Below are 238,230 nucleotides of genomic sequence, written 5' to 3'. Positions count from 1 at the left end.
TGTGAATGAATTCTCTACTGTGTCTTATTCTTTTCTCTTCCTCTGCTCATGGCTATAATTGTGTATATCCTAGAATATTTTCTTTGATAGGGCTTTTATGTTCTGTTCTTGTTTACAATCTGGAGGTTGCTAACTTTGTTAGAAAAGGCAAGATCAAAGAAGTGTGTTTTGAAATATAAGTAGGAATAAGCAAATTTGTGCTCTGATAGAAAGTGCTGCTGTGCCACTGGGATGGTTATGACAGTCTCTATCACAACCTAGAATATCAGGTGATTTTTGTATGTTCTGTGTGCACACCTTGAAGGTAAGGAACACAGCTTAGAATTTGGTGTTTATCCAAGAGAAGACAGTGCAAAGAGTACTTGGCCAGTTTGATGTTCTTGTGGTTAACACATTGCTAAGGAAATATTCTGTTGTATTCTGTGAAGTTAGTCTCTAAGGCCTGATTGGTTCGTGCAGTTGTTCAAAAGCCTGAATAATTGTGGTCAAGTCATCATCCACTGGGATGGGATGGAATCCTCTAGATAATCAAACACAGGAAAAAGTATTAGTCATTGTTGCTATTACCTGAGAGTTTAACTTCAGAAAGAAATCACAGAATACAGTCATAGAATAACTTAGATTGGAAGGGACTTCTGGGAGTCATCTAATCCAGTGCCCCCATTCAATGTGACCAGATAGGTCAAGTTGCCCAAGGCCTTGTCTGGTTGGGTTTTTGAGTATATCTGAGGATGGAGATCCCACAGCCTCTTTGGGCTCCTATTCCACTGCTTGACCACCCTCATGGTGAATTTTTTTTCTAAGCTCTAACTGGAATTTCCTTTATTGCAGCTTATGTCTGAGAGTGTGATAATATATCTAAACTACCCTGATTGCTCCAGTTGTAGGTGTGTACCTTCAGCCAAGGAAGTGTACAGCTCCCTCAGCACTCGTGGGTGTATCCCCATCCGGGCCCATGGACTTGTGGGTGTCAAGTTCGCCTAAATGATCTCTAGCCCAATCCTCCTCGACCAAGGGAAAGTCTTCCTTTCTCCAGACTTTCTCCCTGGTCTCTAGGGTCTGAGATTCCTGAGGGCTGGTCTTAGCGATAAAGACTGAAGCAAAGAAGGCGTTCAGTATCTCTGCCTTCTCTGTATCCTTCATCACCGCGGACTCTGACTCACTCAGTAGCGAGCCCACATTTTTCCCTAGTCTTCCTTTTGTTCCTGATGTAATTGAAGCAGCCCTTCTTGTTGTCCTTGACATCCCTTGCCAGATCTAATTCCAAATGGGCCTTGGCCTTCCTAGTTGCATCCCTGCATACTTGGACGACGTGCCTGTATTCATCCCACGTGGCCTGCCCCTGTTTCCCCCTCTTGTACGCTTCCTTCTTCTGTTTGGGGTTTGCCAGGAGCTCCTTGTTCATCCATGCAGGTCTCCTGCCCACTTTGCTGGACTTCTTGCTCATTGGGATGCACCGTTCTTGAGCTTGGAGGAGATGATCCTTGAATATGAACCAGCTCTCTTGGACCCCTCTTCCTTCTAGGGCCCGATCCCATGGGATTCTTCCAAGAAGGTCCCTGAAGAGGCCAGAGGTGGCTCTCCTGAAGTCCAGGGTTGTGATCCTACTTGCTGCCCTGCTCCCTCCTCACAGGATCCTAAACTCCACCATCTCCTGGTCACTGCAGCCAAGGCTGCCCCCAACCTTCACATTTCCAACCAGCCCTTCCTTGTCTGTTAGTATAAGGTCCAGCAGCACGCCTCTCCTCATTGGCTCCTCCATTGTCTGTGTCAGAAAGTTATCATGAATGGTCTCCAGGAACCTCCTGGATTGCTTGTGCCTTGCTGTGTTGTTCCTCCAGCAGATATCAGTGTGGTTAAAGTCCCCCATGAGAACCAGGGCCTGTGATCGTGAGGCTACTTCCAGCTGTCTGTAGAAGGCCTCATCTACTTCCACTTCCTGATCAGGTGGCCTGTAGCCAACACAACAGTGTCACCCATGTTAGTCTGATCCTTAATCCTTACCCATAAGCTCTCAACCCATAAGCTCATCGCCCATCCCTAGGCAGAGCTCAATACATTCCAGGTGCTCTCTCACGTAAAAGGCGACTCCCCCTCCTCTCCTTCCTGGCCTGTCCTTCCTAAAGAGCATGTAGCCATTCTTGACAACATTCCAGTCATGCGAGCTATCCCACCGTGTCTCTGTAATCGCACTGAGATCATAGCCCTGCGACTGCACACAGATCTCTCATTCTTCCTGTTTATTCTCCATGCTGCATGCATTGGTGTACAGGCACTTCAGAGAGATATTTGAGCATGCTGATTTTCCAGAAGGGGTGCAAGAGGTTTCCCCATAGTCTTGTCTTGTAGGCACTTCCTTGTGTGCCTCAAACGCTTGAGGTATCCCCACATGAGCCCTGTTTTGCTGACTGCATGGTCTCTATAACTCTCCCCTTTCCCTGTCTTTCCTAGTTTAAAGCCCTCCTTACCAGGTCGGCCAGCCTGTTGGCAAAGATGCATGTGCCCTGTTTAGTGAGGTGGACCCCCATCTCTCCCAGTCAGTTGTAGATCATCAAACAGGGTCCGGTAGTCACAGAAACCAAAACCCTGTTGCCGACACCAGCCAGTTGTTTACTTGCCATCAGTATCCATCTACTCCTCCTCCCATCCTTTCCCCTCACTGGCATGATTGTGGAGAAAACGACCTGGGCCCCCACACCCCTGACCACTGTCTCCAGAGCTCTGTAATCCTGTTTGATACTTTCCAAGTTGCTTTTGGCAGTATCGTTGGTTTTTATTTATCTAACATCATAACCTTCATTTGAATGTTGATTCAGTTTCAATTAAATGTAAAGACAAATAAAAACAGGTCTGTATCTAAAATGCTCACTTTAAAAAAAAGGAGAAATCCTGACAAATTAAGAGAGAGTGCAACTAGTCAGATTCAGGATTTCAAGGACTTGAATATGAAAGGATCCTGGAATTTCTTTAAGACAAAATTGCTAAAACTGTTGTTCAGCGCTGGCAGCAGAGAACTGAACTTAATTCAAAGGAAGGTTTTTTTTTTTTATGATCAGACATAGAATAAAGTCTCCTTTACTTAGCAAAACAAAATTTAAAATTGCATCTTTTCACTGGTTCTGAGATTATTCAGGAAAAATATTGTTGGTTATCTCCTGTGTGACCGCTTAGGCCCATTAGCCTATTATGCCATTATTGCTTAACTGTTATTACTACCATCTGTTTTCCAGGCTGTGTTTGGGAAGTTAAATATTTCCATAATTCCCAATGGCATTTTTCTCTCTTAATACCTCCTAATAATGTACATACAGATATAAACCTTTTGATGCTCTTTGCAGACTCCCAGTAGACTCCTTTTTATTATCTTTTCTCAGTCTTCTCTGAGGAGTGCATCTATTTTATCCATTATTTTCTTTCTTTACATTATATGTTTGCATGTCCAATTGCTGACCTATGATCTTTACCTTTATTTCTGTTTCCTAAGCAGAAAATATCTTTCAAAGTCATGTTCCAGTGATGATTACAGTTATGTTTTTGGTCACTCTTATAATGTTGAGTTTCATGTTTAAAGTTTGGCCTTTGACTACTTTTTGTGGTTCTTGGAACTTCCAGATGACTGAATAGACAATTCCACACTTGGGTTTGGGATACTCATCTCCTTATTTCATTTTAGAGTACTTGAAAGCAAAATGGAAGGTTTCAGGACTGCAGTACAGCCTCTGCATGGATTTCTTTTGTTTTGTTTGGTCATTGTTTCTTCAATTTCTTCTCCTTTGTATTGAATCTGCTCCCGGTACTGCAGAGATGCATAGACAGAGGGGAAGCAAGGAACTGTCTGAAGGCTAACACTGGTGTATGAGGCAGATATGTTGTGGTGATGATTCACCAGCTCCTTTACTTTTCTCCCTGTGGACAGAGCTTACATTCTCTAACAGAATGTAGAATTTCATTATATGAGCCTTTGAGATTGAGTCAAGATAATATATCTTTCCTCTTGTCAGAGAAAAGATACTTGGGCCCAAAAAAGTGATGATATTGCAGCTAGCGTCTTGGATATGATATGGGCATTTAAGACAGAATTTATCTGACTGAACATGGGAGACTGGTACATAGGTGTCTACATCACGGCAAGTCATCCAATGCTCCTTTTACAGTCTATGAAGGGCTAGTCAGTACAGTCAATAGAGTCTAGGATACAATTCAAACCTTCAAAAATAGAAAAACGAACTCCACCTAAACCCCACTGAGTATACACAGAGCCAAACCAGCCATCTCAGATACAGTCACCTGAATTTAGGTGGGATAAATCCCACTCCTAACTGAAGGTGAGATTCAGGAAAAGATGACTATAAGAAAAGTAAATTTACAATATGAGTTTGGGAAAAAGCAAGGCTTTTTACACTGTCTCCCATCACGTCCTCGTAGGTAAACTCAGGAAGTGTGGGTTAGATGAGTGGATGGTGAAGTGGATTGAGAACTGGCTAGATGGCCGAGCTCAGAGGGTTGTGGTCAGTGGTGCAGTCTAGTTGGAAGCCTGTAGCTAGCGGTGTCCCCCAGGGGGGTCAGTCCTGGCTCCAGTCTTGTTCAATGTATTTATCCATGACCTGGAGGAAGGGACAGAGTGCACCCTCAGCAAGTTTGCTGAGGATACTAAGCTGGGAGGAGTGGCTGTCACACCAGAAGACTGTGCTGCCATTCCGAGGGACCCGGAGAAGCTGGAGAGCTGGGCAGAGAGGAACCTCATGAAATTCAACAAAGGCAAGTGCAGGGTCCTGCACCTAGGGAGGAATAACCACAGGCACCAGTACAGGCTGGGGGGTTGACCTGCTGGAGAGCAGCTCTGCAGAGAAGGACCTGGGAGTCTTGGTGGACAACAAGTTAAACATGAGCCAGCAGTGTGCCCTTGTGGCCAAGAAGGCCAATGGTCTCCTGGGGTGCATTAGGCAGAGTGTTGCCAGCAGGTGGAGGGAGGTGATCCTGCCCCTCTCCTCCGCCCTGGGGAGGCCTCACCTGGAGTATGGTGTCCAATGGTGGGCTCCCCAGTACAAGAGAGACATGGCACTCCTGGAGAGAGTCCAGCGGAGGGCTACCAAGATGGTGAGGGGACTGGAGCATCTCTCCTAGGAAGAAAGGCTGCGAGAGCTGGGCCTGTTCAGCCTGGAGAAGAGAAGACAGTGAGAGGGGATCTCATCAACGTGTACAAGTATCTGAAGGGGGGGTGTCGAGAGGATGAGGCCAGTCTCTTCTCCATGGTGCCCAGCAACAGGACAAGAGGCAATGGGCAGAAACTGAACCACAGGAAGTTCCACCTGAACCTGAGAAAAAACTTCTTCACTGTGAGGGTGACAGAGCATTGGAACAGGTTGCCCAGAGAGGTAGTGGAGTCTCCTTCGCTGGAGATATTCAAAACCCGCCTGGATGCGATCCTGGGCAATATGCTCTAGGTGACCCTGCTTGAGCAGGGAGGTTGGACTAGATGATCTCCAGAGGTCCCTTCCAACCTAAACCATTCTGTGATTCTGTGATTTTCCCTCTATGTTGAACTTCCCCAGAATGTCAAATCTAGAATGTTTCACATTCATTTTCGATAAGGTTTCAGTGTATGGCTTTTACTCTGTAAAGATGGATGATTTGTAATTGCGCTTCTCATGATCTGTAAATTAATGTAAAATATATGTGAACTTTGGCTCTAGTTTCTATCAGTGAGCAAGGTCCTATTTGAAGTATTCTTTTTAGATAAAATATTTGAGGAAAATCTCAGTGTCACCTGCCTTCATAGAGCGTATGGTCAGAAGGAACTGTATCATCCTTCTGCTTCAACCTCCTAGATAATAACATCCATAGGATTTAATCTAGTCACTTCTATACTTAGTCTAGTAACCTTTATTTGACTAAAATATTTCTCAGCAATGCAACTAAAATAATCACACCATCTTTCAATCTTCTCTTCAATAAATTAAATTTAAAGCTTCAATGAAGTTTTAAAAATCTCTCATTGTATGTTTCCCCCCATCCATTAAACTATATTTGTGGTTCATTTCTACCCTGTTCCAGCTTTTCAAAACTAACTTAAAAGTGAGAATATCAAACTGGACACATACCTTTAGTTTCAGGCTCACTATTGCTGTATACACAAATACATCACCAGAATTATTCTGCTATTCCAAGTTTTATAGTATTTGAGTAGGTTTGACATTTCCTGAGTCAGTTCCCTTGGACTCTCAAGTGAAAATTATTGAGAACTGCTGATTTGAAGAAGGGTATTCCTAACAGAGCCGATCTCATTGCTAATGGTCTAAAAAGTCCTTTATCATCACACTATGGCATGATGGTATCACGTGCATCCTTCCAATTAATAGTAATAATAATGTTTTGCTGCTTTATTGTTCTGAAAGTTGAGAATGCTTATTTTTATTTTTTCCCAAGCTAATGTTGATTATTTTTAAAGAATCCTCAGCCATTGCATTCATTTGTAAATTATGTTTGCTTTTTTACTAATTACAATGTATATATGCATTGTCATTCTGGATTAATTTAGTAATACATCCAGATAATTACTACTTGTGTCTAATGTCTTGACCTGGGCTCTTTTAGACCAACTGCCTTCAAACAAAGAGCCAGTAGTAAAGAGATGTTTGCTGCCCCACGTTGCTTAGAATCTGGGTTAATGACATGATACGACAGGGGGATAAAACAAAGAGGTAATCAGAAAGCAGTGAGCCCAATTTCAGATAGTAGCAGTTGTCACAGCTGCTAAAACAAAGACTTCAACATTGGAAGAGTAAGCAGCAAATGGCACGAACAGTGAACCACCTTGAAAAGATGGGCAGGCCCTTCCGCGTTCTGCTTACATCAATCTGAGGGGAGCTTGCTACTCTATTAATCCTAGAAATTTTTTTTTTCCTGGGGCTGTATTGCAGCTTGGTGATATATTGTGCAAGATATATCTATGATGAACCCAAGCGGTGGCAGAGTGAGGTCTGGAAGCAGGCTGGAGCGGAGGGACGAGTAGGTCCTGCTAAAAATAAAATTATCAGAGCACTGGAACAGGTTGCCCAGAGAGGTTGTAGAGTCTCCTTCCCTGCAGATATTCAAAACCTGCCTGGACGCGATCCTGGGCAATGTGCTCTAGAGGACCCTGCTTGAGCAGGGGAGTTGGACTAGATGGTCTCCAGAGGTCCCTTCCAACCTTGGCCATTCTGTGATTCTGTGATTCTGTGATCACAGTAGCTTTTAGGAGAGTATCGCAGAAATTTGTCTTTTAAGGTGACATAAAATTGGCACATGAATCTTAAAAGTTTATGCTTGTTTGGCAAGGTGACTCATTGCTTAGGAACAGTAAGGCTTCAGACCTGCGAAGAAATATGTATGCATAGTTGATTGCACACAAATTCACCAGCATGAGTTAAATAACAGCAGAAGTGGCAGATGCACAAACAAAAGTGATGCTGTGGTATCCAGTCATTTTGGTGACTATATGACGTTATTTCTTTTGTAAAATTTTTATATATGTGTGTGTATATATATATATATATATATATATATATGAAGATTCTACTATCTTATGCAAATGAGCCATACAATTAAAGAGTCCATGAAGTCACAAAACTTCCGTTTTGGGTGGTAGTGGTTGTTGCTGCAGCACATGGACTTGTCAGGGTTGGGGAAGATCCTGAAAAGAAGTTAGAATTTGAATAAGTGAAATACCAACATTATGCAGAAAACCCAGACCAGAATAATTGGTGGAAGAGACGTAAAGAATTTATTCCAGAACTTGAGTGAGCTGCTTAAAGTATGATGGCTCCATGAAAAATGTTACTGGCTTTCTTCATGTGGTCCATGCTAATAAAGATACTCTGTGCTGTTGTGTTACTGTATCTTGAACTTCTCTGTGTACTTCATCTTGAACTTCAATTGGATTTTTTTATTTCCAACACTTGTACCTCTATAGCTGCCACTTCACCTTAACTCTTGCTAAATGAACTTTTATTTTTAAGCTTTTTTAAATTGGGAATTGTTTCCTGATCCAGTTCACATAATGGCTCCAACAAACTAATGCATTGGCACAACTGGGAGGAAAGAAAAGCAGCATATTATAACATGAGAATGCATGTTCAAGGCTGTATTGTCCTCAGTCCAATTCTAGATTTTTGTTGGCATAACATGTAGACAAGCCTTGCCAAAATACATAAGAAAGACATCAACACCTGCATCCAGAATGTCAGTGTTCATCCTTCTTCTTTGGAAATCACAACAGACTGGAGGAAAATGACAGCCTGTGCCTGGAAGGACTTCTGCCTCAAACTGATCCAGGTGAGATCTGTAATCAGGAATCCAGATGTTTAGAACCATTCTCATCAGTGGATGAGAATGAGTGCATTGCATCATGAAAACCTGGCCTGACAGGAGCCTGTCTTTTATCATGTCCTCACTCCTTTGGTATGTCTCTCAGGCTTTAGGGGCCTAACAGGAGTTCTCGCTTTATTTCTTCCGCTGCCTGTCTTGATAGAAAACTGTTAGCAAATTAAAAGGGAAGTAAAACTGAAAAGGCATTATTTTTTCCATAGCGCTGTTGGCATTAACTTATCAAACTGTTTCACTTCTCTTTTCTCTGTAATTGAATTATCATTGTTCTTTTTGGAGGGTACTATCTGTGCCATTGTTTGCACCAGCAAAGAGATCAGTGTTAGTTCTTTAGAAGGGACAATTGCTGCTGGCCTTCTACAGCAATATGCAGGCCAGTGGGATGTTTCTAGCTATGGGGAATTTACATTTCCCAGTTTCCCAGAAAAAAACAGAAGAGTATCTGGACAGAAGGAAAGTTTGGAGACTGTCAGCATTGTTAAAGGGTAGGATGGAATATGCCCTGCTGTTTTCTTATTTTGAACTGAGGAGATCTTTCTTTTCTGAAACACTGACTAAAGAAGGGTAACCTGCAGGAGGGAATCGTGTTTTGCCCTGACAAAGTACATTCACTGTGAAGTTTGCGTTTCCAGCTGGTGCAGAGTCCCACTCTGCATGTTGCATCATGTTTGGTTGCCTCCCTGCAAATCTTTTTAATTTTTCTAAAACTATTTACCCATATCAATGTCTGAGTTAGAATCTGAATCTCGCAAATCTCATCATTTTGTAAATGGAGAGTGGAGACAATGGAATAATTCTCAGATTGGAATGACATTTTCATTAAAAAACAACATGCAGAGGAGAGACACAGGAATAGAGGGGACTAAACATAAACATCCCATGTATATCTCTGGGCCTTGAGTGCACTAGTGCACTAGTAGGCCTTAATGGCCCTGACCAACCTCCCCGGGGGCCTCCATGCAAACCCTCTGCCCATGGACCCAGGATCCCCATTTCAGCCCAGCCCTGGGCCTTCAGTCCTGCCTGAGCTACACCGTAGGCCTACTGGTATCCAGCTTAGCCACAGCCACGCCCGTGCCTGGCTGTGGACTCCATTGATCCGGACCCCAGCCACAAACTGAGTTCCCAGCTTGACCTCAGACCTGCCTTCTCACTATGGACCTGCCCAGCAATCACTGGACTGTGTCTAACCCTAATTGCTACCACTGGACCTGACCCTCACCACTGGATTGACTTCCTGGCTTCACCTCACACCTGTCTTGTCACTGCAAACTTATCTGGTGATGTGGACTCTTGATTGACCCCGGCTGCCATCATCCCTGGGCCTGCCCTGCTTGCATTGTTCAGGCATTGTGGGACCAAGTCCTGGCTGGGGAGGCCCCTGCCCTGCTGCCCGTACTGTCCCGCTCAGTTCCTGGCTCTCCATCCTGTAGGGAGCAGCGGGCCTCGCTGCTCCCTGAGTGTATACAAGGAACAGAAGTAAAATATCTACTCTAAGAAAAGCCATAAACAAAGATAAGCTGAGGTGGCCTGGGATGTAGTGGAAGAGATGGTGAATGCTCCTTTTGGCTTAGTCTGTGACTAATCCTTTCTGTCCCTTCTGTTTTTGATCTGTTCTAGACACTTAATTTGTATATGTTAGATTATCTGGGTTAAGTGCAACTTTGCTTTCTCCCTTCTACCTATCTAGCCTGAAGCTGTCTAACAAGGTCTTCCAGTTTTTATCCCAACTCAATAGCAAGAAGTCATAACTACTAACTGGCCTTCAGCATTGCACTTCTTTTTTATGCAGTGAACCCTAACACATGCTCCGTATATCACTGAAGAAGTCATTGATCTCTAGTCTCTAGACTTATCAGCCTTGCTTTGCTGTCAATATTGAAGGGATCTCTTGAGGAGTTTGCCTGCTTCATTCCCATCCCAATTCTTCTTGGCAATTTTTCATTGCAAAGAATAACTTCTTTCAGGTGTGACTTTAGAGAAATCCAGCATGATTATAACAAGCAGTCTGAAGGAAGTATGGGAGTGGAAACATGAACTTAGATTTAGTCCTGTGTAGTTTCACTATTATGCTTATAGTTTTGTTTTTAATTTGGGAACTGCCTTAAATTCACAGGCCAGATGGAGAGTAAGAGAGGAAGAATCATCACCATCAATTCTTTTGTATAGCAGTGTTCTGTGGGTACTGGCATGCCTTTTCTTTTTTTGTTTTAACCTTTCCCTACCACAGTGTTCTGCTGGTACTGCCATCCTTTCCCTTTGGGGAACGATATGGGAGGAGACATAAGAAATAAACCTGTGACTAGGAGGCTAATCCCCAGTGCAGATTGGTGGTAATCAAGTTCAGTGACTGTGGCTGAACATCTAGTATCATCTGATTAAGAGAAAACACACATCTGCTTGGCCTGGCCAGTTAACGTCTTCCCACAGGAAGGAGGCAGCAGGATCAGGATCAGTTCCCCAGTGCCCACAGCTCATCACTCCAATCAACAGTCTCTACTCTCAGTTACAAAAGTTGTATTTTAATCTCTAATCTAGGCTTTATTTATACAAACCAATATTATAGCATGTAGAGAAGATACACAGACTTTTAAAGTCTTCTCTCTTGCATGAAAGGACCAGAGAAACTAAGCACCACTCTGCAGAGGATATGTGTTTTAGAAGAATGTTGGTTTGAAGTAATTAAATAATTGATAATCCAGCAAAACTGCATGTAAATAGTTTCTGTAGCTAATGAACTGTACCTTTTTTTATTGTCTGAAATGTGTAACTTCAGCTTCCAGTTGTGTGGCTCATTATGTCTGTTACAGAACTGTGTTACTAGAAATCTCATTGCAGATAAGCACTCAGTTCTACATCCAGTGATCTCATTAATTCTTTGTATCATAGCATGGCACTGTAAGCTCATTTGTTTTCTGTGGACTCCCCTCAGAAGTTTTCAGTCAGTTTTCCAGAATACAGTAGATGTGTTTTTCTTTGTCCTCTGTAGATAAACAATTTGCCTTTAGGTTTACTAAAACACATTTTGTTTTAACATACTTAAACTATTAAGATTCAAACTGCTGCCTACAAAAGCCCCATATCTGCACTCTTTCCTTCTCCCTCAATTTTTACTCCGTTCAGAAACGTTACGAATAATTTTAAAGCCGCTGAGGGCAAACAAGGCGGGGGCGGGGGCGGGGCGGGGGCGGGGCGGGCCCCCGGCGGCGGGGCCTCCCCGAGCCACGTGACGGCGCCGCCTCACCGGTGCGCGCGCGGCGGGCACGTCCGCGTCCTGGTAGCGTAGCAACGCCGAGGTGGAGGGCGCGGTGAGGGGGCGGTCGCGCCGCCGCACTGCCGCCGGGGGCGGGGGCGGGGGCGGGGGCGGGGGCGGGGGCGGCGGCCCGGGGCTGGCCGCTCGCGGGCGTCTGCGCGCCGCTCCGCGCCCCGGTTCGGTGCCTGGTTGGCGGTACTGCGCACGGGCAATTTAAGCCTCGAGTCGAAGGATTTATGGTTTCAGCCTCATGATTAGCCTTGTGCCCTGCCTGCCTGCCTGCGTTTAAGGCTTAGGTAGTCACGAGCTTTAGGATCTTTTGAAAAAGTTGAACTGGGGATGATAACGCTCACTTTGACAGGAGAGTTGAGCCAGTTATTTTGTGACATTTTACTTATTTTTCTTTCCTTTTGTGTTGTTCCTTTAAATTGGTCCCTCACGTTTGTTTTCGGTCTTAGCTCCAGATAATGTCGTCTTAACTTGAATTGCTCAGTTAAGGCCTTGTCCAGCAGGCACACATAGGTGTAATTGCTCTCCTCCCTGTGAGTGCTCGCTTTTGTAGAGCTGTGCCCTTGACCTGTGAGGTGTTCAGGGTGGGTGTTATAGTCGTTTTAACTGAATTTGGCATACAAGATGAAACAAAAGAGTAAAATGAGATTGCTGTTCTACAGAAGTTATATCTTACGGTCCCTACGGTAGATTAAATTGTTGGATAAAGAAATGAAGTGATAGTCACAAAGGGAGATGATGAAAAACAGCAATATAAGCCAGGCTGCTTCATTCTCAGTCTAGTGCCTCTTCCTTTGTTGGAACCGATGGGACTCTGCTGAGGAAGGTAATGCAGCAAGATACTGAAGGATGTGAGGCAGGGTGCAGCAAGATACTGACCTGGAGAAGAGGAAGGAACTGATCAAGGAAACCCAGAAAAGGGTTTGAAGGAAAATCAGGAAACTCTCTTGGAGAAGAGGATAATTCTCCAGAGAGGGGGAACTGGATCATACTACTTAAAGAAATAGGAGCCAGGATTACTAAAATATGATGAATATGATCTTATTGTGCCGGTTAAGAAACAGTGAAGCTCAGAAGTTCAGAATGCTCTTAAGGGAAAAACCTTGATATTTGGAAAAGGGCTAGGGTTGAGTAAGCAGCTTTAAGTAACACATGTTTTGACACTACACTGGAAAGATTTCTTAACGTATATTTGGACCTGTGATTTAATGTGCCACTCCTTCTGAATTCTGGGATAGAAATTATTAAGAATTTGCTTGGGGATAGTTGGATTCTTAAAGTTTTCTATACCTCCAGCAAGGTAATTCCATTTCCTAATCTCATTCCCATTAATTGTCTTTCTTTTGTTCCATTGTCAACATCATGGCCCTTTTGAAAAGCGAGGGGAAGAGTTTATTTGTTGAATTACACTTTGCAATGTATATTAAGTTTGATTTTTGGGGAGTTATCACTTGGTGCTTGTTCTTTTTGACCTTTGTTATGCATAGTTTTCTTTGATGAGCAGTTTCTTTTTTAAGTTCTGCTAATTCCTAGTATCCTTCTTGAGAAATAGTCATACATTTAGATTAAATTTATACAAGTTTTCTTCCTTGCTTGAGTTTGTGGTAGTTTTAGCATCTTTGCTTTGAAGAAGAGGTCCCTTGATATTCAAATCAGCCGGACTGAAGAGCTCAGAGACAAAGAACCGAACTAATTTTCTTAGAACCTTATTTATAAACTTGTTTTTATTTATTCTTTAATTTAATTTATACTTAATTATTCAATTCATAATAACTAGAATTTGGATATTAGGAACGATAGAGGTTTGTAGGCAGAATTCCTATCACTTATTAGACAAACTACCAGATGGGATAACTCAAAAGATTTAAAGAGCTTTGAAATATTAGCTGTACTTGAAGCCTCCCACCCAAAGTTAGGATGGATGAGCTCAGACCTTTGCCCTTGTGATTTGTGGTGTGGACATCCCAAATTTTATGACCATTTGCCTGTGGTATGGCTTAGAGAGGAAATTTTTTCTCCTAATTTGAGGTGCAAATCTCCAGTTTCTCCCCTCTTTCTATCCCGTTTCTCTTTGCTTATTGCTGTGGTTCCCAATTCAGTATCATTTGGAAGCTAAAAACAAAGGTTTTCTAAGCCAGAGCGGAGCTAACCCCCCAGCTGCAAGTGTTAGATAATGTGACACTTTGATCATTTTTTGAAGCATGTTTAAAACAAAATGTTAGAAGAAATGTGACTGAAAGAGTGAAATTAATGACACCTTAAAGCATTATTTTTACCTCTCACTTTTGTCTGTCTTTTCTCATTTGCGTAAGAGAGCCTGCAGCAATTTCCTAACTTAGGTCTGTGCCAAAATTCTGTGGTACAGTCCTCTTTTGAGAGGTGATGGAAAGAGCAGAGAAAGAGGAAAGTTATCATCCACACCTGTCCTGTTTTTTCTCTGAAAAGGAGGTTCTATAGGGGCATGTTTTCTCTGACTGCTTTAGGCAAATAATGATTACCTTCTTTTACTTAAGTTTCTGCAAAATTAACATGATTTTCCTTTCACATATTTATGATGTGGATGAATTCATAGCATTTGGGAGCTGCTTAGATGAAGAGGCCAATATAGGCAAGATTCTAGTAGCAAAGTGTTTTGGTTACCTTGCTTATGCCCTGGGAACAACAACATCCACTCAAGATCTTGTAACACTCCTTGTGGGTTTCTTGTTTCCTAAACAAGCAAAATGAAGTACATGTGACTCTTGTAAATGTTGTTTCTTCTCTGGGAAATGGCCAAAGGCACGTTTGCTTGCTTGTGCTTGTCTTCTCAGAGAATGGAAAAAATGGTTAATATGAAAAAATAATGCAAAACTGTGCCTGACCACACCTGTTTGTGCTGGCCTCATGCAGGGGGCTCTGAAAAATCATCTCTCTGCTACGCCAATGAATAAGTCATTCTCAGCTAGATAGCAAAGAGTGCAAGAATTGCTCATAAAAGCAAAAACTAAGGAGAAAAAAAGTGGCTGAGAGGCAATAGGATCCAGAACTGTTGTCCTAGGGTTTATGCTATGAAGGAGACTTGTTACCAAAGATTAAAAACAAACAAACAAACAAACTGTATCTGTTTCTCTATTACAGCATTGCTCTAAGAAACTTCAACAGAAAAGTCAGCTGCAATGTCAAAGGAGCTTGTGTATTTAATCTGTTGAGAACAGATTGTGGTGATAACGAGAGACCACTTTGTTAATCTAGCTTAAGAAATGGCTTCTGGTGAGAGTACTAGGACTGTTCCTGCGCCTGTCAGTAACTGGTGATACTTGTTGCTCTTACAGCGTTCACTGTTGCTGGGTTACGTATTACCGTCTGTCCTCCTTTCTGGACTCATATATCTTTTTTTCTTGAAGCTATAATATGTATATATGGCTTCAACTTAAGACACGCAAATTTAGGCATGTCTCCACGTGAGTTAGGTGTCTCTCAATATATTCTAGGGCAATTTACAGTCACTGAAGCCTAGAGATCAATTTTAGGTATCTTAATCTTGAACTGAATCCCACTCAGACTTCTGTTATTTCTGTTAGTCTGGTGCCTAGCTTATTTAGTCCCAGTTTTTGTTTATCCCTAGCCACTATTTTAATAAAGATGATGATTAAAATACAGCAAATATATTTTAAAATGATAATTACATCTATATAGTAGTGATTCTTGAATCATTGCGGCTGCAACAAGAAACAATTTATAGGGTTAAAATCGTCTATTAAATTCACTGATACAGGTGAAAAAAGTAAAGACGCTCTTAAACATGGGTTGATGAAGGATGACTTTGCCTAGAAATATTTTCCTTTTACTGTTTTTGTTTGGTTTTAGAATGAGGGAGATGGAAATGTTTCTGCACTAACAGGCAAGTTAACACTGAGCTGGACAGGCAGCCAGGAAGCCAAATGGATTAATTCAGCCCAGAGGATATAAACTGTAGCAAAAGGAGCTTTATATTTTCTAGATACTTACTGGTTCCAGATGATGTCAGGACTGTTCCCTTTTGGAAATTTGGTTAAACTGCCAGTAGGAGGACTCTTCCATCTTTTTTCATGAAGTCCGTATCTCTGGTGAGTCTTGGGTATTATTGGGTAGCCTGAGTTGGCACTATCCGGAGCCTCCAAAGTCATTACCTCTCCTTTGGGGACTGTGCCCTGCTGTGCTCGTTTTCATCATGATGGCTCTACTACATGACTGGCTCTTTTGCCTCCATTGTGCATGAGAATCAGCCAATGCAGGGCATTTCAGGCTCCTTCCTGCAGACTTAATAAGACCGTATTATTCCTTTATGCTTACAGTTGAAACACTGACCAGTCCCTCAGTGATGAACTGTATGAAGGATGAATGTTTTATGTATCAGAGAGTTAGAGACAATATTCTAGGCATAGTGGATACAGTGATGAAAAGATTAGAGGGATTGTTAGAACCAGCCAAATTAATGGGAAGTGTAGGTTGGAAATGTACATCTAAAGGCAGAGTAGAGCAAAAGCTTTTAAACTGTCATATCCTTCCTTTTGTACCAAACTTCCTACTTTATCCTACTTCCCCAGAAATTCAAATATTTCTTTAATTGTCTCAAATATCTTCCATCCTAGTGTTAAAACAGAGTAATGATTTAGTTAACTGTCTTAGGATGTTTATATTACATATAAACTATGGTTGTAGGCTTGAACATCATGGAGGGGAAATAGCCAAGCCAGAACCATAAAATGGCAAAAAGTAATGCTGTTTTCATTCCTACAAACATCTCGGGGGAAAAAAATTATAATAATGTGCAGGTTTTAAGGCCAGAGGTTCATTATTTAACAGGAGCTGCATAACACACTCAAAAGGAACTGACTTGATAATAGCTGTAGAAGTCGTACTGGAACTACAGCAGGTCTTCAGAAAGATGCCTTTCCCTGATTTAAGAACTTCAGTAAAGGATAACTACTTCCAGTAGTTATGTATTCCACTTTTTTTTTTTTTTTTCATATTTTAAGGAAAAGTTCTTGTGAGCATTTTGAAGGCTCATGTTTCAGCCATTCAGTATATTATGCCTTTTTCTGCTAAGCTAAAGTGATGCTTAATAGCAGACATACCTTCCAGAAATAATCTGAGGATATGATAATCTGTTAACTTGCTCTTAAACCAGACCTTGTCAAACTTCTTTAGTCACTTTCTGAGAAGGCTAATTATCACACTTCGTATTATTCTTTTCTGAATTAGCTCTTTTTGTAAACCCTTCTAACTTTTTGGATATCTTTCTGAAGTGTTCTCCCTATAGGTATACACAGACAATGCATCACAACATTATATATATATATAATTTTAGCTACAGCAGTATGCCTGTTAACTGATTAGCTTCGATAACTATGAAGTCTGCAAGTAACTGTATTCCAGGATATTGTTCTTCGCCTTATAAATGTTATATAACTTTTCTATACTTAGTTGTGTGTTATTGCTTTAGGCATTATTAAAATTCATATTAGAATTGTTTGTCTTTATTCAAACAATTTCCATCTCTATATCTGTCTTTTGTCATGTTAGATGTTGTTCTCTTATGTGTGATATCATCTGCACATTTTACCAACAGGGATTTATATTTTATCCTGTATTTTTTGAGTAAGATACTGAAAGCAGATTACTGAGTACCTCTATGAGAAATATACTCATAGGATGACAATTCCACAATTACTTTTTGAAATCAGTTAGTTACTAAACTGAATGTTAACCTGTTTGATATAGATTGTGATGTCTGTAGATAGTTGTTTCTTATCAGAATGTTATTCGGAATATACATATATCCTTTAAATTCAAGTTGGTTGGCTCTAATAAGCAATGATGTCATTAAATGATCCTCTCTCTGTATTGGCACAATATTTTTTCTTTGCAAGGTCTGGAACTTATCCTATTTGCCAGTATTTTATAGTGATTTGTGTTTGGGAACGTCGGTAGTAGATATTTAGTTGGACTTCTCTGGACTACAGAGAAGTTGGACTTCTCTGTTTCATGCTAAGGTCTGAGACTTGAATTTGTCTGTCCAAGCTAAATTCCCACACTAAACTAGATCTTGACAGCTGGAGCAGAGCTTGGCCAAGGTAGGTGATACTCCTGTTTTTTAAATCTGGAGTAAGTTGTGTAGTTTTCTTTAACTCAGCCTCTGCTGAATTCCAGCCATTGAGCAATTCCTCTGTGATGGGACTTTCTGTACGTGACAGTTACTCTTTCTGTCAGTTGAGGTCATTTTGAACCATATCTTTTAACTGTAAATTTTTCAGGTCCTTTGGAAAGATTACTGTTATACATATAAAACAGGAGAGAAAAATCTTTGGAATATTTCCATTTGTGATCATGTAACCCTTCTGCTCATTAAAATGTTACTACAGTAGTTTGTCCTTAAAATGGACAGATATGTCCTTAAACGTGTCCATAAATTAGCCTAAATTAAATTTAGGAAATAATGGAATGGAAAATGAGGATGTTTTTCAGCTGCCTTCACCAAACTTCCTACTGTTCCCTTACCTACTTGTGTCCATATTTCCATTCTTGCTGCTTTTCAGACTGCTGTTTTTGTATTTTTATTTGTATTTATAGTTTTATTTTTATAATCATACACTATTGGTTTGCGAATCCTTGATAGCTATATATTCACCGTCTTCTTAATGTAAGTATTTCTAATTTTCACTGTTTCTGCCAAAGAACACTGGAACTTAAAGCATGAAGTTCAGTCAAAGGGTTCCCTTACATGGCCGGTTATCTTCATGGCTAAAATGCTTGGATTTTCTGTTTTTGTTTTTTATCATTTGGTGTTAACGGTCTCCTGGAAGATACATACACAGGTCAAACACTGTTGGTTTACTAGCCAGTTCATATTTTACCCACAATTCCACTTGCATTGTACTTGACATGCACAAAGCATGCTGTCACAGTACCATAGTAATTTGCAGGGTTTATTAACCAATCTGCTAGCTTTCTATGATGGGACGAGTGGCTGGGTAGATGAGGGGAGCGCAGTGGATGTTGTCTACCTTGACTTCAGCAAGGCTTTTGACACTGTCTCCCGTAACGTCCTCATAGGCAAACTCAGGAAGTGCAGGCTGGATGAGTAGATGGTGATGTGGACTGAACTGGCTGAATGGCAGAGCTCAGAGAGTTGTGCTCAGTGGCACGGAGTCTAGTTGGAGGCCTGTAGCTAGCAGTGTCCCCCAGGGGGGGTCAGTCCTGGCTCCAGTCTTGTTCAACGTATTCATCAATGACCTGGAGGAAGGGACAGAGTGCACCCTCAGCAAGTTTGCTGACGATACAAAACTGGGAGGACTGGCTGATACCCCAGAGGGCTGAGCTGCCATTCAGAAGGACCTGGACAGGCTGGAGAGCTGGGCAGAGAGGAACCTCATGAAGGCAAGTGGAGAGTCCTGTACCTGGGGCGGGATAAGCCCATGCACCAGGACAGGCTGGGGGGGCTGACCTGCTGGAGAGCAGCTCTGTGGAGAAGGACCTGGGAGTCCTGGGGGACAACAAGTTGACCATGAGCCAGCAGTGTGCCCTTGTGGCCAAGAAGGCCAGTCAGATCCTGGGCTGCATTAGGCAGAGTGTTGCCAGCAGGTGGAGGGAGGTGATCCTCCCCCTCTCCTCCGCCCTGGGGAGGCCTCACCTGGAGTACTGCGTCCAGTGCTGGGCTCCCCACAACAAGAGAGGCTCCTACTGGAGCAAGTGCAGTGAAAGGCTACTAAGATGAGGACGGGACCGGAGCATCTCCCATATGAGGGAAGGCTGAGCGAGCTGGGCCTGTTCAGCCTGGAGAAGAGAAGGCTTGGGGGGGGGGTGGAAGGGGTGAGGAATCTGATCCATGTGTAGAAGTATCTGAAGGGAAGGTGTCAAGGGGCCAGACTCTTCTCCGTGGTGCCCAGGACAAGAGGCAGTGGGCACAAACTGAAACACAGGAAGTTCCATGTGAACATGAGGAAAAACTTCTTGACTGTGAGGGTGACTGAGCACTGGAACAGGTTGCCCAGTGAGGTTGTGGCCTTTCCATCCTGGGAGCTATTCAAAAGCCGTCTGGACACGATCCTGGCCAACTTGCTCTAGGTGACCCCAGCTTGAGCCGGGGGTGGGGGGGGGGTGGACTAGATGATCTCCAGCCTCAACCATTCTGTGATTTTTTTTTTTGTCACTTTTTATTGTTTGAATTCTTTTTCTAAACCTGCTTCATGCAAATCCTCTTCAGTATTTGTGCATTTTGATGCTAAAAGCTAGAGACCATTTCTTCTGAGGGACTGCTGTACTTAATTCATGTGTTTTGGGTTTTAATCCCTAATAGTACATTCCTTTAAAGTTGCTGCTTCTTTTCAACTGTCTTAAAGCTACTTAAAGCAGCGCTATTCTGATAGCAAACAACTGACTGGATGGCAACGAAAGAAAGCCTTATACTTTTTGCCTCTTTTGCTGTGAGTAGTGTCATAAACAGCTGAGTGCGTGTAGACTCACACCTGATCACACCTGTGAGGTAATGGGCAGGAACAGTAGACTTTGCAGGGATCAGTAATGGACTAGTCCTCACTGCCACAGTAGGCAGCATCACATCTGGCAACTTTTACTGATAGAGGCCTGGGCATATAAAGCATGCACACCACAGCAGTCAGGTACATTTTGTACCTAATATATCCCTCATATTTATGGAATTATTCGCTCTGCAATTAGTGCTGGTACTTGTCTTACAGGGGTGTAATACTGAAGGGATGATTTTTGTCATACCCAAATTTGTCCTGTCTCTTGCAGGCCATTGAGCAGGATGTTTTTGACTACATGTCACTGACACACGTGATGATGAACCTACTGTTGCCTACATGTATCGTCTCCTCTGTTTGTCCCTATTTCCTTTCCCCACTACTAGGTTGTCTGTTGTCTTATCGTCACAGCAACTGCAGTAGTAAAAAACCTCTACTCTGTCCCCCCCCCACCCTGCCCCGACCAATGACTGCTGCTTCCAAAATACGGAGTCCTTTTCAAACTAGGTGAAGATGAGCCTAATAGTTACTGTTTGGGGGGGGTCTCTTCCTCCCAACACAGATGCCATAGTTTTGTATTAGCTTCAGAGAAAAGCTGCAGGAAATGAATAGCAGAGGCACTACAGGACTTTCAGTTAGGGTTGCATGAGTAACACAAGCTCATCTTTATATTCCTGTAGCTAGCGCTAATTTATGCGATCATTTATTTGTGCACACAGAAGCAGTAAAATTCGCTGGTTTGTTTGAGAGATTATAGGTTGACTGATAATCAGGACCACAGTGTTGGGACAGAAATTGCAGACACACAGGGGAAACTGCACTAACTACAGGCTCTAAAATGTAAAGTAAACTTTATTATCCTTGAACCACAAAATAGATTTCTTTGGTTGTACAAATTTCACTAGTTACAGTCTTGATGCGCTAATTTTCCCTCAGAGTCTCTCAGGAGAGAACGGGAGAGAACCCAGAGCCTGGCACCAGGTACCGCAAAGGGAAAGAAAAAAAAAATCACAAGTTAGTCACCAAAACCAATCCAGGATTGTTTCCAAAACTGCTCTTGTTAAAAAGCAAATGCTAAAATTAGATTTTAAAAAGGAAAGCTCAAATTGCTGATGATGGAAGCAGCCATAGCTGCAGTTTGAGAGTATCAGAATTCCCCCTTCAAAGCCCTGCAAAATTAAAACATACAAAGTCAGTTAAAAGGATCCATTGGATTTTGGCATGAAGGGAGAGTCTCAACTAAAAGAAACTGCATCCAGTCATTCAGCAAATATACAAGCAGAAGTGCCTGTCACTCCCACGCCACATCCAGTCACTGAGAGGCTTTAGGTACAACTCTGGTCTTACTGCTGGAGGGGGTTCAGCAGAGAGCACCAATGTATCAGGGTAGACAGATCAGATTAATGCCAAGCTCAGTTGCCTTTCTCTCTTCTATTGGAGGCATTAAAAAAAAAAGAAAAAAAGAAAAGGACATTTTCTTCTGTAGTGGGCAGTAGAGCAGGAGAGACTAATTTCAGAACAGAGCTATGAGCAATGTCCGTCTCCTCCATGTTTGCAAAGCTCACTCAATACTGAATCTGTTCTAAGCCCTTGTTTTGTGCAAGAAAACAACAAATCACACCCCTGCTCCCTTTTTTTTTTTTTTTTCCTTGCTTGAGCAAGCATATATTCGCCCTGTCCTGCATGGAAAGTGGCCTAAAGCCAACATGTTGGCAGAGAGAGTAGGATTGTGTAGTTATTGCAAGGCATAGGCCAGACCCATCCTGGCATTGTGCTCCCTGCCTGGCAGGCATTCCTTGAGAGCGCCATACCTAGAACCTCCTCAATATCACATTTCACCTCAGTGCTAGTGGGCGATGTACTGGATTCACCCACTAGTATCCTCCTACCTGTAAGAAACCATTACTCCTAACTTAAACCCAGCAACATCACCTACCTTTCCCCATTTACTGAATCCTAACCCACTACCCTTATCTGCTGTTTACACCTCCTACCTCTGCCACCATATCCTAATCCCCAACTAGTCTGCCCCCTATTGCTGTCACACATGCACACTGCTATATTCTCACTACAGCTTTTTCAGCTTGGTTCTCCTTTCTGCCCCAGTTCACCAACTCGATCATGATTCTGACAGAAGACACATACCGGCTTCCCCTGACACTTGGTACAGTGTGCATGTTGAGTGGCTCACACTCTGTGTGCATGAGATACGCACAATTACATGTACTAAGGAACTGTCGCCCAGAAGAGCACAAAATACTGGCAGGAGCAGTTTCTTACATGGAACAGGTAGCTGCTCTCACAGAGGCAAGTGGAATGGAGCTGATGCTTCCTGGAGCTGGCACAGGCTCCTGCTTATTCAGTCGTCTTTGCTTGAGCACACACAGTTGTCCGTGTCAGAGGGAGGCACTTCATTGAAATTTTTTTTCTTTCTTTCTTTCTTTTTTTTTTTTTTTTGGCCTCCAAGCTATCCACTTCCACAGGCTCCCAGAAGAAAGTGAGGTGACACTGTGTGTGTGGGAGGTGGACGGAGATGCTTTTTGGCAAAAGACTGGAAATTAAATAGCAGTAAAGGCTGGAACTTCCTTCAAATTCATACCAGAATAGAAGCTCCTCTATTAACCATTAAAAAAAAAAAAAATCCAAGTTGAAGAAATAACTGGAGCCCCCCCTAAACTCTCATTCTTATGCTCTCCCTGTCCTACCTCCCCCTCCCCCCCAATATTTACAGGCTAACAAACTGCAGCTGCCCACTGTCCTACCCACACCTCCTCTCAATTGGCCATTAGTAAGTCTGGTGTTGTCCCCTTCTGTTTAGGACATGCCCCGGTGCATTATGGGCTGAGAAAAGAGGGCGGTTCACAGCCTTAAAGGAAGTTAGTTAACCACAATGCTCCCTGGGGTGCTCAGTTCCTATCCAGGAGGCAGCTTTGGGGGGGGGCAGTCCAGTGCTGTCCCTGGAGCACAGGAAGCTCAAGAGCCCTGTGCAGGGCTATCCCATTGCCCAGGTGCATCAGATCCTCTACGTAGGGACAGCAGCCTCCAAACTGCGCCGGCTGTGTCGGAGTTTGCGTTTGCTGCTGTACAGAGCCATTTCTTCAAGTGCTGATGCAGTAGGTGTTGATGAATCATGTGTTAATAACATTTCCTCATCCTCTTGCTGCCCATCCTGCTCCAGGAGAACTGTGTAGACAGAAAAAGTTAAGGTTTTTTAAGAGAAAGTGCTAGGTTAGGCATATAGCTGATGCAGTAGACATGGGCATAAAGGTATACCCCTGCGCTGTCTCAAATTTAACACCTAAGTCTTTACGATATTGTTTAAACCAATCCTGTGCCCACTCTTTTCTGTTGTTACAGTTCATGTACTGACTGTTATGGATTTTGGGAAGGAATTCACATGCCTGAGAAGATCTCTAACCCTAACACTCAGGCTTCACTGAAAACGGTAAGGAAGTGCCAACCCTTAGGAAAAACAGTTATACTGAAAGGACTTGGTGTATCCTCATGCTCCAACCATTTCAATAGTTTTAACAGCATATCAAGCACTAAAGGGCAATGTGAGTACCTGCGTGGTATGCAGTAGCTGGAGAGAGCGAGAGGGGGAGAGGGAGAGAGAGCGAGAGAGAGAGAGAGAGAGAGAGAGGGAGGGGCAAGCACCTTGACCTTGCTTAATGTTGAAATTACATGACTAAGTCTTTTCTGTAAGTTTAGACTTTGACTTGTGTCCCCCACCAAAGGAACTCACTGAAAAGATATTCTGTCAAGGCAGCCCCTCTGTTAACTTGGTCTCAGGCCTTTTAGGGATGTGTACTGCATCTGAAGTACACTGCTGTTACAGTAGCTTTTTGCCTTCCTGAAAGGAACTAGTGCAACTTATCCCATGACCTTTAATATGCACCTAGGACATCTGCCATTTGCAGTTTGACTTGAGCAATGACTGTGAGATACTTGTGTAAAAAGGAAAAAGCTCCATTAAATCACACATTTTTCTCTTCAAGTACAAACTGGTTCCTGAGAAACTCTTCTCCACATTTTTTGACTTTAGTACAGAACCTCAAATACACCCCCCTCCCCACACACCCACCCACTCACCACACACACACACACGTGCGCGCGCACACACACGCAAACTATGAAGATAGATAGCTCAGAGCAGAGGTGCACAGTCTGTTGAGTTGTACCTGGTGGCCCGCCCTCTGCTCTAGAGCCAGACTCCAAGATGCACGTACCCCTCGTTACAAGACCCAGGTATGAGTATTTGCTACAGTCCAGAATTATTCCTGAGCTATTAGCTGTAGTGTTAACCTGTTGTTTGAAAAGGCCTCAGGACCAAATGAATGTAGGTGACAAATCTGACATCTTGAAAGGATTCTAAGATTGATAAGCAGATGTCTGACTTCTAAACAAGGCAAACCAGTATAAAAGAAAGGCATATGTAGACATGCAGCTAAAAATCCAGATTTGGGTGGGAGGGAAATCAACACGGCTTTCACAGAAGGAAGTCATGCCTCTTAAACCCACTAGAATTGGCAAACATGCAGGTAAGTGTGAGCTCAAAGCAGCATACTGGACTTCACAAAAACACTTCTGATTGTTCCTCAAAGCTCTTAATGAAAATAGGCTGCCATGGGCTAGGAAAACACAGCTCTTAGTGGATTAATAAGTAGCTAAAACACAGAAAAGGCGTAGCAAGAAATTCGTCTCTGTTTTAAAACAGAGAAGAAGTAGGGTCTGCAGTAGGGTCAGTGTTTGGTATGTGACGAGTGAGAGAAGTGAAGACGACTGTTTTGAGAGAGTTTGCTGATGATTCCAAGTTGTGTATCTGGGTAGTCAAATGAAACCTCACTACACAAAAGTTTATTAGGATTTTACAGAGTTGACTGGGCAATAACATGGCATGTGAAATTTACTGTAAATGTATATAGACTCAAGAAAGCAGTGAACAAATTAACAGCCTCTGGCTTACAAAGTGCTAGAACACAGATTGTTGTAGTCTCAGGCAGTATTCTGGAAAGAATCACTACATGCTTATCTTCTTTTATGTTCTTTTTCTTGGCATTTCCAGTGACTCATGCCAGACACAGAATACTGGGCTAGCCAGAACCTACTAGGGCTTTTCTTATGTTATTGGATGAAACTCAAGCTCAGTAAACGTAAACTAACATAATCCTGATTGCATATAAAATGCAACATCCTTAAAATGAGATTACCAGTCCATGAAGATTCTATAGTCATTAGGGGGGGGCTCGCTGAAGACATCAGCACAGTGCTCAGCAATACCATTTCACCTTTGAGTATTAGAAATTGCAAAAGATGGGAGAACAAAACAGAAAACATTATTCTGCTACTGCATAAATTCATCATGTAGCTACATTTGCAAAGAGTACCTGTAGCCATGTTCTCCTTCATCACCTCAAAAACCGCATAGAAGACATAGAAAAGGTCCACAGAGGAGTATGAGAATGATTCCCACAAAGAGAAACTGGGAGTCTTCAGCTTGGAAGAAAGATAGCTGATGACGGCTATGCTAGGGACCTACATGAATGGTAAAGAAAGTGCGAGTAAGACATGGTTACTCACCACATCCCACAAGAGCCAAGGAATCACAGAATCACAGAATGGTTTAGGTTGGAAGGGACCTCTGGAGATCATCTAGTCCAACCTCCCTGCTCAAGCAGGGTCACCTAGAGCATATTGCCCAGGATCGCATCCAGGCGGGTTTTGAATATCTCCAGCGAAGGAGACTCCACTACCTCTCTGGGCAACCTGTTCCAATGCTCTGTCACCCTCACAGCGAAGAAGTTTTTTCTCAGCTTCAGATGGAACTTCCTGTGGTTCAGTTTCTTCCCATTGCCTCTTGTCCTGTTGCTGGGCACCATGGAGAAGAGACTGGCCTCATCCTCTCGACACCCCCCCTTCAGATACTTGTACACGTTGATGAGATCCCCTCTCACTGTCTTCTCTTCTCCAGGCTGAACAGGCCCAGCTCTCGCAGCCTTTCTTCCTAGGAGAGATGCTCCAGTCCCCTCACCATCTTGGTAGCCCTCCGCTGGACTCTCTCCAGGAGTGCCATGTCTCTCTTGTACTGGGGAGCCCACCATTGGACACCATACTCCAGGTGAGGCCTCCCCAGGGCGGAGGAGAGGGGCAGGATCACCTCCCTCCACCTGCTGGCAACACTCTGCCTAATGCACCCCAGGAGACCATTGGCCTTCTTGGCCACAAGGGCACACTGCTGGCTCATATTTAACTTGTTGTCCACCAGGACTCCCAGCTCCTTCTCCGCAGAGCTACTTTCCAGCAGGTCAACCCCCAGCCTGTACTGGTGCATGGGATTATTCCTGCCTAGGTGCAGGACTCTCCACTTGCCTTTGTTGGATTTTGTGAGGTTCCTCTCGGCCCAGCTCTCCAGCCTGTCCAGGTCCCTCGGAATGGCAGCACAGTCTTCTGGTGTGACAGCCTCTCCCCCCAGTTTAGTATCCTCAGCAAACTTGCTGAGGGTGCACTCTGTCCCTTCCTCCAGGTCATGGATGAATACATTGAACAAGACTGGAGCCAGGACTGACCCCTGGGGGACACCACTAGCCACAGGCCTCCAACTTGACTCTGCGCCATTCACCACAACCCTCTGAGCTCGGCCATCCAGCCAGTTCTCAAGCCACCTCACTGTCCACTCGTCTAGCCCACACTTCCTGAGCTTACCTAGGAGGATGTGATGGGAGACAGTGTCAAAAGCCTTGCTGAAGTCCAGGTAGACAACATGCACTGCTCTGCCCTCATCTACCCAGCCAGTCGTTCCGTCATAGAAGGCTATCAGATTGGTCAAGCATGATTTCCCTTTGGTGAATCCATGCTGACTACTCCTGATCACCTTCTTGTCCTCCAGATGCTTAGTGATGACCTTCAGGAGGAGCTGTTCCATCACCTTTCCAGGGATGGAGGTGAGGCTGACAGGCCTGTAGTTTCCTGGCTCCTCCTTCTTGCCCTTTTTGAAGACTGGCGTGACATTGGCTTTCTTCCAGTCCTCAGGCACCTCTCCTGATCTCCAGGGCCTTTCAAAGAGGATGGAGAGTGGCCTAGCGATAACATCTGCCAGCTCCCTCAGCCCTCGTGGGTGCATCCCATCAGGGCCCATGGATTTATGGATGTCAAGTTTGGACAAAAGATCTCTAACCTGATCCTCCTCAACCAAGGGAGAGTCTTCCTTTCTCCGGACTTCCTCTCTTGTCTCCAAGGTCTGGAATTCCTGAGGACTGGCCTTAGCAGGAAAGACTGAAGCAAAGGCAGCATTCAGCAACTCTGCCTTCTCTGTATCCTTTGTCACCAGGGCACCCGCCCCATTCAGCAGTGGGCCCACGTTTTCCCTAGTCTTCCTTTTGCTATTGATGTATTTGAAGAACCCCTTCTTGTTGTCCTTGACATCCCTTGCCACATTTAATTCCAAATGGGCCTTGGCCTTCCTTGTTGCATCCCCGCATACTTGGACAACGTCCCTATATTCCTCCTAAGTGGCCTGTCCCCTTTTCCACATTCTGTGTACTTCCTTCTTCTGCTGGAGTTTGGCCAGGAGTTCCTTGCTCATCCATGCAGGTCTCCTGCCCGCTTTGCTCGACTTCTTGCTCAGAGGGATGCACCCGTCTTGAGCCTGGAGGAGGTGATGCTTGAATATGAACCAGCTCTCCTGGACCCCTCTTCCTTCCAGGGCCCTACCCCATGGGATTCTTCCAAGAAGGTCCCTGAAGAGGCCAACGTTGACTCTCCACAAGTCCAGGATTGTGATCCTACTTATTGCCCTGCTTCTTCCTTGCAGGATCCTGAACTCCACCATCTCATGGTCGCTGCAGCCAAGGCTGCCCCCAACCTTCACATCTCCAACTAGACTTTGTTTGTTTGTTAGTACAAGGTCTAGCATTGCACCTCTCCTCGTTGGCGTGTCCACCACCCGAGTCAAGAAATTATCATCAATCCTCTGCAGGAACCTCTTTGACTGCTTGTGCCTAGCTGTGCTGTCTCCCCAGCAGGTGTCAGGGTGGTTGAAGTCTCCCATGAGAACCAGGGCCTGTGATCGTGAGGCTACTTCCAGCTGTCTGTAGAAGGCCTCATCGACGACTTCCTCCTGATCAGGTGGCCTGTAGTAAACCCCCACAACAGTGTTGCCCATTTTAGTCTGCCCTTTAATCTTTACCCATAGGCTCTCAACTTGCTCTTCATCCACCTCCTAAGCAGAGCTCCATACATTCTAGTTGCTCCCTCACATAAAGGGCAACTCCACCACCTCGCCTTCCTGGCCTGTCTTTCCTAAAAAGCACGTAGCCATCCACGACAGCATTCCTGTCATGTGAACTATCCCACCATGTCTCTGTCACTGCAATGAGATCATGGCCCTGCGACCGCACGCAGATCTCTAACTCTTCCTGTTTATTCCCCATGCTGCGTGCATTGGTATACAGGCATTTCAGAGAGCCAGTCAAGCATGCAAGCTCCCCAGGAGAGGTGCAAGAGGATCCTCCATAGCCATGTTCCATGCTGTCTCCCTTGACTGTATGCACCCGCTGCAGGCATCCTGACTCGAGCGGTGTTTTACTGACTCTCCTGCCACTATACCACTCCCCTTCCCCCATCTTGCCTAGTTTAAAGCCCTCCTTACCCGGCTGGCCAATCTGTTGGCAAAGACGTGCGTGCCCCGCTTGGTAAGGTGGATCCCATCACTCCCCATCAGCTGTTGATCTTCAAACAGCGTTCCATGGTCATAGAAACCAAAGCCCTGCTGCCAACACCAGCGGCGCAGCCAGTTTTTAACTTGGAAAACTCGTCTACTCCTCCTCCCATCCTTTCCTCTCTCAGGCAAGATTGAGGAGAAAACGACCTGGGCTCCCAGACCCCTAACCACCATTCCCAGAGCTCTGAAGTCCTGTTTGATGGTTTCCAGTTTGCCTTTTGTGTCGTTAGCGCCCACATGGAAGAGCAGCAGACGTCAGTAGTCCGATGCATGGACAAGCCTTGGCAGTCTTTCCATGACATCTCTTATTCGAGCCCCTGGCAGGCAGCAAACCTCTCTGGACAAGAGGTCAGGTCGGCAGATAGGTGCCTCTGTCCCCTGCAGCAGGGAGTCACCCACAACAATCACTCCCCGCTTCTTCTAGGTGTTCCTGCATGGCAGAGGGTCTGCCAGGCCAGTTGCCTCCCTTGGAGTCATGCCCAGCCTCTCCTCAGCTTGGAGGGCGCTAAACTTGTTCTTCAAGGGTAAGTCTTGAGGAGGAGCAAGAGCCTTTCTCCTTCTACGAGAGGTCACCAGCTTCCAGCCCTCTTCAACAGCGTTATGATGCACCAGCATCATATGAAGGAAGTTACCAGCAAACAGAATTAGCGTAAACAAAATGCCCAATTATGGAACTCAACGCCACAAAGTGTCATGAAAGATTAAAAAATAAGTAGTCTGGAAATACTAGACAATTTTATGACAGATAGTTCCACTGATGAACCAGATACAATATCTGCCTTAAGACAACCATAATTAATACATGATTAAAAAAAATAGAGAAGATCACAGAATCACACAGAATGGTTTAGGTTGGAAGGGACCTCTGGAGATCATCTAGTCCAACCTCCCTGCTCAAGCAGGGTCACCTAGAGCATATTGCCCAGGATCACATCCAGACGGGTTTTGAATATCTCCAGGGAAGGAGACTCCACTACCTCTCTGGGCAACCTGTTCCAATGCTCTGTCACCCTCACAGTGACAGAAGTTTTTTCTCAGGTTCAGATGGAACTTCCTGTGGTTCAGTTTCTGCCTGTTGCCTCTTGTCCTGTTGCTGGGATGTAATGCATGTAAGCAAGCTCAACTTCTCTGTTTCTTAGTCTCCCTCTAAGAACTCACTTCCAGCCAGACAGGATACCGGTGTAGGAAGACCTACTGCTTATTATTAAGGACATATTTCTGAAACCTGACAGTTATAAGGCTGGGAGGCATAAGCCTCTGGCTTTAAGTGATTTGGAAATCAAGCACACAGCATGGTACCACTGCACCCCACAAATAATACTATTTGTTTCATTAATTTCATGGCCTCCTGAATGGATTAGAATAAATGTTTTAACAAGTTTAAAAGTTGATGACAGGAATCTGCTGCAGACCATGAAGTCAGATCTGCGAATGGGAAAGACTGTTTCTTAGAGCCCATCTGTGATGGGCAGGAAGGTAATGGTGGTGTTCTGAAAGATGTAAAGAAGAAAGATACACTAAAACTTCCTGCAATCAGCAGTAAGATAGCCTTGGAGTTTCTACTTGTAACAGTTTTCTAGCAAAAAGGTGAGGAATTGCTTAAGAGCTTATCATATGGTCAAAAAGGACCAAGGACAATTTTGATTAAAATCCTAATGTGGTAAAGGAATACAGAGAAGAGGTGTCACAGCAATTTTAACAATTAGACTTTTTAAAAGCTGTATTAAATTCACACAGAAGTGAAAGGCCCAATAGGATATATGAATCCCTCAAAGTTTAGCAAGCATATATAGGACAAGGTATATAACCCTGGAAACATTAATTCATATTTAGCATTATTAAAGGGATAAGGGCACAACAATTTCTTGTGCAGACTCTAAAACAGATATAGATCAAGTTGTTGCAACATCTGATTAGCTGTGGCATAGAGCACAATTTTGTATCCTTGGCCACTGTGAAGGAGGGTACTTCACCTGGACATGAACCTAATCACTGTAGAAACTGGTGCCTGGACTGCTAGGAGCTGCCAATTAAGCTAGTGTTGGGCGGTGGGGTGGGTTTGGAAGCAGTAGGGCACAGACACAGAGGTTTTTTGATAAAGGTTTTCTTTCTTTTTCCTTTTATGGTAAGGAAGATGGCAAATAAAAATCTCTCTAACTTGAGTATTTTTCCTGAGGAAAAAATATTTCATTCAAATATTTTCTCCATGTATTCCAAGAAGTATATTTGAAAAGAGACAAAAGCAGGACTGGCAGGTGACTGGAATGGATGCTGAAAAGGAGTTTTTCATTCCAGATATAGATGCTAAAACTTGCCAAAAATTTATGCAGGCTCCATGAATGAATGAAGAAAAAAAAAAATGTCTATATGTTGACTGAAATGCTGCACTGGCTGAAAGAACCAGATTGGGGTGCGATGTGAGGGACCTTGAGAGCTTTGTCTCATATCAAAATAGCATAGTTGCATCTTAATCTGCTGTCCTTCCAGAATGAATTTTGGAAAAACTGCATGCTTTTTGGTGCCTCACTCATACCACAGCCTCATACAGCGGTGATCTAAGGACTACCTAGCCTAAAGACTAGGTCAAAAAACTCTTAATAGAGCATCATGGTCTTTTTTTTTTCCCTTCATCACCTAATAATATGGCTTTTATTCTCTTTGAGGACCCAACAGACTGATGATAGGCAATAGCGAGGTTTGAAGTCCCTATGCAAGTGCTGATTAATTCCCGATGCTTCTATAAACTCCCTAGTTATGTAGGCTGACTGAATAGACAATCTCAGAAAAGAAACCCAGGGTTGAGAGATTTACACTGACAGATGAACAAGATACTATTTGCAGGAAAATGAGTTTTAGTTGAGGATCCCTGCAGCAGAACTTCCTTCTGGAAATGGCCAACACAAGGATCAGCTGCCTTTACTCAGAGAGGAAATTTACCAAGATAAAACCAAGACAGAAGGAGTTTCTTGTGTAAATTCAAGGGGGAAAAGAAAAGTTGCCAAATAGGGAGAAGAAAACCAGTGCTAACTGTTAAAAGAAACAAAACTACTATTAAGGAGCAGGCCCTGCTGAGCTCCACGGTACTGCAACAGCCACCCAAAAAGAAACAGACAATAGTCTGAGCCTCTCTATTATACTCGAGGACAGGAAGACCTACAGTAGCCAGCATGACCTGAACAGATCTAGCAGTCAAAAGGTTTCAATATTGTTTGTTTAGGCCCTCTAGTACACATACCCTCAAGGTCAGACTTTGCAAGTCACCTGGGTACTCAGGCATCCAAATGCTCTGAAGCCCTAAATCAGGAACAATTTATCTGCTGTTACCTTTTGCTAAAGCAAAGAAGCTGATTGCCTGCAGCACGGGCTCTAGGCAGACCCTGAGCAATGTACGTTATCTACCTACTGCAGGTGCCAGAGGCCAAAGCTTCCTACCCATGTTCTGCCACCACTCTTTGCTCTAAAAAGAAGGAAGAAACTAGGCATGCTTGTTACACATCATTCCCAGCAAATTAGTCATCCCTAAAGCACAATGCAGAAATCCTACCCAAAACTCAATGTGGCGAGTTTGGAGGGTTCATTCTAGAAAGGGACAAAAAAAGGACATTGCTTCAAGCAGCAAGAAACTGATGTCCTCAGTGCCGATTCCACAGGCAGGCAAAGGGGATCCTCTAGAACCGTGATGGGAAGCAAGTAGTACAAGGAGGATTCCCCCTCAGCCATCAGCTTACCTGAGTTATTTCTGCTGTCATCTATGTATCTATGATCATCAGCTGCATCAGGTGACTGTAAAAGAGCAGAATACATGAACATCTACCTCTGTAACGTTAGTGCCAGGTAATTACCCGCCTTTAGCCTTCCAACACACTAGAGAGAACCTTTTGCCCTCAAAAGCGCTGTTGATACAGCAGCTGGGGCATGACACTCGGTGAATGCACGTGATAATACATTCATCCTTTGTGCCAAAGTTGAGTAGTCTGTTGCTTGAATTGCAAGATGAGAAGTGCCTCTGCCCAGCAAAGCTAGCCTCTTAATACTTTTGGGTGGGGGGGGGGTGTAGGACGTGACAGGAGAGGCAGAAAGCATAAAGAAGAAAAGGAACAGAAACATGAAAGCCAAGACATGAGAAATCTACACTTCCTTGACAGTCTTGAAAGTCTTGGATCCTAATTCTGCATCTGCAGTGTTTCCAGGCCTAGCTTCATAGGCAAAATCAACCTTCTTCACTATTCAGGTGCGTGCAGAGAACTGACATGCAATTACAACCTAGCAGACAGCCGACATCTTCACAGTTCATCTACAGTATAGTTACAGTATATGGCAATTTTTGCATCTGTTTCTTTGGCAGGATGCTGGATACATTCTAGTTTGAAATTAACATCTGCTCCAATTCGCAACTTGTTGGCAGTCAGTTTTAATTCTCATTTTTCCCCCTTTTAATTCTCATTTTTCACTTTAAAATGTTTCAGAATCAATCAATTGTCTCTAGACGTTTGCCAGAGTTGCCATGGGCTTGTATCATGCCCAAATTTGGTGACCTTAAAAGCACTGAGAAATGAAGCTCTAAGGTGAAGATGGAGCTGCTTTATATTTGCAAAGGCTTTGTCATTAGTTTTAAAACCATCTTGACTGATTTCTTCACCATCCCACTCGAATGAAGTCTCCAGGAACACCTGAATTATATAGCATGGCTAGTCATCATTGCCTCCCACACAGACAGGCCCTCTGAAGAGGTAGTTCAACCTCTACTCCAGGTCATCACCGCATTTGCAGGCACTACCATCAAATCGGGCTCTAACCAATCTAGTAGCTGGCAGGAATTCAGCATGCAGTTTATACCTGGATTTCGTAAACAGGTTTGGAAGAAGGAATAGCAGCAAATTCCCGGTAGTCAAACTTCTTTTCGGACAGGGACTAGAAAGGACAGCAAGAGAGGAAACAGAGAAGAAAGAGTAAGGGGAGAGGAACAGATGGAAAAAACCGCAGCAAGCAGAGGGATTTATTCAGAAACAAATGCAGAGGTAGAGCACCGTTCTCAGTTAGTGCCAAGGCGTGCCTGGATACAGTCTCTGAAAATGAGACATCTCTGGGACATTGTCTTTTATCTCTGCTGGTGTCAGGACAGGAGCTCCAAGATGGAGAGAAGGCATTGTGCGCTCCAGCAAACTGCACATCAAGTTAGGTAACAACCCTATCTTCATGGAAAAATTACTGGCAAGATTTCTGATAGTTTTAGCATAGCCAAGATTTCAAGCCAGAGTTGGCTCTACTGTGTGACCTTGGGCAAAGCTGTGTCCCCTCTGTGCAGCTGTTCCCACTCTTCTGTTTGTCCATCTTACTAATTTTGGCAGCTATTTGCAACAATCCTGTTGCATTTATACAGTGTCTAGAAAAAGCAAGATGCCGATTTCAGCTGGACTTCTCAGTTTTATGCTATTAAGAAGACAAGCAGGTGAAGTATCTGGAATGAAAGGCTTTCTGAATGCAGAGATGGACGAAGAGAGAAGAAAGGGGTGGAATAATAAAACAGGGAAACCGAAAGGAGACACTAAAATTCAGTTGTTAAAATTCTGTGCCAAGATGCCCTCATCACCATTCTGCACATCATGCAATCAGACCTGGGTAAAGTATTTAAGTAGGGATCCTATGGCCCAGATGTATGATCCACACCCCAGGTCAGTGACTGACAAATCCCAGGATTACAGGCAGAACAACAAAAGTAAGCAGAAGTATCTCATACCAGCCTTCCTGGAGAAGTGACATTCCTGGGACTGCAGTCTGCAAGAAAAAAATGTGAAAGCCCTATTTAGTGAATGGCTGTATTACACATCATAACACTTCCCCTGCCATTTAGCAACATATAAGTGTAATAAAAGACTATGCTCAGGAGACTGCCTCCTCAGCACAAGTGCCTCTTTCCTGTCTTTTTGGTCATGATGCTGTGTTTTCTTCTGCTCTGGTTCCCTAGAACCATACCTCAGATGTTTTAGTCTCTTAAGTTTTCTATAGGATGGGACTATCCCCTATGCTGAGAGATGTCATAGGCCCCAAAGGACCTTCCAGTCTAGGCAGAATGAGGAAGCTGTTTTTAAAAGGTCTGATTTCAAGCACAGAAAGAAGCTTAGCTAAAAAAAAACAAAAACAAAAACCAATAACTTTTATTCCTCACAGGTAGGGATAGCTATACAATACCTTCAAGTGGAGTTGGTGATGGGGTAGGAGCAGGTGAAGGTGACTCTGCCAGCTGCTCCAGAGTGCTGCGTTTTTTTCCCTCCTTGGACTTAGCAATAACCATTTGGGCTTTAAGAGCATCCTGTTCAAGTGACTTCATCCTGCCTCAGAAAGAAGGGGTGGAGAGCAACAGACATCAGACATTGCCATCTCTGTAACAGATTATTATCTGTATTATCTGTATTATCTCTTCTGTACCAAGCAGCCAGACCACACACAACACGCTGAGGGCAGAAAGGTGAGATTAGCACATTGGCCCCTTGGCTTCCTGAGGGAGACAGACTTTCAGAGTACAAAAGGAGAACGGCTTGATTTGCTGTCATCAGACATTAATATCCTGAAACACACGCGCACACACACACACCATCAAGTGCCTTGAACAGACAGAATCTAGAGCTAAGCACCAACTCTGCAGGAAGCTGCAGGCCTTTCTGGAGGTGCCATATATGATGGGAGGGAGTTACCCAAGTTAAGAAGGAGGGAGGCGAACTGCCTGGGCTCAAATGAGGAGGATCAGGTTTCATGGGCTTTAGTCTCTTTTGTGCTCTCAGTGTGTTGTATCTTAACCCTCTTCTGCCATGAGGAGATTATGAGCTGCCTAAGAAAACGTAGGCTCAACTCTGAGAAGTGTCTGCTTCCCAAATATCAGACAAGCCCAGCATCCCCCCATCTCATTCTCATTGAGATGACTGCCAGTAGTCTGCAGGACCTCAAGTTAATGAGCACCAGCAACTACACTAAAATTTTCTCCCTACCTGTAACAGGGCACAGCAGGGAGCACTGCACTAGGATGCAAGGATACAGACAGGGATTGTTGAACATGCAGCTGGCAGGGGAGGGGCTGTGCACACCTGGATTGGCTTCCTGACCCAGGGATTCTTGAGACGTAACTCTGCATTGGACTAGGCATCTGAGCTGGCCTGGCCCCAGGAGCAGGTGCCCACTGTCGGGATTGGTACAACTTCCTGGCCAGATCCTGCTCGTACTGTTTAATACTGTCTTCAAGAGCTGAGGATCTGAGGAGGAGGAGGAGGAGGAGGAGGAGGAGGAGGAAGAGGAGGAGGAAGAAGAAGAGGAGATGATGGTAATGAACATCACAGCAGACTAGCGCAGGGAAAGAAAGAAACAGATACAAGCACATACCCTAGTGAGGAAAAATGTGTGTCTGATATAGGGGTAGCCTTGATTAAAACAGGCTCCTATATCTGATCCTGTCCAATACCAACTGCTGCAAAAAAAGCAGGACCCTCCAGAGGGCAATCTGGGATGACGTGCCCAGAAGGATCAGCCTTTACAGCCTCAGCATCTAGGGACTGCCCTCCTCATGTACTGGGAGAAGAGGACTAGAAAGACCCAGTAGACCAACAGAAAGGACTCAGCAGGTAGTTGCAAAGAATTGTGTATGTATGCATGCATGAAGCTGACTGAGTTCAAGACATGACAGAGTGTGTGTGCGCGTGGGCACGTGCATATGCACACACATGCACACAAATTTGGACAGCCGTTAGTGTACATTTGAATACACATATCTGTCCATCTGTTAGCATGCATCCTTGCTTGACCATGAGAAAAGAGGATGCAAAATGCACAAGCGCATCAGGAGGGTGAAGTATTTGCCACAGTCCCTGGAACACACGCAATTGAAAAGGAGAGTGCATTCAGAAAAAAAGCACTTGCATATTGGGGAAGACTGCTAAGATGCATACAGCCCCTTCTAGACACCTTCTGTCCCTTCTGGATATGTGCCTGTACCTTCTCAATCACATTCTTCCTATGTGTGTGTGTGCTCAGACCACTTATGCAGCATGAGTCCCAGTGCATTTGTCTCAAAAGAGCATTTCGGGGTGGAGGGGGGAACAGAGCAAGGGAGGAACACATGTCATGGCAAGGCACTGATGACGGAGCGCGTGAAAGGAAAGCCCAAGAAGGTGCAAACTGATGAGGTCAGGAGTGACAGCACACAGATCAGAGAACTAGAAAGAAGCAGAAGATAGAAGATTAGAAAGAAAGTAATAAGGTCAGTGACATGCACTTAAAGAAAATACAGGTTAGTGAGGCTGCAGCATCATGTGCAGGGCAACCTAGTCCTCCCTCCCACACAGCATATGTAGTGCTGCCTGGGGATCTCTGGAACAAAGACCTGAGACCTGGCTGCCTGCCATCACATCGCTGTGCCTGCTTAGCTATAGAAGACAGGTCCTAAGAAGACCAGATCATCCTGGGAGATGTGAGGTAGCAGGGGACAGTCTAGCACACGCTGAGCTCAAGTATCCATCCTTGGCATACAAAAAGGAGCTATCGTTATGGTGACCGACTTATTCCTGCCAATGCCAAAATAAGCAAGGCCTTAGCTCTGTCCAAGGAATCAGCCAGACCCTTCTCTGAGGACTGAGGAAAAAGCAATACCTTGGAAGGTATTGCAAGAAGAAATAAACGGAGCTGAGGACCTGGTCTGCAGAACTTAAAAATGGTAAGACCGGACCTGATACTTGAAAACCAAGGCCATTGCAAGTGGCTTCCCCTTGGCATGTGTCTTCCTGCATCTGAATGGCTCTCCCTTCACTAGTTCATTTTCCACATTGGAATGCAGAGATTTCTATTCTGCACACAGCAGCCAAAAACACTATACTTAACACTCACTAATCCTCCTAACAGTGCAATGCAAAACTTGTATTGTGCCCTAAGCAATTTCAGCAAATAACCAGCTGATCCACAACCAGGATCACAACCATAGACAGGTGTATGGTATTGTTAGAAGAGCCAATCATGTTAACATTAAAGTAAAAAAATTGCTGTTTTATTTTTCAGCATCAGAAGTTTCTTCGTTTGCTGGCAATAGCAGCAAGCTCCTGTAAGAATACAGACTTTTGAGCTAATTCGTGCACAAGCTGTGACGCATGAGCAGTGTCCGCATAGTTACTTTGCTTTCAAAGGTTTGTATGGGCAATGTCATGGTCTTCCAATCTACATCCATCTTAAACAAAACTTTTATTCTAGCATTCCCTGGATATTTTCATGTTCAGGTTTAGGAAGGAATCAGAGCTGATTTATCTCAGCCTGCCTGCCCTGTAGTATGAGGAGATATGCATGGGAAGTGGAAGCATGAGGGAGAGAAAAGCATGGGGTTCTAATTGGGAAGGGATGAGAGATCAGTATCTATCATCTCAAAGCACAGTCATGTTGATTTTCAGCTAGAGCAGCCGAACAGACAACTTCTGCTAGGTCAAATACAACAGTGGAGGATTTTTTAGGTGCAAAGACTGAGCAGCAACTCCCTGCTAGATGCTTACTCCTGCTGACTTTGTGGTGATTACCCAGCATCATATTGAACTTCATTTTTTTAATGTGTTTATGCTCATAGCTTCCCTATGAGTCAAGAAGTGTTATTACACTCATCTCAGAAGAGATGAGTAGCACAGCAGCATCTCATGAGATCTGCAGCACAGCAAGATCCAGTGATCTGCCCAAGGTCATAAGGAACTATAAGGCATAGCAAGAATTTGGATCTAGTCACCTCAGTCTCAGCCCAACCGCTCCTCAGCAACGGTTTGTAAGCACGCATTAGCTCTCCAACACCTACCCAACTTGTAGCCCTATAATACAAGGACAGTGCCTTTAGTCCAGGAAGAACGTTTCACAAATTCTCTTCCATTTGTCAAGATTTCATAAAAGGGTTGTTCGTCAAGTAATACTTTGGAGTCATTGGTTCTGGGTGAGCTCTCAGGAAAAACAAAGTTTGCTTAATAATAATCACTTCTTTTTGTCCAAACATATACTTGAAACATTTTTTTTTTCAGTTTTTGAGTTGGGTTTTCTCTCTTGGCTGCTTTAGAGGACTTGTTTTTGAATAATTTTAAAAAGTTGCATGAAAGTCCATTCTATTCAGAAAATATACTGTAAATGAGATAAAAACATTGCATCTTCGTGAAAAATAGGAAAGAAAGAAATCCTTGCTTAATGTGAAAATACAGAACTTAATTTGTAAATGATGCTACCTGAAAATGCGTGAAACAGAAACCATGGGAACAGCAGCAACTAGAAGAGGAGTGAAATGCTGAACAAAGCACAATATTCAGCAAGTCAGAGTAGCAAATACAATCCTATAGTTTTTGGCGCTGCATTACAGGAGCATAAAATAGCAGCATGGGGCGAAAACAATCCTGACAGAACACACGATAGTAAGACACTGACTCATTGTTGTGCCTGCATTTAGGCATCTCCATTAGCGGGGGGGCAGGGCGACAAAAGAGTATTGAGTAAAAAATCACAGAATAATTTGTGTTGGAAGGGACCTCTGGAGGTCACCTGGTCCAAAAGCTACTCAAAGCAGGGTCAGCTTCAAAGGTATATTAAGCATGCTACAAGATGACAGAATTCAATCTCTTCTAAGTTAAGGTTTCAAACAACAGATAGGCTTTCCAGGGACCTGTTCAGTTTTCTGACCCTATAGGGCAGTGCAGTGAAACTCAGGCAGTGCTTCAGGAAAAATTTCCACCTGGGAGACAGATCTGGCTGGGGACTCTTTCAAGACAAAGGAGTTGGAGCACGCCAAGAATTTTTTTCCTGAAGGACAAGAGCTCTGGTACTGGGAACATTAGTTCAATCCAGTTTAAAATAAACCATAAGCAGATGAGTGTTATGATCTCCAAACAACAGTGGGACTCTTTAGACCCTCAAAGCTCTAGATAATTAGCCAACTCTCATCACTGAGGGTTGCACCATTCATTTCTTCATCCTCAGAGCCTTCTCAGGAAGACAGCACCATTATCATCCCTGTCTAGGCACAAACACTGGCATTGCAAGGTGGTAACATAACTCAGGGCAATCCCTCCAGTGCCCTATCTAGCAGGTTGGGAAGGATGAGTCTCTAGCAGTCTTGTTCCTCTGAAGGTCTCATTCAAACTCCAAAAGAGACTGCTTTCAGAGTATCCTTTGAATAACCTCCTACAGGAACACTCAGGGAAGAAAACTAGTTTTAGGAGCAGCGTGACCACTTTTCAAAAGGAATTATGTGTTGTAAAGGCCTGCACTAGCTGCTAGTCTTAAGTTCTGAGGTAGGAAATTCTCTCCCCCAAAACAATTGTTTAATTATGCATTCATAGCTGATGAAATAGCTGAATAAAATTATCCTAAGTCTTGCTAACTTCTTGGCTTCAGCAAGTCTCCCCGTCTAGCAACACTGAACATATGAAATGCTCTTTCCCTTTTTCATTTTTCAGTCTGTTCCCTTGCAGCTTCACTAAATATCATCTTCACATGTTACAAAAGAGGTGGGGAGCTGTGGGCTGAGAGAAAAGGGATACATTCACTATTGTATAAATGTGTTTTGAGTTGTTTTTTTTAATAAAAAACACAACTTTTTTATAAAATCATGTTCTCATGATTGTGCAAGTGCTGTTGAAATACGAGAGACATCTCACTCATGCACCTGCCTGAAGCGGACGAGCTTAGCCAGGCAGTGGGTGCTGTGCACTGTTTAAACAGAAGCAATGTGCTACTACAGCCTCCTCTAACATCTGTCTTAGGAAGGCTTGTGTGTTCCTTGTTTTTAATACCACAGATTCTGAAAAAAGACATGCAGCAGCTCCCTTCTTCCTGAACTAGCCTATTGAAGAGAATAGGGAAGAGTCTTCTGTCTCACCGTGCTGCCCTCCACATTGCTCGTTTCTCTGCCTCCAGAGCACGACGCTCCGCTGGAGAAAGTTCCTTCTCCTGGCCACTCAGGAGCTCAGGACTCTGCATTCGCAACCGCTCCTGGTGCCGCCGTTCAGCTTTGGCTGTCCGCACAGGCGCCACCACTGGATCCCCTCCTCCAAGATATAATGGACTCAGCCTGGAGAGAGAGGGAAGCAGTGAGAGATTGGCTGGCCTGGTCCACTACAACTCTATCTGCCTGCTCTTCTCAAGATAAAGGTGGTGACCAACACTCCCAATCAATCATTCTATACCACATCCAGGTTCAAGGACATCACCTTGGGTGACAGAAGGACACAGAACACAAAGGTCAGTTACTCCTAAAAACCTGGTTCCAAGGAGTTTCCTCTTTTCCACCAAATCCTTCCTTTTATGCCTCATATCTGCTGAAAAGCAGAAGCTGCCTGCTTTATCATCTGGCAGTTCTCAGGCAAAGGACGTTGCTGATCCACCTACCCAGACACAGAGCTGGTTCTCTGTTCTGACTTGATTCCCTCTTCCAGCGAATTCCTCTGCGAGCTGCTGTTCTCATTGGCTTCCGAGAGTCTAGAGCAAAACAAGCATGTCAGCTAATGGTACCAGAGGCTGCCATACCCAGAGAATGTTCAGAACAGATCCAAGCCCTAGGAGGCAACAGCTAGTTCAGTTTGAAGACACAGTTTTTGACAGACTTGAGTTTTTGCTCAACAGGTCTGTCTCCACTACTGCAAATGTTCCCTTGTTGATCTCATACAGTTCAAGGTCTCCCTGTCTAACCTCAGAATTCATCTTCTTCATTTGGAGGTCAACCATGCCCCTTCCACTAACACACACGCACCCTTAATGCACTGTACTTGCTGACAAGTTCTTACACAGTTCTAGCATGGCTCTTCCCAGCTGCCATTATGTAACTGGCAGCCTGGCTGCTTCCTGCTTTTCCTTTGTTGATGTCAGATCTGCACAAATGTTAACAAAAAATTGATGCTCCTGGGTTGTAAGTGAATGCAAGCCTGGGGAGGGAGGTAAGGACAAATCTTGAGCAATCTTATAGCACTGATTCTCAGTGTAGCGACTCCATGCACAACTGCATGACACTTTGAGGATTTATGCTCACGATCAAGTTACTGCACACATCAGATCAGCTGAACTGTAGTTACCATCTGCACTCTTAAGATGTGGCACATTCAGACACTACTCAGTCTAACCTGAAATGAAAGGAGATCATACAAACCCACATCAAGTGTTTTCCACAGGTTAAGAACATGCACACAGTTACTGTAACACTGCTGGCAGTCAGTAAGTTTACCATGAATTTGAGACCTTACTTTTACTGTTCAAGTTTATATTGATTAAATTCCAGCTTCTGTTCTAGCATGACAAAAATATTTCAAAAAACACAAATTCAGTCTATCCCACTGCCTCTCCTTTGTCCAAGCACAAATAACGTGCAACTGAAAATCTTATACCAGCAGTTGCCTATTCTTATACAGATAAGCACTGGTAGGTGCAGGCTCCCCCACCCTCAGAGCTTTCCCTTGTTAAATTCACTGCTGACAGAGCAAAGCAATCTGATGGAGCCAAAGCCAAACTCAGTGCTCTCTAACCTCCCGTGTTTCAATACGCAAAAAGTAGGGATAAGGAGGCCTTCACATTAAAGCAAGCAGTCGGTTTGCATTTGGCTGCTGCCTTTCTTTAGGGTTGTCAAGTAATGAGCTAAGGGCAGCACAGGAGTTGGAAGGTCTCACTGTATTCATGTTGTGAGAAGTTCCTCAACACAGACTAGACAGAAACAATGGAGAAAACAAGATTCAAAATGACAGGATGAGTGTTTTCAGCCACTGCAAGACTGACAATGAAAATATTTGTGAAAAGAAGAATGTCTTACCATAGACTCAGGAGAGTGAGTCAGACAAGGGCAAGTCCAAAAGCAGGAGCTTCAGCTTTAATCTACCACAGCTTTATTTTTATCTGAGGTCTTATGAGAAGGCTGTTCTCATTCCCCAGCTGTATGGCCAAGAAAAAGGAAAACATCAAGGCAACCTGGAGAACAAGTCCAGGAGACCCGGGAAACAAAAGCCTAATAAACAAAGCTGGGGTAGGTTCAGCATCAGGGCTTATCCTGAGTTAGCCATCTCCACATATCAGTGGTTCTATATACTCAGGTGTAGAACTGAAGGAGCTATTCTTCTGAAAAGAAAGAGCTGGGAAAAAAACTGCATATTGCCCATTTCTACCTCCAAGAAGGGATGCTGTCCAGCCCTCTTTCCTGAAAATTACTGATGTTGGGACATCTCTGTGAACACATGGGTAGCACTGAGCTAGCACAGTCTATCTTACCGAGCTTCTGGGGCCTGGGTGCTCCTTCCATTTAGCCTCTCAATCTTGTACTCAATTCCTTCAATGATGACGCTGGATTGCACGCTCATATCAGGTGCCTGTTTTACCATCTCATCCTCTTCCCCTTCATCTTCCAACAGAAGGGCACGTTTCTGCTGCAGTTTTCGGGCTGCAAAAATAACACAGGCTCATCTTGGAGCACAAAGTGCTCACTAAACCCCCACAGGGATGCGACCTCTGGGCAGATCCTTATGCTCATCACCCTTGCAAATTTCTGCTGTTCTAAGTCTATATCCTCTCCATAGATGCATTTATTTTTACACCACTTCATTAATGCTTCAGATGTAATAAGCTCTATCCCACTCCCTGAATTCCTTCTTCCTTATTCACTAAACTTTTTTTCTACAACTCTCTGGAGTTATAATTTCAGAGACTTTCACTTCTCAGCATTCCTGGACACTCTATAGCATAAACGTTTCCAGCAGCTCATCCCGCTGAGTTTATTTATCCTCAAACTGGAAGTTGCGTGCAGACCCTTTTGCCCCCTCCCCCAGAATGTTAAGCTCTAAGAATCTGCACGCACATGTGTTGTGCCTGACCTTCCCACCTGCCTCCTTGAGGGAATACAGCCTGGAGTGCCAGTGATAGGGCCCCACATATGGCATTGAACCAATGGGAACCATCAGGCAAGCAGACACACAAATCACAAGAGGATGAGAGACAAAAGGGGCCAGTGAGCAGGCTGTTCTCTACAGACTCCTACAAGCACACAGGTATTCTGACCTGTCCAACATAACTGCAAAGCAATAACTCTGCTTATCCCATTCTGTTAAATACTTTTAGAATCACAGAATGGTTGAGCTTGGAACGGACCTCTGGAGATCATCAAGTCCAACCCTTCTGCTCAAGCAGGCTCACCTAGAGCACATCGCCCAGGACCTTGTCCAGACAGCACCTCCACTAGTCTGCATGGCAACAGTGGAGCATCTACACAGCTCCTTAAAGTTCAAGTACCTCAAGCTATCACCAAGCCTTATTAATAACCACTCATTGGCTTTTGGAGGTGTTGGATTCCTGGTGTGTGCCCTCTCACTTGCCTTCCATTGAGAAAGAATTCACTGGAGCAGGCCAAATTTCCTTGCATAGATTCTAACATACCTTCCTCTTCCTTCATCTTCTTCAGGTCATCCTCTCCTACCAAGGAGACACGCTTGGGAGGCTTATCCATCTGCTGTTGCTTCACCTCAATCTCAAAATACTTCTGTCTCTCACGGAAGGATCGCTGCTCTGGGCTGTGCAGTCCACTTGGCAGCAGCACCTGTGACAACCACACGAGGCACACTGTCTATCCAGCAGCTGACCCAAATCCTTCCCCCCACCTCCCACCCTGAAGGGGGTTCTTCACCCATGCCAACCCCAGCCACATGGCCAACATCAACACCCTCTTCTTCCTCCCAAGCCATCCCTGCATGCCCACATCAGGATCTGGTTCCCATGCTCACAGTCCCCAAGGCCTGAATGGCAGAAGTCCCCATCCAATGTCCAGTTCCACAAACAGAACTCACCTCTGGGGCGGTTCTGGGTTTCTCTGTGCTGGTCTGACCAGGCAATTCCTAAGGATACAGAGAAAAGGGTATGTTCTGAAAACACCACTCCTTATTCTTTCTTTCTTTCTTTCTTTCTTTCTCTCTCACACCCGATCTCGTGCTCTTAGTCAAAAGAGAGACAGCAAGAGGCAGACTATCAGGAGTTCTGTTATGATGACAGTCTAAGCTCCTCAACTGAGTGACAAAGACACCTTATTAACAGCAGTAGATCCCAGGGACTCCTGGACAGTAGCTGACAGACTGGCTCATGAAACAGTCCCAGAATCAACACAAGACAATGCCACCTTAGATCTGGCTATCATGACTAATGAGGATTTAACTTAACTTAAGGGATAAATTAAAAAAAAATAATTCAATTTTAAAAGGGCGGAAATTGAAAAATATGGGGAAACAGTTATGTGAAATAAACTGGAGCCAAAGGCTCAACTTAGGATGGAGAAGCCTTAGGCTTTCTTTCAATCAAAGATTCAGCAACTACCCAAAATATACCTCAAAGAAGTGGAAACACTGTCCGGGAAAAATGAAATTCATATTTAACAGAATAAAAATCAGAATATTGGAAAGACAACTACAGGGACCAGAAAAAGCAACTGATCAATGAAATCTATCATGAACCAGAAAATGAGAACTGCCAACAATAATTAAAAAATAAGAAATAGTTTTTTTAACTACATAAATGAAAACAAACCACAAGAAAAGAGCAAGCAGATTACCTTCAATTTCAGCTCTATCCAAATGCAATCCAAAACCTTACAGAAAGTTTAATTTTGTAGAAGGAGCATGATACTGGGGGCGGGGAAAAAGTATCACTGTTGATATTTTGTTCAACAGTGAACAAAGCTCTGGGATAAATATTCAAGGATGAAAAGAGTTAAAATGGAAGTAAATGGAAAAAAGTAAAAAAAGGTGAGATCAGGATTAATCTAAAATATCCTTCTTTGATAAGACAAATAACTTTTGAGAAAAAGGAAACACATAGATTAGTCTGAGACTTTGAAGATCAGTCTTGGGACCAATCATGCTTAACATTTTCATTACAAAATTTTCATTACAAAATTTGACTCTGACACCAGGAAGGTAGGAATAAAATTTGTGAATAACAAAGGCCAGAAGACGAATGCGCAGTTTACAGAATCCTCTGAAAATTATTTCATTCATCCCACTATAGTGAATGAGGACAAGCACTATAACATTGAAAAGGTTTGGAAATCATCCTAGAAGGACAGGTTGATTTGATGAGGATGAACATAATTGAATACTGCAAAATATAAGGTGATCTATTTCAGGATCAATAATTGTGTCTTAAACCAGAACACACTATCTGGAGACTATGAAGGAGAAACCCTCCATGGAGAAGGTGCAATCTGATTCACGAGAATCTGGTGATCAGATTCTCTGATCAGATTATCCGGTGGGCAGGCTAATGCCAGAAGAGGCAGGTCCTAACGGCTTCCTTAAGCTTGCTTCCACTAACAGTCATCTAACTCTGAGTAAATCAGTCTAAGTTAGAAATGGCCAAAAATCAACCCTTCAAAGAACAAATGAACAAAGAGTTGTCAGCCATTTTAATTTACCAAACCAGCTCAACAGAAGGCCAGATGAGCACCAATGCAGGACAAGGCAGACAGCAGCAGGACAGGATTAGCTTAGATAAAACACGAAGTTGCCATCGCAAGTCGCTGCAGAGTAACCATAGCTCCCAACATAGCATGATTATGAAAAGGATGAGAGTGACCCACCGAAGGATAATGAAAGGTATTGTCAATGAGGATTTAGAAAGAAAGAAAGCAAAAAAACCAATACTAAAGTAGAATGAAATCTTCTCTGAAACAGGAGTTCTCATTTGCATCAAAGATGTGCCAGAAAGAGCATTCAGATAGGAAAGGTGAAGAGAAAAGCTAGTAAGGGGATCAAGAGGACAGAGGGTCTTTTCAAACATAAGGACAGTGTTTTGCTTCTTTAATGTAGTAAATGAAGTAATGGTATGATTGTCTACAAACAGACAGCTCCAGAGAGCTTGCATAACTGGAGTGCTGCCATGGATGAATACAAGCTCTTCAGGAAGGGCAGGCAGGAAAGACAGGGTGGGTGATGCATCAACAGCAAGTTGAACACAGGTCCGTGCTATGCCTTTGCAGAATGAGGGCTGGCTGCATACTGGGCTGCTAGAGTGAGGCCAGAAGGTCCAGGGAAGCAATCCTTCTCCCTTCTCTGGCACTTCTGAAACCACATTTGGAGCAGTGTGTCCAGGACAAGAACGGTACTAACAAACTGCAGCAAGTCTAGTGGAGGACCATCAAGATCAAATGATCCTAGGGGGCTAGAGCACGTGAAGTATGAAAAGAGGTTTAAAAACCCATGCTTCTTCAGCCTGGAGAAGAGGAAGTTAAGTGGGGGGATCAAACTCCTGTCTCCAGCTACCAAACGGGGGGTTAGAGAGAGCATGAGGTCAGACTCCTTTCAGAGGTGAGAGGCAACAGCCACAAGTTGCAGCAAAGGAAACTCTGATAAAATATATGGAGAAAACTCTTCACAGCAGCAGTGGTCAGACACTAAAAGAGGTTGCCCACAGAGACCACAGAACTTCCATTTTTGGAGATATTCAAAACTCAGCTGGACCGGGCCTGAGCAACCTGATATAACTTGAAAGGTGGCCCTGTTTTGCATGGAGGACTGAAGCAGATGACTTCCAGAAGTCTCATCTAGCCTAAATGGTTCTACGATTCAAATACTTGGGAGGGAGAAAGGAGGGGAGAAGGATAATCCTGATTAAGTTAAAGAGAAAAAGTTGTGCAAAAAAAAAAACACCTCAGAACAGGTATAGCCTGGCCTTGGAGCCTGGAAGTTCAGAAAGTTTCTATATATCAGGGTAGGAAGGCTATGCAACAGCATTGTAATGTCCTGGAGGACTAATAGGGACATGAAATTTGATGAGCTTTCAGAACTTAAAATATTTATTGATAGGACTCTGCAGGGTGACCACCTGCAACTTGAGTAGACTCCCAGGTTCCAAGGGACCTCAATATGTCCCTCTCTCATGGCAGCTTTCCTTGGAGGAAACAAATCACTATCTATCTCCTTCCTACCCTCCTTCTTCCCCTGCTCACCCGCAATGCTCAGTCTTCTGTCTACTCCACTGCTTCTGTAACATTCCATCCAGCCACCACCAGTAATTACCTTTGTCTCAAGCAGAGGGTGTGACAAGGGTACTGCTGCAAAGGTCTTGTATGCTTGCTTGACATTGATGGGGATCTCATCAGGAGAGGGGGGTGAAGGCGGCTTTGGCTACAGGGACAAAGATAAAATGTAAAAATAACCACAGATGTCATTTAAAAAAAAAAAAAAGAACATGGAAGAAACACAGCACAATCATCAGCCTGCAAAGCCTGAAGAATGGAATATGTAAGGGATAGTTCCTGCAGCCTTGTGCAGAAAGGTGAGCAGCATATTGTTTGCACGCTATACAGAGCAGCACACGTATCTCCAAAGTACTCAAACCCCTGTTTTATTGCTTGGATAAAGGAGGAATGATAGTTCTGGTGGTATCTTCTGGATAGTTCTGGAACAGGTCTGGTTCTCACCGACCTGACCAGAATTTTGTGGCTGACCTCCTGGTCAAGGGGCCACACTGCTGTCCTGGTCCTCAAGGATTTCTTCCCAATTCCACCAGCATTTATCTTGAATCAATGGACTTTGGAGCTGGAACAGGAAAGCTCTTGATACTTGACTCTGATCCCTACTTAGGGCTGAACAAGCCAGATTTAAGTTACTACAGCATGAAAGATAAGCCTCGTCTGGCCATTTCTGATAGAGGGATCTTCCTCATGGGAAGGGATCTATTAGACCCATTCTATTTTTGTTTTTGCAGGAGCTATTCTACTTCTGTTTATAAAACCCCCAGCATGTATTTCTACACGTTTCAAGGCTAATGGTCACAGCCTCCTAAACCAAAGTAACATCCCATTCAGGGTTCTATAATATGGAGAAAACTTATCTTTAACCTCAAATTTTCCCTTCATAGAATTTTACTTATTCAGAGAAACATCTGATGAGGTCCAAGAGGACCTTCCTCCTGCTTGTCGTTTATCTGTGCTGCTCTTGTGATCCCCCCATCACATCCAGCAAGGAAGAAGAGTTGGGATGACCTGCTCTAAGCATCACAAAAATCAATGGCGGCAGGGGGAAATGACACCATGACACCACCACCTTCCTTTCTACTTCAAATCAAATCCCCTTTAGTTACTTCAGTTACTATTTCAGCCTTTGGTGCTTGCAGTTGTTCTTCCTGGACCAAGGCTAAACTATGCTGTTTGATGGTGTTCCCTTCTGCCTAGATTGAAGGGCAGCACATCAGGATTAGAAGAGAGATTGTAAAATTTATGAATTTTGGCCAATGATATGGATCAGATACAGCTGCTTGTCTGGTTTTGTCTACAAATCAGGTCTCTAATTTGGTATTGCATCATATAGGCATCAATAAAAAGGGAAGGGCTACATTGCTGGTATACAAGTCTTTTGACATGGCAATTCTTACCAAGGCAAAGACTAGAATACCTGAATCCTTCTCTCCCACCAACTTACAGCCCTGAGCACATGAATCTTTCAAAAACAATAATTTTGCACATCACAAAACTTGATGCCAGCAAGATGGTCTTGGCTTTTGCTTCCAGATGCAAGACATTGATACACAAAGGTTCTGAAAGTTTTATGCATCAGAATGCAGCACCTCATCTACAAAGAAGGATCTAAAACTGTAACTGCTCAGCAGATTTCAGTCACAGTCCAGCTGCAACAGTGCAAACTTCTTGAATGGTAAGTGAAGACACAAGGCAGGCTGGTGAGGCTCATCCCTGTTAGAAAGCTGAATGGGATGCACTGACCATGAGTCTGCTTGTCAGGAGTATGGGTTCTTGACTGAGGCATCCAAGCTGATGTAAAGTCAAGAACAGCCTTAGGTAAGGTATGTGATCTTTAACCTGCAAGGAAGGTGTGTTCAGCCTACCTGCCAGAAAAAGTGGCACCACCACAGCCTAGGACAAATAGATGTAGCTTAGCAAGAAGGAACTGCAGGTCACTTACAGAGTTCTGGATATTGAAGCACGGCTCATGTTGCTGGAAGGGATTGGGGCTGTCCCCGTCCTCCAAATTACGTGAGGCAGTGTTCTGTCGCACTCGGGAGAGAGGCTGAATGACGCCTGGCTTGGTCTGCTTGTGCCAATACCACACAACAGGGGAAAGGGCAGAGGAAGAGAAGAGAGGCAGGGAAGAGAAATGAGCAGTTAGGACAGCAAGATGGCTCTGACATGCAAGTGAATAAGGCAAATCCATGCATCTGAGCTCAATTCCTCAGCTGTGCTACTAACTCCCTCTACCAGCCTGGGAGGAAGAGCTACTGAAGCAAATAGCAGGCAATGCCTCTGGTGGAAGTATTTTGGACAGGCAGAGAGCTTGAGCTTCAGACTAGTTAGGGTAAAGATGAGGCCCAAAGGGTAAGCCCAGGACACAAGAATCTGCCATAATAGCAGGCAGCTGCAAGGGTCGGAGGGGTATGGCATGAGTACGTCAGTTTGGGAGAATGCAAGCATCATGAATGGGAGATGCAGTTGGGAAACACCAGTCAGGAGTGGGTAATAGCAAAAGCCTGGCGTGCAACTGAACTGAGCCCCAACTAGGGCTCCAGTTAGAAATGCAAACACAGGCAGGAGTGAGGAGCAGAAAAAAGTGTCTGAGGTTTGACCTAGATGCCATCACTGTTGGATGTTGTGCGGAAGGGAACAAAACATCAGATACCAGAGAGAGCAGAGGTAGGAATTGAGTGAGCCAGCTGAAACTACATGAGTGAAAGCTGCAAGCGTAAACAGGAATAAAAGCTGCAAAAATACTTGCATCAAGCTTTCAAATCAGGAAAATTTAAGGCTTAGTGCATTTGTACAAACTTCAGGTATAATGGTGGGCTAAAGAAGAGAATACAAGAGCCAATAGTGAGGTCTGTAGGGCTGGAAGTGAGCACACATAGATGGACGAGGCAAGCTCAAAATGCAGGAGGAAACATAGGGACACTACAATAAGATCTCACGGCAGATGTACTTACTGATTTGCTGTCATCCTGCGATGCAATGAAATTAATGGAAGCCTGAAAACAGGAATAAGGGTAAATTTGCTGTCAATACAGGAACTCCTTAGTTCACCCTGCTCCATATAAAAACAGACATTAAAAACTCCCAAACCAACCCCCCTGCCCCTACCTCATACAGGAAAAAGCCTGGAAGTCCCACACCAACTCCCCCATACCTTATTCTTCACATGGGGAGCAGCACAGAGCCCTCCCACATGAACAACCTCTCCCAGTTTGTCCTGGTGTGTGAGAAGACACACGCGAGACTCTGTGCAGGTTTGGGCACGGACTCCCCCCCCCCCCCCCCCGCTCCATTTCTGCTCCAGCTCAACTGATCCTGGCCTGTGTTATAACCCCTGCCCCTGCACTTGCTACTGAGCTTCAGCAAAGCCATCAGCACCACAGCTTCTCTGCCAGGAAGCATTCACAGATGCCATCTCAGCAGCAGCTAGCAGGGAACAGCCTCTGGTGTGGGCCTGCTGTCCTGAGAGCTGCTCTCCGCAGTGCAGGCCCCAGCACACACCAAGCCCGAGAGCCGGAAAGCGCGGAGCTGGAGGCAGGGGCTAAGAGCAGCGGTGCCAGGTGAGAGCAGCACAGAGCAGTGGCACACACTGCACACCAACAGGCACTTACAAAGCGGGTCTCCCTGCCTGACAGGTGAGCAGGCCGAGAGGCTGCAGGTGTCTGGAGAGGGGCAACGCCAGGGAGAATCGTCAGGGGAGAGAATCAGAAAGAAAAACGAAGAGACCAGGTTTCCTATGTGAGAGGCTGAGACAAGCACCTTCTCCCCAGCGCAAACATCGCAGTTTCCCAAGTTGCCCGGAACTGTCAGTGTCCACACAACTCCTCGCTGTCTGCCATGAAGATGGCCCCTCCGCACACACGCGTGCACACATGCATGCACACACATACACACAACCCCATCACAAAACCGCTCCTTCCCCCCACCCCTGCCTGCTTCATCCCCCCACCAAAAGCTCACAGAACCCAAAGCCAGGCAAGATCATCATCAGGACAAAGGATTCAATTTCTCTGAAAAATTATTTCAAAACTCCAAGAGCTCTGAAATAAGCCTATAAATCCTGTTAGGACTATAAGAAGTCAAACTTAAGGAATTTACTTTAAAAATAGATGGAGGTAGAGAATTAGTGATGCAATTCCTCGAAATTTCTACTCTGGAGCAACAATTTGAAGGTCAGCCTCCTGGATCCCCAGAAAACATACTAGCCTCAAGGCTCGTGATTATCTGTGTCCTTCAGTATCTCCTGTTGGACCTGTTCCACTTTGCCTAAAGTTCATTGTGAAGACGGAACTAAATCTACCAGACATAACCTTACATGACATGTAGGTGACTGCCGTTCAAGGCTCTGATCAAAAAAGTATTAAATAATGTGAAAAACAATAGTAAATGAATTGTGACAGAAGGCTCATATACAGAATGCAGGACTGAGGATGCCATTAGCCAGCCTAACAATTCAGCATTGTGACAATAAAGCACCTTTAAGAACAAGTGCCAAAGTCACTAATTTATAACAGCCATACACCATGCAAGGGGAGAAGACTATCAGAAGCGATATACAGAGTAGATGTCAGAAACGGAGATCTCAAAGCAGTGAGTAAAACTGCTAAAGACCTGAAAAGGTTAAAATAAAGGACAAATTCATGAGATTGGATGTGTTTTAAGAAATTAATAGAATCTCACATGGCATACACATTTCTGAACACAGAACTAAAACAGAAAAGCAAGAAAAAAATATATGCTATATTGTATACATTAATCAACAGGTTTCTTAAGCTAAAGAATCTAAACTGACAGAGTGGAGTATAAATTACAGCAAGTGCTAAGTAACAGGAAATTTGAGACATCCAACTTAGAATTGGAAAGGCAAATGCCTGCATCCCTGCATCTGCAAAACTGCTACCAGCATGCTCCACCCTCCATAGAATGCATTAGTGAAACTTTTTCTGTCCTTCACAGAGTCCAAGGAGCAAAGTTTCATCTGAAACGTTTCTACAATCAGAGTAGTGGCTGCTACTAGAAGACAAACCTTCTCTGTTGCCACAGGAAGTTGGACAACGACAAGCCACTAGACCCTCCGATGCCAAGCAGAATCAAGCAAGTTTATCCTGAGTTAGAAGAGCTGATGATGGCATTTGCCACAGAGTAGACAATTGCAAGGACATGCCACTGAGCCTCCAATGCCAAAACACTGATGAGCAAATAACTTCAGGGGTATCATGAAAGCTGCCTATGACAAGTTGGAACAAGGGAAATTCCAATCAGATACTATCAAAAAAAAAAAAAACACCCAAAAACCAAAAGCCAAAATCATAATGAGGGTAGTCAAGCATTGGGATCCAGAGAGATGTGGGCTCTCCATCCCTAGAGGTACTCAAAATTTGACTGGACATGGCTGTGGGCAGCTTGATGCAACTGAACCTGCTCTGAGAGGGGGCTTAGACCAGAGGTCCCTTCCAATGTAAATCATTCTATGAACAGCTATAGGGCCACCCTTGGGGATTTGCGCTTCCTTTTCAACTGCGAACTGAGGACCTTTAAAGAGAAAGCAAATGCAGATCTAGATCTCTTTCCTTTGTAGACAAAGGAGTAGCATCCCCACCGCATAAACACTTCTGGATAAAAGAACCTAATCACAAAGACACTTGCCACATGTGCTGAAAGGAAAACTTACAAACACCCAAAGATATAACTCTGATCAACATGCAACTGCTGTCAGAAAAGCAAGTAAGTAAATATAAGCAGCTGGAGCAGAAAGTATTGAAATAGTGTTACTGTACTATATTACTATATGTATTACTATAGTCTGTATACTACTATAGCATCTTCTCACAATCTTATTGCGTGCTTGGTGTTCACTCAAACTCCCAGGATCCAAGAATTGAGAGAGAGGCAAAATATGCCAAGGAAGCACTCCTGTGATCTAAGATGGGCTGAGCTGTTGCTCACTACTTCTCCCTTCTCCTATTCTCTGCTCCCAGCCACATGGTCCTGACCCTTCTCCTGAAATCAGTGTGAACGCTCACCTCAACCCCAAGATGATCCAATTCAGTTCACTAAGCTGGTGAAAAACTAACCCAGGAATAAAGCATATCATTTTTTTCCAACTTAGAGAGCTGAACTGACTCAGCAAAAGATCAGGTAAGATCCAGAGCTGGTAGGACCAAATAGCTGGGAATGTGGGACAAGTGAGCATGACTGTCCTTTTTGAGAGCAGTTGCACTCCAAAAGGCATGCAACAGATACAAAATGACCAGGTGTAGAGCATACAGAACAATTTTCAATTCATTCCAGCTCATAACATAACAACTATGACATGTAACGACTGCGAAAGCAAAAAATGTGAAAATCCATTCAAGAGCATTTCCTTTCACAAGGCACAACCAATTTGTGAAACTTACTGCCACAGGATGAAAAATGAAATCAAGGACTTAGCAAGATTTAAAAGGAAAGATTAGAGTTGATATAGGTAGCAAGAATAGCTAGTCAGAAGAGGCCACGCTTACAAAAATATCAAGAATTACAAAAAACCAAAAAAATCTCCCATTTCAGAGCTAAAGCTGGCCTCTAACTAAAGAAGTTTAGAAGATACTTCCTAAGAGTAGGTTAACCTGTAACTGTTTGCTGTAGGATCCTTGAATTTTCTCCAAAACAGCTGTTGCAGACTGCTGACAGTCAGAAACAGAACTAGTCATCTCTCTGGGAGACAGACTACAAAATGGGTTCCAGATCTGAGATGATCTTTGCACTTCTCTGAATCCTGACTTCTCCATCTCTTCTGAAGTACCAATTGCCAGAATTAATTATATAAGGCATTGGCGAGGCCATTCTCAAAAGACAGACAACCACCATTTTGTAGGCAGGCGTTCCAGGTATTGTCCTGCTCGTTACACCGATAATTAAATTAAACTTTAGAGGAATAACTTCCTGCTGAATTTATGACTAGCTAGTCATACTCCTGGGTCTCTGAGACATTTTGAAAGAGCAGAGCTGCTCTTCTAGTTTTGGAGTGGCCTCCCTTGAGGTATACCTCTCTGCCTCAGAGGTATTCAAATACACAAATCATTCTCAGCTTCTTCTGCCCTTCTGCACTGGTGCCATCTTGCCCCAGAAACATGCCTCCCTACCTTTTGCCAGATTGCCTGTCCTGGGTGCATTCTCACCTGCTGATTACCAGGAGAATAGGGGGTTTCCCGCCTGGAATTTCCTGTCCCAGACTCGCCCGCAGGAGCCTGAAAGACAAAAGACAAAGCCAGAAAGTTACTGTACAGCAGCAACTCCCATGCACCTCCCTTAGCAGAGAGACCAGGAGGCAAAAGAGAGCACTGACATCCAAACTGAAGCCAACTGTAGGCCACCTCACAGCAAGGGAGCAGAATTAGCACTGGGCCCAACAGCAACTGTCATATGGTAGAAACTTGCAAAAATCACTAGAAACAGCCAGAGAATTACATTAATTAGAATTAAGATCATATCCAAATGCCTTGCAAGGCCAACCGAATCATGTTAAAGCCTTCTGCCTCATAAGACATCCCCAGGAATCCTTTCCCTTTAACTTCTCTTTAGCCATTGACAGAATGAGCCATAGTGTAGACAAACCTCCTGTTGTATGGACACTGAGCACTAAAAGTCATTCCTAACTGAAAGGGGACAAGATTAATCCCCAACCACATCCATTGTCTTTGGAGTAGCTTAGAACATAGGAAAGACAGGGATCTCATCCCTTCCATAGGAACCTTGATCGCCAGTGCTCACGCTCAGAGGCAGCCTACAGCCAGCCTCAACAGCTACAAGAGAGCAGAGTCCAGCTAATTACCTACAGTCTAACCACGGGATTAAGGAGCATGATTTAAAAAGTAAATTGGAAGCCTAAAGATGGAAAAAGGTCATTTCTACAGATTTACAGAACTGTTTAAGCAAATCTAAGGTTCCATGATCATTAATACCATATCCATGCACTAGTGAATCATCTAACCACGTTAATTTGATTGAGATCAGCCTTGGACAATTGCATTTCTACTGGCCAAGCCAGGAGATGTGACCTGAGGTTTATATTGGAGAACAGAAAATATCTGACCCTTCTTAGTGCTGGAGTAACAGAGAACGTGGCAGTCTCAGCTGATCTACTTCCACACCACCACTGCAAAGGGTGTTCTTGCTCACCCTGCTTCTGGCTACAGGTATCAGCCCTTCCCTTGTGCCAGCACATGCAGCTTTGCAATACACCAAGGAGGGAGCTGTTCTGCAGAGAACTAATCCTACCAAGAAAATACTGTTTTTTTTCAGGGATATCAGTTCCCTAACCCAGCTGATACGACTGCTCCAGTTCTGGTGTCAGCACACAGAAAGGAGAAGAACATCTAGACAGGGGAATCAGTCCCTTTTGGCAGCAATGTGGAACTAGATTGGCTTAAGATAACTGTGACACCTACCTCCAGACTGATGATACCTGATCTGGCATAAAGTCTGCCTTCAAAAAGGATCAGTGCTTTTTCTAACTACTGCTTTTTTGGTCCGTTACCAGGAACGTTAAAACCGGATTTCTGCAATGTCCAAATGACAGCCTTTGCATTTAAGCTATTGAGAGGTTACAGATATTCCACTACATGCCTCTCTCAATCCTTAGATGCCCACACATCTATGAAAAACAAATCCTCACCAAGGAACTAGGCTACAAACTAAGAGAACTACAGCTAAGTGGGATTATTTCTGGGTGAGTGGGAGGGGATGTTTGTTGGTTTGCAGTTGTTTTGGTTCTCTTGCTTTTTAGAGCTCCCAAAAGGCTGAGAAAAATGGAAGAAGTGGAGAGTGATGTGGTGCTAATCTGCAACATGAGATTTTTGGGGTCTAGTCTTTGTTCTATTAAAGGTTTGCTGTGCAACACTAAGAAAGTTAAATATAGACAGATTTTTCCAGAATGAAAAGTAAAATTCTCCCTTGAAATCTGAAAGTCTAGAAATGCTGAAATCTTTCACTTTGAAGAACAGCAGGTCCCTGGGCTGTAGATGAACTTTGTCAGCTGCGCTGCCTCTTAGTTTTCAGAAGTCTAAAAATGGCTTTATTTGTTCAAGCCCAGATCCATAAGTGTGACACCATCACCATTCTCCTATAAGCCCTGCCAGCTCCCTGCTCTCACAACCACAGCAGACAGGGACCACCACTGCTTCTAGTCTGACCCCTGCCTACCCAGAGAGATACTGGGGGAGTTGTGGGGGGAAAGAGTTGCTCCCCATCACACAAACCACTGCCTCCCCTCCAAGAGGGGCTTAGCAGCATGCACGCTTGGCAATAACTGGGGTACATTAGTGGCTGGAGTCATTGACTGACAGCCTCTGCACACAACACTACAGAAACATGTCATTGCTGAATGTTAAGCAGGACCAGTGCCTGCACAAGCCTCGTGCTGCCAGGCATCTGGGGTCCAGTGCATGCGCATTGGTTTAGTAGAATGCAGGTGGCTTTAACTGCGTGATTGCATGCTACACACAGCATGCTGTGAGACTGCTTGCCTTGGAGTAAAGGTTGGTCTTCAGCACTCCCCCCCTGCCATAGCCCAGGGGTGGGCCCCCCAGACAAGCCTTGCCTGCTGCTTTCCCCTTTCGGTTAGCCACCACAAAGGGGTTTTCACTGAAGAGGATCGGCTGAGAGTCGACCATACACTCTTGCTCTGGCGTCTTTGGCATCTGGTCCTGGGACTGGGGGCAACCCGTGGGATCCTGCTCGGCTAGCAAGGGCTTTTCTGCCCCACTTGTGCACTTGTCAGGTGATGCAGGGTCCTGGGGAAGACCAGGCACACTTCTGATGATCGGGCCTGCGGCTGTTTCTGGGTCTGAATCCCGGCTATCCTGTGCCACTGGCCGAGACAGCATAGCGCAGTCACCCTCCATGCTGGAGCTGGCCCTATTACACTGAACAAGCTGAGAGGAAAACAAAAGGATCAGAAAGACATAGAGAGAACAGAGTAAAGAAGAGGAGTGAGAAAATATAGAGCAGTTGCTGCTACCACCAATGATGAAGGCTAGGGAAAAGAAGTCCAGCACTGATGCCCACCCACCCTGCCGTCCCTTCGCTCTCTTCTACTCCATCACCGAGTCTGCTGGTGATCCTGAATGCTACTTCCAAGAGTGGACCTTGATGTCTTCATGCAATACATACACCAGGTACTTCACATGCACTTGCATACTCCCAACTCTCACGCACGTTCCAGCCTGCACTTCCAGCAGCTCATCAGTAACATTGCAACCCTCTAGCAAAAGTGATTGCCAAAACCAGCACAGACACAGATCCTCTCTCATCTCCTTGCAGCAGATCCTCAATGCAACTCCATCACAAGGCCAGTCATCATGTGTCTCACCCCAGCATACTTCCAACATAGCTCCACTACTTCTGCACACAAAAAAATGCCTCTCGCCTTGCTCCAATGCACTTCCACACAATTCTACCATATCACCCTATTGCTAGCCCCACGCAGTTCCACCATCCCTGTATAAGCCAATGTGCTTTTATGGCCCCACTTCATCATCATACACACCAACAGCAAGTAACAGAGAGCTAAATAATAGCTAACACGGAGCACAGATCCCTCTGAGTGCTCTTACTGAAGCAGGGATGAAACAGAGTTCCAGTTCTGCCTAGGCTAAACTGTACCCATCCAAGATGAAGCACTGACCTTTCCTCTTTTAATACTACAGAAGAGTGTCTGTTACCCCAGTCAAAGCCTTCTTCAGGGAAGCAGAAATGATCAGAGAACAATGTTCCAATCTCCTTCCATCCAACTGCCTGCTAGGGAGCAGAAAGAGCCCTTCTGCTCAGAGCACATTCTCCAACTCCCATGTAATGGCAGCACTCACAAAAATAGCTCTCAAGGGCTGGGTGGGCTGGTGACTACAATGGCAGCTGAGAGGCTCAGGAATTTCTGAGGCCCTCCCTCAACCTGTCAACCCCAACCTAACCTAAAGCAGCAGTTGGCAGAGCCCTGGATCATATCACATTCCTTCAGACAGTGAAGTCTGTACTACCCTTAGAAATTTTCTAATGTGGCTATGCCACTTCACAATGTCAAAAAAAAAAAAAACCTACCAAAAGAGAAAGAAAGAAAAACAAAAACCAAATCCATTCCTTTTCCTGAGTGCCATTAACTGCACTAGCAAGAGCTCTAATGCACAGGAAGTTATACCAGCCAAAAGTACTTTTAGGAACATTATCTGTCTCAGGAAAACAGAAGACAATGCATCATGAAGGCTCCAGCAATCCACCTCCACAGGGTAGGTCTGCTGATCCCGCGGCCAGCTACTCTGACCCTACTTCCACTCCCTGCTATTTTCCCTTGCCAAGCAGAAGAGCACAAATATCAACCAACCATGATTCCATGAGAGTCCTAACATCAACTCAGGCTACTTTGCTCACACAACAAGGAAAAAGGAAACAATACCTCTACAGCACTGTGGAGACGGGCATCCCAGCAGGTTTGCATGACGTTTGATCGATCATGGAAAGCCTCAAAACCCTATTCTGTTCAGAGCAAAAACTGAGCTTCATCCATCCCTCACTTTAATCTCCAGCACTACCACTGCAGCAGTGTACTCTAGTGCTGGAGGCCCTGTTCCCTCCACTTCACAGCGGGCTATTTTTATCAGACAAGTAACAATTTCTATTTTGGGTAAGTGAAAATTTTGGCAATGTAGCGTGCTTTTTTTTCAGCCTTGTCTCTGCCAATCCCCAGTTCAGGAGAGACGACAACCATGTTTTCCCTCGCATCCTCCAAGGCAAACATAGCACAAAATGCATTTGCAGTTTTGATCCATCACTTAGATTTGTTTCAGCCCTTGTTCTGGGGCAAATTTTAAATCTAACAAACAAACAAAGAAAAATAATCAATGTTTGGAAATTACAGAGAAATAGATTCAGACTAGAAAGTATAGACTGTTAATTAACTAGCCACAGTGACACTTTACTGAGAGATGTAACGTCTTTTCCATTACTCACAGTCCAGAAAGCAAAACAAGACTTTAAACGCTTTGCAGTGGCTAGATGCAGTTATTCATGGGTAAGGTTTTTCAAGCCTGTGCTACACAGAAAATTGAGAGATTACAATGGTTCCTTTATTACTAGGATGGGATTATCAGAAATTCTTGTGAAATGGGTACTCCACAGACATCAAGTTACTGAGAAGCTGGCACAGAAGCAGGGTGTCAGTGAGAAGAGCATCCTAATGAAGTTTCCTATTGAAAATTTTCAGTTGGAGTTTTAAATGTATGCAGACACAAAAGGCATGTATCACAGTAAGCCTTTATAACCATTGCTCACAAAAGAATCAATACACAGCAATACAGAATAATCCAAGCTAAATGTAAACATTTTGCACCTTCTTTAGGCACGATTCTTAGGGAACTCTCATCGGAAATTCTACTTGCAATCTATAGCAGAGTCACGACAGAGGGTCGGACCTCCTCCTGCTCAACTATGTGAAGAACAGCAGGGATGTGGGGCCTTCTTCTCCCACTGCCCCAAGAACACCTGAACCCTTTCCCTACAGTGAATCCAGATTGTTAGGAACGGACACTCCAGGTGGCACTGGCCACACTTCCCATCAAGGCACAGCATTAGAGTCCAGTCTTCTTAAAACGCACTGTTAGATAAAAGACTGCTTCAGGCCCATCTAGGAATCTATGTAGATGATCTGGCTTCCCTTGGCATTGGGAGAGTCAGAGGTTGAACTATCATTTACACAGCAACTAAAGATATATGGACACTGCTTAGAGAAGAAAGTAGTTGGTGAGAAGGTCACACTTGAGACAGGAAGAAATAGAAAAGTACTGTGGGAACAGGGCAATAACAGTAGTCATCTTAATCAAAGCAGACTGTCTGGACACAGACAACCTGATAATTGAATGACATGCTTTTCTGCTGGCCAAATTGATCCCAGTTTGAGCCTTTCTGCTGGCCAAATGGGCTAGGTGTAGTTCTGGAGGAAAGTAAAAACCTTGTCGTCCTTCAAGCTCATATCTCTTTCTGCATGTTCACAGTCTAAATAGACATATTTTTCAGACAGAGCAATGACAGGGTTGGGCAAAGGACAGCTGGAGGAAAATGAACATGGACACTATTTGGCCCTTCCCTTGCAACGAGACATTTATAGATGCCACCCATATACTCTAGCATTCCAGTGTGTGCAGCCCTACATTCCAGTCCCAGGCAGTCCCAGGCTGACACACTAAGGCAGAAGTTCCCAAATGCTGCTTTGGAGGACACAGGCTGTTCAGCAAACAGGCAGCTGCTTACATGGGGCTGGCTTTCCCCTTGTTTCCAGCTACTAAGTTACATTAATAGATGCTAAAAATACATTAAACCTTTCCCTGATAATATTTTTCTTTGTGAACAGCCACCAGCTATTCTGTGTAAATACCCAGGAGATAAAACCCAAAAGCTGCTGAGTATGGAGAGGAACAAAATGAGACAAAATTGGAGGCAAAGCAGAGCTCTAATAAGAGTGAAAACAGAAAAGCAAGAGGGCCTGAGGTTGTCTGGAAGGAATGAGATGGAGACAGTAAAGGTAAAAGAAATATTCCGGAAACAATGGAACGGGAATGCAGAAATGTTGGGTCTAGCAGCAGTGGAGGAGCAAAGGGTAATTTAACCTCTGATGATGCTAGCAAAGGGCTGGTCTTGCTGCAGCGGCAGAACAGGAACGGAGGTGAAGACCGAGGATGAGTGAAGGAGCAGGCAGAATCCCAGTGCAATAAATATGATGCAAATGCAGGGAAGACAAAATAATACCAAAGGAAACAAAGATGGAGAAGCGAGGTGACACTCCAAACAACACAGGACAGATATCACTTTGCAACGTGTGAAATTTGGATTCTCTCTTTGCTGAGCTGCTGTTACGTATCAGGGAATGAAATGCAGAGGTCAGAGGGGCAGGAGTACCCAGACTGTATCTAGGCTATATTATGATATGCAATCACTACCATTTTGCCTTTTGCAGTCCTAGATGGACCTGTGACTTTCCTTTAATTCTTGGCATAAGTGCCCTGCTTCCCCACTCCTTTCTAAACACCACCCTGCAATGAATCTGCAACCAAGCTCTGCAAATAAGATCACCATCTTCTATGTGAGGATCAGTCTTCCCCTCCCTCCTCTGGAACTTTCAGTAGTTGCTTCCTTCCAATCTCCCACACTGTCCCATTCACACCTACCCTGCTCTCCTGTTGGGCTGTTCTTCCTGCCTTGTTCTGAGATGCCTTCTTTTCCTTGTCCTAGCACCTACAGAGACTGCTTCCCCTTCCAAAATGGAAAGCAGTGTGGCTCTCTGCTCTCCTCATTTTCTCATTCTAATCTGATTTTCTGTTGTGGCTACCTTATATTTCAGAGAGTGTTTAAGTCTACCATAGTTTTGCTTCCCAGTTTTCCTCTGGAGAGCTTACTATCATCTCTCACATCAGGGCCACATGGAAGGGACTGACCACAGCTTCCCCACATAGGGACCCACACCTCAATGGCCCCTCACTTACAGCGCGATTGACTCTCTGTAAGCCACTGCTGGGCAAAGCAGCCAGGGTCCGATAGTCCAGTCTCAAAGGTTCACTCGTGATATTCTGGAGAGGGGCAAGGGGGAAAGCAAAAAACAAACAAAGAAACAACAACAAAAAACAAAATAAAACAAAACAACACCAGGAAGAGATCAGGCCAGAAATCAACTAAAGAGAGCAATTAAAAAGAAAACCACCCCCCGGGATGACAGGCCTAGTAAAACCAAGGCCTTATCTCCAGACACTCTGCAGGAAATTCCCATTGCTGGGAAATGAACCTGAAAGTGTTCCAAACACAACCATAAGGAAACATGACAGACATTGGGCTTCAGAAATACTATAGAGAATATGCCGCTGTGGGCCTGGTAAACACATACTGGTGCACAAATCCCCACCATGCCTCCTGTCCCCAGTATGCATCCTTATATGCATGCATATAAGGGTCCCCAGACCCTTATAGGAAGAGAAAGGAGCATTACATCCATAGCAGCTTTCTCCATATAGTATCCAGATGGACTTTCAGTCTGGATTTGAAGACCTTGAAAGAGAGAATCTACAATTCCCCTACAGTACATCTTCCCACCTTAAATCACACTTATTGTTCAATTTTTTAAAATTTGATTTCCCATTTGAATTTGTCTGGCTTTCAATTTCTAGCCACTGTTTTTTTACCATTTCTTCCATAATCATATAAAAGATTCCTTCATTTCTGATATCTTCTCTTAAACATTAAAGGTAATTTTTTTTTTTTTTGGGGGGGGGGGGAGGGAAAACAAGTTAAGGGGAAAGAGCACTTTTAGAGATTTCTCCAGCCTTTAAGTCCAGTTGACTTTTCTGTGACTCTCCAGTCCTCCCACCATGCTCCTCACCTCTGCCTCCTCCTCAAGTTGCTGTGTGGCTGCCTCCCGTTCCCTACGCATCCACTCCTTCCATGAGAACAGGACAGAGTCAGAGCAGCATCCAAGCAGTGCAGGCAAAGAGAGATGAAAAGAGGTCAGCACCATGCTGGGCAATAATTCCAGAGGGGAAGACAGAGGAGCATAAACAGGGTTGGTACCAGGAAAGGGTGAGCAGAAACCCAACACATGAGGGAAACTGAAGCAGGAATTCTGCATAGCATAAGCTAAGCTACTGCTAGCAAAAGATATGGGAACAGACACCCCATACAATATAAGCTAAGGTGTCACCAGGTGATGGGAAGAGGGCAGGTGCCTCTCACATCCTTAACAGGGCCAGTCTCGGGGAGAAAGGAGCTAAAGCCCTCCACATAGCACAAGATGAGGCATCACCAAGGGACAGGAGAAGACTGCTTATTGCTAGAAGAGACATCTTGACAGAGTACAGATTGGAGAGGCTGGAAGGGAATGGAAAAACAAATCTACGTAGCACAGGCCTGGCTGTCACTGAGGAAAAAACCTCAAAAACGACATGCTTGTTTATAGCATCACAATCAAAAATGCTATAGAGAGACAGAAATTGTAAAAGTATAAGGCAGGGCTTGAAACCAGCAGGTCAGTTCTCAATCATTCAGCACAGCACAGGAATATCATGTGGGAGTGACCAGTGATTGATCTCACAAGCGCTTTCCCCCAGCTACGGGCTTTCTTCCAAGCTTCATGAGGAAGGTAGTGATGTCTGTTATTTATCTTAAAGAACAACCTCTGCACATTTATACTTTTGTGACTTTTTGTCCTGCATCTATGTCACAGAGTGAGGGTCATGCACAAGCGAAGCTTCATTCTTCTATTCTGTTGCGTATTCCAACCTCCTGACTGCTCCCCCTAAGCAGCAGGACCCAGATGGTCCAGAAGTCCCAACAATGGCGGGATGGGAGGTGGGAGGCATTTAAGAAATACAGAGGGAGCTAACTGAAAATACTGATAATCACCCAGCCCTTCTCTTCAAAGGCTTCTGTGCATAACCATTAGCAAATAATCAGCGCCCAATATCACACCCTCACTCTCCAGACAATGAGTGACATGAGAAGACACTAATACTCGGGAGGATCACAAAATCAAAGGGATATTTCAGCTAAAGTCTATGCTGAAGTTGGTTATGCACGTTTTGGTCAAGTATTGCCTGTAAAATGAATGTTCAAGCTGACAGTAATCTTGCACATGATCCTTCTTTGAGGTCTTAAGTTGAAGAGAGACAAGAGGGCCAACCAGCCCAGACTGAGCTGAGAAGCGTTCAAAGCCCATCGTTGAAAACGGCTGAGCAAGGTTTTGGATTAAGATTAGAAAAAAAAATACACACAGAACCAGGATAGAAAAATGCACAAAGAATCAATCTGTGAAGATGCGGAGTTACTAATATTGTTATTAGAATCTGAATCAACAGAGAGTCAAACTTTGGAGATGTACGTACAGATTGAAACAGTGGTACTTGAAAAATTCTGAAAGACTAACGGTGAGCATAGCAAAGTCAAAATTCTTCCCCTCTTTCTTCAGTTTACAACCTTATTGTGATGAGCTGTGTTTGATCTTTTCCATCACTCTTGTGCAAAACTGAACTTAAAACACAAACGTCTCAGAGGACCAAATATAGTGACATAGGAACAGTGCTAGTGAGGATCAGGCACTGAGGTGGGAATTTCCTACTACATTATCACGGCTATAATACATTGCCATTGGTATAAATTTAGATTTAACCATTAAAGGCAGTATTAGAGACAAAATCCCAGGTTCAAGGTCTCAATAAAAGGCAGCTGCAGAAAAATATGTCTTTACTCTTCGGTCTCAGGCCATGGACAATGAAACAACAGAAGAGTCTGGAGCCTCCACTGCCTCCCCCCCCCCTACAGGCAATTCTGGAGGGGAGTCTTGGTCTCTGCTGATGACCAGGCTACAGGCATACTTCTCAGCTTTTCAGAGGCTGAGACAAACAAAATGCTATTTATAGTAAGCCACACTGTGGTGAGAGAAAACATAGTATATGAGAATACAGATCTTATAACAAGTTCTTAAATATACTTCAGCGCAACATCAGAATGTCTTTTTAAAATCCATCAGATTTAAAACGTCTTGAGAAATATGAAGACAGATTACTATGCATTGTTCAGCTTCTAGAAAGAATAATAATATTTGTTATAAGATGCCTACCGTTATTTTTAAATATTGCTGATGGTTGAATGCTGAATGGCTAGTTATTGCTAAGGTTTTTCTTCTAAATTAGCCATTTCAAAAATATTTAATTTCAAGTTTTCCATAACGAGCTGCCATAATACCATCAATACTTTTTAAAATGAGATATGGCCAATACTACCTCCCAGTCTATGAATGTTTTTCTTTCTTTTGGTCAAAGTCTTTGTGGTACTTTTAAGTAGTCTTAGCATCATTTATGGAAAGCCTTTGCCTACCTAACACTGAACTAATCCAACTAGCTCAGCCACAGCTGCATGGTTTTGGGAAAGGACTTGCTCTTGGTTTGTCCAGTTTTAGAGATGCTGACAATGATTCATACTATCTGCAGACTATTAGAGATCCTTATTAAAATCCATATGCTACTAACTTAAAACTGACAGGAATACCCTTTGCTGCAACATTACACAACAAAACCAGGCTTTCTCTGAAATCATAACAAACCACTCTCAGTTCCTTTCTGGGAAAGGAGCAAGATATATTAGAGGAAAAACCTAAACCTGATCTAATTTGGTTCTGCTTTGAGCAGAGCTGAATCAAATGCCTACAGATGTTCCTTTCAACCTAAATTATTCTATAATTCTATAAGGTCATTGCACTGCAAGACTGCCCGTCTAAGCATACATCTCAAACACCATCAGAACACCTTGCAGGTAACTGGGACAGAAAACTCTTGTCCTACACATGCTGATATTAATCTGACTAAGCTGTAGGCCAGCCAAGAAAGAGTAAAGGTTCCAAAGGGAGTCCATAACACGCTGAACCCCTTTTGTGTCTCTACCTCAGTCTTTTGTAAAGTTGTATTCCTGCACAGCCCATCGCAGCCATGCGCAGAAAGCAGAGCGGGATTGTATAAGTATATATGATTTTTTTAAAAAAATGATCACGTATACCACATGCCTGAAAGGCCATAAGGCCATTTTCTTGTTCATTGCCTTGTCCTCTTACAGTCTGTGCCACTGTCCATTCAACACCTTGGTTCTTTTTGCCAAAATAAATAACATCTTAAGTGTTAACTGAATTAGAAAGATCATCTTCATCCAGAATTGCCAACACAATTGCACTCTTGTGGGGTGGCAAATGTAAAACGTCAGGTAAAGTCTATTCAGTTGACAAATTACAACTACAGAAAGAACTTACAGAAATTTTAGGTGGATCTAAACTGGAAACCTGAAGAAACATTTGTAAAATATATCCACACATCTACCAGGAGAACAGAATCACAATTCACAATACTGAAGAATTCATTTCTCCCTCATCTTCCAGAAAGCTCCAACTCTGAATAAATTACATTTTTAAGAGGGGTAACTAGAAAACCCAAGTCCTTGAGGAGCTTGACTTTGCTAATCTATTTTCTGTGAAAGACTGGGATAACGGGCAGTAATACGGAAAAATGGCAGACCAGAAAAAATGGTCACGTGAACTAAAGGAGCACAGACTTGTGATTATCAGGGCCTCTTCTTCAAATTCAGGGCAACTTTGAGCTGTGCGTTCTCATCTTTTCTCATAAACACTCTGTCAGGTCATGGAGTGTTGTCTGGGGAGAACTGATTAAACATGGGATTTCTAAGCTGACGGGCCATTTTTCTCAAAGCTGCAGCTTTGAGAAAACATTGGTCAGAAAGTGGAAGAAGGTAACAATGAACAACTTTGTAAGTAACAGGAGAGTACCACCAAAGAGGTACAGAGGAAGGTATGGCTAAGTCAAAAAGCAGCTAGAATAGCTGAGATGTACTACGGAGAGAGAAGGCCCCAAGCTCCCCTCACAGCAATAACATTTTGGTTGAAGTACTTCTGTGCCATTTCCTTTAGGGCTCACAGCCTTGACAGAACTGCTGTCAAGAACAGACTCCCCTACATGAAAAATCTCTCACCACTTTCTCCATTTCTTCTCTCTCCCACTGAGTTGCTTCTCTCACCATTTCCATCTCCTAGGAGAGACCAAAGTTAGAGCCACTTCACCCAGTGCTCTCTCCCCCCCAGTAGAGCACCTACAACCTCATGAAAATTTTGGTCACGTCCTAGCGTACTCCTGATGAAAGAGCAATGACCTACTGATCCCATAAGAAGGAAGTCCACTACCTGGACAGACTGGCCTACCCATTATAGTGCCGATTACACACCAAGAGATTTCCCCGCTAGGGAATTTCAGAGACTTTTTCCACTCCATACCATTCTCCCAGTTGTAGCTAGAACGCCCACCTTCTGCAGGATCTCCAATTCTTCAGGGCTTAAATCCCGATCAATAGACGAGATACTCTCCAGGCTATTCTTGCGCCCAATACCAGCAGCAAAAGGATTTGCAATAATTCCTGGAGACATCTACAAAGCAAAAAGACAACAAAACATGGCAGAAGCACACGATATGCCATGCAATAGATTCCACATCCTGGGCTTCTAGACACAGAGTATCAAGATGATCCTAGGCGAGTCAGAACTGTATCACAACTTGAAACCTCATTTCCACTGCCAATTACACAAAGAACTTGAGGCCTATGAAAGCTGAAATTAAACTGAAACAGGTACAGAAAGGGGATAAGATAACTAGGCACTGGATACATGTTACAATGGAGAACAAAAAAAGCTTACTTTCTAAGCCCTGAAAAAAAAGCAAGCTGAAAAAGCACAGGATTTCTGCCTGTAAGTGTACCATGGGGAAAGGTAAACATCAGGAAGCAAAATAAATAAATAATAAAAATTAAAAAAAAAAAACAGCTTTAAATATAACATTGGTAAAGAACAAATAGGCATAAAATGGCCAGGAGAAAATTACTTTGAAAACTAGGTTTCTAACCAGAGCGGTGATATTGTAAAACAGTTCTCTAATCAGCAGTGAGACGATCCACAGAGCCTTGAGAGACTATTGCAACTATTGCATTTATCAGCTGGCAACAATCTCCAGTTCATATAGCAGGAGACCAGATTTTAGAATCCAGGACTTCAAAAAAAAATCTACACCAAAAGGTTGTAAAATCCAGCAATTTGTTACGAGAAAATAGGTGGGATCCCCTTGTGGTACTGGTTCCTATGATGGCACAGGCCTCTGTGCCTACCCTTAAGCTCTCACCTCAATGGCAGCTGCAGCCTTGGGATCAAAGCCATCACACACTAGCACAAGGAGCGCATCACCCACACTTCGGAGTATTTGTACTGCTTCTGTATGCGTCATTCCCAGCAAACTCTGATGATTCACCTCTAGGATCCGCATCCCCACCTTCAGACGTCCATCCCGGGCAGCAGCCCCAGAGGAGCTCACCTGTAATGAATGGGGAGAATGAAGAGTTTGTCTAAGGAGTTAAGAGAAGATGAGAGAGCATGGGGACCACTAGGAAGGAGGGATGAGAAATAAAAACATACAAAGGAAGCAAGGAGGAAAGGAGGAAAGACGGAGGCTACATGACAGGGAAGGGTTTGGAAGTACTTACATACTTATGAAGAGGGGAAAAAAAAGGAAGAATGTATGAAGTTCAGCAGAAGAAGCAAGTGTAGAAGAAAATGCTTACAGGAGAGAAAAGGAATATGGATTTGAAATGCGTTGTCCCAAGGAAAGAAACTGCTGCTGGTTTGTCAGTGAAGCAGGTAAATAAGCAAACTCACACATCTATGACTTGTTTTCAGAGGAAGGAAAGTGTAATAATTGTTGCTGGGGAAAAGAGAGGAAGAGAGAGAAAGAAGCGTGCAACTTTTTCACAGAAGGAAAACACAAGCATGGGTATATAATTTTTGTAGATAAAGACAGATGCTGCACAAAGACTTCTCATTGTCTTCACAGTAGATACAGACATGACAAATTACACGCGTGTCATTTTCCCTCCTCCTTTTCACAGAAATAACATGTGGAACTCCTATTCTCTTTCCTCAACAAATCATAAGAACTCATACTTGCCTCATGTATACAAGCTGTCACCAAGGGAAGCAACTACATGCAACACATTGATAAGGCACATGAAAGTCAGATTTTGTCTTAAAGAGTGCAGGCATCCATATGTTTGAGGAGAGAATGAGTGTGCATGCTTTGTCATCCAAACAAAGGAAGTAAACATAAGGAGTTGTATTCATTTTTCTCTTCAGGACAGGAAAAACAGACTGTAGGATTTGCAGAAAAGAAGAAAAATTAAAAAAGAAAATAGCGCATGCAAACATGAAATTTGCTATAGGAAAAATATGCAAGCTGCAGAAGTCAGAAACAACAGAACAATACAGAGTTAGAAGATGGTACTATCAGGAAGCAGACAGTAATAGAGGAAACAATTTAAAGTGCCTTGGGGAAAGGAAGAGAATTACCAAAGGGCAGTACTTTTTGTAATGGAAAACTGAAAAGCCTGGAACAAAACGGAACATACACACATGGTCAGCTAGACCAAATGAACAGCTTGGTACACTGGGTATACGGCCAGAACTTGCTGGGAACACCAGAGACAAATGAATGGCTTCAGTTCAAATGCCCAGTGTTAAAGCTGAAGAACCAACATGAATAGCCTTTATAAAGAAAACTATGACCAGTGCTACACAAGGGCTTTGCAGAAGGAATATGTACCTGTCAGGGATCTCGAGCAAAGCCTGTAAATCTATGACAAGAGAATAAGAAAAGCACAAGGGCATGTGAGATGGGTTGCTGGGTGGGAGAAAATGTGAAGGCGTTTGTCTGGTTGTCAGGCTGGGAAGGAGGAGAGTGCACTGGCACAGGTATCATCAGAGGGAAAGAAAGGATAACTGTGTACCACATATTACTGGGAGCAGAGAAAAAAAATCCACAGGCATGAGTGTTTTGCTAGTTTATGAGATTTGTTTTGGACAAACAATACCACCAGATATATGTTTAACAAAGTGCCTATAAAAAGAGAAGAAAATGCTGCATGCAATTTCTCATAGGTCTGGAGGGAGGAAAAGTAGCCATGCACGCCTATGCATAACTTCCTCAAGGCTGTAAAGGAAAACAAGTAAGGATGTGTGGGTGCATGTGCATGCACAAAAGTGGTCACATGCAGCTGAACGGAAAAAGACCAAGTACTCACAATTTCTTTTCCAGGGAGATCAAGTGCACAAGTGTGACAGTAGAACACCCAGAAATAATGGGAGGAGGTGAAGTTAATGTAGAAAAGTGTCCTTAACGCCAACTGTCATCTGTACTATTCGTATGTCATTGGGGGACTCTGAGCTATCCCCATTGAGATGCACTATGAATTTCAAAATTGTTGGTATAATTAATACTTCTCATGATATTGAACTTGTAACACTTCATCAAGAAGGTTTTAAAAAGGAAGAGCCAGACTAAAGCTAAAAAACGTGATAACTAATGTACCCAACAGAAATGCAAATTCAGAAAGACTAAGTGGAAAGAAGGCGGTAGTCAGACACCCGAAGAACAGGAAGGAGAAAATGCAGTGCTCCATCTCTTTGTTACAGGAGGTATTCCAAGGCAAAATAAAATAACCAGGAAACACACAATCATAACGGTCAGGTAAGAGACAGCAAGCTGAAATGACACAGTCAGAAGGAGAGCAGAGAAGTTCAGCGCTTTGGCTCTATGCAAGCTAAAGCAACTATTAAAATGAAAAAATAAGATTCAAAAAAAAAAAAAAAAGAGGCAAACCAATCCTGCAACGGGGCCAAATCATCAGCCTTCCAAAACCCTAGATGCTGAAACACTGAAGGAGACACAAACAAGCCTAATCCTTAAAAATAATTCTGGATTACAAAAATCTTAGGTTTTCTTTTACCACTACTGCAAATATTGAAGCAGAATATGCAACTATTACTTTCATAAAGAAAACTTACTCTTTTAGCTTTAAAATTCAAAGAAAGAAGTGATATCAAAGTGATAACAAATGCTGACTATTCCATTTCTTTGAAAGTAGCAAGCTATTATACAGGATTAACTGGCAGTCATGGAGGGTCCACCATCCAGCAAGGATTATTAAGAACTCTAAGGCTGTGCAGCATTTCCACCCTACCATAACACAGCTAGACAGGAAACCAGTGACGCTAACATGAATGTTAGCTAACATGAATGCCAGCGGCAAGAGATGTGAAATGATTCTGACCCAAAGATTTCACCTCTGATCACGATGCTTTCTTGCTAACAAGAAAGAAAACGTAATACTTTTTGGTGGGAGTATAAGCATATATAACGACATATTGTTGAAAAGAAAATGTGTGTCACTTCTTTGGGAAAAGTGACATCACAAAAGAGTATGCGCGCAAACAATCACTTACTAAGGAAAGGAAGCGGAATTGCACACATGGTACAAGGCCCAGGAGGAAAGGTGAGGAATGCATAATGCTTTCAATGAAAGGAGGAAAGATCATGCACGACTGAGTAGGCAGAAAGGTCACAAGCACTTGGGGGAAGCAACAGGAATGGAAAGGCAAATGAAGGAAGTGTGGGTTCGTTTCACGGAAAAAGTGCAAGAGAATAAATGCAAGGCAAAATAGAGGCAAACACAGGAAATGAAAGAAGAAATCTTGCAGCTGTTGTAGAGAAGGAAATATGAAAGGATACCCATGCATATGCTTCAGTGCATGGACAAAACTCTGGGAGAAGTGATATAGCCAGTGAAAAGTGAAGATAGCATATGGAAAAAATTCCCACAAGCATCACTTTTCTCCCTAGCAGTCCTTGCATGCAATCAAGTTGCAGATTTCAGGGTCTGTTACCTTAGAAATGAAGATGCCTTCATCAGTGGGATCAAAGGGATTTCCAGCATGACCTTTTGCTCCACCCCGGATGCTGATGCCCAGCTTTTCTCCTGGAGCCTTTTCAATGCATATTTCCTGTGGACACAGAAAAGGTCTTCTTGTTTGTGGGTTAAGTTCAGGTTGGAATTGTTGAGGAAAAACTTCTAATAGCTGACCATATTCTAAATATCCTGAAAGGGAACCTCATTCGTACCTTTCACTGATTTGGCACAAATTGTTCTTTTTGATCTGTCTCTGCCCTTTTTTCTATGTCTGTCTCCTATTCCAGGTCTAGTCTTCACGAAATCTGATTATATGCCCACAATGTCATCGTGGGCAACAGGCTCTGCACAGTCCTCAACTGGATAAATATTTATAAGAGACTGGATTCTGCCACAAGATGAGAAAACTTCCAACTAGAAGCTTGGCTGTATCCTCGTCCCAAATTTCCGGCTAGATAAGAAACTGCCTTCAAAGGTGAGACTTCTATAAAGAGAAAAGTGATTTCCCCCAGTGCCCTTACTCAGAACCTACCTGCATACCAGGTGGAGGTGGATCTCGTCTTACTAACATAGTCAGCTCCTGAGTGTTGGAGAGCAGGGCATTCACTGCTTCCTGGTGGGTAGCATGGCGCAGGTCGATGCTATTCACCTCCAGGATCCTATCCCCTACACGGAGCCCACTGCGAGATGCCAACCCACGGGGAATGACCTACAAAGAATCATTAATGTTACACCAGGAAAAGGAAATGCCATTTCTACAGAAAGAGATCTGATAAAGCTGTGGCTAGTCTTGAAAAAACACATGAACAGAAAACAAATACGTGTCAAAGCTTTAATAGGAAATAGTAAGAGATAATTACCATTGTCTCCCTATGTTATCCTCCAACACCTTCTGAGGCCTGTTTCGACTCCTCTCTCTGCAACTAAAGCTGCGAGATAATGTATCTGTGAAGAATCTGCTCAGAGAGCTAATGCATTAATGCCTTTTAGATGCCTGTGTGTGAGTCCATCCTAAAAGGACTATTCTATCCTCTAAACACACTATGCGTGCATTTACATGGACTCACACACAACCCTTGAATGCGGAGGCTTCTGAGGCATTGGAATAAAGTGCTAAATCATTAGAACCTTGGAAGGTAAGGTAGTAGCCAGGGAGGTACAAACCCAGCCAAAATGAGCTGATGTCACAAAGACTACAAGTTAAAATTGCTCATACCTCAGGACAGCAAGGAGTCTGTGACACAAGCAAAAAGGAAACTGAAATTTTCAGTCATCTGACAAAACTTGATATAACTGGTACTGCTGGTAGTACCAGATATTTGCTATAGCATGCCATTCAAGTGGGATTTTCATTCATATTATTAAAGCCAGAAGAAATCATCTAGTCCATCATGGAGGACTATCACAGGTCACTCAACACCACCTTCTCCTGCTCTAAGCCCAGTAACCATGTTTTAACATAGTTATCTCTCAGATGAACATCTAACCTCAGTTTGAAGGTGCTGAGGGCTGCGAATACTATGATCATCCTTGATAATTTCTTCAGTGACTAATTACTCTTTCTAGTTAAAAAAGTTTTCCTCAGTTTTCAGCCCACTATCCTTTGACATCTTTTTCTAAGCCCCTGTTTTTATCTTTCTCATTTGGAAAAAGTACCCCTAAGTACTGTACAATTTCTCCACAAGAAGGTCAAAGACCTTCACAATATGACATTTTCTCCAGCTGTTGAATAATCTTTGTAGCTTTTATTTCCTCTTCTGCATTTTAAACATATTTTGATATTGCAGATACTTCAAGTGGATGAAGATTTTGACTTTGGCTTAGCTAGGATTGTTTTCAAAGGAAGTTTTGGTCCCTTCACTATCCCATATTGTATGCCCACAGATTACGTAGATCACTGTTTTGCACCAAGAACTCATGCTGTAGTTTGTTTACTATGATGTTCCCATGCTTTTCAAAGTCACCGCTTTCCAGAAAATAATACCACAATACAGTAAACTGTTCAACAGATTATTTCTAGATGTTCTATGATCTATGTCTAGATGAAACGCTCGTGTTCGGTTATTTTAAAGTACATCTGTTTGAAAAGAAAAAGCGATCAAATGCTCTCTTTTCTCCTCATTATTTACCGTGTTGCCAATATTTCTATGTACGTTTTATTGGCTGCAATTAGAGATTTACTTCCACAGCACTGCTACTGTTGAATAGCATCAGGTCTTGTATAAATCCCTGCAAAATCCCTCTGGGAACACTTCCATTCAATGACATCCCACTGATGGCTGCTCCTTGAAAACTGCCACCCAGTTCCAAGCTCATTTAATATGTCTTCTAATGTTATTACACAGCATTAACTTTTAATCAGAAGATAATATAGCAATTGTCTTATAAAGTTTACATTTATCAAGCTGTCTTTATCAATCAGACGTAACACGGGCAAGGAATGAAATAAGATTTGCTTTACAATGTCATTCAACATGTTCCTATATTCTGATATCAGCATTTTGATCTGACCAAATCCTATGCCAGCTTTTTCATTATTTTGCCTATGACTGATGCCAGACTAACCAGAAGATAGCTTTCTCCCAAGAGTTCTGAAGGACCGCAAACGTGACGTGTGTTGTCCAAAGTGCATGACCTACCATTACAAACGGCCACTGTAACAGCACCGGAAGTGTCAGTACAAAAAAAGTGCTCTAGAAAGGATCTTGAGAGCTACAGACCAACTAACCTAACTTCTTTTCCTGGTAAAATGATAGGGTCAACAGTAAACAGTAAGATCTGTGAGCATGTGGATATACATGGTTTGTTGGGAAAGAGTTAGCATGGCTTTAGTAAAAGGAAATCCTGCTTCATTGACCTGTTGAAGCTTTGTGAGGGATAGACACATGATTGAAGGGATCTGGTAGCCATAATACGGATTTCCAAAAAAACTCTTGACAAGGTCTCACCCGAAAGGCCCCAAAGGTTATCACAGAGACCGAGCCTCCACAGGATGGGAGGAAAGATCCTTTTATGGACTGAAAGCTGGTTCCAGGAGAAGAAGCAAAGGGCATGGTTGAACGGTCACTTCTCAGCATGGAGGGGTGTCCCTGATGGGGTCCCCGAGGGATTGGTGTGGGACTCATGTTATTCAGCATGTCCATCTGCAACCTGAAAAAGGCAGCGAACAGTGAAATCGCCAGGTCTGCAGATGATACCATGCTCTTCTGAGTAGCCAAATACCACTCTGGTGCTGGGAAACTCCAGATGGACTCAGAAAAGCAGTGGACAAAAAGGCAGTGGATGAGCTGCAGCATAGATAACGAATCTAGGGAAAAACAACCTAAACCATGCCCACACAATGCCAAACTCAGAAACGGCAACTCAGGAGAGTTCCTAGAGCCATTGCTGAATGATCTCTGAAATCATGGGCTCTACATGCAAAAAGAGCCCAAAAAGCCCCCAAAATGTTGGGAATCATCAAAAAGGGTACTGAAACAAAAACAGACAGCTTCACTTCACGTGTCGACGCACTCATGTCTCCAGCACTGATCAGTTCTGTGCTCCCACAATCCAGGTAGAGCACAAGGGGATCCAGAAACTCTGCTTGGGACTGCACAAGGATGACGGTGATGTGTCACAGGCCAAGGAGCACCAACGGGAGCATCCCCGACACTTCAGAGGCCTTGGCCTAGACAGATCGTTAGAGCAAGGATACAGCTTTCAAGGTCTTGGGCTGCAGGAAATGCCTGGGGCCTCTCCCTGAGGCTAGTGGTGATGGTGACCTCCAGCAGAAGGAGGTGTGCTCTGGTTGAGGTGCTGAGCTACTGCAAGAGATGAGCGGACTGCATAACATCAGGGAAGATGAACAGGAGAGCAACAGGGTCTTTACAGAGACTCTGCAGAGAGAAGAGCCTAAACCTCACATCATATGGAGGGAGGGTCAGCTAGGGGCTACACTTAAAGAAATAGTAGAGGCTTCCAAGGTGGGAAAGATGGGAAGTTTGTGACTAATGGCAATAGAGGGGAGGCACCTTCTCATAGTGCCTTTAACAGGCGTGGAGAAAAAAGCTACATCAAGGGAGGCACTGGAGCCACATATGTCAGCATCAAGAGGAAGCGACAGGTGAAAGCCATTGGAAACTTCCTACCACTGGGGACTGAAGCACACATCTGCAAACAGATTTGCTGTTTCAGGAGGTTTGTTGCTTGCCAGAGCTTGGATCCAGTAACTTGTGGAAAGACTGCCAAGTCAGCAGTGTGCCCTTGCAGCAGTGGAGGCTAACTGCATACTGGCTGAATTAGCAAGAGCATAGCCAGCAAGTTGAGGGAAACGATTATTTCCCACTAATCACTTGTGACATTGCATTTGGAATACAAGAAAGACACTGACAAACTGGAACAAGTACAGCAGAGGGCCAATAAGATGAACAGGGGGTTGCAGAATGTGCTGTACAGGGAGGGGAAGAGAGACCTGGGTTAGTTCAGTCTGAGAACAGAAGGCTAAAGGGAGTGTTCTTACAGTCTTCAGCTGCCACAAGGATACAGAGAAGATGGAGAGCCAGGCTCTTGAAAGTGCCTAGTGGTAGGAAGAGAAGCAATGCACACAAGCTGGACAAGCTGACTAAATATTAGGAAAGAAATGTTCACCAAAAGGGTAGTTAAACGTTGCAACAGGAGCCCAGAGAGGCTGTGAGATTGCCATCTTTGAAGCTATTCAAAGTAAGCTGATCTAAGCTGTCCTTGTGCTTTGATGAGTGGGATCAGATGGATCAAATGACCTCACAGGTATGTTCTAACTGAATTACTCTGTGATACCACATATAAAGAAGGACATAGTGAAGTCAGAGAAGGTCTAGAGAAAGACAACTAATATAACTGAGGGGTTGGAGCAGCATCTTGCAAGGAAAAATCAAGAAAGTTGCAACTCGAGTTTGGAGCAGGGAGGCTGAGGAGGGAGATGAATGAGGTTTACAAAACCATGAAGGAGGTAAATAAGCTGAACACAGGAATCTTGTTTACCAAACCAGCAATAAAAGAATGGGAGAGCCCTCAGTGAAACCAGTGGATTGGTTTCAAAAAGATCAAAAAGCGTGCTTTCTCACATGGCAGATAATGAACGTCTGTGACTTGCAACTGCAAGTGGTTGGAGGAGACAGACTTGGCGTGTCCAAGGGATCAGAGAGATGCATGGATGCTAATAGGACTGGGCAGGGATGTCCTCTCCAACTTCTCTAATCCAAACAGTGTGGGTGTGGGGACTGTGAGGGAAATGGGCTGCAGAAGGTAGCTGGGCTTGGGTGCTGTCCTTAAACAGCATCTGCTAATGCCACTGTTGGAGACAGAATATTGAGTCAAATATTGGGTCGTATATGAACATTGGCCTAAACACAGGAGAGCACTTCTGTTTTTTTCTTAGTTACATATTCATCCCACTGACATTTTTTGAGTAATGACCAGTTTTCTGAAATGCCCACATCTTTCCAGGATTCCTTAAAAGCTGAGAGAAGCTCACCAATTCAAAAGCTAACTCCTCAAACAGTTCAGCATCATTTAAATTTCTAAAGCAGCAGTATGTCTAATACAAACTAACTCTTTATACATGCATGCATCCTTCCTCCCTATTCCACACTTTTTGTTTTTTATATCTACACTATACTTCTCAGACTCTTGCATCAAAATCCTTCTTCTTAGCCCCAGTAATTAGGCAACTCAGGAATGTCCACTGCTGGGCTGCCCATACAGGCCCCTACCTTTGAAATGAAGACACCCGGTTCATGAATCCCAAATGGATGACTTGAATGGTCACTGCCTCCTACGATGCTGAGTCCCAGGGGACCACCTGCTTTTACAAGGTGAATCTCCTTGAAGGAACAAGAAGCAGAGTTACAGAGAATAAAGAGAATAAAGGATATCACATAAGGACCAAAGACACAAAAATACAGAGTTGGGGACGTTCTGTGTTAACGAGCACAAGGAAGCTCCCACGGTAGAAGGAAGCTCCCTCTTACTTCTCAATGCCCCAGATGAAAAAGCACCCAACGTTACACCACCCCATATTCCAGCTGTCAGGCTCACCTCAATGGGATACTGATCCTCCAGGCCTTTAGACAGATGGTTCCTTTGCAGGGAAGGTGTCTCCTCAGGTGGGCTCTCCCCATGGCTGGGAGGTGGTGGTGGGGAATGCATGCGCACTCGTGGCACCCCTGGTGAGTCTCCCTCGCTGAGCTGCTCTGCACCCTCTCTCTCTACCAGCAGCACGATGGTGGGTGAGGATGCGGTAAGCAGCGCTACTGCCTGATCATGCCTGGCTTCTGTCATGTCTACCCCATTGATCTAGAACAACCCGCAAACTCAGTGTCAGAGCGTCACCCGAGTACACTCAGTTGTTTTAAGCACTTGGCCAAGCACCCTAAGGGACCCCACTCTGCTAGAATCCTGTCCCTCCTCAAAAGTCTGCTAAAGGCTTATGCCAAAGCATACCATAACTTACCCTACTCCTGTGATAAAGGGACACAGGTACCTGCACATATCCAGCAGACCACCCACTCTTTTTCTATACAGTTCACCAGCCCCTTTCTCACCTTCCCTGCACACCTCCAAGCTCTAACAGCATCAGTGATGCTCCAGGGGACCATGAAGACCAAGTTTCATGCTCCATCTACAAAGCTAGCTGTTGCCAAGATTATGTCCTGGCTGACTCATTACCAGGAGACTACCTACCACTTCTTCCTGGCTTTGCATTCCAGCTTTCCTGCTGGTTCATGACAAAAGAAGTCCAAGGGGCTATGTTAAAGGAATAGGTCAAAAGATCTTAACACGGGAAGAAGGCAGAGCAGATCACTGATACCCAGAAGTGGCGTCACATCACACTCATGTGCCACAGGAGCAGCTGCTGTTGTATCAGGCCATTTGCCCTCATCAGTCACTCTCAAGAGCCTAGTAGCAGGCACTGGAGAGCTGAAGGACACGATATGCTGCGTGACAGGACCTGTGGCTAGCCACTGAGCTGCTGCCCACCCATGCTGAGCAAGGCTAGGGCAGTTCAGGGAGGCCTGTCCTGTGCTGCCAGTTTTAACACATAAAAAGCATATCCCAGGCATCAACAGATTTGGAAATACTGAGAAAGAAACTCTACCAGTCAACAGTGACTGGCTGGCTGACACAAAAGGAAAACGATCATTCTTTTGGGCAAGAAAACATTATCCAATATGCTATGCCAAGTAACTTCAAGAATGCAACTAGAATCTTGCTACGAAACCAGTAAAAGATACAATGCTTTGGACAAAGAGGTAATTCCAGTACATATAGGGAAGCAGCAATGTCATTTGTACAAGGCATTGATATGAACGCATCTGAAAAACTGTATACTGTTCTCAGCATTCATATTAAAAAAAAAACAAAGCAAAACTAACACATGTTAACATATACACAGAGAAGAGCTACTAGGCAGAAGAACAGAGAGCCTTCCTCAGGAGAACAAGATTTAAAGCAGCTTGACTAAAATATCGAAGGCCCAGAAGGGATGTGACTGTTCTCCATGACTGTAGGAGAGGGACAGAATATTGAGCAGAGAGCTAAGCTAGAAGAATGCTGCCAACAGGATCAAACTTTCTAACATAAAGTTGAAGTTGAAAGTTAAAAGGTTTCTAAACCTTAGGTTCTGGAACAGCTTCCCAAAATGAACAGCAAGGACATGAAAATAACTGCTGTTAAGATGGAACTTGATCAGCTTATGAAACAATAATATGACTTTCTACCAGTCACAGCAAGCAATTGGATTTTGTGGCATGATTCCTTGCTGCCCAATTCCTAGAAATTTTATAGCTAGTCCCCCACTCCCTTGTGAGAAAGCAATTCTTAGGCAAAGCTAACTGCATACAGTCTGGTAACACTTTATCCAGAGCTTGCACAAACACTATCATCATTCTCACCAGACTTGCCTCCATACAATCCACAGTCAAGTGTGCTATTCCTCTTAAGACAGAGAAGCTTCAGACTAAAGCAAGGCCTCTGTCACTCTACTTATGGCTCTGAGCAATACAGCCTGCTCACCAGAGCTATCTTCTGGTCATATCAAAAAAAGATAGGTGACATAGCCTTATATTCCTAGGTGTGACACAGATAGGAAACACTCAGCCCCATAGTCTCCCCTCTTAGAAAATTGTCCCCAAAAGGGCACCTTTGGCACAGACCACAGGTGACTAAGAGAGGTATATGAAGACATGCCATCCTGAATATGCATGCCAAAAGGGGTAAGGTACCCAGGTAATGGCTATTCCACATAAAAAGAGAAGGCAATAAGCAGGAGAGGTAAAATATTAAACACGCAGATATATAAACCGTAATGAACACCAGATAACAGAGACAGGACTGGCTAGACATGTGAAGGTTGGGGGCAGCCTTGGCTGCAGTGACCAGGAGATGGTGGAGTTTAGGATCCTGTGAGGAGGGAGCAGGGCAGCAAGTAGGATCACAACCCTGGACTTCAGGAGAGCCACCTCTGGCCTCTTCAGGGACCTTCTTGGAAGAATCCCATGGGATCGGGCCCTAGAAGGAAGAGGGGTCCAAGAGAGCTGGTTCATATTCAAGGATCATCTCCTCCAAGCTCAAGAACGGTGCATCCCAATGAGCAAGAAGTCCAGCAAAGTGGGCAGGAGACCTGCATGGATGAACAAGGAGCTCCTGGCAAACCCCAAACAGAAGAAGGAAGCGTACAAGAGGGGGAAACAGGGGCAGGCCACGTGGGATGAATACAGGCACGTCGTCCAAGTATGCAGGGATGCAACTAGGAAGGCCAAGGCCCATTTGGAATTAGATCTGGCAAGGGATGTCAAGGACAACAAGAAGGGCTGCTTCAATTACATCAGGAACAAAAGGAAGACTAGGGAAAAATGTGGGCTCGCTACTGAGTGAGTCAGAGTCCGCGGTGATGAAGGATACAGAGAAGGCAGAGATACTGAACGCCTTCTTTGCTTCAGTCTTTATCGCTAAGACCAGCCCTCAGGAATCTCAGACCCTAGAGACCAGGGAGAAAGTCTGGAGAAAGGAAGACTTTCCCTTGGTCGAGGAGGATTGGGTAGAAGAGATCATTTAGGCGAACTTGACACCCACAAGTCCATGGGCCCGGATGGGGATGCACCCACGAGGGTTGAGGGAGCTGGTGGATGTCATTGTTAGGCCACTCTCAATTATCTTTGAAAGGACATGGCAATTGGAAGAGGTGCCTGAGGACTGGAAGAAAGCAAATGTCATTCCAGCCTTCAAAAAGGGCAAGGAGGACCTGGGGAACTACAGGCCTGTCAGCCTCCCCTCCATCCCTGCAAAGGTGATAGAACAGCTCCTCCTGAAGGTCATCACTAAGCAACTGGAGGACAAGAAGGTGATCAGGAGTAGTCAGCATGGATTCACCAAAGGGAAATCATGCTTGACCAATCTGATAGCCTTCTAGGATGGGACAACTGGCTGGGTAGATGAGGGGAGAGCAGTGGATGTTGTCTACCTGGACTTCAGCAAGGCTTTTGACACTGTCTCCCGTAACGTCCTCATAGGCAAGCTCAGAGGGCTGTGCTCAATAGCACAGAGTCTAGTTGGAGGCCTGTAGCTAGCGGTGTCCCCCAGGGGGGTCAGTCCTGGCTCCAGTCTTGTTCAACGTATTCATCAATGACCTGGAGGAAGGGACAGAGTGCACCCTCAGCAAGTTTGCTGACGATACTAAACTGGGAGGACTGGCTGATACCCCAGAGGGCTGAGCTGCCATTCAGAAGGACCTCAACAGGCTGGAGAGCTGGGCAGAGAGGAACCTCATGAAGGCAAGTGGAGAGTCCTGTACCTGGGGTGGGATAAGCCCATGCACCAGGACAGGCTGGGGGGGCTGACCTGCTGGAGAGCAGCTCTGTGGAGAAGGACCTGGGAGTCCTGGGGGACAACAAGTTAAACATGAGCCAGCAGTGTGCCCTTGTGGCCAAGAAGGCCAGTCAGATCCTGGGCTGCATTAGGAAGAATGGTGCCAGCAGGTGGAGGGAGGTGATCCTCCCCCTCTCCTCCGCCCTGGGGAGGCCTCACCTGGAGTACTGCGTCCAGTGCTGGGCTCCCCACAACAAGAGAGGCTCCTACTGAAGCAAGTGCAGCGAAGGGCTACTAAGATGAGGACGGGACCGGAGCATCTCCCATATGAGGGAAGGCTGAGCGAGCTGGGCCTGTTCAGCCTGGAGAAGAGATCGGGGGGGGGATCATGGGGGTCCATGAGGGTGGCTATGGGTCTAGGGATCTGATCCACGTGTAGAAGCATCTCAAGGGAAGGTGTCAAAAGGATGGGGACAGACTCTTCTTCGTGGTGCCCAGCAATAGGACGAGAGGCAGTGGGCACAAACTGAAACACAGGAAGTTCCATGTGAACACGAGGAAAAACTTCTTGACTGTGAGGGTGACTGAGCACTGGAACAGGTTGCCCAGAGAGGTTGTGGACCCTGCTTGAGTGGGGGGGGGGAGGGGGGGAGAGTTGAACTATGACGATCTGATGATCTCCAGAGGTCTCTTCCAACTTCAACCATTCTGTGATTCTGTGAAGACCAGCAAGGCACTGATCAATGAATCATTAAAGGAATCACTTAAAGGTAACCTTGATTCTTTTTTGAATTTGGTTCGACCAAAAACAGAGCAACCAATAATATGAAAAGGAAGAAGATTATAATGGGTTATCAAAACAGGTCTCCTGAGAAAGAGCACACTTACTACAGGAATTTCTAAGGGAGACTGTGGAATGTGCAAAACTCATTATGGGATATTTTGGGGGAGGGGGGAACCATATCAGGGAAAGGGAGGGGTCAAAGTGGATCAGGGAGAAAGCAGCATGGGAAAATGGAGTTGGTGGAGAATAGAAGAGGCTGATCACATGTAAGCAGGCTGCTGGTCAGTATGCTTGCCTGGTCAAGTCCTGTGCATGACCACCAAAGGCTGCTCTATCTTTTTATCAAACCCTATTCCCATTTACAGTGAGTTCGCGCTTTATTCTCTGTGTGGGCACATGCGAGACAGATGGAGAGAGAAGGAGAGATCTGCTACTGAACTTAAAGTTGAACTAGACACAAAGTAGGAAACTAGAATCTGGAAAGACCCAACATCTGGCCCACAGACTGAAGAGACATGCTAATGTGAACATTCATGTGAGTTAAGTGAGAGAGTGCACGTATATGTTTCACTAGCAAACTTTAAACCTGATTAACCACCAAGCAGGAATAGAGTCAAGTCATTTGTGTTGTTCATGCCCTGTACGAGAGCTGTTTGTGTTTATGTGGGTACCTGTAAAGGTACTTTCCTCCTTCCTGTCTTCTTTAATCTATGGCTAGCTACGCCTGTAGGGTGTAGGAGTGTGTGTGAATGTGTGCGCTCTTTCATCTTTGCAATTTGCACTCAGCCTTGCTAACGTGGCTGGACCTGGGAATGGGGAGAAACTGTAGCCTTGCATCCAGTGGACCGGGAAGGGTAGAACCCTTCGGGTCCTCCAGTCCATCAGATCCAGCATTTTTTAGCAAAGACGACACACAAGAGAAGAGACTTAGCCATTTGGCTCTTTTCACCAGATCAAGGCCCGATACGTTCCAGAGACAGACCTGCAGTAGCAGCATGAACTCTTGATTTCATGCATTCCCCTTTGAAAATCGTTCTCTGTGATTATTTCACCACCACTGATAACAAGAATGATCAGGCTTGGTCAGACCACAATTATACCATGGTACTTCCACAGATACTAATGATCTGGGAACATAGGAACTCTCTGAGTCAGAGGTGTATCACATATAGTAGCCCATGACAGCATTTTCCTCATGAATTTCTTGATTGGCCAGCAAGTCACATTGACTTTTAAGCTTTTGGACAGCTAGCTTTCAGTGGCCTTTCTTGCCATGCCTCTGCTTAGCAAGAGAAGGCCAATCAGAGTAGTTTGGCTATCCAGTGCCCAGAGGAAAGGAAAGGGTATCATCTGCCCTTCACTAGCTCCACTTATGGTTCTGTAACCAGGGAGTTACAGATCTCTGGAGAACTTCTTAGTGACTGAGCTGCTTTTACTAGGACCCCCATTTACTGCCTGGTGCTACTACTGCCCTCAATTTCCCCCTAAACCAGTTTTCTTCATTCTGCTCCCAATCCTGTCCCAACAAACTGTCTGTCCTTAGTCACCGCTCCCGCTTCGGCACCCTCCATACTGGACTCCTATCCCATGATTCAAACTCTCTAACGCTCCCCCCCTTGCAGTTCCCTGCCCCATGTCTTTTGCTACCAAGACAACTCTCACGATAGCCACCACACAGCTATATCAGGGTGTTATTCACAAGAGACTAGCATATGGGGAGGGCTGGAGAGTTAGTAGTCAATCACGAGTGAGGTTTGTGGGGTGTTAACTTTGAAGAGAGATCTAGGCTGGGCTCTTCAATCCATATACTCAAAGCTCCCTGAAGCAAGTAAAAGGAGTCATCCCCGTCCTTCCCTGCAGGGAAGTCCAGGATGGCTTCGAGCACAGGATGAGAATAGGAAGCTGTGCTGTATTTCTTTTCCTAAGAAATCAAAAATTCTTTGGTAAAGTGAGAACAAAGGCATGACTAGGAGACTGTGGCCTTGGCAAATGGGACATATGAAACTGCCTGCATCCTGCCAGGGCCCTCTTGCTTTCCTCATGCAGGCAGATCTAGGGAATATCTGCAGCCTGCACAGCATGTCCCAGGAATCATCACATACTGAAAAGCTTCACAATAACAATGGGTGATCTGTGCCTTGAAAGAGTTGCAGTAAGTAGTGAATTTATGTGATGTTAGCTGGGCACTGTTTTGTAGTGAACACTCTCAACATCCTGTACTGCTGGGCAGGAGCAGTACCACAGGTCTAAGCTAGCGCCAGACTTGGCCACAAACAGGGTAAAACATATAGAGCTGCTTCTACCTCTCTTACAAGAGGCAGAAATTCTTGAGGACAAATACCTCTTGGAAGGCACAAGAGGCCTCAGGATATAACACTACCTCCACCAACGTGTGGACATCCTACTTAGCAGTAAATCCCACAAACAGGAAACACAGAATGGCAGCTGCTGCCAGGAGGCAAGGCTGCTGGAGATGGTAAGGTCAGACACTTGCTGGAAAGTAGAGGAAGTTATGTGAAATGCCCAGACGAGGCAAGTATTTCCCTGGAAGATAATAATTTGCTCCTATCACACTGATCAAAGGGTTTGAGCTGTAGCTGATGCTCAGCACCACATCTCTTATTCCTGCACACACCTCAACACAGGAACATGCTCTCAAGCATGGACATATTTCCTGTCTATGCAATAACACTGCATTCTTCATGACAGCAAGGTGTGTCAGAGGACCAACGACAGCAAGGCCTTAATCCATATCAAAATCTATTAATGCTCCTGAGTTTTATAAGCCTTGAGCCCATATAGAGCAGTCTGAAGACACTACAAGCTGTTTCTAGGGAATTACATCTGCTTTTTCTAGGAAGTTGCCTATGGAAACAAATATAGCTGCTAATGGAGGGTTGGGGTGAGGAGGTGCATGGAAGCAGGTTTCACTTCTAACTCTACTCTGCGATCTTGTGTCTCTTTCTTGCCACAAGTAAAGCCTGTCAACACCATACAATAGGCTGTGTGCCTACAATGAGGTCTCTCAGTCATGCCTCCATACCAGTAGAGCATCAAAAGATGAGCTAAAACCAAATGAATTAGGCTAGCCGGCAGGGCAGTGGCTTGATTTGGGGAGCAGGGGGAAATATTAGCAAGGGAGGAGAGAGTCTGTACCATTTCCGGTCCCCTGTCAATAGAAATGCCAGACCTAGGCCAGAGCTCCATTAAAATGTTGTGCCAGAGAGAATACAACACAGCCCCCAGCCTAGGGATAGAGCAGACAGAAGCCAGCACTGACAAGGCTGTATCAGTGCTTACACACACCAGCCCTGTGGTAACACGTGCTCTTACCACAGCAGCTGGATTGGAAACCCACCACCAGCACTAGGGATGCAGGAGCTTTCATTCACTCAGAGGCAGCATGCGAGCTTGGGAAGAGGGTGAGGAGACTCAGCAGACTCTCGCCACAGGAAGGAGGAGCAGGTGACACATAAGGCAGAGAGACTTGATGGTTAAAGGCAGCAGTGAGATTCATACTACTGACACAAACAGCATGGAAAACTGGTGCCAGAGTTTCAAATGAAAGACTGGGGAAAGGACTGCAATACGCACTGTCCAGCCCCACGGCACTCTCAGTTAGCCCTCCTTCTCTCCAGCCTGCACTGACCCCTGCCACCCTGATTTCCACAGGGAGCAGTTGTCAGCTGTGCCCCAGAAGGGCTCCCCTTCCCACATGTCCTAGAGCACTGCAGGAGAGGCCTCCAAAGTTGTCCTACAAGGCTCTGGAGAGAGACCCAGGCCAGGGCAGGGCCATAGTATCCCCTCTCTTCAGGGCAGCCTGGACTGCTGCACGCAGTCCTTTCGGGGAAGTACTCACTTGCAGCACTTGTGGGGAAAAGGGGAGGCATTAACTACACCCACTGCCAGTCACAAACTGGTGACAGGCAGGGGGCGAACCACCAAGATTTAAATGCTCTCCCAGATGGTCAAGGAGCTGAAAAAAAGGACTCCAACGCTCCAGCTTCAGTGACAGGAAAATAGCTCCTGTCTGAGGAAGGGCAGGGAGCTGTACTTGTGATTGCTACCCAGGGAGCAATGAGTCAGACCCCTCGGCCAGGCCGTCTTGCCCTTCCCCATATACCCACACTCACCGAGATGACCCGGTCTCCTACGTGCAGAGTCCCGTCCCGATGGGCTGCACCACCCTCTGCAATCCGTGAGATAAAGATCCCCTGAAATACAGTCAGGAAGGTCAGAGCAGCCTGTGTTTCCCCTCACCAGGGCCTTTGCCTCCCAGAATTGCTCCCTGGCACTAGGAAAGTCTCAGCCCCTTTCCATCAGCAGACTCCTCCCCTTCTGCCCTGGCATTTCCCCGTCATTCCTCACTCTGCACACAAATCCTCTTCTGCTTCTAGAGCCACCTGCAAAACCTCCAGCTGCAGCAAAGCCTTCATGTGGCCCTGAGCCCAGAATATATGTAGTCAAGAGGACAGAGGCAGGATTAAATGTCACTGGCATGGATTGCCAGTCTCAGCTCCACCTCTTTTTGAGCTTCTCTCCATCCCCAGCTTAGAGTAGATTCTGCCTCTCAGCACAGGGAAGATAGAGAGCCTGCCTGGCCCACCAGCCCCAGGGTCCCTGGGCCATGCTGCTGCTTCCTGCCAAAAGTGAGGAAGACCTTGCGCTGCTCCACAGCCTGTGCAGAGATTTGGTGACTGAGCACCTTCACTCCCAGGGATCATCACTGACCGTGTCACCAGCCCGGTAGGGTGTGGAGCCTTTGCCACCAGCAATGCTGAAGCCCAGACCCTTCTCATTGCGCATGAGGCAGGTGGAGTATCTCTCTGTTGGAGGTGTCCCCTCAGGCCGCTCTGGGAAGCGTAGACCACCTCGCCTCTCACGAGGACTGTAGTCATCCTCAGGGCGCAGTGGTGTGACAGTGATGGCGTTCTCTGGCTCCACCATCCGCTCTCGCAGAACTGTCATGGAGACGGAGCTTCCTGATCCACGCAGTGCTTCCACTGCCACGTGATGCTCAGCACAGTGCAGGGACACGCCGTTCACCTGGGGACAGAGAGAGCTGGGCACAATCCTGAACTCCACAGGGAGCTCTTCCAACAGTCTGCACAGATAGCTCCAGCCTTAGCCTTAGTATCTGCTGCCCCACAAAAAATACAGCTGATCTCCTACACAGCTCTCTATTGCCACCTTGTTTCCACGGGGATACCCCAGACCTCATGTGCTGCCAGCAAGGGAGTTTCCTCACACTTGAACACAGCACAAGAGGCTCCTACAAGATGTGATACCTATCTCACTGCCTACAAGGACAGTCCCTGCCAAAAGGAGTAAAGGTTCTTCCAGAGGAATTCTCCCTCAAGGGAGCTCTAACTTCTCCTGTCACCTCTGTCAGGTGATACAGGGTCACCTGTGATGTCAGGGATACACCTCTACAGACAGCAAACACACATCCCACGGGAACCCCCCCAGTCAGGTTACTGCTCACCAAAACCTATCTCCCCTAACAGATCTCAGTGCAACTCAGGATGACATGACTTCTTGTTGAGCTTTAAGAAGGGCATCTACCTCCTCATAACCTGAGATACCCATTCCCTTCCCCTCCACGCAAAACTGGTAAAGTACTTTCAGGAAGGACAGCAGGTTCTGCAGTCCTCAGGGAAGCAACCCAATTCCCTCCACTCTTGTTTCCATGACTTCAGACATGAAGTCCTACCACATCAGGAGATTAAGGAATTGCAAAGTTGGGGTCCAGGAAGCTTGAAGAATCTTCCTTTCATAGCAGCTGCTTCATTTCATGTTAATACACACTTACAGGAAGGGTTGTCTGGCTCCATCTGAACACTAGAAGCTCATATCTCATCTTTTCTACGTAGTGGTATTTCAGAATTTCTCCCCATCATGGCCTTCATCACTGAGCAAAGTCTTATATCCTTATTCTAAGGGTAAAGATGTATTTCTTACAATTCATAGTCAACCCAACTCCAATGTGCCTCAGCCATTTCTTACTTGTGGACATACACAGTATGTTAGTAGGAATACGACTGATCTCTTGAGAAATGTTATGAGGGTACATCTACTTTTGCAGGAGGCATAGATGAATGAGTATCATAGGAAGGCAAATCAAAAATAAAAGGAATTAGTCTTTTCCGAGAGCCATGACCAAAGATGAATCTACTTCCTATCAAATAGTAAACTGCCATCAATTTAACTGTTGAGGAAAGGAGGAAAAATTCATCTCTCAAAATCTTCAAGATCTGACTCCCTTTTGGAAGTCACTCTGCAGCAAAATACAAGACGATATATTCAGCACAAGAATGCTGGGTGACATTTAAGGCAATATATAAAATATCACACTAGATGATCAAGGGGATATTCCTTTTGGACTTCATGAAGTCATCAAGACAGTGTTATGATAATTGCACAAACGAGCACTGTAGCTTTTTAAACTCTAGAATGAAGTTTATCTCATGAATCCAATACAAAAACTTTTAAATAAAGAACCACGTAGCACTTTACGTGACTTCTCCTATGGTCAACGCCAGGTAAGCAGTGAGAAAGAAAGGAACTTATAGTCAGGCAGATGCCCAGGCCTCTACAGCTAAGATGTAGGCTGCAGCCAGTAGGAGTGCATGACATACCTAGAGACCATACTAGATCTCATGAACATGGAGTAGTGCTACAAATACAGACCAATTATTTCTCTGACCTCAATCCAATACTGTAACAATAGATATTTACCTGCATGATGCAATCAGTCCTTCCTGAAGTGGATTTTGAGTCTGTATAATTAATCATGTTTAAAATAATTTGAAGAGAGGCAGGTACAAGGTATCTTAAGCAGAGGCCCTCTGGTTAAGAGTTTGTCTTACAGGGTCTGCTTTTGACCCTTTAAGAAAGTAGAAACTGATAGTGGGTGTACAGGCTGGCTGCTCAGCCTTTTGGAGAGGCTGGCACACACCACTTGGTATCTCTACCTGCCTAGGTTACGGAACACTTCAGATTTGGGGAGAATGAGTGCAGGAGCAATTTATGTCCTTATAAAACAGCAAAGGATTAATGGTAATAGCAACTAAACAACTAGCTCTTTGAGCTGGGGGATTTTGTTTTGTTCTTGCACAGCTCCTCATGCTTAATTTGGCCTATGGATCAGTGTGATGCAAATAAATATCAAACCTCATCTCTCCCTGCACTCCCTAGTCATTACTAGCTCAAGTCATTTACTTGTTCACAGCAGCTAGGTTCTTACCTCCAGGAGCTTGTCCCCAACACGAACCCCTGCACGAGCTGCAGGACCCTCTTCTGACACACGTGAAATAAAGATGCCCTGAAAACAAAATTACATGTTAGAAGAGGTGAAGCCCATTCCTGAGCCCTGGAGAGCGTGGAAGGAGAACATTCGGCCCTACTCAGTTTCAGGGAAAGGGGAAATCCCTCATCAATCTCATCCCCTGGATTGGGGAAACAGGACAGCCACATCACCTCATTCAGGAATTGGTGCAAAGGGGAAAGAAGCCCCATTGCAGGGCTATCTCACAGGTGACAAAGTGGAAAAGGGAACGACACTTAATCCTCTTCCAGTGGGATGAGGATATGACACAGCTGATGTCACCACATGCATGGAAGACAACCCCACACCCTTCCCCTTTTGAGTCCTGTACATAAGGGCACAGATGGGAAAGACAGTGTTGTTCCTCCTTATTGTAGTCAGTAGTTTGCACGTACCAGAACTTGGGTTCCAGAGGCAACAGCTTGTTCAGCCCTGTCAGCCTCTTACTTCTGGCACGGTCAAAGACTGCTCCCACCTTGCTCTGCAAAAGCCCAGCCTGGCTGCAGGGCTGATACATATGGATATCCAACAGAGCTACAGAGAACTAGTTCCTGTAAGTGGGTGCTTCAATAATTACACGGCCCAAGGTCTTACCTCATCATCACCCTTATAGGGGGTAGAGCCCTTGCCCCCTGCGATGCTGATGCCCAGCCCCCCTGTCTGCCGTACGATAGTCAGTGTCAACTGGAAGGAGAATAGACACAGGTTACAAGTCAGCGCAGACAGCAAGAAGGCCAAAAACATCTTGAAGAGCAAGGGATGAGTACATAAGAGAACAAGCACAAGAGTTCAAACTTTATATGCATGCATCTGCTCACATGTCTGTGTAAGGTGTGGTATCCATGCCTCAAAGGGACCAAAGTTAAAATACATTTAGACAAACAAAGCCTTTTTCACAGTTGAGCCCTGAACTACATCTCAAGACCAAGAGTCAGTTTGCTTGTAATGAACACATCAGAATGAGATGTCCACCACAAAGTAAACTGAGAAGCAGTGGGATGGGACTGGACAAAGAAGCAGGGATGGTGTTCACATCACAGCCCAGCTCTACCACATGGCTCCCTTTGGAGTCTAATTATATACAACTACTGGGAGATTAAGGGTCACCCCAGAGTAGCATGCAGTAACAAGAATTGCACCTCTTCCAGAATACTCTGGATAGATACTTGCTTTCCACCAATAGAGCAAAGCCAATAAGCAAGTCTGAAAAAGCCATCTGCTTTGTCCAGTTGACTCCTTCTTCTTCTCCCCTCTGCACAGGCAGGATCAAGATTGTGGCTGTGCAATACAGAAGTCTCTTTTCCTTCCTCTCTCCCACCTCCACATACCAAATTACACCCAAGTTCCAAAAGCAATACTTTTACTCAGACTTGAACTGAAACTGTCTATATTCAGGACACTAGCGTAAACGGTTCCTGCTGCCTCAGTCATGAGAGAGAAGATGCAGAACATGTGGTAGGATATATGGAAGGGAGTGGGATACAGGACTCTCAGGGATCTGTCAGGGCCAAGGACCAAGGAGCTGGTGAGATAAGTGAAAGAAAAGTACATAGACACCTGGAGAGAACCAAATTTGCTGTCTTCCAGATGTCACTTCTCTGGAAACAAAGTCCAGAACAGAGAGCGGCTGCTGCAGAGGTGTCTACCTTCAACATCATGTCCTCTTGCCTTAGGTCAGGCCACAATGTGGGCAGCAAAAGAAGTAGACTTGCCTTCCTTAATCCCCTCCCCACAAATCCTTCTTTACTTTCTACAATGACCGAAGCAAGAGTCTGTGTGAGCTTCACATTCTGCTAAGATCAAAACAACAAAAAAAAAAGGAAATGAAGAACTAGAATGGAGTTCTTTGCCATTTCCTTTGGTGCCCAGTCAATCGCAAAGTTGACAATTCCTGCCAGATCCTTCACAAGGGAACCCTCGATTCAAGTCAGTCCATTAAGTACATCTTCCCAGGTGCAAGACTTTGTGACTGAATGAAATCCAAGTACTGAAAGACATGCATTCTTCAGGTGAGACAGAGAAATACGGAGGTCATGAGATAGCTCTGAACATCATTGATTGAAAGCACACTGTAAACTAAGTTATAGATTAGACAAACATACTTGAGTGAAGGAGTCGGCTGGATCTAACTACAAATATCTACTTCCTTTCTTCTCCCCAGTCTTGCTGGATCTTAATAATGTTCTAAAGACTTCTATCTATATTCAGCACAAACTTCTAGAGACCACTGAAGACCTGGTTCCCAGACATGGACTAGAGTACTCTAATAACATAAAAGATATTTCCAAATTAAGTAGCTGATGGATTTGTTCAGTGACTGACTCACTAAGACAGGATGCCGCTTTTGACATGCTTCTGACAAAAAGTGAGGAATTCACAAAGTTACTACTTCCAGAAAGCGGCTCCCATTTGCACAATAAGTTGATGAAGTTTTAACTAAATGAAAGATAAACAACAAAGAAAGATGCATTTTGCAGATTCATAGAAACTTGCCCGAAAACATGGGGGACCTTGTCAGAAAAGTCAATTGGGCTGAGGGTTAAGAGCTTCATTTCTATAGAAATAAAATGAAAGAACAAAACACCAAGGAGGAATTAGACCTAATTAAATTTAAAGACACTGCTGGAACAACAGCAAATAGACATGAATTGGACCTAAATATATTTAGGCCAGAAAGAAGATTTCAAACACCCCAAACAAATGAGTCCTTGCACCAAGACCGTGTTGCAAGAACTCAAACTGGTGAATGGTCATTTTAAGTCTATGAAAAGAATGATGTGAATATGAACCTGAGAAAGAAGAAACTGGATCCAGTTTCCTATTAGGGCTTTTCAGTTTTTTTACATTTAGTGTTGCACATTATGGCCAAGACACTGCTTTTTCTTCCACTAAAACTGTAAGGTATTTCTTCCGATAGCATGTCTATCCCAAGGCTGCTTCAGAGCTGCCTTGACTTTCCTGATACCTAGACTGACAGACTCTGGAAACGTGGCAAACAATTGCCCTAATAGCCCAGAACAACACAGCTTCTGCAATCACTGTCCGCGACTTTCCCACGTGTTTTTTCTCTTCTTCTATTTTTGCCTCCAGAATCAGGGACCCACCCACCCCAACAATGGCACGTCTCACACACAACAACAAATCAGTGATTTTCCCCACCTAGAACATGTTACTCATCTGATTCTGCTCCCCAACATCAGCAGAATAGGCAAACCTTCATTAACTGGGCTACACATCCAGTGTTTCTTCCTAGTTCCTTCCAGGCAGGCAGGCATGCATGCATGCCCTCCATGGGAAAGTGCTAGCGGGGAAGGGAGGAATGGGAAAATGGAAAAAGCCATCACTTCAGCCTAACACCGATATCTCCCTGAATGCCCATTGAAGACAAGGAGAAGCCCATTTCTCCTATCAATCGCACCAAAGTATAAGCCAAGGAAGCAGGTATGCTTCCCTCCCCTCTCCTCTGTCCACCTCCCCAGTCTGTGTTTCTGCCAGTAGATTTCTGAGGAATTCACTCAAACGAGGATTGATTCCATCCCAGCCTATTTCTTGCATGTTTTTAAATTAGCTATCCTTTAACAGATTCTCTTGATCCTTTCATTCTGTGATTGTATGCTAAATTTTCAAAGTTGCAGCACATAAACTAGAAATGCAACACACATGGACAGGCTTACTTTTTAGTAGGGGCCAAGGCATATCTGAACATTATCCTATTAGACTTGGAACAGTATTCAGTGCTGTGTCCTTCAAACTGCCAGCTAAGGATTTTTGCAACCTGCCCTTGGCAGGCGCACAGCAGACACAGTGGCAGCAAACTAGATATTCACAGGATTCATAGCGCCAAAGCATGGAGTTGTTGCACTTCAGAGCCTGCTGAAAGGCTGAGTTGCTCTTTCTGACATATCTAAGGAAGTGGGGGCTTTAGGGTTTTATTTCCAGAAGGCAGCAAGTTTCTGCATGCATAGACATCTTTTTTTTAAACATGCCATATGTCTAAAGGCAGGTACGTTTCTGATCCATGGATTCATATCACTTGAAACTTTAAAAGGGACTGGATTCTCAACAGTGACACAGAAAAGCCAAACACGCAATAAATACTTCTGACTTGTATTTGGATAGAAGCATGGTGATGCACATGCATCATCTGATGATGACAAAGCACATTTCACTCCATCAGCAGCTAAAGACTCCATTAAATATCATCAATAAAGAACAAATAATTATTTAAAACTTAGAAGGTCTGGGTAACTTGTACCCAAGAGTTGCAACAGTTGACCAAGATCTCTGATCTGCATATAGAATATTTATTAAATTCTGGAACCTTCACAACCTGAAATAGCATTCACATTGCATGGTTAGATAAAGAGGTTACACAGAACAATGCTTGCCACTATAGACCAGTCATGCTAGCCTCAATTCCATAAAAGTAATTGAAGAACTAGTACACGTGCTTCTTACTAGACAGATACAATTCATGACAAGCAGCTGAATTTTATGAAAATTAGGTCTTGCAAAACACCCACACATACAAAAGCCACACAAACAAAAAACTAAAAACAACCCCCCCGGCACCCCCCCAAACAGCACTATTTCATTCTTTGGCAAGGTTCTAAACTTGGCTGATAAAGTAATAGTATAACTGTAACAAGCAGACTTTTGTAAAACATGAAACTTGTTACCACAAGACATTCTTATTGACATCATATGATACTATTTTTAAGTGTACATTATACAAGCTAAGAACTAACAGAGATCAAGTACTAGTGATCAGTGGAGAACCAAGAAGCAGTGTCCTGCAGAGATCTTTATCAGGCCAGATCTTAATGCAAACCACTAACAGAAAAAAAACGTTGAATAGTTCCATATGAGGGGAAGTGAGGATTCTTTGAACAGGGGGAGGAGAAAGGATAGAGATATATTTACCTTCCTCATGCCATTAATAATGTTATAGAAAAATCATTATTCCATATTTGAAAACAAAACAATTAGTGATATTCAATGAAACTTCAGCAGCAGGCTTAGAAGAAACACTTTTTAGTACAAAGCACAATTAAATTGCACAATTTATTGTCACAAAATACTGTGCAAATCGATTGCATGAATGAGAAAGGAGAGATCAGACAATTTCACTGACAGCAGCTCCCCTGTGTCTACTTCAATGGTATGAACACTCCAAAGATCCTAAACTGCAGTCTGCAAAAAGCTGGGAAAATAGCAGAGCACGAATCACCATGTCTCACTCAAGTCTGGACTTCCTAATCCCACAGCCATCCCAACAGCAGTACAGGAGAAAATCCCTCATACTCAGCATTAGAGATGTATTTATACAGACACACGTTCAACTCTGCATGTCCTTTTTCCACGTACACCTCAACAAAATAGAGGGTACTTACAGAAGAGGCATATAACAGTTCAGGGGCCAGAGGCACTGACTCACCAGGAAAGATTAGAAGAGCTAAATCTGTCTGGCTTCAGTAAGCAATAACTCATGAGGACATGGGCTACGCTGCAAATATCAGTGAGCAAATGGAAGGTAGGGGATTATTGCATGAGCTGTTGAGAACTAAATTAAAAACAAGCAATGGAAAAAGGAACATGAAGGAATGATCCTGCCACGGTACAGGGACAGCTTGCTGGGAACAAACAAACAGAAGACTCTTTTGGCTCTGATCATGTTTCTTCCTCCTTTCAGATGATTTTTTAGTTATCAAGGGAACGGATACTTGCAAGGTAGAGATGGTAGGGTAGAGAACACACAAACCAAGCACTTTATCTCCTTCCTACTTGACACCTCTCCACCCAGCTTACTGCTAAGCAGAGGGAGAGCCACATAAGAAAGGCTTGTAAGTCCCAGTGATTGACAGCAACATTAAGAACAGACAGAACAGAGGAGCTGCAATGCTAAACACTCTGCTGTATCCCTGCAGGCTCCTTTCCCCACATAGATTCCAAGTCCCTGGACAACATTTCATTAAGTGAGGATGAAAAAATGATGTAATTAAAAAAAAAAAAAAAGAAATTCCTACTGATGATGACTTTTACATCATGAATAAAAATCTCTAGGTTCATATAAATATGATTAGCTCTTTCATTAGTGAATTCCAGAAACAGGGCCTTAAGAAGCTAATAATTCCTCCTCATTTGACGCTCAGGGCACCCAGATCTGCCACAGTAATGAAAATGTGGATAACAAGAGAGAGGATCCTGAAAAGAATTGGCTGGATAAATATTGGAAAGTAACGGGACATTCAGAGTCCCATTGGAAATGCAAACGTTCAACTTCTTAGATAAAGAAAAATAAAATGAGGCTTGGACAAAGATACAGAGCCTTGAACCATTCTCAAATCTTAAAATAGGACAAAAACCTATTCATAGAATTCCTGCTCATTCAGCTGGAATGAGTGACATTGATATGCATTATATTTCTTTCTCTTCAGCTAAAAAGGTCTTTTATTCCAATTCTTAATGAATCTTTTTCATTCTGAATTGTTAACACAATCTATTTTGCATATTTTGCATCATTCAGACTGTAAAATTTCACCTAGAAACTCCCGCCAGGCCAATAATTTAATTGTTCTAAAGGTCCGTTTTAGCATCTCATTTAATATAGAATTGAAAGGCTGACAGGATTAGAGAATTTATGACTTTTTTCTAAAATCTGTTTCATTGGCTAGCCTCAATTAAGAATTGTGCTTCATTTTCAAATGCTGCTGCTGAGGGCAGACAATACACTGGGAAAGCGTTTGTCTAAGGTGACAATGAAATAGATGAAAAATTCTTACGTTAAACCTGGCATCACTTATTTTACAGTATACGAGAACAGACATGTTTAAGTACACAAAATAGTATGGTGGACAGAACACAGTAAGGGTGTTGATGCTGAATGCAGGAACGAAAGCAGCATAGCTAAAGAGAATTCACATCCGTGAACAGAAACTACCACATCTGAAGTGGAAGGAAAACTACAGAATTTAGGGTACTGAAGTCTGAATCAACTCTGGCCTGTCATCCAGTCAATAAAGTTGAACTCAAACAGCACAGGTGCATGAAAGAGCAATAACAGTGATATAGAATGAAGAACCTATCTTATAAGACGGGACTAGAAGAATTTGGTATCTTTAATGTAGCAAAACGAAGGCTGAAATGGGTTGTGACTGAGGTCCATAAAAATTTACCACAGAGAAGGAGACAAAGGGTCAGATAGCGGGAAAGAGATTTTTTCAAGAGAAAAGATAACGAGAACAAAAAACTAACAAATGCAAGTTTAGCCTAAAAATAAGCTTTCTTATCATTTAAGAAGTAGAATTCTGGAATTTCCTCCCAGTAGGAAAAACCTGAGTGTGTGTGTATGGGTGCGCAGAGGGTATGGGGGGGGATCTACCTATATTTAATAAAAAGTTTGAAAGAGAGTATAGTACATGTCGCTAGTGGTTGTAGGAGACTTGACTTCAATATTTCTTCCAAATCTATGTTATCTTGTTCTTAAATGTCCACTAGATGTTCCCAAATTGAGCACACTGGATTGTGTGTGTGCATGTGTGTGTTAGTCAAAGCATATCTTCCAGAAAGGGCAAACTATCACAATTTGAACAACTCTTGTCTCCTTCCAGTTCCTGTATCCAAGCTGGAGATGCTATCCACCACAAAGTCTCAAAACTGTTCTAAGAGTTCTCTTTCTCGGCTATCACCACTCTCTCTGCTATTCAATTTGCAAGGAGGGACCAATTTTTAGAGGGAGGGACCAATTTTAATTTCTATGGGTGTTATTTTAATGCCTACATTTCTGTATAATACTAGTCCTAAGCAGCAAGACCTGTATCTGTTATATAAAGTCTGTTTTCCCCATTTGCAAAAGGAAAAAATCAGATTTTCAGGGGAGCGTTTTGTTTAAACAAAACACCTTTTCCCTCTTTGTTAAAAGAGGCTCCTCTATTGCTTTTTGTTTCTTTCTATCTGAGAAAGCAAACCAGATGAGTGTGCCACACTCTTAGAGCAGGAAAAGGAAACCCTGCAGGTAGCTATTCATTGCTGTGAGAAATCATTCCACAGTTTGCTACCTGGGTCTCAAAAAAGCTCCAGATCTGTTAAAATTTGCAGCTGACACAGTGTGACATACCAAGATGAATAAGAAATAATCACACATGTAATTGCTGTCACTTAGCAGGGGCATCGTATTCAAATGACCTAATGACCAAATGACCTTAATAGACCTAAATGCAAAGTTCAACATCTACAAGAAAAGATTACCATCCCTATTTTCAAAATGCTGCAGGGAAGTAGTCGCAGAACAAGAAAGAACAGTAAGGCCCCTTCAACCCAGTGGGAAAAGGTCCTTAAAAAATTGTATGGCTAGAAATTAAAAGACAAATGTAAACAGAAAATATAGCACATTTTTTCTTGCTCAATGGGATAATTAGCCATTTTAAAAACTAAGTAGAGAGAGAGTGGGGTAATGCATCTTTTGACAACTTTATAAGAGGATTATGCTCTGTTAGAAGGTATGCTCTAGTCAAGTCAGCTGAGCAAATACAGGTGACATGATCTCGCATTATACAAAAGAGATTAATAAATCTCTTCATGGCTTAAAATTTACAGCTCACTCTGTGAGAAAATAAAGTTTGCTACATAAGAATTCAAAGCCTGACAACGTACTGATAAGTACAGTGGTCTCACCCAGCAGACAATATAAGAAAAAGAAAAGAAAACAAAGAGAGAGGTAAAGGCATAGAGGTCCAAGTAAAAGGCAGTATTTCAGCAGCATCACTGAGATGAACAGGATTGCTCAGGAGGGCAGGACATTCCTGATGGAACGGATCAACTTTTTCAAAGTTGAACCCCTTTAAGCCTGGATGTTTCAGGACCAAATTGTGCTGTCACAGTCTGCTTCTGGCAACTAGTAGTTGTGGCGATAAGCACAAGGCTTGCGTTCAAGTGTAAATGGTGACATTTCTGAGCAATTTCCACAGGGCAAAACTACTTTAAGGAGAAGACAAGACTTACTCCTGACCGTAGAGTGACAGGATTTCGCAACTGAGCAGAGGAAGGCGACAGCATTTTTTTTGCCCTCTGGCCAGAAAGTCAGCCAAGGAGCTTTGAACCTCTAAGAGCAGTCTAGGTTTTTCCTAGGGAGGGAAATTGCCAGCGCATCCTCTCTAGATGGCCTTGTGCAGCTGTGTGAAAGCCCCATGGCAGAAGCAAAAACCTCTAAAGCTCCTCCACATCAGTGCAAAGCTCCTCCACCAGCACAGGTTTTGCCACTGCAGAGTCCTTCATGCCTCTTATTTTCACTGTGCTCTACAGAAGAGAGGTTAAGGCTAGGCAAAACCGGAAGGATGACATCAGCCATTATCTCATACGAAGAAATCTAAGTCACTTAAACAGAGCTTGGGACCCTCTTTCCCTTATCATCGTCAATCCACATAGTAGCTCTTGTTGGACGCTCTGTTTCTTTGAAAATTCTCTTAAACCAAGCAGATTCCAGGTGCAACTCCATGCCTTCAAACAAGCAGCTTGATACACTTTTTCCCTGTAGAAGCCTCCCTACAACCCAGATACAGCCATTTCTATACTACAGATGGAGACTGAGGCAACACATTGAGAGTCAGCCATGGAATCCAGGTATCTTATCAGCTAGTCCTATGCTTTAACAAAATTATTCCTTCACCTGCACCAGAGTCCCATATGCACTAACAGTCATGGGAGATCAGGAAATACCAGCTGCATGCACCACGGCAGGCTCCCTACACCCTGAAGTTGGGGTGCTGACAGAAATCAGGTGGATGTCTCTGTTGCTACTCTACTGAGGTCAATCTTTGGCTCAGGATTCTGGCTTAAAGAACACACAATCAGTAGTTCCTTCCCTCTAAGAGCTGTATAAAATTGTACAAGGAACGTGACAGCATTATGAACTTACACTGAACTGCTCAAGAGGCACCAGGTGCTCTGCTCTGCAATGGCCTTGCAGAGTTTGCTCAGGCAAACAGCCTGTTGGTGTAGCTATAACAGACACAGTAAAATAGTTCTTCCTTAGATTCAGAAGGAACTTCCTGTGTTTCAGTCTGTGCTTGTTGCCTCCTGTCCTGTGGCTGGGCACCACTGAAAAGTGCCTGGCCCCGTCCTCTTTACACCCTCCCTTCAGATGCTTATACACACTGATAAAACCCCCTCCCCCTCAGTCCTCTCTTCTGCAAGCTGAACAGTCCCAGCTCTCTCAGCCTTTCCTCATGGGAGAGATGCTCCAGTCCCTAAGAGCAGTGAGTTCCCAAATGAAGGAAGTAGGAACCACCTGGCTATGCTGAGTTTTGTCTCATTATGAGTGATAGAAGAACTATACAAAAGAGAAATGCAAGAAATGTGAATATGTTTTTCAATGATCTAGAGCTAAGGAGATGGACAAATCTTCACGACACACTAAGAGTGGATCACAACGGAGCCAGTTTACTTTTTGCCTGAAATGGAAAGGATTTCTGTCACCTCCCTCCCAGCAAGCTTTATTCCAAAACCAAGAAAAGAAGTCTCCACATCGCACACGAGGGAGAAGCAAAGAGGCAAGTTCACAGAGACAATTAGGCCAGCACCTTGATGTAATACATGGATCTGATACTATTGTACTGTCATGAAAGAAGTATCCTTGCAGCAAGCAGTTAGCACTGACAGTTTCTGCCTCTTGCCAGTGCCAGTAACATTCTGCTTCCTGCAGTTCCCTGGAAGTACTGCCTGCAGGCAGTTCACTCACCCAAAGGATCAGGTAAGCCCACTGAACTGTTGGAAACAAATTCAAGAAGTTAATCATAGTCAGAGGATGAGCTAAGGTAGCAAGACACAGGACTTTAAACTGTGACACAGAACACCATACACATGATGGGGCTTTACGATCCCTCTAGTGCCACCTACCCCTTTGGGATGTCACAAAGGGCTGCATGTGAAGACTTCAGGGGCGTCTATGGGGGAGCTGCATGAGATGCAAGAAACATTAGCTCCCGTCCACCTTTCTCACCCAACGGCACAGGCTCCTGAGTTAGATTCCCCTCCCTTCCCCAGAAGCTCATACACAGCAATTAGCAGATTCTTGAGGTCTCTGCTCCTTCAGCGCTACCTATCACCCCTGAAAGTACGCATTTATTTTCTTCCACCTTCTCCTTCCTCAGTGTACAGCAAATAAGATTTCCATCTCAGCCCCCTCTTTGTTTTTCTGCATTTCTTCCATCTCGATCTGCAGCAGCCATTCTCACCTCAGGTATGGAAAGGTAGGGAAAGGAGGTGAAAGAAGGGGAGGAAACAATCATTGTGTGTTTGTGATCAGTCAGGTCCGGAAGCCACTTGACCCAGATAGATCAGAGTTCCCCCTACAACAATGGGTGAGCCTGGGAAGCAAATCAAGCAGATTGAATGATTTTTGGCAGAGAAAGAACAGTAGGAATGGTACAGACCTCTTCCTCCTCAATGCGAGCAGGTTCAATCAGCAGATTATTGGCTTGATCAAACGACACCCCCTGTTAGGACAGGAATCAGCAAAGAGGCATGCGGATTAGTGGAGCATAAACCAAACCCGCCACCACTACCACCACCACCCAACACACAACCGCACACCATTCCGATAGGTCTGGCCACACAGCACCAGAGCAGACCCCACTCACACCACTCCTAATTACCACCTACCACAGCGAGCACCAGCGACAGGGCTGCTCCCGGGCTCACAACATGCAGAGTGTCAGCACTCTTTGGCCCAGTTCACTGGAAGCTACATCTTAAAGGCAGTATTTCATCTGTGTTGGCACCCTGAGGATGTGACCACCAAGCTCACAAGCTGAACACTAATATCTGTTTTTACCCCCCTCGGTGCCCAGTCATTCACTGAAGAAGGAAGATTAAACAACGCAAGAGGAAAGCACAAACGGCCCTCTGGTGCCACCCAGCTGCTGCACAGGAATGAGGCTATCTCAAATCAAACTGCACTGCTCACTCCTGCAAAGAGGAAAGGCTCTGGTGGGACAGATGCCATAGGATTCTGCTCCCAAATGCAGGAAACCTTGGAATTTCTCTCAAAAACCTACTATCTTAGCAGAAACACCAAAACCACCAACAACAAAACCCAAAATGCTCTGGTTCAAGGATTCAGCTTCCTGCACACCTTGTTCTATCTCCTTCCTCAACACATGTGCAATGCTTCTTGAGACTCTGCTCCACAGGGACACTGCTCTCGTCACTGCCATTTCTGGAACACAGCTCAGGAGGTAAGTTAGCAAACCTGCCTTCATGGAGCAGGCATTCAGCCCAGCCCCAAGAAGAGAAGAACTGTTATTTCCAGGCAGAAGTCTTAGTAAATAACAAAGATGACTTTTTAATAATGAGATACCAAACCTGTGGTCTCAAGTCCTTGTAGATGTTGCCAAGGGGGCAGTGTATCCCTACTTCTGAGGCCCAAACTAAAATAAGTCTTTTGGGTCAGGATATTTCCCAAGTAATGGCAGGTCTGATGTAGAGGACTCAAGCTGGCCTCATACATTCTTACAAGCAGCAGCAGCAGCAACTCATTTTTACTCTTAAGAATTTCATGAACAGCAAGGAAACTTCATGTCTGGTCCCTAGAGAGCAAGTACCAGCGCAGACAGGGCAAGGTAAGCATCTACCGAGGGAAAAGTTCAAAGTAAGATTGAGCGCAAGAACCTTCCCTGTGCAATCTGAACTCCAGTGTGGGGTGGAACTGATCCCAGCAGTCCAAGAGAGGGTGGAGAGGGGCACACAGCAAGAATAGCCATTACTCCAACATCTTACACCGGTTTCAGAGACCCAAATCTTATCCATGGGATCTGTGGATGTCATACTATGATGGAGATTCAGCCCCATCCTATCCCTGCCCATTAAATAACCTCACAAAATTATCAGCAACTTCAACAAGAATGAGCCTGACCTCATGCACTGTCCCTCATCAGTATACACTTCTATTCTACTGTGAGCATCTTTCCCCAAGCAAAAGTCTCCATGTGTCCCTGGTCAAGTATAGTGAGTGATTCAGCTGAGTAGAGCCAAGGACTCATCAACTCCCAGCATGACCAGTAAAGCTCACCATGGCAATGGCAAAATTCCAGAGCACTGGTTCCCCCAAATCCCAGTGCACACATCATCAGAATGCATCTGTACTGGAGCAGGCACAGCGTGCATGCTCCTTTCTGCTCTCATTGCCCACTCCTCTCCAGGGAGCACTGCAGCAAAAAGGACAGCTGCAAGCAGCTTGAACATAAGTCTGAGGAGATTAGAATGTATCCAGGGACACAGCTCACCCTGTTGCAGATGAGGTGCAACAACCAGTAAGTGAAGACGCAACTGAAAGGAACAAAATAACCTGTCAGTGATAGGACAAAAGAACTATTCTTGCAGCACAGAACACAGTATCACACACAGGTGGGGAGCGTGCAAGAATTTAAACACAGCAAAGGAGTCAGACATAAGCAACGTAGCAAGGCTACTGGACAATCGTATCAGCCCCAGAATGAACTTCAGCTCTCCCACCCTCAAGTATGTCTCTCCTGAAGGGCTAGAGCCTCTTGCCAATATTTTTGTTGGCACCAGACCCGGGAGTTCAAAGCAGCAGAAGGGACATCTGGAACCCCTCTGATTACCCCCCCCCCTCCCCACAAGACCTTACCTTCACTGACGGCTGAGTGGATAAAGCTCCATTCTTTATATCATCCTCATCCCATGCTTCCTCCTGATCCTCAGGCTCTGTGTTGTTACTGCAGCCTCCTAACTCCTCTTCCTCTTTGGGGACTCCATCACTGTTCAGCCCCTGCAGGAGTGCCACCACTGCCTCTGGCTTGGGCAGTTTAGTTATCTTAAAGTGTTTCTTATAATGGGGTGTGTCCTTGCGGATTAGCCTCTGTTTCTCCACTGGGAATGGTCGTTCTTCATCCTCATCCTCATCCTCACTCCGTATCAGTGTGTCCTCAGCAAAGTGTACAGTGGGCTACAAAGGCAAAGCCCCCCAAAGGCTGTGAGCCTCAGACAACAGCTATACCTGGAGGCAGCACAGAAACCTGCTGTCCCTCCACTGCCAATACAGGCAAAGCCAGTGCTGCTGCTTTTATGCTACAGAAGATGCAGGAACACTCATTACAACTTCCACCGCACTTCTCTTTTTCCATATCAGCTCCCTCACCCAGACACATCTCCTGTCAGTTCCAAGGAATGAGGACACTCAATCCTGTAACCCTGATTTTCCCCACAGTCCCTGCCTGGCTCCCACGTTATCCTTCCTAGTTTCCCATGTACCCAGCTCCCACAGCCTCCCTGAATCTCTACTCACACTTGGGCATCCATGGGCTTCATTTGCCTCCAGTGAAGGCCAGCTGACTCTGTACACCCATTTATCGTTTTCACTGAAACTTTCAGGTCCTTCTGCTTTTTCATCATGACCTTGCTGTGGCTCCTAGGCTCCTACCTCATTGTATTCCACTTCCACGTCTTCCTCCTCTTGGTCAGCTGCTTCTTTATGTTCCCCTTCAGCTCCTGGCTTTGCTTCCTTCTCCAGCTCTTGCATCTCAGGCACCCGCCCGTTTGGCCAGTTCCTCTCTCCTTCCTCTCCCTGCTCCTCTCCCCGAAAGTCAGCAGAGGCAGTGCTGTTGGAAAGGTGTGAGTCCTCACTGCGATTTGAGATAGCACTCAGCCTCTTCTCCTGGGAGGACAATAGGTTGTAAAAGTCAAGATGAAAGCCAAAGCAGCAGATGGAGCACTGTAACGTGACTGGTACAAGGTGGAATACGATCCAGTGCCAACAGAATCACCTTTTTCTTCAGACTAGCTGCTGCCTTCCCTGTCAAGTCTGCTACTTCTCATCTAGGTCCACCTTAGTTCCACCATCTGCGTGGGCATTTATTCTCAATATTACACCTGGGCAGCAAGACATCTCCGTCAAACACACTACTCCCATCATTCTTTATTCAGAACATCAGAGCCTTATTTTCCTCTCCCTGTACCGTGATAAGAGTGGCACTAACGCACACAATTCCCCTTACGCCCTTTTCTGTATCCTGGTTGAACCTTCTGCTCTATGTCAGTGACCCCTGCCACCAGGGGTCTTCATTCCAACCTTTCCCCTAAATAAGTTGTTCATGCCCAGCTTACAAGCACTGTCTCCCCGTTCTCCAAATCTGTTATGCATGGGTCTATGGTTATCTATTTCTTAGTGAACAGCACTTACTTCTGAGTTAGGAGAATTCAGGTCTGTGTCAGGCTTTGCAGCATATACCTCATTGCGCCGAACTTCAATCACTTTCTTCATAACCTTCAGCTCACTGGGATGAGGGGTTGCTCTGCGCTGTAAGCCCTACCAAAGAAAAACACTCAGAGCAGGAGATTCAACAGCCAGAACAACATGCACCATGCCTCAAGACTGAATTGTCAGTTCAAATGACAAGCTTTAATCAGACCAATAGAGCTCCAGCTGGACCCAATCTAACTGTCACGTTGCAGGATGTGATCCAGGTCTCTCCTCTATTACAGCCTGCAGCTGGGAAGAGGACAGACATGAAAGATTACACTTCTCAGATATTCGTCTTGGGCATTATCCCGCTCACTGATAGAGGGACTGGGAGAAGTTATGCAGGCAGGAAGTTTTAAACTGTGCTTCAGTCTTTGCAAACACCATGACACAGTCAACCCAGAAACCCCTAGAGGAACACACAGGTGGAATTTCTTCTTGATCTGTCTGACATTTCTTAAAATGTCTGACAAACTCTTGTGTCAGCAGAACTTCTGATGCTCAGCTGGGTCCACCTCACAACAGGAGTCAAAACATTCAGCATTTTAAAATTAATAACAATTAAAAAAAATCCAAACATCAGCAGGAAAAAGATCTCAGTGCTGCAAGGACAGATGCAGCACTGGGACCAGCCAATTATCTTTTATTAGAAGGATTCAGATCTCAGGATAATCTCTCTCGACAAGATGAAAAGAGCAAGAAATCCTGCAGGACATTTAAACCAATGTGGTGCTTGCTGAAAACTGAAACTTTGATCCTGCCCTTTGCACCTGGAATTAAAGTAAAATGATTTGCCATATGTTTTTAGGTTTTCTGTCTAGAGTTATAAAGTTCAGCCACCTTAGTTACAGGATACTCCACAGCATCAGACTGCATGTGGCTCCAGAGAGGGGAGCGGGTTGGAGATTGTCTGGCTCAGGTTTGGAGGTGTTGCATTTCTCCATAGAGGGGGGCCAACTACAATCCAGTACTAACACTGCTGTGACCATCAGAATCTCTGGGATAGCAAGTGCTCCACAGACAGGTTAGCAGGCACAGTTCAACTCTCACGTGATGGCTGTCAAAATTAAGTCTGCAGAAAGGCTCTCAGGGCAATTGCTTTTATACCTGCTTGTCTCCTCAGGGAATCTCATGCCCTCAGGACTGCAAAAATATAGTACATGCTTGCAGCAATAGTACAGGGGCTGTGAAACAGGAACACCATAACGGCTCCTTGTACTAGGAAAAAATTGTAGATTATGTCCATATTTCTACAGAGAGCTAACAAGCCTAGAAATCCTTCTTACCCTTCTCTCAGCTCCAGACTCCTCCTCATCATCCACTTTGGGCTCATCCAGGAACTGAATCACGCTGACTCTGTTTAAATTGGTGTCCGTCCAGCTCTCATCCACACTGTTCTGCAACAAATTCTCTGGGGAGAAGGATAACAAAGTGGAAGCTACTTTCTGAATGAGCAGAGTTGTGGGCTTGGACAAAAGACAGTTCTCATCCCATTAGAACACTTTATCGTATTTGCCCATGGCCATCAAGCTGCAGAGGCACTGAGGACAAAGGATAAAGCCTCCAGATCCTGTCATCTCTGGTATGCCTCTTGCCAGATCCATGATAGCCCCTACAAAGGGTATCGAAGGGTTCAGTTTTAGCACATCTTACCCAAGCATTGAAGGAAAAAGGCAGGATTAAGGCACAAATCAGAATTGTTGACGCAAGAACGTCATCATGTCAGGAAGCAAACTTTACAGACAATGAACTACTCAGCCAACAGATAAAAGCAGAAGACTGGAAGACTAGGCTGCAGCGTCTTCACCACCTGACAGGGAAGCAGTTTCTGTTTAATAATCTCTGCCTTGGAAAGTTGCCAAAAGCCAGTCAGGACACTAAGTCTGGTACGGCTACCACAGTAACCAAAAACAGGCCAAGGCAGGGAGGAAGGCACCCCTGAGAAAAGGCTAAGGGATCAGGCAGTGGAACCTGGATCAGTACGGTTCATGGCCTCTTCTCTACGGCACTCTGCAGAGTGCGTGGTACAGCAGACAGCATTCATGATGCAGCCTCTTACCTAGACTGGGAGAGGGCTGCTGGGGAAGCAGGTAACAAGTGAGAACTTTTTCTCCTGTCTTTTCATCATCCTCTGTCTGAAATTTCAGCATGGGCTGGGATTGATTTTCTGCCAGCCAGAGGGCTTTCAGGTTAAGATTCGTCAAAGCAAATGGCAAGTTCTGCAGTCTGCAAGAGAAAAGAAGAACTGCTGATTAAACTTATTTGGCCATGAAGGAACTTCCAGGCAACCCCAGACGGCATTATCTGTGTTAGAGAAGGATAGAACCAAGCCACTGGAGGATCCCTCACTCCTGTACACCCTGAAGCAGCTGGCTCATGCTGCTGCATGTGGCTCTGCCACAGCCACAAACTGGACTCCAGTAACCCACAAGGAACCCATACCAGGTTTTAGCAGATGACAACTCTTATCAACAATGTGGAAATGGTGAACTTCAAAGAGGGGGTTGAAAGCAGAAAAAATGATGCTTTCATGGACTGCTGTTCCAAACAGAAGGTCTGGTCAGCTTCCAACTTTGGTTAGAAACACAAGCCTCAGCTAATGAGACTGTAGCTAAAATCGGCAGATTTCAGACCAGACTACAAACGTTTGCACAGTTTTGTTTTTTTATATGAAAGCCTGAACTAGTCCATCCAGTCTCTGAATTCTAGGGTTTCTAAACAGCAAAGCCCCAAACCATTACACTGCTGCCTGTCACATGGTACTGGGCAGAAACTCTGCCTTCTCTACCTCCAAATAGTATGTCAGCACACAGATGCAACCAGTGAACCACATACAAATCTCTAGAGAAAAAAAAAAAAACTCCATTCCTGCATAAAGTACAGAATTTTAGTATGCAACAATTTTTTGCTGAGTGGCATTCAGGCTGTGCTTTGTATTGAGCCACTATTCAGACTGAATTTTACCCTATAAACGCTGACAATCCCAGCGAGGCACCTAAGCAGCACAGAAAATGTTGGCAAAATCCCAGTGACATTGGCAAAACAATGGAGAAGTTGAGCTGGCACTGGCTGGAGAGAAGCAGAAGAATAAGAACTAAGTGTGCCTCGTGCAATCCTCAGACACCTGGAATCAAGCAACAGCTGGGTCATAGCCAGAGCACACCCTATGCTATGGGCTGAGAGAGAGACTTTTCGAGCAAAGACTGCTTTTTACTGAGAAAATACAACGTTCTTATTTACACAAAACTGACAGCGAGCTTGGTGCTCACTTCAGGCCACTGCCGAGGGCTGAAGGCTGAACAGGCTTCACAAGGGAAACAGATCAAACCAAAAGCCACTCTGGAGCTTGTACGTTACGATGACGACTATGCATATGTTTGTGTGTAGGAAGCGGTCGGACGATGAGAGTAGTAGGAGGTGCTTTTCTACTAGACTAGGAAAAGTCTGATGAAGAGACTGAATGAATACTGTACTCATTCAGAGGCAAGTCAGCTTTTTATGCCTGCAGTCACAGAGAATCTGATGCATATCATAAGGCTTTGGCATCGATTACCTGAGAACTGATTACACAAAACTTACAAAATCTGGAAGGCAGGAAGAAGCGGACCAGGGATTCCCCTAGATCTCTGTTCCACACACACTGATAGCAAAACGCCCACACACCCCTGCAACAGTTCTATTCTATGTCAAGTTAACATGGAGAAGGGCTTAACAGGCAAGGGCTGACAGATACATTCCCTCTTTCCAGAAGTCTAAGCTGCCAATTTAGGCCTCTCCTAACACTTCTGTGCCCTTAGGATCAGCACAGATCCAATGCTTCCCAAAATACATCAGGGCCCAGCCCACACTCCTCCTTCACACCAGCCTTTTTAGGAACACGCCTACGAGCCTGTTTACCCCATCTACTGTTTACCTGTTCCCTGCCACATCCAGGACATGAAGCTCAGTGGTGTTGGCAAGCTCTGGTGGCAGGAGTGCCAGGCGATTGTCTCTCAAGGACAGCACGTTCAAATTGGCACAGCCTCCAATCTCAGCTGGAAGGGATGTTAGCCGGTTTCGATCCACGTTCAAATTAGTCAGCTTGGTCAGCTTCCCAAGGGATTTTGGTAGGGCCTAGGAAGGAGATAAAGATTGAGTTGTTATACCAGATAGGAATGGCATAGCGGGTATAAACCCCTCTGCCTTATGAAAAAAAAGCTGCCTTTTTTTCTAATAGACAAGATTTCAGTAAAGTTCTCACTTTAACCTTGGGCCAGATTTTCCCACAGGTTCACAGCTTGTTACACATGTAAACTATTCACCTCAGCACAGCACAGCCAGAACACCACCAGCAAAGATTTTTCTGCACATGGCCCTTCCCAATATTTGTGTTTTACCAATCAGGCTGCAAACAGTTTAGAGCAGGTCCATTTTGATTTACATTCCTGTGTGACCCCTGATCAAAAGAGGCCTTTCATGTAGTCTTGGACCCATCAGACTGAATGGCTTCTGGACTGATCCATCCTGTCTATCTTAGAGAATTTTTCAACTAATTATCTAGAAAAAACAGCTTCCGCCAGGGTCTCACAAGGAGGCTCTGAGCTAGGTGAATCTCTGTGAAGCAAAGCACCTAGAAGGACAGCAGTCAGAGCATGCTGAAAAATCTGGCTCAGAGACCAGAGGATGGGAAAGGATTCCTGGTGTGCAGCTAAACTGAACAGCACAGGAGAGGCAGGGGTAGCTGCAAGTATACTTACTGTCAGCATGTTCTCTGTCAAAATGAGTTCTGACAGATTTTCACAGTCTCCAATTGACTCTGTCACCTCTGTCAGTCGATTCTGGTCCACCTTCAGGATGGAGAGCTGCTTCAGCTGACCTGGCCAGGGCAACAAGCTAGGTGTGAACTCTGTCACAGAGTTAATACACTGTCCCATGTTCATCTGGCTGAATTGCCTCCCACCAGGGATTATCTAACCTAACAACACTGGCACTAATCTTCCTCCTCACCAGTCTTATTCACAGCTTCCATCCATGCATAATGCAGATCAAGAACCTGAACTTGTCCTGTAAAGTTCTGCTCACCAACACCTTCTACTGCTCCTGCCGTCTCCTACGCTGACTATGCTCAGCAAGTCTTAATACCCTGTTATATACGCTCTTGCCTGAAGCCTTGAGGAACACTTTTGGGGGCAGTACAGGCTTCTGCCCTGGTGCCCATCCCACAGTACTCACCAATCCCATCCGGAATGCATTCCAACAGGTTCTGTGACAGCAGCAAGTCTGTCAGTGCTACCAGCCCACTGACCTCGTTGGGCAACTGCTCCAACTTGTTCTCAGACACATCCAGACAGACCAAGCGGCGCAGATTGCCCAGCTCCTAGGATGAGAAAAAAGACACTATATGGCTCAAGGGAGCAGCAGGGGAAGGGAGCAAAGCAATGAAACAATGGCCCTGAACAGGTACTCACTGGAGGCAGGGTTGAGAGCTGGTTCCGGTCTAACCAAAGCTCCCGCAGGTTTGGCAATGCTCCCAGAGTATCTGGCTGTAACAGATCAGGAGAGTAATAATGTCAGCTCCTTCCAAAGGGGAGAAACTACTCTAGGATGCTCCACATCACACTAAACCTCTGAAAAGCCAGACATTGTGACAGCTTTCATACCTCCTAAACCCACTCACCAAACAGTTTATGATACTAACATGCTGATATGCCACAATGCAGCAGCACATATGTTTGGAAGTGTCTGGGCTGGCATATTGGCTACAGAAGTTCCCAACAGGAAACATGGAAGACAACAGCAAGGGCTGTCTGGTAGCAGGCAAGAGCTACATAGGGTTTTGGAGATTTTGGTCTCACAGAAGAAATATGTCTTCTCCTCATAGACATGAATGAAAACATTCTGATAACACCGGCCACTCCAATATGATGTATGAACACTATCAGCCATGACAGACATACATTCATTGCATCACTATGTTTTTAATCAAACAACAATGTACACACTGATTATCATTTTGTTCTGGAGTTAATGCACCACTGAGGTGCAGTTCAAGTGTCAGAAAACTGTTCTCACAAGTAGGGTGCAGCCTTGGGCAAAACAAACCGTGCCAGCCAGCTCCTTTGTCTCCCATTTTAGGTAGCTTTCCACCAAAAAGCATTCCAGAATATTAGGAGCAGGATTCAGTAACAACTTAATCCATAGCTGCAAAATTAAAGAACACTGCTGATGCCCCTGCATATCAAGAGGAGCTCAAGATTCTGTTCTGGCTCTCAATGTTCTTAGAGCCCTCCATAGTGGCACACCCCATCCCAAGGGCACACACCCCATGCTTGGCTAACTTCACTGCTAGGAACAACATGGAATGGTCCTGCACTTTCGTTCTAGTGAAGAATTCAAATCAGAAAGGGGAAGGGTAGAAAGCTGGCCTAGCAGAAGTAAAGAAGCAACAGATGGTGGCAGAGGGCAACACAGAAGAGAAAGGGAGTAACAAGTAGAGAATCTCAGAATTGGAAAGGAAAGATCCTAAGGCAGCTAGATAGCAAGGCAGAACTTCCCAGACCAAAAGGGCTTGGAAAGAGCAGAGCAAGTAGTGCAACAGAATAGTGGGAAGCGAGGTACAGGGCCAACACGTGAAGTGAACATTATGGGAACAATGACTAGGCCATGGTGGGCAGACCACAATTTTCCCAGACAACCTAAGGGTCTATTTCTTTGTATTTCAGATGAAAAACCACTTGCTTCCACAAATGTTTAGGGTGCTGCCCCTACCAACCACCCATGTTCCCTCCCCACCATCCCTCACCTACCAGTACTTCCAGGTCATTGCCACCAAGATCCAACTGCTCTAACTTGACAAGGAATGAGAGTGAACTGCAAGATACAGGGAATAGAGAGGGGAAGAGAGAGAGAGAGAGAGAGAGAGAGAGAGAGAGAGAGAGAAAAAGAAAGAAAGGAGGGTTAGCATCAGGGACACATATCTCATAAATTGCATAATTTTGAATAATTCCTGAAACAGATGGGGCAACTCTGACCCTTTTCATAGTCCCTCTGAGCCAAGTAGTTTAGGGGAGTTGGCACCCTCCCCCCAAGCCAGGCCATCTGCACTGAGGAATTGGGATCAGTGGCCCAAGCAGTCCCCAAAGTGGCCAATTTCCATAATAACACCAACTTGTTCTCTCCCCCTCCCACCATAAAACCCACTCTCTTCAAGCAAAAACACAACAGATGACAAGCCGCACCTTAACGTTGCCACCAATTTTGGTTGCACGGATGGGGACCTGAGCATAGAGTAGCAGGTAACAGGAGAGAGTCAGCAGAGGACAATACGTAATTGGGGCGCAAAGGGAGCATAGCTGCTGGGAGAGGAGGGAACTAACAACTCTATAGTCCCAATCTCCCTAAATGGGAGCCCCATGCTTTTAAGAAAAAGGGAAAGGCAACGCTGGCATGATGTCTCAGATAAGGTAAAGATATGTACAGACAAGAAGGTCACTAGGCAAGATCAGTATCTGTGAGAAGCCTGCATGGGAGCCAGAGCACGTCAACGCAGCGGGGTCAAGGATGTGCCCTGAGTATCCAGACGCATTGCAAACTGCTGGTATAAAAGCTCCAATCCACAGACCCACAACACTAGAATTCAGTTCTTCTCACGTGGCCAGGCTGTTCACGTATTCTCAACTCTCAGTGCTACCCCCTCAACTCCAACCCATACTCCCCCAAACAGAGGTTGCTGTCTCTTGCTCTACTAAGTCAAAGAAAAACTCTACTAAGGCTAAGGAAAAGAATCTTAACCCTGCCCATGTACCCAACCTGGAGAGTCTTCAGCCCTTTTTATTTTCATAAGGAATTGCCCTTGCATAGAAATCACTGTACAGCTATGCATTTCTGCCACCCAAACTAAGGAAGTTGAGGGCTGCAAGTCTGCCAGAAAGCAATAAAAAAGATTTGCCCTGGCTGGGACAGGCTGTAAAAGTATTGGAGCAACGTGGGAAGAGGAAGACCTCATCTTATGCAGTGGTGGATTGTGAGATACCACATGAACTCAAGCAAAGGTTTATCAACAGGATAATCAGACGGATTCTGTTGTATAGCAGTGCCTCGTTATGACTGTATATTTGCTCTTTGACTACTCAGAAAGATGAAGAAGCCATGACTTCCTTAGCACCGTCACAGTTTGAATTCCCAAAATAGGTGCAAGTGAACTGTGGAATCCATGCTGATTTATGAGGTCCTGCAAGATGCCTCAGTATAGATGACCATCCACTATTCTATGAGAATAATCAGCGTGAACCATCCTTCCCAACTGTGTCCCATCTGGATAGGACAGATGAGGAGCGATAACCAGCCGTATGAGCTGAACCGTTTAGAAACTCAGTTGACAATAGAAGACTAATGAACGACCAAGTTTTGACAAACCAAGACCATTGCAAGCTGGATCCTAAGGAGCTGAACAAAAACAAACAAACAAACAAACCCAAAACCAAAAGGCTGCTTAGGCATTACATAGTCACAAACTCACAGTACTGAAGCTCATCTATCTACTGAGCTCAGCAAACTTGCAAACTGAAAATCCTGCCCAATTTGATAAGTCATTCTATTCTTTAGCATGATTACTTAGACTTGTTTACAGCCATTGTTGGGCACAATTTGTAACCAGACTAAGTACAAGGGCTTCAGATCTGGATGAAATTTCTTTGGTCTTGATTCAGATCTCATATTCGATTGATAGATTTGATGAAAAGTGTCTTGGCCTTCAAGACCCCACTATTTCTACTTTTGGACAGCATCCTGTGATTTGGGAAAAATGAAAAGAAGTTGGAATTGCACTGCAGGATGAGTATGAAGTCTGAACTTATTTCTCAAAGAAAAACCCCCCAAATTCATGGCATGCTGCAAATATCATGCTGGGTGGCGTACAGATCTAACACAGGGAAGCAAGGGAAAACTAGGCATAAGAGATCTCCCCTGAAACAATATGGGTTTGGTTACAGACTGCGTACTCAATCTCCAGGTCCTTGCTAGTTCCTAGATGGCGAAAAGTCACTGGGATCATTCTTCACTGAAGTTTGGAAGTCCAAGTCTGGATGTAGCTATTGCACCAATGGTATGCACCCTTTGTTTAAACAATGCACCAAAGCATTGTTGTCTGTCTGCCTGTATGATTACAGAGAACACATGGAACAGCCACCAGTGGGTCCCAACAATAGGACCTGAACTTCTCTCACTTGCCAGTTTTCAGCCTGGTGTAAAGAGCTTTGGCTCTCACCTTCCCCCTTGTGGGTGTATTCCATGTGAGGCCACCTCAGCTGGTTTCTTAATGTCACCTTTCTGCAACAAGGCTTCAGTGCTGAGAATTTCTGTGCAGAAAGATCCAGTGACTTTGGCATCAGAGACAAGATGATAATGTTAATTTGAATTGTGCTTCCATCATCATTGTGTAATCAGTAGGTGTGAAGCCTGGGAGCTGACCAGTGTAGACTCTTTCAGCTCCTTTTTGAAAGCAGTCTTGTCCTCTGGGTCAAAATCGACACACATGAATTCTATGAGCCAATATAATTGACGTTGAGTAAAGCCTGTACTTGCAGGTCCCAGAGGAAAACAACCATCAGCAAGAGCATATGTTACGAGTCACAGTAATGTCTCGCAATGAGGGAGGCAAGACCATCACAGAAGAAGCAAGACTAAAGCCCTAATTGTTCAGAGTCACAAAGTCCTGCTTGAACACTATATCATCAGATGCCTCCTTTGCCCCTCTTTATATAAGGCAGGGAAACAAGGGAGAAATACAGGTTGCCAAACTGAATACTTGCTATGAATAGTGAGAGAGCACTGAGGAAGAGTGTCTACAATTCCATTCTTCACATATTCACCGAGAAGGTCATGTGGCACCAAAACACACTGCTATTCAAAGAGCCAAGTGGAATCCCTTCCAACATGTCTTCAGTGAAGACTGGTGGATCATCAATTGGATGGACTGGCAGGCAGAAGACGAGATGAAACAGCTAATATAGGTTAGAAAACTCAGCAGACAACTCTGATGGGCCCCAAACTAGAGATTAATGTTCAGCCTCATCAGTTCCCCACAACCTATCTACTTGGTTGCATCAGCTGAACCAATGAGATGTTCTGCCAGGAAGCAACCTCTGTCCCTGACTCACTGAAACATTTAAAGTGACTTACCTTTTCTCCCTGGCTGGCTTTTTCCTTGTCCCTTGTAGGAAAGCCAGATATCTCACCCCTTCCCATAGAACTGCTCAACTAGGACAACCAGAAAGGACACCCAAGAAACAGAGGTATCAGAAGCAAAACATGCCTTTAGCCGTATCTGCTCTTCCTCAAGTTTCTAACTCCACCATATACAGAGTTCTTCCTACACCCATATCAGTACATTCTTTTCTCTTTTTCCAAAATAATCTGTCATTTGCTCCACTTCCAGGGTTCTCATCACTTCCAGTGGCTGCCTTGGAACCCTGTCTATTCCAAATCAATCCGGCATAGAAACTGAGTATAGACCCTAAATACCCTTCCCTGTTCTTGAGCCCTGTACCATCTCTCTCCTTCCTCACCCACATCTACAAAAATTCAGCAAGATACAGCTAATTTGCTCAAAGCCTCAAGCCCTCCCAAGCAAAGTGCTACAGTCGGTAGTACAATGACAACAAGTCCCTGAGAAATGCAATAATAATAATAATAATCAGGCAGGATACTCCTGAAACCATCAGATAGATACTCACGTAGGGAGAGTCTTTAGCAGGTTCTCACGCAGCTCCAAAGTCACCAGGTTGGCCAAACTGCAAGAGAAAAAGGAGCAAGGAAGCCAGACTCATTAGATAGGGCCTCAGGGACACAAGGAGATGCTCATACCTCTCCCTTGGGACAGACCCTCATGGCCTGCACAAATGAATATGTCCAAGTGTGTGTGCAAAAATGTATGTGGCGGGGAAAACACAAAACAAAAAGGATCTTAAATCACTCATGATGATGGTGATTTCCTATTGCAAAGTCATGGGGAAACAACGCTGTGTCCAAACCCAGGGCAAGGAAACGTAGTATTACATACAGGACTGCCTGCCCAGAAGGATAAAAACCCTCACATGCAGGAAGTCAAATCCCATGGGAGAGGCACTACATCTCATGGGCAGTGCCACAAGGGCTTTGTCTTGGCCATTTGCTAGCAGCACTCATCACGTGAGCATCACCAGACAGAACACACCTGCTTGGAAGGGGGCAAACGGGTACTCATATCAGAAGAAAAGACAGACTCTTAGGATTTGAGAGGCCTGGATTCACTCCTTGCCTGTGCCACAGACAGTCTGTGGAAGCACAATTGAGTGCTTTCTTCTCCCTGTACTGCAGCTGCCAACCGGAACCTGGAGACAGTGACATGCATCTAGCTGCTGGGTTATGCAGGGGATTCATACATAAATAGCAAGTTGAGCACAACCAACCTAAATGATAAACTATTATTCTCACCAACCCTCCAGCTGAGGTTCCTACCCACTCAGTTGCAATACTCACACACCAACAACTGATTTGACACAACTGGAAAGGCAGAAACGCTACTGGGGGAGTGAAGGAGGAGAAGCAGCTGAGTCCAGGGAAGGAACCTCTTTAAAAGGTTATCTTTCATCAAGGGTAAGGCTCAGAGGTGCTCAGATAGTACATTCAGTATAGTGGCAAGCTGTGATTGGGAGGGCACAGTTTCCCCACAAATCCTGCTAGTGTTGCCACCCTAAAAGCATGAACCCCCCATCATATAAGGAGTGGAGGCGTACTCACTTCCCAATATCATTGGGGAGGCTCTGCAGGGACACATCATTCAGGGCCAAATGGCCAAGGCTCCGCAACTGCGTGAAACCCTCAGGAAGCCTGTGAAAACATGACAAAATGAACACCATTAAAGTTCTGTGCACAAAGCCCTGAACACCTCCTTCAAATATCTGAAAACCCAGTCTTATCCCAACTGCTAGTAACACGTGCAAAAAGAAAAGCAGAAACCTACTCTGACCTTGGCTCCTGATCTAGCACACACCCCATTCCCAAGACACCAATATCCCCTTGCAGCAAAGGCACTACGTGCCCCACTGGGCAAACTTGGCTCTGCAGTATTCAAGCACGACTCCGTGGCTAAGCTATGCCATGTGGTCATTTAAGCTTGGGAGGAGAGAGGGCTACCAAGTAATCCAAATCTACAGCTACTTTTGTAGATGACACTGCTGCATTTCCTGGGACCAAGCAGTATTACCAAAGCAACTCCAGGGTGCAATAGAACAGGGAAAGAGCCATAAATAGGAGATATCCTTTGCTGTATACAGGCTATTCCTGGAGCTGTTCTGCCCCACTGCTCTTGGCATACATTCTACAAACTCCAGGACACAAAAAGACCTTGGTAGATAACTTTTAGGGTAAGAACTGCTGGTCATTGCTGTAGCATGGGGATTCTCATTGACTGAAAAGCTTATCCTGTTCTGACAGTGTTTGGCACCACAAGAGGGAAGCAAAGTTAAATCTAATTAAAGGGCAACTTGGGCAACGCTTGCCCAGGAGCACACAGGGCAGCAGGTAGCTGGAGTAAGAATGACATCTCCACGGACCCTGGTAGAGAATGCATCTAGTCATCAGCACCTGAAAGCACAGTTTGTAAACGCAGATGAGCCACAGCTAAAGTCCCCAAGCACTATGGATTAAGAGCTGCATGGATAGAAGACTGAAGAGAGAGGGCAGAGTCCTGTTCTTGGACATAGCTCCAGGCACCGTGATGTCAGAGAGACTCTGACCAAACACAGAGGTCAGAGCATGGCTATCCTAAGTAATAAATAAGATAGAGATCCTGCCATAGATCTTGGCTTTGACTTCAAGGGAAGCTGATTACAAGATGAAGACCAGAGAAAGCTTAGGAGAATGAGGAACCTCAACCTTGATTCTCCACAGTGTAAAAGGACTGCATGTGCCTTCCTACCTGGAGAGGGGATTCCCACTGAAGTCTGCGATCTCCAAGGATTTGCAGAATTTGATGCTTTCAGGAATTTCTGGAATGTCTGGAAAAATATGTAAAAGAAAAAAAAGAAGCTTGAGAAGAGCCTATCAAATGGAAAAATGGGACAACAGGCACTGGTGACAGCCTGACACACAGTAAGACAACCAAAATTTCACAGCTCAGGACCCACTCTGGGTGGGAGATCACTCTGGGGGATGGTGAAAGGATAATGCCTACTCCAGAACAGAAGTGCACAGAGTAGTACACTGAGTAGAACTACTGTACTGAGAGAAGCAGGGCACTGGGGCCCAAGCACAGGTGCTCCACTCCCTATTTAGCTTTGACCTTACCATTACGGGAGATATCCAGTTCCACCAGCTGCATGAAGTTGGCAACCTCAGGGGGAAGTCTCTGGATTTCATTGTCACTCAGGCCCAGCTTGCGCAGGTTCAGAAGCCTAAAGAAAGGCTAGGATGGGAAGAGAACAAAACTGGGTCAGCAGCAGTTCCATGGAAAACCTATCTTCTCACCTCAGAGCAAATCTGAACATCCATCCTTGGAGTCAACTGCCTTCTCTCATAACCTCTGTCCTGCTGAGGTCCTCAAAGTGCAACTACTGAACAGATGAGAACCCCACTTACGGTCTACAGGAAAGGAGGGTAAAAGGAGAAAGGCATGTAGTGAGTTTAGCTTGATGATTCATTTAACACCTCCATTATCCTACTGACTTTCTTCATTCCTCGTAGGATGCAAAACAGAAGTTCCCTGGAGCAGAAAATGCACCTGCTTCCCTACACAACAGTACACCTTAGGCATGAAAACATTAGCCTCATTAGAAAGTCGCTATAAAGTCACGACAGTAGGCACTATGATGTTTATAAGGCTGATCCAGAGAAGTCAACAAAAAAAAAGAAACACTAGGAACATGTAGCTGGAGGGGACTTTCAGATTGAAGTCCTGTCCTTGTTGTCATCAACATCTGCACTGTACAGTGCATTTCATCAGGGACATCAGTGACCAGTCTCTAAGGCAACAGAAAAAAGGGCTGGGCTACTTGAACTGGGAAAGAAAAGGAGCACGCAAATGATCCATAGGGCTCAAGTAACCAAGAATTAGAGGAAGAATACCTTCCTAGAAACATCAAAATTGGAAAAGTTGACAGGAAGAGACCTCTAGAGGTCTTCCAGTTCAACAACATCCAAATTCTTAAACCCAGCCTTGCCCTCAGAAGTGAGTTTTATTAGCTATAAACAGTAAATCAGAAGATCCATCAACCATCCTCTTTCCAGAGGCAAACAGTCCCTCAGAAAGTCTTCTGTACGTAACTTATGCTATAACTGTACACTTAGTGAATCTTGCAGCTGCTTCTAACTATTGTCAGACATAGGATACTGGACAGGACGGAACTCAAGGCTGCGGTGTTTGCTACATTTCCTGGATCGTTTCAGAGTGGCCAGGAATAACAAACAATATTAGACCACTGCAGAAAATGAGATAGATTTAAGGGGTTCACCCATAATCCACAAATAGATAAAGACAGAGACTATTACACATACACATAGTAATACTGTGAGGCAAGTCTATAAATTATGTGTTCAGGCTCTGCCACAATACAAACTATTACTCTAAGTCATCACTCTCAGTTTATGACTTTTAGATGACCAAACCATAAGAAGGTAAGTAACTCAACCACTGATGCAAAAGAAAGTAGAGGTAAAGCTAGGAGCAAACTCATGTCTACAAAGTGACACACAGACTGCTTCTAATCAGTGTAATCGCACTGTCTGTCTTAAGCGAAAGGCAGATGGGGAGGTACAGCAAGCAATAGGAGATGTAAAAGCAAACTTGTTCACAGATCAGAAAACAGATTCAGAGAGTCAGGAATGCTTATTCAGACTACAATGAAAAAGACCAAACAAGAATTTGAGGTCTGAACTTCCTTTCCCAGTTGCTTTTACAGTAATCCACCTGCAGAAAGGATTGCTGAAACAGACTTGTCCCAGGAACGGTTGTGGGGTACTGAAATTTGTTCATGTTCAGAAGGAAAGAAAAAAAAAAACCTCTCACTCATAACACTGCAGATCCCAATAGTCTGCTGCTTTTAATACAGATCAAACAAAAGAGAAGTAAAGAATGAAAAGTCATTGTACAAAATTAAAATTAAAAGATACATAGACCATAAAGAGACTTGCTCACTCCACTGGCAGGGACATTGGCTCTCCACATCCACCTTACCAAGCGGGGCACGCACTTCTTTGCCAACAGATTGGCCAGCCGGGTAAGGAGGGCTTTAAACTAGGCAAGATGGGGGAAGGGGAGTGGTATAGTGGCAGGAGAGTCAGTAAAACACCGCTCGAGTCAGGATGCCTGCAGCGGGTGCATACAGCCAAGGGAGACAGCATGGAACATGGCTATGGAGGATCCTCTTGCACCTCTCCTGGGAAGCCTGCGTGCTTGACTGGCTCTCTGAAATGCCTGTACACCAATGCACGCAGCATTGGGAATAAACAGGAAGAGTTAGAGATCCGTGTGCGGTCGCAGGGCCATGATCTCATTGCAGTGACAGAGACATGGTGGGATAGTTCACATGACAGGAATGCTGTCGTGGATGGCTACGTGCTTTTTAGGAAAGACAGGCCAGGAAGGCGAGGTGGTGGAGTTGCCCTTTATGTGAGGGAGCAACTAGAATGTATGGAGCTCTGCTTAGGAGGTGGATGAAGAGCAAGTTGAGAGCCTATGGGTAAAGATTAAAGGGCAGACTAAAATGGGCAACACTGTTGTGGGGGTCTACTACAGGCCACCTGACCAGGAGGAAGTCGTCGATGAGGCCTTCTACAGACAGCTGGAAGTAGCCTCACGATCACAGGCCCTGGTTCTCATGGGAGACTTCAACCACCCTGACACCTGCTGGGGAGACAGCACAGCTAGGCACAAACAGTCAAAGAGGTTCCTGCAGAGGATTGATGATAATTTCTTGACTCGGGTGGTGGACACGCCAACGAGGAGAGGTGCAATGCTAGACCTTGTACTAACAAACAAAGAAGGTCTAGTTGGAGATGTGAAGGTTGGGGGCAGCCTTGGCTGCAGCGACCATGAGATGGTGGAGTTCAGGATCCTGCAAGGAAGAAGCAGGGCAATAAGTAGGATCACAATCCTGGACTTGTGGAGAGCCAACGTTGGCCTCTTCAGGGACCTTCTTGGAAGAATCTCATGGGGTAGGGCCCTGGAAGGAAGAGGGGTCCAGGAGAGCTGGTTCATATTCAAGCATCACCTCCTCCAGGCTCAAGACGGGTGCATCCCTCTGAGCAAGAAGTCGAGCAAAGCGGGCAGGAGACCTGCATGGATGAGCAAGGAACTCCTGGCCAAACTCCAGCAGAAGAAGGAAGTACACAGAATGTGGAAAAGGGGACAGGCCACTTGGGAGGAATACAGGGACGTTGTCAGAGCGTGCAGGGATGCGACAAGGAAGGCTAAGGCCCAGTTGGAATTAAATGTGGCAAGGGATGTCAAGGACAACAAGAAGGGGTTCTTCAAATACATCAATAGCAAAAGGAAGACGAGGGAAAACGTGGGCCCACTGCTGAATGGGGCGGGTTATTGAATGCTGCCTTTGCTTCCGTCTTCACTGCTCAGGCCAGTCCTCAGGAATTCCAGACCTTGGAGACAAGAGAGGAAGTCTGGAGAAAGGAAGACTCTCCCTTGGTTGAGGAGGATCAGGTTAGAGATCTTTTGTCCAAACTTGACATCCATAAATCCATGGGCCCTGATGGGATGCACCCACGAGGGCTGAGGGAGCTGGCAGATGTTATCGCTAGGCCACTCTCCATCATCTTTGAAAGGCCCTGGAGATCAGGAGAGGTGCCTGAGGACTGGAAGAAAGCCAATGTCACGCCAGTCTTCAAAAAGGGCAAGAAGGAGGAGCCAGGAAACTACAGGCCTGTCAGCCTCCCCTCCACCCCTGGAAAGGTGATGGAACAGCTCCTCCTGAAGGTCATCACTAAGCATCTGGAGGACAAGAAGGTGATCAGGAGTAGTCAGCATGGATTCACCAAAGGGAAATCATGCTTGACCAATCTGATAGCCTTCTATGACGGAACGACTGGCTGGGTAGATGAGGGCAGAGCAGTGCATGTTGTCTACCTGGACTTCAGCAAGGCTTTGGACACTGTCTCCCATCACAGCCTCCTAGGTAAGCTCAGGAAGTGTGGGCTAGACGAGTGGACAGTGAGGTGGCTTGAGAACTGGCTGGATGGCCGAGCTCAGAGGGTTGTGGTGAATGGCGCAGAGTCAAGTTGGAGGCCTGTGGCTAGTGGTGTCCCCCAGGGGTCAGTCCTGGCTCCAGTCTTGTTCAATGTATTCATCCATGACCTGGAGGAAGGGACAGAGTGCACCCTCAGCAAGTTTGCTGACGATACTAAGCTGGGAGGAGTGGCTGTCACACCAGAAGACTGTGCTGCCATTCCGAGGGACCTGGACAGGCTGGAGAGCTGGGCCGAGAGGAACCTCACGAAATCCAACAAAGGCAAGTGGAGAGTCCTGCACCTAGGCAGGAATAATCCCATGCACCAGTACAGGCTGGGGGTAGACCTGCTGGAAAGTAGCTCTGCCGAGAAGGACCTGGGAGTGCTGGTGGACAACAAGTTAAGCATGAGCCAGCAGTGTGCCCTTGTGGCCAAGAAGGCCAATGGTCTCCCGGGGTGCATTAGGCAGAGTGTTGCCAGCAGGTGGAGGGAGGTGATCCTGCCCCTCTCCTCTGCCCTGGGGAGGCCTCACCTGGAGTATGGTGTCCAGTTCTGGGCTCCCCAGTACAAGAGAGACATGGCACTCCTGGAGAGAGTCCAGTGGAGGGCTACCAAGACGATTAGAGGGCTGGAGCACCTCTCCTAGGAAGAAAGGCTGCAAGAGCTGGGCCTGTTCAGCCTGGAGAAGAGAAGATTGAGAGGGGATCTCATCAACGTGTACAAGTATCTGAAGGGGGAGCGTCAAGAGGATGAGGCCAGCCTCTTCTCCGTGGTGCCCAGCAACAGGACGAGAGGCAATGGGCAGAAACTGAACCACAGGAAGTTCCATCTGAACCTGAGAAAAAACTTCTTCACTGTGAGGGTGACAGAGCATTGGAACAGGTTGCCCAGAGAGGTAGTGGAGTCTCCTTCCCTGCAGATATTCAAAACCTGTCTGGATGTGATCCTGGGCAATATGCTCTAGAGGACCCTGCTTGAGCAGGGAGGTTGGACTAGATGACCTCCAGAGGTCCCTTCCAACCTAAACGATTCTGTGATTCTGTGACGGCGATGAGGTCTAAGCAGACTTGAAAAGTTTATCTCCTGTAGATCAAAAACCCTGCAGTTTCCCATACAGACTTCTTGGTCAGGAAGCGCTGCTGGCTGTGCATGCGTGTTTGAGGGATCGCAGAACGATGCCTTTGCTACACTGAGGCGGTTCTACTTCCACATGAAAACAAGAAGCGCTCTAGGGTGAACAGCAGTGATATGAATTTATACTCTGTACGTCCACAAGTAGTAAAGCAAAGCATTATCAGTAGAAAAGTCCTCTCAACGTTGAACAGCAGAAGTTCTTTTAATTCAGTGTATCTAATGCAAATCAATGTAACAAGCAAGGAAGTAGGTGAAAGTCTTAAATGACAACAAAGTTTCAAGCCAGAACAGGAGATTCACAGACTTGATGTGCTATTGTTTCCCAGCTCCTTCTCCTAATTTTAGAACGCAAGGAAATTCCAAGCAAGACATTATGTTGACCTGGTAAAGTCTACAAGTCAGAAAATAACAAAAGGAAAAGAGCATCTATATTCCAAATGTCTAGCGCTTCTGGCTATAGATTTTGGGCAGTCTCAAAATAGACGCGCACACTTTTTCAAATACATTTTTGTTTGGAGTATGCAAGGATAAAATCATGCTGTGCATTGCACTGCAAAATATATGGGAAGCATTTATTTGGCACGATATAGATTAAAAAAGCTAACCATCTGCGAGGCAAATTGGTAGCAGTAAACAGTTGACTTCAGTTTTGCCTGCCCTTAAGAGTTACTTTCTTAGGTAGTCCATCAAAATCAAAATAACAAAAGAGTTCTTTAGCACAGCAATTATATTCATGCAGTTTATTGTAATTTAACAAAACAAACTGCATAACAGGTCTTTTACTAGCATAACTATGTTACTGAAAATAATCAAAGCCTACATGCACACGGACACATCTGTAAAGTGCAGATCAAGCTTTAGAATCAGGCTATTTTGGCAATCTCATAATTCTTCCTGCCCAAATCATTTTGCTTCAGGAAGACATCTGACTATGATCTTCCAAAATACCTTGCTTTGTATGCTACCTTTTTAACGCCAGTTTGTTAAACAGCATTTTCTCTGCCACAGTTAAAAAAAAAAAAAAAAAAAAAAGAGCAACATCAAAAACCCCAAAACCTCAAAGTACTGACAGACTATCAGTTCAGTGCTCAAATTTCCATTCAGCAAACAGCAAGACAATAGAGTAGTAGGTTCCACTTCTTAAGAGACAATTAAGCTGGACTTGAATAAAATATTTCAACGTGACAGAAATTCAAACCAGTCAAAAGTCATCAATGAAGGTCACAAGAACCACACTTTCCCAGAGAATTAGTGCTCCGGTGCAAGAATTAAGATTTTATATTTGCTAAAAAAAAGAAAATTAAACAGAATCCAATTGAGACACCATGTTCACTCTGACTAGAAAACAATCCTTTTTGTGAATCCTGCCACATATCAGTGACTTACTACTCATCTGCAACGTTCTGTCAGAGATGAGAAGAGGATTAACCCCTTGCCAACAAGACTGTCCCAATGAAATGCCGCTGGTACAGATGCACCAACTGATCTGTTTTTTCTCTTTACAGACTGCTTTGCTCATGAATGGGTTTTATTATGGTAGCATGAAGAGGGCTTTTGCCAGTTTGGACAAATGATCTCTAACCTGATCCTCCTCAACCAAGGGAGAGTCTTCCTTTCTCCAGACTTCCTCTCTTGTCTCCAAGGTCTGGAATTCCTGAGGACTGGCCTTAGCAGGAAAGACTGAAGCAAAGGCAGCATTCAGCAACTCTGCCTTCTCTGTATCCTTTGTCACCAGGGCACCCGCCCCATTCAGCAGTGGGCCCACGTTTTCCCTAGTCTTCCTTTTGCTATTGATGTATTTGAAGAACCCCTTCTTGTTGTCCTTGACATCCCTTGCCACATTTAATTCCAACTGGGCCTTAGCCTTCCTTGTCGCATCCCTGCACGCTCTGACAATGTCCCTGTATTCCTCCCAAGTGGCCTGTCCCCTTTTCCACATTCTGTGTACTTCCTTCTTCTGCTGGAGTTTGGCCAGGAGTTCCTTGCTCATCCATGCAGGTCTCCTGCCCGCTTTGCTCGACTTCTTGCTCAGAGGGATGCACCCGTCTTGAGCCTGGAGGAGGTGATGCTTGAATATGAACCAGCTCTCCTGGACCCCTCTTCCTTCCAGGGCCCTACCCCATGGGATTCTTCCAAGAAGGTCCCTGAAGAGGCCAACGTTGGCTCTCCACAAGTCCAGGATTGTGATCCTACTTATTGCCCTGCTTCTTCCTTGCAGGATCCTGAACTCCACCATCTCATGGTCGCTGCAGCCAAGGCTGCCCCCAACCTTCACATCTCCAACTAGACCTTCTTTGTTTGTTAGTACAAGGTCTAGCATTGCACCTCTCCTCGTTGGCGTGTCCACCACCCGAGTCAAGAAATTATCATCAAGCCTCTGCAGGAACCTCTTTGACTGCTTGTGCCTAGCTGTGCTGTCTCCCCAGCAGGTGTCAGGGTGGTTGAAGTCTCCCATGAGAACCAGGGCCTGTGATCGTGAGGCTACTTCCAGCTGTCTGTAGAAGGCCTCATCGACGACTTCCTCCTGATCAGGTGGCCTGTAGTAGACCCCCACAACAGTGTTGCCCATTTTAGTCTGCCCTTTAATCTTTACCCATAGGCTCTCAACTTGCTCTTCATCCACCTCCTAAGCAGAGCTCCATACATTCTAGTTGCTCCCTCACATAAAGGGCAACTCCACCACCTCGCCTTCCTGGCCTGTCTTTCCTAAAAAGCACGTAGCCATCCACGACAGCATTCCTGTCATGTGAACTATCCCACCATGTCTCTGTCACTGCAATGAGATCATGGCCCTGCGACCGCACGCAGATCTCTAACTCTTCCTGTTTATTCCCCATGCTGCGTGCATTGGTGTACAGGCATTTCAGAGAGCCAGTCAAGCATGCAAGCTCCCCAGGAGAGGTGCAAGAGGATCCTCCATAGCCATGTTCCATGCTGTCTCCCTTGACTGTATGCACCCGCTGCAGGCATCCTGACTCGAGCGGTGTTTTACTGACTCTCCTGCCACTATACCACTCCCCTTCCCCCATCTTGCCTAGTTTAAAGCCCTCCTTACCCGGCTGGCCAATCTGTTGGCAAAGACGTGCGTGCCCCGCTTGGTAAGGTGGATCCCATCACTCCCCATCAGCTGTTGATCTTCAAACAGCGTTCCATGGTCATAGAAACCAAAGCCCTGCTGCCAACACCAGCGGCGCAGCCAGTTTTTAACTTGGAAAACTCGTCTACTCCTCCTCCCATCCTTTCCTCTCTCAGGCAAGATTGAGGAGAAAACGACCTGGGCTCCCAGACCCCTAACCACCATTCCCAGAGCTCTGAAGTCCTGTTTGATGGTTTCCAGTTTGCCTTTTGTGTCGTTAGCGCCCACATGGAAGAGCAGCAGACGTCAGTAGTCCGATGCATGGACAAGCCTTGGCAGTCTTTCCATGACATCTCTTATTCGAGCCCCTGGCAGGCAGCAAACCTCTCTGGACAAGAGGTCAGGTCGGCAGATAGGTGCCTCTGTCTGCAGCAGGGAGTCACCCACAACAATCACTCCCCGCTTCTTCTAGGTGTTCCTGCATGGCAGAGGGTCTGCCAGGCCAGTTGCCTCCCTTGGAGCCATGCCCAGCTCCTCCTCAGCTTGGAGGGCGCTAAACTTGTTCTTCAAAGGCAAATCTTGAGGAGGAGCAAGAACCTTTCTCCTTCTATGAGAGGTCACCAGCTTCCAGCCTTCTTCAACAGTGCTATGATGTACCATTATACACAGTACAGAGCCCTCTGGCAACTCCGCTGCAGTGGGGGGTGGGGACTCCTGGAGCTGCACAGTCTCCGAGAATACCCTGTCAATCTCCTGCTCATCTTCTCAGATGCTACGCAGCCTACCGACCTCCTCCCATAACTCCCTTATCTGGTGACGCAATTGGTCAACCACAGCACACCTCACACAGGAGAGCTGACTGTCAGCCCAGGCCCCACGGAGAGGCCCTAGACACTCCCTGCAGCCTGACACCTGTAGAGCTGCATCTGCTGTCACAGGCTCTGGCTGGGTTGAAGCCTCAGGCACAGCTGATGCAGCACCTCCAGCAGCCACTGGGGAACGTGCTCTGTGGCATGTCATGACCATGCCTGGGGAAGGACACACCACTAAGGAAAATGAAGGTGCCTTCTTTGCCTTCTGGCACTCTTCTGCACAAACTGCTGCGTCTGTTCGCTGCCTCTGTTCACTGTGCTCTGGGAGCTGTGCTCTAGGCCTGGCTCTTATATAGGCCTAGCAGTGACTCACAAGGGTGCTTGACCCACCCAATCAGGAGCCACCTGAAACAAAAGCCCCAACTCCCTCTGACCAGGGCAGCCCAGAGAGCTCGTTAGCAGCAGCCCCACCTAGCTAGAACTTCCCAGGAGAAGTTAAGTCAAGGCCCCCTGCAGGAGTCCTTGCCCAGCTCTCCCTTCCTGCTAGCAGCAAGCACCGTCTAGTTCCTCGGGGGTCCCCAGAAAGCCTCCACAACTTCCAACAAGGCCCACAAAAGGCCCAGGCAGAGCCCAGACACTGCTGCACAAACTGCTGCGTCTGTTTGCTGCCCTCTTTGCAGAGCTTCTCACCCAGTGAGACCCAAAAGCACAAGAGGCCCCTGTCCCATGGAGTTCAATATATGTGAAGCTCTTATATAAGCTGCCTGCACCTAACTTAAGAGTCAGGTCAGCCTGTGGCTCCAGCTTCAGTCCATGTTGCACTCGTGCCTGAGAAACCAGGGTAATCATAGGAAGGAGGGAACACTAACCTGATTTAGAACATTAGCCTTTAGCCTCATGTCCTCAGCATGTCACAACTGCTCCACAGCAACGCAGGTGGGTGGCACTACAGGTGGTGCTGGCCAAATGAAGAGAGGGAAATGCCTATCCCCTGAGCAGAGATAGAAGTCTGACAGTCACCTCTATCCCTTCCTTGCCCATTATGCGAGAAACATGGAGTGTCCAACTCTAAGACTGGCTGTGTACACCTCCTCCCATTCTACAAGAGAAGAAGCAGAGCCAGTCACCACTGCCTTCGCACAGACTCAGTCAGAGTAAAGCAGGTGTCTTACTGCCTATGGATATTACCACAGAGATTCCAGCAAAATTAAGAAAGCAGGATAAATTTCTAGAAAACTACTGTTGTATGCAAGCTGCAAAGGAGTATGTAGTAAGCACAGAGAGGGATGCAGATTTCCAAAATGCAGCAGTTAGGTCAAATAGGCAATTTGCAGCATGGGGGCAGGCCCAACAGAATCACAGAATGGCTGAGGTCAGAAGGGACCTGTGGAGATCATCTAGTCCCACCCCCTGCTCAAGCAGGGTCAACCAGAGCAGGTTGCTCAGGGCCATGTCCAGTCAGGTTTTGAATATCTCCAAGGATAGAGACTCCACAACCCCTCTGGGCAACTTGTTCCTGTGGTTTTTTCCTTACAGAAAAAAAGCATTTTTTAATGTTTAAGCAGGACTTCCTGTGTTTCAGTTTGTGCCCATTGCCTCTTATCCTTTTACTAGGCATCACTGAGAAGACTCTGGCTCCGTCTCCTTTGCTAGCTCTCATCAGGTATTTATACACATTGGTAAGGTCCCCCCGAGCCTTCTCTTCTTGAGGCTGAACAATCCCAGCTCTCTCAGCTTCTTCTCATATAACAGATGCTCCAATCCCTTATTCATCTTTGTGGCTCTTTGCTGGACTTACATGTATGTGTGCATACATGCATACAAGTATGTACATGTCTCTCTTGTACTGGGAAGCCTAGCACTAGACACAGCACTCCAGACGTGGCCTCACCAGTGCAGAGCAGAGGGGTAGGATCACCTCCCTTGGTCTGCTGGCAGCACTCCTCCTAATGCATCCCAGGAGGCTGCTGGCCTTCTTTGCTGCAAGGGCACATTGCTGGCCCATATTCAACTTGGTGTCCACTAGGACGCCCTCCCCCCCCCCCCCCCCCGGTCCTCTTCTGGGCCCATTTAAGTTGTTGCTCAATCTCTCATGTAGAAGAGGTTCTAGAAAATATCTGAAGGAGGTTTTTTCCTCCCCCCTGCAATTAGCATGCCTCCACCTAAGTTGTGTTTATCTGGCTTGCTGACCTTCTCTAAATCTCAGTCCTGCCCCTTTGACTGTCTAAACTCATATCTGTGAAGCACCCAGCATTACTACCGAGGCTGTGGCAAAGCCCCAGGACATGGGAAAAAGGCTTATGGAGCTATGAGGTTAGCCTGCATAACCACAGTGTTCAGATAGTGATGCTGAGAATTTGGACACTGTCCCTAAGGATTCCCTCTCTGCTCAAGTGTAATGCTCAGCAGAGCCATGCCTCCTCCCTCTGCTCACTTATTCAATCAGATCAAGAGGTGGAAAATGAAAAAAAGGAGGAAAGACAATGGATAAAAGGATCAGAGCAAACCCTTTGAGCTACCACTCAACTATGCAGTTTCCCAGAAGCAACAAAAACCCGAGGGCAGGCCTGGAAAGCCAACCGTTCCCTAAACAGGATTAATGGCCAAAGAGCCAGCCACACACAGCAGAGCAGGCAGCCCCTTTCCTGCAAAGGCGCAGTCCCTGGGTAATCCTACCCACCCACTGCCTGTGCCAGCACCAGCTGTTCAGAAGAGCATGGCAGAGACAGGCCCACTGCTCTGGTAGGAAAGAGGAGAGGGTTTCGGTGCAGAAATGACCCATGCAGCGTGATGCTGCATGGTAGAGAGCCAGGGGCACAGAGCTATTCGGGCCCACTGAGCATCCTGTGCAGACTGCTGGCTCACAACGCTAGCCACCTGGCCTGTAGGAGTCACAGCCACAGAGTCACGTGCCCCCATCCCCGATTCATACGCCAGCGGCAGCCCAAGCCCCTATGTCCTGTACCTCCCATCACACCTGCAGTAAGACATGCTTTTACAGCCAAGTAAAGAGCAAAAGCCTTTTGGGGGGGCTGAAGCCTGGGACTCCGAAAACACTCACTGTGTGTGTGTACAGCTTGCTTCCCCCTCTTCCACTTCCTCCCTAGGCCCAGGTTAGTTTCAGGATTCTCTGATTGCTGAATCTGTTTTTTGAGGCTATAGAAGAAACTGCTTCTGGCCTATCTGAGGCTACAGCTCTAGCTCTCTCCTCACCTGCCACTGTTTATGTGAGAAAAGAGCACCTCGACGTTGATTTGTAACACTAAGATCACATATGCAGCACTCCCAAGTTTCTGAGCTCTTGGGTTTTTTCCATTTCACACCCCAAACATCAGCCCTATCAAAGGTACAGTGGCTAATCCTCAGGGAAGGGGGCTGGGACAGAGGGGTCTTTGTTCCCTAGTGTTCATCTCACTGCCTTTCCCCCGCTGCTCTCATCGGACTGACAGCCCCCAAGGCGCTCTCACTCGCACAGGGAGGAGAGCCCTCTCCCCACCAGCCAGGACGGTGGGAGGAGGCAGATGGAAACCCCAGCTCCTCTCCCAGTCTCTCCTGAGAAGGAGCTGCTTTGTTCTGCAGCACAGACCACTCGTGGGGAGCCTGCACTGCTGCCAGGACCCCTCCTGCAGACAGCAGAAAGGAGGGCAGGGAGCTGTCAAGCACCATCAGGCAGCAGGGACATTTCCCTCCTCAGCCAAGCATGTTTTAAGCAGACTTCAACGAGATGCCTTATAAAGGGGCATTTTCAAGGCAGGGTTACTGCAGCACTGCTGAAGGGGAACAGAGTGCATGCAGAGGAAGAGTCATACATCCAACTTACACAACTGTAGAGAAACCATGACCTTACATGCAGGCCAATGTCTTTGAAATAGGGCGGTGACAATCTGGAAACCAGGAACTAGTCTACACTGTAAACACAGTCTTCACACCAGAATTGCACAAAACCTTCTTGCTGCTGCAGTCAAAACTATCAGGGTGTTCCCAAGCACTGCTAGCCAAAGAACAGATGTCTCAGACGTCTCCCCATTTCCTCAAAAGAAACCTTCATGTTGATGTGACACAGAGGCTGTGTCAATGACAAAGGCCCAGAGCCAGAGATGTTTGGATACAGGTGATTTTGCTGCAGGGACTGAGCACACCAACAGTACCTGATGCATTACTTCTCTTGCAATCCACGCTAAAAGGATGCAAGGCTGAGGTTTTTTCTAACGTTTCTAAGATTCCAGCAACCCCAGTGATCAGGAGGACAGGGCCTCCTTACATCTCACGGGTTTTAAGAGAATTTCAAGTCCAGCTTTCAGTCCCTGCTGGTACAGTCCCACTGCCTTCATCAGGACAGCACATGTTTGTTGAAAGGCAGGATCAGACTGCGTAGCAGGAAAATAATTACAATTCTGCTGGTGATTCATGGACACGAACAGGGCCTGGTTTCCCATGCCAGCAAGGACTTTTTGAACGCAAAAGGCTAACAGCAGCCACAGCAGAACTTGGCGTTTGTCCCTGACTAGAACAAACGCACAGGACTCAACCACTCAGACAGGAGGTATCAGCAGTGAAACGGAGCCGCTGAGGTAGCCCCTCAAAGTGCTCACAGTAAAAAAAAAGAGATCGTATATTTGGGCCTCGTGTTTCATTCACATTTCCTTGGTTAAATACGGCTTGACCTGTAAAGCACTCCCCACCGAGGAAGCCCAGATTCTGCCATGGGCTCCACAGCTGAGGCAGCAGTATGTAGCAGCACACGTATCTATCTGCCTTTCCAATCTCAGAGACCTACAAATAGGAGAAGCATGAACAGAATTTTCCCCTTTTACATTTGTGATGAAAGAAATAGGTGATCCTTGAAGGCTGTGGGATTGCCTTTGGGGAAGGCCAGCTGTAGGAAAGATATGCAAGCAAGTTGGAAGTAGAAACTGCAAAGTAAAGCATTTGGGAGTTGATCTACTCGAAGGTTAAACTCAGTCCCTCCAAGTCACTGTGCTCAAAGCCAACTCCTCACATGTGAAGGCCACAGAACCACTTATTTGGACAGCTCAGGCAGGAAGTCAGCCCCAGAACCATACGGCTCCCATAGCAGAGCAGGAATCAGTCCACTTCTGGCAGAGCTGAAAGCCTCTTTTAGCACTAGTTTTCACCACCAGAGCAGTGAACTCAAGGCATACCTTTTCCTATACTGAGTGAAATGATCCAAGCACTCCCAGAATGGCTAGATTCAAGAAGAATTACTCCACTTGAAATTTGGTTATGGTAACAGAGTTCACACAGCAGCAGAGGTCAAAAAAATGATCACCGTCACCAAGAGAGATCAGTTATCCATGGAAAGACTGCACCTCAGCCACTACATAGAAGCCCTGATACCACGGGGAAGGCCTACAACCAATGTCCAAGTACACCCTCGTGCCCAGGTACTTCTCAGAGATCCTCTTAGCAGTTAGCAGGAGACTTGGCTTTGCTTACCAGACCAGGTGTGCGTCACAAGATCACAGGACAGAGGAGACCGATCCATTTGCCTAGCAGCTCCTAAACACGGGATCCTCCCCAATAACTGACTCCAACTACAGCAGTGCTTCACTCTCTACTCCTCACAGCATCTGCCACAGACACTAAACTGGCTTTACTCCTTCCTTTCCTGGTCACAAGCACGCAATCAAAAACACCTGAAAGGCCACAACTCAGCAGAGTCCCAAAGAGAAACATCTGACGTACTGCAACAGCCAAATGACACACACAACAGCAGTTTCCAGCCAAACTCAGGGTTGTACCTAACCACCAAAAATAGGCCACACTCATGAGTGCTTCAGTAGAGACAGCAAATGGGGAGACTCCTCCCATCAGCCCCCACGCACCAGGGCTGCACCAAAGCACCCAGGAAGGAGAGGTTCCTCCTCCCCACCCTGGTGGAGCTGCTGCAGGAAGAGATGCACCACGACGCATGCAGGGGAGCGCAGTGTACAGCAGGGCAGGGCTCCTCCCCAACATGCAGGGCAGGACGGGATGGGACAGAGCAGCAGTGCAGACCGCACCGAACAGAAGTGGCTCTGCATGCCCCACACATACCAGAGCTCGGAGCTGGGGGAGGAGACCTGCGCGCAGGCAGGCTGCTCCGTGGCTCCGGCGACACAGCGCTCCGTAACGCAGACTGGCCGGATTTCCGACTATTTAACCCCACGTATCAGGCCCTGAGGAATGTATTTCAAATATATAAAAGTACTTAAGTACCAGGAACACATTCCAGCTAAGACAAAGCAACTTGTCTCTGAGCCAAAAGCTCACCAGCTGCTTCTTCCCAGGCATTTAATCAGGGACCGAGGAATGCAGTCCCCTCTGGGGCAGAACACAGCAACTGTTTATCTGCCAATAGCAACAGTGACCAAGAATTTAATACAGAAGCAAAGTAGATTCTCTGGTCCAAATGAAATGACAAACTAACTCAGGGCCACAGAAAGGAAATCCCTAGGCCAGAATTAGATCAGGACACCACAATTAACACTTCACTCTTGCAAAGAACGGGTGGGGGGGTGTTTCTGCTGCCTGGAACAATTCACTGTCTCAGACTGCATATCGTGAGACAGCAGCACAGCACAACTGTGTGAGCACAGGGCCCCTACTGAAACCAGAGCAGAAGCAACCTCTACCCCCAGTCCTGCACGGGTGGGCTTGGAACAGAGTCCGAAGGAAGGCAGCCATCGGACACATCAACACTCCCTGCCGCAGACACCGAGTACTCAGTGACAGTTTTGCATCGAAATACTGCAAAAGCATGAATCCCCTTCACTGGAGAAATCTACTGAGATTGTAACATGGGACAGGATTCTGGCTACGGGTGATGAAGGAAAAACCTAACATACCCCAAGTACTATCCAAAGACCTGCCTCTGCGTCTCAGCTAGTCCACTATTTATCTCCCCCCACCCCCACAGCACACTAGCTTCTCAGGAACGGCCTTCTCACTATACCCACCATGCTAGTTTAACAAAGGGACCTTATTCACCCATTTACAGTTCTCTTCTTCTAAAGCGTCTTCTGATCAAAGGAAGGTCAACCAGCAATTACAAAGAAGCGATTTATTTATCCATAGCGCCACAAACATTAGCAATAGGGAATAATGCCAGGAGTCATACACTAACCTGTTCCAATTGTTTCAAAAAGGATTGTATTTTCTTGAGAGAGAAATCACATCACCCTATACGTTTTTACAACAGACAACTTCTCCAGCATCGCTAGTGACTTAAGAGGTACCACGCACAAAAAAAATCATCAAATAAGCTCTAATGCTGAAATTGGGAAACAAGGGACAAGGCAGATGAGATCAAGTTTATGAGTTAGTATAGAGCAAGGTATTCAGAGTACAGCTGATCGTATCTTCAGGGTTTATGGAAGCACATTTAGGTGACTGAAAAAATCTTGAAGAGTTAAATGTCCCTGTGTGGAAGGAGACAGCAGGAGATTCTCAGACACAAAAGAGGCAAACAATTCCTCTGAACAGGAAGAGTACAAGAAATGGGAAGGTGCCAAAGTAGCTCTCGAGGGAACAGCTCAGACATATACTATTAAATACTCTGAAGTAGAAATGGAAAAAGGAGGAGTCAGAAATCACAAAGGACTTTTACAATGCAAGAGCTCAGCAAGCCATCACATCCAGCTCCCTTAGCGAACAGCGTGTCTTACCATTTACCACACTCTCTCCCTGCCTCATGCAAGTTTTTAGCAGGGAGAGAGACTGAAACAAAGCTATGAAATCCAGTAATATTCAGGGAAACATGTAAAATAGGTCAGGAGAGACCAAAAGAGGTTAATCTAGTCCTGCCCTTACCGCTAACTGTCGATAAAACATCACCTATACCATTCCTGGCAGATGTTCAGGCGATACTCAAAGGGAATAAGCAGAGATCTTAAGAGATGCAACAGAAGCAGATCCAGCGCTGGGCAAATAGAGGACCTGTAGGTCCATTGTGGTATTCTGTTTTACAGACATCCTGAAACAGGAGCAAGGAGAGGTGATCGTATGCTGCTAATTCTCATGAAAGAGCAGGAAGATTTTCAAAGGTGCAAACTCAGGTCAAGCAGCTAAATTGGCAGCCAACGTACCCAAAGACAGGGAAGAAGTTATTAACCGCATTTACAATAACGGAGGCTTACAATAACGGAGGCAACCAACTCTAGGGGAAAGATTGAGTAGGTGTTTCCAGTGATAACTTGTACAAAACCAGTGTAACAGAAGATTTGGTGAGAGGCAGCACTATTTAGGCCACTGTCACCCAAATCTTCGTTATCGCTTTGCCTCACTGAACCTCTTTGCCTCCCAGCATGCCCTTTCACTCCAGTATTACATGCATTTAAACTTTCTCCGAGACCTGAGCTCCTTTTGTGATCCACACAGTGCAACATGGATCCTACACACCGTCCAGAAAGGAAGCAGACCACACGCTTCAGAGCTCACACAGAAGTGAATACTAATTGTCAATTCTTATTTGTGGACGCTAAAGCTTCCTTGGGCAGCCTTGCTAATACTGTATACTGTAGTAAAATCAATTCCCTGCTCCTCTTTGCTGTTCTCTTGTTTATATGTTCAAGAGTGGTATTAGCCCTTTTTTCCGTAAATGAGCTTATATTCAGCTATTATTACTCTAGCACATATCCTAAGTCTCCCTTGTCACCACGGTCCTGAATTTATAAAAGAGAAAGCTGCTGCACCAGGAGAAAGAAGGATGAGGGTGAAATGACCTGCACTATTTCAATTTCTGGGCAACAGCACATCCAGAATACTTGGCTTTTGGAGAAACAAAACCACATCCATTTGTACACATTAACTCATATGGCTCCTGAGCTCCTGGAAGGCATTGAGAGACATGCCAACGCTGTGCATAACAATCAAGTGAAACCAGTTTCTTGACTGGTTTTGTTAAATGAATGCAGCTTGCAGTTTTGCAGAAAATTCACAGGCAGAACAAGCGAATGCGCCTACCACACACACAACCCTTAATGGGCACAGAAGCACGCTCAGTCTCGTTACAGCACGGTGAAACAGAGAAGAGCTCAAGTCACTGATGATTCACTGTTCCCTGCCTTTTTCAGGGAAGGGCTATTAGCATGGAGAGATTAAAAGAAAGAGCTTTACTCCTCCATGGAAGTAAATAAAACCTGAGATCCTCCTCACAGGCCCCAGATGCCAGGAAATTAAAAGCTGCTCTTAATTAGCCTTGCAAAGGCCCCGCCTTGTCTTGGGAAAGTGACAAACACGGCTCTCAGGTTTCACCCTGCTCAGCGCCAGAAGGATCCCAGGCTCTGGACAAAGGACACCACTGCTCTTGCCCCGGGCTAGCTGCAGCAAAACAGGATGAAACGCTGAAACCCAGAGTGTTTCTACCAGCCTAGCAATGGCCTTGCCATGATGCAAAGAGCAACAAGCCAGAACAGGAAGGAACCTACACGGGACCCAGGAGGCCTCCACTCCTTGGTGTTCCAGGAAGGTATCCATCTCCTTTCTTCTTTGGCGCAAGTGAAGAACAGCTCACTGGACAATAGGAAAAAAAAGTTTTCTGCACTGGTTCCAGTTTATCACAGAAGCTTCGGTATGGGAAAAAACCAAACAAACCAGAGAAGCTGTATCCCCTCAATTAGATATCTCTAAAGCTTGCATCTATAGAATCAGCACTATTTAAAAACTTGGAATCAAACCCAGCTCTTTAACTTCCTCCTTCTCCTCCACCATATGATCCCTCCGCCTGTCCCACCCAAACTCACTTCACTTCCTGCCCAGGTATCCTTCCAGCATCAGGTTTCCAACTGCCTGTCCCTCCACATACTACTGCTGAAACAGATTGCAGGCCTCATCCCTCCTCCACATTGACTTGTTCATTATTTTCAGTCCCTACTCAGCTCCACCACCTCTTTGTGCTACACCAGGTCCTACTATCTCTGCTCCACCCACGTTTCTTCTGACCTCTCCCCTTTGCCTTTCCATACTCCAAACCAGAGCACGCCTCTTAAAACACATGCGAGAGTCTTTGGGTCCCTACTGATCATGCCCTGCTTCTGTGCTGTGACAGGCTCCCGTCTACCACTCTCAAATTACATCTCCAAATTCCAGACTACGCTCGTTCCATTCGGATTAGAATTACATGCTCTGAACTGCTCACAGAGAGGGGACTAAAAGAGTCAGGTGCATTTTGTAGCTTTAATGTAATGATTTAGCAGTCTGTATCCTTGAAAACTAAAGGACCTGCTATTTATCCTCCTGCTGTACTGCATACACTCTCAGTCCTGCAGAAATCTCTTTATGTAAGCTAGGTAGGGCAGAAGTCAGTATGGAGCAAAGAATTTCCACCTCTGGAATTCAGACGCTCTAACAAGGAGCGCAGGGAACTTATCAAATATAATTTAACATTTTCCATTAAATCATACTGTATCACCCTAGCAGCAAATCCCTGCAACAAGACAGCAGATGCTCTTAACACAGATTTAATCTACCACTTCAAATAGCCCAAGTTCAGCCACCATAATGAGAAATCTGGACTCAAAACAGGCAAGATTCCCCATGACATAAATAAAAAAGGAGCAAGAGCAGATAGAAAAGGACTAGCCACTGTAGGAAGGAAGGGAACAAGTATCCACTTTTACAACTCGCAAGAGATAGTTAAGGAAACTAAGGTGGTATCACTCAGAAATGCCAGGCAGCAGGCAGAATTTGTCATCAGATCAAGAGCAAAGCAGTAGCAAAGAACGGACACGGGAAGTTCTGGTATGAAAGAAAACGGTGCCACAGAAAGAACAAGAGATTGCACATGTTTCGAGAGTATGGAAGAAGCAGACGAAAGGCAAATAAAAGCGTGTTGGACGGAGATGGCTCAGTAGTGGGAGCTAGGGAGAAGAACCCATGTAAGAGGAGGTAGGTAAATTCAAACATTTCCAAAGGAAGTTGCTTTTTCTCTGCTAAAGATGATGACCTTTTTGAAAGCCAGCCTCCCCTCCATTCTGTTGCTTCAAAAAACACCTCCACACAGAAACCTTCTCCAAAAATCCTGCTTCAGCCCTTAAAAACACACTTGCTATAGTCAAACTTGTTTTTAAATACTCTACATACTCGCCGATTCACATTTTTCTAACTGCTCTCCATTTGCTACTCTCCTCTCCTCTCCCTCCCCAGCACAAACAGCTCAGCACTCCTCTTGCACCTTTTCCCAAGGAATCCTGAGCAGCCCTCTTCTGTGAAGCAAGCACACAGACAGTTTCCTTCCTCCGAATCTTCCTTGTGGCAAGCACAAATCCTCCTACAAGCATCTCTCCCGTAGAAAAGACTCACACTTCCAATCAAATGTTCGTTCCACGAAATGCTTCTCAACTGCAGCGCACCCTCCCTGCCCCAGTCGAAGACCTCTTCAATTGCCCTCCCTCAGGGAAAAAATCTTTACCTCAATAAAGTGCTGCTTTCCTATCCTTTCCCGGTGGAAGGGCAATTTATTTTCAATTTTCATCCCACATCCACCTTGCAAACATGCAGATTCTCACTCCTCCAGTAGCTATCCGCCCATACCATTACAGTCCCCTACAGCAACAGCCTTTAGCAATGTCCCTCCTACATGTGGTTTGCATATAGCAAACTAAATCTGGGGCTAAGTAGCGCACCCTTCGCTGCTCGGGGAAGCTGTAACAGCACAGAACATTAGGACACGTGGGGTCACACCACAGGTAGCTCTAGCCTTGCATCCTGGTTCTGCCAACCAGGCAGGAGTTGTGGAACTCCTTATCAACTTCCTCTGGACTAGGTGACCGTTCATAGCATCAGCTGGTCGAAACTTTTTATGTGGGTGCCTGGAAAGGAGAAAGACTGTGGGACCTATTTCTGTTCCCTCTTTCTGACAGGTCTCCAGGGCACAGCACCTCTAGGTAGCATCCACCAACTCTTTGGTTTTTTTCCAGGAGCAGTGAGCACTCAGGGGTGCTCCGCTCAGGGTCCCCTTCCTGTTCCCCACCAGCACATATTAGACCCTCACCAGGGCATTCCAGCTTTGCTAGGGACTGGCTGATACCTGTCACTGCCAGAGAAAACCAATAGCAACTGCAACCAGTATCAGATACCAAACAAGGGTGCTAGTACAACAGGCCCATAACAACACTTTGTTGAAGTACTCCCCTCGGACATGCAGCACAAGCTACGCCTCAGCCAAAGATGGTGTCTTTGTATATACTAACTTCTGGTGGATTTCTCTTCTGGGAATTTGTCCAGTTCTTTTCTGAACCCATGTACATTTTGAACCGCTTGTCATATGACACAATGGCAGTTCTACACGTTAACTACGTTTTGCATGGAAAAATTATTTCCTTTTATTTATTCTGAACTAAGCTGTTACTGATTTCACCTAACGTCCACTGATCCTCATCCTGGAAGAAACAGTGGGCAATTGCTCCCTGCTTATTTCCTCCAAACCATCTGTGATACTACAGACCTCCATCATCTGATGGGGAAACAGTAACATCTTTTTCAGACTGAAGAGATAAGGTCTCTTGTAAATTTTGGTTTTTTCTGTGGGAAAGCTGTGGCACACCTCTGATGATTCCTCCCTGCCCCACCTCCCACCCCCAGCCATTCTCTTTTAAGACATCTCCTTTGAGATTGGGGGACCAGAAACGCGCACCAGAAATTTATACGATGATATAAAAATTCTTCCCTTCTCTAACGCTTTTCTAATAATTCCTAATCATTAAAGAAAAACCTAAAATTTTAGGGAACGCAATCACTACAGAGGGAATCCATGATCCCAGGATAGGTCATGGGAAGAGCTCTAATGCTCCCACGCAGAACAGACAAGACACCTTGAGTTAAACAATAGTGTTTGCAAATACAGGTTCTTTGGGTGACAACAGGAAGGAAATACAATGGTTAGGACAGATACACAGGCAGGATTTCATCTATCTGATCACAGACTAAATAAAATGTCAATATAAAACGTGGACTTCCATCCAAAAGATGCTCTTCAAAAGCTAAGCAAAATCCAATCACATCCAAAAACCAACTATACGTCAATAAAATCTATCTCCACATAAATGCAAAGACAGTGACTACTCAGAAGATACAAGAAAGAGCTGAGCAGTGCAAGGATAGGCAAGTTCACTACAGATACGTCGCAATTAGCCTACTCTGCAAAAGAGACTTTCGCTCATTCATCAGTCTTAACCTGCCTGTAACCTATAACACAAACTTTCCAGTAGTTTGAGAAATAGAGTATATATAGACATATAAAAATATAAATAAAGTATAACGAGATCTCAAGATACGTGATGGAGGAGAACTCAAAGTATTGCACTGTCTTCTCCATACCTGAACAACGTGCCCTCACAATGGAAGCAAGTTGACTCAGAGTACTTTCAGAGAGGACCAAATCGGAAAGATAGAAGGCAAAAGTATTAGAGGCAACAGGAGAGCAAGATGGTGCCATTTCTATACAAGAGAATCCGTTTAAGTAGAGATGCATAAATTGTTCAGTTTAGCAAGACTGAACTAAACTGTTTTGGCCTGAACTAAAAGCAAACATTTTTTCAGATTTCATGGCAATAAGTATATCAGTAATTCAACAAGAGGCTCCGAGGTGCGTAAAACGTGCCTTAGTCCATAGTTACTCTGGCACACTACTGTCCAAAGAAGCTACAGTCAAATACTTTCTGTGGCACAAGCAATGCTGAACCAACTTTTTAAAAATGGTGCAATTTCCACACGAGAGATATGGAAAACCTTCCTCTAGAATATCCTATAGCCCAGTGGGGTCTTAAGGCCTCCTATTCCCCGAGAGGTGAGAGACAGTGGCTTCAAATTCCAGTTCTTGTCTGCAGTACCCTACACTCCAGATGAGCCAGCAGAATGGGAATATCAGCGTTTCAGCTTTTGCTGAATGGTGTTTCAAGGCGGTATTTTAAGTGAAGGAACTCAGCCAGTACCCAAGGCTCCTGCCTTGCGAAAGCAAACTCTTGGAGTTTCAGAGGTGCCTGGGTCAAGCCTGCAGTGTCTGTACAGCAGATCTCCTATCCTCTAGCTCTACAGAGAAATCACACCGCACGGTGCCTGGCAGCACATTATGGTTTTATCACCTGTGTCACCTGCGCCGAGAGAACCGCGATTAAAAAGAATTGTGAAAGAAAAGGTAAGCACAGGCCTACGTTATAGTTAAAAAGCATAAAGCGTCTCTTTCATTTTTAATATACTTGCTTGATACCTTTTTGTGGTTTACAAAGACTTCTTGAATTCATCCCGTGATTTTGCTGAGCAATCAGTGCTGCTGACAGCACTGCTGATTTACAAAAAGCGTTCTCCTCTGCGGGCAGGACACCCCGTTAGCGGGTGCCCGGTAACCTGTCACAAGACAGGGAGCCCCCAGACTTGGAGGGAACAGCTCACGTTCCTGGGGCGAGTCACGGAAAGACAGCTAAGCGGCGCGCACCCACTCGCGACCCTCCCCCGGAACGAGCAGCCGGCTTCGACCCGGCTACTTCAGCCCTTCCACCGCCCTGCTTTATTTTCCTTTCCTTGGTGAGAAGCGGGCGATAACTGGACCAGGAATCAGACAGCCCAGAGACGCAACCCTAAGCGGCAGACTGCGGGGGGAAGGAGGCCAGGCCGCCCCCGGCGGCGGCTCCGCGGGGCCGGGCCGGGCCGGGCCAGCGGGGCCCCCGCGCCGGTCCCGTCCCTCCTTCCCCTCCCCGGGCCGGGCCGGGCCTCACCTTGGGCAGCTCGCGGAGCTGGTTGGCGTCCAGCAGCAGCTCCTCGAGCGAGCGGCTGTAGCGGTAGATCTCCTCGGGCACGGCCTGCAGCGAGCAGTGCCGCCGGTCCAGCGCCTCCACGTGCCGGTTGCAGCGCCACAGCGGCGGCATGCAGCGCAGCATCGCGCCGGGGCTCGGCCGCGACGGCGCCGGGCCGGGCCGGGCCGGGCCGGGGCCGGCCCGGAGGAGGGCCCGGATGTGCGGGCCGGGGGCGGGCGCTGCGGCCAGGCCGCGCTGGGGCCCGCTGCCGGCGCCGCGCTGCGCTCGGGCTCCGCGCCGCCCCTCGGGCCTCGCCGCCGCCGCCGCGCTGGGCCCCGCCGCGGCCCCGCTCCCGCCGCGGCCCCGCCGGCGCTTCAGGCCACGCCGCCCCCCGCGAGCGGCCCTGGGAAGCCGAGTCCGCGGCCCGCCCGCTCTCCCGCCCTGCCCCGCGCCGCCCCGCCCCGCCCGCTCGGGGGCCGGGCCGCGCCGCGCCGGTCAGGCGGCGGCGGAGGCGGCGGCAGGGCCCGGCCGGGCCCCGCCCGAGCGGGAGCGGTCTGCGGGGCCCCGGGCCGGAGCCCCCAGGGCGGGCTGCGGCCGCGGAGCGGGGCAGGGCAGCCGGAACGACCCGGAGGAGACGAGGAGAGCGCGGCCGTGCTGCGCCTTGTCCGAGAGGCAGCGGGCGGGAGCGGGCCGTCCGCGGAGGCCGCCGCCGCCGCCAGTGAAAAGGAACGGCCAAAGGGAAACACAGTCCCAACGCTGTCGATGCAGGACTCGGCTCCGGGTTAGCAACACTAATTAAAAAAATTATTATATATGCACACACACCCACACACACATATATATGAATAAAATTAGCAGCTGCCAATTCCACAGCAGAGAAACCACGCTAGATTATTCCCGACCTAAGAAGTGACTGATATTTCTGGGCAAAAGTAGCAATTAGCATCATGTAGCAGTAGGTATAGCACCCCATGTGAAGTTACAAAGTTTGCTAGAAAAAAAGGGAGGTCACTCTAGGAATTGTGAGATAGATGATGAGTCAGCCAACAGGAAATAATAAGCTCTGTTAACATTGAAATTTTAGGGGCACCTTTAATCATCTGTAACAAAATGTAGGAATGTTCTAGCCACGGTTCCTGGAAAATGGAGTGCAGCGATCCAGAACAAAACCCGTGACATTTTAAAGACAGGAGGATCTACTAATGAAACTAAATTTCAACACCAAGTGCAAGGTTATGTCAGAGACAAAAACAAAGAATGTCAGCTTTACATGAATTCCCTGGTTAAAAATGACACAGGAGCAGCAGAAACGAATCGCCCGGAACAGAAAACCCGGAAAGGGTGCCTGTGAGGGAGGCACAGCTGAAAGTCCTTGGACATACTCCTTGAAGAGAGTACATCAGTAACCTATCACATAGGTGCTTGTAGACCTCTGAAATTTGTAGGTTCTAGTCACTTGTACTTCAAGAAAAATGAACTCAAATTTGCACCTCTGTTCAGACAAGCTACCAGAACCATCAGAATAATGGAAAACTCTTAAGGAAGGAGATTATATAAATTTTGACTTATTTAGCCTAATAAAACACTAAATTAATATTAGCAATTAATAGCACTAATATTAGCAAGAAATATTCTATAGAAGTACACTAATAAGAGTAAAAATGAAAAGAGACCCATCTAAGCTAAATAAAAGTGTTAATACAAGAGCAAGTATAATAGCAGTTGCTAATAAATTAGATTTTTTCCAACCTGTTGAAGTTGGAAACCTATCTGTACACCTCAATGTTTAAGATCATGAACTTTGTACACCTTTCCTGAGCAGCTAACTTCATTTTGGTACTGTTGTTAAGGGTCCTGTAAGTGGAAGAAAATGGTTTTATATAAGGATTCAGATCTTCAAGCTGCAACAGAAATTCTGCAAGAGCTTTGAGCAGCAAAAGCATCTCCGCATAACAGTGGCTGCCCCAGCAGGGTAACGTTCATACGTCCGTATGTACAGAAGCTCCAAAGGCACCTAACATTGCTTATCTTCCAAACCTTCAAGAGATGGAGATGCAGCTGAATCTGACTGAGTCTTGGCAAATCAAGGAACTGACTTGCTTTTCTCTGGAAGCCTATCTTCCCTAATTTGTCATCAAGGAAACCATATTTTCTGTAACAAGCTTCTCTTGCTCTTTGCAGCTGTCACAGGTGTAGGACCTATCCCGCTCTGCTTCCCAAGCACCAAACTGCTGTCAGGCTTTTATCACCCCACTACAGAAGAATCTGATGCTGAATCAGTGCTAAGACTACTAACATACACTGACTTGCAAACCAAACCGAGGATAAAGCTTATCAAGGATTACTTTAAAAGTCCCATCACAGCCTAGTGCTCATCTGTATTTAATGCTGTCTTAATCTGCAGGACTAAGTTTCTGAGAGGACTTAAGTTTCTGTGACCAAACTTCATCTAATCGAATGCTTGGCTGTTGTAAGGGAGACACCGAGTGCAGGATACTCAAGGGTGCAGACAGGAATAAGAGCACCATTCCCTGCCCTGCAGGGCTCAAATGCGAGTCACTCAGTCTTCCCTTTTCACTTGAAAGCTGCACATTATTTGCCTCGCAGTTTTATGAAGTGATGGCTGTACCTCCTCTCTTGTTAGGAATCCTCTTCTAGAAGGATGGGAGCACTCATGCCTGTACCATAATGCATGTTAGCCATATGCAGTCCTGTCATTCTGTCCATCACACAGAGACCACAGTCGCCCAACTGAAGATCTTTGCATGTACAGAAAAATGCGGATGAATCAAGATGTTACCTCATTCATAGTAAAAATTATACCATTTACTTGGAATAAAGACCATGCAGATAGATAGTATTTTCAAGTATCAACCAGATGCTGAAGGACCTTTTTATGCATGTATTTTGCTTCAGACTGCCACCTCCCAAATTATTTAGTCTCTTCCTGCTCATCCACTATGCAGGAGTACACCAGTAATCCATAGGATTTACCCACTTTGAACTTGTACAGAAGTCAACAGCAGGAACTTGACAAGGAACAGTGTTCTATTGGTTGAGGCCTGGAAATTTAAGGTCCTGGGATGTCACCAAAGAAAATGATAGTACTATCCTGCTCTGTAATTAGAAGGTGTATATATACACACAAGACAAAGCGGGGATTGATTATCCCTTTTGTTCAAGCATTCAGAAAAAGTATTTCAAAGCTGGGGTAGGGCAGAGAAAAACAGGACAAACAGAAACAGGAATAGATTGGAAAGAGCTTATCATAAACATGGAAGAAGAGAGTCTCCTGGATCATGAAACAGGTACCTGACTGAATTTATTCACAGAATCCTTATTCATCTGAGAGGAGCTCTCAAGCCTTCTTTTCTAGGAAAGCAATCCTGTAGAGGTAGGAGAGCTCTACGAGCAGAGGGCACAGATGCAGGGCACATTACCTGTGTCCTGGCACAGATTTTCTTCACTGCTAGGCTGAAACCATCTAATTCACAGAATCACAGAATCGTTTAGGTTGGAAGGGACCTCTGGAGAACATCTAGTCCAACCTCCCTGCTCAAGCAGGGTCCTCTAGAGCATATTGCCCAGGATCGCATCCAGGCGGGTTTTGAATATCTCCAGCGAAGGAGACTCCACCACCTCTCTGGGCAACCTGTTCCAATGCTCTGTCACCCTCACAGCGAAGAAGTTTTTTCTCAGGTTCAGATGGAACTTCCTGTGGTTCAGTTTCTGCCCATTGCCTCTCGTCCTGTCACTGGGCACCACGGAGAAGAGGCTGGCCTCATCCTCTTGACACTCCCCCTTCAGATACTTGTACACGTTGATGAGATCCCCTCTCAGTCTTCTCTTCTCCAGGCTGAACAGGCCCAGCTCTTGCAGCCTTTCTTCCTAGGAGAGGTGCTCCAGCCCTCTAATCGTCTTGGTAGCCCTCCACTGGACTCTCTCCAGGAGTGCCATGTCTCTCTTGTACTGGGGAGCCCAGAACTGGACACAGTACTCCAGGTGAGGCCTCCCCAGGGCGGAGGAGAGGGGCAGGATCACCTCCCTCCACCTGCTGGCAACACTCTGCCTAATGCACCCCGGGAGACCATTGGCCTTCTTGGCCACAAGGGCACACTGCTGGCTCATGCTTAACTTGTTGTCCACCAGCACTCCCAGATCCTTCTCGGCAGAGCTACTTTCCAACAGGTCTACCCCAGCCTGTACTGGTGCATGGGATTATTTCTGCCTAGGTGCAGGACTCTCCACTTGCCTTTGTTGAATTTCATGAGGTTCCTCTCGGCCCAGCTCTCCAGCCTGTTGAGGTCCCTCTGAATGGCAGCTCAGCCCTCTGGGGTATCAGCCAGTCCTCCCAGTTTAGTATCCTCAGCAAACTTGCTGAGGGTGCACTCTGTCCCTTCCTCCAGGTCATGGATGAATACATTGAACAAGACTGGAGCCAGGACTGACCCCTGGGGGACACCACTAGCCACAGGCCTCCAACTTGACTCTGCGCCATTCACCACAACCCTCTGAGCTCAGCCATCCAGCCAGTTCTCAAGCCACCTCACTGTCCACTCGTCTAGCCCACACTTCCTGAGCTTACCTAGGAGGCTGTGATGGGAGACAGTGTCCAAAGCCTTGCTGAAGTCCAGGTAGACAACATGCACTGCTCTGCCCTCATCTACCCAGCCAGTCGTTCCGTCATAGAAGGCTATCAGATTGGTCAAGCATGATTTCCCTTTGGTGAATCCATGCTGACTACTCCTGATCACCTTCTTGTCCTCCAGATGCTTAGTGATGACCTTCAGGAGGAGCTGTTCCATCACCTTTCCAGGGATGGAGGGGAGGCTGACAGGCCTGTAGTTTCCTGGCTCCTCCTCCTTGCCCTTTTTGAAGACTGGCGTGACATTGGCTTTCTTCTAGTCCTCAGGCACCTAATTCAATCTTGCACAGCTGGTACCAGTCTTCTATGGTGCAGCATTTTTCTCATGGACTCACAGAACATAATGGTTGAGGTTGGAACCTCTGGAAATCATCGAGTCCAACCACCCTGCACAAGGAGGGTCACCTAGAGCATATTACCCAGAATTGTGTCCAGACAACTTCTGAATTTCTCCAGGGAAGGAGATTCCACATCTCTGGGCAACCTGTTCCAGTGCTCAGGCACTCAGAGCAGGATAGTACTATGTGCCCTCACAGTCAAGAAGTTTTTCCTCATGTTTAGACAGAACTTCCTGTGTTTCAGTTCGTGCCCATTGCCTCTCGACCTATCGCTGGGCACCACGAAGAGTCTGTCCCCATCCTCTTGACACCTTCCCTTCAGATACTTCTACACATGGAAGAGATTTCCCCCCCAACTCCCCCAGGTTTCTCTTCTCCAGGCTGAAGAATCTCAGCTTTCTCAGCCTTTCCTCATACAAGAGAAAAGCCCCCCAGCCTGTCCTGGTGCATGAGGCTTATCCATCCCCAGGAGCAGGCCTTTGTTGAATTTCATGAGGTTCCTCTCGGCCCAGCCTCCAGCCTGTCCAGGTCCTTCTGAATGGCAGCTCAGCCCTCTGGGGTATCAGCCAGTCCTCCCAGTTTAGTATCCTCAGCAAACTTGCTGAGGGTGCACTCTGTCCCTTCCTCCAGGTCATGGATGAATACATTGAACAAGACTGGAGCCAGGACTGACCCCTGGGGGACACCACTAGCCACAGGCCTCCAACTAGACTCTGTGCTATTGAGCACAGCCCTCTGAGCTTGCCTAGGAGGATGTGATGGGAGACAGTGTCAAAAGCCTTGCTGAAGGTCCAGGGAGACAACATCCACTGCTCTGCCCTCATCTACCCAGCCAGTTGTCCCATCCTAGAAAGCTATCAGATTGGTCAAGCATGATTTCCCTTTGGTGAATCCATGCTGACTACTCCTGATCACCTTCTTGTCCTCCAGATGCTTAGTGATGACCTCCAGGAGGAGCCTTTTCTTCACCTTTGCAGGGATGGAGGGGAGGCTGACAGGCCTGTAGTTCCCCAGGTCCTCCTTGCTCTTTTTGAAGGCTGGAATGACATCGGCTTTCTTCTAGTCCTCAGGCACCTCTCCAAGGTGCCTCCTCACCTGAGTTTACGCTGTATCCTCTTAAATGCCTTTTGGTTTCCAGGGGAGGCCCACAGTCTTGTGAGAGCTAGAGGTTTCTAACCACTTGGGTAATAAGAAACCAATGACCTATGATGAAGAGTCAAAACGTGAAAGCCTATCTAGAACAGACTATCAGTCTTTTCTAATCCCTAAAGGGAGCAGCACTGGTGAAAAGCAAAACGTTAACTTTGCTGCTCAGGGCCAGACTGTAAGTAAGCTCCTGCACACTCGGGCAAAAAGATTTTGGGGATGTCTTCACTAAAACCTGAAGCCTCCTGTGACAGTTGACACCAAGACAGAGCTATTCAACAGTTTCTGCAGCTGCACCCAAATAGCTTGATGCCACAGATAAGTAAAGGCAACAAAGCATCTCAGCTGCTCAGTTCTGTCCCTTTTCTACTAATTCTGGTACTAGGTAAATTACTCCCACTCATCAAGATATATATGAGCCTCTCCTTGACACAACCACAGCTATCAGTATGATTATTATTCAGTACTGGTATACCTAAACATATAGACTCTAGCATGAACAAAGACAAAGTTGGACAGGTTTAGACTTCTTGCGGCTTTCAGGCCATTATCACAGTTCTGTGCCAGGATCTTAATGAGATCAGTACAGTTCTTGGACCTAATTTAGGACAGCAAACCTAGGAAGGTCTACTGATGGAATCATGTGGTAAGGTTTTCGGATGTTGAGGTTGCTTCTGCAAAAAGCCCATTCTAATTTGCCCAGATTTTCCAAATAATTCACCCTGAAGGCCAGTGTTGTCAAAGGATCGACTGAGAAAGCCCGACACAGATGCACCTAGCTGAAAGCTATTACTCTGCAAAATGGTATATTCCATTCATAGAAAGAGTCCAGACATGAAGTAATAACCTAAAGATGCACTTGTCACCTTGCTAGAAAACCATTCAAGTTCCTTAAATAGTCATGATCTATAAGAAGAGAATTATCATAAAAGACTGAAGCCTGATCATAGTCTGTTATCTGCACATTTCTATTCCTACTTCAAAAAAATTCAAATCATTAAAGATGTACACTGGGCCTAAATCAGATTCCTATTAGTTTTTTTTCCCCCCAAGGAAAAAAAGCTTTAATTTGATGATATTTCTGTTGATGATACTTTGAGATCTGTTTGTCAGCTATTCCTAATCAATTTGTATTTAGCTCATGCTATAGTGTTTAATTAAAATGTTGTAAAATACCTGCTCTTTTGTCAGACATTTGAAATGTCAGACTGTTACAAAGTTAGTTTTCTTAAACTTGTAAAATATCTAGTCAACCAGGTAAGATTAATCTTGTTAATAAACATGTTTATTAACACTCAGGCTGCCACCTTTTAATTTAGGCTTTCCCCTTGAATCAACTTTTATCTTTTTTTTTTTTAAAAAAACTACCAGCAAGACAAAAGGAGACTTCCAGTGCACTCTTTATACTCTGAATCCAGCCAGCAGAACAGGAGCAAATGGCAGAATGGAAGCTAGACAAAGAACAATGTAAGTCATGGGAGAGGTCTTTTGGTTTTCTTCAGTAGTAGTCATAAAAGCCTGGAACAAGTTAACAATGGTAAATTTTCTTCTGTATCACAGATAAAAAAAGCAAAGGGGCTGCGGCACATTACCAAATCAAGGGGTGACTATGAGCCACCACTATGCTGTGGTAGTAGAACAGGTCAATGGGGTCCCAGGTGGCATGGGATGAAGCATTATCCAGCACAGACAAGAAAGGATGAATGCCACTGAATCAGGCCCTAGTAAGGCCTCACCTGGAATATGTTCAGCAGGTCTAATAATCTACTTTCAAGAAAAAGAAATTCAAAACAAGTGCAAAGAGGAGCTGCTAGGACAGATGACTAGAGCAAACAGCAAGCTGATCTCAAGAGACTTTGACTATCAAAATACTTCTTGAAAAGACAGACTTGCTGTTAACTCAGAATAAGAATAAATAACAGGGAAAGAGAAAGGTTAATTAAGCTTATTTAACAGGAAATATTAGTACAAAAACAAGTTAACATAAATTGACTGTAAATAGAGTTAGTCTGCCAATACAAATTTCTAACCTTCATTAGAAGAAAGATTCTCTTGAGCATTTAATTAACCCCTACCTTAATTTTAAAAGCATCTCTAAACTTAGAAGCAACCTGCAGCAGCAGGAAGCTCAACTCAGAACTCCTTTCTGAAGTTCCTTTGAGATCATTTTTCTGTTATATGAATTTCTAAACTAAACATTTTCTTCAGATCTCTACTGTGTGCATAACACTTATGCATAACAAGCAAAATAATAGCCTCTCTCACGTGCTTAGAATATTTAAAATCGTTAACATGAGGAGCTATTTTGGTTCCTAGTCATTAGCTAGACAGAAAGATTTCAAAAGTAAATGCATTCAAGCTTTTTAAGTATTACAAAATCTGTGTTCTCAACAAAGTCTTTTCCTTTCAGCAAAGCATGTCTTCTGTATCACTGACCATAGTACAAGGGCTAGATGTTTATTTTATAAATGCACTTTAGGTGCTGCAAAACAACACTACTCCCATTCTCAGCCTAGCTGTGACATCTGCAGCCTGTGTTGCTGCTCATATTTTGGCACATTAAGGGAGGATCAGTAAAGGTAGCTCTGACCCATCAACAGAACTGTGAGGTCCAAACTATGATATCAGAACAAACTGGATGTGAATGCTTTGAAAGGCCCAGCTGGTTCACTTCTGGGCTCTGACCCAGGTTTGCAGAGCACCTTTCTCTGTATTTGTGTCCACAAAAGAAGCCAGAAGTTGTTGATGCAGAAGAGCCCTTCATATGTGGTTCATAGAACATCTACATCTAGATCTCATTCCCTGCAAGACCTGTCCACATAGTGAAGACAGACACAACTGTGGCATAAGCATGTCCACATCATCTCCCAAGATCCCAAGCTCAGCATGCAGGTGCTAAGCACTGTTCAGGAAGGGTCCCTCCCAGGACTGGCCAGACTACCCTCCACTGTAATAACACATCATTAATAACACAGCAGCATTCAAGAGTGTTACTGAAATACTTCATGAAGAGATTCCCTGCTCCGTTACAACCATTTATGGCTCATCTCTGATGAAAATTGCTATTCCAGCCCCCAAAAGGTGAAATGGGAGCTTGACCTGGGCGTTTCTGAAGTGACCACAGCGTGTGTAAGGCAGGAGCACAAGCAGCAACCCTTCTTTGGGCTCTGGCTCCACTCTTCTAGGCTGATGAGGCTAGATCCAAGCTAGACTCAGCTGATACGATGTCAGCCCTTTTAACACACACACACAGAAACACACTAGCTTTCTTTGCGCTTTTATCCAAACTACAAGTACATCACAGAGATCTGCGCCCACCCTGGAGCGTTCCTTACGCATGGCTAAAAAAAAAACAGACAGGCAGATGGGGCTAGGGAGAAGTCTCTTTCAAGTAAAGTTCATGCTGACAGGTCACTGTTATCAAATCTCTCCTGGTCATATACCTCTGCCACCACCTTTCTTCCTGCAAACCAGCGCCCATTCAGAGCCTGAATGGCTTTGTGAGTCTCAGAGGCCATGGAGAACTCCACAAAGATCTTGACAATGATCTCAGCATCCTCTTCTTCTCCCTGCTTCTCCTGGTAGATGATGACCCTGTTCACAGCCCCAAACTTGCCACACTCTTCTGTCACTTCTCCCTCTAGGTCATCATCAATGTCCTTTGGATCCACCATGTTGCGCAGCACCATCACAGTTGACTGCAGAGAGCAAGGACAAAACAAGTGAATTAAAATCCCTATGAGACACTGAAGTTCAATCTGCAAAGCCACAATAGATGATGCAGCAGGCCTGAGCAGAGCAGGACATTCCAGTGCTGTGTCATTGCAAGCATATTACACGAAGTCAATAATGTCACAAATTCTCAGAGATAAATTAGTTAATGAATGAGAACTGTTCACGCTCCTGATGCCTTGGGAGAAATTGACTGCTGTGCTGTGGCTGGCCTCAGTTAGAAAAGCTGTGTTCCACCTCTTTTTTTTTTTTTTTTTTAAAAAAAGATTCATTACTGAAGCACAAGTGACATGAAGACCTCTCTAATTTTTTTTGTGCTGTTGCTATCCAGTTATTTTTTGCTTCGTTACCTTCAACAACATTGTTATATATTTTGGTGAACATTGTTTTATATCTCTGCGTACACTGGCAGCTTTAACCAACTCTTTTACACCTCTGACAATTAACAGTTGACCAGATACTATCATTAAAGTAGATAGATAAATACAAGTCCGTTTCTTTGTATGTTCTCGTGCATTACGCCCAGATATTCCACATCCCCTCCCCACATCTCTGGCTCTGCCCAGTATCACAGCCTAGTCATCACTGCAGCTCAGGTTCAGTATAATTAAAAATACTTGTTCCAGTTCTTAGGCACACATGCCTGCATAAGTGCCTCTATGGGCCTACGGAAAGAGCAGTATAACCAGAAGGGTATTTGTAGGTTGAGAATGCCAAATAGCTTTCAGAATGGTGTAGTTTTAAGACTCCTTTTGTTGACAGCGCTGAACTTTTTTTCATGCAAGTATACCAAATGAATTGGATTCTTTGAGAAAGGCACTCGCAGCAGAGGAAAAGTTAGCAGCAAAGTCAAAATCTCGAAGATGTGTCTGTAATGCTGTTTTCCCTCTGAAAGCAAAGGGGAACATTCACTAACTCATTCATCCTCTCTTATGACGTGCATGTCAGCATTATCCCTACTGTGCAAACAGAGAGGGAGAGAGAAGACAAATGGTCCATTCAGTGTCAGAGCTCAGGAAATCTGTGTATCAAGGAAGACCCTGAATCACGCACAGGGACAAATCTCTGGCCATGCTTGTACAAGAAGCCTGATGAAATCATCAATAAGGCCCCTTCCAGACCTAAAAATCTATGAATCTACATTCAGTCCATTGTCCTGGATTTTCTCATCATTCATTCTTGTCCTCTTCCTCTTTGCATCTTCTGTGACGTTTTTTTGTCAGCCCTTCAGAGTTTCACCCTACCATAAGAGGTTGCGGGGAAAAGGTGGACTTAACACTGTGTCAGAGGCAATCTATTTCCAAATGTGTCAGTCTTGCTTCTTTAATTTTAAGCCAAAACAAACCAAGATGGCCTTTCAATTACGCTGAGTAAACAGATGGCTTAATCAGAAAGCCCTACTAGCCAGGCTTTTTCTGACCTAGTAACTGGACAGCACCCCTGAAGAAACTCAAGAGAAGTAGTTCCCAAAGGCAGAGTAAGAAAGAACCATCACAAGCAGCACATGAGCAGGTAGTCTTTGTACTCCCACATCAGCTCTGTGGGGCACCTAAGGTACTTGCTGCTGGAAGCTGGTGCCATGAACTGCTGAGTTATTAAGATGGACCTAACCTAGGTCTCTCATCTGATGACAGCTGGAACCAGCTCAGGACAGTCAAATTACACTCACCTCCTGTTTACGAAGCAACTTCTGCATCACCATATGACGGGCACTGCTGCCAGATATGCTCATGTGTTCCTGTTCACTCAACATCTCTGGTCTCTCTGACTCCTGGAACACTTCCTCCTCCTCCTTCTCCTTTTTGACTTCCATCAGGCCCAACGTTGGGGGACTAGCTAGGATAGGATTCACAACTCCCACTTGTGGGATAGTGACTGGAATGGGAGGTCGAGCAGGGGTTACACCTGTAAGAGAACAGACCCTGTAGCATAAAGAAAAGAACCAACGTTCTGCAACCTTTGGACAGACGCTAGCCAGTGAAGAAGAGGATCCCAGAATCTGCACCAAGAATAGCCAGGGAGGCTTAAGTAGCAACTTGGTCAGCACACAGGGCACATGCACCCAAAACACGTATCACGTATTTGCCCAGAAGGGAGACAGCAGAGTGCAGGATTCTGCATGGAGTAGTAACTATCCACATCTTCACTCAGGCTGCCGTTAATTTCTGCTGGGAAGTTCAAGTCCCCCATCATATCTATTATATACCAAAATAAACTCCTGCTATGCTGCACAAATGAAAAAATAAAAAGTTCTTGACAAGGTAGGGCAGGGAGGGGAATTTCAGCTTCAAGTCCTTCTTAGCTGTGACACCAGCTGTATAGAATTGTGCTTTTAACAATTATACAAGTGATGAAATGAAGAGTAAACATACCTGTAATGACTCCTGGTGCCTGTGCTGCCATTACAGCCTGTGGCAACGCCCCTAACGGCTGGGCCAGAGTCAGTGCTGGAGATACCAGCCCAGGAGTTGCCAAAGTGCCAAGAACTGCAGCTCCTGCCACTGCCTCCTGCAAGAAACAAACAAACACACACCACAGATAGTTAATTCTGTATCAAAAAGTTGTGCTATGTCAGCCCTTTTCTCTTCACATTTAAGGAAGTACCAAATATGCAGGTCCTAGGGATAACAGACCAGACATCAAGCCCTGGAAGAAAAATGTTTTCTCATATCTCAAATTTCACCCATCCTGACAAGCTGTTAAGGACACTACTGAATGAAAGACAGCAAAGTATTCAATACATTGTTTGTAAGATGCAGGCAGTTGCAGAGCAGGAGGAATCTCTACTTGTTTCAACCTACTTAAGACTCTAGAGGGCCTTAAGAGCTTTTCAAACTGCTTCAAAATAGTCCAGACAGGCATTGTTGAATAGCTCATCCACTACACAAAGCTTTTTACTAATGCTAAGGAATGCTAATCCATTTAAACAGATTGATGCGAGCTCTCATCCACCCCTTTTGACAACAGCATCAGGGCTCTGGGGCTGGGCAACAAACCAGTTAGGGAATTCTTCCAGCTTAAGTTTTTCTTAAGGGTTAGCCATCTGCCAGATCACTTGTCTGATTCAAAGAATAGCGTGGCCAAAAACGTGAATGCAAGCGCAAGGGACAGGGCAAGGGAGAGCACAACATTGCTATTTTCAAAAGCTACACGCTTTTAGATCAGTTAAAAACTAGAGAACAAAAGGACTGATTTTAACCTTTGAGGTGCAGGCAGCAACACAGAACACCGACGCTGGCCTTTGTGATCATAGCAACTGCAGACAATTATCACCTCAGCGAGTTTATGAGTGAGACGAACACATGGCTAAGTTTTGCCACCACCATTTTCTATTGGGAAGGCCTTTCTGAACTTCATCCCTTTTGATGGCTGAACATTTTTTTCCAATTTCCACCCTTGATAATTAAGACATTTTATAGCCATTTCATGTTGTCCACATTGTCTGAACCTCTTCTCCCATCCTGTTATCTACTTGCCTCCATACGGACTGTACTCAAGCAAAAATCTGATGCCCTTTTCAGCCTTTATTCTACGGTTGTGGTAAGCCAAGTTTTTCTAGTTTCTTCCTGTATATCCGATTTTCCATTTTCTTTATCAGTGCAGTCCTTCTCTAAAAATCTAAATAAGTCTCTTAACTCTAGATAGCCAAAATGCAAATAACACTCCAGATGAAGACCTTGTTAAAATGATAACACTTCAGTAAAACTACTGAAAATAGTTTTCTTAATATATCTTAGAATCCCAACTTTTTTGCTGTTTTAACAGCACATTATACTCATGATTTAATTACCCAGATCCTCCTCTTATTTGCATGGGCCTCCTAAGCTCCCACCTTAGAGCAAAAATTCTTGAGTTTTGGTCATTAAATGCAGTATCTTGTACTCGACTAATAAATGCCACATATATTCTTATTCCAGTCCTCAAGATCACTCCTCCTTTCTGATATTCCAATTCTCCTATGTATTAATAACACAGCTCAGCCCTGTGTTACTGGCAAATTTCATTAGAACTCTTCTCCTACTGTCACTCCAGTCTTCAAGGGGGACCCAGAGAACTACAGGCCTGTCAGCCTCACCTCCGTCTTCATCTTAAGATTCATTGCAATAGCTTTGGTCTTGTCTAACAGCTTTTCATATGGGCGTCTACCAAATAATGTTCTGAGCTAGGGGTAGGATATGCAGAACACTTTTTTCCTAATAAAGTATAACAGTAGGACTTACCAAAGAAAGTTATCTCTTAGCAGGATGTTTCCCTAGCACACTCAAATATAATCCATATCTGTTTCTATTTAAACCTCTGTCCTTCCTTTAAAGCTTTTTTTCAGTCTTTCCCTACCATTAGGGTTAGGCTGAAAAGTCTGTAGATATCAGTTTTTCATATTATATGAACACAAGTATCATGTTTACTATTCTCCAGTCATACGGCAATAGTCCTGACTTGACAGAATTAAGAAAACAAACAAAACCAATAAAACTATTAAATATACAACTACACGTGACAAACTGAGCTGTACTCCTATCTAAAATACAGCAATTCCATGTGCTTCATTAGTCAGGCTGCCTTTCACTTCTATGGAAGAGTGAGGAAAAATACTTGTGTAAGCATCCAGTGCTGTACCTAGACTCTCTCTGTGATCTTGAGTTCACCTTTCTCTAGCTGCCCCACCTTTTACTCAAAGGGCTAGAGAAACTCTTCCTAATAGCTCTAGCTTCTTAACTTCTGTTGCAAGGCTGACTTTTGTATTATGGCTGTCAAGACATAGCTATCTTTGCTATTCAGGACCTGTCTCTACTCATATTAAGAGTGGAGACACTTCCTGCTTCCTTGGTCAGCATGCTAATTTCAGACAAAGTTGCATCCAACTTAGAGCTTCCCTCTGACGTTCATGAATTCTTCAGTCCAGCTGAGTTTACTGATTAGCTTCTTTAATTTCACAAATCTACTCCTTTGAAACCACAAAGCCCTTAAAATGTACACAGATATGGTCGGTATTTAATTTAAACTATTCATACAAGAATAGTGAATACAAGAACTACACTGGAAGCATAAACCAGAGATGATATATTCTGTAATTGCTCTAATTCTTACTCTTTTTGCTAGTTATCTATGACTGGCCACATGGCAAATCAGACAGACATCGGAAAGATTGATGAGATACATATCTTGCCCAAGTAAAGGGAACGTGACTGATGAGTATCTCTAAGGTCCTGCAGAACCTCTGTTTCTAGGATTCTACATCCAGAATTTAAAGTTTCCCCTGCAGTAACAAATCTTGCAGTATATTACAGAAACACTAAAATTTATCCATGCTTGTAACAGGTCTCTACTTAAGTGAGGGGTTAACAGTTCTTCCCTAAAGTCATTTTGACTCCTATAACTCTTTTAAAGGAGGAAGTTGCAGCATGCCTAGTCAACTGCAGAGGTTTCTAGACTATAGTGCACTTTGACATGCAAACCACTTCAGTTCCACACAATGGCAGCCCCTCCCATTTCTACCTTTACCTTGTGATTCAGAGAAGTATTTTCATGAATAGCTCTGTTCATAAAATTATCACCAGTCAGCTGATTAGCAGCCTATCGGCTGTATACTTCAGCAGCTTTTTGCTCCAAGAACCCAACAGTCATGGAACCCTCATTTCTTGCTTGGGCTGTGGGGGCATATGGAGAGGCCCTGGTTCCTTCCAAGGCAAGGAAAATGGGCATAGATATGGGGGCTTACTTTCAACGGCAAATCTCCTCCATGAGTGCCTATTGATCATAGCCAGGAGCTTCTGTTACTTCTGACCACTTACGGTAGTCTCTGAGCAAACTACATTTGAGAACCCCTACACTCCTGCATCACTATTCAGTTCTGCTCAATCACTTCATTACCTGTTTTCTATGCAGCCTAAAGCCATAAGAGCTGCCTTTCACCTTACCACAGGCAGAGTCTTTTCAACAATATTACTCAGGTGACTATTATTGCCCTCATTACTACCTGCCCATCACATAATTTCTGGCATTCTTTTAGTTGCTACTATAACCTTTTACATATTTTTTTTGTATGTCTGTCCAGACAAGGAGTCTTCCCTCAACCTTCCTCGCCCATTTCTTTATTTCAAGTTCCAATCAGACTCTATTCCAAAAGGCTGACGTATCAGATCCTCACAAGTGTCCTAGGCAAGCCTCTACATGTGAAGTCCTGGGAACACAGCTTTCATTAAAACTAGTGAATACATGGCTAGAAGAGCTTGCACTCTTGATTCTAATAGGACCACAATAACCATCCATTTTGTAGAATGATACCAGCCTGTGCCTTACCTGTGCTGTGATTTTTGCTGTAGCAGCTGCTGCAGCAACAGCTGCAGCTGGAGGTAATCCTCCTGGGGTAGCAGGTGTCAGGAGAGGCATTGGAGGAGTGACAGCTTTACCAACTCGGAGATATTGACCCCCAAGGTCAAAGAGGTTCATAGAAGAAACAGCATCTTGAGAAGACTGTGCTTTCTCATACTCTGCAATGAGAAAGGGGAATGCTTACAAATAACCCTTTTTTACTTGGAAACTCAACCACTCTCTCACTAGACAATTTAGATGCTCCAGTGAGAAGTCCCTCACTTCTTAGTTCACTCATCTTACCCCTCTGATTACACAACCATCGTTAAGAATAGTAAACACAGTAAGATCTCCAAACTAATTAGGTTTCTATGTTCAGGCACAGATCCCCCTCCAAATTTATTCCTATTCCATAGTTTAAAGTAATTCTTCCACTGGAGTAAAAAGGATGAAGATGATCCCAATGACATTCCCTACCCCACAACAAATATCATAGTCATTTTACCAATGAAACCATAGCCTTTGTGTTTTCCTGTGGTAGGATCCCTTGCTAGGGTGCAGGATTTAATCTTTCCAAAGGCCTCAAACACACTCTTGATGTCATCATCTGAAAGATCCTGATGAACAGATGCCACATAGATGCGGTTAAAAGCCCTTGCCTCTTCTGCTAGCTGGTCTATAATTGGTTGTGCCTGGCCTATATTACTCGGTCTTCCAACCTGCAGAGAACACAGCAAACAAACAGTCCAGTAAGCGTTGAAGTAAGATGCTGAACAGCAGCCTCACAACTTGCCAAGGCATACAGAAGGCAAGAACTCAAGACAGCTGCTTGACTGCCTGTTCAACCCATATAGCCCATCATAACGTCACAAGTAGTAAAAGGGCAACAGTTAACTCTTAGTACTGGGATACAGCCTGCTCTACAGGAGACTCCAGAAAGTCTCAGAGCCTAGACAGACCCCCCTTTTCTTCTCCCCATTTTTTCTAAGCAAGCACTTATCTCCCCTCACCTACCAGAGACCAGCTTCCAGAAAGTGAGATCAATACTGGAAGCAAGACACAATGCTTCTATACCCTTCTTTTGAAGGCTCCTAAAAACCACTTAGAAATGGACACTGCAGATATGCAGAACATAATCAGAGATATAAATGCAAGATATAAAACACTGTACTTGCAGAAAATGCTAAAGTTTCCCCCAAAGTTCCACCTTTGGACAGTAATCTCTTTCTTACTGCCTAGAAAAACACAGCTGCTGAAGTCATTTGTTTCTTTCAGTTTGTCCTGAACATCTCCTTTTTGTCTGGCAAGGGTGAGCCATTACCTGAAGTCCCTTATACATCAACAGGCACAACAAAAGCCAGATGCGACTTATCTATCATCCACAAAGGCATAACATACTAAGAAGGCAAAAAATACCAAATGCCTTTGTTTTTTCCTCAAGAGACTTCCATTCTTTGTATGGGGGGGAAGAGCCAGCTTACCAGAACAACCTTCTAGATTACATAGGCGCTCGGAAGGTTTCTCCTCACAGATCAAGGGGCCAAGAGCCACCATGTACTTAGTGAGTCAAACATGAAGGTCCATCAGGAAATAGATTTTAGGTTACCTTCCACAATACAGTGCTGTGGGAAGCATTTCTAGCCATGAAAAACTTTATTTGCAGTAAAAAGAAACAAGACGTTTCAAAGCATGCCTGCTACTCACCTTTATATTTCTTCCCCCCAACATGACAGAGTTCATCTGTTCCAAGGCCAGCTGAGCAGCTTCAGGCACCTCATATTCCACAAAGGCAAAACCCTAGGACAGAAGGATACTCTTACTGAATCATAGCAGCCTCAGCTTGTCTCAAACTAGCGCCAGCTAACGCAGCCACAACTTCCCGTGTACCAGATTCCAATTATCGTGGCCTGAGAAAGCTATTCCCTAGAGAAGCTTTTTATTAAAGCAGAAAATGGCAGGCTGAAGCACAGACCCACGACGGCCACCTGCTTCCCGAGTTTCTCATACCCAGAGGCCTAATAGAGAGCCACTGCATATAGGACTGCTAACTGCTCAGCATCTTTCATGCACACCATCCCCATACACATCTGGTTCCCACTGCAGCATCCTGCAAAGCTAAGTAGAGCAGGCAGCCACAGACAAGTCAACGTACTAAAGTATCCTAGGTCTGAACTAGAAAGTAGGCTAAAGGCTCCTTCTTCTCCTGGATATGATCAGGAAAGCCTTAAAGACTGATATGAAAAACCATCACTCAAGCGCTGTTAACCAACCTTGTGTTTCATTGTAACAGAGTCCCAGGACATATCAATGCTTTTTATAGGTCCAAATGGGGCAAAGGCCTGACGAATGGTATCTTCTCCCAGTTCATAGTATATGGAGCCCACATACACACGACACATGATGGCCAGGGCGCGCTGCCTCTGAGCTGCCATCTGTATTGGAAAGAAGAACTGGCTGGTTAGATTAGGGGGTGGCAATGGATGTCAGGACAACTCTTTTCCCTTCCTCCTTCCCTCCCAGGAGCTATGACCCAACAGCAGGTAGCTCCTCACTGGCTGCAGCACAGCCTGGCACACATGTAGTGATAAAGAAGTATTTTCCTGCTCAATGCACAGACTGCTGGAGCGGATAGGCAGTACAGTTCACTCCCAGGGGCACAGTCAATCTCTGATGGGGTCTGCCACCTCAGCAGCCTTAACTCCAATCCCACTGATAAGGTCTAGCCCACCCCAGCATGATCACATCTCCAGCAACACTTGCAGGAGGAGGAAATAACTTCATTCTAAGACAACTTCCCCCTCCAGGCAGCAAAGGCTCCAATTCTAGGTATTATTAGCAACCCCTCCCATTCCCTCCCACAAGGGGCAGCAAGAGATCCAATACCGGGCACCACCTAGTCACTCCCCCCACCCCCATTCTCCCAGGCAGCAAAGGTTCTGGAATTGGTACCTCCTCCCCACTCCCTCAAGCATCACACCACCACCTCCTCCCCTTCCCCCCTCCCCAGGCAGTATAAGATCCAGTACTAGGCACCACTTCTACTGCACAGTTCAAAAGCAAAGCAAAAATCAAATGGTTAAATGAAATTTCTTAGTTAAGTGTGTGGTGCTAGTACTTATCACTGCCTGTTGTTACTAGCTCAGATAGTTGTGCAGCCCCCAATGACTCTGCCCTTATCAATCTTGGTGCAGAGAAGGACTCTGTGTTATTTTCTCCTAAATATCTGAAAACTTGTTTGCAAGACAAACCCAGAAACTTCCTATAGCAGGTATCCCCAAAAGCAGTATCCTTTAATTATTTTTCCCCCATATTGCAATTCTATAGTTGCTGCTACTAATGAACATTCTATCTTCTAGGAAGATACTGCCTTCTAAAAATCACAGGTTTGGCCAGCATGTCTTGGGACCAAGGCAGAAATGAAGTCTCTGTAGAGGCAACTCCCTACGATCAGCAAGACTGAATTACAGTGCATTGGAGATACGCACAGGGCTTCATTCCTGCTCTGTATGGAACAGATGGAACAAACATAAAGCAGTAAGTGCTACAGACTGCTGAATAGTAGGGCAAAAGCAGCATTAAGCTTGATGCCTCTCCCTTTCCCCCAGTACTACAATGCTTAGCACCACAGTATGGAGCTCTGAACAATCACCTCTTCCCCACCACCACTGTTTAAGAGGGTCTCCAATCAAGGCCTTTACAAGAGGCCTACTTTCATAATGCTGGAACAAGCATGAGCACAATGAGATCAGACTTCTGACCTGTCTGGGGATGCTAGAACTCCAATGGTAAAACAGAAGCATTTTATCTGTGACAGTCACAAGAGTGTGGACACAAACTGTACCTGAAGAAATCCTTCTCCTACATAACAAACGTATGCGAGTCTGACATTGACCATAGGAAGAAACTGAAACCGTGAAGGCAACGAGGTTCAACTCCTATTATTCCACGTGGCAGGGGTACTGTAATCAGGAATGGTTCTCACCCCATACTTCTGCTCCTGAAGTGATATTAAACTTGCCTCTTGACTAGGTTTAAATATTTCATACAGTTAAAAAAATCAGCTTGTTTTTGATAGCTCTGCAGTGCTGTGAACTGGGTGGACTATGGCACGTGTACACACAGGCCTGGTGATGTGTTGTCTCCCAGGTTTTCCAACACCTTCCCAGTTTTGGTGCATAAAAGCCAGTAATCAGTAGCCCGCACCCTGTGTAGTGTATCCATTTAAGGTCTCAGAGCCATCACCAATCTAACCCCATGTGTCAGTGAGTTAAGTGCCTCACCCATGGTGCCACAGCCTGTGATACAAATGTAGTACTATACTAGGAGAGCTCTTTGACAAGACACTGCAGCCTTGCACCAGGCAGAGGGATTTCTCAACTTCTGGAGGGTATATATACACAAAGAGGACATTCCTTTCTTTTCAGTTATCAATGCAACAGTAGCAAGAAAGATGGCATTTGTCCTCTCCCATGGAAGCAACCTTCACAGGAGGAAATCCACTCTGCTGCACAGATCCTATCAAAATAGGTGGGGTGGAGTTAGGAGGAATTTGTTACACCTGCAATATATTAGAAATCTGGACCTATAAAAGGCAGAATTGAGCTGAACCATGAGGACTAGTAACTGGAACCAGTAGCATCATGTTGGGGGAATGATGCAATACATACCTGTGAACTAAGCACAGGACTAAGTGTCAAAAAACTCATGAACAGAAATCTCATTGTTTTCATTAGCCACACTCAGCAGTTTAGAGCTGACCCCGGCCCTCTTTTCCACCTATAAAATGGAATTTAAGGTATCTGCCACCTTCATAAAGGCAGCAGCAATGTTTGTATCTATATAACGTTGCTGTTAGTTAAGTGCTCGTGAGGGTTATTTTAAGGACAAGCCAAAATGTTATCTTAGAATGCTGCTTTAAATGAAGGAGGCGATGCAAAAACATCACCACTAGCTTCAATTTTAATACAATGATGCCAGGAAATTGTGCTCATCTTGCTGATGCAACATGGAAAGTCTCGAGCTGTAATACTCGGAGGATTAAGTAGACAAGAGGATTTTTTCTAAAATCACAGGCACTAGGATACCGCAATAGGAAGTTCAGGCTGCACTTCCTTCATGTAGGAATTGATGAATCCTGTCAACAGGAAAAAAAAAACGTTGGACAGAGGTCTGCTCGTAGTTCCTACATTCCTGATGGGCTTTGGGATAAAGCATTTGCTGAGAAAGGGGTATCCTAACTGTACTGAACTGTACCACTACTGAATGATTCAGAGCAGAAACCTGCTTCTCCGTTCTGTCCCACTGGCAGTAGTCACGGACTCCCTATGGAGGGAGGGATGTCTTAGGAGAAGGATTCACAATATTAACTCTGCCATTGAGGCTAATGAGAATTTAAACATTTCCCGTTACATTATCAGTACCTGCTTTTCATTTGTTGCCCAGCTGTGAATGGTAACAGGCTGCCAAAAACAATTTAGCAAAACTGGTGGAGTTAACGCTATCAAGTAAGCATCTAGGTTACTAATTAGAGGTTTCTTGGGCACCAGGGTTCAGAAACCAGCTGTGCCAAATTCATATTGAGATGCATCCTTCTACTCCATTCCAAACTTACATCCCCTGAAAAATTTTATTTTGGCTCCCTTGCTGACATGCAACCTACCGTGGTAGTGTTAAAGGAGGGAAACCAGGTGATTTTAGTTTTAGTGCGTCTTTCATTTTGGATTATAGGCCTCCAGTTGTGTTTTATACCAACCAGATACATTATATTCCAGCAAGATGGGAAAATATTTACAACTGAATCTTTGCATGCAGAGTGGAGCTTTTTGCACTTTTTGCAGGGGCCATTGTCCAACATGTCTAGGAAAAAGGAGGGGATGGATAATCCCAGGTAATCAAACTCTTTGTGATGTCCGATTAGAAATTCAAGCGCTAAAGGAGTGCACTGGTTCTCTGAATAGTCCTGCAGTTCTGTTACTTTCATCCTGCTTTTACTTTACTCGAGACATGCCATATTCACCTAGGCTGGAAACATGCACAGTAAGAACAGTCTTACATCTGGGCTACAAAATGCTCTGCAAGCCTATAGTGCCCCAGTCCTCCCCAGCACCTTAGCTGCCAGGTCTCTGGTGCCGTGAGTTTGCTTTGTAAGAAATTGCCCATTTGTGAGTTACCTTGGCAGTTAGTTTTAGGTCAGGACCTCAGAACTGTAGCATCCCTAGAAATGCAGCTCCCACAATTTCACAGGTGTGTTCAGAATTGTTCGAAATCTAAAGCTTTCTTTGCCAACTGACTCCAGGGCCCCGACTGCCAGTGCCACAGCAGACTGCACCCAGCCCAGGGTCTTCCTCTGGGAAGTTTACACTTTGCCTCTGCTTGTTGTACTTGTCCATAACAGGTGGGTATGTGGGAGGGTTGTGCTGGGTCGAATTAAGAGCATTGTATTACCAACTAAATACTTCCCCACTCTAGGCCCTGACTAAGACAAAGTGCCCAAGAAGAAGTGAATATGTCTATTGACCGATTGTAAAGGTGAGAGAGGATCTCCAAAGCCCATTGTCACTGCTGCCATCTGAAAGACAGTAAAGACAGAGTTCAGTCTGTTGGAGCTGAGCATACACTATGGCTGTTTGTAAAAACTCAAGCAGAGCGGCGGCACAGGGACCCTGCGAGAGAGGCCTCTCCTTCCTTGCCCCTCACTGCCTGGTCCCAAGGACTGTCCAGCGCTGGGACCCTGCAGATTCCAGTCCCACCAGGTCAGGGTGGAGTTGTGCTGCTGCCACTGCCTCAGGAAGCAGGGTCTTCTCCCAGGGGGGACTCAAGGCAATAGTAACCTCTGTAACCACTGTCGTTGATTCACCCCCAGCATTTAAAAAGGAGCCCCTCAACTAGAACAGCCACTCAGAAACACGCACAGCCCTGAAAGGCCAGAGCTGCCTAATGTGGCAAGCACATCCACACTGACACTTCATTGAAAAAATACCCAACACCCCAAAACCATTATTTTGGACTTCTTAACTTTGAGTTAAGGCAGTATTGTGTTCAAAGGGAGGAAGGAAGATTTAAATAGTAGTTTAAGGATTCTCCCAGGACACAGGCATTCCAGCATTAGCAGGAATAGCCAACCGAACTTCTCGGTGAAATTCATGGAGTACAGGGGAGAAGGGGGAAGGCAACGGGGATAACACTGTCAGTCATGCAAGAGACAGGCACCCACTCCTTAAGGGGAAAAGATGGTGAAAGGATACTGTTCCCAGTAACCCTAGACACCATGTAGGCTGAATGTGGAATCCACAGTAGTTTTTTTGGCTTCTGGCTTTTCAAGAAGCATTTGGCCAACCAACAGGAAGGAGATAAAACTTCCCTCCAACAGGAGAGAAATTCTTAGGAAAATTTTCTCTTTAAATGTGTGAAATTTGGGGGCAGTTTACATGAGTCAGAAAAGGGGATTTCTTTAGAGGGCTGAAGACAGCATACTTCAATTTCCCTGTGGAAAGAGAAGTGCAAGTACCTGGCTCCGGGCAGACCTCAGGGCTGTGCTCTGGTTCTAAGTGCAAAAAGAACTCCACCTTGTGGGGGAGAGTAAGAGCAAAAGGAGCATCTCAAGAGAGTCTCTCACCTGCAAGTTGGTGAGCTGCTGTTGCTGGTGGGCGATGGTTTGCTTCACCAGCACACTCTTGATACTCTGCTCCATTGCATACTTCTTTGCCTAGAAGGAAACACAGACTCTGTAGTCACAGGACAATACCACAAAATAGGGAATGACATTTGACTTTATACCACAGTTCCCCAGAACCACACAACTGGCTGCCAATGGTGCTTTCCGGTGCTCCAGCCCTAAGCGCTAAGGCACTGTACATTAGCCAACGGCCAACAGCTTACTAACGTCTTGCTCTGAATCTTGGAGTCGCGAGCCCTGAAATATAGCATAATGCTTGAACAGAGGACTGGATGGATTCAAGTCTGCAGCAGGCGCAATGTTAGGGAAGCAGCATGCACTACACACTTAGCATTTCCCCTCTTCCTCCCTCTGCCCCTTAGATCCCACCATAGCACCTTACCTGCTGGGATGAGGGCAGGACAGATAGCCTCCTTCAAGTCCTTTCCACTCAGAGAACATCTGGACAAAGAAGTTCTACAAAAGGGAAGGGGGCTCCTAATCCCCATGCCCAGTCTCTGGACTGGGCACTCCCCCTCCCCTTCCTTATCACATCTGGCCTATTCTAACTTGGAGGACCCACTTCTTTTGCTCACTAAAATGCTCCAGCTCTCCTCCTCCAGTTCCTGGCCTGTGGACACAAGGCTGATTTGTCTTTTTCATTCAGCCTCTAAAATTTGACAAAGCCTGATCTTCACACCCAATGGTGTTGAAATGGAGGCTCTTTGTCAAGGGAAACCCACATATGTGCCTACTCCCAGGGGAGGGGACAGACACATTCAGCCAACCCCTCAGGCACCTGCTTTCCATGGCTGTACGTGTTTGGGAGGTGCCAGGGAACGGCAGACTCTAAATCGTGGATTTGAGACGTGTGCTTCGGAAACCTGGAAACGGACAAGGGGATTTACATCTGTCAGCTATGGAGCAGCCAGAGGAAACGAGGCCGTTTTGCACTGTGAGCCAAACAACACACACACAAGCAGCTTCAGCATTATGGGAACATTCACACGAAGCCTACCCAGAGCAATACTGTACTTGCCTCACCAGAGTACAGAAGACACCTAGCCCACAGCTCCCACATTCCCTGGTTTTGTTCTCTTCCCCTCTTTTCCCAACTCTGCTCTCCTCTCAGTAAGCCAGGCACCGCTCACTCTCATCAGGAAAGCGAGCCAGAAGTCAGTAGTAACCTCCCCACAGCTGTATAAAACAGGACCAACAACCAGAAATCAGAGCTGGACTGAATTTTTATCTAGATTAAAACAGGTTGGCTCAAAGGGGTTGAAAATACTTGCTGCATGCTAAGGGGTCGCTTTACAATACGAAAAGGGGCACGGGGGAAAAGGTCAAGATGTTTTGCAGTGTGTTCTTGTGTTGGTAGAGCAAAAGATCAGCTGGAGCATATTAGAAACCTAGTCCTTGTGGAGTACATGCTGCTTCTAACAATAACTTTGCAGCAGTCGCATATTGTCTCAGAATCACAATGTGATCTCAAAGTATTTTCTACTTTGATTTTGACTTAACGCCCCACCCAAAACACCCAACAAATTCCCTATCATGTCCCCAAAAAGCAACTACAAGCTCCTAACTATAATAAACATTTGGGCACAAATTTAAAAGAGTGAATCTACACACAGCATGGCCATTATCCCATACATATTCTTGGTGGATGAGTTTCCTTTTACAAGAATAATAATAGAAACTAGTGCTTTTTAAAAAAAAAAAAAGTAGTAGTAGTAAATACACATCAAGTTTACTCACTTTCTGGAGAGCTTCCTGCTGTTCAGGTGTGAGGGGAGGAAGCCCCAGTTTAGCTGCTGTGCTTTGTCCATTTTCCATCTTTATGGACTCCGTACCCTGAGAAAGTAAAAAAATACTTATAAAAAACTGTTCTCACAAAAGCTTCCAGTTTCCTTATTCCCAGAAACCCAGCGCACTTAATGTTAGGATGTCAAAGTTTTCAAAAAAAAGTCTCCCCAAACCTACTAGTAATTCATGAAAACCTGTTCTTTAACATTCTAGCCACTTCCCCTGGGGACGCTATACCATCAATTGTACAAATTGAATAAAATTGAATTGTACATGTTGAATAGCTGGCCTAAGAAGTTCCCTAATCTTCCTCTTTTCAGTGAAAAGAAATAATTCCCAGTTTTCACTCATATCATCTCCATCATACCTCTCAACAGTTAAATTCTCTATTGAATGTCCCTATTTCCTCCTTCCATCTCCTCCTATTATCAGTTTGTTTTTCTTGGTTTTTCAAGTTCTTTTTAAAATCTTCTCTGAGCTTTATAAACTTCACATACTGATCTAAGTACTAGCTCACAAAGAAGCACTTTTCCCTCATACTTGATTTGATGCATATTACCTGCACATGCAAATTCCCACTCCCAGCATCACAATAGGCATAGAAAGAAGCTTCTGGGCCATTGAATCAACTCTTCATTATTTCACAGAAATGTGTGTACCTAACAAACATTGGTCCTCTTTGTGCTTTGGGTATTCTACTGACCTCTTCATTTCATGCTCATGTTTTTCCCCTGAAGTCCCTTCCTGTGATATAATTGGTCAATTCTTCCTACCACGTTAAGTAACAGTAGGTTTCTGAGGTACACATATCAAACTGGTTTTGGTGAAAGCAACTCAGCAGCTTATGTCTTTCTGGTAAGCATCTGCCAACTTCTATCCTCAGGATAGTATTCTTAGGCATCCCAAAAATGCCATCACATAATTGCCAGCCAAAATGGGGTTCATCTTTAAAAAACTATTAACGGATGTCTCAGTTCTCCAGTAATTGTGTAAGCACTCTGTAACAAGAATGCTACAGGAAAAACAAGGAACAGACCCATCCAGATGGCAAAATGAAAACAATTCTCCTGGCTTTGCAACAACAAAGCTGTCACTTAGGAAAGGTATAATACAAAAGTAATTGGTAGTTTAGTGCAAGGAACAGCTAGTACGCCCATTAGTTTGATTCCCAGTCACTGGGAACGAAACACTTGCTTATGGCACTCACAATACTGCCTAACAACTTAGAAGTTTATTGCAGGCAGAAGTGTTTCTGAAAGATCACTCACCACCTCCACCGGAGAAAATTTTAACAGATCTTTCTAATATGAAAATAAGTAATATACTCTCCAAAATGGAGACTGGCAAAAAACTACTTCTTGGATACATCTTAAGCCTCAGAGAGAAAAATGCAGTATTTCAGAAGCAAAAGATTCTGCAGCATGGTTACACAGAAACTGCATTTTTAATTGCATCCTCTTTATCTTGCCACCAGGTGAAGGGCAACACATACTAATAAACAGACAAGCTGCCGCAACTCTCAAGACACAACAGAACTGTCAGATATGCTTAATACTAGCAGAGTGTTTCAGGTAAAAGTACACAGACGTTTCCATGAAGAGAGCCACATGCTGTACATCTCCTCACAAGAGCATAAGCCCAATTCCTGCTTTATGTCTACTGCAGTAACATTCAGTAGAGAAGAGATCAGTCATGCATTTCCTCGAGAATCAAAATCTTGCTGATGGCTCCATTTCTCTCTTACGATATTTTCATATTTGCTCTATATATTGATACATAGAACGTTTGGCTTGTGAGAGGGAAGAAAAGAGTGAAATATAGTTAGAAGATAATTTAACCAGATGAATTCTTTCCATAATAAACACAGATACCACCTAAATATAAATGGAGCTCAAGTCCGTTCACATGGTGGTCTCAATTTAGGGTAATCATTTAGATGTAAAATAAATAAATGTTATAACATAAATTGCCACATTCAATAAGTAAAAGGCAGCACAAAAGACACAGAAGCAGAAACTTCTTACATAGTCTTAGAATATATGTTGGGGGCACAGGCCCAAGAAAACAACCCTTGAGTCCTCCCACTACAAAGGGGCGGGATGCAGGGCACAACAGTCTCCAAATTCAAGGCCTCCTAAACAGTCTACTTTATCTACAGTAATTACAAGATAGATCTGTAAAAGCAGAAGCTTAAATGTGACAACCCTTAAATACTAAGAACATTAAGTACCATGAAGGCTGCAACCCCCAGCTGTATTTGTTGGCCCATTTGCTCCTGTTGCTCATATATCGGATGCACGCTTGTGAGATTGTAGAGCTCTATTGCTCATATAGTGGATGCACAATCATGAGATTGTAGAGCTCTTTACTGTGATACTCCTCACTGGATGGAGTCACCTGACACTCCTTTGACACATTACACAGGGGTGCATCTACTTGCCCCTAGAGAAGGGCTGCCATGAATCTTTTTCTCCGACTGATCTGATGTAAACTTGATGCTAAACGCTGCTTAGTCAGCTCACTAATCAATTCTTCTATTTTAAGCTCTGCATATAAAGTGAGGTCATATTCCTTCTAAGCAGATAATCCTTAATTATTGCATGCGGGAAATGGCTGTTTTACAGCCTATCACAGTGCACATATAATCAGCCCACCCCACCCCACATACGTTACTTGATATGTTCTGACATATTAAATGTAACACTTGCCTACGTTGTCCAGTCATTCTTTATTTTGAGATCTCGTGACAACTCATTTACCTAAACGGTAGTGACTAAAGTACCCTATTGGACTACAGATTTCTGGGGAAGAAGTGATCATGCTTTCCAAATAGATTTAGGGTAGAATCTTATCCATTTGTGAAGATGCAGAGTAGGATTGTTCCGAGTTTGAATCCCATGGACAGACTGCACCCTGGGGGAACTTCACCCTTCCCACTATTTTAATTGGCATGAAAGCACAGTATAAACTGACAGGAAATCAAAAGTTTTTCATAGGCTCAGTGAGACCTCTGGGCGCGTTTCTGATGATCTTGGCCAAGCCAAGCGAGAGTAGGACTGCAACAGAGGAAGAAGCCAGAGTATCACTACAGTAAGGTCAGCAAGTTTGCTGGAATCAATTTCACAACCTTACTGCCTTCTCGGTTTGAAGTAGCAGGATATGGACTTTTTTTTCGCTTGTGTAAGTTCTGTCTATATCATCCATCAAAAGTAGAACTCATTTCCTCTCTCAAACCAGTGTTCACAGTCAACCACTTAAGATACCAGAAGGGATAAATATTAAGTAATATATTTGTAGTAGGCTCAATAGAATTTGCCATTGTGTCCATGAACATTATTGGTATCAGTATAAGAATTATCATGGGAAAAATTTAAGTTAATAGCAGAACACAAGAATTTAAGTACATCCCTTACTGCAAAGTTTCTGCCGGATTAGCTCATTTGTCTCCATTTATCACTGACCGCAATCTGCATACAGGTTACACTGCTTCCTTGTTCTCTGGTCAGGCTTTTAAGGGCAAGGATTAGGAGCTCACCTACCTTGAAAGCAAAGAATGCTGTAAGATGAGCTCACTGATGTTCAGAAATGTCACGTTCTAAATCATTTTTACTCTCTTATTTTACAAGAGCAAATGAGACTTTTGGTCTTGTGCATTCAAAGTCTCAAGTTCACTGAAAGGGATTTGTAAGCATTTTCTAGAATCAGCGAACATTGAGCAGATGCCCAATAAATCCTTCTAACATAAAAACCTATTGTACAAGTATCTGAATATAGTGTTCTAGAGTTGCAAATACTTCACTGCTCTCTTCAAGATGAAATTCATAGCTACATTAAAAAACATGCATAGACACACAGGGAAAAAATAAAACAAAAGAAAGCGGATACATCAACAAGAACAGAGGTAGTTGGGACCACTTCATGCCTGCAAATTGGAGAACTCAAGTGCACACTACCGATCAAAAGATACTTCTGCATAGCCCACATGCAAATCAAAACCAAGAAATATCAACAAAGCAACGCTGCCACAATGAGCTGTGTGGTCAGTAACGTCAAAGACAGGAGAGCCGCACCATTGCCATCATTGTTACATCATCATTAATTTTGACTGTCGAAAGTTTTTTTATTTTTTTATTTTTTAAACCATACTAGTTCTTAACCAACTGGCTACAAAATTTTTCTGACCAACTCTCTGCCTCCCCTTCCCATTTGTTTCCATCTTACATATATGCTATTGTACAGGCAGCTCCAGAAACATCTGTAGTTTTCTATTGATTATTTAAAAAAAACAAACAAACAAATCAGGTTTGTCTATTGCTGTTTCTATTTCCCCTCAACTTTTTAAAAATTAATTATCACAGTTTAGGAGCTATGAGACTTCGGACCAGAGAAATGCAGTGGAAAGGATATCAAGTTTAACCATTCACAATAAAGAAGCCACTTCAGTGACCATAAGTTGATATGATTTGTAGAAGTAACAGAGAATATTGCCTATCTATATTCAATGCAATTTAGAAGAAGTACAAGCTCACGATATGGCATAGCTTCAGAATATCTGAACATCTGATTTCCAGCATAGAAGGAAGAATCAAAACTAAGGATGATGAAGTGATCCAGAAGTCAGAGCCAAGAACCTAGACCCAGACACGACTGAACCTGGTTCCAAGCTCTGTGCTATCCCACAGCCCTCTACAGAGGGACCAACAAATACATGCTTTTCTTGATCAACAGTACAGCTATATTAAAAACTTATCATCAACTACCCTTCAACAGTGAGAGTTTCTTCAAGGAAGACCACTGCCCTCTCTGTTACTCCAGTCTATCTAAAAAGCAGAGAACAGATTTGGTGTCAAATAATCCCAATCTCTATCATCACTCAGAGTAAACTGAGACCACTGCTTCTCTCTTTTCTAACACATTAGGACTATCAAGAAAAGGTTCACCATGCCTTACAATTAATTCAAGTCTGCTAAGCAGCAATATAACAGTAACTGTTGAAAAGCAGTTGGCGTTTTATACTAACCCTGGCCACCTTGAGAACTGCCTTATTTTAACATACTGAAACAGGAAGGAATAAGAAAAACAGGAGGAGAGAAGAAAATAGAAGTGAGAGAAGGTGAGCTTCTTTTTAAAAGGGAAATAAATAGAAACTGGATACCTTTTGCTATGAGCACTGCTTCTGAGCGTTGCTTGGCCCTTTAAGGTGGTTTGAACTCCCAAGAGTTCAGGCACATTCGTTGGAAATTTATTACATGGATGAGAATTTCTCTAAAGTATAAACACACACAAGAGAAGAGAAAAATACAGAGTCTTGTTTATTTTAGAATCATGACCAGCAAACAACACAAAGATTAAATAAGACAGAGGGGAAAAAGCATTGATGATATTGTTTAAGTCATTAACAAACAAGAAGCTTCTCTTAAAAAGTACTTGGCTAATACAGAATAGAGCAAGGATTAAACTGAGTGTATCACCTGCATCAGTGCTTGGGAACCTATATTCATCTGAACATTTTCATATTAGAAAACTTCACATCAGTAGTGAAGCTGAAAGAAGCACCACCTGAGTGCCAGTTCAAAGGCAGTGTTTTTAGTCTCATGTTAGGCTTTTTTCCCCGAAGAAATTGTACTTCATGCATATATATATATAAATACATTTAAGAATCTGGCCCCTATTTATTATCTAAGTAGTTGAGGATCCAGCTGTAATCTCCATAACTTTGTAAATCGTTCTGTGAACGCTGATGCTGGGTTATTCCTGAATTACCTTAGCAGCTACTCCTTTTCACCCTTCTCAGACCACTTTTTTCAGATGGGAAAGAATGGCAGTTAGTAAACTATTTCTTCTGTTACTGTAAGCATGTGCAACTAAATACTGCCAAAATCTAGAGCACAGGACATGTCCAAGTTTTTTCCATCAATCTTGTCAGATGTGTTCTAGAGAGAACGGAGGCTCTGGGCAGGTATTTCAGTCTTTCAAATGTGTCATCTTTCTTGCATCCCATGACTGAACTGCTTAAATGGCCACCTATCTGAAGAAATAAAACTCTTAAATGAACAAGGAAATTCTATGACAAATTTCATTAATGCTGTCCAGTAGCATACCTCATTTCTTCCACAATACCAAATACTAAAAAAAGAAATTAAAAAATAAAAAACTACACTTCTGAAAACATGAACATTCTTAAAAATACACGCACACAAGTGACCTATGTACCCCTGAAACAACTCCTTGCAAAGCCTTCCTGCTGCATTTGATAGAACTCCTCCCAGTTGGATCAGCACTGAGAAACAAAACAAGTCTTCTAGATGTTAACATTTCTACAAGCAATACGCTCTGCATTGTCATTTATCTACCATGGAACCCAGAAATCACAGGCATCTCACTTAATTGCTGACTCTCCTCAAAGGAGGAAAACTGCTGCTTGTTCCTGACAACCCACAACACAGTGCTAAAATAAATCAAGACACACAAGGTCTTCTTTCTCTTGATTATATAGAGCAAAGTAAGACACAAGGAAACATATTCTTCCCTTCTGAAAGGGATCGCTGCTTTCCCTGACCACCACCTTACCTACTAATTGATAAATCCTTCAACTAATCCTTCCCCATCGAATGCAGGCATAGACAACAAATAAGTACAGCTGGAGAGCTTGTATATAATTTCAATGACAGTGCTGGATTCCCTTAAATCACAGATTCTTTCCATTACCTGCTCTTAGCAAGAGACAGCTCTCTCATCCTTGTATTTAATACTGCCAGGCTCCAAAATGACTTTTGTCACTCCATGTCTTATGTTGTAGGCATAGAAAAGAGTTTACTCCCAAGAGGAAACTAATGAAATTCAAGGAGGTCACATGCTACATCCTGCACTGGAAAGGACTAACACCCTGCAGTGGTACAGTCCAAAGAGCTGCTCTGTGAAAGGCTGAAGGTTCCTGGTGGTCAGAAGGGTCAGCCTTCCTTGCTACCAGGGTGCACTACTAACAGCATCTTGGGCTGCATCAACAGGCACAGAGCCAGTAGGGAGAGAGAAGTGGTTACTCCTCTCCACTCAGCTCTTGCTAGACTACGTCTAGATATCGTGTCCCTTTCGGATCCTCCACACAAAACACTGACCAACTGGAGGGAGTCCAGTGTAGGGCCACCAAGATGGCTGAAGGGTAGGTGCACTTGTCCTGTCAGGAGAGGCTGAGGGAACTGGACTTGTTTAAATAACGTTCAAGACTTGTATATGCAATATCATAGGTAACTATAATAAGGCTTAGTAAGCAGTAACCAACAACCATTTTCACAAACTGTTTATCCTTTTACCACCACTTAAGAGGTTCTCACCTTAAGTTAAAGCCTCACAATTGATTCAGCACTTGGCACAAGTGAGGGCAGAATGCTCTAGGAGGTGGGGTAAGAAAAATCTGGTGAATATGGATAGCAAGAATCTCCTAAAGCAGACTTCCTGCAGACTGTTCCTCTCTCGCCCACCGAATGAAAATTAACTGTTTGTGGAGCCAACCAAGCAGGCAGACATTTCACACACACATGCTTTTCCCCAAAATTAGTTTCCAGCTCTGCTTAAAAATTAACTACCTTGATAAGAAGTATTCACTGTAAACTCACCTTAACCTCATTAAAATACAAACAGATTCAGTACAGAGACTGCTTTCCTCAAAGCAGTTAAGAGAGAATCTCATAACTACAACATCAGCGTTCCAGAATTATCTGGACAAATTATCTTTAAGTGAACTTAGTTTTGGCTGAAAAAATTTGCCATCACTGAATTCACAGACAAATAATGTGCATCCCTCCTACAGGAAAGGACCTGTTATTTCACACAGCTGTGATTTCAAGAAGATAACACAAATGACACCAGGCAAGCAATTGCGCATGAGTATATTATGTGGTGGGAAGACAGAGGAGTAACACTGCAGAGGTTTTATCCTTATAAATGGAACTGATGAAATAGAGACACACTGTAAAAGATATATATATATATAAATACAAAAAACTGACAAGACTGTCAAGAGCCTAGAAAGGGTGTAGGAAAGACAAAGAAGTGATGTAAGTGCAACAAAATTCAGGAGATGAAAAAGTTATGTAAATACCAAAATGATAAACACTGCAAGCCATTCTGAGGTACCGTCACTGGGTGTGGGGAGAATACCATGCACTAAAGGACCATTTACAGTGAAAACATATGAAGGACCAATGTCTAAAGCTGTGACATGCACTAACACTTTCACAGCAGCAATATCAAAATCACTGGCACTGAACGTCTCAGACTATTACACTGGCTTAAAATATAAGTTTCTTTAGCAAGACATTAATGATTTGATCAGTTATACCAAGTGATTCAGTTTCTTACCACTAAGAGGTAACCAGTCAAGTTACTGATAAATTCATCAGAATTGCATAAATTTGTAACTATACTCTTATAAGAGCTTTGTATTATCATCCACTTATACATGCCATCTGTGGTGACATATATAAATAATCCACTACATGTTAGAGAGAGATATATTTCTAGTGACAGCAGTATAGAAACTATCAACTATTGCCAAAATGCAAAAGAAAGATTTGTTACAAAAGCAATTTCAGGTCAAAAGGAAAAATAAAATATACGCAGCCTTGAACTAACTTGCACTGGTCCTTACAAGCTTCATGTAAGCATAGAAAATATAATTATCTTCTTAAGCATAGTTATATTTCTCCCATAAACACCATAACTGAATTTTAGAGCTCAAACTCAGATATCTAACTACTTGCTGCAACACTAATTCATTTACAGTTAAAATTAAGAATGGTGAGTTAGTCAAACTTTTACAGTTCAGTGAATTAAATTGTATTTCAGCATCTGGAAGAGAAAGGTTCAATCCTATTTCTTCAATCATTTTCATACTGTTCTTCAGGATACACCTTACCACCACCATTAGACACATACTGTCAGCTTTGTCTCAGCAGCTGAGCAAAGTTTTGCTCTGGTTTCTTCATGAAGAAACACTAGGTCAAACTCTAGACATGCTGCAAGTAGTATCAGCCATTGCAATATAGACAGCAGAGAGCTTCAGTCAAGCTATAAACGTGCAAGGGCCATTTCTACTTTTTGCTTCTGAATAATACTGGGGTTTTAAGGGATAGATCTGCAAGCCTTTCACAACCACCATATCATTCTTACAAATGACTTGCAGAAGCAGACAAGAACCTGGCTTGCTGCTACAATATTATTGTTAGATTATCTGATTAAAGGGTAATCATGATGAACATAAAACTCCCCAAGGATAGGCAAAAGAACACCAGTAAGCACTCCGTAAGGCCACCTCTCCCCAGAACGCCTTGCAAACTTGAAAGGTTATTGTCTGAAAGGATATGGGACTCATGACAGGATGCAGGGGGAAGAGCAGCTGGGCACCATGCAGAACTTATCAGGGAATGATTTACAGGGATGGTGGGAATCTGCAAGAATTATTACAGGGCGTTCAGGGCAGGATCAAAGGTGGGGAAAAGGAGGGATCAACGTGGATTGCAGAGGAAGCATGGGAGAACAGAGGAGAAAGCAGATAAAAGGGCTGGGTGAGTATAAACAGGGGGTTGGCCAGGACACTTGTCTGAGTCAGACTGCGGTGCTCAGTGCCTATCTCACAGTCTCATCAAATCCCCTTTCTAATTATCTTCTGCGTGGTATGTACTCTCCACTCTGACTGCATGTGTGAAGCAAACTTCAAGTTGGACTAGCCATTAAGTAGGAGAAGAGGTCGGAGTACCAGCAAGTGTGTTGCACCCACTGGAGTGGGACCACAAACCTCACAGGTCTAGATGCCAGCAACTGGGGGAGACAGGAGGTCTAGGGGCCAGCTTCTGGAAAGGCTGAGCAGCTAATACTAGCTACTGAAGTGACCCAAAGGTTGGGAGTGTATGTGTGCAAGACAAAAAGTCGTCAGACTGCCAGCAACCAAAGTGGGACCACGAACCTCGGGGCTTGTAGATCCACTTGTAAGCAACTGGGGGAGACAGGAGATCTATGGGTCACACCAGTAGCTGGCCCCTAGAGTGCAAGTGTAAGTGTGAATGCATGTGCATATTCATTCCCCCAGAGGACTGTTATACAAATAACAGTATCAGGCCACCGTGCTGTTCATGTTCACATGAGTGCTGTGTGCATGTGTGTGTCAGTAAAGGCATTGCTTTCTGTCTATGTTGACCTGTGTAGCCAGCCTTGTTAATAGCATGTGCACACACTCCAGCATAAATGCTCAGCTTTGCTACTGGCTGGATCTGAGAACTGCAGCAGCTAGTTTTCACCAGAGGGACTGGGATGGAAGGAACCTCCGGGTCTTAGAGAAAACCAAAGTCAAACCTGCTGGACTAGAAAGGAGTCCCCTCAGTCCTAGAGTCCATGGTTTTGGAGACCTCTAATACTTAGATTAACATACTCTTTGTTGGAGATGTTTCCACTGTCTTATTTTACCAGATGTGTCTGCCTGAAAAGTAGATTGAATTTCACAGCTATAAAAAAGGCTTTTGAGGGTATAACAAAAATACAACAGTTGTGAAGGCATCTCTTATTATGCTGAGCATACTGACAGTTTAGTCTATGTTAGGTCTGAACTTCTGCAGTGGCTTGCAGACAAGCAGCTTGCAATTAGCTTTTTCTGCTGTTCCAAGAAAGCAATTGTTCCAAGTAAGCATAGATACTCCACTGTATGAAAGTGTGAAATGGAACAACGGTGACTGTTTGCATCTCATTTCCTTTTCTCTTTGAATGTCAGATGAAAAAGTTTCTTCTATTTTAAAGATTGATATCTATTTTTGCATTGTAACTATCAGTGCTTTATCAATATTAAAGCTAGAGCCTTTTAAGCAACTTACAGCTGGATTTTTTCCACTTTAGATGAGCTTTTTGATATTGTTTATCAACAAAATCTAATCAATCATGTCAAGATACTGAAAAACATTATGCTGATTTTATCACCACTACAGCCAAATAGTTGCAAATAGGGTGGCAATAGCACTTAATTTTCCAGGTACAGGTAATATATTGAATGGCCAATACCATTACCTCACCCCATATGATTAAGAAATTTATCTCCAAGAAAGAACATTTTTCATTAGTTACTATGGGAGAGCTTTTCAGCTCCATTTAATAAAGACTTTGAGTCTGGGTATACAACACCATGCATTTAATATTTTCACCAGGTTCTGAAAAATGTTATTTCTCCATCTCTACAATACAGATTTAATCTTTGCAAGGGAACCTTTCCATAAGCAGAGCTTTGGGTAATAATAGATCCTTTTCAAATGTCTAACACCTTTGTTACATCTGCCTGCTGCCGACAGTTGTCTTCCTGCTGAAGAATGTATGCGTATACTACTGACACTCTTCAAAACCTCAGAATTCGCACGCAATTAAGTTATAATTATTAATAATTTTGGCAATTTACACTACTATTGAAAATGTTAAGTACTGAAAATATCTGTGCAGGATTGCCCTGTAGTGCCTCTAAGCTATACCCCTCTCAAGACAGTTGACTACAAAAAAATGCTTCAGAAGACAATCCTGCAGATGCTTCAATAAATTGCTTGTGTTGTTTGCATGCTACAGGTTCCTTATACCAAAGGTAGCAGGAAGAGTAATCCAACTAACAATGGAAAGGTGAAGTAGTTTCAGTGATGTTAAGGAAGGAAAAAAAAAAAATTATAAAAGCTGAAGCTTGCTCTTCATAACCCTTGCAAAACTACTCTTTAGTTTTGAAAACTGACTGCTTTTGCTATTACAAGGTCAAAGGGATGGTTTTGGATGTGGCTCACAAATAAAAGCATGGAAGGATTAGTTCAGCATCTAGATAACTGACCACATTTATACCTTTTAAGAAATATAAAAGTGAAATAACAAAAGAATTACTACTAAGTGCTGCTTTTCTGATCTGGTTAGTGAGGCTTCAGACAACCTGCAAGAAAAAGCGTATTACTTTCCAAGATGCATCTGTGGGACTCCTTCCTTACCTCCCCACCTACAGTGCAAAAAAGTGTCAGACTCTGTTGCAATGGGGTATGGGTTTTCCCTTTCCCAGCTCATTCTTTGTTACATTTAGAACCACAGTACTATACTGTAATGATAAAAGGAACGCTATAAGCCATATATTAATAAGGTTTCAAATCACGGCACATGATGGTTTCACAGAGCCTCCACAAGGTCTTAAGAACATAACTTGCAATTACTTAGAGGCTTTTCCAGAAGCGAATTAGGAGCAGCTTTTAATACATGCTTATTATTTCAAATGACTGTCAAAGATGACAGCTGCTGCAACAAGAAAATTTGTAGTCAGCCGAAAGTCACATGGGTGAACTTGTTTTTCTGTCTCCCCATCCTGAGACTAGTCTCCACCCCCAGGCCCTAAACCATGGCTGAAAGCCTTGTTATGCCTCCCTATTTTAGCCTTGCTAAAAATACTCTCCTGTTGTCTCATACTGGCCTTGAACGTCTCAGGCAGTCATCTAGCCATAGAACCCCAAGCAGAAGCTACGTATTTGTTCCCAAGCACCTGCTGGTCAAATCTTTCCCTGGCTGTGTTCTGTCTTCACAGCAGCCTTTCTTAAAGTTTCCCCTTACCGGCTAAATTAAATGCCTGCTAGGTTTGTTCTAACAGTACAACATTCCAGCAGCTGTTGGTAAGAATCAGACAAAATACTTACCTGTTGGGAAGATAAAGTCTGTACCAGGAACAACATACAGCCGTGCCCTCCTGAACTATGTCCCTCATGGGAACGTGGGATGGTACTTCCTTTGCTCTTTGAAATAACTCATACCCTCCCTCTGACAACGTGGCAGTCCTGACAAACCGTGTGCACTAATGTGTAATAATTAAAAAACACAACTTGGGATAACCAAATCTGTATTTCTCCCCTCAAAGGAGAAACTTTATCATCATGGTCACACAGTTTAAGTGCCACTTCTGACACATGTGGCATCTCCACATCGCAACCATGTCATTGATCCAACTACAGGGAACACGCAGGAAGGAGGTTGCCGAGAGTACCTCTCCAGGTTCTTGACTGTAGCTCTACAAGATCTGGCAGCTTCTACAAATAGTTACAGGGTTGACAATTACTGAAATGCTGGGGAGCACCAAATACCAACACAGAGCAGCATACGTAGATATTCAGTGGTTTTTTTTTTTCTTCCTTCTCACAGGGGAGGTAGCTGTTGGTTCAGTAGGCAGCCAGGACCATGAAGTAGCTTAGCAACTTTTCCTCTTCCTCCAATCCTTTTTTTAAATTGAACCAAGGCTGTTTGCTGCATCACACACACCGGAAGTTGTCCAGGTTTCAAAGAATAGCTGGGAGGCGAACAGGAGGTAATAGGTACTGCACTCTCATCTTACATACACATATACTGCTTAAGTTGACTGACGGGGCTCCTATACACATAGACCTCAGCAAGAGAGGAAAGATTTGTTACAGCTATGATATCAGGAGGAAGAAGGCATGCCATACTGGAAGCCTGCCTGTGTTGCAAGCCAAGGAGCAGGACCTATGGTACCACTTGTAGAGACAACAGAATCACAAGCAAGGGTTGACAAAACATGCATTGGGAGAGAAGAGAGAAAGTAGGTAAAGCTAATTCAGGATAACAATGGAGTGGGCCACAGCAATAACATTCTAGATAACAGTAAAATGTCTCTGCTACTGTATTGTGTTATCACTATCATTTGGCACTAAGTAAAATTATAGTTACAAAACTACTTTGGTATACAGTAAATGTCTGTCTCTATCTAAAATTCAAATGAGAAAACAAGGACTGTTTTCCTCTATGGCAGGACTAAAAAAAGAACAAGCTAAAGAAGGGATGATTTCCCATCCTGTATTCTAATCAAACTGGATAACTCTTATAAGATATAGTCAATAAATGTTAACTCATGGGCCCAATATAAGATAGCTCCAATAAGCAAACACTTCATTTGAAACGAATCAGACATCTCATATCTTTGACTTAAAACCGATAAAACCACCTCAGGCCTCCTACAAGATGTCCTCCTTTTGACAGGACAAAGTCCTCTGGTTTTTATTTATTTTTTTCCCCTATTTGACTGTTTCCAGTACAGTAGATTTCCAGTGCAGGCACTGCTACTTTTTGAAAGTTGATGAAAGCAAAATCTAACCTTATTCAATTGCAAAACCGTGTTACTCTCAAGCGAAGAGACTTTGTGCTTAACTTTAAAAGCTTTTCTATCTAGCGTTCATGGTTTAGATTGTCCATGAGCAAAGTGAGTGTTGAAGCTGTCCTCACAGACTGCAGAAGTTCTGAACTTTCTTCAGAGGCCTACTTCCTGATCATATCATAAAGCAGTCAGTTTTCTTTTCAGCATGGAAATAGGATGCAAGAGAGCTGGAGGCACTAATGTTGAACTTGCAAGGAAAGAATCCTGGGATCCTCATGCAAAAGTTGGTTGCTGGGACCTTTGAATTGCATCTTCATTTTAAGAACTTTAAAGCTAAGACCACGTTCCCATTTTTTAACACAGCAAGGTACAACAGTCATGAGAATATTGATGAATAAACACATGATACACGATGTTCATCTTCATCTTGCCCATTTCCAGTGAGATCTTTTTCATCAAAATGCAACTCTCAAAAACAACACAGATAAAAATTCCACTTAAAGGGGGGAGAGGGGGGGAAGTGTTTTTAGCTCACTGAGAGAAGTAGCACAATGATATGCAAAAATGAATGTACTATTTAAGATGCTTAACCTGTCCCGAAGTTTAAAATAAAAGCACGCAGCACCTTTCAAGCTGGAATTCTTGTTCCTGGAAGACTATCTCTATGATATATCCTTTAAATGCCGAGATACCATCTGATCTGGGAGCAAGCGAAACAAAAAGGCCACCTCCATGCATATCAAGCCTTGCATTCTTACCCTATCAAGACCCTTCTTCTAACTAATCCTTTAATTTTCTTTGGTCATGATAGCTAGTGCCTCTTCCCAAAATATGTCAGCAATGACAGATGTACCAACAGAGGCAGTCTTTCTTAGGCAAACACTGCTGAGTTCAACATATTCTAAGTCTGCAGCCTGTTCCTCACTTTCCATAGCTGTCCCTGTATTTATGCTTCTCCTTCCACCACAGGACTCCTGCTCTCACCTTCTTGCCCTCATCTAGGGCCTACTGCCACCTCCTTGCTCTGGCTGATATAGCCACCCACTACAGTAGCACCAGCTCTGAAACTAAAATTTAAGTTCACAGGGCCCATATGACTCTGAAGACACCCAAGTAATGTCCATGCCTTGCTCTTAGTTCCAGGAGTAATCACTACCTCAGCAAAAACTTACTTGCTTGGACACCATGCAATCTGTAACATGATTGTACCTCTCTGAATGGGAATGATCATTTTATGCTGATACACTATAAGCTAACAGGTTTAAGCTTGAATGTTTGGTGTTCGGAAGCGAACAAAAATAATCAAACTCCTCACAGCTGTACTATGCTCAGCCCTTAAGAATACTCATTCCAAACGCCAGATTTGTAAAAGAATAACACAACTGATTACTTTCAAGTGTTGCACATACCTGCTTATAAAATATTATATATATATACACATATATCATAAAATACAATTATACATATACACATACATAATAAAGACCTCTGAAGCAAGGTTTTTATTTTTCTGTTTATGCTGTAAGGCACTGCTAAATTATTGTAAGCTTGTTTGCAACTCTGGCAGTCTTCTGTTTGACTGCATCATTTCACTTCCACGCAGTGAAACCACGCAGTGGCTGTTTGTTATAAAGCTAGCCAATTAGGATGGGTTTGAAATTTATGTATTGCCACTTTAAAATACGGCATATACCAAAAAAATGCAGTGACACCAAAGATACTGCCTGTGCGATGTGAAATAAAGGACAGGCACAGGAAAAGCAAAAGTCTTGCTGATGTAGTCACGCTCACTAAGCAATACGATGTTCTTTTGACTTTGTCTTTGGAATCATATTTAACCTCACTCTTTCAATAGTCAAACATTCATTCCCAGTATTAAGGAATGCAAGTCCCCAAACTTAATAAAGGCTTGGTTATGCAAAGACAAGAAGGGAATCACAGCACAAGTTACCCATATTTGCTCCCGATTATCGGCACCAACATTTGTGAAACCAAAAAAGAATACAGAATCACAGAACGGCCAAGGTTGGAAGGGACCTCTGGAGATCATCTAGTCCAACCTCCCTGCTCAAGCAGGGTCACCTAGAGCATATTGCCCAGGATCACATCCAGACGGGTTTTGAATATCTCCAGGGAAGGAGACTCCACTACCTCTCTGGGCAACCTGTTCCAATGCTCTGTCACCCTCACAGTAAAGAGAGGAATACCAGAATACCATGAAAGACAGATCCTTCACAGTTTAAAATTAGTTCCTTAAAGGAAAACAGAGCAGCTTTAGAATTAGTTCTGCTCATGAGAAAAATCCAACATTTTCTATGAAAAAAAAGTGTCTTGTAGTTCCCCAGCATCCACAACTACAGTAGAGATGTTAGAGGCTACCCTCCCTAGAGGCTCGGCGCTCAAGAGGTTTTGTATCTCTTTACCAGTCCCCTCAGGGGGACTCTCCAGAGCGTACTGCAAATACAAAGAACTGAAGAACTCATATAACAATAAAGATTAACGCTGTTGGGATCCTTTGATGAAAATATAAAGGAAACAAGAACAAATATAAAAATAATCACCACCCGTTAGGCACCAAAATCCTCTTGCCATGTAAAAGTAGCCAATAGCTTACATTTTAATCTCAGTGGTGTCACCTCAATGACCTGCATGTAGCAGGTCTACACTGCTCTGGGAGATAAAAGCCTCAGTTGAGGCCTTCTAAAAAGGCTGACATCTAGCTAGAGCTTTTTAACAAGTGAATTTTTGAAACCATCAAACAAAACCAAGCAAAGTAGCCTCTGCATATCCCCGTACAGTGATAATCTATTTTCTAAACCCAAACGCTGTTATAAAGCACATGCTAGACAGACAGAACATGTGGAAAGCACATGATAGATAATGCCTAAGCCACAGATATCACCCTAAAAGCTCCTCATCGTTCTCTCCGCACTGCTGCGAGAGCTCTCTAGCTCACTCCAGCCCGAGTCAGCGGGGTTAGCTCCGACCGGGCAGCTGCTGAGGGAACCCAGCGGGGGCGTCCAGGCAGAGCTCAGTAGAGGTCATCGCCGGAAACGTGGCACAAACCCCGTCCACTGCGCCAGCGAGACCTGCAGGCAAAGAGCCTCCCCGAGCACGAAACCAGGGTCCCCGTCACACGAGAGCCACGGGAACGGGCCGGCACACGCGGCAGTCCCGGCTCCCCGCCCGCGGCCGGACCCGCCGACACGAGCGCGCCGCCGGGCCCGGCGCAGGGACGGAGCGGAGGGGCGCGACCGCGGGCCACCGGGCGCACCGAGGCGCCCAGCCCGCCGGGCCGGACCTCGCAGGGCCGCGGGCGGGCCCAGGGGCTGCCCCCGCCTGCGGCGCCCCGCAGCCCAGCCGAGACGAGCCGAGCCGCCACGCCCGGCGCTGCCCAGGACGTTGGCGCCCCGGGCGAGCGGGCGGACCCCGTGCGCGCCCAGGCTCGCCGCGGAGCGGCGCCGGGCCCGCCACTCACCAGGGAGATGGTCGTTGTAGCCGCCATCTTGTCCACCCCGTCGGCTGTCGGCGCGGAAATCTCGCGAGAACTTTCTAGCGCCCGTGGCCCGGGAAACTCTCGCGAGATCCCCGACGGGACTGGAGGGGAGAGGGCAGGTTTTCTCGCGAGAGCTCCGGAGCCTCGCGTGCTCCGGGGCTGGGGCGGGGGGAATCCGTTGGCGCGAGCCCTTCGCTGCTTCCGCTTCCGGGTGGGGCGCGGCTTTCCCCCCCCCCCCCCCGGGGGCTCGTGCCGGGCTCGGGGGGGTCCGGGGGGCCGGGCCGGGGGCAGGAGCGTCCCCTGGGATCGGGTCGGGCCGGGCCGGGGGCAGGAGCGTCCCCTGGGGTCGGGTCGGGCCGGGGGCAGGAGCGTCCCCTGGGGTCGGGTCGGGTCAGGTCGGGGGCAGGAGCGTCCCCTGGGATCGGGTCGGGCCGGGCCGGGGGCAGGAGCGTCCCCTGGGGTCGGGTCGGGTCAGGTCGAGGGGCAGGAGCGTCTCCTGGGATCGGGTCGGGTCGGGTCGGGGGGCAGGAGCGTCCCCTGGGATCGGGTCGGGCCGGGCCGGGGGCAGGAGCGTCCCCTGGGATCGGGTCGGGCCGGGCCGGGGGCAGGAGCGTCCCCTGGGGTCGGGTCAGGTCGGGGGCAGGAGCGTCCCCTGGGGTTGGGTCGGGTCAGGTCGAGGGGCAGGAGCGTCCCCTGGGATCGGGTCGGGCCGGGCCGGGGGCAGGAGCGTCCCCTGGGGTCGGGTCAGGTCGGGGGCAGGAGCGTCCCCTGGGGTTGGGTCGGGTCAGGTCGAGGGGCAGGAGCGTCCCCTGGGATCGGGTCGGGCCGGGCCGGGGGCAGGAGCGTCCCCTGGGGTCGGGTCGGGGGCAGGAGCGTCCCCTGGGGTCGGGTCGGGTCAGGTCGAGGGGCAGGAGCGTCTCCTGGGATCGGGTCGGGCCGGGCCGGGGGCAGGAGCGTCCCCTGGGGTCGGGTCGGGTCAGGTCGAGGGGCAGGAGCGTCTCCTGGGATCGGGTCGGGTCGGGTCGGGGGGCAGGAGCGTCCCCTGGGATCGGGTCGGGCCGGGCCGGGGGCAGGAGCGTCCCCTGGGATCGGGTCGGGCCGGGCCGGGTCGGGCCGGGGGCAGGAGCGTCCCCTGGGGTCGGGTCAGGTCGGGGGCAGGAGCGTCCCCTGGGATCGGGTCGGGTCGGGTCAGGTCGAGGGGCAGGAGCGTCCCCTGGGATCGGGTCGGGCCGGGCCGGGGGCAGGAGCGTCCCCTGGGATCGGGTCGGGCCGGGCCGGGGGCAGGAGCGTCCCCTGGGGTCGGGTCAGGTCGGGGGCAGGAGCGTCCCCTGGGGTTGGGTCGGGTCAGGTCGAGGGGCAGGAGCGTCCCCTGGGATCGGGTCGGGCCGGGCCGGGGGCAGGAGCGTCCCCTGGGGTCGGGTCAGGTCGGGGGCAGGAGCGTCCCCTGGGGTTGGGTCGGGTCAGGTCGAGGGGCAGGAGCGTCCCCTGGGATCGGGTCGGGCCGGGCCGGGGGCAGGAGCGTCCCCTGGGGTCGGGTCGGGGGCAGGAGCGTCCCCTGGGGTCGGGTCGGGTCAGGTCGAGGGGCAGGAGCGTCTCCTGGGATCGGGTCGGGCCGGGCCGGGGGCAGGAGCGTCCCCTGGGGTCGGGTCGGGTCAGGTCGAGGGGCAGGAGCGTCTCCTGGGATCGGGTCGGGTCGGGTCGGGGGGCAGGAGCGTCCCCTGGGATCGGGTCGGGCCGGGCCGGGGGCAGGAGCGTCCCCTGGGATCGGGTCGGGCCGGGCCGGGTCGGGCCGGGGGCAGGAGCGTCCCCTGGGGTCGGGTCAGGTCGGGGGCAGGAGCGTCCCCTGGGATCGGGTCGGGTCGGGTCAGGTCGAGGGGCAGGAGCGTCCCCTGGGATCGGGTCGGGCCGGGCCGGGGGCAGGAGCGTCCCCTGGGATCGGGTCGGGTCGGGTCGGGGGGCAGGAGCGTCTCCTGGGGTTGGGTCGGGCCGGGCCGGGGGCAGGAGCGTCCCCTGGGATCGGGTCGGGTCGGGCCGGGGGCAGGAGCGTCCCCTGGGGTCGGGCCGGGCTGGGGGCAGGAGCGTCTCCTGGGGTCGGGTCGGGCCGGGCCGGGGGGCAGGAGCGTCTCCTGGGGTTGGGTCGGGCCGGGCCGGGGGCAGGAGCGTCTCCTGGGGTCGGGTCGGGCCGGGCCGGGGGCAGGAGCGTCCCCTGGGATCGGGTCGGGCCGGGCCGGGGGCAGGAGCGTCCCCTGGGATCGGGTCGGGTCAGGTCGGGGGCAGGAGCGTCCCCTGGGGTCGGGTCGGGCCGGGGGGCAGGAGCGTCCCCTGGGGTCGGGTCGGGCCGGGTCGAGGGGCAGGAGCGTCCCCTGGGGTCGGGTCGGGTCGGGCCAGGGGGCAGGAGCGTCCCCTGGGGCCAGGTCGGGCCGAGGGGCAGGAGCGTCCCCTGGGGTCGGGTCGGGTCGGGTCGAGGGGCAGGAGCGTCCCCTGGGATCGGGTCGGGCCGGGTCAGGTCGGGGGGCAGGAGCGTCCCCTGGGGCCGGGTCGGGTTGGGCAGGGCTGGGGGGGGGGCAGGAGCGTCCCCTGGGGCCGGGTCGGGCCGAGGGGCAGGAGCATCTAGCGGGGTCTGGGCCGGGACCAGAGGCGATGCTTTAACACGCTGGAGATGCTAAAACCGGAGGGTGCTGAGCACCACAGCAGCCCTTGGTCTGCGTGCGGCCACCCACGGCCGAGAGCCGCTGCCGTGCCCTGGCAGAGCGGGGCGTGCTGACTGTGTCCTTTGAGGGCACCTGCGGGACGTGTCAGCTGAGAACTGCTGAAGTGAAACACAGCCCTGCCACCTGAACTTGTCCCCCGCCTTTCCTCTCTTCGTTCCTTTCAGGTGGGTCTAATCTCTGATGTACAGTCTTAAATACACAGGTCAAACGGCCTGCAACAGGTGATCTGGAGAAGTGCTACTCTGACGGACAGAGGGCCCACAAAAGTCATCACTGAATATGTGTTCCCGACCTGGCTTTAAAGGAAAAATGCTTTTAGTAAGGGACAGAGGTGTGTTGTTACACTATTAAATCGGCATCAGATTATTGTGGCCTGTTGACACACTGCAAATGAGATGCTGAGAGACTGGGAAAGGTTAAGGAGAAAGCTATAAGAAGTTTACAGATTCTGAAAGTATCGTAATGGTCAAAGATTTAGAAAATTCAAGCTGATAAGGCTTATCAAAAGCAGTTAAAAGAGGATTTAACATCCAAGTACCTATCTGAAGAGAAAGTCTTAGATTGCAAAGGTTCTTTTCCTCTAGCAGATAAAGGTACAGTATTTGAATTGAACATAAAAACAATGTACCTTATTTTTAGTCTCAAATAGGCTGTTTCCAAATAACCACTGGAACACGTTACTTATTAATGAGACACAGTGAATTCCTATATTATGCAATCTTTAAATTAAGACTAGATACTTTAGTAAAAGATGTGCAATACTGTAACTATAAAATATGGGCAGGAATTACAAGAAACATGCAAATGGGACTACAGGATTTCCATTCTTATGCTCAGGTTGTTGCTAGTGCTGGTACAGCCTGTCACATATTCAAAACACCCTGCAGTAGCTGGCTAACAACTCACTATTGCTGAGCACAGCATGGTCAGCAGGAGGGAAATCCATCAGTCAAACTGAGCTGTGACAATGTTAATCAAACAAGGAATTCAGCCAGGTGAAATGGGTTACAGAAGAGCTAACTAGCTCATTGCAGAAATGAGGCAGATGGTAAATGAAGGAAGTTACCAGTTTGTAGACTCAAGTGCAAGGTTGTTCTGGAGAAAAAGAATAATCTCTGAATCAAGCAGCTGTATGATGCTGCTTCACTGAATTCCTTCTCTACCCAATTGACCTGACTTTGTGGATAAGCCTACTGAACTCGAGGAAGCTATTTCCCATCTTCGTTTACGTTGTAAGAGCGACTAAAAAATTTTGGAGTGCTTTGCTCAGTGCATCAGCTCCTCTCCTACGTTACTTTCAATGGCTTTATTGATTTGTCAGTTTCCGTAAAGCTGGCACAGCCTAGCACAACTGGGAAAATACAGCACAATTTGACAGCTCAGCTTATAGCGTTCTAGCACGGCAGACCCAGCCCAGCGTAATACAATTGGTGCAACACAGCAAAGCCGGAGCAGCATAACGCAGGCAGTACCACATGGAGACTCTGGCACAGCACAGAACACCAGCATAGCACAGCATGATACAGCTGGCACCACATGGCACAATGTGAAACAGCATGGAGCAGCATTGCATAGCTTTTGCTACGCAATTCCTGTTTGCATTTTTCACCAATTGAACCCGACATGCTCAGCAGCTACGATTGCCCCTTTCTCCAGGCTGACGACTGAAGTTCCAAGTACCGCAGGTGAAACAGGGAAGGAAGAGACATCGAGGCTTTTCCTTAAGATGCCATGAGATTTTGGAAGGCCATAAGACAAACTGGGAAGTGACAAGGGTTCTGTTCAGCACCAGTGAAACTTGCTGATCCGTATGTTAGGACACAAGCTGATGGATTTGGATTTCTTCCTGTGCCATGTCAGGTCCAGCTCACCAAGTCCTCTCTTCAGCTTACACCACGATGTGCAATTCTAATTACAAAGCATCACAGTGGTTCATCTGTGCAGGGGGAACCTTAACAGAACAGGAGGAGTTGTATATAAAGAGTGGAATGTGGCAGATAGGAAGCTGCCCCAGAGCTTTCCAAACCGGCTCCTTTCCTCCCTTCTGTAGGTGTTACCGGCTGGCAAAGAGGAAAAAATAGCTTTGGGACCTGTAGTGAAAGAGCCTGTCATTTCCAGAGGCAAATTTACCAATTTGGGGGGACTTGCAGCAGCTTTGCATCTTCACAAACACCATGAGCAAGGGGCTGCAGGAGTGCTACCTCATGCCCCCACTGCCTCACAACTTTCTGGCTTGCTGCTTCAGGAGTGAGGACCAGAACACGTATTCTTGCTTGGTCCCGATTTCTCATGATGCGCATGTAATTTCTCGTGCTTGTGGATTACTCCTCCACTTGCTGTTGTCTTTTCACAGCACAGCTAAGGCATATACCTCTCATGGACTGTAAAGATTCAGTCAGGAGCGAGTGGCCTGGTCAGCCCTGGAGGAAGTTCGGTCAGGAGCCCCACAAGTTTGTTCTGGTCTGGTACACTTCCCATCCTCTGTCGTGCAGGGGAACTGCTCTGTCCCAGACTGCAGTGAGGTGACTCACAAGGGAGGAGATTGGTATTTGTGGAAAGCATTTTCCAGGAAGTTAGCCAGCTTTTCACAGTCATCCTAAAAGAAAAGAGAAAAAAAGCCAAAGGATTAATTTGGCTTGGCTACCTTGGATGTCTCTTCTCTTTCCTTACATAATTCCATCCCAAGCCATCAGGTTTCATATCTGAGTTTTAATATGGGAAAAGAACACTTTGCAAGCACATCTGGAACACACTACTATTAATTGCTCATTTGGTGTTATTCAGTAAATATGATAATCAAAGAATGGAGCCTTATTGTGTCAGGTGCTATATAAATGCAAAAGAGCCGACTGTTCTTTGGCGCTTCCAATCTAAAAGAGCAAAACATGTCCAGCTTTTGTTTAATTTAAGCTTAATTAATATATCACTGGATTTAAAGTTATTTTCTATGGCTAGCTGTTCTATAATATCCTCATTGCTATCAACAAGAAAAAGTAACATTGTTTTTTTGTTGACTTGGCAACTACTTTGCACAGAAATCTCTTTTCTTACACATTCAGGAGTAGGTGGTTTCTACCATAATTAGTAGTCTTTTCACTGAGAAAGAAGTTACCCAAATACACAATGCCCAAAGGTAAAGGGGGCAAAACAGCCTCCCTTTATGTCGTACAGGATTTCTGGAATTGCCAGAAACCGATGTGAAATTCTCACTCAAATTTAAAAAAAAAGAGCTAGGTGTTTTACTGCTGCTCAGAGGCACCCTTTTGTCATTAGTGCTGCTAAACTGCCTACCCAATACTACTTTTATTTTAAGAAAAAGCTTGGATTTTGAAGACAAGATTTGTAAGGTATAGCTGATACATCGTTAGACTAACCACTATAGTTGGAAAACCAGATGAGCAGTTGGGTACACAAGTCCTTCAGATCTGAAATAAGCAGGATACTTCTAAGCTAAACACAAGGTCAGGACATTTGCTGAGTTTAATGAGATATGAATCAGTTATACCATCTGAGAGAAAAGGTAGTTGGTACCTGTGGAGTAGAAAAGATGTTAGAGAAGGGAAGGCATGTTAAAAGGAGGTTATCTCCTAGGAGAAAGAAGAAGAAAGGTAATTTACAGTCTGTGGAACACAGGCTAGTGAGGTATATTTTACAGCACTAGATTGCCCCAAATGCCATGTATTTTCCAGAGGACAGGAGAAAGCACCCGAGTGTTTCAGTGCCAAGCTGCACAGTCACCATGCTCAGATGAAGAAAAGAATAAAGTCTAAATGTATTTTTTGCAGGTGTACTCACATAAATTTTTCACTCTGTGAGGCTGACCCCCGTCTTGTCTAATGTCAGCATCCATAATGTCAGTATGAGGAATTCTCCAAACTTTGCCTATAGCCCCAGAATTCCTAACTTTTGCAAAGGAAAAATAAATGTATCTTTAATTTTCTCCATGCTGCCTTTCCTTGAGGCTTTTCTACTATTTTAATGGCTGGGCTGATCTGCTCTGAACTGTTTCTTGGGATTGTATCACCAAGCAAGAGCCTGGAAGTACAGTGTTGGGGCAGGTGGTCTCCTCTGGCAGGCAGAAATTTGCAAAGTTGACTTAACAGCAGCTGTCTAAGCAACACTGGCTATGGAGGCAATTCCTCTGGGAGATGGGAGGTGACCTGAACTTGCTGAGCTTGGCAGCTCTTCCGGTTTTTCACATCTCAGAACCACTGCAAGTTTGATGTACTTAATGCTGTGACCTTGTCATCACACTATGGCCACCCTTCAGAACAGCAGCCTGGAGTCAGGCATGAGCAAAGCACGGAGCAAAAAAACCAGTTCACTCACTACAAGGGAGAGTGAGTATAGCACAGAGCTACAGGCTGGCCCGTGTGATTGCTCCCTGGCTGCTAGGAGAGGAAGGGAATAGCCCTTATTCCTCTGAGGCATAAGGTGTCACTCGGATTTGGAGACTGCTGTTGGAAGCACAAGGCATGCACAGCTGAGATGATGAGGAGCAGCGAGCAGGCTTACCTCATGGATGAATCCATAGTGCACCAGCTCTGTGGCCAAGTCCTTGGAATTATCAGCTGCAGAAACAAGGAATGGTGAGAACAGAAAATTTCATGCATCTCTTAGTTCCTCTTCTACCAGTAAAGAGCACCTGTTCTGACACACAGCACACCTGCATTCTGCTTTGCAGACACATACTATAAACCTTTGGTTGGCCGAGTAACTGCTAAGTAGTCCTGGGACAAATAGAGCACAGAGATGAGCAGTGAATGACTACTGCACAAAGTTCTGGGCAGGAACGAGCACCAGCCCCAGATCAGGCAAAGGATAACAGTTTTGGCAATGTATCACGGAGATTTTTTTTGTTTGCTTTGGCTCAGCATGAAAAGTAGGCAGGCCACTCCCTGTAGACAAAAAGCACAAGAAGCTGGTGAAGTAGCAACTCCCAAGCGTGACTTTCCAAGCTTTATCTTTTAGTTTGGCTGCAAGGCAGAAAGGGGCTCGTGCATGTTTTAAGGAACCTGCTGTGCTGGACATGCTCTGAAGACCCTTCCCCAGAGCCACAGGGCTCCCTCAGAGGAGAGTTTGCCTTCTCCTTTGAAAGGTATCGTGGAGACCGCATCAAAGTTGGGAAATGAGAGAAGAACTGACCAGTACAATCCTGACAATTCAGGGTCACACATTTAACAGACATGCAGGGTGACATGCATATTCCTGATGGCCCAAGGGTTTACTCTAGGGGGCAAGATAGTAACACATGTCAAAGGCTGAAAGCTCAGTGTCTGAGAGCACAAGAACTGGTACACGGATGTTATGGTTTAGTCTGCTCTCCCAGTACAAGCAGGAAAGAAAAGCTGACTGTAAACACAAGCTGTGGATCCAGGACCTCAGTGTCTCTAAGTCTAAACCTGACCAGGGCCATCAGGCAATACTTCCGCATCTATGCATGAAAATGGAATTTGCAGTAAACCTACTTGGCAGCAAGTCATAGCTCAACTGTCGATGCAATTTGTCCTCCAGGATCAGCAGGAGAGTGAGCTGCAGAAAGAAAAGAGCGCGCTTTACAGACACCCGTTTCTCCATAAAAAAGGTAGGTGCTGACTCTTCCATCAGCACTAGAAGCTGCTGGCAGGGGTGAGCAGGAATGATGCTGGTAACTGCTGACATGCTGGATGTCTTTGTGGAGCGGACAGTTTGCATGTTTCAGGGAAATGTTCTCTCAACAGTCACAGCTAACCTTCAGCTGTTAAACTGGAAAGAAGTAGAGTTAAAAGATGTCCGTACAAAGATACCGAGGACTTCAAGTCCTGCAGCCAGAATGGTGGCTTTGCTCTTCTTAGGCTTTCTTTTATTATAAAGGGGCAAGATCAAAGGTGACAAGTCTTTTTTGGGAAAGGAGAACTGTGTCCATGGAACGCTGTTAGCTGGAGGGAAGATTTTGATCAGAAGCTCTCTGGCCAAGAGAGATACCTGCTGACTGGAGATGAGGAGCGGAGCTGAGTGTAGGCTCTGAGGCTCTCCCCGGCGTGTGAGAGAAGGATCCTTCCTCCTCTGCCTCAAATCACAAGCCTTTGAGGCTGAATGCAGGATCTTCCCAGGGCCACATCTAGATCGTTTATCTCTTTGCTTGACCATGGGAACTGAAATGTGTGAACGGCCAACTCCTGCTGCATGAATGGACATAGTGTCCATCGAGGTAGGCTGGGTGCATCCTAGAATGTTTCCGCTTAAGCTGACAGCTGTTGCATGCTGCAGCTTATACATGCCTGGATGTGCTGGCTGCACGCATGCAAGAGCCACTTTGGACAAAAAATGTACTGCCTCATGGGGAGGAGTTCACTTAGCTCTGTGGAAGGTTAGTGTCACTTGTGAAGGTGATTTCAGTCAAGCAGCAGAAAGGCTGCATTTTGTTAGCTTACTGTGTATTTCTGTATGCAAACCTGTTTACAATATAAGGCTGGTTTCTTTCAGCAAAACTCATAGCATAGACCAGTCATATGTATCGATACTGATGATTTGCATTAGCATCACTTATACACAGCAGGACAGCCACCAGTTCACTGAGAGACTTGTGTCTCTCACCAAATCAAGTTTAAAGTGTGCCTGGCCTGATTTTAATCTCTGAGCTGATCCTCATTCCATGTCTCAATGGCCTCGTGCGTTTTCTCTTAAACACTGTTCCTTTACTTCACTGGGCAGAGAAGTCTAATTTATGGTAACTGCCAGGATTGCTTTGCTTGCTGTCTAGAAAACTGGCAACCAGCACTACTGATCACTTATCAGCCATAGTAGCTTTGTTATTATGTGTTATTAAGAGTGGTCCTCTTATTGCCTGGCACCATCCTGCCCACCGCCAGCTCATATGCCTCTCCAAACTCCTCCCTGGACTGCTCTCTCCTGCTTGTGATTGTGCTACTACTGAGGCACCTGGAGGAACCTTAACTGTATTCAGTAGCTGAGCTGAAGGGCTGCTGGGGGAGATTTGTCACCTGATTATTCATATATTTACAAAGCCCAGAGGAAACTTTTTCACAAATCTGTTCAACTATCTGTGTCTGACAACTCCCACATCTCCTACTAGGCAGTGAGATTGAACTACTTTGGCATTCTAGGTCCATGCAGTCCCAGCATCCCAGTCTCAATACCGAATGGGTCCTTTGGGTACTGGAGCAAACCAGCGAGACCAAACTTCATCCCAGTCAGATACTGGGGATGCAGGTCTTGCCCCAGCGCCTCGTCTTGGTGGGGTTAGTGGAGTTGGTGGGGCTGATTACGTACGTGCCATTGAGTCTTGTCTTCATTCAGCTCCATGTTACATTGCATTTGCACCACCTAGAAGAGGCCAAAATAAATATCATCCTGGCTACAGCCCCTCTAGCTCCCTCAGTTCTGCTTTACTTATGCTCTCAGAGATGACTCTCAAATTCTTGCTTAAACCTCATAATCCTAACAGCCAACCTTGTCTTTCACCTCTCTTCACATTTCTAGGAATTGTGCAGGTGGAGCAGCTGAAGGTTTGTTTAGTCCAATATCCAGTTGCAAACTGTGCCCACCATCAGCTGATTAAGAGGGAGCCCCGCAAAAGTTGCAATTCTGGAATAACTGTACAACCAGGATGAATTCTTCTGCCCCATTTGTCAGGGGTAGGCTTCCCCCTGAAGCCCTCTCCAAACTGTTGGTTACGTTTTAATATGGTATTTGTTCATGTCTTTATGGGATGAACCAATCTTAAATCTAACAAAAGAGAGAAACTGAAATTTCAAATATCACTATAATGACATATGGAGTTTCTTTTGGCAACCCAGCACGGCCGTTTGAGTCACAGGACAGTCAAATATGTTAGATACATACTGCTTTTTATTAATATGTCAGCTTCAAGGTTCTATGAAGTGACAAAATACCAGAAGTCATACTGTTCGCAAAAAAGGAAAACCAGAGAGACAGCATGCAGTTGATCAGCCCAGCAGACAGAAAACGCCAATAAGGAATCAACATTCCTATTCCACACAGACTCCAACGGTATTTCATTTATATGCAGACAAAAACTAGCTCCTGAAGCTGTGCATATGAACTAACAAGTTATATATAGTCTCCACAAAATAATCATAAACTAAATAATCTGTTTGTCGAAACTGGTCTAATTTTTTTCTCATCCCACTGAACTCCTGTCCTGGCAGATAACTGGAGGGTTTGTTTTCCCAGGTTAACTGTACTGTGCATTCCCGTTCCTCCATCTGGAGCAAAGCTCAGAGGTGACTTATATGCTTGTTACTTCCTCTGTCGCTCTACCCCTCTATTACAGCTCCTCCCTATAACGAACATCCCCAGGCTTTTAGTTCTCCCACTCAGGAAATTCTCTGGCTTCTGACCTTTATCTTCTCCAGACCATCCATTTCTCCTCCAAGAAGGGCCAACTGCGTACCTAGGGCAGGCACCTTGTCCTTACACTGAGTGAATCCAGTACAGTGTCTGGCTGTGCACTCCTTTGTTAATGGGCCAAATTACACTGAACTGTCTAGCATCTTGCAGGTTTTGTCAAAGAGGGGGCTGATATCTGAATGCATCACTGCCACCTGCCCCGAGCTCTCTCTGCCTGATGGCCCATGATCACAGAATTATTCAGGTGGGAACGGACCTCAGGAAGTCTCTATTCCATCCTCCGCTGCACTTGCTCCAGTTTTTCAATGTCTTTCTTGCATTGGGGGCCTGAAACTAAATGCAGTGTCCAGATGCAGTATAATAATGATGGCGTCAATGTAACTTTGTTCAAGATAGTACCACGGATGTATTGCCCCAAGCCATTTTATTCACGTTCTGCAGCATATGGGCAATTTTTAACACCCACAGAGAATGAAGGGTAGATGGCATTTAGGATGATGAAGAAAACAAACTATTCCAGGGAAGCATTGTGGGCTTTCAGCCCAACTTTCTGGCCTACCTGATCACAGCAGGAAGGCACATGGACTAAAAGGAGCAGCTGTACCACACTAACATGGGTATTTCTATTCGTTGTCATCCCCTGCAGCCTGCTGGTTGATTTTTGATACAGCTCAAATATTTGTTTTTGGAGCACACGAGCTGATAATAGTTAGAGTGGGCAGAGCTGTGAGTGTGTGCATACCCACATGGGATCACCTGTGTCTGTTATCTCTTCTCAGAACTGCTTGCTAAATCGAACTGCGCTGATGAAGTCCCTCTCTCAAACTCCCTAGCTGTGATACCTGCAAATCACTAGGCCTCTGGTGTTGAAGCCACTACAAATCACAGCAGCCAAAAGCACCTTCTCATTGCCTTGGGCCACTCTCCCCTAGCCCAGCGGTTCTCTAGTCTTGTACCAAAAGGGTGAGCTCCCAGGCCTGGGAGTCATCCTTTGCTCCGTGCAAAACCTAGACCATTGTTTCACATGTACTGCTCCTAAGTGACGGCAATGTACAGTAGCACACAAATAGTAATGCTTCTGAGATCCTTAGCAACTCATGCTCTGCTGCTGTGCTGGTACCCTGACCTCCTCCTCAGCAAGAGCCAATTCCCTGTGGGCTGGCAGTGCACAGAACTATGGTGCTGGCGCAAAGCTCTTCACAGGTGATACATGGAGCCTGAAGGGCAAAGGAGGTAAATTAGTAGTTGTTTAGGTTCGAGAAAATCCAACTGGATTACAGGCTACCAGTTATTCAGAGCTATTAGGACACATCCACACAGTACAGAGACCGTGAATAAGTCTTTTGCCAATCCAAGCTGAGGCACCTGCATAGGATAATGATGCTACATCAAGCACAGAAGAAGCCTAGAAACCACTCTGCTCCACATGGATTCTTGCCCTGGGCATGGTGCCTCGCCAAGACAGCACCAGGGATTCTGGTGTGGGAACTAGTATATTCTTTGCCTGCTCATAAATCTGTAGGAGTGCCTACACTGGACACATGCTCCAGACCTTTCCTCTCTCCTTTCTCCAGCACTATGGAAGACACTACCATCTACCCTACCACTCAGCCATGTAACCTGGGCACAGTCTCTGACTCCATCATCTCTCTCTAGATTCTCCACTGTCAAAGAATACAGAATACAAAATAAGGTATTTTCCAACAGTTTGTATCAATTATGATTACTTGAACCTATTAAAATAAAGAGATATAGTGCCAGATTAGTCATTTGTATCAAAAACAGCTCTAACTAATGACAAAGACAGGTAGGAGTTCCCCAGAACTGGTCTGAGGATTCATTTGCACAAAGTACTCTCCAGGTGACAGAAGGCTCAACTGTGACAGAGGAATCCCTATGGGGTCCTGTTCTGAGGTGGCAGCTATGGCTGATATTGATGGAGCGGCCATGGGATCAACAGCTATGGCAATACTTCAAGGAGTTCAGGAGCGGGCAGGATAGCAGCATCATGGCATATATTTTCTAAGTCTATCTTATTTTTGTTATTTCTAACTATGTTTTCTAACATAGTAAGTAAAATTCCTGTCTAGTCAGGAATGTAATCCTTTGCTTTGCTGGAGTAAAACTAGTTTTCATTTTATCTAGTGGTTTAAGGAGATTCAAATGAGTCTCTAGACATAGGGCACATTGATTTCCTGGAAACAGCGGTCCAAATAAGTCCGTGTTGCAGCCCTTTGGGGCACCTCTAACCAAAGACAAGTTTTAATATTCCAGAAAATGGGCATGGGGAGGGGAAGGGGGGATCGCTCATCAAACTGAAGAGATCGATGTCGGAGATGGCCACATTAAGTGCTAGGAGATGGGAAGCATTCCTCCTGGTGAGCCCTGACCAGTAACTGTCTGGCAGTGAGGCAAGCCAGAGAGACATGTCTTCAGGACAATGTCACGGCAATGCAATGTGGCAAGAAGCCAGAAGAAGCAGAAAACACTCTCCTGCCAGAAGAAATATAGTACAATTGGTCTAACCCAATCTAGTGTATTATTTCCATAATGGAACGATGACTTGTATTTAGGAAGCCAAAAGACTCTAAAAACTCTTTTACTTTAAGTGAACTGTTGTTAACTCATAACCATGGGGTCTTGAATGTGCTAAAGTACCTCTCAGGTGGAGGCGCTCCAAGGGTCTGTGCCCAGTGGCATGACTGCACTTGGTATCCAGATCACTGATGAATTTCAGCTGTTCTGATCGTCGTGCAGAGCAGAAGTCTTGCATTCTACATGCCAGCTGCCCATTCTCTCCTTTGGTGTCAGCACAGCTGACGGTAGTTGGGTGATAATTTATCACTTCTCACATGCAACTGAAAATAAATTATTTCTGGTAGCACCTATTTCCAGCCAGACCATCTAGCTGACCTCACACGTCGCAGAAGTGCATGAAATGAAGCAGCCAGGAATGTGATGAGGGCAGAACTATCCATTTCTGTGGAAGGGTTGTCACAGTTAAACTATCTGTGAAATTCAATTTTAGTGCTTTCAGAGCTACTGTCCCACAACTGAGGACGATTATAAGTGAATTTCACCAGGAGGAGGAAAAAAAAAACAAACAAAGACTGCAGAAAACCTGACTAAAATTCAAAGCTACTTAAAAGAAAAATTCTCAGTTGGCCAAAAAGCCTGATTCCATACTTTAAGATAGAGGACAGCTAGGTAAAATCCCATCCAGGGTCCCTGGCAAAGTAGAAGGTAAGTCAGAATCTCAAGCTGCTCTGCTGCAGCAGAACAAAGGGAGTCTGGTTTCCTACGGATCTGTACTCTACACCTTCCAACTGCTTTTCCCTGCCTTCTCTGCATGCCTTCATGTTCACCCTCATGCCATACTGCAACCACCTTTCAACACATTCCCCACCTCTGGGGTTGAGCAAGTGGCAACACGTGCTGTGGTGGGCTGGGACCCCTTGCTGTGCTCACCAGCAAGCCCACCCAAGCCCAGCGCTCACTGGGCATCTTGCTGGTGCCTCCCAGCAGAGAGGAAGAGTCTGCATTGTAGCCACACTTATTTGAGACTCTCAGGTTTGCCTAGCTGCAAGTTTTCATGAAATCTATAGAAACTCAGTGCCTCTGAGATGACTATTGGGTTAAAACTATGTTTGTTTGTTTTTTTTTAATAGTTGTTGAACTGATCTGGTCAGACAGACAATGCACCTGGAGAACACTTATTTCCTCAAGGCACTAGGTGAAAAAGTAACATACAATAAATGGAAAGAGGGGGAAAGACAACTGTGTAGGTGCATGTTTACCTTTCTCTAATCCAAATGAGCACCACAACATTCTCATTAAAAAATAGCACCGTGCAGTGTGAATAAAGCATAAGTTAAGTGCACTGAAAGCTGATTCTCTGATAGATGTCAAGAAACTGCTGCTGATGTAGACTTCTTGAAGGGACACATCTCCAACGGATCTTGCAGGAATGAGAATTAGGTTTAGCCCTACACAGCAGTTTGAACATGAATTCGATGCAAGTATGAATTCATATTTTCCACAGTAACACGAAGACAGTGGTATAGGTGTTTAATGATAGGGGCAAGCGGTCACACAGGGAGCTGGGTCACTTTGGAAGGCTGACACACTCAGGGAGTGGTACTTCACATAGCTACATGTGATGTAATACATTTTGGAGCAAGGCATCAACATGCATCTTAGAGCTTGGTCAGGGCAGTAGGGGGACTCGCCCTGATGGGATTTAGGGTCACAGTGAATAGGCACTTGAGCATGAGCTCCTGGTAGGATGCTGTGGAAAGAGACAACTTGTAAGAATAGATGCAAGAATGACACAGGGAAGGAAAGGTAGAGTATCTCACCTTTCCATGAAGCATTGTTGAGAAATGGGAGGACATACAGGAAGCAGCCATAAAAATGATTTGAAGACTGAAGAACGTGCCCTCCACACTTAAAGAGTTGATTCCTTTTAATTTATAATAATGAAGAATGAGAGAGAACTTGTCTATAGAATAAAAGTGTCATTATAGGGAGGAAATAACAGATACAAAATGTTTCCTTTTTTTAAGAAACAAAAGGTGCATACAGACCAATATGAGTTCCTCCGACTGCTCTCAAAGGTGGCTGGCAGTCAAGGAGACAAAAGCCACTGTAAGAAGTGTTGTGCCTGAGCTGCACCATGTCCTGATGATGGGGGCTGTCTACACCATATGCATGCCAGTGAAGGACATTTACCGACTCCTGCCCTTGGGAAGGAATAATCCCTGGGAAGGACACAGGCTAGGACTGCCTGGCTTATGAGAAGTTCTGCTGGAAAGACCATGGGGATTGTGGTGGGCAATGAGTGGCATATGAGCTGCAATGGGCCCCTGGCTGCAAGGAAGGCCAACAGCATGCTGGGCAGTACGAACAGGGGTGCAGCCAGGAAGCTGAGGGAAATGATAATCTTCCTGTACACAGCTCTTGTTAGACTATATCTAGATACTGCATCAAGTTTGGGGACCCCATACGTGAGAGACATTGAAAAACAAGCAAGTTCAGTGGAGGGCCACCAAGGTGATACAGGGCTGGAGTGCTTTCCCTGTGAGGAGAGGCCAAGGGAATGGTGGTTGTTTAGCCTGGAGGAGGGAAGGCTTTGGGAGGATGTAATAGCAGCCTGCCCATACCTACGAAGGGGTTACAGAGAAGACCAAGGAGCCAGGCTCTTTGCAGAGGTGCACAGCTGGAGAACACGAGACAATGGTCACAAATTGAAGCAGGGGATGTTCTGGACAGGTACGAGGGAAATTTTGTCACTGTGAGGACAATTAAGCAGTGGACTAGGGGCCCAGAGGGATTGTGGGGTCTCCATCCTTGAAGGTTTTCAGGATCCAACTGTGTAGAGCAACCTGGTCGGAATTCATTGTTGGCCCTGCTTTGAGCAGGAGATTGGACCAAACACCTCTTGAGGACCCTTTCCACTGAATGACTGAAAGACACAACAAGACCCAACACTGGAAACCAAGTCCAGAGCAGTCTGAATGGGAAACATGGTGCACAGTTCCCTCCATAGAAGTAATTAATCACTGGAACCTGCTCCTCAGAGAGATGATGGTTTTGTAATTTCAAAGTGTTCTGAAGCCCAAGCTGCCCACCCTTCCTGAAAACTAGCCTTAGACAAACACACATTATGCCCTCAATACAGGGACACTGGGTGAAATCCAAGAGCCTAGAAGACAAAGACTGTCCTGGAGATCCTAGACCTAGCACCATAAACTCTGACTCTATTACATTAATAATTTAGTAAATCATGAAAGAAGCATGCAAAAGTATATGCTGCCATCACAGAAAATTAGGTCGGAAAGGGATATCAACATGCCATCCTGACCCAAACCAGGCCCACCATTCCTAGGCTATTTCTGATATGTTTGTCTAACCTGTGCTAGACTTCCAGCAGTGGGGAATTTGCCTCTCCTAAGTTGCCCTACCATGAGAAACTTCTTCCTAACGTCCTTGCTACAGTTCAAGCCTGTGACCTTTTGCCCTGTCACCCAGGTGATGGAGAACAGGTGTATTTTCTTGCTACAACAACTATTTACATACTTAAAACCATCAACCCATCCCCACTCAAAACCATCAACCCATCTCCACTTTGTCTTGTCTTCCTTAGGCCAAATGGCCCCAGTTCTCAGGCTTTTTTAACAAAGCAAGTTTTCTAGCTTTTGTTTTTCAATGGATGCCTCCAATCAGCCTACATTTTTCTCAAGAGTACGCTGCCCCACGCTGCAGCATTGAACAAAGCAAAGGGATTACACTATGATTTTGGAAGGTTTCAGTTCGGCTTAAACACCCCAGTGTTTTGTCTTTTCTTGCCTTGCCACCTTCCCCAGCACCCCTCCCTCCGCTCCCATGAGCTTCCTGCCTGCAACTTCAGTGTCGGGATGCAGTCCCGTCTGTGCAGCGCCAGGCAGAATAGCGCCTGGTCTCAGCTGGCATCTCGATATGCCACTGCAGTGTCAGTATCAAATGATGGTGGGATTTCAAACCCACATCCCAGCAACAAGGCCCAGAATGTACTGTGCCACAGAGCTGCCTGTAAAAATGAGAGGAAGTAACGCAGGGCCAAAGAATCAGAACCAATAGGGCTGCTCTGAAAGGTCCCAGGTTAAACTGACTGTACTAGTTCCAGCCAAAGGGAGCGTCAAAGTCTCAGAGCAACCAATGCAGTGAGGAGAAATGCTCTCACCTGGATTGCACTTCAGTGCCTGGCCAAAGGGAGAGGCACTCCTGGACCAGAGAGTGAAGACTTTCTACCTATTACCAGCATGGAATCTGTCCCCACCTGGATATGACCTTACCTTCCTGGTCTCCACATCAAAGGGCTCTGGGGTGGGAGTCTTGGCTTTCTGGGGGTCCTCCTGGGGCTGGGAGAGTGCACGTGGGAGAGCGTGGGGTCTGGATACAGCGAAGTTCATCAGGGGGTAAATCCCATTCCTGTTACAGAGACGGAGAGATGACAACGAGCTGAGCCCTGCACTCTGTTATAGCCCTGATGAAGGCCAGCCCTTGGAGGGGCATGGCAACAGCCACAGCCTCGACCAGAGATCTGTACCAGAGGAGTGACGGAGCTGGGAGGCAGGCAGCATGAGGAGGAGGCGCCAGGCCCCAGAGCTCACCTGACCACTGACACTGCTGCCCAGCTGCAGCCCAAGCATGGGCAATTGCAGAGGGGGGACTGAAATAATGACTGGGTACTGTCATACAAATAGGAAACTCCACATGTGCTGCAGCACAACCCCTGGCCCTGGCACTTCATACTGCCTGCGGAGTTGAGGGCAGAGAGGCACTGGGGACCAGAGCAGGACAGACGTGTTACAGGTCAACCAGCACTACGTACACATGTGCAGTTTGGGCTACTTCTCTTCCAGAAGCTGAAACAGTGCCAGGGAATGCTTCTGGACACTGCAATTTGATCATCTGTGGTTTTAAATGGTTAACATGGTCCCTGGCATGGCTGGGCCTAGACCCAGCTGCCACCCTCCCAAACGACGCTCAGAAGTTAGTAGGGACCAGGCAGTTTAAATGTAGCTGCTCTTCTGGAGAGAAGGAGAATTTAACAACGTGAACCTAGGCTGCTATCTGACAGCTGGCCTCAGCAACAGGGAACAGCCTGACATTTAACTGACTGGTACAGACACAGTAAGAGGGTCTGGATCTCTGAGGCAGAAGCAATCACATGCCCAAAGAAGGGGGTGTGTGAAGGGATCCCAGGGACATTCCCACAACCCACCTGACATCCTCTAGGAATTTGTCAAGTTCAAGGAAGGAGACCTCTGAGTACCTAGAAAAGAAACAGGACGGGAAAATCACCTGGGGGAAGCAGGAGAGAAGAGCAGTGTGAAGGACTACTGCCATGACACCAGGATCACCAGGCTGGCTCCTGCCTAGGGCTGCTCCGAGATCTCCCCCCCCAGCCCTCACCTCCACTGTGCTCCAGGCCGACCCTCTCTCCGGATCTCTGCCATCACCATGTTCAGGTCCAGTTCCTTTATCTTCTCCTCTACCACATTCTCTGGCATCAGATCTAGGGCAAAGGCAGAAAGGGGCATCAGCTGGGAGCTCCTGCACGTCGGGCTCTGCAGCACAGTCCCCAGGGAGGATCTACAAGTCCATTGCCTTTCTCTCCAGGTTCTCCTGCATCCCTGGCTGTACTGGGGAAACTGTGGGAGTACAAGCTCAAATGGGGCATCGTGGTCTCTCCTGGTTACTCACACTGGTTGTTGATGAAGCAGTGTGCTGCCAGCAGTTTAAGGGAATGGACCTCAAAGAGCACCCGGTGGAAGAGCAAGTTATTAGCTGTTGGCCGCTTGTCTGGGTTGAGGGTCAAGCACGACAGAATGAATTCCTGAGGGTCAAAAAAGAGGCATGAGCTAGAAGCAAAGCAGGACTTTTCCCCTGTTTCATCCCCGCCGCTGCCAACCCTCGCTCCCTCTCACACTTGCATTTCCCTGGGAAGCAGATTTCAGTGGCTGGTTCTCACAGCAGGCCGCCTCACACAGGGCAGGCAGCCCAGGCAAGCAGGCAGTGTACAGCGTGGCCCAGGCTGAGGGAGCAGTTCCCACCCCTCCTGGAAGCAGCAGTGCTCGTGGTGGGCTGCATGCTGCTGGATATTCAGAAATAACCCGGCTATAGGATCTCTGCTCTCTGCTTGGTCTCATCCAGAGGAAGGAGGACTCTGCAATGCAAACCTAACAGAAGCCTATAAGGAGAACAGGCAGAGGTGTATTTTGGCAGCCAGCCAGAATCAGCTCCGAGAGCAGCAACCCACCAGGGCAGACGCTGGTAGGACTGGAGAAGGGGCAGGCTGAGGGAGCTGTACGGGTTCATAACAGTGGCAGGACGGAGCAGATGCTGGCATCTGCCCATTACTGTTCCTTGATGGCAGAAAAGCAAGATGCTCTGCCCTATGCAGTGCACACTTCTGCACGCTCCATTCTGGGGCCTGTCCTCTTTAATTGCTTTGCGCAGTTTCTGTAAGGGCTATTCAGAATAGACAAAAAGATCAAGCAATGATCAGAGGAAAAATGACAGGGTGGGGCACCCAGAAACCCTAATCCCTCTGAATCAGCTGCTCCTAAAACCATCAAAGATAGAACAGTGAAGCCATTGCGCCTGGTGCTAAGAGCTCAACTGAAGAAACTCTCCCTGGAACACCATGTAAGCTAAGGGAGACTACTGCATAAAGGGGGATAGGACTTGCTATGGGATGCCTAGGAGACTTCTGGGATAGAACAAGAGAATTTAGGTATGTACAAATTTATTTTGGGATGCTTCAGGGACGGGCCAAAGGAGGAGAAAGGGAGGGATCAAAGTGGGTCTGGGAGGAAAATGGAGGAGGATAAAAGGTGCCGGCTGCTTGTAAGCAGGTTGCTGGTCCGTACACTTGTCCAGCTGAGCCCTGCATCTGATCACCTCGGTCTATCCTGTTTGTCTATTAAACACTATTCCTAAATATTGACAGTGTAAATTTGCTCTCTATCCCATGTGAATGTGTGTGTGAGATTCTCCAATGAATTTCAAGCTGAATTAGCTGGTAAGTAGAATGAAAGGTCTGGAGCAGGCAGAGGCCAGAGAGACCACGGGGTAACAGGAAGACGTGTGGGACAGGGCTGAGAAAGAGATTTCCCTGAGCATCAGTCCTCACACCCAGGAGCTGGCTATTTGCGCTGTCTGTGTTTATGTGAGTGTCAGTGAATACTGCTCCCTGGTCTGTTGAGCCGTTTCTGTGTCTGTACAAAGCGTGTGTGTGTGTATGTGCACACGTGTGCCTATTGGGAATCTGCACTCAACCTCGCTACTGGCAGGACTGGGAAAGAGCCGTAAGGACCAGCCTCTCATCTTGACCAGTCCAGGAGGGGAGGAAACCCTGTGTCCTTCAGTTCATGAGACGTGGCTAGTCCTAAGCGCGGTATACCATTATTCGTAGTGGTATAACCTTGTGCTTTATCCTGGAGCACCCAGGAATGTCAGGCTGCCTCCACTGGGATACCATCTGAGGGACAGGACATTCATGGGAAGTTTTACACTCCACGAAGGATGCCTGAGCTCCATATTAGGGACAGGCTACAGCCATGTGGCTCTGCCCCTGGGGCTCAACCAGCTACACTCACCCGCATGTTGGGGTCATCCAAAGAATGTCGTGCCCGCACGATTGCCTCCTCTGAGACCCGTGTGTCCCCATTGGTCTGGATCTCCAGCACTGCCATCTGCAGAAGAAGGAGTGTAGCCGTGTCTCCATGCAACGAGCCTGAGCCAGTCCGCGAGGGCTTCCCAAAGGGACTTTTCCCTGGCAGGGAGGCAGCTGTAGCGCTCCTCGCCAGGACACACAACCGGACCAAGCCTGTCTCAGGCCCTGGTCATGACTCTGGGCAGAAGACCCAGATCTCTGGTGCTCCCCAGTGCTTGCTGGCAGCTGCCTCTCTGCCCCTGGAGCCCACGGCCCATCTATACAGCGTGCCAGCCTGCTCTCGGGCTCCTGGCAGGGCAGACACTGGAGGCTGCACTCGGGGTACCACACAGGAGGGCGGGCAGCGCAGATGACCCGCAGGCTGGCACAGACTGCAGTGAACAGCGGTTCTGCCCGGCAGCGCCTGTCCTCCTGGGAGCAGCACGGTTTGTCCCTGCCCTCTGTGCCATCCCTTCCCAGGGCCATCACAGCCACAGGAGGGAAAAAAAGAGATGGCTGAGAGGCACCAGCTGAGTGCAGGACAGGGTGAGCTAAGCCCATCGCTGTGCTCAGGGCAGAGTGGGCCACAGCAGCAGCAAATGTTCCACTGAACCCAGCAGTGATGTCTCCAACACCGCAAGGAAGCCCTCAGCTCAGAGCGAGGTGGGGAAAGGGCAGGAAGACCGCTCCAGGAGCTCCCCAGGCCACACACGATCCCCAGCGGGTTAAGCCAGAACAAATCTACCCTGCCCTGAAACTATGGACCATGTTCAGATCCCAGGCTCTGTAGTAGTCCTGCTCTGTACCTCCAGTGCGCACATCCCAAAGGAGAAGATATCCACAGCAGTCCCATCAGCCTTTTCTGCAAAACCAAGCCAGAGCCACATCAGAACAGGGTTGCAGGCTACAACCTGTTCAGACTGGGGGCACCTGCTTGCGCCCGTGCTTCATCCCAGCACACATCCCCATCCCCGCACACCCCTGCTCCCGCCCCCGCACACCCACATCCCCCCATCCTCATCCCTGCACACCCACACCCCTCATCCCTGCACACCCCCATCCTCATCCCCGCACACCCACACCCCCCATCCCTGCACACCCACACCCCCATCCTCATCCCCGCACACCCCCATCCCCGCACACCCCCATCCCTGTCCCTGCACACCCACACCCCCCATCCCCGCACACCCCCATCCTCATCCCCGCACACCCACACCCCCCATCCCTGCACACCCCCATCCCTGCACACCCACACCCCCGACCCCGTACACCCACATACTCATCCTCCCACACCCCCATCCCCATCCCCGCACACCCACACCCCCATCCCCGCACACCCATATCCCACATCCCCACATCCCCGCACACCCCGACCTCCCTCTCTGCTCCTTCTTCTCACTCACAGAAGTGCTGTCCCCTAGCACACGCCTTTCACAATTACCTATACAAACCTTTCTCATTTATTCCTCACAAATTTGCCCCAGAATATTCAAGATGGGGATCACATCATGAATTTGCACATAGCATAGAGATTCTTTACTCTGTTTTTTTCCCCAATCATTCTAACGTTTTACATGTTTTTGAGTGTTGCTGAGCTATAAGCTAACCTTTTCTGAGGACTATCCACGGTCATGCTGAGTTCTTGTTCCTAACTAGTAATTGCTAACATAGAGTCCATTACCATGTTGGCACAGCTGTTTTTCCCATATGCATAGCTCTGCCCTAATCAACACAGAATTTCACCTACAATGTTATCACACAGTCATCCACTTTCACGAGATCTTCTCTGACTCATGGCCAATAGCTGTAGTTACGAATACACTGAATAATTCTGTACTGCAGCTAACTCACTGAGCCTACATTTTGCACATGAGCCCTCTTCCATTTCCCTCTAAGCACCTGCTCTGCCTGCTTCCCCCCTCAGACAGACCCTGCACTCACGGCCATACTCCGGGGGAAAGAAATGCAAGTTGCGCAGCTCTTCTCTCTCAATCCTGATGGGGCTTCGAAGATCATCTGGGAGGGCTGCGTTGGGAGCAAGACATGTTCTGACTCACAACTCTTCTCTTAAGCTGTTTCCCCATGGCTGTAAGCACAGATAGGTGCTCCAAGGTAGCAGGGAGCTCTGCGTTTGCTCCTGCCCATGCAGACCACCCGTGGAGCACTCGCTCCCTGAAGAGATCCTTCTGCTCCCTCAACAAGAGCAGCGACTCCCTGAGGGACAAAGGTCCTCCCACCTGCAGAGCACCAGGAGCACTCCTTGGTACTGTAGTCCCTCACAGCTAAAAGGATCCCCAGGGCCCAGTGTGTGAGGAAGGGACGGATGTGCTGGGAAAGGGGCACTCACCATTTGCAAACACCCTGTGCCAGACTGCCAGTCAGCACCGATCCAGAACCAGAGAGCAAGAAGGATATGGAACAGAGGACAAACAGAAGAGAAAGTCACTCTAAGCCACGCACACGTGATGCACATAGCTCCCCGAGGGATCCTGCAAGTCTTGTCTCAGCCAGAACTCCTCAGCTCCCTGCAGATCACCATCCACCCAGACACCCCTGCACCTCCCTTACTTCACATCTCTTACAGCTGTGACAGCTTCTTCTTGCTGACTATTGTGCAATGCAGCCATCAGCATTTGGAGCTGTGGGCCTGGGAGGGCTGCAACTTCCTACCTGAACCAATCTTTATGAGCCCATTGTGCTGGATGAAGATGGTGTCACTTGTGAGGTTGCCATGGATGATGGGAGGGTCACAGGAGTGCAGGAAGCTGGGGAAAGCACAAAGCCGCACTGAGCATGTTATTAGCGTCCAGCCCAGCGAGAAGCAAGATGGCTGATGGCACAGGTGGGAGCCAGCTTACCTGAGAGCAGAAAGGATTTGAGTGCACCAGCGTTTCCAGGCCTAGAGAAGACACCAGAGCTCCCAGTCAGAGAGAGGCACCCATCAGAGCGCAGAAGTCCCCAGCAGCCGGAGCAGGATCATTCCTACCTATTATCCAGTAACCAGGGAAAGCAGCCCTCCACTAGCCCTGGGGAGACTGTTACTGAAAGATGAGCCACACATTGTCCCAGCCACAACAGTCTCCTTTGCAATCCCTGTTCAGAGAATACTAGCAGAGCTGAGAACTTCAGCGCTACGATCCTCATTTGGCAGAATGGAACTCTCCTGAGCGCAAATCCCCAGTTGGAAGCATGGACAGACACAGCATAGAGAGGGGGCAAAGGCTGGCTGTGGTTATGGGTCCATGCACATGACTTGTACATACAGACATGAGCAAACTCTGTACATGCCAACAGTGAGCCCCAATTCAAGAGTGCGCATCTGCACTGCTGGGGTACTGAGCCCAGCTTCTTGGCAGGGCTTGTAAGCTCAAGCCCAGGGCCCCCAGAACAGTCACTCAGCTGCTCAGTCATAGCCAGCTGAGATCGGCCTGCAAAATCATTAGTTAGACCCAGAATGAGTGGGGTTTGCAAATGAAATGTGTTCCTTCTGCCCAAGCTGCAACCTAGCCACAAGACCACTATTCCTTGTCAAGGGGAAGCGGAGATGCAAGCCTCTTGAAGTATGACGCAGCCCCAGGAGCACGCAGCACTTCACTGCAGCATGCTCCACACCAGCTGACAGGTTTCTCCCTCCGAGGGTCAGATCCCAGCAGCACGCTCTGGGCTCTGCATTAAGAGGCCACGGACCAGTTTCTGAGAATCTCTGGGCTGCCCCGGGGAAGCTCTGCTCTCACTCTGACACTAACCAACCCCACAAGAGAGAGTCTCTGTGCGGCTCAGGGAGCAACTATACACATTTGTCCTGCCTTATCAAAGACCCCTCTCCCAGTGGGCACACTGGGAAGAGCTATGCACCTCACCTGGGACACCCAACGTCCCATGCTTGTGCTCCCAGGAAAACCTACCCTGGCATTCATGGCCTTGTGATTTTTCTTGGTTTTCTTCAGGAACTGTTTCAGACTCCCTGAGGACACATACTCTGTGATGAAGATGACCTGGGAGGGAAGGGAGATGTCAGCTTTGCAGTTGCTCTGCAGAAGCAGCACCTGCACAAGGCCCATGGCCTGCAAGGCTCCATCAGCAGGCAGCACACCAGCTCGCGTACTTGAGCCCAGCACAGGGTCAGAACTGGCCGCTCGCCGCAGCTTCCCCGGGGCAAGGAAGGAGTTTGCTGGGGATCAGGATGAGCAGCAGCGCTGGGACCTCTGTGTGATTCACGCCGGCATCCCTCCCACAACCCTGTGCCTCCCAGAGACCTCCCTACCCGGGCCTTCGAGTCTTTCACGTCCAGCCAGTATTTGTGAAGCTTCACAATGTTGGGATGATCCACAAGCACCAGCTGCTCGAACATGGTCTTGATCTTCTCCTGCAGGCAGAGAAGGAGACAGATGAGGGCAGTAGCTCCTGGGAGCGGCAAGCACGAAGGGGTCCAGAAGGTCACCTCCGGGAGCAGGGGAGCCTGGTGCTGGGGAGCAGGTTGTGCCAGAAGACACGGAAAGCTGGTTGCAGGGTACAGAGGAAACATGGAGCTGGCTAAGGAAAACACAGAGACACGAGCATGACAAGCTGTGACTAGGGCTGCTGACCAAGGCGACCGTGCTGCTGTGACACTGCTAACGATGAGTAACAGGGATCAGTGCTGCGGGCCGGGGAAAGGTGCAAGCCGGCAGTCTCAGGAACACACAGGGAAGAGGGCACGGCTCTCACAGGGTGTGAGATCACTCACCTCGTGTGCTTTAAAGGCCTTCTTGTCGGTGAAGAGCAGCTCGTTCCACACCACCTCCACGCCCTCCTCCGTGTCCATGGCAAGAAAGGTGCTCTGGATCCCCGGCATGTTCCCCTGATTCACCTGCAAGGCACCGGAAGAGGTCAGACAGCCTGGCTGCACCCTGCCCATGGCCCTTGGCCCCACCGGCAGGCCCAAAGCCCTCAGCTGAAGAATGTGCTGCATGGCCTGGATTCCCTCTGCCTTACCCGCTCCTGTGGGGACTCCTGCCCACAGGAGACTCTGGCTGGGGCAGGGCAAGCAGAGCAAACACCCCAACCTTTTCTGCCTAGCCCTCGGAAACAGGCTGCTTGGAGCTCGGCTCTTCTCTCAGCAACAGGCACTATGTCTCCAGGACAGGAGGGGTTGGAGAGAGAGCCAGCGATTCAAGCAGTTCCCATGCCAGCCCCTCTCTTGACCCTTCTGCGAGCCTAGGGAGGAGCTAGCTGCTGCAGCTGCCTCCGAGCCCTGCTCCTGCATGGGGACGGGGCCCTGGGATGGCCTCAGCCCCAGACGGCTGAGCCAGCAAACAGAGGCAGGCAGGTTGGCTGCGAGAGTAGACCTGTGCTGCGCTGGGCGAGGGTGGGCTGCTGGGGGTCCTGCCACTCACTGGGGTGGTCACACTTAGCAGACCCACGAGAGTGACACAGACACTCACACTGCACAGAGCAAATCAGAAGGTCCAGACGGACCAAAGCCATAATGTCACCCTTGTAACATCTCAAGGTGGCTGGGGCTAAGCTCACCATGCCCAGGGTCTGTCGCATGGACTCCCATCTCGGAGGCCAGAGCTGTGGCTGTGGCCCCACAGGGAGCAGCTCTGCAGATGTCACCTCCCCGAGCTGCATCCAGCAAGGACCCTGCCCGTGGCAGCCCAGTCCCTGCGCTGGGTCTCTGAGGAAGCTGCCTCGCGGGCAGCACCTCCTAGCAGCGCCAGACTTCAGGTCCCCAGGCCAGTGGAGATCTGGCTCCAGTCCACAGAAAACCTGCCTGAAAGGCATCTGGTCCCAACAGACACGCAACAACGTGGTGACCACGCCAACCTCAGTCACCTGCTGGGTCCTGCCTCCTGGGAACAGCGTGTGCTGCTCCCCAAACTATTGTCTGCACTGAGGGCTGAGCCATCACAGTCTACGCTCGTCCTCTGCAAGAGCATCGCTGCATGGGACCGGCCTTCAGCGGCCCCCAACCTGGCTCCTGCCTCTTCCAACCAAGAACCTGGCAGGGTCTGCAGGGTCCATGTGCACCTGTGGGATCCGCAGGCAGCTTGTGCGGCCACGGGCAGCCTCGGAGTCTGCAGGGTCTGCAAGGTCCACGGGCAGCCTGCAGGGTCTGCAGGTTTGCGGGCAACCTGTGGGGTCCATGGGCAGCCTGGGGCCAGGGTCCCCAGGGCCCCGTTGTCCCTTCAGCTCCCGCAAGAGGTGGCACCGCCAGCTTGTTCCTCCCAGGCAGCAGCGGCCATGTGGAGCTGCTGGGCGCTGGATGAAAAACGGGATTGTTCTGCAGCTCCAGTTGCTAGCACGCCCCGTCCCCGCTGCCGGGGCTGCGCCTGCCGCGGCGCAGGGCAGCTGTGGGCACCAGCGCGGCGGTGGCAGTGACACTGCTCATTACGAGGGGACGACGGGGGAGGCTGATGGCTTGTGGCCCAGTTCTTGCTGCCAGCGCACAAAGCGCCTCTATTACTTGCTCTCCGCTCGCAGCTCCACGTGCTCCACACAAAGCCCAGCACGGAAAGCTGGGACGCAGCCAGCCGGCCTGACCCAGGGTTAGCATTTCCCGAATGCGCCCCAGAAACACGGGGGCACCAGGAGCCCCAGGACCTGGCCAGCAAGGTGGGGAGAGCAGACACAGCCGCCGGGCACAGCGCTGCTGGACGCAACGTCCCCAGCACGTCCCAGTGGCTTTCCAGTGCTCCCAGGAGGAGCCAGAGCTCGACGTCCAGAGCAAAGGGGAAGCCAGGGGGAAGGACCGGCTGACATGGAGCTTCGGCGGGGGCTGCCAGTGCCGGACGCCAGGCTGGCGGCCTCAGCGCAGGCTGCGCAAGGAGGACGGCGGTGGGGCTGGGTGGTTAGGGCTCAGAGGGACAGTGGACCTGTCAGTGTCTGGGGGCTCTAGTGCTTAGTGAAGAGCCCAGAGAGGCTTGCAAGGGAGGAAACCCTCCTTGCTCAGAGGACAGAGCACAGAGCTGTGAATGTGCTGTCTTGGGCTGAACAAGAACGAAACAAGCACCGAACAGCTGTCTTGTGCCCTGAGCACTGAGATTGCATAAATAAATAAACGCCGCATTGTAATTGCACAACTGACTGAGGGCAAAAGGAATGAGACACAGGTCACCTTGGTTAGCTCACATCTTGACTTCCAGCACTTCGCTCTGCCCCCATGCGCTGCTAATGGCAGGTCCGGCGTGGAACTGGACTAACAGGCAATATTCAAGAGCAGGATGGGGAAAATTCCCGATTCAGCTGCTTCAGAAAAGTGCTGGGCAGGAGCTGAGGCCAGCCTCAAGAGATCACGGGGGAGAAGAAAGCGAAGGTTTACAAAAGATCAAATTGCATCTTACAGTAAATCACTCCCTTTTGCACTTTTCATACCAACAAGGACGGAAATAGTCCAAAGAAAAAGGCGGAGCGATGCAGCCCACGGGCTTCGAGAGAGCAGCTGCTAAACAAGACAGCCGAGGGACCGGACAGCAGTGGGCGGATGTTTCCGCTGCCACCGGGATTCAGACCTAATTTGGTGAACAAAATAAGGCGAAGGTGGATTATCCCCCTGCTAGGTCTGTGCCGAGAGGAGGCTGAGGGGGAGGCCGCTGCTCCTGTGCTCCCCTCCGATGCCCCGCGCGAGTCCTCGGGACGCCTGCGCTGGCGCGCCAGCTCCAGCCCTCGGCGGGGATGCCCCACCGTCCCGCTGCCCTGCCGGGGCTCATGCGCCCCCCGATCACCCTTTCCTCAGAGACCAATCCTCTTCCTGCAAGTACTTTATGCAACACTTTTCCAAAGTTTGGCATGAATTTACTACTGTGTCTCCAGGGCAACAGAGCAGGGCAAAGCCCCGGCACTCAACCCCGATTAACGCTGAGCAGGAAGGGTCACATTTCCACCCTTGGCTCCCTGGGCCCATTAATGCCACTGAAAAGCACACAACAGACCCTGCTGGGAACTCGGGTTTGGACCAGGCACCTTAATGCACAAGCAAAGGATAATCTGGAGATAGCTGAGAAAGGAGCCAAAGACATTAAAAGAGCTAACTCTGCCTGACTTGGCAGGGAGCGCAGGGACACACAAGAGCAGGCTGCGAGCTCAGGCTGGGGCGGGCACCAGGAGGGAGGCGACGGACGGCCCGTGATGCTGCGGGACCTGCTGGGGAGCCGGCACCGGGGCACAGCTGCCTGAGCAGGGCTCGCGGGCTGGGGCTGCAGGAGCGAGCGGCACAGCGGTGGCACGCACGCCCGTTCCCACTGGTGCCCCTGCTCCCTGCAGGGCCGGGAGGTGAGATGAAGCACCTGCAGAGAAGGGGAGGGAAACGACGTGGGTCCTCCTCACACCCTGAGCCCGCACAGCTCCATGCCATAAACATCCAGAAACCAACAGAAACACAGGGGGACTGCTAAGGAGGCGAGGGGACACCCTGCCCGAGCTGGAGGAGGTGATCATGAGGAGGCCAGCCCGAAGCTGCCATGCATCCCAAGGAGAAGCAGGGCTGGAAGGAAGAGGACCAAATCTCTTTAGATAACCTATTTGTAGGACAAGTGCTGAGCCAGAGACCGGGGGGAGGATGCAGTCTGGGGAATTAACAGTCCATGAGCATGCACAAGAGCCCACACAAGAGCAGAGCAGCTCCTAAAAGCCTGTACAATGGCTCCATCCCACTTTCTGAACAGGGCCTGGCTCCTGCCTGCCCTGCTGAGCATGGGCACCTGCAGCCTGCGTACAGGACAGAGCCCTTTCCCAGGGCCCAGCCAGCTCAGGCTGCAGGCAGTCCTGCAGCACCAGGGGCCTCGCTGCCTCTCCGCTGGCTGCACCAGCCACCGTGCCCGGCGCTATGAACGGCCCTGGGGACAGAAGGTCAGAAAGTGAGAAATGGCACCTTTTGAAGGAAGCAGGGCAAAGGGCCAGAAAAGCATTCAAAGGAGAGACAAGCAAAAATGAGAAACTATAACCTGGACTACCGGGCCTCAAAGTCTCCAGGCACAGAAGAGCGAGTGCCTTTGCTGAGCTGCGCAAGGGCATCAAAGCCTGTCCAGTCATATAGTGACATTAGAGACTTGTTGATACCACAGATCACAACCTCCACGCTACTCTGCCAAGGGAGCAGTGCCACAGAGCAGAGACACTCAGTCGCTGCTAACAGGGGGAGGGCTGGCAGGGCACGAAGATGGCGATGCTCACTGCGTGCAGGTTATCTGACTCCTCGTGTCACTGGGACATTTAATCAGCTGTGGTGCATGGAACTGGCAGGATTTGCTGGGGCCACAAGGCTGACCAGGGAACAGCACGGGCCTGGGAGAGAGCTTCTGCAAAGAGAATCCCAACCTGGCCCTCTGCTCCAGCATCTCATAAGCCTGGGTGACACCAAAGACTGTGGCTGGGCTCCTCAAGGGACTTCTTTTCAGGTTACAGTTACCAAGGAGGTGCTCCTAAGGCAATGGGGATGTGCCTCAGGCAGCAGAGACAGTCTCCTTGGAGCAATGTGTACAAGCAGCAGAGACTGAGGCCTGCATCTCTGCAGGGACTCCCTTTCCAGCCCACTGCCTGGAGCTGGGATTCCCTTGCTTTCTCCAAACCATATGGATTTGCTGCTATGCTCCCCAGCTCTGACGTGGAAGCTGCACTTCTTCCTTCAGCTTTCCAGGCTGTGTAACGTGCAGGGCAGGGGCTGACTGCTGCAACGTGGAAATCATTTTTTAAAATATGCAAAAGGAGGTAGGGAAAAAAAACTGTTAAGAGGGATCAGGAGGCACTCTGGCACCTGAGCTGCTTCCTTCAGCTCACCGAGCAGCAGAGACAACACATAGCAGTCCCAGGCAGACCCTGGCTGGTTACTACTGCAGAGAGAAACACCCTAGGGAAGCTGGAGCACGTCCTGCAAGAGCAGCAGCATGGAGGAAGCGCACGATCGAGGGGAAAGGGGAACTTATTCACAGTCCTGCAGTGCATTTAAGTGCTTTTCTGGGCGAACCGTTGACACTCAAGCCCACGTCCCTGAGCTGGGAGCACTTTGTCCAGGGCCTAGGATATTCAATGGCAAGGCTCAGAGCTGTCTGCTTCCAGGACCCACGTTTCAGGTACCTGACCTGCCACCAACAGTTCTCTTGTCCTCAGCAGGGAGGCAGGGAACAGCAGCAGCCCTGAGATCTTCAAAGGAAGCATAGGGAGCAGCCCACTCCTGAACCTCGCTGGGCTGCTGGCTCAGGTGCACCTTGTGGCAGGGTATGTCAAAGGCTAGCTGTGACAGAAGAGCCAGCTGGGTAATATCCACCCATATTGCTATCTCCAGTCCACAGCAAAACAACAGATCCAGCCTATGAAGTCCTGTGAGTGCAGGAGGAGGACTGGGGATCTGTGGTGCCAGATAAACCTGTTCTCTTTGTGTGATCGTGTTACACAATCAGCAGGTGAAGGGAACACACGAAATGGAAAATATTTTGATTCCAATGAAGTATTTGATCCTACCTCTCACAAAAACATGTTCTCGGCATTAATTCAGACCAACGTGGATACAAGGCTAATCAATATACTACCAGCTGGAGAGACCTAACTGAGCAGGGATGGTGGAGGACAGCCTACAGAGCTGGAGGTAGCAGCAAGGGTCAGGGTGAACTTTGCTGTGGTTTAACATTTTCAGCAGAACTGTGGAGAGACAAATGGTGCAAATACTGTAAATGACACTCAGCAACGCTGGAGGAGGGGTGAACCTCAGAGGAGAGGAGCAAAGTTATGGGCAGAAAGCATGAAGTAGCATTCCACCAAAAAAACCAAGAAAAACAACCAGATGCCTGGCTCCCCTGCAGGTATCGGGGCCAGGCCATGGCACACGGCCAACTCAACAGGATGCACAGCAGCAAAGATCTCCTGTCCTGGCTCAGGAAGAACACCCACTGCATCCAGCCCTTTCCCAAGAAATCTCTCTATCCATCTCCAGGAGACTCCATGCCCGTCAGTCGGTGTCAGCAGGGAGGACAATGTTTAGTAACTGGAGACTGGAAGAGGAAGCTTCTTCCAGCAGGATCTGGAACAGCTCTTCTCAGAAACACACAGCCACCTGCCAGCCTGTCCCCCTCTCCTTGTGGGTGGGAGAGCTGCAAGTTCCTTTCCTTTCTCCCCATATCCATGGTTGCCTTTCCCTTTTGCCCAGCAGCTGCTGGAGCAACCAGTGTATCCTCATCCTGTCCTTCCACTGCTGAAGAAAGGGAGTAACAGTGTATTTTCCCACTGCCCAGGTAAGAGCCAAGAGAGGTCCTGCACAGTGAAGGCAATGCAAATATTATTCCCTAGGCAGATGACGTATCATTGCGCATATGCCTACCTGGGGACAGGGGCTGCTCAGGAAACAGCCCAGCAGGAAGCCAGACTGCAGGGAGCTATTTGCATTACCAGGGCACTGCACACCCCTGCAACAGAGACACGAGCCTGCGGTCAGCCAGAGCTGTGCACTGCCCAGCCCAAGCTGCTCTGCTCTCTGGTTAAACTGAACCTTGGAAATTTACTAGCGGTGTTGCTAAAATCTGTGTACACACCACCGCTGCACTGCCAGCTCAGAGCCAGTAGCCCAACAGGCAACGGGTCACAACAGGCACTACAGATGGCTCTGTAGAATAAAGGAAAAAAGAGGCAAAGAGCCTTGCCACCAGCCTGCCCTTGGGCACCAGGTAAGTGAGCAGAGCCCAGAAAGGGACAGGGTGGGAACGTGAAGGCAGAGAGCAGCAGGTCTTAGAGGACAAGCTGAGACTGAAGTTCTCCATCTCACTGCTGCAGGCCTGCAACACCCACTGGTCTGGACTGGGAACAAATGCCCAGTGACGGGCTTTGCAGTGCTAGTCAAGAAGGTGATGAGCTGAGTTGGCTGGTCATCCAAGCTTGTCTTGGAGACAAGCTTGTCTTGACCCTTTATGAGTCAGACAAGGGACCAGCAACCAGTTTAAATTAGTCCAGTTAACAGGCATTTGGTGCAAGTTACCCTGCTGACTGCATGGGGAGGGAGATTTGCCCTCTTGCCACGCTAGTGCAGAGCAAACACAGGCTCAACACTTCAGAGGCTACTAGTGTAGTTTCAGCAAAAGATAATTAAAACGCCTTTCTGATCAGCGTCTGATTGCTATGGGGGAATGCAAAAACACAGCCTTTCACTTATTTACTGCCAAATACTAACTTGTCAAATGGAAAAGCAAACCAATAAGCACTTGATCCTCTTAGAGTCCATTTTGTAACATGAGCACGGGACACCTCCTTCGTCCTAGAAAAAAAAATATAGTAGCCCCTAGGACTATGTGTGTTCTCTGGTTATAACAGGGACAAAGGCGGAAGGAGGCGGGGGACAGATAAGGGAAGCCACTGTAAGTCTGCAAGACTCATATACAGTATGCCCGGCCACCCGAAACAAAAATACCCCCCAAAAACAAACAAAAAAAATCAAATGAAAGGGCCAGAGGAGCCCAGAAAAAACAGGAGAGGAAGCAAAACGGATGCCAATAATTTTCATCCATCTCTTCAGCATCTAGTCTGGAGGCAGCACAGGAAGAGCAGCCTAGGACCTGCTGAGCAGAGTGCGTTCAGGACAGGGAAGAGGACTTGGAAGTTCCTAGTCTTAGCAAGGAACACACCAAGCAGCCCAGAAGCAACGGGCTGTAAACAGAAAGGCATTCTGGTGGGGACTATGGATGGAAATAAAAGAGCAGGTTACTGCATGAAAAAGGACAAGTTGCGGCACTAACCTTACCACTTGGCTCACATCACCTCCCTCTCCAGCAATGAGAACAAGGCAAAGGATTGTTATGACCAGGAAAGATCATGAAGGATTAAAGGATCCTTGAAATGGAGAAAGTTGCACAGGGAGAACTGACAGGAAGCAAAAGGCAGAACAGTCTCCCATGCGTTTGCCCAAATGAAGTAGAAGGAGAATGCGGAGGACACTAAATCTAGCCTGCAAAATCTTTTGTGTATTGCCAAACCAACAGAATACATGCTGAAAAGAGTACATAACTATCTGCTTCCAGCAAAGTTTATCTATGAGTGAATTATGCTACCTTAGTTCAAATGATTTCATTTTGCTTTCCCAAATATCCTCAATTAAAACCACCTGGAATGCCCCACCTGCTATTTAGGGTATAAATCAAAGCCTTGTGATGATGTTAACCTGTCTGATCAGTCCAGTTTGGCAGGTTCACAAGTAAGCTCATCCTGGAAAGTTAAACAAACAGCACGCAAAAGCTGTAAAACAGGAAAAAAAAAAAAAGGCATGAAAAGAAAGAGTTAGGTCCTTCAACTTCTTCCCTCTGCTCTGGAAAAGCACTTCAGAATAAAACACGCTTCAAGTCCTAGTCTCCTGGGAGGGCTGGCAACAAAGCAGTTTTTAAAAATAACTCTGGTGGCAAATATTAAATAGGTGGACGCCTTCCAAGCAATGTATCACAGAGGTGGTTATCCTCACTGCAAACGTAATACCTAAAAAATCAAGACCCCCATGCACCTCAATGTGTTCAAATGCTTAGATTATTTTTCCGTATTTTCATTTTCTGAGCTGTGGGAATTTATAACAACACTACAAAAATCTGTCCTCCTTGCAGATTTTTTAATATAACTTTATTTTCTTTAAAATTTGCTTACGTATTTCTTTTTTTCTTTATTCTTTCCCTTCTCTCTTTCTTTCCTTCTACTGGTTGTAGAAGCTAAAGCTTGTAGCTCAAGGGCTCTGTATCACTACACATTCAGTCATTAACTCTTTTGCTAAGCAAGGTGACCAGAAGGGGAGCAATGAACTATTTCAAGCAAAATTGTGACCAGCTCTGTTTCAGCAATCAGCAGCTGTGCTGGAGGTGCCAGCATGGCAGAGCAGGATGCCTTGACAGAAGCCATCACAGAGGTACAAGTAGAGAAATAACTTTTTTTTTTTTTTTTAAATAACAAGGTGCTAGAGTTTATCCAGGAAGCTATTCAGATTAGGAAACTCATTGCATGGGAAAAGTTTTCCAAAACTGTCTTTTAACATAAGCAGTAAAAAAAAAAAGTTTCATCTTCCTTACTACTCTTACTCCACAGAATGGGTGTAAAAAGTAAATGAAGTCATCAAACTAATGCTGAGAAAATTTATCTTCCTGAATGGAAAAGTCTACAGCACCAGGATTCTTTTGCTGCACTTTCACACTTCTGCCAGGGATGGAAGTGAAGAGGGCAGAAGACAGGTTGTGCTGACAGCGAACAGGAACTCACTGAAGCATTTAAATGACTGTCTCTGCACAGAAGTTGCAGAGATACTTTAAGTACATTTACATGTAGCCAAAGGATAGGGAAAAAAAAAAAGGAGGAAGCTAAAATAGATGCAGAACAAACTATAAAAGAATATTTAAAATAAAAAACAGGCCAAACTTTCATCCTAATAGCCCCCTCCCAGCCTTAGACTTCATAAATGACTTGGATTTTGTTATGGTGTAAAACACCAAACCTGCAAGTAATGAATCTGTGTCTAACCTCTGAGTCACTGAAAATAAAGAATTATAAAATAATCATAAACATTCAGCTGCTAAGAATAAAACCCTTTCCCCTAAAGAAAACTAGTTCCCCCTGCCCATCAGTGGGCCAGTCCTTACAATAATGAGGACTTTATTTATTCTTGTATTTACTGAACTGGTAGTGAAAATTTGTGACTTAATATCCAACCACAAATAGACAAAGGAAGTTGTGAAGGGAAATATTTTCTTTGGCATGTACGGACAGACCCAGCACAGCATTAAGAACTGGCGCCAGGGCCACAGCACGTTTTAGCCGCTGCATCCGTACTTGAAACTTTGTGCAGTCGTGCATGGCAGGGTCATCGGCGGCGGCTGTGAGTTCTCCTGGTGGAGTATGGCGACAACTGGCCATGTGTAAAAACACAAGTGTAATCCTTGTGTACACGCTATCAATATATACACGTTAGCGTTTTATCAAAACCTGTTTCTCAGTCTATAATGCAGAGCATGAAGGGTTTAATTATTAAAACAGTGTTTGTGGAGCGCTTGCCTCCATAACTTCAGCTACCCAGACTTTGACACTGCTCTAAGCCAATGTCTAGGCTTTGCCGCAGCCACTGGAGCGAAGGCAGGCCAAAGATAGCTCTCCACCTCTACCTGCTCCCGAAGCTGCAAGGCCTTAGACAGACCAAGCACAGCACCATGGATCCCGCACAGGACTCAACTGCTGTAGCAAAAGCAAATTAAAGTGAATATATAATTTTAATAAGTCAGCAGGATAGCGAGGGAGAATCCCTATTGGTAAAAATACTTGACGTGCTTATGCAGATTAGAATTTCTTTTTAACTGGAATGGCCCATTCATCCAGAGCCATTAGAAAATAATATATCGCAAGAGCCTATGATTACAGAACAGTATGTTTTCTTCCTGGTACGTAACTGAAGCATCTATGAACTCTTAATAAACGAGTTAGTTACACAAAATTCCCTTCATTTTCATTTGCAGTTTCAGGCAGCGCTACCAGACCCCTGTTCAAATGCATGTGCATTTCTGTCATGGCAGCTCTACGGATCCTGAACCCTGAAACCTGGTGTTTGTTAACTAGGCCACTCTCCTTTTGGTCACTCTCCTGAACACACACCTCTCCATGGAGCACGCAGTGCTGCCATGCCGCTGGTGCTTTGCACAGCGACATGGACCTAATAAGCCCCTGGCAGGCCTCTGGCTTTGCAACAGATGGGATATCTGCAGCTTTGTAACTCATCTCTGCGATACGCGACTGTATTGTGAACCAGTGACATACATAAGCTTTCCTGCCACCTTCTGCTGTTCTGCAACACTCAGGCAAGGCCAGTCGGCCTTTCCTACCTCTGCTGAGGAATAACTTACTGCAGATGGACAGTACCACGCAGTCATCAATTAGCAAAACATTTGAATTGAAATGTCACTGAGTGTCGTGCTCCAGATTTGTTTCACCTCTCCCACGTACTGCACCAGGGGAAAAACCTCCACGGGGTCAGTTCCAACCAGTGATGCTACTCCAGTAAGTTCCTTGTCAAAATTAAATATATATATTTTAGTATCACTGTTAGGTCAAAATATACTGCGATTGTTCAAACGATAAATGACCTCCAAGTCATTTCTTTGCCAAGGGACAACTAGGGGTTTCAGACTCTTTCGGTAGGTCACAGATTAACACACATCATTCAAGAACTGTGTGAAAAAATAAAATGTAGCCGCAGAGCAAATGCAATTAATTTATGGGGCCTCATCCAGTATCTAGACCAAACGTTTCCACGCTGCTGCTGGAGGTAATTTTAAGTCTGCAACTCTAATTACAGGAGCGTCAGGGTAGCCTCGGCTAAAAAAAAAAAAAAAAAATAGTGTCCACATAGCTTTTCTCACCTTCATCTCTTAAGCCATCACAGAGTCACCCCAGCAGAGAGGCCACAGGAGAAGCAAGGGACTGTCAGCTGATCTCCTGGCATTACCCTGCACCTCACCTGTGGCACAAAGCGACTGGGAACGACAGAGATCAAAATACCTACGCCAGCTGCTGAGGCTTCGTTCCCATCTGATGCAGGGTACAGCAGAGGGACAGCTGAGGATGGGTGTCAGCAAAATCCATGCCCCAAAACGATAAAGGAGACAACACAAGACAAAGGTAAAGCTGGCTCCGACACCTCAGATGTGGCATGCAAGTGAGATCTGAGATACCAGGATCACAAAGCACAAGCTGGGGAAGAAGCTGTGGGATTGTGAACATGGTATCAGGGCAGCATGCAAGGCCCTGGGACCCACTATGCGAGGCGCACACACCGGAGTGCAAGACCCCAGCACCCACCATGCAGGACACACACACAGGGGTGCAAGGCCCCGGCACCCATACTGCTGCATGCACACCATGGCTCGAGGCACAGGCACCAACGATGCAGCACGCGCACCACGGTGCAAAGCCCCAATACAGAGATTTGTAATTGAGCTGTTAAGCTGGTAGGATGGAGATCAACTGTACCGTGCGGGTGTGGAAGTGCCAGAAAGCACAGAAGGGATACAAGCAGGGCAGGTGTGGATGGCACTTACATTAACAGGTTATCAAGATCTCAGCAAAACCCAGATGAGAAAAACAAGGGACAGCCTGCACCCAGACTAGAGCACAGAACGGACTGAGGCCATTAACAAGTGATGGTGGGAAGATGAAGAACAAGACTAGCTTTGGATGTGCCCTTTCACCCTTTGGGAGCTGACAGCAATTGTGGTCTTCTGCCTCTCAGTCCTGTCTCCCTTCTGCTGGGGTGAGGACCTACCTGCTGCCTTCAGTCCCTGTTCCTGGGTGCCCTGACAGAGGCAGGTAGACTTTGGTTCCTCATTTGGGGGAGAGGGCCCTTAACAGTGATGTGGGGGGAAGTCTGGAAGAGAGAGGGCAGGGTAAAAGAGTATGATGGGAGCTCTGCAAAAGCCTGGTGGATATGCTGCAGGAAGGCTCTGCTGAGCCCCAGGGTGGGAGGATGAGCTGCAGGGGTCCAGACACCTCTCTGGAGAGGAGCTGGAGTTCCCAGTCCTGGAGGCGGTGGTGTGTGGGCAGCCCCTGTCGTCACAGCGCCCTGCCATGTACCCGGGCACCAGAGAATCACAGAGCGGCTGAGGCTGGAAGGGACCTCTGGAGATCACCGAGCCCAACCCCCCTGCTCAAGCCGGGTCACCTAGAGCACGTTGCCCAGGATCGCGTCCAGGCGGCAAGTCCCGCTCCGGCGGCAGCAGGCACAGCTCAGCGACCGCGGCCAGGGAAACCCTCCGGGAGCGGGCTCGGCGCCGGCGCCGGCAGGACCGGGAGCGGGAGCGGGGCGAGTGGGCGGCGCGGCGGGTCCCGCACCCCCGCCGCGGGCCTCGCCGCCGCCCCGCCCCGCGCCCCGCACCTCGGGGCCCGCGCGGCGATCCGCGGCGCGGGGAGGGGGCCGCGCTCCCCGCCGCGGGCAGCGCCGCCTGCGCGCTCCGCGGTCCCGCCGGGGGCCCGGGCAGGGTCGGCGCCCCGCACGGCCGCGGTCCCGCGGGGGGCCCTGTCCCGCACGGCCGCGCTCCCGGCCCGGCCCGGCCCCGGCGCGGCGCGGGGGAGGCTCCCGGCCCCGCAGCGCGGCCGCCCGCGCCCACCTGCTCGCGGCGCTTCTGCCAGCGCCCGCAGGGGCTCTCCTCCAGGATCTCGCTCTCCTCCTCGCTCTCCTCCTCCTTCTCCTGCGCCAGCCGCGCGTCCGGCTCCGGCACCGCCATCCCCGCGCCCTGCCCGCCGCGCCGCGCCGCACCGCACCGCACCGCGCCGCGGGCTGACAGCGCTGCCCGCCCGCCCGCTCCGCCGCGCGGGGCCGAGCCCGCCCCGCTCCGGACGTGCCGCCGCGCACGGCCCGCCCCGCCGGGGAGGGGCCCCGCGCAGCCCGGCCCCGAGCCGCGGGGCGCGGGGGGACCCGGCCGGCGGCCTCGGCGAGCGAGCGCCGCCCGGGAGAGGCGGCTCCCGACGGGGCCCGGCGCGGGGCAGCCCCTCCTGCCCCTGCCCCTGCCCCTGCCCCTGCCCCTGCCCCTGCCCCTGCCCCTGCCTCTGCCACCGGCGCCGGCCGCGTGCCCTGGGCCCCGCGCCCCTCGCACCCTCCTCGGTGCTGCACCCACCATCCCGTCCCAGCCACCCACCGCTGGCCCTCGCCTCCGTCTCTGCCGCCCTTCGAATCCTCTCTCGGCACGGCCTTCGCGGTCCCTGCCTCCCTGCAGCACCCCTTTTCGCTATTTCCATAGTGGCTGAATGCTTTCATGTTGCCCTCTTCCCTGAAAAGCTGTTCGCTCGTGCCAGGTGCTGGTGTCCTCTGCTGCACCCCAGGCCGGAGCAGCTAGCAGGGCTCCTGCGCCTGCTCAGGCACTCTGTACCCAGGAACCTAATGCCAAGCAAGAAATCTTGCAGGTGTTTTCATTCCCTTGGAAAGTTTCTGGCTCTTGTTTGATGTTTTTTTTTTTTTTTTTCCCTGCAGTCATCTCTGGTTTCTTTCAGAGTGTTTGTTATTTGTTCCATCCTGGTTCCACACAAGCACTGGCGCCTGCTTTCTGTTTTGGGAGGTGTTCTCTCACACCAGACCATCACCCTTTTTAGCTGGTGTGGTTAACCCAGAGGGGCTGTGGTGAGTGGGGGTGGTGCTGGATGAGGAGATGCTGCTGGTGTGAGTCAGGTGTCATGGTCCTGTTTAGTCTCAGAGAGAGAGCACAAAGTCCTGCTCACTGAAACGCAACATAAATGAACAGGAGGTGTTCCCTTGTGTAGGCACACCACTGGGTCCTGCCTGGCAGCCGTCTGGGCTGGTTTGACTGCAGGGAACCTGCGAGGAAACTGGTACCGCCAGCTACAGCCCTGTGGCAGTGGTGGGGCACTTGGACAGTGCCTTGATTTGCTGCTGCCTGCTCCCTGTGGCAGATCCCTGTCTGAGGCCGCCTGGGTAAATCCCTGCTGGAAAGCTGTCAACTGGCACTGTGAGCCTGTGCTGGCCCTGCGAGACCCTGCTCACCAGCCCCCCTGCTCACCAGCCCCCCGTAAGCACTCCCCAGGGCACGGCCACCTCCAGGACACCAGTTACACCACTCTGCTACCAGTGTTTCAGCTAGGTGCCACAAGTTTCCAGGGTCACCTTCTCCTACACCTACCAGACAGGACTTCTAGGAGAGTAAACCACAGGTTCTTATCAAAGTGGAAGGCAGAAGTTCAACTGGGAATAAGTACAAGGGCAAAGAATAAAAAAAAAGTTGGAACAAAAGATTAAATACATTCCCCAGGACACTTTCCTATCTGTGTATGTTTCCACAAGTCCCTTTGGCAGTCCTGTGACAGCCTCTCATTTTATGTGGACTCTATTTCCCTGTTGCAGCTCTGCCAATTGTAGGTCAATTCAAACGTAAATGCTGGGTGGATGGCTTATACTGGGGTTAATCTGCCAGACATCCTTCTACAGGTAAAGTTCTGCTCAAACAAGAAAGGTAGGCCAAATGGAGCCTAAAAGTGATTTTGACAAGTAACTGGCCAGAGGTAAAAAAAGCAGCGCTCAAAAACACAAACAGCAAGAACCCAAGCAGAAGATATGTTGAGCCAATAGATGACGCGACATGGCCCTACCAGAGTGAGTCCAGTGAAGGGCCACAAAGATGATGAAGGGACAGGAGCATCTGGCATACAAGGCTAGGCTGAGAGAGCTGGGACCGTTCAGGCTGGGGAAGGGAAGGTGCCGGGGGGATCTTATCAATGTGTGTAAATATCTGAAGGGAGGGTGTAAATAGGACAGCAGAGCCAGACTCTTCTCAGGGGTGCCCAATGACAGGATGAGAGGCAACGGGCACAAAGAGAAACACAGGAAACTCCACCTGAACACAAGAAAACAATTCTTTACTGTGGGAGTGGCTGAACACTGGAACAGGTTGCCCAGAGAGGTGTTGGAGTCTCCGTCCTTGGAGATACTCAAAACTCGACTGGACGTGGTCCTGGCCAACCTGCTCTAGCTGACCCTTCTTGAACAGGGGAGTTGGACCAGATGATCTCCAGAGGTCCCAGACAACCTCAGCCATTCTGTGATTCTGAGGGTCTAATTGGAGTCACTGGAGAGATAGGGCTATAGTAGGAAAGCCAATTAAGTTCTTTGTGGGAGCACTCACCATACTGGAGGTCCCAGATGAAGCTTTCCTCTATGGGAGGAAAGTCGAAGGAATTATCTCAAAGTCAAGTGACAAAAGAATATATTATATAATGAATCAGTAATATGAATGGTAAATTACCAAGGTGAGATATTTGCCAAGTGGTCTGAAGGAAACCAAATGTTAAATTGCTAGGTATTTACTGTGGTACCTAAAGCACAGTCAGCACCAGGCGTTGCTGTTCAACATGTTCATGAACAATCTAGAAAAGGCACGAACAATGAGATGACCGAGTTTGCCGATGACACCAAGCTATTCAGGATAACGAGCTCTAAAGCTGGCTGTGAAGAGTTGCAGAGACTCGTGCAATACATGAAGGGGTATCAAAAGTACGGACGCGCTTTCACAGGAACTAAATAGTTTGGAGAACAACAACTGAGCAGGGGATATGCAAATTGACAGTACCATAAATGGCATGGAGAAAGCACATAAGAGTGATTATTCACTATTTCACACAGGCCAGAGCTAGGGACGCCCAGTGAAATGGATAGGCAAGAGTTTTAAAACATATGAATGGGAGTAATTTTTTACTCAGTGTTTCTTGGGGGAATATCTTAGTAGGCGAAACACTGTGGAATTCATTGCCGTAGGATGTTAGCGGAGGCAAAAAGTAGAAAAGGATTTTAAAAGCCATTAGGCAAATTTGTGGGAGAAAAATTGATTGAGGGCTATTAAACACAAAGACGCAGATGCAGCCTCTGGCTCAAGAGGGCTCTAAGCTGCAGATTGTCAGAAGCTGCTAGTCTGCAACAGACAAAATATTGCTTGGCCTCTGCTCTGGTTCCTGTGTGCTTCCTCTTGGGAGCTACTACTGGCAACTTGCAATAATAAGATGCAGGGATATGTAGGACTTGGGGAGGTGACACTTTTCACCTTCACATATTCTTTGTGGAATTTTCCTGTTTTCATATTCACATGTGCTGCGCATGTCCTTAGCTGGATGTTGCTGTGTCCCGAGATTGACTACACTCGTCATTCATAGGTGGCTCATGCAGAAATCTTTAAGATCCTTTTAGATATATCAATTGCATGCAGCAGCATAAGTTGGTTAGGTCCAAGATCTCTTTTCAGACTCAATCATTTTGAGTGCACTGTTCTCAGCTTGTGACATCTTGACTTCTTTGGACACATTTTGGGAATGAAGCTCTTGCCCAAACAGGAGGCAGAGGTGATATAGGATCAGTAGATACTCCCACAGAGCAGCATACTGTCTCTGTATCATCACTGCCCCCTCGTCCCTGCTGCCTTGACAATGTCCCTGTGTCCCACTGCCTCTTCCCTTGCCCCCTCCTCCTCAATGCCTCATCCACATCAGAGTAAACCTCCTTTTATTTCTTCCTCTGACTTTATTTATTCTTGCTGGATAATGTATTGTAGGACATATTTGTCTTGCTGGTTCATTTTCAGGCACCACTAATATGGTTTTTGTTCACCTGGTTGTCCTAACTGTCATATACCAACCGGCAGGGGAAACCTGGTCCGTGCAGGCGGCCTCCATGCTTTTGTACCGAACATGCCCTCCTGAAGCAGCTATCTGTTGGCTGTGCTCCAGGGCTCATCAGCCGTTTAGCTGTGAAGTCGCCGCTTCGGCAACAGAGCTGACACTCACTGGCGGGCAAGGGAGTGTGGACGCTCTGCATTGTCCTTGGACCCCCTTCACTGAGGCAGCTGTCTGGGGAAGGTCCTGTGGAGATTCAATGCAACAAGCTGCTACCTTCCTGTATGTGGGCAAAGACCTCCTGCATCTCCCAGTCTGCTTGTCCAGGGAACAGCGGGCTTGTGCCCATAACAGATCTTTTCTGCGGTGAGGACAGAGCTTCACTGTCCCGCTCAGGCTCAAACAACCAGGTTGTGCTAAAGCAGGGAGCCAGGCCTGAGTTTTTGGTGCCAAACACTGCCCATTGGGTGCTGTTGAAGCGTAACACACAGGTCCTCATCTCCATGAGACCAGACAGGGCTTTGCTCCATGCATATATTTCAAGCCCAGGTCTCCTCCTGACCAGCACCAAGTGCTCTGTAGCATTACGCTGCCTTTCTCTTGCCCCAGGAGCTGGCTGCTGTTTCCTTCACCAGGTCTCTTAAGAGGCAGTTTCTATCTGAGAACCCCTAGTGTATGGCCTCCTGCAGAGCTCCTCTGTCACAGTTTGTCCGATCGACTTACCAGGCCTCTCTCAGGTTGATTCTGCGCTTTGTCTCATCTCATCCCACCACCAATTTGCAGTCATGGACCTCGTCTGGGGACAGTCTGCATGCATCCTGCAGCACTGTGCCACAGAGAGAGTGCTGCTGGCAGGTGATGAAGCCACCTGGCTTGCTGCTGTCTTTACCCTGTCTTTCCATGGACTCCTCCTTGGCTGGTCTGAGCATGGGAACACTTCCAGAGTGCCTCCATTTGGGCTGTGGCACTTGGCTAAGGAGGTTAGGAGATCTTAGGTAGTGAGACTGGATGATAAGGGGTCTATAGGTACAGACCGTGCTGGCCTGTGGCTTCTATTCAGGATTCCTGCATACAGGAAGGCTTTGCTGCTTAGGGTGGGTTATGGTCTGCCGCTGACTGGAGAAGAGAATGGACCAGTTCTGCTCAGCAGCCACTGGTCAGTGGGCAGCAGGGTATTCAGAAATGTGGAACTTGGGGTTTGTTTTTTTTTTTTCAGATCTCATTCAGTTTCATCAGTTTGATGATTACAGGTGACCCTGGGCACCACTGCCATAAGGACTCTGGTTTGAACTACCCTGACATACTTTTACAAGCGGTTTGACTGGAAGGGAGCCCGAGGCTCTGAAAGTTGCTTTATAGTGTAGCAGTCCAGAGGGGTCCATTTTGCAGTGACGTGCAGCTGGCCAGAAGCTCCTTGTTTGATTTAATGTGGGCCCCAGGTACGTATTATTTTGAGTGTTCTCTGACTGCACACTATAAAGCTCTGTCTGTAAGTTGCCAGAGTCTTACGGGGTTTTTCGAACGCCTTTCAGAGTTGGTTTGATTTTGTCCCTTTCCAGAGTGCCTGGCAGGATCTAGGTTTTGCAGTGAAACCGCAGTGATGCGGTGCTGCTGGACCATCCCTCCCTGGCAGGAGCAGGGCACCCCCATCGTACTGCCTGGGGGCAGGCCTGCTGCCAGGCTGTGAGAGCCCCAGCTCCTGCCAGGCACTGACACTTACAGTACTGAGGTTTGGGCTGAAGCTCCCGCTTTCTCCCCTCCCTGTTAGGAGGCCCCTCTTGGCCTGCCATCTATTTTTATCCGCATTTGATGGATTGGGCTGGGATGTAATGACGTCACATGTTTTTGCACAACTTGCACTTTGTTACTGTTTAAGGTTCAGCCTAGGTGCCAGACTGACTCTGTGAAGCAGACAAACATCTTTCCTGGTGTTTTGTCCTCTTTCAGCACATTTGTTAGTGGTTTCTGCAGGGCAGACATAGACAGCACACAGCTTCTCAGGAATCTATTTGTGTTTACTGAGTTAATACATCAAGCTCTAAGCTCCCCTGTTCTCCAGTGCCTCACGTATTTGCATAACCTTCACATGTGTGTAACCCCGCTGGTGTCAGCAGGTAATTCAGATGTGTGCATTCACAGGACTACAGGCCTGCGTGTGTTTAATGCTGCAGGATCAGAGCCCTCCTGAGAGTAAGGCAGAGCGGTTTCCTGAAACTGCTTCTTATAGCTATTACTGCTGAAAGCATCTCCACTGTCACCCCTGGGACAGCATATCCTTCTGCAAACATCTCAGGGCAAAGTTCATGCCAGAGAGCTTGGTGAGGGGCTGCAGACTTTTATAATGTCTAAGTCCTGCGCGCTCAAGCTCTGTCTGTTCCCACTGGCAGCTCTCATACACTGTACGGGAAACACATATCCCAGCACTGCCACATGTGCTTCCACTTGTGGAAAGAATCCCAGCTTTGTATGAGTAACAGTGCACCCACATAAACAAGAGATAAAGCCGACCACAGGAAAAGGGCACGGCATGTCTGTGTGGGTATGTGTCGGGACGAGGGCATTTGCTGCAACTGGCCATAGCTTGATGCTAGAAGTGGGATGGTTTAAATATCTTTGGGAAGGCATCTGTGAGGGCATGGGAGGATGCAGGTGACCTGGCAGCCGGGCCAGTGTCTGTGGGGAAACAGAGGGACAAGCTACTTGCAGTGGGTGGGGGATGTGTGGCCTGTGTGACTGTCTCCAGATGTGAAAGCACACACGTGGGCTGCGGGACAGGCTTTGGATGATGCAGGAGCTGAGTGGGGCAGAGAGAGGCAGCGAAGTGCGGTTAGGGGAGAGCACTGATGGGAGGAAGGTATCCCTATGTGACCAGGGCGATGGAGCGGGGAGACCCCAGAGCTGTTGCACAGAGGGAAAGGCTGGGGCAGCGAGAGGAGAAGGGGAGCAGTAGAGGGCAGGGACGAGAGGGTCAAAGGGGGGGCGTGTCAAAGGCCCATGTGTGATAATGCTCTGGAGGAACTTTATCAGTAATTGCCCTGCAAAAGTCAGCTGTGAGAGCTGGGTGAGGGTGATGTTCTGACTGGTACCCCATCAGAGAAGGCTGGTTTTCTTTTGTTCTTCGGTTATAGCTGGTCCTGCACAAAGGGCGCCTAGATTATGTCAGACCTCGTTCCCCACGCTCTGTTTCTTGGCAGACTCCTGCAGGCAGCTGGAGGGGCTTGGGGCTGCTCCTGAGCCCTGGCAGGAGACTGTTGCTCAGTTTTTCCTGACTCCTGGCCTCTTTTGCAAAGAGCAAAGCCTGGCTGCAGGTAGTGCTGCTCAGCAGAGGACAGCACATTCAGCTCAGCTGCACACCCTGTGCTGTGTGGGGCTGAGCTGGGCCCAAACCCCAGTGTTTCCATATCCCAGCCTCCCGCGTCCCGCTGCCAGGGTATTTCCGGCTCTTCAGCCTGTGGTTTCTTTTTGTAAATCTGAGCTGGTTCCTGCAAGTCCCTCCTGGCTGTGCCTCGCTCCCCAGCTCTGCTGCTCCTCAGGACACACTGCCATCCCAGAATCTGCTCAAGGAAAACTTTGCATCTCTGGGCAGAGCTGGCCAGCTCCATGCTCTGTCCCTGTCCCTGCTGCCTGCTGCGTTGCTCACAGCCTGCCCAGAGGTGCTGGTCCTGGAGGATGTGGGTGGATGCAGGAGAGCAGGGACAAGGAGCGTCTGTGGGCTCAGCTGCAAGGTGGGAGGACAGTGCAATGAAATACTTCAGTTGCCGGGGCCCAGTAGCCAGTCTGAACCTCTCTCCGTACTGCCCACATGCAGAGGCGGCTCCGGACCCTGGGCAGGGTGAGAAGGGCAGAGGGAAACCTGCTGCAGCCAGGGGTGGCGTGGGCCCCAATAGGGTATGAGGTGAAAAACCCCATCCTTACTGTTACAGCAGTAAGGAGTTAAGTACTATAACATTATAGCTGGGGAGTTCCCTGTTCCAACAGCCTTTAAACACTTTTCTGACCTTTTATTATAGCTGGGGAGTTCCCTGTTCCAACAGCCTTTAAACACTTTTCTGACCTTTTATTAAGAAAAAGAAATAGAACCAGTTAAGTGGAAAACTAAGCAAGGCTTTCATTTTAATAGTGTTTTTTGTTCCTTTTTCTGATTAAATTGAAAGCTTTCATTTGGAGAAACTCATTGACTAAGAGGTTTTCAGCCAAACTTGAAGTTAGCGGAGACGCCCTGGAGCTTTGCAGCTAAAATCCCCTCTGTGTCTCTGCAAGACAAACGTGGACAACAGCAGATCAAAAGAGTAGCAAAGACAAAAAAAAGTAACTTCTGTCTCCTGTAGGGTTTGCAGCCTTGCTGCTGCATAGATGTGGACACAGCCCATGCCCTATCTTGCCACTCAGAGATTGGATTGCGCTGAAAGGGGAATTATGAGTGGGGTGGTAGGCTCTTAAGTGCCAGCCCTAAATCAGGCTAAGAGCCAAATTTATTTAATATTTTCATCAATGACCTCGTCACAAAATATTGGGTGCATGTCAGTGAGCTTTGTTGAAAGGTGAGGTAGTGAAAAGGTAGGGCAGAAGGCTGGAATAGCATTCAAGAGCAATGGATGACATTGAAGGCTGAACTAACAGTCATGGGAGGAAATTGAATGGTACAAAATGCAAAGTCATGCCCTGGAGTCAAAGAACAAACATTTATGCCATAATTTAGGAGCCCCTGATTTGGAAATGATTAAAGAGGAAAAGACCTGCATGGGTACAGCCACTCCAGGATGAATGTAGACTGCCATGTAATACAGCCATGAAGACTTGATGCATTCTTAACTCTATTGGGATGTATTTCCAGAGAAGGCAGATAGTGCCAGTGCTGTTGTACAGACCACGATTTACAGCGCGTGCACCAGTGCTGATCAGCCATGCTGAAAAACATGAATTCCTAGCAGAAAAGGTGCCGAGAAGAGTAAGTGAGATGACTGGGGGAATGCAGAGTGGAGATGAGAGCAGCCCAGCTTGATAGCTTGTCAAAACAGAAGTTGAGGGGAGATAAGATTGCTGACGGTAGCTTTATCAGTGAAAAACACTAGAGCAGGAGACCTGCTTCAACTGAAGGATGGGGTTTGCATAAGAGGAAATTGGTCTGAATTGGCTGGAAACTAGGAGGAGGTTTCTAGCTGCTGAGGGAGAAAGACTGGAACAAACTACCACAGCAGTGTGGTGTAGAGAGCCAGCTCATTCTGGCTGGGGTGTTGGCTGTGGCTGGGTGCATGCCCCACGCTCGGGGGCACTGTCATGGGAATCCATGGTCCCTGTGTGTGAGGAACTCCATCACTCCACCAGGGAAAGCTGCATGTGCTGTGGGCAGAAGAGCTGCTTCCCTGCCAGTGGGTCTGGCTTTGTATGGCCTGTGGACATGGTTTGCTGGGTTTCTGCTCCATTCCCAGCAGGTCAGATCCCTGGGCTTTTGCTCTCGACCCCTCTTCTCTCATAAAACAGAGAAGTTGCCCAGTGCGTCCACTATGGTGCAATGTTCCCGCAGGGACTTATGTTCTCCCGTACTGGGCCGTGGACATGCAGCCTGCCTGACTCTTTCTTTTCCTCTACTCCCTCATGCCTCCAAAGAGTATTCAGATACTATTCAGATGTATTCAGTTATGCAACCAGCTTATAACTATGCAAATGTATGCAGCTTTTCCCTTACACAGTGTCCTGTTTTCTTTCAGCTTCTTTTTTGGAAATTCAGCACTTCCTGTGGGAGTGCAAGCTGAGCCCCAGGGAGCCATCTGGAGCCCTCCCAGCCTCAACTCCCCAGCCCAGGCTGGAGCTGGCATTAGTTCCCATCAGAAACCTCACCACCCTGGCTACTTGAGGCCTCCTACCCATACAATCCAGGCCCCTCAGCCTACCCTAGATCCCACGCACAGACCTGGTAGCAGTCCCCTGCAAGATGCAAGAACATAAAGAGGGTCTGCATGGTCCATCCAGTTCTATAACCTGGCACTGGTGTGTAGGAAACTGTGAGAAAAAGCCAAGTGTATACCAGTACTGCTCTGGTATGTCTTCTCAGGCCCCAGTGATCTGTGACTGCGGTAGCTCCTGAGACATACGTGTATCTTGTTATTTACTAGCTCTTGATGGATTTTCCTCCATGGATTACTCCAATTGCTTTTGGAATCTGTATAAAGTTTTAGCATCCAGGACATCCTACAGCAAGGAGTCCCACAGCTCAACTACCCAGTATATGATGAATTACTTCCTTCCATCTCAGCTGGCCTCCTGCTGGACTCTGCAATAACCCCTAGTCCTTGTGTTAGAAAAGACTGTGAACACACACATCATCTCCCCACTGCCAACTGCTGTGTCATCCCTTTGGTCATCTCTTCCAGGCTATGGAGACTATTCAGTCCTTCCTCTTTCCTTCCCTATGTTTTGTCATGCTTATGCTTCTCTGAGTCTTGATGAGCTGGGACAACGGTGTTCTGTTCTCTGCTCCCTTCCTAGTAATGTCCACCACATCCATTGTCTCCGTGGAGCAGAGGGGTACATCTAGGAAGTCCCTATGCTGTTGCATGCCCACGTGCTATTTAACCCCCATGTCAGTCTTTTCGTTAGTGAGCTTCCACTGGCAGGTTGACTCCCTTGCACCTGGGACTCAAGAGTCCTGTCTCACAGGAGCCTCTGCTGGCACTTTCCTGCACCTCCCCTCCTGCCTGCTGCCTATGCCCACAGGGCCACAGGCTCCGTGTGGCACACAGGGCTTGTGCCACTGCCACACGTGTGAGGGCTACTCTGACACAACCATTCAGGCAGCCCGGGAACAGGCCACGTCCCTGGCTCCACCTGGCACCTGGTGCCCTTGCATGGATCCAGAGCTCTGTGCATGGGGAACGTTCTCCAGAGGCACCTGCAGCGATGGTGGGAACATCCCAGGCTCCGCCACTTTGTCAATCCCTACAAGCAGCCCTTACCACAAGCTCTGGGCACTTACCAGCTGCACCAAGCACAGTGTGCCCTGCAGGATGCTCCCTGTGAAAGGCACAGCTGAGCCTGCGGGGAGCACTGAGGGAGGCTGCAGCCCCTGCAGCTCTTGGGATGTGAGCCAGCCACACAAACGTGCCACCATCCCCCAGGGCAGCACAACCTGGCCACGGGCCTGTGCTCATCCCCAGGACTTCCGGCCCTGTCTCAGTGCCTGGCTTGCCTCCTTCCAGTCACTTTGGCCATGGAGAGCTGGTGAAACAGCTGGCGTAGGTGCGATGTGCAAGCCCCTGAGCAGAGCCAGGCCCTGCAGCACAGCGGGGTGGTGCTGCCTACCTCCGGCGAGGGCTGGCCGGGCAAGCACAGCTCCCCAAGTGTGCTGGCACCCTGCCGAACGCCGCAGCCCCCAGCACTGCAGCCCTGTGCCGGTGGTGGAGGGGCCCCAGGTGCCCAGGCAGGCCCCGGCACTAGGCTGCTTGGCCAGCAGACCATGTCGTGGCCAGCACCGAGCCCAGGGGCTGGGGAACTTCCAGAGGGGGTCCACAGGCTGCAGGTCTGACCTGCCGGCTGGTTCAGGAGCTGTGGGGATAGCAGGGCACCAGGCTCGGGTGCCCCCAGGCAGGGCTGGGGCAGTCAGCGGGCCCTGCTGAGCGCTGAGGGACCCGAGCTGTGGGGGCTCGCCAAGTGCCGGGGGGCAGGCTGTAGGGGACTGCTGTGCCTTGGAGGGGGGCACCCCAGGCTGTGGGTACCTGGTGGGCCTCAGAGGGCCCTGGGCTGTGGGGGCCAGGCTGTAGGGGCTGGAGCTGTGGGGGACCCTGGGCTGTGGGGGCCAGCAGACCTGGGCTGTGGGGAACCCAGGGTTGTGGGGTGCTGAGTTGTGGGGGTCCCTGGGCTGTGGGGGCTCAGCAGAGCTGGGCTGTGGGGCGGTCTGGAGCTGTGGGGGCTCAGCAGAGCTGGGCTGTGGGGGGTCTGGAGCTGTGGGGGCTCAGTAGACCTGGGTTGTGGGGCACCCGGGGTTGTGGGGTGCTGAGCTGTGGGGGTCCCTGGGCTATGGGGGCTCAGCAGGCCCAGGCTGTGGGGGGTATGGAGCTGCGGGGCGCTTGGCTGTGGGGGGCCCTGGACTGCGGAGGCCAGCAGAGCTGGGCTCTGGGGGGGTCTGGAGCTGTGGGGGCTCAGCAGAGCTGGGCTGTGGAGGGTCTGGAGCTTTGGGGGCTCAGTAGACCTGGGCTGTGGGGAACCTGGGGTTGTGGGGTGCTGAGTTGTGGGAGTCCCTGGGCTGTGGGGGCTCAGCAGAGCTGGGCTGTGGGGGGTCTGGAGCTGTGGGGGCTCAGCAGAGCTGGGCTGTGGAGGGTCTGGAGCTGTGGGGGCTCAGCAGAGCTGGGCTGTGGAGGGTCTGGAGCTGTGGGGGCTCAGTAGACCTGGGTTGTGGGGCACCCGGGGTTGTGGGGTGCTGAGCTGTGGGGGTCCCTGGGCTATGGGGGCTCAGCAGGCCCAGGCTGTGGGGGGTATGGAGCTGCGGGGCGCTTGGCTGTGGGGGGCCCTGGACTGCGGAGGCCAGCAGAGCTGGGCTCTGGGGGGGTCTGGAGCTGTGGGGGCTCAGCCGAGCTGGGCTCTGGGGGGGTCTGGGGTTGTGTGTGTGGGGGGGGGGGGCTGCGCTGTGGGGGCTAGGCTGCGGGGAGCGGCCCTGGGTTGCGGGGCCGGGCTATGGGCCGGGGCTGCGGGCGCCGGGGCTGCCGGGGGGCGGAGCGGTCCGCCCCGGCGCCGTCGGCCGCACAAGATGGCGCCGCAGGGGCCGGCGCGGGCGCGGGCGGGGGCGACGCCGCCCTGTCGTGACCGGAGCGGACCGGAGCGGACCGGCCCGGGCCCGCCAGGGGGCAGCACCGGGGGACACCGCGAGCGGCGGGGGCGGGAGGGGGTGCGAGCCCTGTCACACACACTCACACCCGCACCCCCTTGTGACGCGCACACACGCAACCCTGTCACACACACAACTCTGTGTGTGTGTGTGTGTGTGTGTGTGTCTATCTGTCTGTCTTGTGACGCGCGTGCACACACACACACACACACACAAAACCATGTCTCACACACACTGTGTCACACACACACTGCCTCGTGACACACACACACACCCATGTCACACAGTGTGTGTGTCACACATACACACACACACTGCCTCGTCTCACACACACACACACACACACACACACACACACACACACACACACCCATGTCACACAGTGTGTGTCTCACACACACACACACACTGCCTCGTGACACACACACACACACAACCATGTCACTGTGTGTGTGTG

The 238,230-nt window shown here is 46.5% G+C and overlaps 3 protein-coding genes and 1 long non-coding RNA gene across 56 annotated transcripts; 1 reads left to right on the top strand and 3 right to left on the bottom strand.

The window, feature by feature from the left end:
- Positions 1-20,964: 20,964 nt before the first annotated feature.
- SCRIB (scribble planar cell polarity protein) lies at positions 20,965-142,512 on the bottom strand. Of its 39 annotated transcripts, none has more exons than XM_068933688.1 (44): positions 142,298-142,509; positions 118,674-118,791; positions 118,306-118,384; positions 117,126-117,215; positions 116,081-116,137; positions 112,154-112,217; positions 110,816-110,890; positions 110,580-110,724; positions 110,105-110,223; positions 109,282-109,481; positions 107,428-107,594; positions 106,655-106,779; positions 105,309-105,434; positions 104,550-104,783; positions 103,758-104,075; positions 101,542-101,604; positions 90,707-90,796; positions 90,032-90,109; positions 87,517-87,831; positions 86,919-86,999; positions 78,234-78,491; positions 77,909-78,019; positions 72,709-72,885; positions 72,154-72,270; positions 68,564-68,752; positions 67,699-67,818; positions 67,371-67,427; positions 63,226-63,282; positions 62,339-62,422; positions 54,992-55,060; positions 50,786-50,827; positions 49,774-49,902; positions 47,872-47,979; positions 44,653-44,700; positions 44,246-44,405; positions 43,088-43,256; positions 41,228-41,317; positions 40,719-40,910; positions 35,929-36,093; positions 35,039-35,178; positions 34,587-34,624; positions 33,686-33,760; positions 32,578-32,632; positions 20,965-23,313 (listed from the first exon to the last, which is right to left on the bottom strand). In XM_068933688.1, exons 1-44 carry the CDS (start codon positions 142,457-142,459, stop codon positions 23,153-23,155), a joined length of 5,517 nt encoding a protein of 1,838 aa, XP_068789789.1. In that variant the 5' UTR covers positions 142,460-142,509; the 3' UTR covers positions 20,965-23,152. The 39 variants fall into 39 exon arrangements, with proteins under 39 accessions (XP_068789789.1, XP_068789790.1, XP_068789798.1 ...); XM_068933689.1 differs by having other exon boundaries at positions 49,774-49,899; positions 142,298-142,508; XM_068933697.1 differs by lacking the exon at positions 49,774-49,902.
- A 7,314-nt stretch (positions 142,513-149,826) lies between these two features.
- PUF60 (poly(U) binding splicing factor 60) lies at positions 149,827-185,787 on the bottom strand. Of its 4 annotated transcripts, XM_068933683.1 has the most exons (12): positions 185,576-185,627; positions 173,104-173,213; positions 167,901-167,996; positions 166,104-166,193; positions 165,006-165,056; positions 160,759-160,920; positions 160,193-160,285; positions 158,994-159,207; positions 158,477-158,667; positions 154,549-154,684; positions 153,846-154,081; positions 149,827-152,142 (listed from the first exon to the last, which is right to left on the bottom strand). In XM_068933683.1, exons 3-12 carry the CDS (start codon positions 167,976-167,978, stop codon positions 151,843-151,845), a joined length of 1,551 nt encoding a protein of 516 aa, XP_068789784.1. In that variant the 5' UTR covers positions 167,979-167,996; positions 173,104-173,213; positions 185,576-185,627; the 3' UTR covers positions 149,827-151,842. The 4 variants fall into 4 exon arrangements, with proteins under 4 accessions (XP_068789784.1, XP_068789788.1, XP_068789787.1 ...); XM_068933687.1 differs by lacking the exon at positions 173,104-173,213 and having other exon boundaries at positions 185,576-185,787; XM_068933686.1 differs by lacking the exon at positions 165,006-165,056.
- A 2,327-nt stretch (positions 185,788-188,114) lies between these two features.
- On the top strand, positions 188,115-204,436 carry LOC104142020 (uncharacterized). 10 transcript variants are annotated; one of them, XR_011139382.1, is made up of 6 exons: positions 188,115-188,468; positions 193,819-193,888; positions 194,158-194,494; positions 195,787-196,921; positions 197,457-198,370; positions 203,656-204,436. It is a non-coding gene; the product is annotated as an uncharacterized lncRNA (long non-coding RNA). The 10 variants fall into 10 exon arrangements; XR_011139380.1 differs by lacking the exon at positions 203,656-204,436 and adding an exon at positions 200,346-203,504; XR_011139388.1 differs by lacking the exon at positions 203,656-204,436 and having other exon boundaries at positions 195,787-195,941; positions 196,171-196,921; positions 197,457-198,442.
- Positions 189,596-225,177, bottom strand: NRBP2 (nuclear receptor binding protein 2). 3 transcript variants are annotated; one of them, XM_068933682.1, is made up of 20 exons: positions 224,115-224,211; positions 214,235-214,371; positions 213,978-214,143; positions 211,605-211,727; positions 211,143-211,244; positions 210,784-210,873; positions 209,737-209,777; positions 209,549-209,643; positions 209,226-209,249; positions 208,820-208,903; positions 207,685-207,740; positions 206,823-206,918; positions 204,925-205,057; positions 204,634-204,736; positions 204,443-204,493; positions 203,511-203,646; positions 195,577-195,630; positions 193,773-193,836; positions 192,820-192,875; positions 189,596-190,900 (listed from the first exon to the last, which is right to left on the bottom strand). In XM_068933682.1, exons 4-20 carry the CDS (start codon positions 211,710-211,712, stop codon positions 190,832-190,834), a joined length of 1,362 nt encoding a protein of 453 aa, XP_068789783.1. In that variant the 5' UTR covers positions 211,713-211,727; positions 213,978-214,143; positions 214,235-214,371; positions 224,115-224,211; the 3' UTR covers positions 189,596-190,831. The 3 variants fall into 3 exon arrangements, with proteins under 3 accessions (XP_068789783.1, XP_068789782.1, XP_068789780.1); XM_068933681.1 differs by lacking the exons at positions 213,978-214,143; positions 214,235-214,371; positions 224,115-224,211 and adding exons at positions 191,836-191,891; positions 224,956-225,177; XM_068933679.1 differs by lacking the exons at positions 213,978-214,143; positions 214,235-214,371; positions 224,115-224,211 and adding an exon at positions 224,956-225,177.
- Between the last annotated feature and the right edge of the window lie 13,053 nt (positions 225,178-238,230).

This window comes from Struthio camelus, chromosome 2 (genome assembly GCF_040807025.1).
Source record: "Struthio camelus isolate bStrCam1 chromosome 2, bStrCam1.hap1, whole genome shotgun sequence".
Classification (NCBI taxonomy): Eukaryota; Metazoa; Chordata; class Aves; order Struthioniformes; family Struthionidae; genus Struthio; species Struthio camelus.
This window is presented reverse-complemented; position numbering and strand designations above follow the sequence as displayed.

Excerpts from the sequence above, each read along its gene's own strand:
- SCRIB (XM_068933688.1), bottom strand. The coding sequence starts at position 142,459 with ATGCTGCGCTGCATGCCGCCGCTGTGGCGCTGCAACCGGCACGTGGAG. Across the intron at positions 112,218-116,080 it reads CTGCTAAAGACTCTCCCTAC|TTCACTCTCATTCCTTGTCA; the intron begins GTGAGTATCTAT and ends TGTATCTTGCAG. Across the intron at positions 62,423-63,225 it reads AACTTGAGGAGGAGGCAGAG|AATATCACGAGTGAACCTTT; the intron begins GTGAGGAGCATG and ends GCCCCTCTCCAG.
- PUF60 (XM_068933687.1), bottom strand. The coding sequence starts at position 185,602 with ATGGCGGCTACAACGACCATCTCCCTG. Across the intron at positions 159,208-160,192 it reads TGGGGGGAAGAAATATAAAG|GTTGGAAGACCGAGTAATAT; the intron begins GTGAGTAGCAGG and ends TGTTCTCTGCAG. Across the intron at positions 158,668-158,993 it reads CAAAGGCTATGGTTTCATTG|AGTATGAGAAAGCACAGTCT; the intron begins GTAAAATGACTA and ends TTCTCATTGCAG.
- NRBP2 (XM_068933679.1), bottom strand. The coding sequence starts at position 225,072 with ATGGCGGTGCCGGAGCCGGACGCGCGGCTGGCGCAGGAGAAGGAGGAG. Across the intron at positions 204,737-204,924 it reads CTGCTTCATCAACAACCAGT|ATCTGATGCCAGAGAATGTG; the intron begins GTGAGTAACCAG and ends CCTTTGCCCTAG. Across the intron at positions 192,876-193,772 it reads GAGCTATGACTTGCTGCCAA|CTGATAATTCCAAGGACTTG; the intron begins GTAGGTTTACTG and ends TTGTTTCTGCAG.